Genomic DNA, 288182 nt, shown 5'->3' with positions numbered 1-288182 from the left:
GGATAACTCTACCCTTTGCGGGAACCGATAAATTATCTGCAAGTTAATCAGTCGGTATCCTTACCTAAGGGAAGAGTTGGCTCGGATAGCTAGGTTCCGGGGAATTCCGGGACATAGTTATCCAAAGGGTTGGATTTAAGACTATTTCTAAATTTAGGTATGTTTATTGTTGATAACGCCCCTCAGCTGAAAACCAATGGTCAAAGTTACACCCTGTACTATCCTTGGCCTTTTGCGGTAAAGCCCTTTGTACAGCCTAAGGCGACACAATACATTTGTCAAACAAACTAAGTCGTTTTCCTCGAGCTATCTGTCCCCCATCCCCGCATAATCAAGAAGCCAGAAAGGCCTACTAGCCTTTTAATCAACGCAGCTGCACAGGAACTACTTTATTTCAGAGGAGTTGGGGATCATTTTCTCCCTCTCGCGCCATTTTAGACTGATATTCAGCACTTCTCATTTTTTACTTTTAACAGGATCGTCAGATCATCTGCGTAAGCTTGGACTTCGACCTCCCACAGTCGAATTATGGCCAACAAGTCATAAACGAGTAGCGACCACAAGAGAGGAGATAACACACGTTTACACACATAAAAGTACACACGTTTGCCCTGTAAGGTGGGCGTTATTCTTCTGTCATTTAGCAGCTTTGATTCAGTGTTAGATAAGAGCAGCAAAAAGTCTTGCTGCTGTCGAGTCATACAGTGAGCGGGACAGTGCATTGTTGAAAGCCTCTTTTGTTTCAGCGAGTTGCTGATGCTCGTTATGAGATTTTTCAGAGCTAAGTCTATTGATTTATCTGCCTGGTAGGAGTATTGGGAGATATTGAGCGGGGCGTTTCTCCAGCGCCACATCTCTGATGTGTTCGTCGATGACCTTTTCCAGGATCATGTACAGAAAGGATATCAGGCTTATTGACCCGAGCGCAAGATTTCTCGGCAATTGGTCGCCCGGCTTTCCGTATGTATCTGGTCGCTTTCCAGCACGTTGGAAGGTACCTCCATGCTAGGCTGGCTCTAGGTAGTGTTGACAGGTGGCTTAAAAGTCCAACCCAAGTTAAAGCAGTTATGAATAGATTCAGCCCCCTCCTGGTTATTTAAAGAGCTGAAATCATTTAAGAGCACATTTAGCAACACTGGGCGAGAGTATGGTTCTGATAAAAAGCAAGTTTTCTTTGGATGGTCAGCGGGGGTCGGACCCGGGAAAGTGTGTTTGTGCCAGGACCTCAAGCGTCTCTCGTCTGCTTTCTATGAAAGTGCCATCGGGGCGTTTTATTCACTCCAGCTCCTATTCATATTTCCTTAAAAACACTTTGTAGATTCTTGCACTGCGAGGCATTTCATTGACGTCCTCGCAAAACCTTCTCTTGAATTTGTCTTAGCTTTGCGTATAGTCCTATTGTAGTTTATAGAAGCCCTACGATATAGCTCCCAGTTGTCATAGTCCTTGCCTTCGGCCCTAAGCTAACTAGGCGTTTGCGTAATGCCCCGTTTAGTTTCCTTCTGAGGGTGGTCGTGGCATCATTGAGATTCTTACATTTCTCAGAGGCGTCACGCTCGCTCATACTTCTAAAGACTCCTGGACGGCTATTCTGTAAATGCGTGAAACAACATTCACACGAGAAGTGGGCGGAGCTCAGTTCTCGGGCTCACCTCAGCTCAGGCGAGAGTGAGCACTCGAAAATGATTAAAAGTTTATTCTGTAAACAGGGGAGCGCTCACATCGTGCGAAAAATGCGTGATCACACTTCTACTGCTAAATTGTGAAGGAGAAGGGTATCCTAACCTAACTTCCGAGAAAGGTGATGAAAATCCAAAAAAAAATAGCGTTGTTTTGTTTGGTTTGTTAGTTCTGATTATAAAAAAATCCCTCCGATTATTATTATTATGTATAATAATAACCATAATATGGATTTTGCTTTTATTTATGGATTTTTTGCCTTTATGTTTTTCTTTAAATCTTGCCAAGACTAAAAATTAAAGGTATATATAAAACTGTTTTTATTTACCCTAATGTTTCACCACATACTACTTCTATCTAATTTCTAATTTATTAAAGTGGTAGCACTAACACAGACAATTATTAATGTCTTTTAATCCGTTGTACAAAAAAATAAATGATAAATACCCGGCATCCGGTACGTTAAATGTCAAAATCCTTGTCAGGTCAGCGGCGCGTCGAACGTATGAACGCGCGTATTCTAATGGTCGAGAATCTGGCGACGCTGTAAGAATTACATGATCGTGATGATCGTTCACCACACGGTCACTGCTATTACAGAATACTAATTTTTATACCTAGGGAGAGGAACGTGATGTGAGATCCCGTCTCTCAGGAGGAAGTGTGACTTCCTCCAAAATTACAGAACAGCCACCCTGACGTTGTGATGACCCGGGGAACGTCCCGCCACTCTTCGCTGGTCCTTAACTTCTGGCGTCCGAGTTAAAGAGGTTTCAGCCCCCCTCTCGGCCGTTATCTCCGGGTTGCGTATTTACCAACGCTAACCCGTTACAGTGCTAACCGATTCCGACTATGGCCGACAGCGACATTTACAAACCATATCCCGATGCAGTTCTCTGGTACCTGTACGAAGTTAGGATTCGTAACACCGTGCTTTGTTTTTTATGATGATTATGACATAAAATTTTCAGTTTCATCCTACCCTAACATTTTTAAACTGTTGTTTTTTTTCGTGGCGTACTTTAAAGTATTCATAAAGTGTTGTGTTAAGTGTATTGCATAAAAAATGGAAGTTATAAAACAACTATTTTCGTTTGACGACTTATCAGATATCGATTTGAGCAAAGTCGATATACAAAATAAAAAAACGAAAACGCAAACTTGGGTTAAGTGTATCTTTAAATATATCCAATGCCAAGCCACATTAATTTTTCTACAAAATTTTGTAGTGCTAATATTTTGTCTCAAGACAATTAAGGCGATTTTGTTTAATTTAGTTTAGGTATATGTATATGTATGTACAAGGTGGCCCAAATTCGACCCTCATCATTGGGATCTTGGAAACGGTAAGACATACAGGGTCGGTTTCGGTTAAATTATGGAAAAGTTGCGTAATTTGATGTTTATTAAAATTCCAATTAAAAATTTTAAAAAATCCGGATACGTTCGGAAATATTCGGAAAAAACCGAAATTTTGAAAAAATTATTTTATTTTTTTCTAAGCTTATTTTTTATCTGATTTTAAAATAATTTGCACTTTTGATTGCATTGCTAGTTTTTCCATGCTACATGGTGGTGTTTTTAGTTTTTTAAAAAGGCGTTTCATCTTTTGCCGTCCATCATCAACTTTTGGTTTTTCTTATGGACGCCATATTAGATTCTTGCATTTTTAGAAAGTCCTTTTTAATACCTTTTCATCGATGTATCGCACGTGCATATCAGATGTGTAGTTTTTTTCCTCTCGCTCTTATGGGGTTCTTATGGGAAGTACCCAAACCGCTTTTCCGAAATGCAAGTGTAATAAATCAATAAAAAGCTACTTTTACTCTAAAACTACCTTTTAAAAATGTAAAAATCCAATATGGCGCCCATAAGAAAAAACAAAGTTAATGATGGTCGGCAAAAGATGAAACGCTTTATTGAAAACCACCATATAGCACGGAAAAAGTGGCAATGCAAAAGTGTAAATTATTTTAAACTCGGATAAAAAATAATCTTAGAAAAAAATAAAATCGAATTTTTAAAATGTCGTTTTTTTTTCTTGATATTTGCAAACGTATCAGAAATGTATTAAATTTTTAAACGGAATTTTAACCTATACAAGTGTGTAATTAAAATATAAAAAATTTGTTTCACATTTATTTTTATTACTAGATAGAGCTCGTAGACCACCGACCTAGTTTTTTAGCCTTACAAACATTTTTACACTTTACCATACTTCAAACAGATTCCGCCACCATGAAGCAAGGAAAAAGTGAAAATGCAAAAGTGTAAATTATTTTAAAATCCGATAGATAATAAGCTCAGAAAAAAGTAAAATACATTTTTAAAATTTCGATTTTTCACGATTATTTTCGGAACCAATCGGGAGTTTTTAATTTTTTCAAAGGCATATTTTTGAGCTCAGAAATGCGCAACTTTGCCCAAATTTAACCATCTTCGTATCTTCTATGGTTACCGAGAACCCATTAGTGAAGGACGAATTTAAAATTCCCTATATATTGTCTCTCAGTCAGCAGTCTATGTGATTTTGCCTTTAATTTGTTTTGTTCCTAAACGTTCTTAAATTAGTGCTGCGAAAGCGGCCATTATAATATTAGATTGGAAATTCAACGCAGTTGACTAATCTCCTGATCCTAACTCCCTGCAGTACGAGTGAACTGTGTCGGGATATGGTTTGTACATTCGTTCGGCCATAATCGGAATCGGTTAGCACCGTAGCGGGTTAGGGCACAGATGTAAATAGCTCCCCTCTCCCGTGCGGAGCTATTTACATCATATGGTTAGGGTTGGTAAATACGCCTTCGGGTTCACCTCCATTGCAGAGTTCATAACGTCCTCTGCAGGTGTACCTGTAATATGTCACCCCCGAAGGTTCCTCTAAAAGAGGATCGTGACTATTTCCCGCCACGATAGGGTCTTTAGCTTTTTTCTTATTTTTTTTTCTTCATAAGAAGTCCAACGAGAAGCAAGGGAAAGTGGGTCGATTCTGACAGTGCCCCGCATGCCACAACAAGGCCTGAATAATACGGAATTTCGCCCGATTTTCCGTAGGCATCGTTCAAGAAACCTGATTTAAGGGCTCAGGTGCTATGCAGACGATAGCTTCCACCGCTTTTTGCTCTACGTCATATAGTTTAGTGATATCTTTGCCGTAAGCCTTGTTTATGCATTTTCTATATCAAATAAATACTTACATGGATTCTAATCCCATCGTTTGGACCCATGTTTTGTTGAATCTTATTTGTGAATACAGATGGTTGGTGATTACCTTGATACATATCTATAAATAAACAAATTGTGAAATAATATATCAGTAATTACTGTTTTGCAAGAATTAAAAGGGAGAATTGTAGAAATGAAAACAGAACAAAGAAACAAATATTTTACCATTTGTGTTTTGTCTGTATTGCTTTACAAATAAAAGTGTATAGTAGTACTGGGCAATTAAATAGGATAAGATCATTTCATATGAAAATTCGAATATCCTTATATGTTCTGGGTGTTGTTCAGTTAAAACTTATTATTGAGATATTATCATAAATCAACTTATAAACCAAATATGGATTATATTATTTGTTTCTACCTTATCTACGATATTCCGGTATATAATTTGGTTTAACAATTTTTTTTATTTATTTTTAAGAAAGAGCTTTTTTGCTGTAGATCAAATTTTATATTTTAAATGCCCATAGGATATTCTCATAATATTTATATATCTCGGTTGCACTAAAAACTGAATTTGTAAATTGATAAGCCTCAACTAACTTTAAACATATTCTAAGAACATTGCTTTACACATTATTAAGTATTAAGTATGAGGAATATTCCAAGTGCAGCGTCAGCACATGAATTAGTCCATCTAGGAATTAAAAAAAAAGGCAATAAAAAAGTAAAATTTAGGCGAAAAGGAGACCTAGTGATGATTCAAGTAGGAAGAATATCACTGAAATAATATGCAAAAATTGAATATAATTTAAATATAAATAGAAATTTTCATTTAATAAAAAATGGTAAAAAAGGAAAATATAGGTAAATAATATAGAGATATATTTTTCTTTTGTTGAATAGGAATGTTGTATCTTATGAATATTCAGAAGCAGATTTAAATAAGTTTTGAAAATAAAAAGAAAGTGGCGGCGGATTATACAGGGTTGCTCCCAAAGGTCTTTACAAAGTCCTGAGATCAAAATAGGCCGATTTAAAGCAACTTATCTTAGTCCGAAATTGCTCCAGTTCCGACGATAAACACAGGAAATGAAAATCGATTCTTTTTTAATTTATGAACATTTTTTAACATACTTATTTAAAAAATAGTTTTAAGGAATTTTTTGGTATGCGAAATCCAAATATGCACACCATTTCACTGTCACCATCAGTAACTTTCTTCAGTGTGTTTTCATACTTTCTTGTTAAAAAAATAATAATTTCCTTATTAATTTTAAATAGAAAAAGGCCTTATTAATAAAAACATGTAAATTAACCGTTTTCGCGATAATTCGGTTTTTAGATGTTCCATGTCTGATATTAATCTGTTAAACAATAGAGATTCGATAACAATTTTTAAAAATGTTCCCAATGTTCACGAACACAAAGATTTACACGCCTAAGAAAATTAAAATGAACTCTCTGCATTAGCTCGAAGATTATCTGTTGCGTCTTATGCATAAAATGCGTTACCACAGTTCCTCTTCATTTTCCACCGTTGTCTTGTATACCATGGACTTGATATGTCCCCAGAAAAAAAAATCAAGGAATAAAATATGGAGAACGCGGTAACAAATCAATTTGAGGGGGCAGGATTACCTCTACCTACCAACTTATTTGAGTACCGACCATATATCTCTGTGAAGCTGAAGAGGATTTTCAGTCTCCAATGAATATGGCAAAGTGTTTTGTAGATGCTGATGATAAATCTATTCCGTTAATCTTGGAGGAATTGTAGGACCAATGCCATTGTCAATTATACCAGCCATACATTAAGGTTAAATTCGTATTGAAAATGGTGCTTTCTTACTGCATGTGGATTTTCTTTAAGTTTTTGAAGGTGGTAGACAATGGTACAGTGAAAACATCTTGTCGAACTTGCATTGTCTTATTTATTTAATTAAACATATACGTCGGGTGCGTATTAATGTAAAACTACCCGTCGTACACCATACGCGGTTCGGTTTGTATAATAAAAAGCCAAAAACTTTCACCCTGTAGATACACACGACTCAAAACTGCCTGTCCTGACACGGTCACCAAATTTCGGGTGTGTATTAATGTAAAACTACATGTCTTTAACCAATTTAAACTGCCTGATTTTTGTCTAATAATATAAATTAGTTAAAGTATTTGGTTTTTTTATTATTGAACCGAACCGCGTACCTTGTACGACGGGTAGTTTTACATTAATACGCACCCGACAATGTATGTGATTATTATGAAAATTATGAATCCCTTTTAATAAAATTATGAATTCCTCGGAATATTTTTTCTAAACTTTTTCTCCTTATACATGAATAAAATTACAAAAAATTAGGCGCATTGCAGAATATTGGAGTAAGAGATTTTGAACTGGCTTCTTTCAACAACACTGTTCTCTGATTATTGTATTAACAACATTTTTGGATACTCCCATTTTCACGTTTATTCTCTTATTCCTCAATACGTTTTAGAATTTGTTGTTCAAGTTCACAAAATGCTTCCTTCCATAATCGGCGATATTGGGAGCTAAGCGACCATTCTTGGAAAAAGTTGGATAACTTAAAACACGACCACTTAGAAGCCTATCAGAGTACACCTTACCGATTCTCGACAATTGCCTTGGTAATAACCAAACACTCGTAACATATATGTATATCGTATATTCTACATTGGTAGATTGTACCGCTGTCATGACAAATGAAGAAAGCAATAAAATAGTTATTTATGTAACAAGTGTGTAAAATGATCCTATGTTGATGAATGGGAAACTTGAAAATTCCCATGAATAAAAAAGGGATTTTACACACTTTTGTAACCTATAAAATTTTTTGTACTACCGAAGAAAACATCAAAAATATCAAATTAATTTAAGCACTTAAACGACTTTACGGTAAAAAAAAACGTCAAAACATTGGTTGATAAACTATAAATTAAATGGCAAATAAAGGTCAAATCAAACAAATTACATTTTACGCATTAGTGCCTAAAAAAAGTCTTGAAAAGTGACTAAAAAGTGAAACTTTACACACCCTTGGAAGTGTGTAAAGTGAGCACTTTACGCACGGTAGTAGAAAAAATTCATTTATGATTTATGAAGCTATAAAAAGGACTCAAAGCATATTTTCTTTTCTTATAGGTGTAAAATGCGATTACTTTAAAATTTAATAAAAAAATAGTTGTTCCATTAAAATTAGAACGTGCACAGGAAATAAATAACATAAATAAATAAAAAATAATATTCGAGCTTATGGAGAAGTTATGCAAAGAGATATTTTAATTTCCTTAGACGTGTAAATCTTTTTATTCGTGAAAATGGGGATTTTTAACAACATTTTAAAAATCCCTACCGTTTAATAAATTAATCTTGGGCTGAAATAAAACAATTAATTTATTTTATTTAAAATATTTGAAAATACTCTCTCGTATATCTAAAAACCGAATTATCGCGAAAACTGCATTGAGTATGAACCTAACAAAAATTTTGGATATTTTAAACCAACCAACCAGAAGCAAAGTGTGAAAAGCCCTCTGATCAGATGGCCACACTGAAAGTTCAAATTCAAATTCAAATTTATTAATCATTTTGGTTATATTATAACAACATTTTTTTTTACTTAATTATACTCAATAATAATAGTTAACAGTCATTGTCTTTAACATACACCTAGATGTTGTAACATCTGTTTGTGTATGCTGAGAAATCACAAAATTTTAGTAATAATATAAAATATAACTAACCATAATCTACAACTAAACAAAAATTCTCCAATAAAGTCTCCCTTCCCAAAACTATTTAAAAAAAATTAAATTTATCTATATTTGAATAAATAAATTTTCTACAGACCTTACTAAAGTTTTTAATATTATATATATTTTTTACGCTGTTTGGTAAGATGTTATAAAATTTCGGGGACAAGTATCCTAAAGATCGTTGCCCTATAGTTTTTTTTTATGTTTGGTATTTTTAGGTGTCTGTTTATATTATTTCGGGTTGTGTAAGAATGACTAACATAATTCTTAATTTTTCTGATTTATGTGTATAAATGCATGTTGACAATATGTAAATTGAGCGTATATTAAAAATTTCTTCAGAATATAATTGTTGTGTAGGAAATCTTTTTTGTTTTTTGTATATAACTTTTAAAATAAAGTTTTGTACTATATTAAGTTGTTTTAAACAATTCTTGTATAGACCTCCCCAGACAATCACCCCATACCTTAACAAGGACTCAACCAAGGATTTATAAATTAAAATTAGTAATTTTTCATTTAAAATATTTCTCAAAATATGAAATCGATAAATAAGTTTACGGATGTTTTGTGTTAATTTTAGAATGTGTTGGTCCCATTTTAAATGTTGATTCACAATGATACCCGGATATTTAGTAAATGAAACATGATTAGCAGCTGTTATAGAAAATGCAATATAGTTTGTTTTTTGACTATTGAGACTTAATTTAAAAGAATCCAGCCAGTTCTTGACTGTTGCTAGACCAAGTTCTGCAGTTTTTTTTGTGTCTCCCCAAGAAATTCCGTGAAACACCGCAACCGTGTCATCTGCATATAATATCAGTGACCCACCATGAATTTTAAGATTGGTAAGAGCGTTAATATAAGTTATAAAAAGTATAGGTCCAATAACTGTTCCTTGTGGAATTCCAATTTTTATATAAGATGGTTCACTAATCTCATTATTTATTTTTAAAGACTGTTTTCTGTCCCCCAAGTAACTTTCAAAGGCCCTTGACACTGGACCTCTAATACCATAAGATCTTAAAGTATCTAGCAAAAGCTCATGCGGTACAGTGTCAAAGGCCCTTGCTAGGTCCAGAAACACTGCCAAACACTTTCTATCACCATCAAAAGCCTGATTCACTCGCTTTGTTAATTCGCAGCAACATGTGCTGAGCCCCCCCAATGAAACCAAACTGATTTTGTGTTATTACGTTATTTTTTTGTGAATAGTCAATAAGTCTATCTTTCAAACATTTTTCGAAGAGCTTGGAAAAATTATTGATCGCACTTATAGGACGATAGTTACATATTTCACATTTATCACCTGATTTATATATTGGAGTGATTATTGATACTTTAAATTGAGTAGGTACTGTTCCTGTTTTAAATATTAGGTTGATAATGTGAACCAATGGTTCAATAAGGTAAATATTAAATTTTTTTATAAATTTTGAGCTAATAGTATCTATCCCAGGCGCGTAATTGTTTTTTAACAAAAAAATATGTTTAATTATTTCATTCCTATTAGTTGGTTTTAGAAACATTGAAGATACACTGTTATGATTAATTTTGAATTGTTTTTTTTTGGTTTTTTTATTTGATTTTGCATATTTACTCCTACGTTTATAAAATACCGATAACAAAAGTTTGCCATGTCTTTGTTATTTGAAAATTCTTTGTTATTATTTTTTATTTTTATTATGTTATTTCCTTCAGTAGTAATTTGATTTGCAACCTCATTTATAACTTTATACATTTTACTCATATTATTCTTAGATTCATCAATGTTTGTTTTGTAATAGTCATTTTTACATTTATTTATTATTTTACCCAATGAGTTTCTGTATGTTTTATATTGCTGTTCTTTTTCCAAACTATAATTTTTATTCAATTTTCTTTTCATTTTGTCCCTATTTTTTATTGAACATATAATAGCAGCAGTTATCCAAGGTTTTATTTTTTTAATTATTTTTTGTTTTAATATTTTTGTCTCTTCAGAGCTTTGTATAATATGTTTGACAACACTATAAAAAATTTTGGTTGCAATTTCGACATCATTAATATTTAAGATAGTGTTTTCCCAATTTTGTTTTATAAGTAAATCTTTTGCCTTCTCATTGTTTAAAATTTTTATAATTTTAATTTTTATATTATTGGAAACATTACCTGCCCGAACCTCGTCTCTAGCAAAATTAAGCAACACAGGATAGTGATCGGTGACGTCAGTTTACAAAATAAAAGAAAGATGTTTATTTTTGTTTTCCAAAAATTTTTTTTAAGGAAAATGTGGTCAATACAGGCCCTTGATGTTAATGTGACCCGTGTAGGACCAGTTATAAGGGAGTAGAATCCGTAAGACATCAAGAGAGCTGGGTAGTTATTTGTATCAGCTGAATTTTCAGATAGAATATTTATGTTTATATCTCCCAGAAGTATTTCTGTTTGCTGATTACATTCACGTAATAAATAATTTTCCAGGTCATCAAGAAAAGACGATACTACCGTCAAGGAAGGTCTATATATACACGTTATGCCATATTGTATGTCAGTTATAGCTAAAGTTATCCTAATCAAAGTAATTCCCGACCTAATTAGTTTTATATTTTCTACTTTGTTTATGTTTAAATTATTTTTTATATAAACAACCACCCCATCATTCTGGTTACAGTCTCCCTCATTATAATACATTTTAAAGCCCTCTATATTAAATTCATTACCAACCAATTGCCATGATTCACCCAAAACAATAATGTCGCAGGATATTACATTATATGTTTGTAGAAAAACTATCATTTGATCAAAGTTTTTTTTTAAACTTCTTATGTTAAAATGAATGATATTTAAGAGTTTGGAACCTATGTTAATTTTTTTGCTTACATAATCACAGTCCGTACTTTGTTGATCCGCATTATCTAAAACGTCCAGTTCTTGTAGCACTTCTACCTCTTGCGTATTATTCGCCATAACTTCCATCATAGTCAATTTTGTTTTTCAAAAGCGTGATTTGATGTTCAAAAGACGGACAAGTTTTGTCGTTTGCGGCATGATTTATATTGTGCTCCAAATTAAACTTTGCGTTTGCATGAATACAATTGATGTATTTTTTTTGGTTTTTTGGGCACTCCTTAACTGCGTGTTTCTCCGAACAATACTCATAAAATACCTCATTCGGACATTCCGTATTTTTGTGAAAAAATCCTTGGCATTTAAAACATCTGGGTACACTTATATCTTCAAATCCTGGGTAATGCTGCCATCCTATATATAGTTTCTTTACTGCAATTAACTTATGAAATAATTTGGCTGAACAATTTCCGTAGATACTATAAGAATCTCTTTTTTTATTGAGTTTAATGAAAGTTATGTCTAGGTGGTAGTATGTGCATATTTGGATTTGCATCCCAAAAAAACACCTTTGGATACAAATTTTTAAAGTAATACATAAAAAAAATGCATAAATTTAAAAAAAATCGATTTTTATTGTTTAAATCGGCCTATTTATCTCCCGAAAATGTGGTGAAGTTTAGTAAAGACGTTTTGGAGCCACCCTGTATATACAACTTTTAGGATATCGCTACTTTATTTTTGGATCCAACACTTTCCGTCAGTATATATTTCATTACTCAATTGTACTTGTAATTAATTGTAATATTCATTTTTCTACCACTCACCGACTATATTAGGCTTTTTTAGTTCTTATATGGGTTTTCTTTTACAGGTTATTTATTAAACCGTTTAGTCTGTATGAAGGTGCATGAATATTTTAGATATCAAATGAAATTGTGAACTTTCACGATGATTATTAAAAAAATTAACACTAGCGCACTTTTCCAAGATGGCGACGATTATTCTTTAAGATGGCCCTATTGTGGCTATTTCGAACGCGGATATGATGAACTGTCAAATTTGCGTCGAAATGTTTTTTTTTATCGGTTTCTTAAACTATAAGTACTACCTCCAAGCAGGTGAAAATATAAAGATAAATATAATTTGGTAATTTTAAGGAACGATAGATAATCCGTGCATTATGCAATGGTAACCGCGGATCAAAAGGAAAATTATTTAGTTGATTGCAAATATTAAAAAGCTTATTAATAATTATGAACACAATTAACGTTAAATTTAAAAGCAAAATAATAATTTTAATTAAGGCTTTCGACATGACTATATTTATTCTAATCTCATGATAAATTTCTTATTTAAGCAATGAAAATTTAATAAAGAAATTGTAAATAAAAATGTTTGAAAATTTGTTCTCAATATCAATGCGAATAATAAATAATATAGAATAAATAATATTTTAATTAGTCCTCTTAATTGAAACTTACTTAAACTGGTGGTTACTATGGCACAATCAAAATTATAAATGACAAAAGTTGATGCAAAACTCGACTACAAAAAAACTCTACGCATAATTCGACATCGTAGTAAGCGCGGCGGAATTCAACAAAACTTGACATTTTACGCAATGGAAGTGACTAAGGTCCCGTTCAGAGCACGCGGTGCCAAATAAATGCCCCAATTTAATTTTAAATGGATATAGACTCTATAAGCTCGTAAGAGTTTCTAACCTGCTGTTTTTTATTTTGATAGTGCTGAACTAAGAGTTAAATACGGGTTATATTCTTTTTACGTGTCCATATTTAAACAATTCCGTTAAGATCGCCAATCATTATCATATAGATTTGCCTTTGGGCAGTTGCAGCTGTCAGCTTGTGACATATGCAATGCTGCCAGATCTACCGATTTTTCGGTAGATCTACCGATATCAACACAAGTCTACCGATATACCGATTTAAAGGAGGGCGCCCACTGAATCGGATCGGCACGTTCGGTCCGTTCAGTCGGTAGCTAGCGCTCATACAAGGTTTGTTCTCACTGCAAATTTCTTACAAGTTTGAAACTGTTTCCAAACCATTCTTGATGCGCATGTGTAAAATATTACAACTTCTGATCGATTTGAAACCGTCTGTGCGAACATCAAATACGGGTTGAGTCGAGAAGAAAAATAACCTCACTTTTTTATGCCAGTGGGAAATGGGAAAATAAATAAAACATAAACAAAACAAAAATTATACTACAACCTTGAAATAGCTGTATATTATTAATAGAGTTTAAGATTGTGTGATTATTTGCTATTTCAAGACATACTCTAAAATGGTCGAGAAATTCTATTCTATTAAATTGGGACACAGTTTCATGAAAATAGTTTTGATTTTTGGGCTTTATCCGTTCTTCAATTAAATCTTCTTTAAAAGTCTGTGTCGGAATCAACATAATTCTGATCAGATTCTTTCAACGATTCAAAATCACTTGTTTCCTTAATGTTTATTTTTAGACTAATCCAACAATATAAAATACAATTTTCAAAACGAATATCAAGGACTATACAAAACGACAAAATACAAACAACAATTTAGAGGTTATGTTCATATTCCGAAGATCGGCGTTGATTGGCTACACGAATGCTCTGACACTTTGCTTGAAATAAATCCGAAAACAAGTCTGACTATCAGATGACGATCAGAAAATTGTGTAAGAACATCAAACTTTTGATTTGAAACCGATCAGAAGTTCCTGTGCGAACGCATTTTACTCTATTGCGCATGTGTATTTGTCGAAAACTTGTTTCTTACTGCTGTGAGAACAAACCTACAATCGGCAGAATGAAGACACGACGACGTCGTTTAAAAGTGGTTCGACTATTCGAGCATATAGAAGTATTAATTGTGATTAAGCTCCCGTTTAAGCGTTTTTAAAAAAAAATTAGTAGTTTCTGAGATTCTGAAGAGGATGTTATGATTGCAGTAAGCTGTGCTGAAGTAGAAGCGGTAGAAAAGCGTAGGATATTTTGGGTACATATTTTTTTAAGAGATTTCGGAGAATATCATCATCTCTTTTATGATTTGCTGGAGGACGAAGCAATATTTTTCAAATATTTTAGAATGAAAATATGTTCAGTGTGATTTGGAATAGTGTCATGCCTCCGCCTTCTTAATTTTTTGATATCCCACTATTTAGAAAATAAGTTAAGGAGGATGGTTGTATTATTACGAGAACCGGTTTTTGCGCCATCTCAAAATTATTTTAGCTGAATTGCACCTCAACGTTGGTATACTGTCAAATTTTAAAAGTTTCTGAACTCTACTTTACGAGATATAGATAGCCGGCATTCGTTGTGGGACACCCTGTATAGAGTCAAATAAAATAAATTATAACATAACATTCCAACGTGCATTTGAATGCGTGAACTATATAATAAGCTATCTTTTTTGTGTATTTTTGTAAAAACATACATTCAAAGTAAGAGTTGTACACGACTTAACACCAAAACCAGAACTTTCACACTCGCACATTTCGCCGACCAAGTTGGCATCCTCAGATAATTAAAACTGAGTTATAAAATCCTGATGATGCCAACTTAATAAACGGTAAATAACGAAAACACCGATTTAAGATATAATAAATGACACTTACCAGAACATCCAGTTAATTTGGATACCTCCTCCCAAGCGTTTTCTTTCCTTAAATTATCATGATAATATGTATCTTGTTTATCATTCAATTTCTAAAACTGCGAACAGCTTCTTGAAATTTCGTTTAACATATTTATCAAATCAACGGTTTTTAAAATTCTTTGAAACAGTTCCTCACTCTATGCAAAAAAATGCTAAAATAGTCGCAGGCTTTCGGTGCAATCGGCAAAAGTTGCCCTCCTCACAATATGAGATCGTCGCCGGAGAAAACCGAACCGACCGAACGTACCGAATCGACTCAGGGCTGGGATTCTAAAATCACGACTCGATCTCGATACGATCACGACTTCGAATTCGATCGCGACCCGGTCGTGACGACAAGGGTGATTCTAAATTTCAATCGTCGGCTAAACTCGTTTTATTCGATTTGATTTAGGTTTCTTGGGATATATTTGTTATTTTCCCTAATATTTGACAGATGGAAGCGTCAATTGTTTTTGATAAACACAAGAGTTTTCATTTATTTTGTTAATTTTTTCGCCTTCGTGTTTTTTTAATTAAATATATGCCTATATTATTTCTTTAAAATAAAAAATTGTCGTTTAAAACCATCACTATCCATTGGAAAATCATAATTGAATTCATGGAAAATCACAAAAACTTGTTGTGTTCATCCACTTTTGGTATGTTTAAACGTTTCAACATGGCAACATGTCTGCAATCAATAGGACCTAGAACACCAGGGAAATTGGATCTCTCTATAAATGTTAATTTAATAATTTCTCTAATCTCTTATATTTGAAAAATTAATGAATCGGCCAGCAAGGTGATTGTCAATAATTTCAGTAATTTTATGGATCCAATGACTTGTAGTAGTTTCGCTAATTTCAAATTTAAAATCTTGTCCAATGCTTCTTTGGTAATATATGTGGCATAAAATCTTGATATATGTGCTAAAACTGCCCATTCAATGGTAACTCTATTTCCTCTGCCTCTATTATTAACAGAAGGTTGTGGAAAATAGGGTCGAATTAAATCTATTAGTTGTTGTGTTTAAGAAAGCTTCTTGATATATTAATGAAAACCTGGTATCATAGATAATATATATAATAACTAAAAATGCCTGGTATGACTATCGGTAAACAATAAATTAAACAAATACGTTTAACAAAGGATGCTGCTACATTATGCACGTATTAAAAAAGGAAGAAGCTATATTGTCTGGTGTATACGATATATCCAAGCGTGTCGTCGACAAATCGTTAAGAACTAGGCAATCCGCAAGACACTCACGACTGAATATTTTATTTAGAATCAGTCATATCGAGTAATCGCGTCGAGTCGTGATTTTAGAATCCCAGTGCAGTGCGCGCGGCCCCATTTAAATACATGTGAAGCAAATCCAGCCGATTGTACCGACCGTGCCGATTCAGTGGGCGTCGTGCTTAAGCCTTATTTCTACCGAAAAGTCGTAGTCGTATATTTTAAAACTTCATGTGTAAAAAAACTTATATTTTAGCTAAAATTTAGAACCTTGATACTCATAAATTAAGTAAATGATTTATTAAATAAACTCACTAGATAATAACGTAGGTTAGAATTTACTAATCTACTCGATATATCATCCAACGTTGATTTTAAGTGACGTTTAGAATTTAGAGTTGATATTTTTAGGACAAATAATAAACGCTCGTTGCGGGGAAACCCAGAATAAAGATTTTTGGGATTTCCTGTAACGGGCGTTTGCTTGTAAAAACCTTTGCGCTGCGGTTCATTTATTCTCATTGTTTGATTGGTGATTCGTGTGTGTATTTTTCTCAATTTTTAATTAAACGTTAAAATGAATAGTGACGCTGGGTCAAGTGATAATAATACGGACGACGAGAGAAGAAACCCTGGTTCTTCTACAAAAGAAAGGAAAAAAACAAAATATATGCAAAATTATAAGGAAAGTTGGGAAGATTTACCCCACTTTAAGGGATGGTTGAGTAAAAGTAAAAAAGGCAGAAATTATGCATATTGCAAACCCTGTAACAAGGATATTAATATTAGTTGTGGAAAAGATTCTTTAATTAAACATAGCCAAATCAAGGGGCATGAACAAAATGCGAAAGCTATTCTAAAACAAAAAACCTTAACTTCGTTTGCATGTGCCGTTCCAGGGGAAAAAAAAGCTAAAGGAAAACATAAAAGAAGGTAAACATAGCTTCATTAAAAATTAATATAATTTGCTAAAAAAATTGATTTTAACTTTTAGGAGAAATAAGATTATGTGCGTTTATCGCTGAACATAATTTGCCGTTTGCAACAATGGACCATTTAGTGAAAATTGTGACAAAAATCTGCCCCGACTCGAAAGTGGCTCAAGGTTTGGCTTGCGGCTGGACCAAAACAACAGGTATTGTGAAAAATGTTTTGGGGCAGCATGCGTTCGAGATTCTCTGTGAGCATCTTCAAAAAAATAAATTTTCATTGATAGTCGACGAATCGACCGACCGAAGCTGCGAAAAGACTCTTTGTATGGTTGCCAGAAGTTATCGAAATAATACCATTAAGGACGATTTTCTGGGGTTGGTAAAGGTTTCTTCATCGGACTCTAGTTCACTATATAATCATATTATTGAGTTTATGCAGAGCAATAATATTAATTATAAAAAAAACATGAGATAGGGTTCGCGTCGGATGTTGCAAATGTTATGATGGGTCAACATAAATCAAGTATGGCATTGTTAAAAAAAGATGTTCCATCATTATACACTATGAGATGCATTTATCACTCATTTCATTTGTGTGCCTCTTACGCCTGCCAAAAATTACCACGATTTGTTGAAGACTTAACACGTGATATTTATAATTATTTTAACTGCAGTCCTAAAAGAGTTTCAAGAATTTTGTGTCACAAAAGATCACAAAATCTTACATCCCCCACAAACCCGCTGGCTTTCCGTGCATTCTGCGATATCCCGAATCCTTGAGCAATATAATGCCCTAAAACTTTTTTTTACAGAGGCAGTAAGTCAAAAAGATCTACTGGCTGCTGAAAATATTCTAACAAAACTCAGAGATCCTACCACTAAATTATTTTTACAATTTTTGGATTTTATATTACCTTTTTTTAATAACCTTAATAAGGAAATGTAATCTGAGTCACCAAAAGTCCATGTTATTTATACAAATATTAGTAACATTTTAAGAACTATATTTTATTGTTTTTTAAAGCGATATATTACAGATTATATAACAAATACACTTATTCAAAATATTAACTTTAAAAATCCCGAGAATTTTTTGGCGATTGAAAATATATATTTGGGAGGAAATGTTGAACAGACGATTTTAACGGAAAGTATTTTAAATGAACAATTATTATTTTTTCGCCTAAGATGTCTAGATTTTTAAATAGAAGGTTGTTCCCAAATACTCGAAAGATTTCCTTTAACAGACAATATATTAGAAAACCTTAGGGTGATAGACCCACAAGTAGTCAAATCAGGATCTGCTTCTTCGATTGTCAATATAGCTGCGGCATTTCCTAATTTAATTGATATTGGTAACTTACAAAATTTAGACAATCAGTCAGCCTTCTGCGGAATACAGCAGAAATTCAAACATTTTCAAAGGAAGTGATAATATTTTGGCGACAGGTTGAGGACATTAAAATGGGTGATGAAACCGCACCATTTAAGACATTGACTAATTTTGTTAAAAGCATTCTTTGCTTGCCTGTGTCAACAGCAAATGTTGAAAGAAAATTTTCTCAATTTAATTTGATTAAAACTTACCAAAGGACGTCTTTAAATGTGAATACTTCCGCCTCTCTTCTTTATACCAAAGAGTTTATAGAAGAAAAAAATTGTTTCGACTTTACTATAGAAAAAAAATTAATTGACAGTATGAACAGCAGCACTATATATAAAGAGTAATACCTACATAGGTATATACCTAGATTACCTAGTCGAATTTGTTATGCTGCTAGCGCTAAAGGCTACCAGAGATTTAAGTATTAAGTTCATTATTGAGTATTAATTATTAAGTATTTAATTAAATTAAAAAGTCGGCCATAATTTAATTAAAGTTTAAATTAAGTTATGGCCGATTGCAGGCTAAAGTAATACTTTAGGTACCCATGTATATTATATTATGTAACACTTTTATATATTATATAATATTTCGTATAATTTTTTTGGTAAAAATAAATTTTCTTTAAAAAATCATGTGTTGGGTCTCATTTATTGTACAAAACACAGACTATAAGTATGACTTAAAAAAAATTGTTTGCATCAAATTACGACAATATTAACATCTACCGATTTTTTTTCCAATCTACCGAAAAAAGTCGGTTACATCTACCGAAAGTTACAGCGACGATCTGGCAGCACTGGACATATGTCATAACTCATTTGTCAATGTGAAAAAACCGCCAATTTTTCCCTTCTTTAACCGTTCGTTTTCCTATTATTAATTTGCCTGCATATTCCACATTTTGCTTGTCTGCAGTTACTTTCTTCCTTATATTATTTATTTTAGGAAAGCGTAGTTTTCCATGCAAAACTACAATTTCTAAAAAATGATGAAAACTGACGTAAAAAAAGTTTTTATCCAAGTAGACACTGCTGAAACAGACCCAGTAGAGCAGGTTAGTTATTTGATATCACTTCTTTTTTTGAGTTTTTATTTTGAAATCTGAATTATATCTGTTTTGTAGGAAAATGTTAAGAACACCAGGAAAGGATTGAAGATGCTCCAGCCCAAGGCTGGAAATGAAGAGAATTTGGTTGGTAGAACCATCAAGGACATAAAAAAGATGTAAGTGTTACCTAACTATAAGACCTAAAAACATAAAAAGATAATACATAAATTCAATGTTTGTTTAATAGAGGAAATCCAGTTAAAAAAGCCAAACCTTTGCTCATGCACAAAGAAACCCAAACAGAAAAATACATCACCAGTCTCGATGACTTGACAGGAGAAGAAGCTTCTGCTGACTACTGGAAAAGGTTGGCTGAGAAAAGGCAAGAATCTCTTGATGAAAGTCTCCAAGAGATTGAAAAACTAAAATGTGATATTGAAGTTCTCCAGGAAGAAAATAAAATATGTAAAGAAATGCTTGAAGAGTCCAAAACTCTTGTTGAAGTATTACAGGTACATTTATGATTTTTCATTTGGTTAATATTTATAGTAAAAAAAACTTTGTTTGCAAAGACCCTGCAAAGCATAATTCAAAAAAAAAACTGCAAAATTTGGTATGTAACCGAAGATGTTAAATAACAAAGTTATATAACTTGTTAGAAAAATTCAAGTAAAAAAGTTATATACTAAATCAAAGAAAGTTCGGCCATTTCAAGCATGTGGACGGGACAAATCACAAAATAGGATTAAGAAAAAAAATGTTGCCAATTTGTTAGGTAATATTTCTTCACCAAAATTAGCAAATAACTTCTTTATTAATTAGACAATATTTTAAAAAATATAAATGCAAGCAACATGTTTTTATAGTAGAGATAATAGCAGTAAATGATGGTTGTGGACGGAACTGGAAAATTCTGCATCATTTATGTTACATAAAAAAACAACCAAAATTTCTGATATGGTTGTTTTAAGAAAAAAGATATAGTTTTTAATTTTCAACAAAATACTAGTAAATCACATTAAATGATTAAAAAAGAATTTTTCTTTCAGAATTCGTAACTAAAAAATGATATTTATTGGTTGTGGACGGGACAAAAAACGTTAATAACTTTAGAATATTTTTTTATAATTTATTTTAGTATAAATAACAATATACTATGTAATACAACTAAATTAAAGGGAATGATAACGACGAATTAGTTCAACAATAAATCATTAATGATTATTATGTTTTGTTACAGATATTTTTCTTGTATTGTTTTGATGGGTCTGACCAATTTCCAATATTTTTTCGGACACAGGCCTAAAAAAGTGGCATGATTGCCCTGCAATGGGCAGGACACTTTCCCATGAAGAGGTTAACATGTTTTTGTTATCCTGAATCTTTTGGCTTGAAACCTAGATAAGATTTATATTGGTTTTACCATTAAGTGCATTAAAAAAGTCTTTGGAATTATTAATAAGTAGTTTTCTACTTTTCACCATTTCCCAGGCTACTCTTTTAAGCTTCCCTCCTACTCCGTCTACAGCTCCCTTCCCGTGAGAAGTGGCAAAGAAATTCCAAAAGCCAGATATATCGAAATCTTCATGAAAATGACATAAATTCAATAGAGTAAACTTATTTTTAAACTGTGGTGCACAGCCATCAGAAAATATCGATACAGTTCTCAAAGTGCTATAGGCATTTCTTAACCAATAAACTATTTCTTTTAGAAATGCCCAGACTGCAAACTTATCATGTGATAGTGAAGCTTAATAGTGCAGCTAGTGAGAATAAGTTTGCACGCGATACACTTTATACTAGAGCTAATTTCCGCAAATTCTCCTTGCTTTGCAATATGTCAAGTTGGAATAATGTATTGACTACTGTTAACCCACTGCATAGCTTTCATCAAATAGTATTAAACAATTTTAACACTGCTTTTCCTGTTGTCAATATTAAGAAATGAAATAGAAAACCTTGGTATACTAAGGGTTTACGAGTATCTGGGAAAAATATGCGCTCTCTTTTTTACATTAGGAAATACGCTATGAACAATGCAACATTTTTAAATTATTATAACAGATACCGCAAGATTTACAGAAACTCAAGGAAAATGGCTAAGTGGACCTACTTTCAAAGGAGGATAAATAGTTCCTCCAACAGAGCAAAAGAGTCTTGGAAGATTTTAAATGAGCTAAGAGGCAAAAATAATGTCTTGGTTATTCCAAGTACCTTAGATTCCAATGACCTCAATTCCTTCTACTGTGATATTGCTAGTAACCTTGCAGCCAATCTCTCACAAAAAATAGATCCCAGGAGCTATCTCAGCAATGTGGTAGTAGCCGAATCTTTCTTTTTTGCCCCCACAAGTGTAGAAGAGCTTAAACAGTTAATGGTTAATATTAAGAATAAGAGTTCATCAGGTTGGGATGGGCTTTCTCTTAAAATATTTTCTGCTTTACCTCTTGTTGCTTTGCAAGTCTTGGCCGAGTCAATTAACTTTTCATTTATGTCTGGAGTTTTCCCAGAGTGCTTAAAAAGAGCAATGATTGTTCCTCTTTACAAGGGTGGCGATCGCGACTGTCCTTTTAACTTTAGACCTATAGCGTTATTGCCTACTTTAGCCAAGATAGTGGAACGGCTCGTTAAGGTGAGGATGGTTTCATTTTTAAATAGGTTTGGCCTATTGAGTCTTCAGCAGTTTGGCTTTCGTGAGTCTGTGAGCACAAATGATGCTATCTTTAGCTTTCTAGAGCACCTGTACAACCGACTGAATGTTGGTGAAGTTGCAGCAGCAGTATTCTGTGACTTGTCCAAGGCATTTGACTATGTGAGTCACAGAGTGCTGCTGATGAAACTGGAGCTCTATGGTTTCAGAGGAACTCCCCTTGAGTGGTTTCGTTCCTACTTATCAAATCGTGTCCAGGTTGTCAAATTTAATGGTGGTATCTCTAAGGAACTTAATATAAATGTGGGTGTTCCGCAAGGATCAGTACTGGGTCCTTTACTTTTTCTCATTTATCTGCCACAACTGCAGGTAACTGGCAAATTTACATTGTTTGCCGATGATACCACCATCCTCTGGCACGACTCTGATGTTTCTCAAATGGAGGCCAATATACGTGCAGATTTGTTAAAAATAAAAGACTGGTGTGATGCAAATTTTTTGACACTTAATGTTTCCAAAACAAATATCCTTAATTTTAAATGTAATACAAATGATATATGTTTGAATAATGAAGCCATCACCATGCCACCGTTCAGTAAGTTTTTGGGTCTTTCCATAGACAAGTTCCTTAAATTTGAAGACCATATTGTGAATGTATGTAGAAAAGTCTCATCAGGCTGCTACGCCCTAAGGGTTATTGCCACCAGTCTTAATTTCTCCATCGCCAGATCTGCATACTTCGCGATTATCGAGTCGCACCTTCAATATGGAATTTGCTTTTGGGGTTCATGTTCAAATTCACTTTTTAGTTCAGTGTTTGTACTCCAGAAAAGGGCCATTAGATATCTATGTAGGGCCAAGCCTCGTGACTCATGTCGCCCGCTTTTTGTAAGTCATAATATTTTAACCCTGTGTTGTATCTTTATTTTGGAAACAGTTTGCTTAGTTTTTAGAAAATATAAACAGGAACTCCACTTAGGAAGCCACTATAATACGCGACAAAATTATTTGTTGAGGCTACCCATTTCTCATTTTGAACTGTCTATTGGCTTTTTCTACAACTTCTATGTTTATATTGACAATAAAGCATTTTTGAGTTTGAGTTTGAGAATAACTCATGATGATAGCAAACGAATGATGGGTATTTTTAGTCCAGGCTACTGCCGTAAATATTGTGACCTGTCTGTGGCTCCAGTGCGCACTTTGTATCTCGTCCTGACTTATACATGAGTAATTTTCTGCGAAGTCTACTTGCAGGACAACTTTTTCTTCATTTATATAATTTTTTTCTTTCTCAAAATTGCGTTCTTGTGTGATTTTTACAAAGCAATGAACTTTAAATTTCTCCAGAGATTCTTGCAGTTGATCCAAAGCAGCTTTTAAAGTACCAGATACTTCTAATACTTGGGGTTTATGAAGATTGACTTGCCACCTTTTCTGATAAAGATCAACTGATAAGCTTCCTTTACAGTAACAGTCATGTGCCGCTTTTGCTTTTTTTCTTTGATTCCTGATTTATTTTTTAAAGCGATAACGTCTCTTTTCCCTGGCGCCTGTCTACTTATCATATCCCTGGTGTAAAACCGTTCAACACTTTCCTTAAGTTGGCTTTCCAATTTGTTTCAAGGTGTTACTTTTTCTGCACAGACAAAACTTGTTTCTTTTTTTGCTCAGCACACTTCGGCAATACAGACTTAATTTTCTTTACCACCTTTCCCATCGATTGTGGTGTTTTAAATGAGCTGATATTATCTGATGATTGGATTTTCTCAACTTGCAACTCTTCCCTTTTTCTCTGACGATACAACCGTTTTCTTAATGTTTCCTGTCTTTTCTTTGCATTTATCATATCTTTCCTAAAAAAAAACCTTCCTGAATCAATCTCTTCTGCTTCTTTCTGCTCTCTTTTTCTTTTGGCATCCTTCTCTTTAAAACGCATGTGCTTCTCAACATTCTCTTTGAGCTTTCTTCTAAAATCTATAGATTTTTCTTTATTTGTCTTAGGTGCCATATTTTCTGTAAAAAAATATGGACTCATAAGTTGGGATAAGATTGACCGAGAAAAATTATCTTAAAATTAAATAATAATAATAAATTTCATTTAAAAAAAATGGTTTTTTTTTGGCTTCGTGGAGTATTAGCCCTCAGCGAATCGGTTGCGATATACATATAGATCATCAAAAATTAAAAAAAACTTACTTAAAATAAGTACTTGCAGCCCGTTTTGCATTAAAAATTAAATATTTTCGATATATATATCAATAGGATCTTATTTTTATATATTTTTTAATGTATGGGTTGCGGACGGGACAATTTATTTATAAAATTTTCTTGCAAAATAGTAACATGATACAAAAAAAATCTTTTACTATAATATTGCCCTAAATGCAAGTCAAGAAAAAATAAAACTGGAAGTTCAAACATTTTATTGTTTAGTGGAATATGCCTACTTTTCTAAGAATTTGGTTGTGGACGGGACAAAAAACCCTTATTATTACATTAAATGAAAAAATATATCTACTTACTTTGATTACGAAATTAATATTCACCACAAAAAACTTGAAACCAGACAGCGTCTCATTGTATCACTTGTTTTAATCCATGGCCGACTATACAAAGTTAACTATTTTTTCCTAAAACAGCCTGCTGATACAAACCTGAAAGTAATGAGTGTCCCATTTTTTTCGGATGTTATTTTTTATATATTTTTATAAGTTTCTATGACAATTAAATGACATTCAATAAATATATGGTTTAAAAATATAATTTAATGCATTTTCGTATTTTATAAAAAAAATCCAAATCGCTTGAAATGGCTGAGTTGTAAAACTTTGTTTTATAATAAGCTATGACTTGTCCACATTTGTGTTATTGAAAAGAACAGCAGAATTTTAATTTAGTATTGCTAGGACCCTCACTTTACACACAATGATTTTCCTTACATGACTAAATAGTCAAAAGAACACAGCAACTTAGTTAATTGGGATATTTCATGAGCATCAAATACTGTGGGATCCTACCTTCATGGATTTCAAAAACAGAAATGAAACAGACAGTGAGAACATCACAGATTCTTTCAATATTTAAAATACTCTGTTTAGAAATCTTGAATAAATAGGTTAAACTTTGGTAGGAATCTTCTAATCTAACAAACTTTAAGGATAAACTGAGTTGTGGTTCTGATAATGTTCCTTCCTACTTCCTGAAAAGATGTGTTTATAGTTGGTCTAGAACTTTGTGTACGTTATTTAATTTGTCTTTAAAATTACAAACTTCCCCTGAGAAATGGCGTGACAGCTTTATAACTCCTGTATTCAAAAATGGTGACAGGGATTATATAAAAAATTACTGACCCATTGTTATGTTACCTGCTATCACTAAACTTTTTGAGCTTATCATGACTTCATTGTCAGGGCTTTCGAGAAGGGTCATCTGGTCAACTTGATCTATACTGGCTTCTTGAAGGCCTTTGCCACAGTCATCCGTTCATTGCTTACTTCTAAATTAAGATACTTCTTATTCTTGGTTTTATAACCAGAAATTTCGGAAGAAGACGTTTCAGCAGCAGTCTTCAGAGTTTTATATTTTACACTTATTCATAATGTCATGTCTTATTCTTCCATAGTCTGGTCCCCTTATTATGCTTACCATATTTATCTTGATGAGGTCCAAAACAAATTTCTCAGAACTTGTGCCTAGCAATTAAATGTATGAGATGAGTCTTTATTGGAACTTAAGTCAAGGCTAAATATGACTTCTCTTGAGGACTATCGAACTAGGTGCGATATGATATTTCTTCACAAGTTGATTAATAATGCTATAGATTGCCCTGAATTGTTATCGTGGATAAACTTTAGGTGCAATACCAGAGTCCTTAGAGAGATTTTCCTTTTTCTGGTTGAATGTCACCACTCCACATGTTGGGAAATAGATTTAATCAGGTTTTTGACTTAGTGGATTTTAAATCTTCAAAACTTAAAAGGTGCCTGAGTGAGTTTACTCGTTGAGTACTATGTGTTAAGTATCAAATAAATTTAATTACTTTTACTTTTCTTATTTTGATTATTTTTCTTAAGGGTATATTTTTAGTTGTTTTATTTTTTTTTACTCAATTGGGGAAAACTATATACAGGGTGTCTCACGACGAATAGACGCGATCGATATCTCAGAAACTAATTTTTCAAAAATTTCGAAAATTTGGCAACATGGTGCAACTGTCAAAATATTTTAGTTGTGTGGCCCCCACACAACTAAAATATTTTGACAGTTGTGACGTTTCCGGTTATACCGGAAGTAGGTGTCAACTTCGTTATTTTTAATGGAACACCCTGTATATTTTTACATTTTTGGCTTCCACATGATATTCTAGGTATATTTTGTGTATAATGTCCTATACCTAAGTGTAACCGTTTTTGAGATATTTTTAATTTCATGTGAAAAACTATGTTTATAAGCCCTAACATAATTACCGATTACTGCCTTTTAGTAGCCTTTATTTCTTGGTTAGTTTTGGTTTTATTTGAGAGGAAAATTTTCTGAAAGTTTAATCTTAATTGTATATCTTGGACTGATACATATTAATATACATTTAGATAGGTGTATTGTTGATGTATAGACAATTTGGATATTTAATACTGAGATTAAGTTCATTATATATCTTATTAATATCTTTGTTGATGGCAGAATAATTGAATCGTGAATTTCGAAAAGGGCTTATCTCACAAAAACGTAATTTTCCAGAAACAGCTAAAAATTCCTTCTGACAGATTTGAACTATGAAAATATGAATTTTCTTTATATTCACAATCTTTGTTTGACATCTTAACCTTGCCAAATTTTTTTCTTTTCAAATAAGTTTATATGGAGAAAATGGACTTTAGAATTTTCGGAGATGAGCCGTTTTCGAAATTTAAGCACCACTTGAGAGGTTATATAATCACAAGAACATTAATAAAGAAACTTCAACTTTATTTTTTAAAGAAAGATAGAAAAAACTAAAAAAAATCCTAAAAGATCAAATTTTTTTTTGTTAATTTTTTGGAAAATAATAACAAATAAAAAGTAACTCTGCTAAAAGTCTTGTTCGATGTCAGCTCCTGCTTCTCTGTCAGTAGTCGGCCAGCTCAAAATACTATCGTAAAAGTCTTTATATTCTGCAGGTATATATTGCCTCAACTTTTTGAAGTCAGTCATTTTTAAGTTATTTATTGGCAGTTTTGAGGAGTAGCATGGAAAGTCTTCAACAGTAAGAAAGAAAGAAAGAAAATGTGCCATATTACGCAAGACAACAAAATCTTGTGTACAAGCATCCTAAAAACTAAAAAATTCCAAATTCACTTTAAATTTCAAATTTCAAACAAACATAACATAAACACTTTACCATAAAATTTACAAACATTACCAAAATTAATCATAACAAAATAGATTAAGAAAAAAAATCATCTTTATGATAAATTTGATTAAAAAATAAGTAAAGCTGTCAATAAAACAGAATTTAGAAGAAGTAAATTAATTATTTAATAGAAAACAAAACTAAAACACTAAAATAATGTCAGAGCACAGGTTAAAAGGTATCATTAAAAAAATCGTCAAGGCTATAATATGCCCTGGATAATAAAAGTGATTTTAATTCCTTTTTGAATTTCTTAACTTCTAAAATTTGTCTGATACATAGAGGAACATGGTTGTACATTCTTTTGCTAAGGTATATAAGTGCGTTCTTGGTGAGGATGTAGGGATCGGTAAGGGAAAATCGTTAACCTGGCGAGTCATATGACCAGTGATAGAGGGAGGTTTAGGACATTTATGAAGTAAGAGTAGCTGTTTCTAAGATAAAAAAGAAAAAAGAGTTAGGATTTTTTGAGATATAAAGAGAGGTTTACAAGAATCTCTTAACCCAGCGGAACATAGGTATCTAACTGCCTTTTTTTTGAGTCACAAAAATTATATTTAATAATCCCTTGTTGCTTAAACTCCAAAAAGGCAAGCCATAACGAAGATGGGACTCAATAAGAGAAAAGTACACTGAACGTGCAACTACCCCTCCCAGTTCATGCCCCGCCATTCTTACTGTAAAGCATCCAGAGGATAATTTTGATGCAAGATTTAGGATATGATCTTCGAAGCGAAGGCGACCATCAATGGTAATACCAAGGAACTTACAGCTTTCTTTGTTTTGCAAGGGGGAGTTTTCACTAAACATAAGGCCCTGAACGTCACACTTAAATCCCATAATAAAGGTTTTGCCCACATTAAATACAAGCCTGTTTGCAGCACACCACTCTGATAAAATCTTAAGATCCTTAAAAACCTGGGCTCTAACATCATAATCTCTATGATTCCATAAAATGGTGGTATTATCAGCAAACTGAACCACTTTGCCCTGCAGTTTTAATGAACCCAAATCATTTACATAGAGCAAAAATAATAGTGGTCCTAACACTGAACCCTGAGGTACTCCAGTTTTAAGGGATCTGGAATAGGATAAACATCCAGATACTGTAACTCTTTGGGTACGATTAGACAGATAGGATTCAAGCCATTGCAATGCCACACCTCTAAAGCCATAATTATTGAGCTTAGACAGCAGTATTCCGTGATCTATACAATCAAATGCCTTGGTTAAAACGCAAAACACTGCCGCCGCGGACTCTCCAGAATTTAAGGACACATAGACACTCTCCAAAAAGCCAAAAACAGCGTCATGAATTCCTTTTCCCGTTTGATATCCAAATTGATTTGTAGATAAAATACAATTGTGTTGCAAAAAAGACAAAATTCTGATTTTTGCAAGTTTTTCAACTATCTTGGAGAGGGTAGATAATATAAAAATTGGACGGAAATTACAAGGCTCACTCAAATCTCCACCCGTATAAAGAGGGATAACCACTGCCTCCTTCAGTTAGTCGGCTTTGTGTTACACATCGTATATCATTGAAAAGAGTATTAACTGGAGATGTTTTTAAAACTACTTGAACATCTTGATAGATTTTAGGTTTTTTTGCGTCAAGTTAAAGTTACCTTTCATAACTTTTTTTGCTACTTGTATTAACTTTTTGAGCTCAAAACGAATTATTTCGGTATTATTTGTACTTGATATTGATTTTTTTAGATTCAGGATGCATTACAGACTAAATACAAATGTAAAAAAAACGTGAAAAATATGCTGAAAAAATTTGAAGATGTCAAAAGGCATAATTTTTTGAAAATCCTGAAAATAACACAAAATCAATGATATAAAAAAACCCGAGACTTTTAAAACACAATTTTATTAAGAAAATATCTTCTATCTGAGCCTATCTATATGCCCACCAAGTTTGGCTAACCCTCCGCCAAACACCCTGTATTATAGGGTAAATCTTTATGTAGATTAAAATTCTGATCATAGAATAGCTACAATTATGTAATTATAATTATTAGGCACACACAGGTTCTTCACCTTCACCATGTCTTTGTTTATGGATTGTAGAATAAAAAAAAATTAAAAATATATCTGCAGTTGTAGTTTTTAGTAATTTAGTTAGTAATTTGTGACTGTGTTAAATGATTTACTTTGCTTACTGTGATTTTGTTTTATATACATATAGTAGATATGTGTGATACTTTTTAGTAAATTTTGATTGATATTTTTATAACAAAAACGTACATGCATTCCGTTAATAAATAAATCAATAAGTAAATTAAGTATTGCAAACATTGCTAGACCTGTGGAGAAATGTTTCTGGAATGATCTGTTTTATCAAGGAAGTTACTATATTTAAAAGTTTTGTTAATGATAGATCGATTGCATGATAAAAAGTACCTTTTACAAAAATTAAAAGAAGCATCCAATATCCAAAAAATAAATTAACCAACCGAAATAGTGGGATTCTTAAATGAATATAATACCTATGGACTATATTTAAACATCACACAATATAATAATGGCATGGACTTCATCCAAAGCTCACTGACTACATTCTTGTAGATTTCTCTTTTATTAATCAAAAGGCCATATTAGATAAAACTTCTGCAAGAACAAAGTTTTTTTGACTATATTCTATGCACATTTAACTTGAATTGGCTAAGGTTGTGTTTCATCATTAACTATTAAATATTATTAATTTTTCTTCAGGAAATGATTAAAGAGGGCGAAGAAGATGAGAAAGAAGAAGTGGAAGAAGAACCTACTCCAAAGGCTGAACATGACTCAGATAGCTCTGTGTAACTAGTAATAGAACAAAATCTTATTCATAGATTGTTTTTGAATATTTAGGGTTAAGATAGATTTAAAATAAAGATATGAGTGCCTTAACTGTAAGTACCTTGAAAGCAAGTTATTAAGACTATTGTCATGTCAACTTTTATAATCATAAAAGTTTAATTTTAAACCATATGACTTGCTTCCTATTCATAATGTTAATGACCAAAGCATCATACTGATAGTGTTTGGCATCACATTTTATAACTTTAATGTTTTTTTTAGTAGTTTATAGATTTACCAATTAATAGTTTATTTTATTATTCTTGGCAACGTTTATTTTTGTATTGATAAGTTAAATAAAGTATCATTGATTAAGTTAACTGATGATTTCTAAATTACTCTTCCCACCTTTTTTATGATAAACAATATTTAATATGATAAAACTGCTGAACTTATTCAATCTGGTAAATGTCTTAACTGACCTGTTTCTAACTTTTTTCCTGTAAGCAGATGGGCTCTTGTAATTCTTATGGGTTCAAATGGTAAGCTTACCTAACGGCTTGCATAATTCCTCATATACAACCAACGCCTGCTTTCTGATAATTTAAGCAATTGTCTAGAAAGGACATTTTTTGATAATGCTATCACGGTTAATTCTGTTTACCATGAAGAATGCAACTACCACTTGCATAACGCTTATAATGCATTTTTCTCCTTTTGCCACTTAAGTGGGTATATTCAAATTGCATTTTTCCGCGCGGGAGTATCCATCAGTTGATAACATCTCATCTTAATAAAGAAATTGACCTTGCGGTTACTCCTATTTCCTTAACAATAAGGTATTTGATATTCTGTCGAAATCTTTTGATGCATCTTCTAGTATTTAAGGGAAAAATTATTTACGACTGTATTCAATCGATCCGTAGATGTACCGATGTGCTGAAGTGTAAATGAATGAAGTTCCGGTCACATATTAAATCATTGTGTAAGATTTTTTCCAGTGTTGGTTTAAAATTTAAGAAGATTAAAAGAAGGTAAGAATTTGCTATAGACATGTGTTTTTCGTTAGGTACTAATCAAAAATATTTTAAATTAAAATTACCAGCTTCTTATTCTTTTATATCAAATGTGCATAGTATGAAACATATATTTTTTTTTAAATATAAAGATTCATAGACATTTTCTGTACTATTGATTATTGGTAACTGTATATTAGGTATATAGGGGAGACTGGCCTAAAATGACATACCACTTTATTTTTGCTTATTAATTTTTTATTCTTTTAATGTAAACATACAAAATCATTAGTAATTTATAATACTAAAGGTTTATAATAAGAATATAACCTATTTTTTTTTTTAAATAAATGAATAATCCTGAGGAAAGAAATATGTAAATGTGTCATTTTACCCGAGCATACTTGGGTAAAATGACATAAGAAACTTATATAGGTACCTAAGGTCATTACAAGTTAAAACTAACAAAGTTCACATACATATTGTTTGCTTCTTTTAGAAATACCAGCACACTCACAATGTGCCCATTTCGAGCACGATTGACATCTAACCCATGTTTTCTTGGACTTGGACATAGAGTACAAACTGTTACAAGATAGGCAGGGTGGATCATCTTCGTCGTCTTCATCTTGAAACGGCTCTTCATTATCAGAGTTTTCGTCCATTGGGACAAAGTGTTCGGATGCTACTATGGCAGCCTTACGTGTTATGCGGTTTTTACTTTCTTTGGCAACTTCTTTGATTTGAATGGCTTCTTTTAAACTTTCAGTGCTTTCAACTAAATGAGTTAAATTTTTTTTGGTTCGTTTCGCGGCTTTGCGAAATTCAGCAGCTTGTTTTTCCGCTTCTCTAGCTTTAAGGGGTAAAAATAATTTGCTGACCAAAAATCAAAATGTGCTACCAAAGCTATTTATCATCAAAAACTATGCGAAATCGATAAATGATGTTACTATACATATAAGTGCTTGCTACCAAAAAATAATCGAAATAGCACCCCTCTAAGGGGTAGTTTGTATTTGTCAGTTTCTAATACAAAAGTGCTACCAAAGCTATTTACCGACAGAAACTGTTCAAACTTAATATCTGAAATCAGTATATGTATGACAGCCTGGTACCAAAAAATAATTGAAGTAGCACCTCTCTAAGAGGTAGTTTGTTCTTGACAATTATTACTAAAAATGTACTACTAAAGTAACCTACAGTCGGAAACTATTTAAACTTGGTATCTGTTATAATATGTATAAATGCTCTCTACCAGAATATCATAATAGGAGTTGCACGCCACCAGGGAATGGTTTATCTTTGACAATTTTCATTAGCTACCTAAACTATAAAACTTGCTTCCTATTTACCCTAAGGGACTATTTAATCATGATTTTTAATTTTTGTTGTTGTTGGGCATTAGAAAATTTGAAGAAGTAAAATAAACGCAATATAAACTTTCTGGTACGTAATTTATAATATATTAACATTTCCTGGTATAACATGCATTTTATTCGTTATGCGAGTATTAAAACTAACTAATTATATTTATGTATCCTGGCATGTTGAACAGATAAGTTGTTTGGGCTATTGTTGAAGACCTATGCAGTAAATATAGAGGAATACGCGTTTGAACCGTTTTCTCAAAACAGAAATTTTGCAGATACGGCACTCACTTTTACGACGGCAGAGTTGTGGTGGTACCAATGATAGCATTTCATACACAAGATGATCTCTTCAAAAATATTGGAACACTTAGCTACACCAATATGACAGAAACCGGCCACATCCTCATCCCAATAATTAACTGATACACACTGTAGAAATTGTAATGATGTCATCAGAGATTTTCCGCTTAGGTGAGGTAGTTGGTTGTTTTCCTTTATGATAATGTTTCCTTTAAAGCCTGCTGTACCTTTTTCTACTATATTTTTATCATAAGCAAAGGTACGGAAATTTGAAGTTGTAGTGTAAAATAAATCAGTCAATTGTTTTTTAATGTGAATTCTGTAATTGTATATTTCTCGAGATTGATGGTATGCTAAAACCTTGGAAGATCCGGTAATGATGTTACTGTCATATGAGTTATACTGAACAGGTATATCTGTTGGCCGGTAGAGATTCCAATTTTCGGATAAACTTATGTGCTTTTGTTGATGAACGAACTGTAGTACTTCCATGACGAAGAAAATTTCATTGCGATATACTAAATCACTTCTTATACTATTTAAGCATAGTATAGTATTGAACTTTTTCAGCACCACTATCAAAACAAAATGTTCATTTTTACAAACCGAAATTAATAAAATATCCTTCTCGTAAAGTACAAATTTTAGAAAATAATTTGCAGCAGTCTTGAAACTATTATTATCTGATTCTAAGAAATTAATTAAATATCCTTCCACTGGAAAGATATCAACCGATGCTTTTATCTTTTTCTCGTTTACTAGGTCTTTGAAGTTTACACCTCCTTCATCTTTCACAAGACATTCTAAATCCTTAGGATATATCTGTCTACCATAGATGATGCACTGTTTATTATTCTCAAATTTAAATGTTTTTGTAACATTCAAATCTGAAGCCATTTCCTCAAAATCTGACTCGTCACCGTCGCTGAGAAGAGATGTTTGCCTCTCCATCGATCGTTCTTCTGGGATGGGACTGATGGAAGAAGCTTCTCTAAATATATTCATTTTGTTCTCATAAAAACGTTTTACAAATTTTGAAGGAGTCGACGAGAAAGGAGCCAGAAAACGTTTTTTAGAAACACCCGTTGGTGTTACCGTTGGAATGAGGATGGTAGTTTCAAGAGTACTGTCTGAATTTGCATAGTTTATTTCAGCATCTTTAGCAGCTTCAACCACTGTCACCTTCTGAGGGGCTCTTTTTCTTCCTGACCTGGGGTCGTATTTTTGAAACCATTCGACTTTGATTCGCATACGAATTTAGAGGATTTCGCACGAAAAATCGATATTCGTATTTTTGACCGCTTCGTATGCGAACTTTTTCGCATACGGTGTGTCGAATGGGTATATACCATTCGAATTTCAAAGTTCGTGTGCGATTCTGCCACTCGTCTTGTTTTGATTTTAAACTAGCTTTGTTTTTTTTTAATTTGTGAGTTGGTTAAGTATTTTCGTAGTGTTTTTTTGTTGTTTATTGAAAAAAAAATAACAATAATCAAATGGCAAGATTAAACAATCTTGTGCAAAGAAACGTCGTCGATGCACTGGAAGAGACTAAAACTCTGGCAGATAGAAGGAATAGGATGTACTCTTCATTTCTTGACCCATTTGAAATGTATGCAGATGCTCAATTTAATAAATTATATAGATTAAGCAAGCCTCTTACGATCGAATGATTAAGCTTATTACGATGATGTGCTCTTTATGTGCTCCAGAGACTGTATAATCTGTCCGCTAGTTTTATCCACAAGGCTTGTGCAGTTTTAGCCGAAAAATGTTGGGTGAATTTGCCCGACTTTAATTCCGGGTGCTCTTCCATAAATGAAATTAGTTCTTTCTTTCGCTCGCTCGACACAAAACCGCAATATTTTTTATTTTTTTAATTCATTAAAAAAAAAGTCAATTCGCAAAAACCCAAGAAACGCCATGAAAAAACCTCAAAATTCCCTGATGTTTTTAAACTTACATTTTAGGTGAGGTTAAAAAATCTTTATCGTCTTCATCCCGGTTGACACGGCCTCCAATAGCACTCGATTTTGCTACGTTGCCACTACATTTCATGTTCGCATGCGAATGAAATTTCGAATGCTGTTCAAAAATGCACTTTTTAATTCGTGTGCGAATTTTGCCGCTCGACTTTGTTCGCATTCGAAGATTCTCGCATGGTTTCGAAAATACGGCCCCTGGAACAATAAACAAAGTTAAGTGTTAAGAGATAATTTCTTATCATAGGTACGTACTTGTGTCCTCTGTTCCTCTTGATGATTGTAGATAATTTTACATTTTCTGAGAATTAGTTATGTTACCAACAGACAGACGGGCTGCCTCAATGTGGTGGCAGTTTCTCTTTCCCTTGCAGGTACAAGTTTCTTGGGGAAACCAAGTCACCATATGTTTCTTATTGTTTATTGTGGAAATTACAAAAACTTGCTCTTCGGGTACGAGAGTTACGCTGCCTTGTAGAATTATCATTTTGGCAGCTGTATATTTAGTATTGAGAAACTCACTATCGTCTTCCAAAGATGGTTTTGGTATGAAATCTTTATTTTGAAAAATATATGGTATTTTATCTATGGTAGGTAGGTAAATGTTGCTTCGGAAAAACTATATCTTTTGGATCTCGATATAGATGATTAAAGTTTTCATTCAGGCAGTAGTTTCCTATATTTGAGTATGCTTTAATAGTTGCTATTTCAATTATTTTTTGGTAGCAAGAACTTATATATATAGTAACATCAGTTATCGATTCTGAATAGTTTTCGACGGTAAATAGCTTTGGTAGCCCGTTTTTATTAGAAATTGACAAATAGAAACTACCCCTTAGAGGGGTGCTATTTTAATTATTGGTTGGTAGCAAGCAGTTATATGTATAGTAACATCAGTTATCGATTTTGAATAGTTTTCGACGGTAAATAGTTTTGGTAGCACGTTTTTCTCAGAAATTGTCAAGAATAAACTACCCCTTAGAGGGGTGATACTTACTGATACAAGTTGTTTTTTGGTAGCAGGCTGTCATACTTATACTGCTATTAAATATTAAGTTTGAACAGTTTCTGTCTGTAAATAGCTTTGGTAGCACGTTTTTATTCTTGGTCAGCAAATTACACACCACCAGCTTTAAGTTCCTCTAATATTGGAAGCACTTTGGTTCCTTCTGCCTTCCGCTTTCTTGGGTTTGCTTGTATCCCGGATGCGTATTGGCATTCTCTACTACGATAGAACACAGGCCCTAAAAATTACAGCGTCGAAACGCAGTAGAAGATGCCAGACATAGTTGCCCGAAAAACGTTGGCCATTCTCTAATGCCATTGGACGCATATCTAAAATTTAAGCATCGAAGCACAGTAGAAGATGCCAGATATCTTAAATGACATAAAATTTTAACATTGGCTACTTTATTAGGCCGCAATGGTCTTTGCCGGCGTTTGGTGCGTTTGTTGCATTTGGCGGCAACGCTGTGATTTTATTTGCACGCTAGACAGGAATTAACGTGTTAGTATTTATTTATCGCTTATAAAGTGTAGAGTAGAGGGTATATAGTTATTTGTGAATTATGGAGGAAAGTGTTCGAAAATTGCTGTCAGTTTTGCAATAATACCAAAAGCAAATTAGTTCAATTTACTTTTATCCAAGATTTTAATTTTATTTGTGAGTTCCGTACTGCTTTTGATGAGAACGAAAAATATCCGTCAACATTTTGTGACAAGATAATAACGGAATTCGGAGACGTTACGAGATATTGATTATTTTAGAACTGACAATTTCGATACACGGAGTGAAGAGAGTATATTTGAAGTACTTTGCAAGAATAAAGCTGCACTAGAAGCTAAAGGTGCTAAAATTATTCTGAATTCTGAATTATTCATCCATTAATATTCGTAGTTTTAACTCCCATTATGAGGCGAACGCATTTTCAGAAATTTTTAAAAGAAATTGTATTTGTCGGGTCATGTGACCAAATGAATACATGCGTTACATTTATGTACACAACCACCAAAGTTGGTGCAGTTCCTTTAGCGTGCATACTTCATACATCGCAGAGCGAGAGTAATTACACCCTAGCATTTAACACTCTTAAAGAACATTTATCTACCAAAGGATTTGGTGGTTTAGGATACCCACTGGTCTTTATGACTGATGATAGTCCTAGTGAACGGAATGCTCTAAAATCAGTTTTTCCTTCTTCTCATTTGCTCCTCTGCTTATTTCATCTTACCCAAGCATTCTGGAGGTGGCTTTGGGCATCTAAAAATGGTATTTCAAAAGAATATAGAAGACCTATAATGAAAATGCTTCAAACTATAATTTATTCATCTTGCATTGAAGGAGCTTAATATGAATATAACAAAATGTTGAATGATGAGCGATGTAAAAAATATCCTTTGCTTTTAAGCCATGTCGCTTCTATTTGGGAAAGAAGAGTCGAATGGCGTTTATGTTTGAGGAAAGATTTTATTACAAGAGGTAATACAAACAATTACGTAGAGGCCTCTATAAGAATATGTAAAGATATTGTTCTTCAATGCTGTAAAGCATTCAATGGTTGTGCCCTTGTTGAGTTTATAGTTACTGTTTTTTAAAGTTATCATAAAAAACATTTACTCGAATTTGCTAATTCTAGACGAAGTCAACCAAAATTACTTTATTTAAAATTCTCCCAAAAAGCAAAGAACCTAAATGTTTATCAAATTGATGCACAAACATTTAGAGTTTGTTCGCCAAACGACAGCCTTCTATTTTATACGGTATACACAGATATAGCACTCTGTGATTGTCCCTTTGGCGTAGGAGGTCGATTTTGCAAGCATTTGTGTGCAGTCCAAGAATAGTTTTCATTAGTCATTGATACTTCGCCATTATTAAGCTATGATGATAGAGTTTTACTTGCAAAATTGGCCTTAGGAGATGACGCAAATGTAAATTTTTACAATGATATGGACATAACTACAGAATGCAATAAATCAATTTTAAGTACACAATATAATATGAGTATGATGGATTTAAACGAGAATGAGCAATCCGTGGAATTAGAGGAAATAGAAAATGATGATGCAAGTTCAAGCAATATTTTATGTATCCAAGAAACAGATGCTTTAAAACATAATATTATAAGAATCTTAGATATAGCTGTTAAAATCCCCACACCTGATGTAATTGAAGCTATGCTCAAAATTAACATTACACTAAATAAAGTACAGTGCGCGACAGAAGTGCAATCCTGCATTATTAATATAGCAGGCAAATTAAAAAAAGGTATGGTAGACAAATTGGGGTACAACCTACTTCTACGGTCAGACGTAAAAATCGAGATGGTTTGAAGGGTGGTTCTAAAAGAATTCATCAGGGAGACCCTCAAACGCCGAAAATAAACGAGTACCAAAAAAGAAAAGAAATCTTAAAAATACTCCAAACGCCAAAGGTCATTAATTTAAAGAGGTTAAGTATTTTTTTACTTGTAAAAATCTATTTTTAGCTTAAATTAGTTGTTTTCTTTATTTATTTAATAACAAGATTTCCAAAAACACTGTCCCTATTTACAAGATGAAAATCACTTTGTCAACAGGTCTTTCGCTACAGCATTCATTTTTATAAATAAATTGGAGTCTTAACTTTTTTGCATCCTATTGTAGTTAGGTATGATATAACATTACGCCGATTTTTGCATTTTCTATTGCAATTCGACGTCTCAAATTTTGAGATATGCGTCCAATCGCAGTAGAGAATGGCCAACGTTTTTCGGCGTACTATGTCTGGCATCTTCTACTGCATTTCGACGCTGTAATTTTTAGGCCTGCGTTCTATCGTAGTAGAGAATGCCAATAGGCATCCCGGATGAACTTGGAAGAGGGGAAATGTCTTGTGGGCGAATAACTGAAATATTGTTTATATTCAATGAATGGTTAGCCACTTGAGTATCACCATCTTGATATCTATCTGTGACCATTGCAGGGTTAAACAGATAATCAGAAAATCTTATATCTGGGTTTAGCGGCTAGATTCCTGTTTTCATACTTACTCATACTTACTCAGCATTTTGATTTGTAGCTGCTTTTCCATATGCTGCAGCAAATAACCCGCCAATCTGATATGAAGAAACAGTTCTGCCTGGATGACATTTTAGCCATTTTGTAACTTCTTGATCATAAAATGTTTTAATGGCCCAAAAAAGCACACATATAAAGGTTGCAGCCGGTGGGTGCAATGAGGTAGGAAACATATCATTTCTAATCCATTTTCTTTAGCAAATCTTGTAACCTGTCTCCTGAGCTATTCCCAATGTACTTAAGGGAGCCTCGTCGGTCAGTTGCTTTTTCCAGTTTTTTCTGGGAAAAATTAATAATGGAGGAATATATCCTCCTGCTGCGCTTATGCAAACCACAGCTCTAATATGCTGCCCCCTTTCAGCACTTGAAATTAAGCCAACTTGTTTTCGACCTTTGGTAGCAAGTATTCGGCTAGGTTTTTGGACAGTAGACAGGCCAGATTCGTCTACATTGATATGCTCTTTTTCAATTGTCTCTTGAAAAGTTCTTAAAAAATTAGCAATTTGCGGTTTATTAAAGGATTGTGCTTTAGCGGCTGAAGTAGCTTCAGGCTTTCTAAGAGATATATCGGGGTTTCTGGACCTAAATCCACGTAGCCAATCCCAACCAGCCATTTTAGTAGTTGAGTTGAACCTGTGTGCAATTCCATTTCTTTCTGCCAGTTGATACGCCAAGGAACGAACTTCATCGCATGATAAACCAAATAAACAAGATTCCAATAATTTGATATATTGAACTAGGTCCCTCTCCAACTCTACGGAAAACGTGGTTTCGTATCGACCTAGACCCTTATCAGTAGCTTTGACTCTTTTATTTTTGTCCGATGCTCGTCTTCTTAGCGTAGCCTGGGGTACGCCAAATGTTTTTTGAAGCTTTGAGCCAGCTCATTTCTCCATTTTGTACTGCCGCAATAGCTTTTTGCATCTGTAACATATCCCAAGACTGTATAATTTCCAACCATTCTAAAAAAAATAAGAAGAAACAATTCATTTTGAGAAACTTTAAAAAAATAAGGGCAAATGAATACTACGTCATTTTAGCCATATGGGTCCTATGTCATTTTAACCAACTTGCACCACAAACACATGTTCATTTATGAAAATGTTATTTATCAAAAAACAATGTTAAAATGTTGTTATTTTACCAATAAATAACATTTATACATACCTGTAATTAGGTTAGAGCGTAAAAAATTAAATACTTTAGTTAAATCTTCTGTTTTAAAACACAAACATTTTGTAGACTTGAAAAAATACAAAGCACGCCCTACGAACGTTAACGCCAAACTAATCTCGATATTTTTAATACGCGTAATATAAAGACATGCCGAGACACTGTTGACATAAAGTTATTCCGAAAAATACTGTTGCCAAGTTGGAAATTTTGTACCTATGTTGTTTTACCCTAGTATGTCATTTTAGGCCAGCCTCCCCTATCAGCAATTTATGGTAAATAATTTGTTTTCAGAAATAAATACATCGAAAAATGATTTCGTCAATCAGTCTAAGTATGTCCTTGATAATGTTGATAGGATTATACGGATGTGCGAATGCTGCCCCACAGTTTCCTCAAAGAGGGTTGGCAATAAGGGATGAACCTCCACAACCGGTAATAAATTTTTAATTTATTTATTCGTCTTTATATGTCTTTTCAAGATATGTATCAAATACTAATTTATGTACATTATATATGTGCAAACTTGTATTATGTGCAAAAGTAAAATTCGAACCCTACCATATCTTCCTGATAAATGATCTGAGGACCTGAGTTAAACATGAATCTTTTTTAGTCAAATTTATTTTTTATAACTTAATTCTATGATATAGAATTTCATATATATTATTATTATTATAGTATTTCTATACTCTCATTTTAAGAACATTCCTTCGTGTCACATGTAGGAGAAACATTCAGAGAAAAAACATAAATAATTATCGTTTAGTATCGTATAAGTGTTTTTATTTGTAAGGTTCTTAGTGTCTTCCACAAACGTGTGAATATTAGGTTAAAACGAGCCTCAAAGTTCATAAGGAAAACTTTAATATTTTATAGTAATTCCTTATTTCTTTTTATTTGAAGTTGCATTGAGTTCAATTTTAGTAAAATACAGTCCACTAATGAAATAAAAAGTTTATTTCAAAAACAGTATGAACAATTGTTGCTTTTCTGTCATGGCTGACGGATTACGCCTTGAATCTATTGCCGTATTAAATGGTATGTGGAATATTGAAGGGATACTTTTTTATACAGGGTCCTGCAACAGTACGTCGATCTTCCATACAGCCTAAAAAATTAAGGTTAAAAATTTCTAACCTCTTAAAAAATGTTGGGACCTGATAGTGCGTACTTCAAATGAAAATAAAATATTAGTTGCATTTTGGTCAACTTCTTATTTTATTTTGCTGTATAAATGCCTTATGGGGGTTTGTGTAAATTGAACTCTTATTTTATTTCTTATTTTATTAAATTCAGCATTATTATTCTCAATAATAAAAACGAAGGTTTATCCGATTATCTTTATTTTTTTGATTGACCTGGTTACTTAAGAGGAATCATTTGGTTCAGACACTTAATTTAGACACCCTTTATTTAATCCTTTACTTGGTTGGGGATTTTTCCAAAATCCACTTTACCTACTATGTAGGTATGTAGAAACCTGGACGTTTATTAGAATGACGTTTATTTCTACCTGGATGTTTACTATCATTTATTATTAAATGGAATATTAATTTGTTGAATCACAGTTGGCTGATCAAAACACATGTAATTAGTGGAAAACTGCAAAAAGGAAAATAATTAAAAAAAAAACACTTGATTTATATGTAGGTATATGCATATATTTCTTATTTGTTAATAATCGTAATTGCATTACAATGCACACTTACTATTCTATTACACAGTAAAAAATATTAAATTATAAACAATACATATTTATTTAGAGGAACTATGTACGAGTATAATTTTAAGTCTTATTCTAATCCAAAAAACATTTGTACAATAATTATTAATTTTGCAGTATTTTCAGCTTCGGGTTTTCCTTCTTATTTCCTGTTCTAGTTTCTTCTTTGGGTGTAAGTTTTGCATATTTATGCTCCCCAACAAATCCCAAATTGTCCTTCCATTGCTGACACCTTAAAATAATTTTAATTATATTTAAGAACTAATTTATTAAAATTATCAATGCTTTATTGTCAAAAAATTTATAAAAATTGTAGACAAAGCGCAAAACATACAAAAAAAGACAAAAAATATAATACAAAAACATACATAAAAAAACAGAAATATATACAAACATTAGAAAAAATAAATATAGGGACAAAACATACAAAAACATGAAAAATCTTAACAATTGAAAAATTGTTAGTGGTCAGGATTACATTAAAATTAAAATAAATAATATACACCCAAATGTGTATACTGTGTCCCAAATTGGTTGTAATTGCATGGTATCTCGGTTACTATTAAAGATAGAACCTTCCGGTTTTAACGAACCTGTGTCACTTTTGACATAAACATGGTGTTTTTTTAATGGAACACCCTGTATTTTTTTATCTCAATAAATTTGTCTATTTTTTCTTTTTAAAATGATATACAACAGTAGGTATTTAAAATATTAACAATAGTCAAAGATTAAGAAAAACAATATTTAAGACAAAAAATCGTGGCAGGCCATGAAAATCAAAACTTAAGTCGAAAAATTTTTGGTTCCCATACAGTTTGTCTGTGTTATTTATTAATGTTAGTTCATTTTTTATTATTATTTAAAAACTGTCGTAATTTAAAAATCATAATTTCGATTTATTACAATGAATGATACCATTAAAAATTTCAAAAAATCTGTTTGGTCCCCAGACCTTTTAATTTCAGATTTTTTAGATTTTAACTAGTTTGTAGATGTAGATTTTAAATTGCTGGAACTTTTATTAATAAAATAATCCTGTATTTATGGTCGTTTTTCATGACCTATACTATGGGTTTTTATAATAAAATATTATGTTTTTCGTTATTTTTGGCTATTATTAATATTTGAATTACATACTGTTCCATATCATTTTAAAGAGAAAAAATAAAAAAAATATTTAATGAGATAAAAAAAATACAGGGTGTTCCATTTAAAAAATACCAAAGTTTGGGTCATATCTCCGAGAAAAAAACTGAAATATTTTTTTTCACTACGCGACTGAACTCTACGTGAAAATATCTAATAATAGCAGTTTTTACTTTTTTTCTAACTTATACAGGGCCTGAGATATAATAAGGCCTCTAAAAGTGAAAATTTTCAACTTCACCCTGTATCTCCAAAAAAAAGATAGGTCATTTTTGTTTTCGAAATTATAAGTTGAACAGATTCACAAAAGTGACACAGATTCGTGAAAACCGGAAGTCTTTAATAGTAACCGAGGTACCATGCAATTACAACCAATTTGGGACACAGTGTACAATTAAAATTATTATTATAATAAAATGTATTTCTAATATTATTGCTTACCTTATGTCATCATTGGGAATACAAAAAAAAGAAACACTTGGGTCGTTTGAATGTTTTTTGCAAGATTCAACACAGCAGTATTGTCCGTGAGAAGCCATTACCAAACAACTACTATTAATATAAATTATATTAAAGTAAAAGTCCGTAAAACTAGCACTAAATGACAGAATATTAAATTCACAAAAACAAAAAATATTGGCACACTCGGTAAACGTCGAAAATAAACTGAACCGAGTCAACCCTATAACCACATTTCGTCGACGAACGGGTATAAATCCCCCTATCGATAATAATCGCCTATCGATAAATTCCGATAGGCGAGAGGGGCGGCGTCGGCGGTGCGGATGGTTAGTTGAAAAGGGTCGAGTGACTTGACTGTGTTAGACTGTGGTACTATAGCGCATATCTGGAAAATATTTTGAAGTATACAGGGTGCTTCAAAAAAGTAGGGTGATATAATCAGCTTTTTTTTTTAATGGAATGCCATTTTTTATTTTATTTTTAAGACTGCCTTAGGCTACGTAGTAAGCAGTATGCGCTAAATATGGCTGCTTTGTCATGCGCAGTTTGATTGCAAACTAAAAATCATTACATCTTTTAATTTCATCTTGATACTAGAAATGTTAATTCAATGTCAGTATTGGACTTAATTGGGATTCTAGCAGAATGGAGAATTACTTTGACTTAAATTGTTTCCTTCTGTCATATACAGGGTGTTCGTAGTTAGCAATCACATTTTACGAATTTCAAAGCTCCATTTCTCGCTTTTTTTTAATGGAACACCCTGTATATTTTTTAAAAAATCTAGTTTAACCGGCTAATGTCATTTTGTCATGGACTAATATATAAATTTAAAAAAATCAATATATTAGGTTAGGAAAGGATACATTTTCATTGTATTGGTTAAAAAAAAAACTATATCAAATACAGAGTATTATATAGCTTCAGTTTATATAAAATCAATTTATTTGGAAATCCCATTGATATATCTTTGCTTCTTGCACTCATGGAGTTCTTATAAGAAGTACTAGAAGGAGTAATCGGACTTCGGGATATACTGCATCTCGAAGAAAAATCAAATAATTCCCTGCAATGAGACGTCTTGGCAAAATGTACGGACCAATCAAGTTCTCCCCTACAATGCCTGCCCAAACATTCACAGAGAATTTTTGTTGGTAGCCACGGATAAATTTAGCATGAGGGTTTTCATCAGCCCAGACATGATTGTTTCTTGGGTTGAAATGTCCCTCTCGGCAAAACGTTGGTTCGTCACTAAACAAAATAGCTTGGCAAATGTCTGGGTGTTCAGCCCCTTGTTGAAGATACCAAGTGGCAAACACGAACCTATTAGCATAGTCTTGGGGCAACAGATGCTGAACCTTTTATTTTTTAAATGGATAAAGGTGGTTATCATGCAAAACTTTCCAAACCAACGTTTGACTTATCCTCAGGTGATCAGCAATTTTTCGGGTTCTTGTATTTGGATCCTCTTCAATATTGTGCAGTATTTCCTCCTTAACATTATCACGAATAGGTCTTGCACGAACTCTTATGCCTGGGTTCACCTAAAACAAAAAGTACATGTTAATTTTTTGTTTTTATTTTTTTTAAGTAGGTACTTACTTGTAATTGTCCTCTCTCACGTAGACTCCTGTCCACCTTAAAAAAAAAAATTTCTCTCTGGGACCATTCGATTGGGAAAACGTTCAGCATAAATCGCGCGAGCCAATATAGCATTTCCTCTGGATTCACCAAGGGTTAAATGCATATCTTTTTTTTTTATGGTAAACACAAGCACAAGAGGAAAGTCCTATGTCACTCTTCGAGTGGTGCTTGCGCGAAGATATTTGTGGGCATTTATCTTAAATCGCTGCAGGTTGTATGCGTCGGGAAATATGTGAGGTGGAAGCCCGCTCCACAAAGAAGATGTTCTCCAGATGAATGAGTCCCGATACAGCGACGTCCTTGGGGTAGGCAGGTGGACTAGATGTTGATGTGCCGCAACTGCTAGACGCGTCCTTCTTGCCGGAACAGCCCTGGGTGGAATCAGGCCTGCCAGCTCAGAGGAGCACTTACCGTGATAATAACGGTAGAATAAACAGAGATCAGCCACCTTTCTCCTGTGCTCCAGACTATCCAGACTCTTTGTCAGTTCTGATTTGTCGATAAGACGAATAGCTCTCTTCTGTATAGAATCTAGCAGCTTTAAACTATGCTTGGGTGCAGAGCTCCAGACATGCGAGCAATACTCGAGGGAAGGGCGTATTTGAGCCATATAAAGAGTCAGCAGCTGTTCTGGTGTATAGTGTGTAGGTTCAGTTATTAAATGTTCTTGAAGTTGAAGATACTTAAAACATTTCTAACGTTTCTTGTATTTGCATTTTCATTTAGTAAATTAATGTTTATATCACGAAGTAACAAAGCGTCATTGTTTGCCCCAGTACATTTTCTAACGTATCAAAAAAGTGACGATACTTCCAAAAGCGGGTCTATATGCAGAAAGTGCCAAACTTTGTTTACCGTTCACTTCAAACCTAATACTCATATGTTCAAACTCTGGAGAATTGACATTGTCGAATATTATTCGAAAAAACTGTAAAAATTTTTTTATATTAAATTCTCCTTGGCGTTGGAGAATTTAATATTATCCTCTATATTATCCTCTCTTACCAAATTATAGCCCGGTATATTTAAAAAAATTACTATTACAATTTGAAGACAAGTGTGTTTAAGGACCTTACGTTCAAATGACAGCAATAAATTTTTTTATCCCTATAAAATTATTATCAACCAGGATGCTACGGATGTCATCAGCTCTCAAACATTCACGTTTATCCACCCAGATCGCCATAAGCATCATCCTGCCTCCCTTGCACTGCATCAGACACCCGTAAATAATAACCACAGCGACTTATTCATCAAAAATATTATATTATATATAAAAATAATAATAATGAATTCTAAAAACTAAATCTATCACAAGTAATTAAATATGTGTAACTAATGGAGAACGGAATATGCCGTAGCCGATCGATAGTTCTATCGATCTAGAACTATCGATCGGCTACGAATATGCTCGTCATACTGCATCTCATTGAGGATTTACCGAGTGCTTCAATTATATAAAAATAACTATATATAATAAGTAAATTATAATAAGTTCTGTACCAAGGAAAAGTAAGCTATTTTGTTGCTTTTTCTAGGGATAAGCCCATTTATTTTAATAATGAAAAATAAATCTTAGACTTTTCAGCAGTTCAATGTACTTATTGTCCATTACATTTGAAAATAAACCGATTTCTTCTAAAAAAACCATTTTAATATAACTTTGTGAAACTATGATGGAAAAAGCATATGAAAATTGATTGTTCTATTTTTCATTCCATTACATGATAAATAAAATCAACACAAAAATTGAATCTTCGGGCGACCATTTTTTTGAGATCGGTCTATTTTCAACAAGCGGGCTATCCTGCTCATAATGCGATTGTGATAAAAGAGTTTTTATCAAATACTTTTCCGAACTGTCTTATTCGTAGAACTGGTGGTAATAAATGGCCTCCTAAATCTCCGGATTTGTCTACAAATGACTTATTTTTGTAACAATTTATTTTGAAATAACCAGTTTAGAGGGGTTACGAGAGAAAATTGTTGACACTGTCAATTTATTTTACCAGAAACAGTTTTGGAAGTATGAAATGTTTTTTTTTTGGTAGGTTAACTTATTGTTTAGCCAAAGTCTGCCTTTTATTTAAAAATAATTTTTAGTTAAACTCTCTATTATTTTATATTTATCAGCATAATAAACAATTTGAGACTACGATTCTATGTGGGTTGTACACTAATGTATTTAAAGCCTGCATTATAAAAATATGTAAAAAATGATCGAACTTTTGCGTAATGTTTTGCGAAATTTTATTGCTACTAATACAATTACTCCCGTCAAAGTCAGATGCTCACTAACGCGCAGGAAATAGGCTTTGTGATTTTTCGCTTTTAAACACCTCTATGCGTAATTGATTCCCCAATCTGTATATATTTCTTCACGTAATTATTAATAATCGGCACCTTACCCAATAACTATAATAATATCTTATAAAATTTCAGTATGATTTCCAATATAAAGTAGACAATCCACCATCACGGACGGTTTTTGGTCAATCAGAATCCGGGGATGCACAAGGAAGGGTAGTCGGTAGTTATTATGTACTTCTGCCAGATGGAAGACTAATGAACGTCGAATACAGTGTCGATGGTGAATCTGGATTCGTCCCCAGGATCACTTTCACCCCACAAGGAAACCCTGGAACACCTGCGTCTACTAGACTAGGATAAAATGTATATTTTGTAGCCTGTGACCGAACTTCTAATATTCTTAAAATTTCTTTAAAAAAATGTTTAAAGCCATATATACGAGTAAATGTAAATACTTATTTTGTATTATATAGTAGTCAAATAAAGTGTATATTATTTCCCTAAAAATTGTTTAAAATAAATTGATTTCGTACTTTATTAAGCTTTAAACAATACAGTAGTAAATGCAAATACTTCTATATACTACAAAGCTGTTTAAGCGTTTTATGTAAAAAATAATCAGTAATGGTAATTAAGGTGCTTCAATTCGTTAAAATATTAGTAATGTTTTTTCAAATTTTATCACGTATAGTGATAAGATTTTACATAATTTACTTATATTTAAAGTACTATTTTATAATAAAGTAACTTTTTCTTAAAAATTATCTAAAAATTAAAAGGTACCCCAGTAAAAAATTTTACATTCATATCACATATTATACACACGCCCTGTTAGATAAACTAGTTTATGCTTTTGGTGACGTCAATTCTTAGGTAGTACTATAATTATTAATATAGGGGAGAGTTCCCTTGAACTGGACATTTTTATTGGAATGGCTCTAGCGGCGAAACGATTAATTTAGGAATTGAAATATTTATATCAGCGCTTGTCAGAAAATCAGGCTTTATATTTCTACACTTAAAAGTTATAAAACGATAAGTCAAGATGTTTAAATTTTATTTTTCTTATTGTTTACCAGGTGTCCGATTCATGCACAGGTTTCTATGAAACGGACGGTTGTTCCCATGAAATGGACACTAGACGATTTTTATACGGTTTTTATAATTAACTGATTACAATACAGTATAAAAATTTTAAATATTTAACTTTCCCAGAACTTCACAAGAATTGTGAGCCCATTTCGTGCAAAGTTTGCACTGGAGCCATTCTTCTTTGCTGTTTTGATATTCACCTTGACAGATTGGACAAACCGAATTTTCCTTTTCTTCTTCTCGATCACATGAATCATCTGTATTCTTTTCCACCATTTCTTCACACAATTCTTCTAGGTTAGCAGGTATCGGAGACTCATCGTGTAGTGATATTTCCGAGGATATATCAGTATCAGAATCGTAATCATTTTTAGCAACTTTTGGTAACTTTATATTCATTTTAGTTTTCTTTGCTGATACTTTTTGAGAGCCTATATTTGTTTTTCGTTTCTTCGCCTTTTCCTCAAATGCTCTCATAAGTTCATCTTTTTTGGGAGTGTCAATTATAACAGCACTTTTTCCTTTTTTTCTTTTACTTCGGACTGATTTCCGTGGCATTGCTTTTCGATAGGGTCTAAGAACTTCAGGTGAAATTAGATTTAGTTCAGCTCGACCTTGTAATGTAATTGATCGATTTAAGTTCTCCACACTTTTAGAACAGCAAGGTTTAGAATGGTCAGAGCTAGTTGAGGGGATAAATTCCAAACAGGTGCGGTTAAACTTGGCGGTCTGCCCACAGGAATTTGAAGTGTTCAAGTTAGAAGTTGACTGAGAAACTATGTTCAATCCTCCAACTTCAGATAAATCATTGGACTTCTTGTCTTGTTCTTGGATTTCTTTGTTGCAAGGATTTTGCCTGTCGGTTACAGATGATGCCAGAAAGTCGTCTTCAGTAAATATTGATTAATTAAATGGATATATTGATGAAAAAGATTCACTATATGCAACATTAACAAATCCTGTAACTTCGTATAGACCAACGGTTTTGCCAGGATTTGAGACAAGCCAATTATTTAATGCCACTTTGTACCTTGCCTTAAAAGGGCCGTAAACTATCACATCAAGTGGTTGCATACCGTGACTGCAGTGGGGAGGGAGTGTTAAAATGATTATATTATTTTCCCTTGCAAAATCAATTACTTGTATATTCACATGAGTAATGTGGTTATCCATAATAATCAAAGCTTTATCTTCACTCGTGGGTTTAAAATGGTTAACAAAATGCTTTAGAGACTCTACAAATATTTCTTCTGTAATTCACCCAGATGGATTTGCAAACCCTTTAGACTTGATAATGTCCTTAAAATAAACCTGAGGAAACACGAATACAGGTGGCAGTGATCTGCCGGCAGCATTTATAAAAAAAAGTGTGGTGATAAGCGTTCCTCTTTCGGCAGATGCAATTTGACCAACCTGTTTGAAACCCCTTACTGCTATAACTTTTGGTGATTTTGTAACTGTCATACAACCGGTTTCATCCAGGTTCCAAATCATGTTGGCTGAAAACCCATATTTCTTGTACAACCTTTCTACTTCGGAAAAAAAGGTGCCTACGTTTGATTTATTAAAACTAGATGCTCTGCTTAAAGACGTATTTTCTGGCTGACGGAGCGACAAATCCTTATTGCGTTTCATAAACCCATGAAGCCAGTAAATTCCAGCTTTAGAATTTTTTTTTTCCATTGTGGTGGAATAGATATGTTGTTCGCCAATGCAAACTGGTATGCAAGCTCTTTTGTTTGCGTGGTGGTTAAGCCATGACACATTTTCGATGTTGTTTTAAGGTAAGAAACTAATAATTGTTCCTGTTCTGCCGAAAAAGTTTTTCTGTTTCCAATATTGCGGTTGTAAACAAATTCATTGCCAGGCGCACTTTTCGCTTTTTTTACAAGTACAGCTAATAAAGACTTTGAAATGCCGAAGTTTTTAGCTGCACTCCGAATCGACAAATCTTGGTTTACAACTGCATCTACAGCTTCACGAATTTCTTCGTTAGTCTTTCTTATTTTACCCAGAACTTTATTCCTTGTTTCCTTGAATCGGACACTCCGGTTCCCATGAATCGGACGTCCGATTCATGGATATCGTTGGAGAACCAACACAAAAATCTTTCGGATATCTTCAAAAATAGCCAGTATAAATAAATTCTTAAAACAAGTAAATATTTACTTTGCTTGCCACAAATATTTCACTGAGTGTACTAATACCAAACGATAACGCCGGCGCACCGATACTAACACCACCACGTGTTATACGGTCAACTAGTATACAGTAAGGCCCTTCGCACATTAGGCAACTAAAAAGAAACTAATTGCAAATTTAAATCGTCAATCAGTTGCTTATTAGTTGCGGCCCGTGTATTTCTATGAGCACTCGCACACAGCGCAACTAGTTGGTGACCAGTTTGAAACGCGTCGGTGATCTGTCAGCAGCAACCGGACATGCGAGTCGCTCGCGATTAGTTTCTAATGTGTTTTATGAGAAAGCATTCAAAATGTCGAAAATGGCAGAACAATCATTGAATATTAGATTAGTTCAAGAAGTGGAAAAATACCCCTATCTATATGACTATACATTAAATGAATACTCGCGCAAAGACATAACCGAAAAGTCTTGGAATGCTATTGGAAAGGAACTAAATTTATCAGGTATGTATTAATTTATACAAATTTATTTAAATTATTACAAAATAAGCTAGACAGTGTAATTCCATTGCCATGGAAGAGCAGCTGCTGGAGTTATGAAATAGTTAGATAAATAATTCCTTAAGTTGTATGAGGAAGATTGAGCACTTATTTGAAGATTTTGGGGTTCTATATCGGGATTTATGACCGGGCTATTATTTTCTTCAAATTGCTGTGGGTGGATTATATGGCATGCCTTCCCGATTTCGTACATAATTGTGTAGAACACACACAGATGTCTTCCCCGACTTAATCGATAATTAAAATTGCTTTTTACATTATCCAATGTACGTTGTGGATACGGTCTCATTAAGTAGCGTAGTAAGGGAAATGCTTCGTCGCCAGCAAAGTAGTGAGGGAATTGATTATTGCTCGCGTCACTGGACAATTTTGAAGATAGTGGAAAATTTAGGACTTCATTTTCAATCCAATAGCTGAAGCACGGAAAATTCCGCCATCGCTATTTCTGCCTGCATAACCCGTTTCAATTAATGTAAATAGACCATCAGCGTCACAACATGCCATCAGTACGATAGAATGGTACGATTTATAATTAAAATTAGTCGATGCGGAATTTGGAAGTTTTTCAATACGAATATGTTTTCCGTCAATAGCGCCTAGGCAGTTAGGTAAATTCCACAATAAACCGAAGCGTTCTGCAATTTTTTTCCATTGTTCCATATCTGGAATGGGCAGATATCCTTCCTTTAATACATCCCATATAATAGCCGTGGTTTCGGTCACAATTTGTGAAACAGTATTGTCCCCTCTAGCAAAATATGAAGCCAGACTGACGAATGTTTCTCCAGTCGCAAGATATCTGAAACAAAAATGTATTTAAAATAACACTATACATATTTTGTTTTTATTTTGAATTTTTTTACACACTCTACTACCCTATACTTTTCTGCGGAAATCTGCCTTGGACTAATAGTATTTATTTAAATAAACGATAGGCAAAAAACAAATCAGAAACATCATCTCTAAATATATTTGTTATTTCAGGGACCGAATGCAAGGAGAAGTGGAAAAACTTGAGAACAGTATTTGTGAGACTTATGAAACCAGCTCCAAGTGGCTCTTCAGCTAAATTAAAAAAGGCTTATTATCTCTACAGCTGCGATGCAGTTTGCTTTACCATATATAAAAGCTTTAAATTCCGCGACTTCGGGGAATTTGCCAAAACAATCGGAAGGAGAAGTTCATGAAGAAGAAGAGTCGGATGATTGCCAGACAACAGTTTCACGGACAAATTCTGTGTCCCTGCCAGCACCATCCCCACAATCAAATTCATTGCAATTACCATCTCCTCACTCGTATGCTTAGCTATTTGAGGCTCCACAATCATCAATTCATAAAAAAAAAATCATCTGAAAAGTAATGGATTTAATTGATGATATAGTGCATAGTATGCTAAAGATTTCGAGCCCAAATTCAAATATATCGACAGGGTCTGAAGTCGGCAGAGTTGCAACCTACAACCTCAATATTGCAACACATAATCCACAGAGAGCCTCGTCTTATTATGAATTTGGGGGAAATATGTTCAATACTAATGATGTTTAATTTAGTTATTAACATTTATTTATAATTCTTCAGTTTTCATATTAAAGAAAATAAATTTGTTTTTCTTACCTGAGGGTTATTAAAATTCTTTCGTCTGCTCCAACACATTCTCGCATTGGAGTATTTTTCTTATGGATAGCAGGGACAAGCAATTGCACTAAATGTACATATGATCCCTTTGACATTCTATAAAAGGCCAGAAATGGGGCGTCAGTTTCTTGTAGTTCTTTTGCAGAAACAAAAGCTCTGCATTTTATATTTTTCTCAATGTAAGGGTGAATCCAATATCTCCTTTTCTTTTGTCGGTTTCTCCTTTTTCTATAATAGTAATAAAGGATAATATCCTCATCACTCGAATCACTAGATATTTTTTTAACGCGCACTGTACTAAAATAATAGTTTAAGCACAAAATTCCCCCGATAATTCAGAAGCGAAGTGATTTTATCAGTTGCATCGTGTGCGATTCTTAGTTGGTAACTAGTTTGTGATTTAAATTTCCAATTAGTTGAGTTTCTTTTTAGTTTCTTAATGTGCGGAGGGCCTAAGCATTAGAAATAGGTAGGTATGCAACCAAATATGCATAAACCGATGTGTCCGTTTCATGGGTTGTCCACTTCAAGGGAACTCTCCCCTATGGTTAGGTTCTACATAATATTTTTAAAGATATGCATAGAACGTTCTACCATCGATTATATTAATTAATCGATACGTACCCTTCACATGTATATTTTTACATCAGTAAAAATTTTTGGAAAAAAAAATGCATTTCTGTCAATAATAATAGTTTGATTATAATTATTTTAATGATTGATATCATATCATATAAAATAATAATACCGCAATTTTATTTTATTAAATATTACTTTTTGTAACGTTCATTTGGTTATTATTCGTGCTAGCACCCTAACAAAAATATGCAAGAACATATATACATATTCGTCGAATAATATTGCTCTCGTAAGAAGGAAAAACCTAAATAAACAAAATGTAATGGTGCAATTAAGAGGATCTTAATCATTTTAATATAACTGCCAATTAGTCGTAAAGAAAGTTATAACTTCAATAAATAGTATAATTATTATAAATGTAGTTAAAGTAGCTGAAGTCATAACTTAAATAAAATTCGGTTCTATTCCTTACAAACGGATTTTTTAATTTTATAAATATTTCTGAAATTTTTAATTAAATGGCGAATAAAGATGTCTATAGATAGAAATATAACGTCCTTAAGACGCGTATGGGCCTCGAAAATGACGATTGCTAATGCGACAATGTTGTCCTCATTCTAAGATCACAATATTTTTTCAGTAAAACCGTTCCTTGAGAATATATTATTCAATCAACGGTAAAACCATTTTTTAAATACCTTGTGCTGCTATTAGAGCTGATATATATTCATAAGGATGATTTAATATAAACAAATTAATTATTATATAACCAGTATAAATAACAATATTAAACTCACAAGATATAAAACCACATATTTTATACAATCTAATCTATCCTCTTAAAACTAAACAAAATTGATATCTTAATAAAACCAAAGAGTTTATAACGAACAATACAAAAATCTGCATCAACATGTGATTTTTATTAAAACCACAAGAACTACTTGGGTTTATCCAAGACAAATTTAGAAAAATGCTTTTATTTTGAATTCTACTGCTTGACTAGGGGAGATTCAAGCAATTGCAATTACAATTCTTAATCTTGTTTGTTCCTTTATGTTTTCAATATAATATAACATTTAACAATGGATGATTATTTCATTTATTGAACTATAATTGTTGTTTACAAATTTTCTTAATTACATATAAATTAAAAATAACCGCTCTTTTGTACGTATTTTAAACAGCATTCTCCTACTTGAGGGTTATATATAAGTCATCGAAACTAAATTATTTCAACAGAGGTTTGTTACCTTCCATTTGCGCGTATTTGTTGTCTCCGATCGATGATTATAACACAATCAATAACAATTGGATAAAGTGACATTTATTGAATAATAACTTGGTATTTTTTTTTTGAAGGTAGGTAGAATTTTACATTATTAATATTATTTAAAGCCAAACTTGAAACATTATTTAGACGGCAAATATATCAAAAAGTTCATACACATTATAAAGATAAAAAATTGAATTTTATATTGAAATTTAATTTTATATTGCATTAAACTTTCCCAGGTAAGTTAAATTATTTTTTTATCCCAATAATTTCTTATAAAAAAGGGTTTGTTGATACGTTGTTCAATTAATATAATGTTAGTACTTTTTACTCGTATTTTTCTAATATGTTATGGGTATTGTATGTTTTAATTTATTGATTTTTGAGATTGTTTATTATATTTTATGTTATTCGTTTTAAATGTTAAAATGAACACAAATTGTTGCGAAATAATTAGAACGTTAAAAGGATTTTTGAACAAAGAAAAAACTGATGCATTTTTTATCTATCAACTCTATTGTTCTCTAAATTTGAAGTTTGGAAAATCATACTACAATAATAGCATTTTTCTTCAAAAAAATAAATTTCTTCGAAAATATTTTCTTACGTTTAATTTCAATTTAATTTTGTTTAATTTCAATTGGGTTTTAAGGAAAAATGTTACTTTAAATGAGCTCAAATTTTCACGAAATTACTAGAATATTCTTAAAAGAGTTTAATTCAGCAAACAGTTTTCAAAAGCATACAATAAGGATTTTTCTGCTGCTATTAAATTTTTGAGAATAAGGTTAAAATATTTTCATATTTCTTCAACTAGATATTTCCTGAGCATGGATTTGCGGATAAAAACCTGATTCTTTGTGAAGAATTTCAGTGTACAAGGTAGGGTTTTTTTGCCACATGATTCAAAACAATACTTCAACTTAAATATACATAAAATATTCTCTCGACAAAGAAATACAGTAAAAATTGATTTTACCAAAGATAGATTAGTTAGTATAGCTATCTAATAATTACATATATAATACTGAATTTATAATGTATAGGTATGTCACACAGAACTAAGTTAAACTAAGTTAATAATATATAATGCATATATCGTCGGGTTACAAGTAAAATACATTAAGTCAAAAAATGTACTTTCGAGTAATTTCGTTGCAAAGTTTTCAGTTTTACATTTTTTTAAATATTTACATGTCTTAAATAAAATTTGTTTTTTTAAAAATTTTAATTCTTTTTTGCATGTATATGGAGTAATTAGACTTAATAAACAGATTAATTAAACTTTTTAAAATACATTTATTTGAGGTTATTAATAAACAATACATTGACTTAGTGTATTTTGCATGTAAGGGTTGACTTAGTGTATTTTATTTGTTTTTTTTTTAATAATAGACCTATTGTACTTTAACTTTTATTTTAGCAAAATGAATACCTAAAATTAACACTTTACATGGGAAGATAACCACTAGTGTTAGTATGGTATTAAAAACAAACTTTAAGTCAAAAACTCTAAGACTATTTTATACATTAAACTATCTAATCTATGTTTTGGTCTTCTTGGTCAGTATCATTTTCAGCTGGTTCGGCTGTTACATCTAAAACCGAAGATGAACAAGGCGGAAGTCGGCGGAATAATGTTTCTGTCGCAAAGCTTTAGAAGATCTTTTTCTTTAGACAACCACCGATATCGGTAGTTGTCTTTGATATAACGGTGGAATTATATCTTTAAAGCTTCTCTCGTTAGTCATTCGATTCGAAGCTCGTCTGGTCAATCCAATATTAATTTGTTCACACTCATCGACTAAATCATACTTATAATACTGAACTATATTTGGGAACTGCTTATCATATTTAAAACATTTGACTTTTAACCAGTTAACAATAGTTCCCTTTTGGTCTTTATTTTTGTTATTTATAGTAAGTTGAACCAATTTTTTCAAATCCAAAAATTCGTTGAATTGCAATTCTCGTGTTTTATAAGGCGATGTATCACGCTTCCTTCCAGCTCGTGCCATTTTAAATACATTTTCATTTTCATGGGCACTGTAAATATCAATATAACGTTTAGCTGACTCAATGGAGCTGTGCATCGAGTCCACCTCCATATAAGAATATCCGCTTTCCATAAACTTTTGTTCGATAATACAAATTGTTGGGTAAACTCTCACAATATGTAAAAGGAGAGCTGTGACCTGTACATTTTTATTTTGACCTCCACATGTGTCGGAAAAAAAATAGTTAAATATTTCACCTCGGGAGATAATGAATTTATGTATAAGGGTAAACAGGTACCAATTTCACAGTTTTCACGCTCTCCATTTATTTCGGTCCAAAAGTAGCAAAAGGCTTCGTTTGGTGGAGCAGATTCACAAATTGTAAAATTATTTAAGTTAAGTTTGCGAAGATAATACAGTAAACTGACTTGTGATGTTGGGATTTCGAGCACGCTTTGCATATCACATGTTATAGATTTACAACTTTTATCAACAGTTGCTATTTTTTTATCTTTATCCTTTTCTTTCATAGACTCTTCTTTTCATCTTAAATGTTCCTGATACTTTAACTCTAACTTTTCTTTATCTATAGCTATCGCCTGTTGGTATTCGTTGCAAGTGGGACATTGGTCTTTTTTTGGTTTAAAGAATGATAGATTGTATTGGGTGCAAAATATTCTTCTATATGTAATAAGACTTACTCCCGGCGATTGAATTTTTTTACATTCTTCCATAAATAAATAAATAAATAAATTTTCTTAATATTTAGATTAGGATCTAAATAAAGCCGTTTAGTGGATTTTCTTGTGTAATGGCTCTCGACAACAGGAAAACTTTCAATGTGTTCTTTCACTCTTATTATTACGTCTTCTGGAGTCTTGATGCCTAACTTCCTTTTTAGAAAAAAAGTCTTTCCTGTTACACTTTTATACGGTTGACCTTGGCTTCTTTTCTTCTTTTCTATATTTCTCTTCCAGTTTGAAGACCTTGCAGTGCTCCATCTAGTTTTTTTTAAGCTAGTTTCATTTATAACTTGAGTTCTAAACTCTTCACCATCTTTGCCTTCTTCACTAGTTGCTGAACTATCATCGTTTTTTTCTGGTACATAGTCCTTATCTTTTAAAGAATCGTCCGAGTCCTCTATATCCGAGCTATATTTCGTTACTTGGTAATTACACAGATTTACAGAATACAGATGCGAAACTGATCGAAAATACGCGTGCGAGCGCTAGACTTCAGACACGCCTCCTGGGTGATGGATTTCCATCACCCGCCTAGTACGGTGGCAAAGGGTTTAATTAGATGCAAGCCTCCGCGCCGCGTGCTTCCAATTTTCTTTGCGTAGTACGCGTGTTTATGATTAATAATTAAATTGAAATAATATATTTGTATTTTTTTTAAATATTTTTTTAGTATTATTTTTGTTGAAATGGGGGGGTATAAGTGTGTATATCTTTGTTCCAGCCACAGTGGTGGAGGAACGACGTTATTTAGATTTCCAAAAGATGAGTTAATAAGTTAATATTTTGAGATAATAAAAAGCATTAATTTTAGTCACCCATGTGATAACTTTCCTTTCCGGTATTTAATAAAATTATTTATACGACTTAAAATATTTTATACTTTAAAATTCGCCAACAGAGATTTATCATCTGCCAAAAAATCAGATAAAACTAAAAGAAAATTAAAAATTTTGTTTCATCTTTAATGTTTTATTAAATAAGATCCTTAAATCTGTTAAATGAAATAAAAAATTTACTCAAGAACCCTTACATTCTGTTTTATTTAAGCCTATTTCTATTTTGACATTATAAATGCATTATAATATCCCAACAAAATTATAGTGCAGAACATCTATCCCTACAAAAAAAAAACTTAAAAAGCATTGGTGCGGCCAGTCCAAGCCATCCTTTTCAAGGGCATCGAATATCGGGAGCTTATCTTGGGAGCTCCGCGATCTTTCGCATCTGGTATTCCTTAAATCTGTGGTAATTACTAGGTCCAGGTACATCCGGATTTAGCACAGAGGGAAAGTTGCTTTGATTCGGAAGACACTGAGTATTAAAGCCGTCCACATCTAAGCCAAGTTCACAGATGCGATATTGCTTGGTTCAGAAATTTTACCTCTTATTTGTCGGTCTGAAGACACGCTATTTTGTGACGCTGGCTTAAATGATATGTCACAGTCTTATGTCACAGTCAGTATGCTCAGTTCTTGAATTTAAAGAAATGCTTTGCGATGACTGTCCTGAACTCAGTTGATCTAAAATAGTCCAAAAATATATTACGAAATTACAAGTTTTTTAATTTGTTCTCTTAATTTCATTTTTGAACTCTATACCAATTAAAAATATTTAACATAATTTTTTTAAAAATTAGGTAGGTATCTACTTTAAAATGTTTTTAAAAGTTATCTTAATTTAGGCAATTTTAACTTTAGAGCACATTAATTAGGTACGAGAAATATTAAATAAACCAAGTGGAAATGTACTAATTACTTTAATGCTATATTATAATAATTGTTCATTTCTTACCCGAGAAAGAGTTATCTGCCTTCACAGGAGATAATGTGGTATAAGTTCGGTTTCTCGAGTCTGTACAATTTATTTGCGGAGTGGAGTCTGCAAAAGAAATATTCAAAATTAAAAAAATGCGATTATTTATCAATAACTCAAACAACTGAAAGCACTGTAGATATTTAAATTATATCGAAAAAGTTTATGTAACGCCGTGGTTAGATTATACCAAAGGCCAAAAAAACTTAAACAATGTATTTGAAACAGTAGTATAAATAACAAACTACTTATCCCTGACACTCTGCTGAGCCCTTAATTGTTGAAATATTTTGTCCACACGCTTCATTATGCACATCACTCAAACTTTACACAAGATAAACTAAACTGTTTTGTAGCAAATTCGATCTAAATCAACGATATTTTGCAGGTCCATACGAGTCATATGTCCGTTATTATGCGGTAAAATACAGATAAAATCAGAATTTTTCGCGATGTCCGTACAAAACGCTTACGTCAAGTCGTTACGCTAAGTCAGTTAGTGTACTTTGCCAGAACGAAATACGTTATTACTGACTTAGTGAATCTATGATTTCTGCAGAATAGTGTAATAAGAAATTCTCAATCGACTTAATGGATTTTACCATTAACAAATTTTATGAAATGTAACCAGGGCCCTATAACACAAACACTACAATTGTTACAAGTTTACAAGTTACAATTAATTTACCGTACCTACAAGTCGTGATGAATTCAGTAACACATCAGAAACAACTGCAATTGTAATGTTTTTACAATTGTAGGACTACGCGTACATATGTATAACAGACTTGTTAAAACGAGTTTAAGCTGTATAGGATTAAAAGTTATGGGTTGTTAGTTTGTTCGTTTGTATAAGCGATATGGTGAGAAGGCTGATTTCGGTTAGTAAAAATGTCGTCTAAACAAATTATTTTCGAAAGAAAAATGCAGTTTTTAACAAAAATTTAGGAAAACAAGGAAATCCTATTTGGTGCTTTCTCAGATAGACTTAAAAAACAAGACAAAGTCGAGAAATGAAAGGAAATAGCCCAAGTAGCCCAAAGTATATGCTTAGTTTCAGTAGAGAAGGATTGGACCTACGTAAGATATACTGTCTGGCAGAATTTGAAGAAATCTGCAATGGTAAGTCTTTCGTTATTGAGCAATCAATATAATTTATTTACAAGTAATTTTGACATTAGGTACTAAACCCATTATAGATAAAATATACACAATGACATAATATACTATTTCGCATTTTAGCTTAAAATAGACAACGCGAAAAAAACAGGGACTGGTGGGAAAGGCATGTTAACGGAAATAGATAAGATGATTTTGTATATTGTTGGAAAGGAATCTCCAATTATTTGTGGACTTGGAGTCTCTGAGTCGTTCGAGGTAGCCCAGACTCAGTCAACAGAAACGCGTGTACCAAATGAGACTGTCCACCCAAGCGGACATGAATGTGGACCATCTACTTCAAGGAAAGCCAGTAAGGCATTTGTTATTATCAACTCCTATAGATTAGTATATGGGTTTTATGTGTCTTTTGAAATAAAAAGTACAGCAAAATGCAAAATTTTATAACAAATCCATTTCCAATCCATTCATCTATCCATTTCTAATTTCCACTTTTCAATTTTAGGAAAGAGAAAAGTTGTCGAAAGCACGGGTGAAAGTGACGATAAAAATGAAAAGCTGAAACTACAAATTGAACATATAAAATTACAAAACTATAAAACCAAGCTGGAAATATTAAAATTAGAAAAGGACCTCGGCTTCTGAATTTACCTCGCAGTTCCAAAATAACTTCCAATCAGAAAACGGCAAGACCTATTTATCTTTATAATAATTTATCTAGTACCTATAGTTTAGATATAGTTTAAGTCCTTCGTTAATAAAAGTTGTTAATAAATGAAATAAATATTTTCGTCTTTATTTTGTAGATATGTATATTTTTGAACTTTAGTATAGAGTCTGTTGTTTCTGTTAAAATAATTAATCAGTTCGCCTAATCTATCTTGCGCTCCAACAGGGGGATTGTCATCGAGATGTTCATAATTTTCTTCATTGTCTGATAACTCACCATCGTCTACCATGAAATCATCCGCGTCCCCTTCACCTTTTGAAATGTTGCATAAAGTAGCACAGCATTTGAAAACATTTGCAGCAAAAACAGGGCTAACGCGTAGGTAGTTCAAACAAGGAAATTTTTCTTTTAAAATCCCAAACGCATTTTCTATTACTCTTCTTGTTCGTTTGTGAGCTCTGTTGAAATCCTGTTGGGCTTGATTTAGTGGATTTTCATATGTTGGTGGAATCAACCATTGTTTTAGCGGATAAGCTGAGTCTCTCAGAATCACCGAATTAGGATGGGGTCTCCAACCATTTTCCATTCTTCGAAATAAATTACTGTTACGAAGTACTCTTGCGTCATGAACGCTACCGGGCCAGTTAGCACTAACATAATAAAATTTTAGGTCAGAACCACAAACAGCAATGCAATTAATTGAATGTTTACCATGGCGATCTACAAAGGCTGGCTCGTCTATAGTCGCGGCATCTATATTTATCAGTGTTCCATCGTTTACCGAATTTACCCATTGATATAAATGGGTAGAACATTATTTACAATTGTGGGAAATACTTTAACACAAATATACAAGTGCTGAAGTTGTGTTACAGAATACGTCTACATATGTAAAAAATCTTCCGTAATTACTAGAGCCGCACAGGTAATTACAAGATTGTTCTGTTACGGAAAAATTACAAGTGTAGGAAATATTTTTACAATTTTATAACTTGTAGTGGTTGTGAAACAGGGCCCAGGTGGTGTAAATAACTTAAAACTGAAAAAAATTGACTTAGCGTGTTTTGCTTGTAACCAGACGATATAATGAGCTCTAGAGATTGGCCCTTGATCACATTTTAGATAATATTCATTATATGTAGATCATTATATCTATTCTACAAAAACCAAGAAATTAACTGGAAAAAATTGATATTAAATAAAGCTGATTGGTAATTGTTTAGAATGATGTTTGTGTATATGGGAACAACATGTGGCAAAAAAATTGTCTTAATATCACTTATATCACCTTCATACAATTCATTAGTTGAAAACAATCTGGGTTTTTTAAACATTATTTTTATGATTGAATTCTGTACAATTTTAAGTGCACCAATACTGTTTTCGTAAGCTGCGCCCCAGAGCAATATTCCATATCTTCGTAATGGTTCAATAAAAGCCTTATATATCAAAATCAGTATTTTTCTTGAAAGAATTTCTCTAAGAATATAAAGATTATGGATTAGTGCTCCATTTTTTTTTAAATATATTACATGATGATCCCATTTAAGTTTTTATCTATGTATACACCTAAGTATTTAATTAAATCAACCTGTTCAATAGAATTTTCTATATTGTTGACTTTAATATTTTGGAAATCTGGTCTACCGGTGTCCTTTATAGAAAATGTAATGAACTTTGATTTTTTGCTATTTAGTTTAAAGGTGTCTAAAAATTTTTTAATTAAGGCCAGACCATGTTGATATTTTGATTTAACATCTTCCCATGTGTCCCCATAGAAAACCACAGAAGTATCATCTGCGTAGGAATCTTCCCACGTAAATCTATCTCATTTATACCATTCATGTAGATATTAAATAGTATGGGTCCCAGCACAGTGCCCTGTAGAACCCCAGTCCTTCTCACAATCTTTGGCTCGCTAATAGTATCCTGAATGTTGGTGTATTGTACCCTATTTGATAGGTAGTTCTTTAACAGTAACAAAAGGTTTCCTCGTATACCATATTTTTCCAAAACTTCCAATAAGATTGAATGGCAGACTGTATCAAATGCCTTTGATAAGTCCAGGAATGCAGGTCCAGGTTTACTGTAATGCTAGAAATCTTGAAAATATCATCATGAATTAAAATGATGTTGACTAAAGAAAGAGTATTTTTTACTGAATATTTATAAGAACAGTTCTTGTACCTCAGAAACTTTCTGTTGTATTTTGACGACATAGCTTGGGATCCCTGCAATTGAATAGCTTAGGAACCGCTTGACAAAATTTGTTTTTATTTTGCACTAAAATAGCTGCATTCTTGAAGATATATTTGAGGTAGAAACGTTGTAGTGTAATAAGGATTTATATTACTTAGGGCAGTATAAAATGCCCCAATTTTTACATGCATAGTGAACGTCAATTTGTTAACCTTATTTTAATTTTTTTTAGCATGCTTATTCAGCCTATATTAACGTTTCTAGCAGCAATAGGGTTAGCCTTAGCCTACCAACATTTACCCCCGGACTTTAAAACTACCCAAAATCCAATAGTCATCACCCCCTTAGGATCAATACAGGGTTCAACGTTAAGAACCCGATTAGGAAAAACTATCTATGCCTTCCGAGGCATTCGATATGCACAACCTCCCGTAGGAGAATTAAGGTTTCAGGTAAGAAGAGTCGTTCGCAAATATAAATGTTTCTTCACGAACTTCTGCCCGTTTGGACGATACGAGGTCTGGCCCGTCTGGCTATTAAATAACGAGACTGCGTGCCTAGAGGGCGCCCTAGACGGGTGGGGAAAAAACGAGTAGTGCGTTGGGTATCTAGATATCTTGTCTATGCACATACCAAAACACGTTTTCATCACTATTATAGTATTCGTGCAGTAGCGGTTTGAAACGGACGTGTTTTTTTCTCGTGCCGAAAACCATGTGTGACGAAAAACAAGAGCAACGCATCAATCTTTCAACAAATTTCTCGTTAAATTGAAAAAAACGCCGACTGAGTGCTATAAATTGTTGCAAGAGGCCTATGGGGAAAATTCTCTCTATCGTGCGCGTCTTTTTGAGTGGTGTAAGCGCTTTAGTGAGGGCCGAGAGAGCACTGAAGATGACCAGTGCTCAGGTCGCCCTGTCACTGTTTCGACTCCGGACACAGTGACCAAAATCAACTAAATTGTGCGTGCAGATCGTCGAATGAGCACCCGGATGATTGCCGAGGCTGTAAACGCCGATAAAGAAACGGTTAGAAAAATTTTACACGGGGAATTATACATGACAAAAGTCTGTGCGAAGTTGGTGCCAAAAAACCTGACTCCTGACCAAAAGCTCTTGCGTCAACAGGTCTGCTCAGATTTCCTTGAAAGGTTAGAAAAAGATCCCGGACTGATGAAAAACATTATTACTTGCGACGAAACGTAGATTTTTCAATACGATGTTGAAACCAAGCGGCAATCGATGCATTGGAAGACGCCTGAATCGCCCAGAATAAAAAAGCAAGGATGTCCAAATCAAAATTCAAGGCAATGTGATCGTGATGACTGAATGGGTTCCAGAGGGTCAGACTGTCAACCAGACTTACTATTTGTCAGTTTTGGCAACACTGCGAGAACGAGTTCGTAAGAAACGGCCCGCGTTGTGGAAAAATGATTCGTGGATTTTGCACCAGGACAACGCATCTGCCCATAACGCGCTATCTGTGAAGCAGTATTTGGCCGGTAAGCGCACTCCAGTGCTCGAACACGCGCCGTATTCGCCAGATTTGGCCCCGTGCGACTATTTTTTGTTTCCGAAGATAAAATCTGCTTTGAAAGGGACCCGATTTAAGTCGATCGAAGCGGTAAAGCAAAAAACGGCAGAGCTCCTAAAGGCCCTCATCAAAGAAGACTTCCAGCACTGCTTTGATCAATGGAAAAAACGTATGGAAAGATGTGTGGCGAGGGGAGGGGAGTATATTGAAGGGGAGCATTCGAATGTATAATAATTTTTATAATAAAACCCTTTTTCGTAACCAGTCTCGTTATTTAATAGCCAGACCTCGTACTGTTACTGCCCAAGCTTGTGAATCCACAACAAAATAAGCAAATATTTTACTTTTTAGCCCCCAGTTCCTATAGAAAAGCATGAAGGAGTCTACAATGCAACAGATGATAAACCAATGTGTCCTCAACCGACAACGGATCCCACATCAGAAGACTGCTTATATCTTAACGTTTATACTACAAAAGTAAGTAGTATCTGTGCTACACTTGGCGTTACCAATTTAATTTAAAAAATAACGCTTATAGCTACCAAGTGGCAACATAAACAACGTAAAGAGACCCCTTATTGTCCACATTCACCCCGGAGGGTTCTACAGTGCAGGGTCTGCAAGCTATTGGGGAGGACCCCAATATTTCATGGATCAAGATATTATTTTGGTAACGTTCAATTACCGATTGGGAACTCTAGGTAAAAATCATTCTTTATAAGTGCAAACATTTGCAAATATGCTCAATTTCAGGATTTCTTTCAACTGGAGAAAAAGAAGCACCAGGAAATAATGGTCTTAAAGACCAAGTGCAGGTCTTACGATGGATTAAACAGAATATAGAAGCATTTGGTGGAGACTCCGGTTCTGTGACCATACAAGGTTACAGTGCTGGCTCAATAAGTGTTACTTGCCATATGGTTTCTCCTATGTCCAGAGGTACAGTCATTTATTTTAAAATACTCAACAATTCTAATTTTTTTATGCAATTATTTAGGGCTTTTTCATAAAGCAATTGCCATGAGTGCCTCTGGCACTTCTCAGTCGCCCATAGGGCATAATCTTTTGGATTTCGCGAGACGTCAAGCTAAATTTGTGGGATGTCCTGAGGGCAATGCCAAGGAAATCTATAATTGTTTAAAAACTATACCTGCTGCAGATTTGGCTAATTCTTTACCTAAATTTGCGGTAAGTACGCGTTTGGAATACAGGGTAGTCCGGTTCAAACGTCATTAATTTTAATAATACGTGATTGAAACGAGAATTGAAAAAAAAACTTTCACTATAAAGTTTTTCTCAGAAATGTTTAATAACAAAGATATAGGGTGTTAAAGTTAAGAATACCTCGCAGATTTGAGACAAATGTTACGCAATTTTTTTAAAATTGATTTGATCAGTAATTGACAATTCACTACAATAATCCGCATGCGAAATTTAATTAAAATTGAGCTGGTAGTTTAAAAGTTATGAAAAATAAACAATTAATTATTCTTAACTTTATCACCCTGTATCCTTGTTATTAAACATTTCTGAGAAAAAATGATTAAAATTAATGACGTTTAAACTGGACCACTCTGTATATTTTTATAATATAGTTGACATACATGCCGGAAAAATTTCTTCCTTGGCTGCGATATTATCTTTGCATTAATATGCAATAGAAATTCATAGATACGGCGTTAAGTTAAAGATAGAATGCCTTACCGATTTCCCACTTGCACTTACTGTTTTAGTAGAGGTGTGGTAGGAAATACGCCATCGTTATCTTTTTAACTTATAAATTTCGCATCCAAGGCCTTCATTGGCCAGGTGTGTATAATTAGTAATTTAGGAATGGGGTACTGATCCTATTCTACTTTGGACTCCTGTCATCGAAAACGACTTTGGGCAAGAACGCTTTCTAACTGCTCACCCTATAACCCTTTTTATGAAGGGCGAGTTTACAAAGATCCCTTTCATGACTGGAGTAACTACTGATGAATTTGCTTTTAGATCTTTATGTAAGCATTTATATTTTATTATTTTTTTTTTAACATTTTAATATTTTATATGTTTTTAGATGTAATTGAAAACAGTACCCTGCTAAAAGATATTAACGAGAACTGGGAGAAGGTGGCTCCTATACCTTTCCAATACGAAAGGAACACAGAAAAATCGAAAAATATAAGCAGAGCTTTGAGAAAGTTTTATTTTAATGACAAACCTATTGACCAATCAAATTTGAATAAGCTTGGGGAAGTGTGTGATTTTTCTTAAGAAATTAATAGAAACTTATTTAAACTTATTTGTTTTAAGCTTTACGCCGACTCAATGATAGGATTTGGCAACAATAGGGCAGTCAAGCTTGTTAGTGCTAAAAATACTGCTCCAACGTATTACTACAAATTTAGTTATCAGGGAGATTATAGCCATAACTACCTTCCTGGGACCAATAATACTAAACCATATGGTAAGGAAAATCAGAGCTGTTTTTTTTAAACCGACGTATTTTTATATTCATAGAGAGCCTATTTTAATGGGCCTATATCTTGTATATACAGTACCGGGCAAAAGTGGAGAAAAATCTTATTTATTAAATAAAAACCAGAGCGGTTGTCTATAGCTTCTAAAAATAAATGCTTATATTCTTTATTTAGGTTAACAGAAATGCAAAATTCTTGCCACAAAAAAGTATATGCTTACCTATATTTTATAAAGAATAAAAGTAAAGCCGGATTCTCACGAGTGGTGTATTTGACAAGTACACCAATACTGGTGTACTTGGCAAGTCGACCAATATATTTTGTCCTTTACATGTAAAAGCGTTAACGCGACGTGTACGATTAATAATTGTACCAACAAACAAATACGCCAGCACACTGGTTTATTGAACGTTCCAGTGTAACCACGATGGGTAGTAGCTTCTGCAGCTTTTGTTGTAACAAGTGCCTGTTATTTAAAATTAAGGAGGAAAAAATATATAAGAAAGGAAGATGGTGAGTGGTTTCTTTAAATAGAAATCGACAGAGGTTAGGGCTGCCATTCCTCCCGATTTAGGCGGGAGTCTCCCGATTTCTTGTCAACCCTCCCGCCTTTTATTTTAAATTATAAATCTCCGGCAACCTCCCGCTTTCATAAAATTTTACGCCATTTAAATCGATACGTTAAATATATCGATACGTCTCTCACATTCCTCCATTTCTAAAAGATCGCCCCCTTGCGTAGACAGTTGAAAATACTTATGACATTGATATTGACATTATAAAAACCGGTGATTCCCATAGATGATCGTAGCAGCAGCGAGCTCGGTATTAGTTCTCATTAGTTTTTCGTTCGCCAGAAGTGAGAAAGTTAAGTGAGTTTTTTGAATTTCTTTACGAGATAGACAATCCAACAAAAACAAACACATCGCAACAAATACGGAAGCATAAGCATACGATCGAGAAAAGCAAAAACACACATCAAGGAGTGAAAAAGAAAATGTGAGATGTCACAAAGTTTGGAAAGAAAAATATGATTGGATTTTTGAAGGTAATTTAAATACTGAGGCACAATGTCGAGCGTGTCGTTGTCAATTTTCCATTAAACACGGCGGGGAAAACGACATTGTTAAACACTTGAGGACAGAAAAACACACTCAAAATGTTAATGCAACATCAAAAACTAAATCAGAAAATCGGTATTTTTCATCTATGGCTGACAAGGATTCTATAGCATTGGCTGAATGTGCTTTTGTTTTTCATGCGATAAAACATGCTCAAAGCTACGCCTCGGCAGATTGTGCTGGAAAACTATTTCCCCTGATATTCAAGGATTCCAAAACAGCTGAGAAATATTCATGCGGAAGAACAAAGGCGACTAAAATAGTCACCAAAATTTTAGGTCCGGAAAGTAAAAATATTATTAAGAAGGATTTAGCGAATGACAATCCTTTTTCCCTTGCAACAGATGCCTCAAATAAGGGAAATATCAAGACATTCCCATTGATTGTTAGATATTTCCAAACCGAAAAAGGCGTTAGCACAAAGCTTTTAAAATTTTATTCAAATTCATCAGAAAAGTCAGTGGATATTGCTAAATGCCTAATTGATGGTCTTGATGAGGCAGGATTATCAATTAAAAATGTCACTGCTTACTGCGCTGATAATGCGTCGGTTAATTTTGGAAAAAAACAGAGTGTTATGACAGAGCTACACAAACATAATAAAAATATTTTACCCTTTGGCTGTGTATGCCATATTATTCACAATGCTGGCAAGTATGGACAAAATGTTATAAGGTACGATATTGAAACTATTGTAATCAAATGTTACAATGAATTTAGCAGCAGCTCAAAAAAAATTACAGAGCTTAAAGATTTGTATGTCTTTTGTGAACAAGAATGGTCAGAGCTATTACGTTCTGTTCCTACACGTTGGCTCTCATTAATTCCGGCAGTCGAACGTTTACTAAAACATTTTGTTCCCATCAAATCATATTTTTTATCTCGAGAATCGTCACCTTTAATTCTAAGAATGTTTTTTGAAAACGAACTCGCTGAGGCTTATTTAGGTATGTAGATGTTTTCGTTATCCTTTAATTATTTTACTTCAAACAAAAAACATTTTAGGGCTTATTTTAAACATAGGAACTGCCATGAATGCGGCAATTTCTAAATTGGAATCCGAAAGTGCCTTAGCAGTAGAATTGTTTGGAATCATGGATACTGTAAGACGATCCTTGGTGATGAAAAGGGAACAGAAGTTTTATGGCTAAATAGCCCTTTCTCTAGTACGAAAATGTGATAATTTATATATTGTAAATATTTTTAAGAAAGAAGCTGATTCGTTTATTGGGAGAATCGTAGAATATTTAGAAAAATGGTAGGTATATTATATGATCTCAGAAACAAGTTTCTTTTAAGTTATTTGATAATTTTAGGTATGACTTTACTGACAACAACAAATGTAAATACTTGAAAGCAATGGATTTGAGGACTAATCCAAGATTGGAGGATTTTATGAAAATTTCAGAAGAATTTAGTATTGACATAGATGTTGATTTATTGTTTGAAGAATTTGTGAACCTTTCATCTTTTTTAGAAAATCTCCCCGAAAAATTTTCAGATTTTAAAATTGACCAACAATGGGTTATTTTTTTATTATTATTTTAAAACAAATAAGTCTCCGAATTATTCTAAAATATGTTCTTGTGTTTTTTCTCTTCCCCACTCTAATGCCATGTGTGAAAGAATTTTTAGTTTAATGTTTATAGCGTGGAGAAAAGAAAGAAATTCTCTTTCTATAGAAACCTTAGAGTCAGAATTAATGATTAAGCATAACTTTACCGAAACTTGCCAAGAATTTGTAAAATTTTTAAAAAAAGATGGGAAAAACATTCTTGGTAAAGTAGGGACCAGCTTAAAATATTTTTAATTTAAGGATTTATTCGAGTTATTTTAAGGCGTAACTCTTTTGGCATAATAATTGCCAAAAACGAGGCAAAATAATATATGTTTTTTTTTGTGTTAGGTATGTTTAATTTTTTTTTGTGTTAATATATGTATCTTAATTATGTAATTAATAAGCTAAAGAATATATTTCTTAATGTTATGTTTAGTTTTTTTGTAGCGTTAAAATAAAATACATGTTGTTTTTGTTAACGAGGTCAAAGAATATATTTTTATTTTTTCTTTATGTTTAAAATTTTTAAAGTACACACATATGCTTATAATACCAGCTCTAAAACTAATTCATGGCTCCGAAAAAAAAATTTCCTGCGGCATGACTCGAAACTCGAACATGCCATGCTCCCGATTTCTACTTTTAAAAATATGGCAGCCCTAACAGAGGTACATATGTGTTCCTATATATTTATCTAGATAATTCCCTATATTAATTTTATTTTCGCTTGACCACTCCATCATGAAAAGATTAAATAAAAAATATTGTTATTCCAACAGGTACCTATTCTACCGGCTTCTAAATGCGGAATAAATAGTGGTAGCGAACTAAACGAACAATGTTTAAACGTATCGTGTGAATGCGCCAGAAATATAGACCAGTACAGACTTGTCAATTGTACGGCGCACTGGCGATTCCTTTGACTTGCCGCGACTACCGACAGACGACAAGAAAACGGCCAGTAATAAATAGTTGCAAAAGCAGGGTCTTTTTTCCCGCTAGGCCCATTAGGCCTAGGCCTAGGGCTCATAATTTGGAAGGGCCCGAAAATCGCTGTGATAATAAGGAAATTTGCATTATTTTATTTCCTACCTGTACCCTGTACTATAAAATAATATTTTAATTAAAAAAATTAAATTTGATAAAAAAATTATATTTTATCGGCATTGAATAGAATAAAGACTTTTTCTTCGTAATCTAAACATAAACAAATGCCGCAAATGTGCCCAGACCAAACAAGGATTTTTTTGCATGTTAGGCGACTTTCACTAAAGTTCGGCGTTAAGCGGCGGTGCCCTTTTAATTTTATATTTATGACCCAAAGTGCGTTGCGGTAGTTTTTCTTATTCAAACTGGAGTAAATAATTTGTAGTGATTTTAGTTATAACTTATTTCAAGACAGTAATACTGGAAACAGTTCCTCCAGTCTATTTAGTGGTACTTTGATGTGTATTTTAAATATAATATTCTGCTAAGGGAACCAGCATTTGTCAGAACGTAAGTTGTTTTTTTATATTGCTAATTTAAGTTGTTCCTTTTTTTTAACCAGACTAAGTCTCGATTCCACCAACCTCATATTAAGTCAGTAGCGGCTCGTGGTCTATGATAAAGAGGGTACAAATTAGTGTAAATTTAATCCATTTTTAATTATTTTTCTTGTGCAACTACCATACCTACCATACATGTTTTTTTGGTTACGTAGCTGTTTTAAACGTAGAAGAAAAAAATATGAGAAGGCATCAAGTAAAAATAGTTTAATTTTTTTTAGACAGAAAATAAATTTATGAATAATAGTAATAGTATTTTTTAATTCTTGCAGTTTTAAGACGTCAATTGTCCTGTTTTTATTTGAAGAAAATTGATAAATATCAGCCTTATTAAAGTTTGGAATATCCTGTATAAACTTATTTTGAATAGATATAACATTGCTAGGCTAGGGCTGTCAGTCTTTTGTTTGATTTGGTTTGACGTTATACGATCAAATATTATACGATTAAATATGAGGCTTAGATTTTATTTGATCAATAATATTAAATGGTTATTTTAATATTTTTTTCATTTATTTTAGGGGTGCACGTGCTCATGTGCTCCTATGGTACAACCACCACTGTATTAAGTAAACTTAAGTGTCATTTAAAATGTTGACTTGCCCATTTTAAATCGAGTAATATTAAACCAGTATACTTAACATTAGGTCGGTGAAAAGGGCCATTAATGAGATCGATACTAAATAAATAATTATTTTAGAAAAGACCCTTTGCCCTAATCATGAGCTACAAACATTTAGGTGGTAGTGAAAAACGAAAACAACGCAAAGTAAGAGAAATTAAACAAGAAAAACAGCAGGGTGCAATTTTACCGTTTCTGCGACCCTCTACATCATGTAATATAGAAGAAACTCCTTCAACCAGCACCGCCAGCAAAATAGAGTTATCATCAGCTGATGCAGATATTAGTTTCACACCATTTCCAGAAAATGAAGAGCAAACTACTCTAAATATATCCGAAACTGTTCATGAATTATCGCAAAAAACGGTAGCTTGTTGTCATGATGTTAAATCATCTACAAATCAAGATGACTTCTTTTCTACTGTTCCTGCCGATATTGCAGATTGGCCAAAACAATTGAGTTTAATTTTAAAAAAAATATTTTGTAAATAATCCACCTGTACAAAACATGGATAAAATAGGAGGATGTGTTAAGCAAGTGGAAACAAACAAAACTAGAAAATTAAAATATTCAGCTTTTTATAAAGTGAAAGTAAACGGGGAAAAAGGACTTCGTGAATGGTTAGTTTATAGTCCAAAATCTGGCTTGGTTTATTGTTACGTTTGCAAATTGTTTGCTAACAAAACTGTTAGTCTTAGTGATGGCGGTTATAAAGACTGGAAAAATATTAGTGAAAGCTTGAAAAGTCATGAATCTTCACGCGAACACATTACTTCTATTGGAACATTGGTAAGCAGACGTCGATTGGAGGGACGTATTGATACAGAAATGGAAAAATGGTATCATAAAGAAAAGAAATATTGGAGAAGCCCTTTGCAGAGAGTAGTGGCAACTACTACATTTCTTGCAAAAAACGGATTAGCATTTTACGGCTCTACAAACCAAATATTTGCCAAGGGCAATGGGAATTTTCTAAGTGTTTTAGAATTTCTTAGTAAATTTGATCCGTTTTGAGCCGATCATTTAAAAAAATATGGGAACCCTGGTAGTGGTCAGATGAGCTATATTTCTCCGACAATTTGCAACGGGTTTATAACATTCCTTGCAAATGAAGTAAAAAATTTAATTGTGTCAGAATTGCAGTCATCAAAATATTTTTCAATTATAGTTGACTCTACACCAGAAATTTCCCATATCGATCAATTAACTTTAATTGTAAGGTATGTTCTGCCAGATGCAAAACCGGTCGAAAGGTTTTTGGGGTTTGTGCAAATTTTTTCACATACTGCAGAAAATTTGGCAAATGTTATAAAAGAACTCAAAAATCTCAATATTAATATAAATTATTGCAGAGGACAAAGCTATGATAATGCTACGAATATGTCTGGAGGATATAACGGAGTCCAGGCGAAAATAAAAAATATTTCAAATAGTGCTCTCTGTTCAAGTCATTCGTTAAATTTGGTAGGCAATAGTGCAGCTGAATGTTGTTTGGAAGGGGCCACCTACTTTGATAATATACAATGTTTATACAATTTTCTATCCGCATCCACTCATAGATGGAATTTACTTAAAAAAAATGTAACAATGTCCAACGCCAAGCCGCCAACCGTGAGAAGAATTTGCGATACTAGATGGTCTGCAAGAGCGGATGCTGTGAAGTCCATAGCATTTGGTTTTAATTATAAAAATTTGACTTCTAGAAGTCGGAAACGAAAAAAATTTGCCAATGAGGGTTCTGCAGAAGATGTTTCATTTATTAAAAAAGGTAGTGAAGACTTCAGAATCAATACTTTTATTCCAATATGTGATAAGCTAATTACAGAATTAACAAAAAGAAGAGACTCCTACTGTGTGAGTGATATTTTTAATATACTTTTCATAGATTTTCCGTGTTCAGATCAAATAGTCCAAAACGATTTGAAGAATATTGAGGAGCTTTATGCAAAAAATATTGTTGTGAATGAATTGCCTGACGAACTTGCACAATTAAAACAACTGTGCAATCTAACAATGTACCAAGAAATCCAAAAAATATCTTGCAGTTTATTATAAACTCAAATATATTATCAACATTTTGCAATATCGAGATTCTCCTTCGAATATATCTTTCAATCCCAATAAGCAACGCATCAGGTGAAAGATCATTTTCAACTCTAAAAAGACTAAAATCATACTTAAGGAACTCTCTAAATCAAGAAAATTTGTCATCATTGGCTATTCTGACTGTAGAAAGCGACATATTTAGTACTGTAGATGTAGATTAGGTTATAGACGATTTTGCCCAACTAAAAATACGAAAACTTAAAATGTAGATATTTTAATATATTTATGGTTTTTTAATATATTTTTAGTGTAATATTTTTAAGTTTATTTTTTTGTTGTGGTTGTTTGTTTGATGTACTTACGAGTATAGGTATATTAAGAATATTTGATGGTTTTTAACAGACAACGTTTTCATGGAATGCTCTTTTTCCTTAAGCTTTTTATAGAAATTTGTTAAAATAAAACTTCTTTTTTTAAATATGAAAATTATTGTTTAATTAGTCACTTTATATAAAAAAATTCAGTCCCTTTGCTGTATATTTTTAAAGTGAAAAAATTTTGAATTATTTACTAATTAAGTAATTATAACGTACATATTATATGCAACACATACTACATAGCTCAGTAATTTAATAAATTTGCACAGACCAAAGATTGGTCTGTGCAAATAAACGGTATAGTTATAAACTGTATAGTTTTTTTAAATTAATTTATTAAAAATTAAAAATAATATGACTATTGCTAATATCATGTTATCTAAAAAATTATGGTTATAATGTGTTTAAAAAGGTTGGAGGAACGGGGGGCCCGATATGTTTTATGGCCTAGGGCCCACCTGTCTCAAAAATAGGCACTGTGCATAAGTAAAGCATTCAGACGATATGACAAGTGTACGCGATTGACAAATATTGGCCAAATACACCACCCGTGAGAATCCGGCCTAATGAAACATTTATAAAGCTCGTAGTATACACTGTGAGTCTGTAACTTGGATTAAATTTAGTAGTAGAAATACTTTTTTTAATCAAAAAAAATCTCCGATCCGTCGATTAGTATTATTAGTATTTTTAGTTTTTTTTTTTGTTGAAAACAAAAGTTTTTTTGAAGAGCGTATCAAATTATACATAGCTCACAATTTCAAGTTTATGTGATTAACCATTTCTAAGATAATTGAAATTAAGATTGAAATAATTTTTTTTATTTAATATAAATTATAAAATCTATTTTACGTTTTCTAGCAAATGCTTACTATTTAATATTATCCTAAACGTACTTGAAAAATAAATATATGTATACATAATACATATTTATTATTATAAGTTTCGTATAACACACCTTATCTCAAAACTCAACTGTTTCAGAAATATTTACATTTAACCAACAAGAAAGCAAGTAAGTACGTCTATTTGCAAATTAAGTTAAAATGGAGGATAAAAAGTTATAAACTGTGAAAACTCTTATTAATGTATCAAATGTTCAAACTGATCCCCATTTACTTCTTTGCAGAAAGCAAGACGGTTTACAAACTCATGTAAAACACTATCAGTTATTTCGGGTGATATACGCCTAATTTCATATCTAATTCTATTTTTTAAATCTTCTACGTTGTTTGGCTTCTCAATATAAACTTTACTTTTCAGGTACCCCCGTAGAAAATAGTCGCAGGGATTTAGGTCTGGTGACCTGGCCGGCCACTCTATTGGCCCTCTTCGCCCTATTTATCTTTCTGAGAATACTGTATCCAAATAATTACGGACATCTCAAAAGAAATGTGGCAGTGCGCCGTCTTGCTGAAACCACAAATTACCTGTCGGGACAGCAGGGTCTTGTTCGTCTGGGTATAGGGAAGCCAAAGCAGGGATAAGATCTTCTTGAAGAAAATTCAAATAGCGTTGTCCTGATAAGTTTTTCTTCGAAAAAGTATGGGCCTATTACTTAATTTTCCACGATACTAGCCCAAACATTAATAGATTTACGGTAGTGTGTATGAGCCTCAGTTGCCCAGTGTGGATTTGACACTGACCAGTACCGACAATTTTGCCGATTTACGATACCGTTTAAATAAAAAGTTGCGTCATCCGAAAACAAAACTCGTAACACAAACTGAAGGTTATTATTGCAAATGTTCATCACTTGCTCGCAAAATTGGTTTCTTCGATCAGGATCGTCCTCATTTAATTCGTATATTAGTCTAATTTTATAAGGGTGGTATTTATTTGCTTTTAAGGTGCGTCTTACTGACGTTCCGGCTATATTATTATCAACTGAAATTTGTGAACTTGCATTGTTTGGATTTTCTTCGACGGAGAGCAGAACGTTTAATTTTGTTTCTTCAAAAATTTTTGAGACGACCTCATCCTGGCAAATCCCTAACATGACCTGAAGTTATGAATTTGTGCTCTATTCTACTAACTGTAGACTGAGAAATAGGATGGTTTGGGTATTTGGCATTAAACAGTTCACTTGCTCCTTTTTGTGTGCGCACTCGATCCCCGTACCCTAGCATCATCAAAATTTCAATTCGTTGGGTTTCCGTTAAATTAGCCATAATTTATTCTGATAAAAACTAATAATTTTCGAACTGACGGTGACATTCGAAAATGAAGATTCTTTACAAGTGCAACCATGGAAATAGAAACAATTGGCAGTGTTTATAACATTATTTTTATCCTCGATTTTACCTTAATTTGTAAATAGACGTATAATAATACGTAAAATAACGTAAACGTAAAATATTTCGGAAACAGTTGAGTTTTGAGATAAGGTGTGTTATACGAAACTTGCTTGGAATTTCGCCTATATTTAAAGTGCAATAAAAAATATAGCATTCCCTTTAAAAAAATGACCGATGACGTCATATCTTTTTTTTTGTTCCACACTGTATACAAAAATTTTTGTGAAATAATGCGCAACTTAAAATAAAAATCGAAGGGTCCCAGCGTTTTCTCAAAAAATCAATAATCTCTAATTTTTATCGAATTTATGCGGAACTTTAGGCGGTCACTGTATATAATTCTTCCAAAAACTTTGACTGTTTGTATACTAATTTATATGATGATTCTAGGTGTGGTTCATCATGATGACCTTATCTACCTATTCTATATCTCGAAACTGTTTCCACTATTCGGAGTAGATTCTCCAAAAGAAGTTGGAATGGTTGAAATACTCACTACCCTCCATGCTAATTTTGCGAAATACGGGTAATATTTTGAAGTGTTCTCAAATATTCTTTAAATGTTTTGTAATTTATTTTTAGAAATCCAACTCCAGGGCATTCAAAAGTATTGAGAAACGTTTCATGGGAACAATTTAATAATAGAACAGAGAAGTATTTGGATATTGGGACAAAGCTTGTAATGCGAGAAAAACTTTTCGATGACAGGTATTCGGAATGGGAACGTCTTTTTCCATTAGAGCAATATGCTTAAGGAATTTGTCTTTTGATTATTTGGGAGATATAAATTAGAAATTGTGCAACCATAGTAAATAAACTGATTAACGAAAATATGTGTTTTTGTAATTAATCAATTCTTTCAAACTACAGAGGGTTTGGTAGTTTTCGAAGAACTCCATAGTGCAATGTTAGCAACTGTAACTAATTTTAACAGCTTTATTGCGCTGTATTTTGTAAATACATTAGAAGATAGAGGACATAGAGATTTTTGAAATATAAATATTCAATTTAACTATTTAGATATCTAACATAAACTCATGCTCTAACTGTTAAAAAATTGGAAAAAATCTAAAGCAGAATTGCATAAAATTTAAAAAATAAAAATGAAATCCATTACGCTTTCTAAAGTAAAAACATATCCCAACTGCGTGGAAATTAATAAACATACAAAGTGTCAATTTAAAAACTTTCAATTCAAACATCCCTAAAATTAAAAAGTAGAGGAAACTACAACCAGCATATTTTGGTTTTACGGTGAGTCACCCCTTGGGCTTGATGTACAAAATTTTAAATGGCACCACCTTTTTTGTGATAACTTAAATTAAGGTCTTTTGGAGTAGTATTCCCTGCACAAGAATTTTGCCTAAATTTTATACAGGGTCAAGGAAAAATACAAGTTAAATAAAATAAACTCCGCTTTTATGAAGTCTTATTTGATTAAATTAGATACACATAATGCATTCTATTTCGAGCCAAACAAGAGTATAATATATTTTCAAACTCATTTCTCATATTTTGAAACACTTCTCTTTCAATAGATGCACATTCTGTAATAATTCGATGCCACAGATCATCGAGTGAAACTGGTTGCGTTTTAAACACAACAGTTCCTAAGCGACCCCAGAGAAAAAGTCGAGGAGTGTTAGATCTGGTAATCTCGCCGGCCATTCCGTTGGACCTCTCCTCCCGATCCATTGATTTTTAAATGAATCATGTAAAAATTGCCGCACAAGAAGAACATAGTAAGCTAGCACTCCCTCTGGTTGAATATACAACTAATTTTCTATTTCTTTAAAAAAATTAGGTTGAATCGTGATTTTGACCAACATTTTCAAGTTTCGGCATTAAGGTTACCATTAATAGAGATAAATAGAAGCCCGACAATAGTATCACGTGTGTGTCCCATGAAAACGTGCTGATTTTCATCACTCCAGTATCTACAGTTGTATTTATTTACAAAACCATTTCGAATTTCTTTACGAAATTCCTGATGTTTATGCACTTTGTATGTATAGAGAATGACTTAATTTATGTACAGCTTCATGACAAATTCCTGTTTTTTGTTTGCCACCGATACTATTTTTTCAAATTTAAGAATTAGTTTCCTCACGTAAGTATGGCCGAAATTTTTTCCAGGATTTCTATCGTTACATCATGCAGTAGTCCTTAAAGCATAACGATTTTAAGAACCTTAAATATAAATTATTTCCTTCAGCCATACTGTAAACCATTATGTGAAGTATTTGGGTGAATTGGTGAAAAGTCACAGGGTGATATACAATGTAAAATATTTTTTAAGACTAGGTCCAAACATCTACTTCCTGATACGACTTTAAACCTGCATTACAATTTACTAAATAAACTTATCTATCGGATCATAAAAATTATTGCTACTACTAAGTTCGTTCGCGCGAGAAATCCTGAACTATAAGGTAGGTTGATTAGATTATTAAATAGACAAAAGTTGATTTTTTTTCCACGAATTTCGCTTTATTTGATACAGTGTTTCTTCTTATTAACTATGGAAAATGATTTCATTCAAATGTTGGCCACGGCTGGCTCGGCAGTAGGTTATATCTGGAACACCAATTTTCAAGCACTTTGTCCACTATTTCCTGATCAATTTGGGCAATTGCAGCACGAATATTCTGTTTCAGGTGATCAATTGTCTGTGGATTGTTGGCATAGACTGCACTCTTCAATACACCCCACAGAAAAAAGTCTAGCGGCGTCAAATCGCAGCTGCGAGCAGGCCAATGGACATCGCCGAAACGGCTAATCACATGGTTCTTGAATCTTGTGCGCAGAAGGTTGATGCTACGCCCGGCGGTATGATAAGTTGCGCCATCTTGTTGAAACTATAATTCGTCGAGATCGATATATTCCAATTCTCGCCACAAGAAGTCAGTTATCATGTTGCGATACCGTTCACCATCGACTGTCACTGCGTGACCTTCCGCATCAATCACGCCACCACTCCAAAATCCACACCACACAGTGACTCGGGCTGGATGCATTGGCTTCTGTACGACAACATGTGGATTGTCCGTTCCCCAAATTCTGCAATTTTGTTTGTTAACGTAGCCTTGGAGGTGAAAATGCGCTTCTTCAGAATGATGCTTCTTTCAGGAAAGATGATTTTTTGTGCGAAATTTGGCCCATTGCTCAACTCATTTAAAGCCCACTCTGCCAAGCGTAAACGTTGTGGAAGGTCATTTGATTTCAATTTCTGAATGCGTTGGATTTTGTAGGCAAACATACTGAGGTCTTAATGCAAAATCTTCCTCAGAGTGGTTCGTGAAATGGCCACTTGTTGAGTTCTGCGCCGGATCGATGTTCTGGGGTTTTGACGAACACTTTCGGTCACTGCAGCGATTGCTTCAGCTGTACGCACCAGGCGTGTATGCGGCACACATCTGGCATCGACCAGCATCCCAGTTTCACGAACTTTACGCACCAATTTTCCAATAGCACGCGCGGTGGGCGCTTCATTTCTTCCAAATTTTGTACCCAATTTTCGCACTGTTTCACTCATCACACTTTCATTCAAAGCGTTGTTCTAAAGAAAACCGATTCATATTTGTTCAGCGGAAGGTTAGAACTAAACTATAATCAACAACATATGGTGCTAAAGTTGACAGCGCCACTATCGACAGGCTGTCAAAATCGGACCAAGAGATGGCCCATCCTTTACTTCGGGATTAAAGTGCATGCGCTCTTAAGTTTTGTCGTTCGCGGAACACAAAAAAAACCTCATTCGGAGGTAAAAATTAGACGTTCGCGGAACAAGGATATTGTCCTCAGAATTAATTCCGAACACGTTCAATGGATCCCAGAGTCAAAGCAAGAGGGTATAATCCTACAAACGGACTTAATTTTTTTTAATAGTGATTAACGATTTTCAAAATACCGAAACTATTGTTCATACACTAAAGATATATTTGATAAGAGTAATTCGTATATTTTAAGTGAACTTTTTAGTTATTTTAATATACGGGGTGGTGCGTCGCCGAGCGGCACATAGGAAATCCTATGTAAATTTTAAGGGGGTCATTTATTGGCTTCCCTGTACATTTTATAGAAAAAATGTAAGATAACTTTTTGAAGAGACCAATCTGGGAAACCCTTATGCAAAGCTTCAAAAAATTTTAATAAGCGAATCTTAAATTATTACCTATTATATTATCAATTACATGTAATTGCAAAATTACCAAATTTTCGGTTCAGGTAAAACCAGACACCAGCCACCAGCAAACAATTTGTTATAAGGCTTTGTCAAATCTGACGTACAGCCGAATACAAGAAATGTTTTTTTTTTCGTTTTATCAATCTCACAACCATACATTCAAAGTAAGACAAGTTAACATTACTTTTTTATTTAATATAACGATGAAGTTAAACCAATAACAATTATTATTTTATTACATTCTAACAAAATAGCGTTTTGTAACTGGTTTAGATTCTCAAATTTGACACTTTTTAAATGACCCCACAAAAAGAAGTCATTCGGTGAAAGATCAGGTGACCTGGCTGGCCAAAGTATCCGGTAGCGTGGACCAATAATATTGCCGTTAAAAGCATTTTCCAAGCACTCTCTAACCATACGGGTATTATGGGCCGGGCAATTATCCATTTGGTACCAGATCATTTGATCTTCCTGAACAACTTCTTCCAAGGCGGGTACAATTTGATTTTAAAATAAGTCCAAATAGGTTTTAGCTGTTAGGTTATAGTCCATAAAAAAGGGTCCAATAATATGGTGTCCGATAATTCCCACGAATACATTTGTTTTTTGGGATATTGTGTCCGAGTATGAACAAAGCGATGTTCATTTTCTTGGCTCCAATACCGGCAATTCTGATTTGGTTCATTGTTGAGGGTAAATGTACATTCATCGGTAAAACAAATATTTCTATTTGTTCTTTCCATCATTTCAAAACAAAATTCCCATTCTTTGCTCTTCATCTCCTTCCTACAGCTCTTGATGTTTTTCGAATTTATACGAAAAATATTTGTGTTTTTTTAAAGTGCGCAATACCGTTGTATGATGTTTATTTACCTCTTGCCTAAGAACCCTCGTACTAACCATCTTGTTTTCCTCCACACTCAGTAGAATATTAACCCCTTAACGCCTGGTTAATTTTTTTTTGGCAGAGAAATATCAAATGAATATTTTTTAGGTTTTTAGGATACTATACAAGGATTGACAGCAATTTTTTAGTTTTATTGGTAATACTGTAGCCGAAATTAAATGTGACCATATGGTAACACTAGGCGTTTTAACTACCTAGTTATAATAATTTGTGAAAAAATACAAAGAATTGTTCAGTGTCATTTATTTTAAAGTAAAAAACAAAAAATGTTATTTTAGACTAAAATCTACTTTCATTGAAAAGCTACTTTGTATGAAATAAAGAAAAACAGTCAATACAAACACCCACGTCGCATTTTTTACACATTGTTCTTCCCACTGCGGAACAGCCCTCTCCAGCACAACGTTGCCGTTTGTTTTGGGGAACTCGAATAACCAAATGATCCCTTTTATCATACCGAATATCATCCGATACCCTGTTCAAGGAAACTGAGCTTGAAGATGTCGAAACTTTACCAGGATCTTTTGGTGGAACTCCAAAAGAGTTCAAATAAAATTTCGCTATTTCCCTTTTAAACTCTAATTGCGGAAGAGTTCCTCCAGATTTCTTGTAGAGTTGCCAAGCATTCTGCACACACGCATCCATTAGCCACGTAAATATACTCCACCACCACTTTTTACCCCTTATACCAATGCGGTATCCCGATATATTCTCGTCCATAAGGTCAACGCCACCCATATAAGAATTGTAAGTTCCAATCACAAACGGCCGAGGCACTTGAACTACTTTTTTTTCGGCACTTGAATATCGGCGCACAGATCCAATTGGTTGTACTCCAAAACATGCCAGAGTGACAACTCCATTATCAGCCCAGCGAACATATGAAATCCCATTTCCCTTATCAAGGATAGATTCGGTAGTACCTCTCGGTTTTTTTTCAAAGGTCTTTTTTTCTGTAAGATAGCATCCCTTAGGTAATCTATTTTCACGCACAGTTCCAGTACCTTGTTACCCTTTATCTCGTAAATATTTAAGGAGCTTTACGCCTGTAAATAAATTATCAAAATAGAGTTTATATGGTTTGAAACCTTTTACTCTTTCTACTTCTTTTAGCATTTGCACCATGGGCGGTGATACTTTACCGAATACTCATTCATACTCAGGGGAGCGGCGGGGGTTATTTCCCTGATACATTTCAAAGTTGATGAGGTAACCGGAAGCCGTATTCATATACCACATTTTATAGCCGAAACGAACTGGCTTACCTCGAATAAACTGCTTGCAGCTGCGTTTTCCGAAGTATCGAATCATAGATTCGTCGTAACATAGATGCTCTTCAGGCTCAAAATAAGCTAAAAAGTTTTCCTTGATCTTGTCCATTAGTAGACGCATTTTCCACACTTTATCAGACAGCTCTGGTTTACAATTATCAGCGAAGTGAATAAAACGCGAAATTTGCAAAAACCGGTCTCTGCACATAGACATGTTAACCAGTTCATTTCTCATGTCATTATTTGAGTCCCAGTAAAACCTTTTTCCTGGTAAATCAATATACCCACTAATAATAAGAATGCCAATGTAGCATTTCATTTCTCCTACAGATACTTTAGGCTCCGGACAGTTTTTGAATAAGGCATACCTGGACGTTTCCTCGATCATCATATGTATGATGTCATCATTGATAAACAATTCTAATAATTCCACGGGACTTAAATGTTGATACGGCTTGAAGTCACATGTTAGAAAAATTTGGTAATTTGGTTGCAAATCTCCTTGGACCAGTCCTCTACATCAACAGTAATTTGTGTTATCGAAGTTGCTTTGTTTTGTGATGGCGAAGGAGACCTATGTTTTGGTGAAGCACGAAGTGATCCAAGACTTCGCGACAAATCATCAGAACTGCACCCACCAACTCTGGTGTTGTCCAGGAGTTTTACTTCGGCTTGACCTCTAAGTTGTCTGCCAAATAAATTGTCAATAAATCCACTACCATCTTCATCCCCGGAGTCTACGTCTGTCAGAACGTCCAGATCGGGTGGTTCAATAAATATTTCGTCTATATTATCACTATAGGCAATCTCTAGGGCATCTTGAAGTGAGAAACCCCTCCTATAACAAAAAAAAAACAATTTACAAAAAATTCGGTAGTGTAACCGCCTAGCGTTACCATACGGTAACAGGCTGATATATGCATCTGTAGCTAATATGGCATAACTCAGATTTCGACAAAAAAATAACTAGTACAATATTTGATATGTCTTCTCACTGGCTAACAAAGTTAGAAACGGTTTCATAAAAAAACTCGAACAATATACTTACACAAAGTTTGGCTCCATAGCACTTTTACGCAATAGCAAAAACACCTAAATAAATTACACGCACACGTGTCTGGTACGAACGTCGTCTAGACCTGTTATGAACTAATCAACACGTTGAACTATTTTTAAGAGACTGTCAGCGCCATCTCTCCAACCGGCCTAAAAATAGAGCCGCAGCATCCTTTACAGAAAGCGTAAATAGTAGCGTAGTAGTAAGCGTAGTAGTAAGCGTAGTAGTAAGCGTAGTAGCGTGACCATACGGTAACGCTAGGCGTTAATGGGTTAAGATCTCTGTTCTCTCTTTCTTCGGCTCTATTTTCGATATCCTGAGTTGAACATTTACAATTATTTATTATGGTACCTTTGGACTCGAACTTATCGACAATACGTTTAATAGTTGAAATGGACGGAATGGGCTTGGTGGGGAAATAAACTGAAAACATGTCAGATACTGCTCTGTTTCCCGCATAATGCCACTTAATTACGGCTATTTTTTCGTCGATTGAATAATTCATACTTGTTTTCAATTATCGACTGTCACTGATTTATTGACACTTTTCCTGACGTCAGTGACAATATTCATTTTACTGGTGCCCGTTTGGTTTTACCTGAACCGAAAATTTGCTAATTTTGCAATTACATTTAATTGAATAATTCAAGATTCGCTTATTAAAATTTTTTGAAACTTTGCACAAGGGTTTGCCAGATTGGTCTATTTAAAAAGTTATTTTACATTTTTTCTATAAAATGTACAGGGAAGCCAATAATTGACCCCCTTCAGGGTATTGAAAATAAAAATTGTGATATAAATAAAGTTGTTTTACTAATACATAAAAAGTAAGCAGACTTATTTTTAAAAAGGAGATAAAAACTAGATTTTTTTTTAAAGTTGCTCTATATATGAGCGATAGTGAAGGTGTTTAAATTTAATTGAAAAGAATTATAAACTTTAAAAGCATTAGGTAAATTACTCTTATTAAATATATAATATATTGTTGACAAAACAACGAACAAAGAAAAAACCATCAGACGTTGGCTACAAATCGGGATGTCTCTATAATAATAGAAGAAACCCTCATTCGTCACAATAGAAAAATTATAAAGAAGAGGGGTAGAAAGTCACCATAACCCATAGCTCGACCGACCGACCGTTCGACCCGGCCTCAGGCTAAAAATCTGTGTCCTACTAACTCATGTCAGAAACAAACCAATATCGTCACTATGACGACCGTGATAACGCGCTAGTAGTACCACCGACTCGGCCCGATAATGTAGTACTTTCATTAGTCTGGTTTCATTCATATATCTTACGATCGCGATATTATTAATATACGACTGTTCTAAAAATTGAAATATAATTTAGCAACGTGTGTTGTGCATCGTATATATGCAGACTATACTCGTATTAAAATAGAATAAATAAGTGAAAGTTGCAAGTGTTTTCTAAAAAAAAACCCGCCGATTAATGGTGAAGTCTCCTTTTTTGGCAAAAAAGTGAAATAGATTAGTGCAAGTTAAGTGCTCGTTTTAACGGAATGTTTTATCAGTTTCCATCATGTTGATTGCGACTCCTTATAGAGATTTTGAAGTGAGAGATAAACATCCCCCGAAAATCATTTCGGAAGTTCGAAAAACTTACTTGAATTCCCCGGGTACCGGTTTACGACTCACTTTATCAGGTAAGAATAGAGATAATTAGCCCTTAATTGAAGGCAAGTTTTGGTTCTCGGTAAACAGGAAATTGGGGTTAATGATGATAAGAAACCGAAGGTCGTTTAAAGTAAATTGACTAGAATGAATGGAATTACTTGGGTAAATGTTAAGGGAGGAAATATCTACTGATATTTCTATTGTTATTTATTTTAATAAATCAATTGTAGTATTACTTTTCATTTTATCTGAAAGATTTTACAAGTTTTAAGATTTTACTTTTTTATATTTTAAGAATCTTAAGAATTAAGGGTTTTAGATAGTTTAGGGTTAAAAAGCATTTAAAGTATCTAGTTACCTCTCTACTCTACCCTCATTATAATTTATTCTTGGCCTTTTGGCTTCCCATACAATAATTATTTAGTTTCTAGTTAATTTATGTTTAATGGGTTTATATAGTTGCTATTGATGAAAATCTCCGTCTTCTTATTATATGCTTTTATTTTCTTTTTAATTATAATAGTTCGATAAAGATCATCAAAAAAATTTTCGATATGCGTCGATAACACCAATTTTAATTTTTAAAAAATTAATGTTTGGATCTTAGCAAGATTTTTCATATATATAGATAATATAATAGACCCCCTGGTACCCTTGCCTATTCTAAAGCCTAATGCCTTGGAATAAAAAATTAAAGATAATTCTCAGGAAACCCTTAAGAATGTGGCTGAGAAGCAATTGTTCGAGTTTCAGGATATTCCTTTGCGTTTGGTGTTTGAGCAGGGTACCGAATGTATTGATTCGACTACTGACTCATTTGCTCCTTTACAAAGAAAAATATTAATACTATAAGGTATTTGTAATAATAATAGTTACAGAGACGTACCTCCAAGTACCAGAGATCATCAAAAGATATTCTAAAAACTTACTACATATCTACTAAAAATAATATAAATATTATACATACCTAAACTAGCGGGTTAAGTTCTAAAATAATGAGATATTATTTAATGCTATAAAGTTGCTAATAAAACAATTGCTAAAATTAGAACTTTAATATTCGTTTTTTTTTCATTTAAAACACTTAAATTTTCTATTATTTTTTGAAACTTTTCTTTGTTTCAAGCAAATTATTATTTATTCTCCCCCATTTCTTCAGATCTTAATAAACTTCTTAAATTAATCTTATTGTATATTAAATGGAATTTTTTTTTAGTGATAATGATCTACTGTCTTATTAATTAACAAAACAAGATGAATTAAAAATTATATTTTAAACTTTTTTTTTCTTATTTTATAGCAATAATTTGTCCATGAAAACCTGTGATTTAATTATCACACTTTAGATTTAAAATAAAGAACTTATGACCATAGAACTATAATTTATAATTAAAAGTCCTTTTTCATTAACGCTACCCATACCACCCCCACCCACCCCACACAACTTACCTGTAAGAAATTATTTTCAAAAATCATTGTGGTCCATAATAATACGTATGCGTAACAGCTGGTTTCGTCGTTAATATCTAATTTAATAACACGGTTTGTTTATTTAAAAATGATATAATTATAAATGTATATTAATAAATATTTAATACAAAAACAGTGCTATTAGATTGGATGTTATGGACGAAAAATGGTGATTTCTCAAAAGAATTTCTTACTGAGCAAGTGTGTGGGGTGGGTGGGGGGGTAAGGGTTCTGTTATTGAAAAACAATGTTTTTGCAGAAAATATATTTGCAATATATAATTAAATTATGCTATTCTTTTTAAATTTAATATATAAATATTTAGTATAAAAACAGCATTATTAGGTCGGATAACATCGACGAAAAACAGTGATTTTTCAGAAGAATTTCATCAAATATTTGAGGAGAAAGTCGCTCAATGGTCAATCGAGAATAAAATATACTTTAAAGTACGTACAGTAATGGCCAAAAGTAGATAGACAAATTTAAAAAATAACCAATACTCTTTTTTTTTAAGTATTTTTTTTTAATTACATCTACAATATTAATATTTTGTAAAATACCCATTATTGTCTATTACAGCCTAACGTCTATGTGGCATTGATTCAATAAGATTGTCTATGAGTTTAAAACCAATATTTTTCCATTTCTGTTGCAACCGTTCAAATAATTCACCTTCATTTGAATAGTTTGTATCCCTAATATCACGATCTAAAATTTCCCATAAATTTTCTATAGGATTAAAATCGGACTGGGATGGCCATTTTAAAACTGGTATTTTTTCTTCGCAAATTCCAATCGGGCTAAGCCATTCTTTTAGTTTTTTGCTGGCCTACATGCAAATAGATTCTCTTCTACCAACCTTTGTCTTACAGTCCTTGAGGACACATTACAAATCCCTAGAGCCTGTAATTCTATCTGAATTTGACGAGAAGTTACGAAAGGGTTATTCTGGCTAATTTGTTTTAATTTGCGTACAGCTCTAATGTCCATTTTTTTTTGGTCGACCAGATTTATTTTTTGGCTCTAATGATCCTGTCCTTTCATATCTTTTGATAATTGCCCAAACAGCTTTTCTTTTAACATCAAATCTACAAGCAATATCAATTCGACGATCACCCGCGCGATATGCTTTAATAATGCGTTGTCTTAAATCAAGAGAGAATCTAATTCCGCGTGGCATGTTGCACCTTGAGTTGAAGAGTAGCAATACTATACTAATTTCATTTTATAAATATCTAGACAAAAAAATAATTCCAAAATTGTTTTTGTCTATCTACTTTTGGTCACTACTGTAAATGTATGGTCCTGTCATATCATAGGAAACAATAACAGTATCATGTACCTGCAAATTAAATAATGTGTTGCTTAAACACGTCAATGAAATTAATGATTTTTTTTTCTTTATTAACTCACAAACAAGGAGTACCTAATAATTCACAGTAGTACGTAATGTAATAAGTACACTGGATGTTTAAAAGTCCTTGATCCTGGAAGTAATGAGAAACGTGTTCCAAGATAACCAACTTTTGAGGTTTTTGAGGGTTTAAAATTTTAATGAAATAAAAATATACCTATCTAAAATCAATAAAACGGTTCTTAAATCATAACCTTAAAACAATTTTTATTTTCTTTTTAGAGTAACAATAATTTTATATTATGAAAAAATAAAGTGTTTCAATAATATTACGAAGAAAAAATCTGGACGGATTTCATTACTTAAAAATATGTTAAAGAATCTTATAAACCTTATAATAGTTTTTACGAGTAGAATTATTATTTATTAGTAGAAATACTTAGTTTCGCAGATACAGGGTCTTAATTTTTTTTTTGTTTTTTGTAAATATTTATTAAAATTATGCCAATTTAAATCCAGGTTGTTGGATGTTTTTTTCAGTAGGGTTTTCACTTGTACATGGTTTTTTAAACTTTTGATGCGCCATAAAATATTTATGCTAGCTAGAATTACATCTTTAAGCAAAAATAAAAACTTCTCTAACTGCAATGCAGGCCTGTATCTTATAATAAATCGATTGCCGAACTCGTTCAAATATTCGGGGTATTAGCCTAATTGTTCTTTATTGAAAATCCGTAATTCTTTCGCAGTTTCTACTGAAGTCAAAGAAAATGTTTGAGGTAACCCCAAAGGAAAAATTTAAGGAATTCAAGTCTGGAGACCTCGGGAACCAATATTTTGTTTCACCTCCACCTAACTGTATCCAATGATACACTTTCTTCAAATATTCACGTGCAACTAAACTGAATATTTAAGTTTCTGATTATTGTTAATCATGTTAGGCATTTATTTTATGGAGAAAAGGCTTCTTTTCAAGAAAACATCTTTATTAAACTGAAATGAGGTAAAGCGCTAAGTACATCTGTACGTGCATGAAGTAGATTTGCAATCTCAACCGGTATGGAATATCATCCAAAAATATCGAATATTTATAAGAAAAACGATGATGAAAAAATTTCGTTGTCAATATTTATCTTAAAACCTGACGATTTTCGCCAATTTTTGTCGCATCTGAAACATACATTTACTCCTAATGGAAAACGCCACGATATAAAGGGTGGAAGAGATTACATTTAAATTTAAAGCAACTTTTATTATTGTAGTTTCTTTCTCAATTTAAATAAATAAATAATGACGTGTATTAAAACAAAAATCTACATAATGAATAAATGCTCATACAATACCTCATTTCTGTTTTAATGCAGTTTAAGTCTGGCGCAAGTCTAGCTTAAAGCTACTCTGAACAAGACATAAACACTATAATATTATTTTAGATATTATTAGCTAAGCTAAAATAAGATATATAAAAATTTTACGTAAATTACTATACTATTAGTTCATTGATTCTTTTATTAGTCAGAAAATATATTAAAACATTAATTATTAGATTAAAAAAAAATATATATATATGCAAATATTCCAATAATTTTAATATTAAAGAAATCTTAATATTATTAGCGGCATAGTTAACTTTAAAATGCTCTTTTATTGAATTGGAAGAAGACAGATTATTTAGCATCTTTAATAAGAAACAAGAAAAGTGCAAAATATTACGATCATTCATCTTTTATCACCCAAGGTCCTTATATAAGTGTGAAATATGATCAAATTTGCCACAGATAAACCCTAAGCAAGCATTCTGCACCTTCTGTATGCGATTGTTGCTCTCCAAATGTTAAAAACCATAAACATAATCGCAGTATGTAAAATTAGATAGCACAAGAGTTTCACATAAGCTTTTTTTAGGGATTTACTTAATATGTGCCTATTAGTGTATAAAATTTTCAAAGAAAAAAATGATTTTTGTATAAGTTTTCTTAAATGTTCTTGATCCTCCAAGTTTTTAGTACTATCGATAAATGTTAATTTCGAATTATTTATAATTATATTTAAATTATTCTTTAAAAACCATAACATTAAATTTTTTCGGATTAAGCTTTAAATTGTGATCCTCAGAAAATTGACATAAAACTTTAAGATCTTCATTAATGCATAATTCCATTTCTTTAAAATCTTTCGTATCAAAGCATATGTAGATCTGCGTGTCATCAGCAAAAGCCTGAATCTTACAAAAGTTCAATGATTTTAATAAATCTGAAGTATAAATAAGGAACATTAAGAGGCCCAAAATTGACCCCTGGGTAACGCCAGATATAGCTGCTCTATCAGAAAAAATATTATTACAGTACAGCGAATAAACCAATAAATTGAAAATTTTCAGTTAATATTTTCTTCTACTTGTGAAGTTGCTACTGTGTCTTCCGTTATCAGAATTTCATTTTTTAAAACTTCAATTTTCACAAAGGCGTTAATAAAGATCTTACGTTTTGGCATAACGCGACTATAATTGACCTTGGCCAGGCCTTAAGCAATATGCATATCGCACATCTCAGTATTTCATTGCAACAAAATTGACAACTTCGTTGTCGTGGGCCTTCAACAATTGACACCGACAATACTTTTATATAATTTATAATATGTGTACCATTTCCTTTATACGTTCATTATTTAACTCTTAAAAAAATTGGGTTACATTATAAAAAATTAAAAACTTAAATGTTATTTTGCATGTTAGAAACCCTGCAATGCTAAAAGATGCAAAGTTAGGTTGAAATAGCTTAATAATCTCAAATATTATTTAGAAAAAACAAAAATGGACATTGATGAAACACCCCATATATGTAACGTAATTTATATACTCAGAAAATCTCAATAGGCAATTTTACTAATTGCAAATTATATTTCCTTCTTTATGAAATAAATATATTTTAAGAAACGTTGCATATATTATTACCTGGAATTCATCTGTATCTGTTTATTGCTATTTTGTTAGTATATACAGCACGTACTATACACGGTATATTCTATGAGACTAGAATAGAAATTAATGCAGGACATTAAATTCCTTTAAGAATATTAATTTTAACAAAAATTGATATTACTGGGATTTTAATTAAAACGTCTAAGGTTAGATTAGAATTAGAATTATTATTGGCATCTTAATAAATATATAGGGTCGAACATCGAAAAAAGTCTAGCTAGGTTTATTGAAACACTCCAGGCAGCTTAGAATATGAACATTTAAAAAAACCCTCAGACTCGCTATTTATTTTTTTTTTTTGGGGACATAATTACACATAAGCTCTCTTACTTAAATCCCTCAAGGCGACACTTACTTTTTGCATTATTTTTTCAAGTGACATTAAATTTTTTTTAAATGTCTCCTCATTCGCTGGACCTCCCATTTTAAATCCGTTAGCTGAAAATTAGCACAATATCTATTTTTTTCCGTTTTTGTTCAGTAAAGTAGTTTTGTAGATGGTTCGCTATTTAACTATGAGTAAAATTAGTTGAACGAGAGGTATGCTCACAGATAATGTACGCATCTATGGATGTATTGAGGAATAACTATTAAAATTCCGGTTTAGTGAAAAAAAAATTGTAAATCTGATGAGAAATGAGGCAAACGTCGTTGTTCTGGATCAAGCTGCTATGAATCCTTCATTAAATACCAGAAAACTTCCTGATGTAACGGGATTTCGCGGATCACTGCACGAAAACACTGTACTTTTTAAGTCAGGCGATAAACAAAACATAAATAACTACCGGCCCATTTTGGTAGTGAACGTATTCTCCAAAATAGTGGAAAAAATATTTAAAAAAAGAATGCTAATATTTATTAATACTCAACTGATTGATGACATTCAACACGGTTTCGTAAAAAATAGTAGCACCCTTGGTGCCGCTGTGGATTTCATCCATTATGTCTCACGAGCTTTGGATGAAAAACAAGTGGTTGTGGTAGTGTCCATTGATATGAGAAAGGCTTTTGATGTGGTTAGCATTGATAGTTTGTTGGAAAAGTTGCTTAACATGGGATTTGGGGATGTGGTGCATAATTTAATAAAAACATATTTGCAGGATAGAAAACAAAATATGTAAAAGTTAAAGACAAATATAGCGAATCGCCTTTCCATACATATTGCAGATATGAGCAATTCGATTGAAAACTCGAAAATTCAACAATATGCTGATGATTCTCAAATATACACTTAATTTTCTCTAGATTATGTAAACGAAAATATTGACAAATTTAACACGGACTTGAATAATTTAAAAAAATTCTCCGATGATCATAATTTAAAACTAAACTCTTCTTAATCCTGTACGCTATTTTTTAATGCTAAATATTAGATTGAAAGAATTAGGCAATTATTTATTCCACAAATAGATAATATGCCTTTGACCTATACTTTTTGATGATTCGCTAACATTTGAAGCACATATTCATAATAAATAAAAAATTGCTTATACAGGGTGTTTCCTTACTACGGTACGAAACTATACAGGGTGAATTGTTAGGTCGTTTTATGAAAAAAAGTTCCTATGAACGTATGTCGGGAGTTGCTTTGTTTCTAAGATACAGGGCGATGAAGGTTCAAAAAAATAACGGTATTTTAAAAATACTATAACTATCCTTAAACCGATTTGGTTGAAATTTGGTGCAGTCACTTGAAGTTATAAGACGCTTATTTAGTTGTAACAAGATTGAAATTATTAGGTCCAGTGGCGTGTCAGTGGGCACCACATTCTTATTGTTGAGAAAAAAACAAGGCCAAAAATTGTTTTGCAGCTTTTTATTTATTTTTGTATTTAAGCAACTAAAAATACAACTTTTTCGTATCTTATATTATCTTCATATCTGAACTTGTTTTCGAAAAAAAAAATTAAGTATCTTTAACTCATTCTAAAAATTATCCATGGACGACAACATGAAATAAAAACCAATTAATTCGATAAACAATTTCGACCTTAAAGTAAATGAGCAAAATGCCCACCTTCTGATAAAATACACGACTGCAAACGATTTGTCATTAAGTGTCTGACACGCTCAAAAATACCTGGAGTATCCCTTATGATAATGCAATTGACAATTATCCGATTCCTCAAGTCATTCACATCTAGAACAGGAGTTTTATAAACAAGATCCTTCAGATGGCCCCATAAATAGTAATCCAGGGGATTCATATCAGGACTGCGAGCCGGCCAATTTTGAGGTCCTGCACGTCCAATCCAGCAATTAGGGTAGATGACGTCGAGATGCTGACGAGCAAGAACACTGAAATGAGCTGGAGCCCCGTCGTGCATAAACCACATGTTGACTCTTACTTGTAGGGGTACTTCTTCTAATAAAGTGGATAAATGGTGTTGCAAGAAATCCGTGTAGGATTCACCTGTTAATCTTGCCGGTAAAAAAAATGGGCCAATTAGGTAGTCACCAATAATTCCTATCCAAACGTTCAGCGAAAATTGTTGCTGAAAATGAGTTTCTCTAATAACGTGGGGATTTTCGTCGGCCCAAAAATGTTCATTGTGAAAGTTCATAATAGCATCTCTTGAAAAATTTGCCTCGTCCGTAAATAAAATATTTGGTAGGAAATTATTATTGTGTGCCATCGTATGAATCAACCACCTGCAAAACATTAATCTTGGATGAAAATCCTGAGGCAGTAGAGCTTGTACACACTGTATGTGATATGGATGCAGGAGGTTTCTTTTTAGAACTTTCCAGACGGTTTTTGAACTGATTTCAAGCTGCAGTGCAATCTTCTTGATACTATTGGAAGGATCTTCTTCTATCGCATAGTTTCTGGTCTTCCACCACTCATATTTTTATTAAAACTCCCAGTTTCACATAATCTTGCATGTAGTTTTCTAAATTTTTTTGCACATGGAATTACTCTGTCAGGATATCTGTCCTGGTAAATTCTTCGTGCTTCTTCCGCATTTCCATTTGCTAATCCATAAATAAAGTGCATGTCGGTCATTTCATGGTTAGTAAAATTATTCATGATGAACTAATGAATCACTGCTAATTGACAGCTGAATTTTACTTATAGCAATTCTATCACTGTCAGTTGGTCTCCAAAGCAGATAGGTACAAAGGAGGTACTTGAATGGACTTGCCAATTATTTGTCATAAGAAGCAATGTATTTGTTATTTTGTTGTATTTCAAAAATCTGATAATAAAAATCATAGAAGTTGAATGTTTATTATCATAGTAAACAAGACACAAGAGACCAAAAAGTCGTGCATTGGAGGGTGGACATTTTGCTTATGTACTTTAAGGTCGAAATTGTTTATCGAATTAATTGGTTTTTATTGCATGTTGTCATCCATGGATAATTTTTAGAATGAGTTAAAGATACTTTAAAAAATTTTTTTCTCGAAAACAAAGCCAGATATGAAGATAATAAGATAAGATACGAAAAAGTTGTATTTTTAGTTGCTTAAATACAAAAATAAATAAAAAGTTGCAAAACAATTAATTATTGGCCTTGTGTTTTTCTCAACAATAAGCATGTGGTGTCCACTGACATGCCACTGGACCTAATAATTTCAATCTAGTTACAGCTAAATAAGCGTCTTATAACTTCAAATAACTGCGCCAAATTTCAACCAAATCGGTTTAAGGATAGCTATAGTATTTTTAAAATACCGTTATTTTTTTGAACCTTCATCGCCCTGTATCTCAGAAACAAAGCAACTCCCGACATACGTTCATAGGAACTTTTTTTCATAAAACGACCTAACGATTCACCCTGTATAGTTTCGTACCGTAGTTAAAAAACACCCTGTATATAAGGAAAAAAACTAGACTGAATTTTAGACATTTCACAACAACAATAATTTGGCTTTCTTAAAAGTAGGTACCATTGAAATGTCTAATTAACTATTTGATTTTTAAAACTTTGAATTATTTTTGATGGCCGTCATGAACTATACTTGCCAAATATAGTTAGGTTTTATTTTATGCTCTATTTATTTTGTACTCGATAAAAATCTCTTTTATGAGTATGTTATGAAATAATCTGCTTTACGAATCATTATATTAATATAGTGTATTCAAACCAATTAATTATGATTTTTTCTTTGTATTCTACATAAGTTAAATACATAATATAAAGCAATAAAATTTCATTGTAGTTTATGACAAATGGTCGTATCTTATGTAAGCATATAAGGAAAATATGGAAATTATAGACCAATGCTTTTCTTTAGCGATTAGTAGATTTTGCATTTGTGTAACAAATTACATTTATTCATTAAAGTGTAATTTTCCTAATACACTTTATGGCGATACGGCGCCTACGTATAAAACATATCAGAAACTTCTATTATTTAAGATATTCCTATATAATCTATATTCGCTTTGGTTTAAATTTCACATCCGTTCGCAAATATTGATTAATAAATATTTTGCAACGGATATTCTACAAAAATTTATCAACATACTGAATTATTATGATTATTTATGTAACACATCTTGCATATACGATAAACCAATAAATTTTTAACCGATAATAACGGTAATAATATGCTTTCTATCTACGGCATTTAATTTTATGAGGTTATTACTAAAACAGATTAATATGGTATATAGGATGTAAGTGGTTGAATATTTAACTCTGATTAATATTAATGGCCCTCGGAGTCAATAAATGTGCCACGACTGAACCACATTCCCACTTACAGTGATGGCATTTGCTTGCTTTAAATAACTATAAAGTGACTTATTTTTAAATGAGTTTTAACCGAATTTTAATGACTCAAAGTGGATTTCTTTTCATATAAAATAAGTTTTATGAAATAGTATTGAAATGGTTAGGTTACTTAAAGAGGAAAAAGTGAAAAAAATTTCAGAAAGTCCAAGAGGAGCTAAGAGAACAACTACACTGAATAGAGGTCAACTCAAAGATAAGAACATGATAAGCATTACATGCATTTTAGAAGAAATAATGAAATCTATGGGAGTCATGTAGAAGAAATGTAGCACAGAGCAAGAGACCTATGGAAAGAAGTACAGGAGAATAAACTAAGAGAGAGGAGAACAAAGCCGGATGACATTCTATAGCTTATGGATTAAAAATAAAAGTGTCAGAATAAAGACGAGAAGTAATACAAGAGAAGATACTGTGAAATAAAACGTTAAGTAAAACTAGCATAAGCGGAGTGGTATATTAAAGAATATAAAAAAGTTGAAAACACCGAGGTAAATCACAACTTATTTAATTTACATAAAGAACTTTACTGCCTTTAATCACACAAATCAGACCGAGAGAGAAATAAAATATCTCTGATGAATGATCAGATATGATTAAGACAACATTAGGACTTCTAACTACTAGAAATGAAATAGAATGAGCATTAAAACTCGCGAAAAATAGGAAACCAACCTTGATCGATTTGAATGATTGATTGTGGTGAAAGAACAATAGCCCTTGCAAACATTTTAAGTCCATCTACGAGTCCGTAATAATACAGAATATGTCGAGATGTTAACCATGGTATGTTGCTTTATTCAATCGACTTCGAAGAGGCTTTTGATGATATGCTACACCATGACAATATTACTACATGCTACTTTTTTTTAAAAACAATAACGATCGATGAAAAAGTTAATCATGTAATTGCGAATTCGTAATGGTACCAGACAGCTGCAGTGCGGGTGAAATCCAACTATCAGAAAATGTGCATCAAGCGAGGATTGCGACAGGGATGCATTCTGTCTCTATTCAGATGAAATATTCAATGTTGCTCTTACTGATGCCACTTAGGGAGTTAAGAGGTATATTGTCACTGATGATGAAGAACATCTACAAAACCTAATGAAGAAGATAACTTGTACGCAGTTTGGCTCAAGACTCAATACCAGCCCAAATATTTGATTATTAGCAAAGAGCCCAATATTGGAGACAATGGTATTGAACGAAGCTGGTAAGTCGAGTAAGTATATCTCGGTAGAAACATCAACGATCAGTGGGACTCAACTGTGGAGATCAAAACAAGAATAGAGAAAGCTCAAGGCTGTTTTGTGAACATAATGTTAGAATCAGCAGGATTCAGAATGCAATGACAAGACAAAAAATAGTTTAATAAAGTTATTTATTCAAGAAAATATTAAATTAGAAAATATATTGATGATTATACAATGAGCTCCGCGAGACTACTACTTAAACAAAATATACTTTTTAAAGGCGACACATATTTGCTTAATAAACACTATTGGTAGAAGGCCACTAAAAATATAGAATCCTAAACTCCGCAAAAAATATTACAGTAACGAAATGAAAACACGTTGAGTCCGATAAATGATATTTTTATTATTTTCACCTTACACATTGAAATAACAACATCCTCTTTCAATATAAAAGGTCTTATAAACATAAACAAAGACTCTTAAACTTAACTTCATTAAAAAAATATTAAGTAACATGGTTGCAAAAAAAAATTTCTTTTAACTTAAATTTAGTTTATTATAAATAAACATTTCTTGCTACCTAAGGATTTAGTCAACATATCGGCAACCATTTCTGAAGTAGGCATATAAAGAAGCTCAATATCATTTGTTTGTATTTTTTCACGAATGAAATGATATTTGATATGTTTAGTGCGTTTATGATTTTCTGATAATTTTATCGGACTTTGATTGTCGTTATAGATAACAATAGGCATATTTGTCTTCAGAAATTTACATGAATTATTCGCAAAATTCATTCATTACAATGAATTATTCGCAAGAGACATTAATCGCAAAATTTTCAAAGCATAATGACTTGATATACAATGATTCTTCAGATGCCTCACATATACCAATATATTCAGCTTCTGTCGAACTTAATGCAACTGTTTTTTGTTTCTGACATTCCCAAGATACAGGCCCCCCCAGCTAATGTAAAAATATAACCATAAAAAGATTTCCTATCAATATTATTTGCCTTATAGTCGGAATCTACAAAACCAGTTAAAGAATTATTTGTTTTTTTATAAACAATTCCCAGAGTTTTAGTCCCCTTTAAATATTTAAGAACCCCCTTAGCATTCAACCAATGTTCTCTTGAATGATTATTGTTAAACTGGCTAAGAAAAGAGACCGAAAAAGCAATATTTGGTCTTGTACATACGGCAAGATACATTATTGATTCTGATATGGAGCATCATAAAATACTGCGTCTCTAAGAACATTTTTACCTAACTCTAATGGAGTAGTAACAGTATTGCAGTTCGTCATTTCAAACTTATCTAATATTTTTTGTATATAGTTTTCTTGACTAATTTTTAATTCATTTTTGGAACGCTTTCTCTCTATTTTCATACCTAACATATAAGAAATCAGTCCTAAGTCTTTGATGTGAAAATTTTTATTTAATTCGTGTTTTAGAAGTTTAGCCTTTTCATGGTTATTATAGAAAAGAAAAAAATCATCAACGTAAAGTGCTACAACAACTAGAGAACTCTGCGTAAGTTTGAAGAACAAGGCTCAATATTTGATTGTTCATATTTTAAATTACAAAGTACTTTATGAGCTTTTTCATACCAAAGTCTAGATGATTGCTTAAGGCCATAAATTCAGAGACATAAAAATTTCCTCATCAATTTCACCGTTTAATTTGCCATTTTGCCACTTCTTGTCTTGAAGTAATTTGGTCTTGACAAAGTCCGACGTTATATCAACACCCGAATTTTCAAGGGCCATAACCATCGGCTCATATTCTTCAGTGAGTCCCTGCAACATTATAACTCCTAGAAATTCATCATCTAGAGGTTTACCAATGGATATAAGTTGCTGAGAAAGGGCCATAACTTAGTTTCCAATTTTATTGAGCACAAACTTCTTAGTAGTCTTAATATTCTATGCAAGCCTTTATCTTCAAACGCTTTTTTAAGTGCACTCGATGCATCTTTGGCATTTTCAGCTTGCATTACATGCGGAAACGTTGAATTGTCAAGGGAAATAATTATTTTGGATAAAGCTTCTCACGTCGAATTTTTGTCGCACTAAATGCACAAAACGCAATTTTAAAGTCCGTCTCACTTTAATAACGCACTCATTTGAAACTTCCATACCGAATAATTTTCACGTCTTTTAAGTTTATCAATCGACGAACCGATTATCGTGCAGTAATCGAGCGAGTGTAAGAAAATATATAATGGCGAGTAACAAAATCGTCATTATATATGTTCTTAGGACGACGACACGACTAAACAAACTCAAAACGTAAAATAACTTTAAAAAAATTAAGTGTCTTGCGCTTCTGGGCCCATAACCTGTTAGAATCAGCAGGATTCAGAATGCAATGACAAGACAAAAAATAGTTTAATAAAGAAAATATTATATTAGAAAATATAATGATGATTATAATACAATGAGCTCCGCGGGACTACTACTTAAACAAAATATATTTTTTAAAGGCGACACATATTTGCTTAATAAACACTATTGGTAGAGGGCCACTAAAAATACAGAATCCTAAACTCATCAAAAAATATTACAGTAATGAAATGAAAACACGTTGAGCCCGATAAATACTATTTATATTATTTTGACATTACATATTGAAATAACAATACATAAAAAGGATGTTAATTAGTCACGACTTGACGCTGACGAAGTTACGAATGAGGGTGGTACGCCGCTACATCTTTCCAGTCTTCTTTTAAAGCATGGACACATGGACGTGATAATGCTTAAGTATCTAGATTCATTCGAGTTGTGAGTGTGCCGCGATTGTAAAAATTTCCTGGACAAACAGAATTGGTAACAACATAGTTATTAATCGTATGACCAAAGACTTAGAGGTAGTTAAAACTATCAATCAATTAAAATATTGTGTGTTAAGACACCTAAAACATATGAGATCTTGCATCTTAATATAGAGGGAAAAAATCAAAAGCAAGGGCACTTCAGAAACAAAGAGAACATCGTGGTTAAAAAATTACCGTTCAACTTTTCCAAAAAGGTGTCAATAAAATAATAGTTGTGACATGATACAACATGAGTTCTGGGAGAACCAACTTCTATAATAATTTCTGTTTTGTAATAGAATATTGGTAATTATCATACGTTTCATTTATTAAATACACATATTCAAATTTATTAATATATTCATTTGGGCGACTATCAACACTTAAGTTCTTATTAATGATAATTAACTAGGCAAACCATATTTGAATTTTTTATTTGGGACAAGTAGCTGTTTTTTTTTTGAATAATTAAGTTGCCCTAATAAATATATATTTTAAGAATTATTTAATTAGTATAATATGTGTTTAGTAAATATTATATAATATTATGTTATATATATTATAATCATCGTAGCCCAAAACGAATTTTAATAAGCCGAGAACCGTAGTGGGTGGAATATTAATAATAAAATGTCTTTTAATCGAGATTGATGATTGTAAAGTTCGTAGGCGATTGAACCTAAATAATTTAATATGTGGGTTATTTAAATTTAATGCGAGAAGAGTAGGTACTTAAATGCTTAATTTATTAAAAACTTCTAAGAAGTTGGTAAAATATAAAACATAGAAAATTGTGTAGTTTTTATAAGTTGGATTATAGGAGGTCAAAGAGTTTAAGTTTCACGTCCCAGCTGTTCAGAATTTCTTAATTTACAGTTTTCCTCTAATCCAGTATGCACTTCTTAAAAGAATAAATATCATTCTTTTTTTTATCCCAGGAAATTGAAATTATTATTTTTTTACAAAGAAAATTACTTACTATTTTAATATAATATAAACATTACCATTATTTACACCCTTAGGCACTTTTTTTTCAATTACTTTTTTTATATGTATATTAATGGTAACCCCCGCATTTAAGACACCTCGTACATAAACATTATATTTTGCCAATTTTTAGAATATGTCAAATTACTGCTTGACTTTCTTTTGTTTTTTTTTTTTAATTAAATTATATTAAATTAATAAACTTAAGCCGTATTTGTGACTTATTTTGTTAATAAAGAGAAAAATATTGGAAAAAATTATGCTAGAAACAACAACAAAGTTAATGATTTAATGCTATTTACATCACATAATGCGAGCAATTTTCAAAATAAATGCAAGGAACACCACGATTTATACGATCGCAAAAAACAGAGGAAGAGCTGTTTATTTTGCTATTATTATATTCTTTTTTAATAAACAAATACCCTTGAAATTTGAAATTATTATTATGATTGTTCTTTTATACTTATTTACGGCATGACAATGCGCGAAAGCTCTAAAAGGTTTCCTGTACATTGTTTAAGTTTAAAAATATGTTGGGCAACCAATTTATGTTTTTTTTTTAATACGCTTTCAAGGTTATATCTTCTTGAGATTGTAGTTTAAAATACAAAACAATTGTTTAGTATTGACGCGACTATGGTATTAAATAGTATATGTTCAGAAAATATTAAACTGTTAAGGTTTTTTTTTCTTAACTGAATTAATAATTTCGTTAGGCTATTTAAGGGCTAAACATTAATAAATAATAGCATTAGTCGTAAGATTTTACTAGGAAATTCTTGAAATTAATTTCCATTTCATATCCTTGGGTGTTAATTTGGATTATGAAGAGTTCAAATTAGAGTTTCGATTATCATTATAAAATTACTATTAGTTTATGATATATAAAAAAAATATTTAAAAAAGACGTCAAAAATAATGAAAAAATTCTTTTTCTTTTTATTTTAAGTTATTATTTAATGATCTTATTAAAATAGATTTGTTGTTGGGTAACTGGTATTAAAATTTTTTGTTAAAATAATCAAACGTTTTATAAACAAAATGTTGGCCTTTTATTCTTTAACATACATCCTAAGGTAATTTATACTAATTATTATATTTTTTGCACCGTAAGCAATATACAAAACATTGATCTTATATTTAAACAAATGCTTTGAATTTTAATAATTTTCCTAATTTTCATTTTGAAAAAATCAATCATTACTTAAAATAATGTACTTTATATTAATTCGCTTATTTCTAATTTTCATTTTTTTTTAAATTTTCAGTTATTTCAGTAAAAAATGTCAACTACTATGACTATCTATAAAAAGCACCAGAAAGAAATATATTTTACATTTACAATCTAATTCAAAAAGAGTAATCTATATTTTAATTTAAATTAACCCATTTATGGCCAGTGATGCGTATACGCAACACTGCACTAATGATTTATTTAGAAAAAAATAGTGTTTTTTTCGCCTGAAATATGGGCTGATACCATTGACACAAGGTTAAACAAAAGTGACAGAATTAAATTTGAACCATTTTTTTCATTTGCTTTCTTGTACGAATTTTTTAAAAAGCCGGATTTTTTTCTTATATATGGCCGCACATTCTTAAAATTCATATACTATTTAATGTTTTTATGTTCAAAGTTTTGTATTTTTTTAACACTAATTACATTCCAAACTACACCATAAAATTGAAAACCGGGGCCTAGTTGAACCAGGGTTTTCCTAATTAGGTCATAAATTATGCTGTTGCGTTCTCGCATCACCGGCCGAATCACTGAAATTGCCTGTCACAAGTGTGTCTATAATTATAGACAAGTTTTTTAGGGCAGTCGACTACTATGTTTTATTTATACAATATTTAGTGTGAGTCTGCATCTAATCGAGTGCGTGTTATTTGTAATAAGAGTTGTTGAAAAAAATGAGAAAATTTCTTACGCAAAAGGAGTTAGAGTTGGCCTTGGAGGAGGTTGTAAATGAGCTTGAAAATGAAGTTGGTAAGTATTTCTTGTACCTTTTTTTCGCTTTTTTTTAATTATATATACAATATTATACACACAACAATAATTTGTGATTTTTAGAACAAGTCGACGCTGTCTACATTCCACCCGAGGTAGATCAACTCACAGACGAGGAAGAATTTTCAGAGGACCCGGAAAATATCGAAAATGGCCAGAATGGAGATATAGCGGAAACTTTCGAGATCCACACCGTTCGAGACGAGATTTACGATGAATCTGACGAAGAAGATTTGGCAACAAAACGCCGAAAAATCCTAGAAAAAAAAGCGGTAAATTACAACCCGACTTAGAGATCTGGATCATTCATACACAAGAATTTACCTTTATCCAAAGAAGAGGAACACATTCAAGAACTTAGGGGCGAATTGGAGGGCTTGTCACCGTAAGACATTTTTTTAAAATTTGTCGATGAGAATCTTATGGATTTGATTATCCAGTTTTCAGAAAAATACGCACAGGACAATAACAGACACGAGTTTCATCTATCACGAGAAGAACTGCTGAATTTTCTTGGGATCCTTATTTTATCTGGATATCACAGCTTACCCCAGACATATATGTATTGGTCTTTAGATAAGGGGAAAACTGTGCATATTGTCAGAGACTGCATGAATAGGAATAAGTTCAGAACGATAAAGCGAAATCTACACTTGAGTGATAATAATAATCTAGATAAAGGAGACAAGTACACAAAACTCCGCCCTTTTTTTGATACAATGAATAAAAATTCTTACAGTTTGGCATTTTGTCATTCAACTTATCTATTGATGAGCAAATGATTCCTTATTTTGGACGCCATTCTTGTAAGATGTTTTTAAAAGGCAAGCCTATGCGTTTTGCTTTGGTGCATTTGTTCTTCGAGTGGATACCTCTACAAGTGCATTCTTTATGCGGGAGCAGCAGAGAAGAACAGTGATATTGGACTTGGTGCGACTGTAGTTGTTAAACTTTTGTCATTTGTGAAAAATCCGCAAAATCATAACGTCTTTTTTAATAACCTTTTCTTATCCTACAAGCTCTTTCTCAATCTCTTTTGAAAACCAAAGGCTATTTTGCCACAGGAACGATTCGCGAAAACAGAACCAGTCATTGTCCTTTGGTTGATAATAAAGTCATTTAAAAAAAGAAAGAGTCACCTATGATTCCCAATTTGATGAATCCACACAAATTTCATTGGTAAAATGGAACGATAATTCTATTGTCACGGCAATTAGTACCCATTATCATGTAGAACCTCTTACTTCTGCTAAAAGATATAATAGAAAATCGAAAAAAGAAGTGTCAATCCCACAATCAGCTGTAATTTCAAGATATAATAAATCCATGGGAGGAGTAGATTTGCATAATAATGGCGTGGCAAATTATAGAATCGGTGTGATGGTTAAGAAATGGTGGTGGCTACTATTTAAAAATACAATATACAGTACTCTTGTCAATTCCTGGAAACTCTACAACACTGTGAATCACAATAAAATGTCACTGAATTTTGAATCATTCATCGCCGTACGTTTATTAAAAACAAATAACTTTGTCGCTAGACCACTTTTATTAGAACTACCCAGTGAAGTAAGGGTTGATCACTCTGGACATGACTGTAATCAGTAGGACTGACTCGCGAAGAAGATGTCGTGTATGTAGAAGTCAAACAATTTATATTTGCGAGTGTTGCACTATTTATTTACACGCTGACTGTTTTCGGCAATATCACTTAATACTATAGGCCGTTGATGCGTTTACGCAACAGCACTTATTTCGGAAAGTAGCAGATTTATTCCTTTTTTGATTTCACATATGTGTTTCTGTAATGTGTTTTCATAATTAAAATATATAATTTAAAAATTTTAAGTTGCCGTATCCTTGGCCGTAAATCGGTTAAAAAGTGACAACGAAAAATTTAATTAATATTAAATTAAAAAAGTCAATTTTTCTCAAAGAGACCTCTTAATAATAAAAATTCAGAGATTGGAGGGACACAAAGTCAGTTATAATCTGAGACCATTGACTTTGTGTTCCTTCTAAATACTTAAATACGTTTTTTTTTGTTTTTGTTTTTAATTTCTGTGTGAAAATTAATAATTTAAAATAAGAAAACTGGAACGAAATGACCTAAAAACCAACAATGACTAAAAAAATACAATATTTATACACATACAAAAATGTATACAATGTCATCTTACGAGTTATATTTGTTAAATTTGTTGAACTTAAACTAGTAAATATGACAAAGCAATTTAAATATATTCAAACTTTTCAAAAATCTAATCTAAGTCATTCAAATTAAAAAATATAGATATATTTTTTATTTTTATCAATATTTTTCTTCAGACTTATCTCAATATAGTCACGTATAAGAACATATATCTGCTAAATAAATTATTTTTAGTTATTTTTAGAAAATATTAATGGAATAACAACATAATTCTTAAAGAATTTATTTTTCACTATTTTAAACTGAATTTTTCCGTGTGAAAATGAATAATTTAAAATAAGAAAACTTGGCCGGAACGTCCTAAAAACCAACTAAAAAAAAAACATTACCCAAGCCATTTCCGAAGCGAATTTCCTAATCTAGGTTAATTATAGGTTCTATAATAATGTGTGTGAACCAGCAAGAAGCATATAATGCAGTTTGCATAAAACGTCAATGGATTAAGGCATTTCTTTTGTTTTCTTGCGTATGTATATTAACCTTAAGGAAAGTGAAAATAATTACTTATTAATCCGATTATCGTGCTCTAGAAATCTAAATATATATTTATGAAGCTTATAAACAGTTATCTTGAGTCAAATTTATATTAGCGCCTAGATTTGTAGACATTTATACAATAAATTATTGTTAAGTATTCAAGCTAATTGATATGGATTTATTGACTTATTCTATATTCTTATATTTGCATAAAACTATTTTATATATTTATCATGGATTTATTCAATAGAAAAGAAATTATTAAATGACTAAAAAGGTTATAGGAAAGCATTTTTTCTGTGATTAACATTAATCACTTCCCGATTAATTAAAGACATATAATTAATGTTAATTTGATGATATGTTTATATAAAAGATATTTGTTTATGTTTAAAAGCGTGGTTTAAGTTTTTGATTGTTTTTAGATAAATTATTTTTTATACTTTCATTTCAAATATTATAAACTTAAAATGAAGATTATTGAGACTATATTTTTTATCTTAATATTAAAAAAAAACAAACATTTCGATCAAAATCAAAGTATTTAAAAATACATTTGTATAAAAGGATCTTGTTACTACAATTTAAAAATAAGAGAAAAGTTGAAGAGAATAAAATCATGTGACTTAAGAAAATTATAATATTAATTTTGAATATTTTTTAATTGTTTTTATTATTTAGAAAATATTTTCTAAATGCTTGAAAACTAATAAGATTAAACTTAAAAAATGATATTTAAAGAATATACTAATATGGATTAATTAAAATTTTTTGTTTTAAAGTGACAATTAAATATAAGAAGAAATTATAAATAATAAAAAGTTTGAGTCTTCTAAGTGAAAAAAAATAAATGTTTTATATTATTATTATTACTTTATACAGGGTGGTCCAGTTCAAACGTCATTAATTTTAATATGTGATAGATAGTTAAAAAAGAAATAGACTTTTATTATAAAATTTTTCTCAGAAATGTTTAATAAAAAAGATACGGGGTGTTAAAGTTGAGAATAATTATTTGTTTATTTATCATACTTTTTAAACTACCAGCTCAATTTTCAAAAAATTAAAAAAAAATTAACAGTGGCGTAACATACGGAGGGACTTGGTCCTTTTTTGTCTCAAATCTGCGAGGTGATAAAATATTTTTTTATAAGAAGTTAACTGTTGGATTCTCCATTTAATTTGAAAAAAAAGTTACTCTAGCAAAATTACGATTTAACGCACTGTTTTTAAAATATCTTACTTTCATTCTTCAGAAATACCTGCTAAAATGTTGCAAACATTTTTAAAAAAACGAAAACGGGCTTGAATTGTTTTATTTATTTACACCACATACACCGATTACAAAATCCAATTATTTAGTAGGAAAAATATCACAATTACAACTTAAAATTAACTAGCCAAATACAAAACTAACGTACAATGAATAAAGATAACGATTTAATGAACTTAAACTACAAAGTTTACATTTTTAATATTTCTAATGCTGCAGCTTAATATGTCACACTGGCTCTGCATAGCATTATATATATCCCCAACTCTGCGCAAGGGAGAACATTTAGAAATTTAGAAATATTAGTTCTGGCTCTGGTTGAGTAAAAGGAAGGAGGATTTCTTGTTAAGACCAATGGAAGGTGAAAGTTTAACATTCCCAACAAGTCTGGTGAGTCGATCAAGTGGTTTACCAATTTATATAAAAACTGCAGATCAGCTGATTTACGTCGAACATTAAGCGGTCGTATGGAAAATCTGTCAAGTAAAGTTTGATGTGGAAAACCGATCTCCGGATACACTTTGTCACATTTAAACCAGAGACATTTCAAAAATTTTTGTTGGACATTTTCGATATCTTGAATATGACATTGATAAAAAGGAGACCAAACTTGCGAAGCATGTTCAAGAATGGTTCTAACGAGCGAAAAATAGAATGATTTGAACGTAAATAATATATTGTTAAAATGCTGTGTATTTCGAGTAATAAATCCCAAGATTTTATAGCTTCGGCTCACTATATCTGCAATATGTGGAACAAAAGATAGACTGGTATCGAATGCAATCCCCAAGTCCCTAAACACCTCTGATCTAGGAACAGGTACATTGTCTATAGAGTATTCGTAGTGTATGGGATTTTTCTTCAAAGTATATGAGATCACAGTGTACTTGGCAACATTAAGAGGAAGATTGTTGTTTTTACACCAGGTGTTTATGAGGCTAAATCATTTTGAAGTACAAGGCAATCAGATATATTGTTGATTTTAAAATATATTTTATTATCATCAGCAAGCAATAGACTTTCCACTTTAAGATGCTTGGACATATTATTAATAAATGAATAAAAAAATAGTGGCCCCAAAATTGAGCCCTGAGGTACACCAGATGTGGGAATTATTTTAACCGAGGTATGACCATAGCACTCAACATGCTGTATGCGTTTTGTTAAATAGGAAATAAAAAAATTATTTAACCGTGTGGAAAAGCCATAATATTGATCAAAATTATTTATGAGAATGCTATGGTCAAGTCGGTCAAAAGCCTTAGAAAAATCGGTGTATATCACGTCTATTTGAGAATTTGAGTTAATTGAGTCGGCAATAAATTCGGTTATAGTAACTAAATTCGTGGTAGTTGATCTACCCTTCATGAATTTATGTTGGCGAATATTAATTATATTTTTCATGCGTGGATAAACTATAGAATGCAGAGTTCGTTTAAAACACTTCAAAATTATTGATAATAGTTATAGGCCGATAGTTTTCACTTTTATTTTTATCATTCTTTTTATGTACAGGAATAATTTTTGAAGCTCCATAAATCTGGAAATGTGTTATTATAAAATTATGGAATTATGAAAGTTTATTTTTTTTACTGTATATTTTTTGCTGTTTTTTAACATTGCTTTTAATTTTTTTTTTAATATTTAAATTCTAAGTTGACGTGTAGAAATTTTTTCCAAATTCTTATGATGAATACACAAAATTGGCTTAAGATTTTTTATTCAAATTTTCTTTAAATATAGACCCATTCGTTCTCTAAAAACAATTTTTCATTTTATTAAAACATTCCAAATTATAAAATGACTTACAGCGCCTATTAAAATCACTCACTTCACAGAGTTACAGCGTCACACGTGCCCATTACTTCTAAAAACTAATCATGAATTTAATAGTATATATTATAGTCTTTATCATTTTAAGTGAACTAATTATTTTAAGCGAGCTAACGTGAATGATTTTCCCAATTTTAAAACAATGCCCCCATTTTTTCTAAACTTTTATCCTGGATACCGTGATTACTGTTACCGTGATTATAGTCTCATTCGTTCAGTTAGAAAATGACTTCCATGTGCTCCTAAATATCACTCCTAAAAATTAATTACGAAATACTCTTAGATCTCAGTAGATCTTGAAATAAAATTTCATGGGATTACCTATACAGTTGCTACTTTTATTAACTTTATATCCTATATTTCTTTTCTTTACGTTTTAGTTTAGGTATTTTGTTCTTCATGTATGACTGCAAGTTTTTTTTAAATATTTTTTTTGTATAATATTTATTGACTATTTTAGCACCATTATTTGTAAGTTGTGTTACGTTTACTAGGACAGGACAGATTTATTTTTTACATATCTCTTTAGCATTATTTAAAAGAATTTTGTTACAAATAATATAGCATTTTTTAGTTTGATTTGATTTGAATTAAAATATTTCAACCAGAAATTAATTTATGACAATATTCTTAATTTTAAAATATTGCGCTCATTTTATGCATCTAATTAATTACTCGCGACTGGCTTTAGTTTTTGTATTGAAACTTTCTGTAGTTATAGTCTCATTCAATCTCTAAAAACTATTTTTTCTACTACTACTATGATTTATGGCGCCCATTATTTATAAAAATTATTAGTGAATTACTTGAAATTGTACCTGACCTTCATAACATATACACTTATAGTAACATTTTGTATATTTTAAGATTTAATTCGAGAGTTGTTTGTATTGGTGTGTGTATTTGTGAGGGTATTTGTTAAGTGTTGTTATTACATGGGGCAAGTGAGAGGATTGTTTATTATATTTTGATGCCTTACTGAAGAAAATTTGACCAACGTATATGAGGATTGTAATGTGTTCTGTAGACATGAAAAATGTGGACAATCATACTAAGAGCCCTTAAAACGACAATTACCGAGCATCCTTATGTGGGAAATTGCAATTTGCTATTATGTCCAAAAGTAATCCGTATTATACCAATTCTCGAATATAAGTTCTATAGACAAACCATTAATTCTACAGAGATTAATTTTTTTAATGCCTAAATATTTTCTTTTTACATTTTTTAATGCAGAGCTGGCACTTATATAAAAAGTGTTATACAAGGGAAAAATTGAACGTTTTTAATGGCATCAAAAAATAATTTATAACCCTGTATATAGATTCTGGGGAAAATATGTCAAAATTCTAGGTTTTTGTCAAAATATTATAGAGTGCAAAATTGCAGATTCGTTAACATTCTTCTAGTAAATTTGAAAAATAACAGGACAAACTTAATTTTATAAATTTTTAAATTCCTCGTGTATTTTTTAAAAAAAGATAAATACGTGTAAAGCTCTAGTAGATCTTACTTTACAAGATGGGTTATAACAATTTTTCTCAAAAAAATCAATTGTTTTTTCTCCATTTTGTTCCTGTGAAGTTATATCGTTTTTTTTCCAGGATTCTACTTTTTCCAGGTACAATTTTTTATATATTGCCTTGACTAGTCAAGACCGATTTCCTTGCACACTTTCTCTTGATTAAATGGCGCATATGTCCCAATAATAAAATTCTCAATTACAGGCATATATGTTTATAAAATAAATAAATTTAATAATTTTTTTCACTAATCAATTGACCATACATAAAAATGTTTTGACGAAATAAGTGAAAAAATCAAATTTGCCCATGAAATGAGTGGGGGCTATAAAGATTTTACGGAATAGTTTTTATTTTACGGAAAAGCAGTGGCGTACATAATATTTTTCAAAAATATCAAGTCAACGTTCCCGTACGGACCCCACTGGCTAAAGTTTAAAAAATCTAGCAAAATATTTTTAATTAAAATTTCACAATTTTGTAGTCTTGTTTTTTAACATTACTTCTTAGTTCTTTAAAACATGTCCACTACAAGTTGATTTATAAACGATTTCTCTAATTTTAACCATATGCCTATTTTTTGCACATTCATTGCTGGAATTACTCAGGATTGGCTTAAAATTGTGTAATCAGATTTCATAGCATAATAGCTTAATTCATTCTTTAAACATTGATAGTTATTTTATTAAAAAATTCGCTGGTTGGCCCATTATTTCTATAAATCAATCGTAAATTACTTATAATTGCATTTAGATTATTATTGCTTAACACGTTAACCCCTATATGTATCAAAAGTAATACGCAAAAAGTTTTGTAAATTAGCCTGTGTGTACACGGATATTTGGCGTATTCAACGTGCTATGTATTTCATCCGAACACAGTCACCACGTATTTGTATGGGCTTTTTAATACCTTTAGGTTCTGGTAACTAGTTTTTTTTCCTAGATTGATAAAAATTGTTATGTAAGTCCGGCAACATGGCAAAAATCTCGTTTAACCTAAATACCGGCAAATATTATTTTTAGGATCAGTGTTTGTTTACAGTTAGGTGATTGAGTGTTTGTACGTCTTGCTAGTGACGATTTTCGCGCGCAAATATGCCGGGTAGAAAAAAACGTGCTCGTTCGGAGTTAGAACTTGCCAATTTAGCTGAAAGCTTAAGCGATGTTAGCGATATTGACGAGCCATTTAATGATTCAGATGCAGATCCATGGTACGCTGAGAGTTTGGAATATGATAGCGAGGAATCTGCTGAAAATAATAATCAAAAATATAAAAAAATTTAAATATCAACAGCAACCTCAAGTACCGAAAAACCAAGACCAGCCACAACAGGTAATATTTGTATTTTTATATTATACACTCAATAATAAAAATTATGTCTATTTTTAGGGTACCAGTAGTGATGACGAAGATCAAGATATAAATTTAGTTGGTCCCCAAGTTCAAGCGGCAAGAGTACAACCAAACGTAATTTGGAATGATGTTGATGAAGAGAATCTAAATAAATTTCCAAATCCACAAGAGGATAGTACATTAGGTCCGATTGTCGAAACGCGTCATGACGACTGCCCGCTTTCTTTTTATAGGCTATTAGTTTCTGATGAATTGCTTGACCTTCTCGTAACCGAAACAAATCGTTACGCCCATCAAAAGATTATTGCTGGTATTGTCAATGAGTCTATCTCAAAAAACTCAATTCTCGCCAACTGGAGTGACACAAATCACAAAGAAATGTTAAAATTTATTGGAATCCTTATATGGATGGGAATTATCCCAAAACCTGCAAGATTTTTGGAGCACTCGTTTTATTTATAAAACTGATATATATAAAGTTACACAGATATCACGATGTCGATTTGAAGCTTTGCTGTCTTGTTTACATTTTTCGGATAATAAGTGTTAATGTCCAGAGGAAAACAGATTATTCAAACTGGAAACACAAACACTTTTAGGAATATCCATCAAAAATTTCCAGGCAGCTTTGGTGCCAGGAAACTCCATTTGTATAGATGAATCCATGGTTCCTTTTCGAGGAAGGCTATCATTTTTGCAATATATACCTGGAAAAAGCCATAAGTATGGCATAAAAAATTTTAAGCTGTGTGCTCAAGGTGGTTACACGTACAACTTAAAAGTTTATGCTGGCAAGGAAGTCCGACCCACGGATCAACCAGTAGCAACTCAAGTAGTAATGGAGTTAATGCAACCTATTTTGAACAGCGGTAGGACCTTAGTCACCGACAACTATTACACCAGTGTTAGTTTAGCTCACCTAAGGAACGACAATGAGACTCATTTAATTGAAACACTGCGAAAAAATAGAAAATACAACCCTAAACGTGTCTTTGAGCAAAAATTAAATCGCGGAGAAATGGTGTGTCAAGCGAGCAACACGAAAGTTGTTGTTGGCAAATGGGTAAACAAACGAGATGTTGCTTTTTTGATAACTAAATCGCCTCCAGTAATGACTGAAATCCAGACAAGAACTGGTATAAAAAATAAGCCATCTACCATAATCGAATATAACGCTGTTAAGTCCTACATTGATGTCTCGGATCAAATATCTTCCTATAATAATCCCGTGAGGCGTTCTTTGAAATGGTATCGGAAAGTGGGGATAGAAGTCATAGCAAGTACTAGTATTGTCAATGCACTTAAACTGTGTAATAAAGCTTTAGACAAAAAAATGGATATTACGACTTTTAGGGAGAGCCTTGTTGAGAGTTTGTGCAAGGACAATGAAGATGTTCCTCTCCTGCCAGCATTAACTCATCGATTGGAAGAACAAGCAAAGAGAGGAAGATGCGTGGTTTGTTATAACTATTACTCAGAAAGATACGGAAGAGCGCGTGCTTCCAAAAATTTGAAACAATGTAACACTAGATGTTCAGGATGTACAGAAAAATTTTATATTTAAATTGCTTTTTCAAAACACATAATGTATCCAAAAAAATGTAAATTTAAGTCCAATGTAAGTTTTTCTACTTTTTGAATAAACTTATTATAAAAAAATTGTGTATTGGTTTTCATACATGCAGGTTAATATAACCGTAATGAGTAAATGTCAGCTTCTGTGAACTGCGTGTATCAAAAATATACACGCATTCTAAAATCACTACTTTAAAAAAAATACTGTTATTGTATCCTTATTGTCTTGACAAGTAATTTTCAAAACAAATTTATGAAAAAAAATTTTTAGTTCGGGTATATAATTTTTGGGTGCAGGGGTCAAAGTGTTAAACTACAAGCTGATTTATCAACAGTTTTTTCAATTTAGAACTGCTTCAACTTGTTGTATGCTTCCACTCAGTTTTGGCTTAAGATTTTTGATTCAAACTTCGCAAAGTTATTATCTCATTCGTATTACTGTTTAAACATTACTTCATTTAAATACTCCAAGAAAAAAATTATTTATGAGCGTCTATTATTCTTAAATATAAATCTTGGATTCCAATAAATTCTGAAATCAAATTTTAAGGTATTATAGCTTTGGTGTTTTTGTTACTGCATTTTTGTTGTTTCATCGAAATATTTCAGCGGGAAATTTCTGGTTGAAATATTAATAAGAAAGGATTGGATAAGATTAATGGATTGAAATTATGTATTACAGCATTATTTGTTCTTTAGACATTATCAAGTTTAAAATTATTTTATTATTGAATTACTCGAGAGTGTTATATTTGTTAAACATATTTCATATATTTTTAAAAATAAAAAAATATGAGAGGCATTTTTCATAATTGTAATATTGGAATACTAAATATTTGTATAGGTCTAACCTTAGGATGAATTAATAGAATTTTAGAACATTTTAGAAATTTGAGAGGTTTTTTGGGATTCTGTGATCCATAGTCACCCTGGTCCTTTAAATAATAATAAATTTAAAACAAATACAAAAAATTAATTTATTAAAACATGTTTGCAACGAATGTTTCTTAAAACTACTTTTTTTTTAAATAACTAAATGTTAAAGCTTATTCTGTTTCAAGAAATTTTGAAAAATTGCTTAAATATTAAAGAAACCTTTCAAGATTTTCTAAATAATGTGAGATTTTTAGGGCTCAGTATTTTACTACATATAATAGAACTTTATAATTTCTTAAATTTTATATGCCATATAAACACTAAGTATGCCTCGGTATTGGATCTATCTCTCCCTATTAAGCCGTTTAAAAAACGTGAGATTTCTTCACCCGTATGGGGTCCTTCGGTTCCCATTCCTTAATTGCCTAACCGTCTGTAAAAGTACAAAACACCCCATGTAGCCTATCCACTTCTATACCTAATAATATGCAGCTTCACAATACATTTCTTCCCTATAATAACTTTTAATTCTTCAAGTTTTTCTACTTTGCACCCCTATTTGTAAAAGGTCATTGCATTTTCATTTTATTGATTTTAAGTTGCTAGTGGGTTCTTTTCTAAGCATGTTTAAATTAAAAAATATATACATATATAATATAATTAATTAACAATTATTTATAGATCTACTCAAAGCGTGTAATTTTATAGCGATTAATTTTCATGGTTTACCAATTTTGACTTTGCTCAGATATTAATTGCCAAGGCCCCGTTCTACTATTAAAAATAACGACTGAAAAGAATGTTGACCGCTTTATTGTCAATTAAATAGAGGCTACAATTACTTAAAATAGCTCGGTAATAGTTTAAATGGGTCGATTTTCACTTTAAGTTCGAATTATACTTACTAAAAATCAATATTATTAAAACGCGGTTTTAAAAAATAAATAACACTTTGTCCCTACTTAATTGCCACTGACTAAGCTAAATTTCTAGATAATAAAATTACGAGTATATATCATTAGCGATAATGTTAACTAGCTAAAAATAAACGCAAGGAGTGTCTCATTTTTATCCAAAAATGTTACTTTATCTTAAGCTAATATGAGTTTAGAAATACCTGTTAATGATATCATAATTTATATAGATTTTTTTTTAAATATTGTTTATTTATGACTTCAAACAAATAAAAAAGTGATAATCAGTTAATAACTTGAATGAACAATAAAGGCTCATAAAATAATCCAGTTGGTGTTTAAACGGGAAATAATTACATTGTTCCCATAGTTTTTCCCCTTATTACATCACTTAAAGTCGGCCTTTCACTTGGATACTTACAATCTTGGAAGTTTATAGAACGATAAATGGTTCAAAAAACATTAATTTTTGACTATATGTATTCAAGATTTTTCAAGAGACTTCAAAGTAAATGTAAGATTGTATGAAATGTATGTAAATGTGTGAATTTTATCTGCCTGGAAAAATACAAAATGGGGACTGAAGCTTCACAAATGTTTAAAATTGCATTTAAGAAATTAGAAATTACTTAATGTGCCAGGAAGAAATTACTTCAACTACCTGGAAGAAATCAGAAACTTCGTTATATACCTGGAATAAAATGAAAATGACTTTAGCAGGCTTAACTAAAGCAAAATTTTAATTGCCTGGAAAAAAAATAGGAATTAGTGGAGTTTGCTAAAAGACTTATATAATCGAATTATAAAGTTGAAAAATGGCTTTAACTGGCTTTGGAAAAAAAATGACTTTTTTTATTAAAAGGCTGAACATAAACAAATTTTAGTTAGTGTCTAAATATTAAAAAAAAAACTAAAATTTATTATATATGCGTGAGAAAAAATTATTAATATTTATTTATTTATTTATTATTACAGCATCAACAGCCAAATAGCCAATTACAGATACCGAAATTACCCATAACTAATAAACTCAGAATAATCAGAAGCACTAAGCAAACAATACAAAATCCTGCATAGTTCTTAGAAAATTATCTAAATACCTACTAACACAAGAACTAACGTTATAAACTATTTAAATCCTGCATCTGAGAAGCATATAACCTATCATTTATAATTCTAGTAAAACTTTCTAAGCTTATCAAATCTATGTCCAAGTCACTAGCATTAATATTAAAAGAATTGCACATTTTATACAGGGTGTCCGGAAAAAGGAGGACTTTCTTTATAGCATTTTTTAATTGGGCGCTCGATATTCAATATACAGGGCGTCAAAATGATAAATATAAAATCGTTTTTTGAAGTAAGTCGAGTGTTTAATAAAATATTAAATTAAAATTTGGTGTGAGGATGTTTTTTGGAACGAGAAATTGGAATTCGTTCACGGATTATACCTATACCACGCTATACCTTGCATAGGTCACCTGCGGTATATTGCATGTGTTAAAAATATCAAAACTTTTTTATACCCCTGTGTAATGAAGTTCTAGTAAAAAATTCTAATTATCCAATCTTTTCTTGTAAAAAAAGTATTCTTAGTAAATGTCGGTCTGAGAATCCGTTTATTAGATATCTTAATTTTAAAATCTAGATACATTTTAATAAGTTAACAAAATAAATGTTAATTATTTCTTCTAAATTAATGCTAAATTACTTATTATAATAAAAATCATAGAATAATGACCCTAAATTATTTGTTCTACGTGACCTCCATTCATTTGTGTATACATACGATTGCCCTCTTTATTAAAGAAAATCGAAGGCTTTGAGAAATATTTGGTTTCAACCTGAAATGCTCTCCAGCTGCAATGATTCTTTCCCTTAAATGATCATCGTTTAAAATCGGAACCATATACAAAGAGTCTTTCATACATCCCCAGACTGAAAAATCCAAAGGTGTAAGGTCGGGCGAACAGGGTGGCCACGAAACAGGAGCATCTCGACCCCGACCAATCCAGCGATTAGGAAATACTTGATGTAAATAGTTAACTTACATTTATAGTTCCTAACATATAACATAAATATAACATATAACATAATATATATAACATATTTGTTCCTAACATTTATAGCAAAATGAGCTGGAGCACCGTCGAGTTGAAACCAAGATTTTAACTTCATTTTAGAGGCAAATCGGGCAGTATTTCTTGTAGAAACAACAGAAATTAATCACCATCAAATTACCTGGTAAAATGACACGTCTCAAAAGAAAGTTATCCACAATACCTGCCTACACATTCACTTTAAAATTTACTTGATGATGTGTCCAACTATGGCCCTAGGATTCTCTCCAGCCCATATGTGTGCGTTATGGATATTTATCATGCTGTTTCTCGTGAACGTGGCTTCGTCAGTAAACAGAATCGCCCTTATAAAATCCACATTTCTGTTATTCATTTCACATAACCATCTACAAAAAGTGAGTCTTGCCTCGGGATCGTTGGGTAAAAGACCCTGTACTTTTTGAAGATGAAATGGGTAAAGTTGTTGACTCCGTAAAATATTATGTGTCTCGATTTTCCCAATATTTCTCACCCGTTCAGCCAAAACCATAGTACTAATGTTTGGTGATTCTTCGACAATTCTTAAAATTTCTTCCTCTTACCCTGGTTAAACCGTCTTTCGCTGAAACTTCCAGTCTCCCTTAGGCCGTTAATCAAATTCCAAAAAATGTTTTCTTTTAGGATTAAATCGGTTTGGGAATGTCTGGGCATAGCGCCTAGTGGCTAAACTAGCATTGGAGTTACATTTTTCTAGTTGAGAATTGACATGTATTTACTGTTTACAATAATATTTAAAACTTATCAAACATCAAAACCATATCTGCCATTTCGGAAAAGAGTACATTTCTTGGCCCATAGACCACATTATGGTTTAATATGTTGTAAGAAAACACACCAAATACAAATATGTAATTAAAAAATGTAGATTTATTTTAGGAGTAATTGAGAAGCTTATAAAGAGCGCAGAAGCGTTTAAATTTGTCACTTTGACATTGCGTAAACTTTTGAAATTACTGGTGCTCGAGTTCAGTTAATTTATTTAAAAAGAAGTATTTAGAATTTAAAATTAAGATATCTAATAAACGGATTCTTAGGCCGAAATTTACTAAGAATACTTTTTTTACAAGTAAAAGATTAAATAATTAGAATTTTTTACTAGAACTTTAATATACAGGGGTACAAAAAAGTTTTGGTATTTTTAACACATGCAATATACCGCAGGTGGCGCCCTCTGCAAAGTATAGCGAATTCGTGAACGGATTTCAATTTCTCGTTCCAAAAAAACCCCTCGCACCAAATTTTAATTTATTATCTTATGAAACACTTGATTTACTTCAAAAAAAGGATTTTATATTTCTTATTTTGACGCTCTGTATATTGAATACCGAACGTCCAATTAAAAAGTGGCATAACGAAAGTCGCATTATTTTGGTCCAGCCTTGTGGCCGGCGGATTGGCCTCCTTTTTCCAGACACCCTGTATATTGGTGAGCTTTTAAAAATATTTGTCCTTGGAAAATCTAAATTCAAAGTCTTTCTTTGTTCAATGTTCCCAGCATTGACAAAAAATGGAAGCATTAAAAGTATTTCTGGAGAGTTCATTTTATTTGTTAAGATTTTATACATATACACAAGGCACATTTTTTAATGCTTATTTTCCAGGGAGAGCCTATTAAATTCCTGCAATAACAATAAATGGTTACAGCCCTGACTTGGATAAGATCCATACTTTTTGAAAAACATGTATTTCAGAAATTTACGTTGTACACGTTCTGTAGTTTTAGTCCACACCTCATATTGGGGTGACCATATAATGCCACTATACTCCAGTACTGGCAACACCAGACTGTCAAACAATTTTAGACAACACTCAACACTAAAACCCTTGGTAGACCTGACAATAAATCCCATTGTTCTATGTGCTTTATTTACAAACTTAACAAAGCTGTCTGTAAAAGTCAAATTACAGTCCACAATAATATCCAAGTCTTTCTCATGCTTACGGTCTTGTACTGGTGTACCATTCATGCTTTACTCATATTTAAACATATTTTTATTAAAAGTTAGATAGAGACATATAACACTTTTTTTCATTAAAATTAAAATCATTGAAGTTACACCAGTCTACAACACTTTGTAAATTTCTTTGCAAAACATGACAATCCTCTAGTGTACTAATTTCCCTATACATTTTAAAGTCATCAGCAAAACATAAGGCCCTTAAATTACCTATAGCATTTAATATGGCATTTATAGCAATTAAAAACAAAAGGAGTCCCAAATTGGATCCTTGAGGAACCCCAGAGGTACTAGTATAAATATTAGACGTTACACCCCTGACTTAAACATATTGCTGCCTATCGGTTAAATAAGAAATTATTAATTTTATTAAAATATTTGAAACATTTCTTTTATAGAGAGATTTTACTATGTGACGATGTTTCACTCTGTCAAAAGCCTTCTCCATATCAGTTTAAATTACATCAACTTGCTTTTTCTTATTAAAGGCATTATGTCCATACACATGTTATAAGGTTAGTCAATGTTGACTTTTTTGGTAAAAAACCATCTTGATTTTCCGATATACTATATTTTACTTCATCATATAGTCTATCGAACAATACAATTTCACACACTTTAGATACAGAGTTTAGTATAGTAACTGATCGATAATTTATTACTTCATTCCTGGCACCTTTTTTTTAATACTGTAATTACTTTACTTATACCCCAGGCTTTAGGATAGGTTGAAGTTTGTAAACAGAGGTTAAAATTATGCAAAAAAGGCTTTACTAAAAAATCAACACAACCCTTAATAATATATCCAGGAACACCATCAGGTCCAACAGATCTGTTTCCTTTCAATTTCTTAATGGCATTCCTAATCTCTGTTTCTGTGAAAGCTCTATAACAAAAAAAGTCTTTGGAGCGTACCTCATCCTGGCAGAGAGGTATGTCAGTTGAAAAAACAGAACAATACTGGGCGAACAAGTTTGCAATGTTTTTAGCACCATTTACAGAGAGGTTGGTATAAGTCATTTGGGCAGGTATATCGGCATCATTTTTTCATCAAAGTACGAATAAAAGACCAGAAAAATTTGGAATCTGTATACATACATGCTTCTTTCAGCGTTAGTTTTATATTCTGCATATGCTTTTTTTCTATTTAATTTAATTGTTTGTCCAATCTTTTTATATATTTATTTCACCAATGTCCAACTTTAGTTTTTTTAAACTTCCTTAAATAACATTCCTTATCTTTAATCATTTTAATTTTTTCATCATTATACCACACGTGAAATACTTTTCCAACTTGTGTTGACATGGGTACACATTCTGAAAAGATGTTATTGAGAATTTTATAGAAATTGTTTACAGAATCATCAATATTTGGACAATTACAAATGCTATTCCATTTGTATTGTATTTTGGAATAGCAAAATGAGAAATCCAAATCATTAAAAATTAGATATTACTTCATGTAGTAATAGCACATTACCAGAAGAAAGTCTTCTGAAATTAATCCAAATTACTAAAAAATATTATTCTCTCATATAACACAGAAATATTAATTTAGATTTCTTCATCTAGTTTTTGGAATAATTAGTAATTTACTTCATCTACTTAAAAGAAATGAGAACATTTTCTATTTACTCGAAATAAGTTAAAAATCACTTAGACTAAAAAGACAGAAATAACTTCAACTACCTGTAAAAAAACAAAAATTTCTTGAGATTCCTGGCAAAGTTCACAAATGCCCGACTTTAACTGGCTGAAATCAAAAACCACTAGCAACTGATACCACTGCATAAAAAAATTAAGTTATTTTTTAGTTTACATTTCTGATAGCACCCACAAATATAAAAAAAAAAATTTAATTGCATCCGATTCCTGATAAAACTGCATAAAAGAATTAAGAATATAAAAAATTAAATCAATTTTTTCTATTTCGTCTAATAACTAATGACTTTAACAACAGTGAAAGAATCAAAAACGACTTTAACGGAATGAGGAAAAAAATTACCTTAGATTCCCTATAGCAGTCACAAAGAGGCAAAGAGTTAAAAATTGCATGAGATTCCTGATAAAACTGCATTAAAGAATTAAGAATTTACGAAGTGACTTCAACTGTATAGAAAAAATGCAATTTTTTTTAAATACAACTTATGAATGAGAAGAAAAAGATAGGAATGAAAAGTCAAAAAAGGTTGAAGCAAAGGAAAAATGTGACACCATGAGCAAAATTAAAAATTTAAGTTAGTAGAATAAACTTAAGTAAATAGAGAGACAATTTCCATTTATATGTAAAATTACATCAATTTAAAATATCATTCTCTTGAATTCGCCTCGGGATTATTATGTACTTTCTTCTAACTTTAACATCTGTCGTAATTAAATTTTTTTTATTATACAAAAATGGATACTTTTATTAGAATTAGATCTTGCTGCATGTAGTTTTCTTCTATTTACCATAGTCAGCCCATTAATTTCCTTATAAGATAATACCTTATTCTATTTTTTCTTGGACCTAGGAACACTATAAATTGCACGTACGCATTTATTTTGTATTAATTTTTATATTTGACTATGACTATATTTTGAAATATGACCCATACATATTATCGCAGTAATTAGAATGAGATAACACAGCGCCTTTCACAGTCACCTTTTAAGAAGAAAATAGATATTTTCTCTAAGCCGAAGTTGATAATTCCAAATGAGAACAAAAATTTTAAATACATTTATGGTTTTTACTGCTAAACGATTAGAATTAAAATATTAGATATTTTCAGGAAGAAAAAGAGACATCTATTTGAGCACCCTGTGCCTAAAGATCGCAAGTACCTTAATGTTCCTCAGTTATTACCACTGGTGTAAATATCGTAACCATTGTAAATGTATTTTTGAGAATATTTGTTTCACGTATTTTTGATATTTTGTTCGGCTTATAGGAATTGAGAAGTGCGAGTTAATAATAATTCAAATAGATTTTCCGTAGCTTATGACCTTTTATAATTACTTAGTCGCAACTGCTATTGCAGACAAATAAAAAGTTGACAATCATTTAATAACTTAAATATCATTAGTAGATCTTGATAAATGAACAATAGATATTAATAGTTATTTAATATTTTCCATTATTACGTCAATTAAGGTCAGTTTTGTAACATGTACCATCTCAAAAACGTTGTTCATCTAATGATAGAAGTAAAAAAAAGGTCTATAATTTTAATGACATATATGAATTTGCCTCAATTTGTATTAACAATATTTTGTATTGATTTAAATAATTTTTTTAAAATTTTAAAAAGGTTTTGTTTTTCATACAATGCTAGGAGTGACAAGAAAAAACAACAAATAGTTTTAAATTTCCCAGGTTTTTGACCACCACTGGTATATCTTTTTTAAGTAGAAAGAAATGCTTTTTCTAAAAATGTAATATTAAGTTCCAAGATAATCAAAAAAATATATAACTTTGGGTCACTGAATAATTTAAAGTAATTTAATTTTATTTTCTTTGCCAATTAAACTAGCAAGACAAAGTTGTTTGCAATAAGTGGAGTCATTGCTTTTTTAATAAACTTATAATTTGTCTACTGCCAAACGATTAGAATTGAAATATTAAATATTTTTACAGGAAGAAAAGGAGACATCTATTTGAGTACCATGTGCCTAAAGATCGTAACTACAGCTACCTTAAACTTCCTCAGTTATTACAGCTGGTGTAAATACCGTAACCATTGGAAATGTATTTTTGACTATATTTATGACATTTTGTTCGGTTTATAGGATTTGAGAAGTGCGAGTTAATAATAATTCAAGTAGATTTTTCGCAGTTTATGACCTTTTATCACGTTCACTGTCACCACGGTCTATAAGACCGAGAAAAAAGTGTTCCAATTTAAAGTATTCCAGAAATTCGAAAGCGTTAAAGAAAAATTGTACAACAGATTTAAGACTGACTAAATCCTGTGAACTACGTTAAGGCATTCTAAACAACACATCTCGTGAGAGTGGACAAGATTAGCAATAGGTTCTCACTTTTTTTTCGGTTTCTTGCGAGCTTCCATCCACTTTCTGACTTAACCTTTCGTAACATTTGGTACATGGTCGCCTCTTGTTGTACTAAAGAGTTCCAATTTCATGTCGTTTTCGGATTCTTTGTGTGTCAGGTTCAACATTATTATCAGGAAAGAATTCACATAACTTGTAGGTTATCCGTTTGCGAAAGTCAACAATTGGCATATTTCTTTCGTCACCTGTTTGCATATTATCCAAGCGTTTACTAAAGCAGTATTCAAAATTATTTCAAACGCTAATTTGTGGTACCACTTCAACGATTTCCTTAGTAGTGATTGATATGCTGTCATTTGATCAGACAAGTCAACGGCAGATTTTCCAGCGTTGTATTCTACAACCATTTGTGGCTTATGTTTGAAATTGCCCATGCGATTTTGCGTGAGTACCATGGAGTCTGAATGTTTTGTGGACAATAAAAGGACATCGCGCTTGTCACGCCATTTTAGAACAGATATGCCTTGTGCATTTTCTCTAATGACGTGTTCACCAATCTTCAGTTTTTTGTCAACGACTTCCTTAGGTAAACCCTTACGGTTTTTTCTGAGTGTACCTAGAAGGTGTGTTTGCTCCTCTAATAGTTTAGAAGCCAGCTCCACATTAGTGTACCAGTTGTCGGTGACAACAGTTCGGCCGCAGTTTAAAATTGGCTGACATAGGTTCATTACCACATTTGTAGGTGTAGTTTTGGTTAGTTCCAAATTTTTCCCTGCATATATTTGCATGCTGTATGTGAAATCGCCATTGCTACATAACTTTAACAACTTGATTCCGTATCGGTGGCGCTTGTTTTTTATATAATGCTTCATTACAAGTCTTCCTCTAAATGGAATTAAAGATTCATCTATACAAACAGTTTCTGAAGGGTTGTATAAACTCTGAATATTTTTTGTACCTTGTTCAATACTGGTTGTACTTTATGTAACCGATTGTTATTACTGTTATCTTCATTGTTTGAAAAATTAACCATACGGAGAAGAAGTTCAAAACGATTACGGCTCATACATTCTGTGGGCATTGCAATTTTGAACAATTTTTCTTTGCTCCAGTAACATGAAATACTTGGCATTTTTCACAATACCCATGTAGGCAAACAAGACCAAAGAATCGTTTTATTTCAAACTTATCTGTTGGCGTCCAGTCATGTAATCGTGATTGCCTGGACGTATCATTTCTTATACATATTGTTTGGGTCGCATACAAATTTGTTTCATCCGCCACATATGTGAAAGAATCATCATCGATCAGTGAGAAATAAAAGTCTTCTGGATTTGATTGATGCATCAAGGCAGCAAATTCAGGAATTACACCTTCATTCTTAGCAAACCGGATAAGATTGGGCTGGTTCCCCATTGGCAATGTCCATATATCATCACCAATCTTATCTGGCATGGATACGTCGTGTTGTGTTAGGGATTCGGCATCTGGGAAGATGTTGATTGTAATGCTCCAGTCGTGTGTGTCGTGGGTTGAAAACTTGATGCCTGAGCCCCCAGTCTCTAGTTCAGCGTGGATGGATGACGGCAAACTTCCAATTGGACGCAGGTTTGCTTTCGAAGAATCGACGTAAATTTCTTCTTCAGATTCAGAATCGGAAGTACAAGCATTACTGTCAAAATCAGGATCATTTATCGAATCATCTGTAAGAAAAAGCTATTCTAGTAACTCTAAAATATGAAAAAAAATAATTTTACCTGAATCAAAATCCGATTCTTCAGCAGACAAGTCAATATTTGTAGCTATAGCCTCTAACTCAGCATTAGTTAGTGATTTCCTTTTTTTATAAGATATTTATGCTTCCGAATAAAACAAAACACAATATAAACTCGTAAATATTACAAGTTTTAAAATTACAGGGTTTGTAAATATTACAAACAAACTAATCCACGAACAATAAAAAATACAAACAAGTCAGCGCAAGTCAAGACGGATCGCGGTATCGGATCGAGCGTCCCAAATCGAAGTCGAGATTCGTTTGCGCCGACTCGGTCTATAGGACCGTGAAGGAAAACAACTTTTGAAGGCTCTATATGGGATATTTTTCAACATTTTCGCTAGAGTTTTTTAGTTATGCAGTACTACATTTAATGGAAACATTGGCCTGTAGGACAAAATTTCAAAAAATCCATATGGCCTGCTGGGCAAAACAAGCACATATAGCTCCGGTAGTAAACGTGTTAAAATTACTACACATCTCGTGAGAGTGCAGACAAATAAAAAGTTAACAATCATTTAATAACTTAAATATCATTAGTAGATCTTGATAAATGAACAATACATATTAATAGTTATTTAATATTTTCCATTATTACGTCAATTAAGGTCAGTTTTGTGCCATGTACCATCTTGAAAACGTTGTTCATCTAATGATACAAGTAAAAAAAAAGTCTGCTATAATTTTAATGACATATATGAATTTGCCTCAATTTGTATTAGCAATATTTCGTATTGATTTAAATAAATTTTTTTATAAAATCTATTAAGGTTTTGATTTTCATTTTCTAGGAGTGACAAGGAAACACAACAAATAGTTTTAAATTTCCAAGGTTTTTGACCACCACTGGTATATCCTTTTTCAGTATAAAGAAATGCTTTTCTTAAAATGTAATATTAAGTTCCAAAATAATCAAAAAAAAATATAACTAATATATATCTTTGGGTCACTGAATAAAAAAAGTGTGTAGACTGTTTAAAAAAAGTGTAAAAATAGTTTGTGTTCTCATCTTACATTTAGTACAAAATAAAAGTTAATTAAATTTCTTTTTTTATCACTTTTTTTCTTAATAATCTAGATTATTCATAAATTTATTAATATCTTCCTAATTATCTAACACGGTTTCCCTGATTAGTTCCACATAATTCACCAAAATTCACCAATAGTGGAAACCTTCCTGAAATGTTTATTTTAACTTCAGGATTTCAATTAATGATAGAACGGTATTTTCTTAATTAAAAGTAAAAAAATAATTCACCCTGAATAGTTTTTGTTAATTAATTTTTAAAATAACTACATAAGGAAAAGTGCAATTTATACATTATTTTCAACATATCCTCTCATTAAAAATTTCTTTTATTTTGTATTTCACCGACAATAATAGACATTCTTTTACCGCTATGGTAAATAATTATTGTGGGTTATGGTTAGACATTACACATAACTGCATTTTGTAAGGCATACGGGCTTAATAACACATATTTAATTTATGCATATTGTCTTATATATATAATGAGTTTTCTTAATCATATATCAAAATCAAATAAATACAACTTAATATAAAAATAGTAAGAACTAAAATAAGAATATTTAAAAAAAATCTTAAATTATCTTAAAGAGGTTTCAGCTTTTGTCCTCAGAATTCTACAATATAATTTCAGATATTAATTTATACTTACATTACTAGGCAAAAACGTCGTTTTATTTTTAGACGAAAGAAATTGTTTCCAATATAAATAATGTTGGAGGTACCTTATCACTCGTATTAAGTTATTCTTGTTGATATTAAATAAATATTTTAGATTCTTCAAAAATGTGTTCAGTGACATTTTGATGCTAGTGTAGTGAAAATTGGTTTTAATTCAGCGTGCTTCAATAGGCAAAGGCAACATCCTAATCGTGAAACACAGTTCGGAACTGTTGGTACCATACATAGAAGTATAATACATACAAGTGGTATAAACATCGCAGAAGGTGTAAATTCTAACAAGAGCACTTTAAGAAGGTTGTCGCAAAGACTTAAAGAGATTGGTGATATTTACAGAAGGACAAGTTCAACAAGAGTAACAGAACCTATACATGATTCGCCTTCTTTCGCCTTATTTAAATATTAAAATATTTAAATAATCTAAAGCGTCACTTACCGAGTGAAACCAAGTATTTTTTGTGCAACTCTTTAATATTATCATTGTTTGATTATGGTGATGTAATCTACAATAATGCAGTTACTTCGGCAGTTTCATCTTCTATTGAAAAAGTGCAAAATTCCTATATGCGTTTTTCCTTTAATATTTGCTACAGAAGTCATATTACCCCATAGCTTAATAATCATTTTATTCTTTCAATGTGCAATAGACGCAAATATCACAGGTACTCTTTCATATACAAAATTTTAAATTCGGGAAACCCACCATATCTAAGAAAACTTTTCAATGTGCATGAACACAACCATAATAACGAACGGTTTAATATTTTTAAGGTTCCTCAGCATACAACAGCAGCTTTTCAAAAATCATTTAGTTACGTTGCAGTTCATTTGTGGAACAATTTGCCTCATTGTGTTAAAGATTATTCTTTTTATAAGTATAAGAAATACATAAGAAATATGCTTATGCAGTCATAGTATCATGCCTATTAAATATGTATTGAGCTGAATGTTAATTGGAGTGTTTCCCAGTTTCTTTTAATTCAGGTGTGTCAAGTAGACGCTTCGCGTCCGTGGGGACCAGTAGAAATTTTTAAAATTTTTGTTAGTATTACAAAAAAAAAATCTCCACAAAAAAGAGGTGCCCTAAACACGCAGTGGGGAAGAGACCTGCCGTATCCTCATAAGGCTCTGAAATCAAACCTTAACCTCGGCATAGTGCTCTACCCAACTTTTTCTTTTTTTAGTACTTCGAAAAAATTAACATCTGTAGTAAATACAGAGAGAAAAGGGAAGGTCTTATTACATATAATAATCAGAAATAAATTTTAGTGAAATATTACTTCCTTATTTCTGGGTATCATGCTTCAGAGAACCATGATGTGTTACGCTAATACGCTCCGCTCTCAAGTAACCCTATATAAATTTAATATAACCAATATTCAATACCTTCTTATTTTATTATAATGCGCTAGTGGCATCTAGGGTAAATACGCTGAAATAGACTCCTCAATTAATACACTTTTGTACTGGTGAATGTTAAGGCGTATTCGCCATAGTATGCAGATAATCGCTGTTTTCAAAGTAATTTCATTAACGTTTTTAAATTATGTTCCAAATTCAAAATTTATTTTTTTACCTTAAAGGCTATTCAAAACTTAGTAGAAAAGTTTAATAAGTAAATTTTTCACGATTTATACGTGCCAACAAAAAACAAAAGAAAACTGGTTTTTTCCCACCGCACCATTTTTTTTTCTAAAATGATTATTGGCTAATTTTAATGTAAGCCCTAAACTGAGAATTTCTAGTAAAAAAACCCAATAAAAAAAATTTTTTTTTTTGGTTGAAAATCGAAAGGTGTATTATTAACCACGAAAAATTTCAAAAAAATGTTTCAATTCAATTTACTCTTTTTATTTTTTCCTGAATTAACTCTAAGTCTGACAACTTTTTGTTTCAAACAAAAGTTCTCAGGAATATTCCGAGGTATCTGTATGTCAAAACGAATCGGTTCTAGCTATCATACAATCGAAAAAACTATAAAACATAAATATCGAATTATCATGAAAAATTTTAATTTGTTATTTTTCTATCCTGTACTATTTTAGAGTACCTTTAAAAAAGATTATTACCGATTTGACTCTAAAACGAACGGAAAACCTATTTCTTTGCATTTTTCGATTTTCGAACAAAATCCGGGTCAAAACGAGCATTTTTTCAAAATATGCTCCGAATTCAAAAAAAATTTTTCTGCTTAAAGACGACTTAAAAAGTAGTAAAAAAGCTTTATGACAAATTTTTCCACGATTCATACGAGTGCCACAATCTAAAGAGAAAGATCAGGTTCCATAAGAAACAATGTATTAGGATAGGAAAAAGGGGTTTGTTTCTTGTTGAAGAAAAACGGTTTTTAGTGGATTATAGCCAGATAGTGTCCGGTGATTTCAGAAAAAAAATGGTTTTCGCAGGTGTCATAGGTATGCCAGTATTAAGCGTCAAAGTTAAAAAAAGGTGTAGAGCAAAAAGTGCTCTACGTAGGAGACTGTAGACTATGTCGAAAAATAGCTTTAAAGAAGTTCTTAAAACGCTGAAAGCTTAAAATGTCTAGGTGCCGCTATTAAAGAGTTATTAAGAAAAATAGAAAAAATCCGTCAAAAAAGGCTCCAAAAGGGGTTCATATTTGTTAACACAGCTCACCCTGTATAATACCTAGCGACATGTAGTAAAACCTCTATTTAATTCTTAAGGATTAGGCTTTCAAACAGTGTAAACAAAAAGAATTAAAAAGAAATTTTTGAGCAGAAAAAAAATAATTTCTCTAAAAATTCACTTTTATTTTTTTCGAAAAAAAAATTTACGTTTAAACTCGTTTATCTCAAAAGCAGTTTGTTTTTGAAAAAAATAGTTTTAACAAAAAAGAAAGCTACATTTACGTAAAAAGGGCTGTTTTTTCCGCATTATCGGGAACGTTACCGTTTAGGTCTCACAACCGTTTAAATCCGCGAGGTCCGCGCAAAAAGTTCAAAATTCATTTACAGAAAAATCCGACTTTCAACGGGTTTATCTTAAAAAGCGCCCTTGGGAATTGCTTTGCATTAAGGCCTTTGACGTCAATGAGTTTCAGAAAATTCGGCTCAGTCAGTTTTACACAACGACTTAAACAAAATTTTTTCGTCAAAAAACCGTTTTTGCCACGTCCAAAAAATTTTGGTTATGTCAAAAAATTTTTTTACCATTATATACGCTCATTCTTCGTGCATAAAATGATAAAAACCCAAAAAGAAAATTCGTCATAGAACCGTCATAGAAGTTATTAGCGTTTATGTGTCGAAAGTCGAAACCTCCACCATTTTTGTCGGTGCGTATCATATTATTTATATTCATATACATTGGATGTGTTTCCTCTCCTGCGCTTCCCTGATTCAGTCGCTGCCTACCCCTGCCCTGTGTATATGAATTAAAATAAATTGTATTTTTTTTTAAATTTTTTCAAGCTCTCACTATCAAAATGTATCGAAAAGATATTCTTACGTAAGATTTTTTTCTTTTTTTGTTTCCCTTTTTCTTGAGGATGTATCACTTAAAAGTGCTTCTTGCAGAGGTACTTTTTAGAAACGGTTTTTATAATCGAAATGCATTCCTATTTTGTATTTTTTTTTTTGTAAAAAGTACAACTATTTTGTAATTTTTGATATTGGCAAATAAACGTTTTAAATTTGAATTTGAATTAAAATATTGTTTGATAATTTGGAGAATAAACTCACACAATAAAATTTGAGTAATCTCTCACAAACTAGGAATTTCCAAGTATCTAAATGAGATTATTTTAGTTCTGGGTCACGTTTTGAAATATCCATATGATATTTAGGAACACCCTATATATATAAAAGTTTCGGCCAGACAATTTAAACAAAACAAACCTTCCAGGTTTTAATCTTTATTAAGTAATTTAATATCCTCAAAACTGCTGCACTTTGATGAATTAGTCGGCTCGGCAATTATTAAACATATAATAAACAACAAGATCAGTAAATTAGCTTTATCTTAACAAAACAGGAGATTAAATTATGGGCCTGGCAATGGAATAAACGACTCTTTGTCTGCGAATGCTTAAACAGGGGCACATTATAATATTATAAATGGCTTCTATCAGCGTCTGTTGGCATAATATGAGTCAATCATTTTCGTCTTTAGCAAAAGGCTTATGAGGCTGATAAACGGTTTTATTTTTAGCGTAAATAAATCACTTTTGGGAATTATTAGTGCTTAGAGGTATTATGCATATTTATATGACGTAAATCCAGGTTTAATCTCGTTTCTAAATTTTATTCCGGTTACCTTAGCGGAGCAAACAAAACGATTTGTTATTCTGGCAAGGAAATATTTCACAGCGAAAACTTCGATTTTATTGCAGTTTTCGTTATTTATTATTATAATATATTATATTTCGTTATTTATTATTCGTTTGTGAGTAAAAATGGCTTCGGAAAATCCAGCTTTTGTTCTTTGCATTGGCGTTTTAGTCTGGAAAACTTCAAATAAAGTCTACTCATTTAATTACTAGCAGTGGAACTATAAAAACATAGCATACGTTAAAATACAAATATGCCTAGCCAATGAGAGCGCTTCGGCATCCGCGAGGGCGTGGTATGCGAACCGCCAAATTCAAAATAGGAAATTTTCAATGTATCTAGAGTTTTTCTATTCATATTTATATTTAATTAAATTTTTATGATGCGTATATATTTTAGATGAAGAAAAGTGCAATATGCATTAAAAACATTTAATAAGAAGATATTTTAGCTATTATTAGTAAATGGATTATTGATTTTTTTTAATATTTACAGCGTGTGATCAATTATTATTTTAAAAATATTTTATAAATACTTGCCAAATTTGGTTTTTATAGCAAATTATCTCTTTTAATAATGAAATTTGTTAATCATTTGGTATAGCGGTACGTGTAAGCGCAATGTATGAATTATTTAAATATTATTGTTAGTTAAATATTAAAAATGGGGTGATACGAAATTGAATTGGTGTGTAGAGCTGATAAATTAATTAGTTAATAGGTGGATGAGTGGATAAATAAAAAAGTTAGAAAATAAAAATATATGGCAATTAAATTTTTTAACAATATATGGTGAACATTTTAAAGTTCGCATTTTTACATACCTCTGTGTCATAATTCTAATATGCACCTTAGTAATATAATTGTCAATAGTTATTTGAAAGTATAATATTATTTTAAATTGTCCACTACCACTATACATATGCCATACATTATACTTTAGTGGTTGACATAAAGTATATATATGGTTGGAAAAGCTGTATAAAGGGTAAATATGACTAAAAAGTCAAAGTATAAGAACAGAAAACAAAAAAAAAACGTAGAAATTATATTTTAACTTTGTTTATTTCAAATAATAAAAAATCTATAAATTTATTTGTTATTTAAATATAATAATTTATGGTATTTTTAATATCAACAACCTCAAAATTAAATGCAAAGAGGCTAAATGTATTAATCTGGTATATAGTATGTAGACACACACTTCTTTAGCTTATTTGTCATCTCTGCTGGTCATGTATATACAGCCCAAACCATTCAAACTTCCATACAATAGTAACATGGAAAAAAATTACTGCTCTGTATACATTTTAATTAATAAATATATACTCACAAAGGATCTTTCCCCTCATTCCATGTCAATTTCAAGTTAATCCAATTAGCTTTTCTGCACCCTAAAAAATATTAAAAACATAGCAAACAAAATGTAATAGAAAATGATTAGTTGAATATTAACATACAAAATAAGCTAACATTTTAGTCTTAAAATAAAAGATATAAAAATAGTTATACAGAAACCAACACCTATGACGTCTTAAAATTTGTTTTTACAATTTGAAACCTACACTAAATTAAGCCTTACAAAAACTATACCTAGTTATGTATATGACCTCTTACATAAAATTTGTATTTACAATTTAAAACCTGTACCAAAACTTTATTATAACAAAAAATATACTTAGTTATATTATACTGATTATAACACAAAATACCATATAAAATACCACATCCTATTTTTGTTAACTTCACAGCTATAATACAAACATATTTGGATAGTACATTTGTTTTTCAATTTTTCTTTTCTTTTCAATGCCCTGAGAATTTTCTTCCTCCACTTCTTTATTTTTAAATTTGTTGATTACAGCCATAAATCTGGCAAATGCATTTTTATCTAAACTTCTACCATAGCTACAAATTTCTTGAAATGCAATATTAAAATAAGTATAAACAATGTAATAAAAATGTAACTTATATTTTACTCAAACTACTTCTCGATTTCCTTCAAAGTCCATTGCAGAACTATTGACTTTCATTTTTGAACTCTCCTGAATAAAATGGTTTACATCCTCCTGATAATTGATTTGGCTAGTTGTGGGTTGATCAACAAACAGAACATTATCCTCTTCCTCTTCACTCACAGTTGGGGAACCTACAACAAACTCGCTCCCCTGCTCAAAAATGGCTACAGCATGTATATGTTTACAAATTACTGTTTAGACAGAATTTTCTGGACACTCACATCTGTATTTATGAAAACATATTTTACAGATGTTACAGTATCCAGTGCGACATTGCTCATCACATAGTTCATGACAAGACACAACATAGAACTTACCACTTACCGAAACACTTTGTACTTTAAATTTTCCAAATTCTAAAAATTCTACCTTACCATTCATTTTTTCGGCTTTGTTATGGGCTTCTATTACAATTTTATGCTGATAGCTATTTGAGTTTGGTCTTGTTGACATGTTCCTTGAATGCGAATGCCTCCCCCAGACTTCTCACTTTGCACGCGCTATTAAATCCTAAAAGTAAACACAACAAAACATACTAACTGTATGTTTGATAATGATAACTAAGACTTTGTACAACCTCTGTTGCAATTGGAAAATATGTGTTCTTCCCCATTCTTAAACTTGTTTCGGGTCTGACAAGCATAATCTACTTCTCTATTATCTTGTGCCCTCCAAGATGTGAATTCTTCAAAATTCCTAAAATTTAAAATTGATTCTTTGACATATGGTGAATATCAAGCAAATGTTTGTTTAAACAGTTAAAATATGAAAATGTCTGGATATCATTAGTACACATTGGACATATAATGTGTTTTATTTGTTCCTTCCCAACAAATTCAGGGTGAAACTTTTTCCAATGCCTGTTTCTGGTAGATCTGCTTGAAAATTCCTTATCACAAACTTCACAGATTGCATTTTGTTGACTGCAAAATAAATAATTATTCAAATTAGAACTAAAAAAATTATATGTATCTTACCTTAGTAATGCCATAATTGTCTAACAGACAGCAACAGATAAGTGCAAATATTGGTTTAAGTGGAAGGAAATTATGCACTAAGAAACCCTGGCAAGTTTATTGAAAGGTAATGAAACTCAAACACTAAATTGTTTGTTTTTGAGCCCAAAACCAGCACAGATATGGATTGTATAGATAATGGAGTAAACACTCAACACTATACACTATGAATTTTCACTCAAATAGTCGCAAAGTTGATATAATTGTTCATAATTAAATCAATTATTAGGAAGCAAGCAAAGCAAATAAAATCTGCAATATAGGTTAAGTTAAACAAAACCAATGCCTTGATTTTCAATTTCCGTAGCTAATCGGCAACGAAATTTGACGTACGAACTTTCACGAAAGGATCAGCAGTGCTGGTCCACTCTCAATTTCCCTGATTGGCCGGGCCTATTTGTATTTTAACGTATGCTTAAAAACATATAGAGGGCCCTAGAACGAATGGAAAGTGGACAAACTTAGATCAGAATTGCTATTAATTTCTCTTTGACAATATATGGATATCATTATTCAAACATAGATATTATAGACAAATTACTACTTTTTTTAGGAAGTTAAGTGTAATTGATTATCGTCTCGTACAGTTAAATATTTGGGCATAGTTTTACTAAATTATTGGCAAGATCCATGAAAATCAATTTGCTTGGAGGAACCTAATATATTCTGCGAAAAGTTGGCTAATTTAAATAGATCTCGATTTAATGACCCCTAAAACCCGACAAAAGAAGTACCTGGACGGACTATAAGGTTAAAGTCACAAATTAGACTTTTGCTTTAACTGCGTTAGCATCTTCAAAAGAATATTAAAAACTTCGTTTAAAATTTTTCCTGAAGTTGTTAACATGAACAACAAAACACGTATAATGATCTAAATTAACTATTTTGGTAAAGTATTGAAACGTATTTTTTTTGTAACGAATTCATGTGTACCGATATTTTTAATTTGAAGAAAAATTATTGGATAAGGCAAAAGTCTCTTTATTTAGGTGTCAACGTTTCAAGATCAACTTCAGGACAATTAGATGTTGATAAGGTATAATTTAAATTCTTTAGAATAATAATTAATGAATAGATATTTAAAAAAAAAAATATTTTATTTAAGGATAGGATCTATCGATAAATATACTGGTATAAAAGAATATTTTTCAATGTGTAAATCGTCTTTATTTTATTTCAATATTATCCATAGATATACATACTTAAATTTTATTGTTTACTATTGAAGGACACTCGATTTATTTATTTATGTATTTACATAGAAGAAAACACCATGATTCATTTAATTAGACTGCAAAATGTGAGGAAGTACTAATGGAAATTTGCATGCAAAAGTGCATTTATAAAGAACTAATTAAACTTGATTAGTCGTAGTTAAATTTAATTTTAATTCCAATATTAATTAAAGTTTTCGATTCCATTATTTTAAGAAACTACTGAAATGAAATATGTAATAATTAATACTACGAATGATTAATACTACGATTTCTATTAAAAATCGTTAATAGTTATTCTTTTATGATGTTTTTTTTAAAAGGATAAAGTCTAATATTTACACAAATTACATATTTTTTATCGATTAAAATTGACATTGATAATTTATTATTCAAAATTTTAAAAACCAATAGTGATAAAATAATGATTAATATTTCTATTAATAAATTGTCTTTAAGTTAAATCTATATTATTGTTACGAATTCATAATTAATAAAAGTCACTAAATAGGTCACTAAAAGGATACAAACAGGTAAACCTACAACAGTATCCACATCAAAATGTATACTAAGTTAACTAAAAACTAAAAAACCAAAAAAATTAATCAAGAAAATTTTACCTACTTTGGAACTTATATAAACATATAAAAAAGAAATGTTTTCTTAAATTTAAATATCTAAATCTCTGACAGAAGGGCGCTTTTAATTATTTGCTTCAGTTTTATTTCAGACAGGTTGAAAAAATCAGATCTAAATCTAAATCAGAATATAAAACATTGGCCTCACGCATCATCTTTATTATAGGAGAATTTTGAGCATGCAAAGTGTGTCTAAATGGTGCCTTGCACAAATGGTTTACCCTAAATGCTCTTGGCGCTATATTAAATGAGATTTTGCTTAACAAATGAGGAGACTCTTTACCTGTTAATATTTTATAAAGAAACATAATATCAGATAAAATCCTTTGATCCTGGAGAGTCAAAATATTATAATGATTTTTCACAGATGCTATACTAGTAAGCTGAAGCTGGTTACCATATTTGAATAAAAATGACTTCAAAAACCTTTTTTGTACCCTTTCGATTGCGTCTTTATAAATTTGATAATAAGGACTCCAGATTATTGAAGCAAAATTAAGCTTGCTGTGTACATAAGCATAATAGAGTGTTAAGTATGTATTTGGATTTGAAAATAAGTTAGATTTTCTATTTATGAAGCCCAACATTTGAAAACTCTTTGAAATTGTTAAATCTATATGTTTTCAAATGTAAGTTTATTGCCAAGTGTCAAACTCAGATCTCTAACCTTGTTTTCTCTATTTAAGACACTGTTACCAATTCTGTAATTGTATTGAATTGTATTTTTATTTCTAGCGAAACTGATAACATTACATTTATTTGAATTTATAAACAAGTTATTTTTAAGACAGTATTTATGAAATTGATCTAAGTCCTTTTGCAGCAATTCACAATCGTGCGGATTTTTAATTTGTTTGTAAATTTTTAAGTCATCGGCGAATCCAAGAACCATAGAGTTTGAAAAACAAAGTTTTACATTATCAAGATAAATAAGAAAGAGCAGAGGTCCTAGATGGGATCCTTGCGGTACCCCAGAGGTAACTTTTATATTCATAGATTCAACCTAATTTACCAATACAGAAAAAGTACGACCTCTTAAATAGGATCCGCACCAGTCCAAAAATTATTAGAAGAATAATTCGTCCAGGAATATTGGCTATCCGATTAACAGCAAATATAATTGCAGGACATTTATTAATTACATTAATAAGAAACTCACACACTTCTCTTACAACTACTTTATCTATTATTTTAATTTGAACACAAATCCTTCTTTAATTTTAGAATCAGCTGTATCAATTATTGGTCCATTTCATATTCTTTCGACAAAATGTGGCGCTTTCCTTAGACGAAAGTAAGCAAAACACTGCCAATAAACTTAGATCCTAACCATGTTAGATTTTAAGCTACAGGGTGGTAAAGTTTTAACAAAAAAAAACATTTTCTTTTAAATAACTTTCATACTCTTGTAGAGGGAATCTTTTTAGGGAATCTGTTTTATTATGATTATATATGACTCTTAAATTGTAAATCTCGAACTAAAAATGCAATAAAATCAATAATTATTAGTATAAAGAAAGTAATATTTGATTAATCTACTCAGATATAATCGATATGTTCATGGCTTATATTTTCTTAAGTAAAATAGCTAGAATCTTGCTAAATAGTCAAAAAATCAAATTTATTACATAAAATAAAAAATGTAAAAATATTTTTTATACAAAAGAAAAAAACAGTGGCGTGGGTTCAAATGGCAGTAGATATATAGAAAGTGCCTACCAATTTTAAGAAAAATATCTACAAGGGAATAAAAGTAAAAAAAAATCACCATGTAGCTTAAAATTTATTATGTTTTTTTGATTAATTTTATATAAAAAACACGTTAGTGAATTTTGTCACAATATCAAAAAAATACCCTGTATATATGGTATAATTGTCATATCATAATTTTTGCTTTGCTCAAATATTAAAATGTATAATATATCTTTCTAAAAATATACCATTAAATTTACAACTTACTAAAAGTCATAATTTGCAGGTGAAGTGCTCGTAAAAACCGCTACAGACAACACATGGTATCCACGGAGAGTTCAAGTAAAAAACGGGCAGTTGAATGTATTTTCTTTACCTGGTGCTTCTGGACCTTCATCGATAAGACTCCCTTTAAGACACCTAAGTCTCCAAGTAGGACCACTACCTCACAGTATTGCCATTTGTAAGGGTTCAAACACTGTCTTGATGCTTCAGGTAAGGATAAGATTCAAATAACATATTTAACTCATTTCAAACCTTTGAAAATTTTCAAACTAATTTACTTGATTATTTTATATTCGTACGATTATATTGTCATTAATTTCACTAATTAAGTTTATAATACACATCAAACGTTACTAAAATATTCACGAGCAAGAGTTTTGAGCCAAATCATGCCATTTTCAAGAGCCACTTAAGCCAAATTAAATGTGACCAATATTTTTGTACATATAGAATATTTTGCAGTTGAGTTTTTTGACCATTCTCTTCTACCAATAAGCAAATATTATGCGCACTAATCAGGTGCTTTGACTCTATAAAAATAAAACAAATTTTAACCATGACCATATATGTATTTATATATAAATAACAGATAATTAATATGTAAAATGTATTGTAGGTATTCTTAAATATGAATAATTAATTTTTACATATTATTTACTGAAATAACGCATATATTACTAATCCTTTTTCCTTTGTTACCATGAAATTAATATATTCTTGCGACTGCAATAAATGTCGTGGGTTGGTATTCTATAATTTGCGTAATAGTAACAACCTTGTACAAATCCTACAAGAATCACAACTATTGTCCCATTCGTGAAACAAATTTATCAAATAGTTCCATTGTTAGTACGGGTTATCGAAAAGAAGCATTTTGATCTATCGGTTAAATGGTATATTATAACAATTAGCACATATGAAAAATATATAATGTTTGTTTTTTTTTTTCTTTTTAGACCCCCAACGAGAAAGCTTTTGGAAAGTGGGTGAAAACTTTAGCCATAGAGTTGATCCGTCAAACGCCACTCGACGCTATAAAATACCTAGACATCCTTACCCTTGCAGAGTATTGGAAAAGGAGAGATATAAACAAAGAAGACTGGACTGTTAATAAGGAGAAAGAGGACCAAATATCAAACAAAAACTTTAACATACAATTGCCAAGGGTTCCGGATTGGAATAATCAAGAACTCGACCAGAACCAGCAATACGAAAAAGATATAAATAGGAATTTTGTAGAAACGAAAAATAAAAATGTCGTAATTGTCGATAAAGAAACGACAAATCCAAATGCAGAAAAGGTGATAGAGAGCCTTTTGAAAAAATGCCAAAATGTCGAAGTGTATGTGCCAGTAAAAGAAAAACTTTTTTTATTTGAGTCCTTATGCAAAATGGGGAGGAAAGTGAAAAGCTCGGAGGATGTTTCCACAAAACCTCAAATGCCGATATCAAAAAGGACTAAATCTTGCCACGATTTAAGTGATAGGCCAGTAGCTGTTAGGGATATTTGTAAATATTTTGAGGAAAGGCTGCAATGTGATGAAGAACATACTCTGGAGCATAAGGTTCCTTACAGTAATAATTTAAAAGTTAGTTGGACAATTAATGATAAATCCCAAAAACTGTCATAATTTTCTTCATTATTTCTTACATAATTTTTTTAAACTATAAAACAGTGTATACATTTATATTTCATTACTGTATGTCAGCTAGACCTGTTTTTGTTTTATGGTCAATAAAATATTAATGTTTTAATATTTTTTTTACACAAAATGTAAATACTTTTAATAAAATTCTTTAGATTTTTAGGCAAAAATATTTAAATCCACACTATGTGTAACTAAATAATTTTCAAATTTGTTAACTATTTATAATAAATAATTTTAAATCTTTATTATTACCGAAAAATAATTTAACGTATTTTAATTATATTAATAAAATTAAAAATTTGTGATATTTTTTATTTTTGGGGAGTTTTTGTTTTTGAAACCAAAAGAAATAAAAAAATTTTAAGTGCTGGTGTTTTAGCTAACAATATAGATAAAAGATAATTTCAACTTTATGATTTAACACTTTAACTGCCCTGTGTATCCATAGTATACACAATAGATTGTCCCATATGGCCACGTGTATATTCTGGTATACACATACATTCAACAAATTTTTGCCGCGTGTATCCTCGAGTAGCACGCTTTACGTGCATTTCTTATGGGATATCGTTTAACGTGGCGTGGGGCAATGACAAAATGATCTTCGCTTCGAGTTTTGATTTTTTTTTTGATTATTGTATTTAATTTTTCTTATTGCTTTGAAATAAAAAAGAGTTTTTAGTTTTAAAAGCGGAACTTTATTTGAAACATTACATAAAAAAACAAGAAAAAAAAACACAGAAAAACGTAAGTACACTACTTTGAGCCTAATTATTTATTTTAGACAAGACTTTGTGGCTGTTGAAAAATCATTCTAAACACAGAAACTTTTCAATGCATGACTCACATTTAGTTGTAGCTTGCTTGGTTTTAGTTATAGCATATTTTCTGTCATGATTATTTTTATTTTTTTGATAGCATATAACACAACGGTTTTTTTTTTCTACCTGAATTAGTTTGTGTACTGGTGCAGATGGCTGATTAGGTGGAGCAATAGCTTTTCCCATGGATAATATCTTTAGGCACAATTTCTCCTTGAAATCGATAATACCTCCTTTTTTTGAGGATTGTTTTTTTTGAATAAATAATGCGCGTTTACCACACTAGCTCCAGTAAATAATTCAAAAGCTACCTTTTTATACCACTTGATGCTACGCCGAACCGAGGTTGAATATGATGATAACTGGTCTGAGACATATATAAAACTTTTTGCATTATTATAGTCAACTACGGCTTCTGGTTTTGTTTTACCTTTGACTCTTCCAGAAATCTCTACCAGATTTGCTTGATGCTTGGTAGTAAGCATAAGCACTTCGCGTTTATCCATCCATTTAAAAATAACTATGCCATCCTTCTCCTTACCTATGATTTCCACCCTTTTTATTTTAGTAGTCAATAGTTCTTTGGGAATACCTCTTCGATTTTTACGAAGCGTTCCTACAAGATGTGTGTTTCTATCCAAAAGCTTTTCTACTAACTCTATGCTTGTGTACCAATTGTCAGTATATAAAGTCGCCCCTTTATCCAGACAATCCCTCAACAATTCAAAAACAACTTTTGTTGCCACTGCAATCTCTTTAGTTTTATCTTCACCACAATAAATTTTGCAGTGATAGGTATATCCTCCAGACAGACAGAGCTTGAAAAGTTTTATCGCAAATTTATGCCGTTTCCCTTTTACATATTGGCGAAATTTGAGACATCCACGAAAAGGCACCATTGTCTCATCAATACACAAATTTTCGACTGATAGCACCAACCTCTTGAATTTCTCGTTTAGCAAGTTTACTATAGGTTTAATTTTGTGCAGTCGATCATCAGGTTGGCATGAATCATTGTCAGCGAAATGCCACATTCGTAGTAAAATTTCAAACCTATTTCTAGACATATATCCAGATGCTTTTGACCAATATAAATCGCTGTTTCTCCAATAATCAGCCAGTTTAGGTTTTTTGTCCAAACCCATCTATATCAAAATTCCCAAAAAACAGTACATTTCTCCAAAGTCAGTCTCCTTTATTTATTTATTTAGGCGTTATATGGCGGATGTCCGATGGACATCCAAAATTGCTTCAATTATTATCCAGTTTGTCCAAGTAGAAAAAATTGATATCCATAGATCTATTTTAAATAATTTTTTCAAAGGAGTATATTTTCTATTTAATAAAATTCTTAGTGTTCAAAATTAGTCTGAATATATACAATATTGGACAAATAAGAGATTTCAAATTGACCTACAAGTGGCATTTGGCTGTCGATTGGCTACCGTTTGAACAATTTTTGGATGTTCATAGGATATACAGTATGTCTAAAATGAGGCATCCATTAGGTATCCAGTAGCTTAAATGGTGCTTTTTGAAGTGCAACTAAATAATTTTTAAAAAGCATAATATATAAAAAGGAAGAAAAACTGCATGATGGCCTCCTTCTAGATCAAAATATTCCGGAGATAAAATAGCCTCCCATTCGGATGTCGGGATGAAGAGCAATCTGGATGATCCGGATTGGGGGATTTCAGGAGTGGAGAGTGAATCTATGAACTATAAGAAGTCTGAACATAAACATAAACGCCGTGCACCAACATTTTCATACAAACAGACCTCACATTTTAGCTCTGACGGAGACGAAAATGAACAGCCTTAGATAGCCAAACACTGAATTTGCCTTCTTACCTCTCTAATAATAAATCAAATATAAGAGTTGCATCAAGAAAACGTATATTAATTTTCAGTGACGAGCGTGCAAAATATCTACGCGACAAGTTAGTCAGAAATCATCATCTTGAGAATTATCATGTGGAGACTATGATCAGATCCGGTGCATCTCTTCAAGCAGTAATGGAGGATATGGAAAAGCAGCTGAAAAATTTTACTACTTAAGATTATTTATTTGTATTGGCTGAAAAAAATGACCTGGACTTAAACCGAAAACCATCTTTCAAATTTATTGCTAGTAAAATTAAAAATTGTTTTTATGACTATACCAATATTTTGTACTAAAAAATATGTACTGCTTACAAAAAGATTTAATTACTATTTAGGTAAAGTTATAAAAAGGGCAAACTTATACTAATAGTTATAATGTATATTTTTTAGAAATTAATAATTTTAGAGGTCTAAAGCTTTTCAACCTAAAAGTATCTCGGCGAATGTCAACGATTTTCCGAAAGCAGAATACAGGTTGAGGTGGAAGATCTCAATAAAATTATAGTGATTTACTTAATTTTATTCAGATCTTCAGGTTAACTTTGAGGCTTTGCCTATATTCTCCCTCTTTTGCCTGGGTATTCCAGCAACCAAGAAAAAAATTGACCAGTGGTGTATAGAAGCCATAAATCATAATTTGTTTTTTCTATTTAAGATAAGTTTCCAGACATATTATCCAGGTAGTATTAGCTAATTGTCGTTTCCTTTTGATAGTTAAAGTCATATTCCTATATTTTCCAGATAGCTTTAGTGGTCACTGTAGAAGTTATTTGCTACTATGGCTTTTAGTCCGCTGAAGTTATACTTATATACTCCGAACTTTAGAGAGAATAGTAATAATTTGATTACAGGCATTTTAGGATTTCCAGATATTTTAAGTCGTTCTGACGTTTCTAGAGATTCCAAGATATACTACCCTTTAAATTGCCTTTTCGTCATTTTTATGGTCTTATGAGTCAAGAAATAAAACAGAGGATACTAATCCATTAGAATCTCCATGTTTTGTAGTCTTTTAGTATTAAAAATTTCAAAATCTACTCTATATTACTACCGATTTCACAGCTTCAATACTGCATCCTCAGGCAATGATAAAATATTACGCTAATAAGTTTTTTCTTTGGTTTATCGTTGTTTGAGATGCATCTTCGAATACCAGTTGAATTTTCTTGATGTTTTGTAAATGTCTATTACTAATGATTACTTTATTGTAGGGACATCATTTGCTTGCCACATACAGATGTCAAGTGGATGCGAATCGTATTGAATTGAAAATCCAGACGACGGAGGGTAGCTATGGAACCTTGTTGTTGAACCTTGTTGGGGTTACCCATAGAGGGTATAAACATTAACTGTTAAAACTAACTGGCTGACTTATTAGTACCTGTTGTACGGCACTAAGTAACACCTTAAGTAAGGCACTACCTCCGCGCTATAACTGCTCTTTTGACAGCGATAGCGTGCCAAGACCTACATTACATTGGCGCAAAACTAAAAAAATTGTTAAATTTCTATAATTTCTTAAAAAGCACATATTTTCGTTTTGTAATTGCATTTTTAAATATATTTACTTATTATAAAATCAGAATATATTATGTAAACCCCATGCGTAAAAAAATTGTTGATCTGTCTTATACTTAATTATTAAATCCGTTAAAAAAATAAATCACATATTTTCTCAACACAGCAGGTAAACCTGGCAGTAGTCCCAAATTCAAGACTTATAAAATGTCAAAGAAGCCTTTTATGTACAGTGCCAAAGATTTTTAATATACTACCAAATGAACTAAAAATTGCTTCTTATAAAAAAATAAATTAAATAATTGGTTGATCGTTAATAATAAGATATTGCAAATCCATTTAGAATTTTTAGATCTTTTAGTGAACTAATATATAAGATGAAGAGCAATGGACCCAATCTCCACTTTTAAATGTTTTTATGATGCAGATCTAGCGATTTAGGCAGTTAAGTATTATAACTTTTTCAACGATGTAATGTCACTTTACTTTTGACTATTATAACTTTTTAAAATTGTTATCTAATTGTTGTTTCTCAATAAATTTAACATGATCCTATATTATAATTTTGTTTTTGATACAAAAAAACTTTTTGTTATAAGAATAACCCCCTTGAATGACTTCTTATGGCGCAAAACTAAAAAATGGTTAAATTTCTTAAAAAGCACATATTTTCGTTTTGTAATTGCATTTTTATATATATTTACTTATTATAAAATCAGAATATATTATGTAAACCCCATGCGTAAAAAAATTGTTGATCTGTCTTATACTTAATTATTAAATCCTTAAAAAAAAATAAATCACATATTAAATCTTTCTCAATCTAATAATCCTTCTAAGCTTTGGCAAACCCTACAAGACGTAAATATTACTTCAAAAAATAAAAGTGCTCTTTCCCCAAGTCTATCAAACGCCAAAAATATAAATAAATACTTCACCTTTGTTTTACAAACAGTAACTGAATAAACTAAGGATAAGATAGAATAATATAACGATAATGTTTATAATTTTAAATCAAGACTTAACTACTAACAACTTTTAAAGGAAATACATTCAGAAAAAATGCAATTGGCATTCCTTTACCTAAGATTAATGATCCTCAAAACTTCTCCGATTTAAGAATAATAAGGTAGGTATTACACACATTGTCTAAAGTTTAAAAAAATGTTTTATATAAACTTATTTTTGTTCATTTAACCAATTATAAAATTATGCCCGATTTTCAGTGCGGATTTAGAACTACCCAGATCGACTCTTCTTTCAATCCTCAAGATACTGGAGAAGCTACTGGAAAACTAAACTCAGATCTTAATTTACATAGTTATTTAACTAGCCTACAACATATTCTTAACATAAATTAATTAAAATAAAAGACAAAATTATTACGTTTTGGCAGTCAAACCAAAAATACATAGTAAATAAGTTTATCCTTTTATATTGTGCAAAAAAACTTAAGCTTAATAGTGGATCTAAGATTTGATGAACACGTACATGTGTTTTGTGCTCTTAAATTAATTTATAATAACCGACAATTGTTAAACTTTCTACTAAAACAGATGTCGTCTATTTTAACACTTAAATATGAATTTTAAAAAGTACACAATGCATATTGTAGTGTTTTATATGGAATACGTAAATGTGACCATTTCTCTCATTTGATCTTTGAATGCATCTGGCTAAATTTGCATGAAAACCGAAGAAAATGACATCATTTAAACTTCGTTAATAAATTGAATGAAACAAGAACTGAACCAGAAGCATCTCAACTTCAACTTGCACAGTAATTCACAAGGTTACCGTTAGATCACTTCATGCTCTTACTGTATTACAATATAAAACAGCCATGTTTCGGAAATTTTTTATTTTATCAGTATAATATACACTCTCATAATCGACAATTTTTAAATGTTTAATATAAATGTTAGCTTTAGTAGAAGGGTTCCCGCTCTCGATGATGATGTCATCCATAAACCGCTGTCTCGGAAATTCATCGAAGCCAAGATTATATTTAGGTTATTAAATTAAATGCAAATTTTTGATTTGGTTAGATTTGGCGAAGTCAGTAGTCGTCGCGCTCTTGACTTGATGAATTCGGGTAATAAAAGCAATTTGAGGCAATTTGTTGTGTTTTATTTAAAATAGAAGAATTCATTATTTTAAAATCTAACATCAGAAGTGGGATACTCTCCATAACCTCGACGTGTTTGGAGAAGGACCTACCCAAATCTGCGATTTTTGTGATAGTTTTGTGAGTACTGTGAGTTTTAAAAAAATGGCTTATGAAAGTTCTCGTGATTCGGTAAATGTTAATGGCGGACAAGATATGAATCATAGTTTTGTGTTACCAGGTGAATTGCCAACTAACCAAGAAAGTTCAATTAATGAGAAAATGATGCAAATTTTGTCAACCATGGCCAACGCCCAATCAACACAAGCATCGCAGGCGCAGATCGGAGTAGCGCCATCTGCGTCGTCGGTCGTGGCAAGTTCTGGTTCTGATGTACTAAATGCTGCGTCAGCCCATATTCGGTTGAGCACAGTTGATCTCGATGACACACCATTTACAATGACAGAATGCATGAATGACGTCACAAGAATTCAACAAGAAGTTGAACTATCAGATACCGTAGTTGTTGTAAAAGCAGCAGATGCTTTGCGTGGACGAGCTGCGCGACTTTATAAACATTGGAAACCTATTCTCCGTGATTGTGCATCAATTCGGCGCGATTTTGACATTACTTTTCCGGAACAGAGAACACCTGCTACGCGAGTGCGTGCATGCCTATCAATAGTCAGCTCAAGCTTTGATTCTTTGGTTGAATATGGAAATGCCAAACTAGTATCTATTAGACGATTCTATCCTGATTTTCTCTGGAATGTAATTTTTAGTATCATCGAATACGACATACAAGACAATGATGTAAAAAACCGCATCAGTTTGCGGTCTCCCACATGTGAAGCAGACTTACTAAAATTGTTCGCTGTTTGTGGTGCTCGTCGTAATAATGAAGTATACTCGCGAGAATTAACACGTAAGCGAAGTTATAATTCTCGTGATGATCATCACACAACTTTTAAAGGAAAGTGTCGAAAATGTCATCGTTATGGTCACAAGCAAATAGACTGTAAAGATATGATTAAAAAAACCCAGTTACACCCAATTAGAAAACTTTTACCTTAATAAAAAAATGTACACACTGTCAGAAACTGCGACATACTGAAGATGTCTGCTACAGTGAACATGGAATGCCTAAAGAAATTATGCTAACTCAAGTGACCCGTTTTACCCGATCATTTCCCCCAGTAACATTAACATACAAAGAAAGGACATCTGAAATATCATATGTAAAACATATTTGATTTTTATCATTTTTTTATATTATATATTTTTTACTTTATATTTTAATATATGTATTCTCATTTAAAACAAAACTCTTTTAATGATCTATAATAATTCTATCTCAATTTAATTAATTCCATAATCAATTAATAACTTGATATATTTAAAATAACGTATATTGCTAAAGATCTCTAATATTCATTGAGTTAAGGGGACACCCAAAAATATTAATTGGGAGGCAGTCAGAAAACAACGTTTGAGAGAAATGTGTGTAAGGTGGTGTGTTGGAAAAAGAGTTGTGTTTACTGGTTAAACCAGGCTGCTAAATTTAATAGCGGTGAATATGTGAGAAATAGTTGATCTTGAGTAAATATGTGGCCATTATGAGAAGTTTGTACAGATCTGTTTGCGCATCTTGAAGATGCCCGCACAAGTAGGTGTGAAAGCCTCTGTTCAATTAGGAACGAATGCGCAATTCCTCGAGTGCTGTCTGGTAAGACTGGGGGCCTTATCTGGGGCTCGATTGACACGAATAAACAGAAGGATATAGTAGAAATATATCCTTTGTCTAATTCGTTGAGATGCTTACTGTTTAGCAGCAGTGGAGCGTCTGGGGAAGCCCTTACTATTTTAGGTGACACTAGCTAGTCGTCAAATAAAGGAAGATAATATGTTTGAAATATGTATATATTGAAATGTGACATTGTGTAAATTGATGTTGACTGAGATGATGCAAGGGAACGGAAGTTCCCCGGTGAGTATATTTTATTATTGCCAAAAGTTGACAGAACAGTAAATATTGTTTTTTTATTATTTTTATGTGATGTTCGAGTTTATGTCTAACTATATGAGAATGATGACTGTTGAGTGAATTTGCATTGTAGAGACCCATTGGCTAAGAACAACTCCGACAGGTAATAAACCACATATTAAAGCGTATTTTACACATATTTATTGGATACAGGTGCTGATGTGTCTCTATTACATGCAAGTGTTGCTAAAAACTTAAATTTAAAGATTCAAGCGGATTTTAAATGTTTGACAGGAATAGGAAGCAGTGTTACAAAACCTATCGGTAGCTGTAGTGCCTTAATGTTCACACCAACTATGACTCTAGAAGTAGACTTTTTGGTGGTTCCAGATGGATCCATTCCGGGTGGCGACATTGATGTACTTATAGGTCTGGATGTGCAGAAACGACCAGGTATCAACATAGAAATAATATCAGATCAATGACATCACACGTGTGTTTACCTTATTTGTTTACAGTGAACAAGATTTAGATCTGTCAGGACTGGACGAGCGGGTAAGTGCTACCATAAAATTAATTTTTAAAAGTGCTCCAGAACAAACACCGCCTACAGTAACAACAACAAAATTAAAAATAACGTTACGTGATCCTCAACCTGTTACTAGAAAACCGCGGCACTTATCATACGGTGAAAGAATTCTAGTTAAACAAATTATAAACACACAATTACAAGACGGAATCATTCGACCAAGTGAATCTGCTTACGCTAGCCCAATTATTGTGCTTGTCAAGAAAAGCAGCGGAGACACTAGGCTGTGTGTCGGTTTTTGAGGCTGTAAACAAATTGGTATTACGTAATAATTATCCTATTCCCCGTATTCAAGATCAGATTGACGCTGTTTATTTTTGTACACTTGATAAAGTCGGGTAATAAATGCAATTTGAAGCAATTTGTTGTGTTTTATTTAAAATAGAAAAATTAATTAACTTAAAATCTAACATAAATATATTTTAATCTCGAAAATTTCTAACAGACAGACAAGAAAATTTTGGGTGATGACCTGCGGTGGGCGCGGGGTGCTCTGATGCCTTTGCTGCAACCGAGATGGGTCAATTGTTTTTTGGTATAAACATCGGTCATTAACAGATAAGGAAGATAAGACTTTTTTATTTTCTTAACTTAAAAAAATAGTTTTACAATAAATGTCAAAACCCCTTTAAATTTACACACATTTTTCTTGATTTCCATTGTATGTACTTAGTATATTTATTTTTTTTGTAGCTTGAAAAATAGTTTCTTTTTAATAATTTATTCATTTATTTTCCAGTTCTTATTTATATTCCTAGCATTTCTCTGTATATAATAATTATCATTACCCCAGCACATTCTGAACATCTTTTAAAAATATTTAAATGTACATTTAAATGTATTGGAGGGGTCTGTATCAAAACTCTTTAAATTCCTTAAACGTAGTGCAGAACTATATTTTAAAAGTTGTGTTTGACAATCTGTTTATACTCCAGCGATATTTTTGACGTTCGATTAATCTATGTATTAGAGGTATGCTGCTTTATTAAAAAAATAACGAAAAAAACAACTATATAATGCATTCTTATAATACCAGAAATTGCGTAAACAAACACTTAGTTACTCAAAAAACTAACACAAATTTGAACAAAAGATCTTTAAACTATCTTGCACCAACATTTTTTAATTTAATTCCAAACAACGTCAAGAGTGTTAATAGGTTCAAAACATTTAAAAACTTTATTTTCGAAAATAGAACAAAACTTAAAAAACTCTTCATCTAGGTTAGATTTTTGTGAAAGTGAATTAGGGTTGGGGTAGGATGATGTGTATTCATTTGTATGTTTTGTTATTGTGGCTCTTTATTATTGTAGTGGTTAGGACATTCTTTATTAATTTTTTTTTCTCGTAAAAATAGTTAAGAGCACATGCAGATATTCAGTTATCTAGGTGCATAACTCATAATTTTGTATGTCTATGTTATGCATTATATTTATGTGTATATGAAGTAAATAAATAAAATAAAAATATAACTCTTATTAATTTATTTTAAATAATACTAAAAATAATACAATTTATCAAAAAAGACAATCTCCTAATGTATTCAAATAACTCTTTAACCTACTGCGAACCATCATTAACGAAAATATTGTGCCTTCATTTACTCGGGAAACAACGCTTTCTTATTATATGCTACCTAGTAATTTTCTTTTTTTATCCGACGTCAAATTAGGGTTTGTGTACATTTTTATTTGACTTCAAAATCCATTCAGCCCTTAACAAAATAACACCGAAAAATTTGGCAAAGGTTGCCACTAATTTGGAAGGGTAGCGCGCGCAGCTCTTTTATGTCGATCGAAAGAGATACGTTCCTAGATTACTATGTTGGGATTTCTAGGATGGATTATACATCTCTTTGAATAATAAGTTAAATGGCAATTGTTTTTGAATCTCTACTAGGTTTATTTTTTTAATTAGTGTTAAAACATGGCGGTTCTTACATAATGAGGCTAGGACTGATTCATTCAACGTCCAAAAAATACAGTGTGTCCCAGGATGACCGAATTTATACGTAAGAATTACAAAAAATTTTGGGATTAAAATTTGACCGTTTGGCATCAAGCCCTGCTTGATTTAAAATTTAGTATATTTTTATTTTTTTTAAATCAAGCATGCCTTGATACGAGCATTTTTTAAATATTATGAGTAGGTAAAGACATAAAAAATGTTTATAAGAAAAAGTGGTTTAGAATACAAAATTATGCCCGAATACCGAATTTCATAACCAAAGGCTTACTTACTGATTTTTACGTTTAAATTATTTATTCTCACTTTTTTAAAAGTTCAAACAAAAATCAAATAAATATTAATAATTAAAATAGTGAAAATTATTGTCCTTGGACTAATTCTTTTTATGATCGGTAGGAGTTTTTTGCTATTGGAATGCATGCCGCTTATTATATTGACTTTTATTTTGCTGCATTTAAGAGTTTTTGTCGAACTTTTTAAAATGTAAACATTCTCAATTAAATGTGGCAGCTACTATAAAACATTGTCGCTGTCAAAGTTATGTACAACAAACGTACTTAAAGCTATTAATAATATTATCAGAATTTACAGAAGAACGTTAAATTTCGAACAGAAAATTTTTATTGAGCAATCATAGGGGAGACCGGGGACAATTAAAACAGGGGACGGTTGAAACAGTTGCCATTTTTTTTAGACGCGAAGGTAAAAACTCGTTTACGCAGCCTCACAACATTTGACTAATTCCACATGTGAAACTAGCAGTTGAGCATAGTGGGTGTGCTTGCGCTCGGCTCTCTTATTTTATGTCAACAAAGTAATTTTTACGTTTAATCTAAAAAGTGTGGAAACAAGAAATTTAAGTGTAAATACACCACTTTTTTGTTTTTAATCAATTTATTTTATGTTTTTGCTTAGGTTAGCAGCCTAAACTTGTTAGTTTTAATTAAAGAGTTTAAAGAAAAATAATATTTTGCCAAAAAAAAACCTGAAGGGCACAATTGAAACAAGATGTAAATAATTTTACGGGGACGGTTGAAACATAATTTATAGAAGGCTTTGGGTATTATTTTTGCGTAAACTGATTAACTGATTGTAACAAACTCTCTGAGGGCTATTATTTTGTTATAGAATACCACGTGAAAGGGTCAGGAAAACAACTAGAGGTACCAAATCCAACTCGGCTTACGAAAATGCATATAGGGAGGTTATTGAAAATGGAGAATCCGTAATGTCTGCGGCAGATTTGATGAACTCAATCATGTTACATTACGATTTATTAAGAAAAAGAAAGAATCTATTGAACAAGGGTCCACTGAAACTATAACAATGGGATATAGGTGCATATACGACGAGTATTTAACGTTGAGCAGGAAAGATCCATTATTAAATACATAATAAGGGCATCTCAAATATTTTACGGTCTGTCGCCAAAAGAAATATGTAAACTGGCCTACCAAATAGACGTAAAATATTCATTGAATATGCCGAATACATGGACTAAAAACTCGTTGGCAGGAGAAGATTGGTTTTCCGGGTTTATGAAACGTAATCCTGAACTATAAATCCGTTATCCCCAGGCTACAAGCCTTTCAAGAGCGACCAGTTTTAACCCAACAAATGTACAACTTTTCTTTGACAATCTTGCCACGGTAATAGACAGATATAAATTCCAAGCGAAGGACATTTATAATATAGACGAAACCGGTGTTACGACAGTACAAAAACCTGCTAAAATCGTAGCAGAAAAGGGACGCAAACAGGTAGGGGCACTTACACAGGAGAACGTGGCACTTTGGTTACAGCAATAGCGGTAAATGCAATTGAAAATAGCATCCCACCAATCTTTATCTTTCCAAGATTAAGATATCAGGATCATTTCGTTCGTGACGGTCCACCTGGGTGCACTGGAGCAGGAAATGCTAGTGGATGGATGCAAGAAGATGAATTCTTGCTATACTTAAGACACTTGCAAAAACATACCAACAGTTAAATAAAGTTTTGCTTTTAATAGATAACCATCAATCTCATGTAAGCGTACCATGCTTGGACTTTTGCAAAGAAAATGGCATTGTTGTCCTCTCATTTCCCCCACACTGTTCACATAAACTACAACTTTTGGATCGATCGATTTATGGTCCATTTAAAAAAGCTGTAAATTCAACTTGCGATTCTTGGATGAGAAACAACCCAACATCAAAACGATGACAATTTATGACATCCCCAGCATCGTTAAACAGTCTCTCTATGGTTTTAACATAATCTAATATTGTTGCTGGATTCCAGTGCACTGGTATATGGCCGTTTAATCGAGATATTTTTACGGCTTTAGATTTTGCTCCATCATATGTAACTGACAGACCTGCTCCCGAAAATTGGCAGTTAAAAGTTAATTCGCAGGGGGATATCAAGAAGTCCAGGTTGTAGGTAAAATTAGTAAATTCTAACTCTCCAATAGCGTCAACGAGCGGAACTGTTTTGTTAGAGCCACTAATCACCCCGCCTCCAGTTGCATCTACAAATGTCCAGTCGGCCTTTAACCTCTCTTTGGATGTGTTCTCACCTGAGCTAATCAGACCGTTACCAAAAGCTCTTCCTCGGAAAACTACAGGGAAACGCAAAAGTAGAAAACCCACCATTTATACGGACACACCAGAAAAAGATGCTATTCAACAAGAGTATGAAGCAAAAAAAAGAAAGAAAGAAAGAAAGAAAGAAAATGTGCTATATTACGTAAGAATAATCTTGTGTACAAGCATCCTACAAGCTAAAAAAACAAAACACAAATACAATTTCAAAAATTGACAAAACAATGAACAAAATTAAACACAAGAAGACAAAACTTTTTGAACATACTTAAATTAAAGATAACTAAATAAAACAATCAATTACTAAATAAAGGTAAACTTGTTGACAAAACTAGAGAAGAAAAAAGGAAAAAAAGAAAACTTTCCAACATGTCCAAGGTTAAAACCTATCATTAAAAAAGTCATCCAGGTTATAATATGCCTTAGCCAATAAAAGCGACTTTAATTCTCTTTTAAATTTCTTAACATCCGATATATGTCTAACACACAGAGGAACATGATTGTAAATTTTTTTACTTATGTAAATTAATGAGTTTTTGGTAAGAAGAAAGTGAAAAAAAAATTGGTGATTAAAAACACCAGTGTCCAAAAAAACTCGTCAACAGAATAGTCAGGACGATAGCAGCAGTAACAATGAAGACTGTTTTTGTCTAGTATATTTGGAATCGTATAGAAATAGCCGTTCAGGGGAAAAATGGGTGCAATGCATTGATTGCCACCAATGGTCACATGTAGAATGCACTCGTCAAGAAGATTTGTATATCTGTCATAACTGCATGTCAGAATAAATATTCTACTTTTGCTAATTTATAAGATAAATTATTATGTTGTTTAAAACTTTTGAATAAAAAATTTGGTTTTATTTAAGTGTAAAAATTATATGTATCAATGTTTTTTTCTTCGTATTTCTAAATTGAATGTTATTTCAGAATTAAAATAAATATTTTGTTTATTATTAATGGTGTTTCAACTGTCCCTGGTATGTGTTTAAACTGTCCCCGTCTCCGGGACAATTGAAACAATATACAAGGCTTTATGTTTTCTTTAATATCTTACAGGCATTATATAATAAGTAAAATAACCTGATTTAAAATATACAAGGAATTAATAAATGTTCTTGTAAAAAATTTTTTAGCTGTAAATATGATTTTCTCTAAGAGAAAAAAAATTAATATTTGGAAATTGTTTCAATTGTCCCTGGTCTCCCCTATAGTAGTGAAAATAGTATGTCGTTAAAGTACGTTTTTGAAGGATCTCTTAATGAAGAAACGTATCTTCAAATTTTGGAAAGATTATTCTTCAAAAAATTACTAATTACTTACTACCTTTACCAGTACCAGTATTACCTTTACTAGAACCTTTGCCAGTTGATTTGATCAAAAAAATAAATCTTTATTGTCAACACGACGGCTGCCCAGCGCACTCCACTATTTGAGTAGCAGAATTGTTGAATAGAACTTTTCCGAATCAATGGATTGGAAGACGCGGCCTAATTAAGTGGCCGCCAAGTTCACCTGATTTAACCATTTCTGATTCCTATTTACGGGGCCGGCTCAAGCAAATTGTTTATTCCGAGCCATTAAAAAATGACAGGGAATTACTAAAACAAAGAAATAGAGATGCTTGTAATTTAATTTCCATTGAAGAAATTAGAAATTCTTTTAAAATGTTTAGGAAGGATATTAAAAAATGTTTCGATAATGGAGGTAGCTACATTGAATAAATTTAAAATAAGTAAATAAGATAAATTTACTTGTTAAATTAGACGTACTATATACATTTTATTACAAAAATATTTTTGAGGATGGTTTGTAACTCTTAGATCAGTGATTTAACCATTAGATAAATAAATTTGTTAGCTTTTCTCTAATAATTAAATATGAATAAAAAAATTAATTGGTACACGAAACGTAAAAATCAAAGTAGGCCTATGATTATGAAACTCGATATTCGGGCATAATTTTGCATTCTTAACAACTTTTTCTTATAAACTTTTTTTAAATCTTGCTTAGAAATACTACTTTACCTACTCATAAAATTTAAAAAATGCTCCCATCAACGCATGCTTAATTTAAAAATATGCAAAATTTTATTTTTTGATCAAGCAGGGCTGGATGCTTAACAGTCAAATTTCAACTACAATATTTTTTATCATTTTTATGTATAAAGTCGCTCATCCTGGGACACACTGTATAAAAAAAACATTGATTTGTTGTATTTTCTTGAGCTTTTGTTTTTCAATCATTTATGATCTCAATCTCCTTATTATGATTTTCATTGAATATTACTTATCTTAAAATGTAATTTATCATACATAATTATTATATTTTTATATTTTCACTATGCAGGGTGTCCGGAAAAAGGAGGCCAATCCGCCGACCACATATAGGGTGGAACAAAATAATGCGACTTTCGTTATGCCATTTTTTTAATTGGGCGCTCGGTATTCAATATACAGGGCGTCAAAATGAGAAATAGGAGATCGTTTTTTTAAAGTAAGTCGAGTGTTTTATAAGATATTAAATTAAAATTTGGTGTGAGGGTTTTTTTTTTGGAACGAGAAATTGAAATCCGTTTACGAATTCGCTATACCTTGCAGAGGGCGCCAACTGCGGTATAATGCATGTGATAAAAATACTAAAACTTTTTTGTACCCCTGTATAATAAAGTTCTAGTAAAAAATTTTGGAATGAAGAAGAAAGAAAGAAAATGTGCTATATTACGTTAGAATAATCTTGTGTACAAGCATCCTACAAGCTAAAAAAACAAAACAAAAATACAATTTCAAAAATTGACAAAACAATGAACAAAATTAAACACAAGAAGACAAAACTTTTTGAACATACTTGAATTAAAGATAACTAAATAAAACAATTAGTTACCAAATAAAGGTAAACTTGTTGACAAAACTAGAGAAAAAAAAACTTTCCAACATGTTCAAGGTTAAAACCTATCATTAAAAAAGTCGTCCAGGTTATAATATGTCTTAGCCAATAAAAGCGCCTTTAATTCTCTTTTAAATTTCTTAACATCCGATATATGTCTAACACATAGAGGAACATGATTGTAAATTTTTTTACTTATGTAAATTAATGAGTTTTTGATAAGGGAAGACGTAGGAACCGGTATTTACACGACGAGTCAAATGGCCAGTGTCAGAGGATAGTTTGGGATTTTTGTGAATAAGAGCAGCTGTTTCTAAGATAAAAAGTGAAAAAAGAGTTTTTTTCAGAAATGAAGAGGGGTTTGCAAGAATCTCTTAACTTAACAGAACACAGGTATCTAACTGCTTTTTTTTGAATAACAAAGACAATGTTAAGTAGCCCCTTATTGGTTAAACCCCAAAAAGGCAAGCCATACCGAATATGAGATTCAATAAGTGAAAAGTACACTGAACGTGCAACCACCCCTCCCAGCTCTTGTTTTGCCATTCTTACTGCAAAACATCCAGAAAATAATTTCCCAGCTAAATGTAAAATATGATCTTCAAACCGAAGGCGACCATCAATGGTAATTCCTAGGAACTTGCAGCACTCTTTATTCTGCAAGAGACCTTGAACCAGACCCTGAACATCGCACTTAAACCCCATAATAGACGTCATAATAGACATTAAACACGAGCCTGTTGGAAGCACACCATCCTAATAAAATCTGAAAGTCTTCAAGGATACAAGTCTTAATATAATCATAATTTTTATCAGGCTCCATAGTATGGTGGTATCATCAGCAAACTGAACCACCTTGCCCTGCAATTTCAATGAACTCAAGTCATCCACATACGGTAAAAATAACAGTGGTCCCAACACTGAACCCTCGGGAACGCCGCATTTTAGAGATCTAGAAGCAGACAAACGCCCAGACACTGTAACCTTCTGAGTACGATTTGATAGATAGGACTCAAGCCATCGCAACGCTACCCCCTAAAACCATATTTATCGAGCTTAGATAACAGTATTTCATGATCCACACAGTCATTTGACTGCTTTGTACAGATCACAAAACACTGCCGCCGATGACTCTTCAGAATTCAAGGACACATAGACGCTCTCCAAAAAGCTAAAAACAGCATCATGAGTCTCTTTACCGGCTTGAAATCCAAACTGATTTGCAGACAAAATGCCATTATGATGTAAAAAGGACAAAATTCTGCTTTTTGCAAGTTTTTCAATTATCTTAGAGAGGGTAGACAAAATAGAAATGGGACGGAAATTACAAGGCTGATCCAAATCTCCACACTTATGAAGAGGGATAACCACTGCCTCTTTTAAACATGAAGGAAAAATGCCAATATGTAAAGAATTGTTTATGGCAGAAACTAAAGCATTTAAGGCTGAATTAGGCAAAAAGAGTAACAACCTCAAAGATATCCCATCAGCTCCAGATGATTTATGGTTTTTTAGGCGTTTGATTTCATTTTTTACTTCGGTAAGATCGACAGGATGAAAGAAAAATGAATGCTCAACCACTTGTTGAAGATAGTGTAGGGGATCAATGTTACTACGAATGCCCTTGAGCAAGATATTAGGTATATCACAATAATAGTCGTTTAAAATGTCAGGTCTCAACTCCGGTTCAGATACTTTTCTATGGCAATGTCTAAAATCATTAATAATCGACCAATACTCTCTTTGCCTATTTGATGACATATTTAAGCGATCCCTATAATAATTAGATTTTGCTGCTTTAATTGTCTTTCTGTACAGACTACGGTATTTCTGATCATATACAAGGATATTTTCATTTGTGGTATATTTGCACAATTTAGTCAAAAAACGGAGGTTTTTAGTTGAAATTCTAAGTCCTCTTGTAACCCATGGTTTTCGTTTCTTAGTTTTAAGCCGCATTTTAGGAAAGCACTGATTGATCTTATCACACAGAACAAAAAATAAAGTAAGTGGGTCAGAAGCCGTTTCAAGTGCATTCCAATTTACCAAATCTGTAGCAGCAGAAAAAGCATTGAAATTTCTCCTGCTGAAAATTTTTTCCATATAATGAGATGAAGATAATACAGTATTATATGGCATTTTAGCATGAATAGCTTCATGGTCGGAAACACCAGATGGGAGTACTGTGCATAAAACGTCATCAAAATTTGTACAGAAATAGTCAATTGTAGTTGCAGATGAAGAAGTTATTCGTCTGGGAGAAAGAACGTGCATTTTCAAGTCTTAAGAATTTGAAATACTTAAAAGAGAAGTACGTGGCAAGGTTTCATCAGTGTAGTTGATATTAAAGTCACCAGCCAATATAACCTTAGAGTGTAGGGACAACTGGGATAAAAGAGAATCAAGTTTGTCCAGAAACATAGCAATATCTCCTGTAGGTGGCCTATAAATACAAATATATAAATTAGAACGCTTACAAAAAGAAAGAGAGAATTCAAAAACATTCTCTAACAGAAGATTATCATACTTATCAATATTACAAAAAATCGTTTCAATTGTTTGCCTAGCCAAGATCATGGTTCCTCCATGTATAGATTCTTGATGACAAAAATCTGATATAGGAACATAATCAGATATTAAAAAACATTCACAAGGCCTCAACCAGTGCTCAGTCAGAAGTACAATATCAGGAAAACTACATGTGTCCAACAAAAGATAAAGCTTATTTATCTTGTTTCTTAGGGATTGTATATTAAGAATAAGGATACTTAAGCTTTTCGAAGAGCTAATTTCAATCTTACTAGTAGAATATAAACATAAATGAGATTCAACCTTCGTAGACATGTCTATAAAAAAGAAGAATTCAATTCACAATCAGTAATCAGTTCAGACTCATTAATTTATTGATTCAAAGACAGTTTATTCGATGAAATATTAATTTTAAAATATTTGAAAATATGTGCATGTAATAATGAGGCCAAGTCTGAACCAGAGTTACTGGCGTGATTAGACTCTAAAATCCCATACAGATTAATATTATTTGCATGAAAAGTACGATAAAGGGCCTTATTACTATTATATAATAGTAATAAGGATAACATTATGGTTTAAATAAGTATAAGGGCTTGTCATCACTAAAGTGTTTGTATCAACATGATTTTGAATTAAATTTTTTAAAACATCAGATGAAGAACATATTCCATTTAACATTACTATTAAAAAATCTTCTTTCGTAAAGTCCTTAACTAAATTTGATGCTGTCCTAATCACTTCACTACTTGAACTGCCCGGCTTTAGGAAACACTGGACCTTGTAGTAAGCTTCAAACTTTAAACGTAAATGTTTTAGGAACACTCTGCTACAATTTCCACCAACAAAGAGAAGCCGAGGTCGACTATCGTCAGGTGTATTTGGCCTAGTTGGTAGCTGTGTTGGAGAATTAATAACAACAGATTTAGATATCTGTAACTGTTCCTTCAATGCACAAATGTCGGAATAACAGGTATCTTTTTCAACTTCCAACACGGAGTCTAACTTCTTCTTATTTAAATTAATTAAGTCGTTTACGTCTTTTTGTAGCAAGTGTATTTCTGTCTTATAGATTGAAGACTCATTTTCTAATGTTTTTTATTTTATGACTGTCGTATAATAAAAGATAAGTACAATCTTGGCTATTAATAAACCCAAAAAGTTTTTAATTTAAAAAAAAAATAAAAAACTTAAAAATTTTTTTTGAGAACATGCCCCTAGTTTGATAATGACTCATTACAGTTAAATGACATATCAAATAACATAGTGATCTAAGATTCAAAATTATATTTTCCAAATTTTTTCTATCTGGCTCTTTTGGAACTTTTTCTGTCATATTTTACCAAATTATTGAGAAAAAAACACAAACAATTTTATTAATATTCTTGACTTTATTTCCAAAATAATTTGGAATTTTCAGAAAAACCACTCTTATACAAATATTATTGAAATTCTGGAACGTAGCCTTGGAAATGACTGTAGGCAGTAAGGCTCTCAGATCGCGCTAAAACAGCCCGCAGTACGTTGCTGGCCGCGTCGCGACGTCGATTTGTGGCGTCGCGTCGATTCATATTTTTTTGGTGGGCGTAAGCATGGTCCCGCTATTATTTGCGCTCTCGCTCTCTCTCCCACTCGCTTATTACCTATAACTCCTTGTTTTTTTCTCTATATTTTCTCTTAAGTGAGTGCCAAAATACGTCGTTTTAAAAGTCTCTTTGTGGTTTTTTTTGTGCACCAATGTCGTCCTAGCAATATTTCAGGATATCTTTAATTAATCAGCAAGTAAGTGTTACATCTTTTATTTCAGTTTTCTTTTCATTAGTTGATGTAATCTTTTGGCCTGGAGTGTGAGTCATGCATATTGAGTATATACAATTACTATTATAAAAACTTTAAAATTACATTCGAATTAATATTAGTCTAGAGAACAATAGAAGAATAACATGAATAATAACAGATGTTTCCTATCACGTTAATACGTTTTAAAAAACTTTTATTTTGACAAGCCGCGATACAGTGTCCTCTAAGCAAGAATGACGATTACCTTAACTTAATATAAAAAGTGATTATATAGACTAAATAATGCAAATGAAGCATGAAATACAATGTAACTGAGTAAGCAGATACATAAGCAAAATATTATATATAGTGTGGCATAATTGTGTACATAACTCCTCCCGCCTAAGTCGAAAACAACAGGGATGGTGTGTTGTTTTTCGAGGTACCAGGGGTAGCATCTTTTTCTTTAGCTTCTTCTTTGTCTTGAAGTTCTAGTTTCTCTTCAGTAGACCTTTTCCTTTTGATAAGTTTGTAGGTAGCGAAGAATATACAGCATATCGTCGTCGTAAAGTCAAAACCTCGTATCTCAAAAATTATAGTTAAAAATCATCTTAAAATTTTACCTAATTTTGAAATGGGACAATACTTTGCGAGAAGTCTAAAAAAGAGTAGAAAAACTAGTTAGTGACATAATAGATACTAGAATTGTGACCGAAGTTGTAAAAAAAAAATGTTACAAGTTACAAGGTTTTTTTATTTATTATTATTATTTTTAATGAGATACAAGATTTTAAATCTTTTCTTTGTAATATTTTTATTCAAATACAAAACCTACCCTCTAGTTTTACATAAATATGACCAAAAAATATTGATATTTATAACTTTCTTAGCGAATCATAAAATGCATGGTAATCCTTGTGGATAACGGGTTTAAGAGATTGTAATTGATCATACTTATCACCCTTTATTGCAAGAGGTGCATCGTACAACTTCTTAATAGCTGCTGATCCACCTTTCCAGTTTATTCTTTTTGGCAAAGGCGCCCATTCCTGATCAAAGTTTAGTTTGTATTCGATTCCGTATGAAGAATACCTAAGGCCTCTTAAATCTGTTACACAAGGATCACCTTTCTTGAGCCCAGGTCTTATTGTAGAAATATATTTAATGTCGTCAAAGGACATAAAAAAATTATAATCTACGTATTTGACTTTGTAAGGTTCACTTTTCCTTGCCTGTTGAATGATCTGTACATAATTTAAAGGCGCCTGGATTTCCTTTTTCTTCTTTGCACTCTCTATTGTGGAATGGACGCTGTCACATTCCATTTACTAAATAATTTTGAATTATTGTGACATTATTTTTCATTGAATATTGAACTAAAGCATTTGACAACAAATTGTTTCGGTTTTGAGCACAACATCCATCACTATAAAATATTTGCTTTTTTTGCTTATCTTCCTCTTTAATTTCTGTGTCTAGAAAGTCCGTGAGACAAGATGCGAAGCAATTTGCATCTAAGCCGCCTTCACTTTAATGCCATACATAGCAAATGACCCTGTTATCCTTTAAACTATAAACAGTTAAATTGTGACATGCCAGTTTTTGTTTAAAGTAAAGCATTCCAGCGGGTAAAAAAGGAACTAGCTGAACCGCTTGGACATCCATTGTGTATGCGCATACTTCACCAGCCAATGCTTTTTCTTTGTCCAAGGACTTTTCTTGTCTTGCCCTGTTTTTGCTAATTAAGTGTTGCTGATGGATATCATCCGACACGTTTCCCTGTTTGTAACCAAAACACAAGTCACATTGGTCTTTGCGTGGTTGGAAGATATCTACGTTTAGAGATCTCATTTCTTGCTGCAAATTAGCTCCTTGTCCACTTCCTTTTGATACACCTCATAAACTTCACTGTAAGAGTTGAATACATTTTCCAAATACATTTTACTTGTGGAAGCCCGGGAGTAGTAGCTAACATCAACTTGTAACAACAAGTTACCTTGTACTTAGGTAGTACAAGGTAACTTGGGTAACTTCTCAAGAAATTCTTTAATTGCAGTTCTCTTTCTCACATTAATTTCTTTTTTTTTTGTTGGGGAATGAAGGAGTTTGTGGAACAATGCCCGAGCTGTGACTGTTTTTCACCCAAATTTGTACTGACCATTCCGCCAAAGACAATGTTGACAGGAACATTTTTTTGCAAACAGGTAGTACAACATTATTTACCTTCAGGTGGTAAGATAAAGAACACTGTCGACGGGATTTCTTCTTGGTTGTTTTTTGAGTTGTTGCAGCTTTATTTACTAGAGTGGCAACAAAGGTTTTTCTTTGGTTCCAATCCATCTCAGACCAAAATTTATTAAACAAATCGTGTCTCTGAGCATCAGTTATCAGCCTACATTGTCTTTTATTCTTAGAGATCAAACATTTCTTCGATTCACACCGATCTCCCTGTTCTGTTTCTTGATTGAGGAGGATGATATTATCTGGCCTGCCGTCTTCTTCTCTGGTTCGTTTCTTCTCATTATCTCGTGTCTCTCTTATTGTTTCTTCCAAAATTTATGTTTCTTGGATGAAGCTCAATGAATTGCTTGGTTTCTTCATTTTTTTTAACAGTGCGGTCAACAGCGTTGATGAGTTCTGTCATCCTCTGAATCACTGGGATGGTAACTTGATCCCGAGTCTTTGTAGTGATCATCTTCCAAATCAGAACTACTATCTTCATATATTAAATAAGGGGTTTTCCTATTTTTTGTTACCTCTAAGCCGACACTCTCTGTACTAGCAGATGGAACACAGGTATTTAAATCGATTTTTTGGTTGGTCTCTATTATAGTTTTTTCGCTTGAATCTGAAGGTAATATTATTTCTTCTTCAATAGTAAAAACAGGTTCTTCTGGAAGAGTAAACAAAGATTCTTCTCCTAAAATTACCAGTTGATCATTACAGGGATTATTGTCCTCTGAATTTGCGTCATTACTAAGTAGTGCACCATTTATGGGAATAAGGACATTACATTGTTCTTCTGGCTCTTGATGGTCAGATTCGAGTTGTCCATCGTTCGGAATTGTCTTTAAAGCCCTCTCTAATATAAGGACATTTCGAGATTTCTGAAAAGAAAATAAAATGTATTTTTGTAAAAAATATTTGCTAATATCATACCTCGTATTTAAAATTAAACAAAAACTGTAATAGTTATTTACCTAACCAGTACGGAAAGTGACACTTCACCACACACGATGGCAGTTTAACTCCGCTTCGCATCGTTCGATCAAGAGAAAAAAGCAAGTTTTAAGCGCTATTGGAAAAAATTCAATACTTACCATGATTCTATAAAACACTTCTTGTTGTATTTAAGGTCACTTTTCACATAAATATTTCTTAAAACACTGTCGTTGTGCACCTTGCAACGTTTAAACGGGAATATGCGATTATGCGAGATACAAGGTTTTTACATTTCACGATAAGCATATTTGTGGGGTATAAACGCAAAACGCGACATGTCCATTTTTCAACGAAAATGACTTTCATGTGCACCCAGAAAGTGTATAAATTTCTCTATCTGCCACTAATATATTTGCCTGCAAACCACGACATTTACGCTTATAAACGCTCGTTAAAAATTTCGGTTAAACGCAAAATGCGACATCGCAACCTGCATTTGAAATTCAAAATGCGACGTTGTCCACACGACCAATCAGCGAGCAGCTTACTAACACCTGATAAATCGTATGTTTTGGTATAAACGTATTATTATTTTTTTCTTTACAAGCATGCAAGCACGAGGGTGAAATTTGTTGATATTCTGTGCGTGTGTGTTTTCATAATTATTTTAAATATAATGGCCGATAACAACAAGAAACTCTTGCCGGATACCCAAAATCGAGCTCGAAAAAGATCTTTTCAACCACAAGAATGGAAAAGGGAAAAAGCTAAAGTAGCAAGGTAAGTTAAGACCAAGTATAAAAATAAATAAATAGTTAACTAAGAAACGTAATAAATGTTTACAATACGTTAAATGACTGTGATATTAATATTTTTCTCATAAATATTTGCCCTTTTAATAATATTTAAAAATGTTGCTGAAGTTTTTGTTTAATTCTTTGCCGAGTTTTTATTGTTTGAGAAATAATTAAAATTGCTTAAATTATTAATAATGTAATGCATATTTTCTACGACTATTCCAACCTATAGAAACAAATTCATAAAAAAAATCGAGCAATCGGCAAAGCTATTTCAAGCTAGGCCTATTTTTTTTTTGTTTCAGATATTCACCTAAATCTTTACCAGAATTTCCCAAATGTGGACATAGGGAAAGTAATGGACCATTTCTATGCTGGCATCTTACCATGAACGATATGAAGGAGTTTCATAGAAGTTTTTATTCAAGCAAGAAGAAAGCTGACCAAGATGCATTTCTTTTAAGTTATTGCTCAGGATCCACGCCTGCAAGAAAAAGAAGTAGAGGGCGTGCTGCTAGTAAGCCAAAAGCAGTGTCTTTAACCTATAAGGTACGACAGCAAGACGGTAAAGCAGTTCAAGTATGTAGGGAGGCATTTTTGGGTATCTTAGGAGTGAAAAAGGACAGAATATTGCGCCTGGTGAAAAAGTTTATAAACACAGGAACAGCGCCAAAGGAGAATCGTGGCGGTGATCGTGTTATGGGGAAAAACGATGACAAAAAGGTTTGCATGAAGACATTCATTGAATCATTAAGGTGCACCGAAAGTCACTATTGCCGCTCTGATAGTCCACATCGTGTTTATTTGCCTTGTGACTTAAACATAAAAAAACTATGGAATGTCTACAACGAACAAGCTAAGCCTGATCAAAAAGTGAAGCAGTGCTACTTTCGAAAATATTTTAATAGGAAATACAACGTTGGATTCGGAACACCTCAAACAGATCTTTGTTCAACCTGTCTTCAATATAAAGAAAAAATTAGGAGATGCACGGATCCTAAGGAAAAGCGGTCATTTATTACAAATCACAGAGTCCATACTCTTGAAGCCAAAAGCTTCTTTGCTTTTCTCAAACAAAACTCCGATGAAGTAGTAAATATTTCTTTTGACTGTCAAAAAAATTTACCCCTACCAAAATTACCCGATTAGCAGGCCTATTTTTTAATGCAACTTAACTTTTTAAATTTTGGAGTTGTCATAGGAAGCTCAAAATCACCATTAACAAAAGAAAACGTAAGGTGTTATACATGGACAGAAGTCGAAAGACCCAAGAGCTCCAATGAGATTGCATCTGCTATTCATCATACTCTAAGTACGTATGAGTTTAAAGCTACTAACAAAATCATTCGACTTTTCTGCGATGGTTGTGGAGGGCAGAATAAGAATTCGATTCTTATCGGAATGCTTTGCAACTGGTTTAATTCCAATGCGCTTCCGAACATTGAAGAGATACAAGTATTTTTCCCTGTAGTAGGTCATTCTTTTATGCCACCTGACAGAGTTTTCGGCAATATCGAAAAAGTAGTCCGAAGAACTGCGGAGATCCTAGAACCTTCTCATTACGTGAACATGATAAAAGATCGGGCAACAGTTTTTAAAATGGGTGTAGATTTTCAGGTTTTCGACTGGAAAACTGAAATAAAAAAACTTTAAAACCTACTACACAATGGCACTTCAAATTTAAACCAGCAAAAAGATTCGTTCTAACCAAAAATAAATTAGGCACGGTTTTAGTCAGAGGCGAAGCATTATACAGGAGTGATTTAGGACAAGCAAAAGGTATTTGTAGAAAAGGGAAGCGAATTGAAGCAGTAAGGCCTAAAACACTCCAAGTTGGACTGAGAATAAAAGAAGATAAAATTAAAAGCATTTCAAACTTATTAAAGACTCACTACGGGGATGAATGGAAATCAAACGAAGCATTAGGTTATTTCAAAAATATTTTCGACAGCAATGTAGAAAATAATTTTGAAAGGCAGGTTGATGCCGATGAAAATAAAATAATAAGTGACGAAGAAATTAATATCTAAAAATAAGTTTTTGTAAAAGTTTTTTTTTATTTTAATAAAGTTTTTCTAACTGACTTGGTTTTTTTTCCTAATAAAAAACCGGAGCTAATAATTTTAATAAGTTGGGTTTATCATTGCTCTGCTCGATTGTTGTGTGCAAAATAAGACATGTCCAAGCCTTAGTTTCAGAATGCGACATGTCCAAAATATAGCTCTAAATTAAAAGAAGCCTAATGATTATGCATTCATCAAAATGGTAGGGTAGATATATTTAACAATTCAGTTTTAAACAATAATTAAAACTTATTTCAATAAAGCAATGAAAACCTCGAAAAAGGTTTTTTTTAGTTTTCTCAAATTGTAATCTAATGGACATGTCGCGTTTTGCATTTATACCCCACATTTCAGATACGAGTATTTATTACTTATTTACTGCGCCGTCGCATAACGTCTAATTTTGATAAGAGGTTTTGCATTTAACGCTAAAGGATTTATTGACATGTACTATGCTCGTAACTCAAAAACGCAAAAAATTGAGATACGAGGTTTTGACTTTACGACGACGATATGGCAAGTATGGTTCCAAGAGTAATACTAAAGCTCCAGGCTGCAGGGTGAATTCTTTCTTCTTCCTCTGGAAGGGTTTTCAAGATATTGGAATGTTCTGCTAACGATCTGATATGGTTGAAGTCGATTGAATCTAGTTGGATTGTTTCCTCTGGCAGCTGCATTTCCAAGTCATTGAATGTTACATCCGGTAGATAAAAAGAGTTGATTCTCAGGATATCCTCTTGATTCCATAATTGTGGTTCTTACCGCATTTATATGGTATTTCTATTAAACTAGGTGTATCAATAAAGAATATTTGCTTGTTTGTTGTGCTTTTATTTTGGTGCTAGCAGGAATAGCTAGAACGTATTGCTGATTTATGGGATGGATAATAGGGGTAGTTACGTTTACTTTAAGCAGCTAGCAGTTTAGATTTTCTGCTTTTCTTATGAGGGACGTAGTGCAGTCATCCACTTGGAGTCCTAAGGCATTTTGACAGACGTACAAGTCTTCAATCAATGGGCAGGTCTCTTCTTGATATTGGTGTAAATCAGTGCCAATTATAGGGTAAGAAAGTTTGGGAATTATAATGGTTTGGTTTGTTGGAATAGCAAACAAGTGGAAAAGTTCGAAAGTTTCTTTTATAAATATAGGGAAATGAATAGCAAAAATTATTTTATCATTTTAAAAGTTAAGGCTCGCGATATCTGAATGGCAAGGGTGTAGTACCGTCTGACTTTATCAGCCTTTTATGATATAGGTCAATGTTAAACATAAATTTAGTTAATTCTCGAAGGCCTAAAATACCATCATAATAGTTATGAAAATCAGAGAGTATGAAATCGATTGAATCGTTTGTTTGCAATTCGGTAAAAGCTGGAATATTGGCTTTGTAGAGAACTTTTTCTCCAATTCCGGTATTTAATATCGATAAATATTGATAGATTTTATCACGAAAATATTTTTCAGCAATGGAGGGTCGTAATATTGATGGATAACAACCAGTATCTATTAATAGTTTGATTGGTAGGTTTTGAATTTCGATGTAAGGGAGGCTATTAGTGACTTGCGTATTTATTTTATATGTTATGTTAGGGTGTTCGACGGGTTGGTAATAGGAAAATTTTCATTTTCTACTTGTTGGTCTGGATTAGGGAATGTATTCACATCATAAGAATATTCTGGTTCATATTCCAAATCGTTGTAATCAGTTGATGTACAGGGGTTATTTCTATTTATTTGGCAAGAATTTATCTCATGAGGATTTTCAGTATTATTTCCATAATAATCATAGGGGCAGATGGCTTAAAATGATTATTGGGGCGAATGTTAGAATTTGTTGGCATTGTATAAGATGTTCCGGTTGACATTGGCTCAGGTTTATCAAGGGGTGTTCGACCTGTGGGTTTGAAGACGTTCTGGACGAACTGGACCTCGTGGGAAATTTGGATTTTGATTGAAATTTTGATAACTAGGTGGAATAAAATTCTGTCTATAGTTATGTTATTGGAAAATTATTATTTGGGGTTCTAAAATTATTTTGATTTGGATATTTTATATTATTGTTATAATTTTTGTGTTGCGAATTATTCTGTGAATATGCTGGTGGTTTGTGCATTAATGTAGGTTGTTTGTTATGGTTTGTATACATTTTGTGTATAATGGAAGTTTTATTCCTCTGATATCATTGTCATTGCGGTTTCTATGCAATCTGGGCTTTTTAGTTGGATAATAATTTGTAAGGGGTTGTTTAATCCTCTTATAAATGTTCTTAAGCATATAGTATCGTGTTGTCTAAGATGAATAAGTTTTGTTACAGCTGTCATAAGATTATCATCAAAACTATTAATTTTTGAGCTAAAGCACTACGCAATACCGGTAGTCTTTTTGCAAAATCTAATGGTTGTTCATTCTTATTTGGGATAGTTACAAACAAATCTTGTTCAAGGTATTCTATACTACGTTTATCGCCAAAGCAATCTAATAAAGCATTTCTAATATCTGCCCAGGATAATAATTCCATACTCTAAAATCTGTTAATAGGCCTTAGGTATTCTTCATAAAAATATGATTAAGTAGGTTATGTTGAATTGAATATTTTTTATTCCTCTTATTCTCTCTACCTCAATTTTCATCTTCTTCCTAAAACTCTTAACATGTCAAAAAGCTGCCTCTACAGCGAAAAATGCTTAACATAGACGTTCAGGCAATGTAATACCCATTCGTTAACGATGAGGTAACGTTGTTCTTACTGGATTTTTGATTCGAAAACTTGTACACATCTGCACGTCGTTATTTTAAGTGTAAATTACTACTGCTACCATCTATAGTAAAAAAATACGTTGTAAAAACAGTAGAGTTTTACAACAAGTGGGATACAGGTGCAATACGTCGAAGTTTGGTCGAAAATAAACGTCTTTGCGAAACCAACTAAATTTGGCACTGAAAACAACGTTGCAACTAGTGAAAATAAGAGTAATCTTAACTTAGGTGACTACAAATTGTTACTTGGGGTCTGAATTGAGTTTGCTAAAAATCACTGCCGTGATAAATATTATATTTAAGTCGAAATATAGAATTAAAAATTTTTTTTTCAGAAATCAAAATGCCGGAACAAGAGGCAGACCCAGAACCAAGACATAGAGGATTGCCCCGTCATCACAACCCTTTAATCAAACCTTTTGTCGTGCTGGCCCTACCAGGGATGTACTTGTTCTACAAGTACAACCAGTACAAGCGAAAAAGAAAAGAAAATGCCACAAGAAGGCTAGCAGAGAGAGAACTCCAACATTTAAACTACAAAATCGTAAGTAAAAATACTACTTAGGAGGTATCTAATAGGACAAAATAAAAGCATATAAATAAATAAAAAGTGTTACGTGTTTATTTTACAAATTTATTAAAATATTATCGAATTACTTTCTGTTTTAACAAGTCTTTATCCTGTTTTTCTTTGATACTAAACGGTGGTGGTTCACAATTTTTGCCGTGGTTTTCAAGATATTCCTGATAGTCCAGAGCCATTTGCTCCCTCTGAGCTAATTCCAAAGCTGCTTTTTCGAGTAGTTCTAGTTCGAATCTGGAAAGATGTGGGATCCCGAAGTTGTGTACAGCTCCACCTCTAGAAAAACGGACGGTACTAACCATATACCTATAATAATTTGTGTTTCGAAATATATCCATAATTTTAATAAATTACATAAGACTAGGTATACTTACTTGCACGTTGGAAGTATATTACTTCTAATAAATACGTTAGCCGCAGATAACTGATCTCCACATAACCCCAAAGCAATTGCAGATATTAACTGATTAAGAGCGTAACTCTCAGCTAATTCACAGTGGATATTTTGATTGGGTACTCCAAAGCTTTTGGGAAGATCATCCTTTTTCACTCCTCTGAACTGAGCAGTAAGAGTTCGTGGTCCATCTTTTCCTGAAAACATAAAATTCCAGAATAATCATCTTTTTAAGTAGTGAAACATACCAAAAACTTCTACGGGCTTTGCCATACTATACAGAGGAACAGCCAATTCAATGTCGGGTCCTCCGACGATAGGAGCATAGCAGTTTTGAGGGTCTAAGTCTTGGAATCTTCCAAGGAGCGTATTAGATTTCATCTAGAAAAATCAAAAATTATTAGGAGTAATAAAATTATTTTTAATCTGCTGTTTACTTTACCTGTGCAAAAGCTGCAGAACCAATAATCCTTCCAGGATGGTAAAAGTTAGTTTTTTTGAATACTTCAGATACAAGGGGCATGGTTACTGATACAGGAGGTACGGCCACAACTAAAATGGCCCTAGGTGCGAAAACTGTACATTGTGCTGCAATGTTGTATACGCGCCTTCCTTCGGCCATTATTTGTTCTCCGATGGTAACATTTGATTTCGTTTCTTCACATGGAAGAATTAAGACAATGTCAGCACTCTAAAAGGAAACGTTTTGAAAATATGTAAAACTGTAGTAGGGGAACATGGGCAAAGACGGGGACTCTAAGCATTTATATCAATAAAAATGTAACATTACAATAAAAAAATAACTTATCTTACACCAAAAAAAACATAATTTTCTTTACAAAGGAAAAATCCCATCTTACCACGGGCACGGGGCAAGATGGGACAGCCCTCGGGGTAGGATGGGGGTAACAAGTTTATTTACAAACATCACATATATGGCAGATATCTAAACAATCATCTTCTTCTACTCCGGCGCAAAAATTGTGGGACCACTTTTGACATATTTCACAAGCTATCCATCCTTCAGTTGACCCCACATACCTATCACCACAGTATAAACATTCGGTGTCATCTTCGGCTTTATTCTCTGAAGCACCATTTGTTCCTTTAATTTTAGTTTTGACCTGTGTTTTCTTTTTTAACCACTTTTTGCTTTTTTTTCCTTCGGAACTAGAAGTTTTTGGATCTTCAAATTCTCTTTTATACGGCGTTGACGTAAGGATGGCCGTCTTGCCTCGACGACAATTATTTTTTCTGGCTTTTATTTCTACACTAGGAACAGGCATTATCTGAGCTGGAGTATAGTTTTCAAAGCTGGTACTTAAGTCACGGCAAACATTTTCTGTAAAATTCGAACAAACTCTTTTAGGTGGCGACACACTTGCCTCTGGGATTTTATGTAATAAACTATGAGATAATGTGGCAAGCTTACTCAAAGGGCAATTATCTTCATCATCTGAGCTTTGGTAGCCGGGAGATGTGAGATGATGATCTGTATGGGCCTGATAGCTGGTAGATGGCTGAACATCATCACTAGAACCTATGGTTGAGTGATTACTAGGAATAGCAATCGGAATTACATTCTTAGTTAAGTTTGGCTGATTTTTTTCATGGATGATAGAGGGAAGACCATCTTTATTTGCATTTGCTTATGATTGAGGAACTTGCTCATCCTCCGTTAGGCTTATGTTTGTTGTTTCTGCAGCAAGAAAATCGGCATCTGTAAAGTTCTCAGAGTTGAATGGCCATATGCCGCATTTCCGAAATCCGTTAATCGCTGTAGACATAGTGGCAGCTTGTATGAAAGCTTTACCAAACATTTCGCTAATTTGGAACATGCTAATAACTCTACCTGGATTAGATCTAAGCCATGCTATTGCAGCTTAGTCATAATATACACTCAAAGGCATCATAAAAGAACGGCTGAAGCCGATGAGTGCAGTGAGGTGGGAAGCAGATTATAATCACACCATTTTCTCTAGCAACGTCTATAAGTTCGATGTTCTTTGTGTGCGTAGAGTGGCCGTCGAGTAAAAGTAGCACCGGGTTGTCTTTAGTTGCTCCACTGAATTGGACGAAAGCTTTGAACCATGAGACAAATATGTCTGTTGTCATCCATCCACTGGCATTGCAATGAAAAGTTGTTCCTGGTGCCGAGTTATTCATTAATTCGGCTTTAATCCGTTTCCGAGGAAAGATTAGCATCGGGGGCATATAATTCCTTGCTGCGCTAACACAAATCTCGACCGTAACTGTTTGTCCTCGTTCAGCTGAGGATAGCAACCCAAGTTGCTTCCCTTGCGTAAAATTATCTTTGACTTTGTTTTTGAAACCGAAGAGACTCCCGTTTCATCACAGTTATAAATCCTATCTGGTCCTAGTTTATAGTTATCTAAAACATCACCCAAAAGCTTATAAAATTTTGGGACGGAAATTTTATTAAAGCCCATAGCCCTAGCAGCTGAGGTTGCCTCAGGCTTTCTTATAAATAAATCACTGTGACGTTTTAAAAATCCTTGAACCCAGTTAACACCGGCGAGTTTGGCTGTTTCATTAAATCTTTGTTCCTTGCCATTTTTGACATGTCTGTCCAACTTTGTTTGTGGCACAGAGCATTGCGACGCAGCTTTACGATAACCCATTTCTTCGGTCAAAACTTTTTCAATCGCTTGTTTCATGCTTTCCTTGGACCACTCTTCTCTCGTTGTTTTCTTTTTATAATTGCGAACCATTCTGCTGCAAATAAAATAATATTTTAATTCACCAATATTTAACTAATCAATTTTTCCGTTGAATTTTTCATGAAAAAATATATTGGGACAAGATGGGGTACTTGGATATCCCGTCTTGCCTCAAATAGGGTATCCCATCTTACCCCAAAGCACGTGTTTTTTAAAAGGTATTTTCTTACCTTTTATAGACGAATATAACCAACAAATTTTTTTGTGAAAAGATGCTTCTATACAGGTAAGAATAAGTTTCACTTTAACTTCCTGCACACTTTATGGCAAGCGATATAATATGCCATAATATAAGATCAACGAAGGTCAAATTGGTAAATTGGCTGTAACTCGAGCAGACGCGCACCGAACGAATGTCTCGGATGCACTGAGCGTGGGTATTGTCCGGACATGTGACTCTAGGCAATAAAGGTGGTCACACACTTTTAGGCTTTGATGTAATCGGGGTACACCATCTTACCACATGATCCCGCCTTGGCCCTAGTTCTTGTGCTCTTCTTTTTAAAGGGAAATCTTCGATACCATAAATTGCTTAAATTACTATTAACTATTAAGACTCTCTCTTAAACCTTAAGAAATTGATATCTGAGAGTAGTCATAGACTAAATAATTATATTCTTATTGCAATTATATTCTTTCTGCAATTATTAGGTAATCAAAGTTTAATGAAAGTACAAAAAATTAATGGTGGCTAAAAATGTCCGAGATATTGTGCCATAAATTGAATCTTAAAGAGACATAATAAGTATAAGAATAATATGTAGAGTCATACATCACGCAAAATCAAGGAATCTAATTCTTAAATGTATAATTTTTCAAATGTTAATCTTAATTTTTTTACTTCTTACACATTACTCATATATGTATTGCCATTTAATACTAACAACAGGTAAATAACTAACTTGTATGTTCTATAACCATAGAATACAACATATAATGAATGGAATAAATACCGTAAGAAATAAGTAGGAACACTTTCGAAAAAATACTTAAGACACGTCGATTGGTATTTTATATTTTATAGGCAAATACTATTTATTTCAACAATAAAAATTATACAGGGTGTGTCATATAACAGTGGGCAATATTAATTTTTATTTTAAAAGCGACACTCTATGTATTACTTAATTTCAGAATTCTTCACAATATTCTAGAAATATATTATTCACAATTTAAGATATATTAAGTATTTTCCGATTTATTGCATAAATAAACAATGAAAACAAAGAAAATTATTTGGTTGAATAAATTCGTTACAATTCGGTTGCCATGAACGTTCTGGCTACATCTTAATCTTAATTAGAAATTTCTTCTTACATTACTCAATATCTCAGGCGTGACCGAACTAATAGTAAGTACAAAATACTAAAAATTGGTCTGAGATATTGTGCAATAAACTGGATCTTAAAGAGGTATAATAAGATTTAACATAATAGGCAATTAAATCCTTTAATACTTTTTCTGCGAACATTGGGAAGATGCCTCTTTCAGCGTTTAACAGAACTTCAAATCTTATGTAAGAGGTTTAAGAGTTTATACAATCAAGGAACTTTTATAACTTTAATTGCCACTAGGAATTGACAGTTTAATAGCCACACCAAAGTATACAATGATCCCTACTATAGTCGCCTTCGCTCTTATCGTGCGGGTTCAAAGGTCACCACGTAATATGAATCAAATTGAAAAATCAGGGGCTACCAAAATGTTATTTCCTTGAGAGTTTGGCAATACATTGAACGCCGTCATGTAACATAATAAAGCCGCGTATACACCTTAGATCATAATTATTAACTGACGTGATGCCTTTAACGCCGTAAAAATGTCTGCGGAATACTACGTATCCGAGATTCGACATGTAAAACATACGTTGGTTATTTCCTTTCATGACGTGAAAAAGCCCATAAGTATAAAGCCCGTTGGGTATACCTCATCGGTATATGCATAGAATCCCCGATATTCTGCTAAGTTGCCAGACATAATATTTACTTTTCTTTTTTGAAAAATTGTCCGAAATAGACGGAATTCTCAATCACAATTTGTCTGTACGCAATAATATCTAAATCTAAGCATTTTATATTTTTTTATGAGAGCAAAAATGCCTCCCTAGCGTTTCATTAAAATTGTACATATTTCATTTAAAAATGGTTGTTACCTAAATTTTTGAGAAATTAGTATACGATTTAGCATAATTTAGCATGATGTATGTGCATAAAATACTAATTTGTGGATTTCAGGGCACAGCGTCTAATTTTTAACGATTATTTGATCTTGTCTTCTTCTTTGTTTATGTGTGACTGTGTTTTTTTGTAATAATTCATATTGTCATGATAATCCATACTTTTAGACTTAGAAGAAAAAATTAAACTTGCACCTGGAACGAATCCCGTTGAAGACCCGGCATGTAAAATAATAAATCGTTTTCCCTGACCACATCCTTTTTTTCTTTTCACGCTTTTCACAGATTCATCTTGCCAAGATTTTATTCCACTCCCGTTTGAAAATATCCAAGTTTCATCTAAGAATACCACTTTCCTTAACTTTGATTTTTCATTTTGTGTATATTGTCTTAAAAATCCTATTCGTTGGCTCACAATATTTGGTAGTTCACACAAATATCTTCTATTGCAGTCTTTTTTATAGCGAAAACCTATGCTTTTAATTAATTTTGATAAAGCAGAAAGTCCAATTTCCAAAGTGCCGCGTTGCTTTAAAACATCCCTCAGAAATGGCAGAGTTATATTTGTTTTTAGCCTATATAGTTCATAAATCCTATCCCTTACTTCCATTTTTACACATTCACTTAAATCTTCAGTCTTCGGCTTCTTCCTTTTACACTTTTTATCCTTCTTGGGAATAAGATTGTTCTTGTTTTCATATACAACCTTTTGCACCATTCTTAAACTAATTCCAAGCATTTTAGCTACTTCTTCTTGTACATTCTTAGGCAACCCTTTATTTTCTTTTTCGTTCTCGAAGTAATTAATAAGATTAAGTACCATTTTTTTGTCTTGAGGATTTAGAAATCTACAAAAAGGCTTTTTCTTTTCCATAATTTAAAATTTAAATTATCTTGTGACAAATAATGTCATCCGTCAATCGAAACGAGACAGGCATGTTTGTTATGAAAGTAATTGTTTTAGAACCACTGACATTTATCATTTTATCTTCTTTTGATACATTAACGCTGCATATATCTGTTTCGTTTATCTCACGCGTTGTAGTTAAAAAACGTTGTTGCGCAAATTGAAATGAAACGTAACTACAAAAGTTTGTCGTTGATAATCCGATACACCCGCACGATAAGAGCGATTTTGACTATAGTACAATTTTTACAAGTTTATTTACAGGAGAAATAACTTAATAGTCTGATTGAGATTTCCTTAACTATCCAACAAATGACTATAGAAGAATGTATAATATATGGTCAGGATAGTCTAAAAGAAACTCCTATTTTTTTAGAAGAAAGACTGAATTTTAAAGTATTGTTTTAAACTGATCCTAGTTCCACATAAACCCACTTCTTCTTACCAATTACTTATTTTGATTTCATACTTTTTAACCAATTTTCAAATGAGCTCAAACAACTAAAGAATAATGAAAAGAAATTTAAAAAGTCAACTGTTTTTCGCTTAAAAATCCTACTTTCACTTTACATATCATTACCTGATACTACTAACTTTTATATATATCTTTTATTTAAGGGAGAAATTGTAACAAGATTTATTCTACAGACTTATATACTAGAGGTGTGTCTAGCGGCGTATGACGTGTGGTTATGCATTAAGCCAATTAGATCATGCAGTATCCTTATAGTAGAAGTCTCCAGAAGATAAAAAATTCCACACTGGCCTGGTTAAACATTCCTTGGTTTTAGGTGTAGTAAATAATTGTTTCCAGGAGATTTATTTTCTCCTAATGTTGCTCCTTGCAAAAAATCTTTACTTCTGTCCAATGTATGTTGGTCATTAATCATGGGACCAAGCATCTTCCACTATTCCTGATCTGAAAACCTCTCCTGTTCGGGTCCACTTTTGATGTTCTTTTACCCTGACTTCCAGTGGTTGCTTTGTCTCGCTTATGTATGACTCTCTACATTTACATGTGATATGGTATATGCAGTTCTTGGAGTTGTAGTCATTCCGGCCGGCTTGATCTTCAATATTAAATTACAAATGGTTGAATTTGTTGGATGTTGAAGTTTTGGGAGATCTCCTGACTTTCTCTTTGAAGTTTTTTTGATAATTCTCCAGTTCTTGTAGCTCTTTCCTATATAGTTCCTTTACCGCTTTGGTAATATTTTCTTTTTCCATGCTGAGGTCAACATTGTTGATGCATAATTGCGACTGCTCTTCTATATAGGGTTTTAATGATTGCCACTATTGATTTATTGAACTAGGATGATTGAAGTTCTCCATCTCTCCAGTGATAAGTAAGTATTGCATATGACATCTTAAATATGACTCTTAAACTACTTCGGATTTGAAGAAGTAGTCCATTCTTGCAGTGGAGTTAATAGGGTAATATAGTTTAATTAATAACCCATTTACCCCGGATTGTTAAATAAAAAAAACACGCCTTGACTCTTTGTCAATTAACTAGAAGGAGAAGATTTTAGAAGACTATTCCAACTGTTTCATATACCTTAAAAATTCTACTAGGAATGTGTATCGAAATCATACAATAAAATAAACCAGAGGCATTTAAAGAAAATTCTATTAGTTAAATTATTAAAGAATTATAATTATTATTTATTATTCAAAATCCTTTCAGCCGATTTAAATTAAATTTGGTAGGCTCATTTGTCGTCATAAAGGCCCACCTTTGGTGGGAATAAAATTAATTTATTAATTCCAGTGGCGTTTCAAGGGGCTACCTACTCGATATTTTTAGGTAAAATTATGGTACGCCACCGCTTTTTTGACAATTTAATTTTTTTTTAGAATAAGCGGTCAATAGTGTAACTTTCTTGCCTCTTGAGCCTTACTCGTATCTAGCTTTGTTTCCAGGAAAAAAATCACAATCAGTGCCTAGCCCTATTAAAACAAATAATAAATTCACATCTATTATTGAGATTCATTTCAAAACATTTTTTTTATTAAAAAACTTTTACACTTTGTATCTAGAAAACGAAACAAGTTAGGACATACCTTTTTATGAAAAAAACTTTTTATATTGGGCTGGTAAATACTCCCTTGAAATCAATCGCTCTTTGCACTCAATTTTGAATTACCCTGTATAACTTTTAACTATAAAAAAATTTGTATATATTTTTATAAAATAATTTACCTTAATTGCTTTCGATACGCCTTTTTCCAAGCCAGCATAAGTATTAACATGACATCTTGTATCGAAATAATTCAAATCTTTCCCGATTTTTTCAATCGGAAAGCACCCTTGCAAGTGTAAGCTGGATACCAGTGGATTTTGCTTCATTAAAAAACTTGTGTAAGTTCCCAAACGGGTACTGGCCCCCAAAATGCATACTTGGACTGATTTTTGGAATTTGCTCGTGCTTGAATTGTATCTTAGTTCGTAAGGTTTCAGTACTAAAATTATGTTATTAAGTCAAATAATATTTGTTTATACAATTTTATTGGACACTTACTTGGTTTTAACTTTAAAATGCTTTGAATGTTCATAATTTACATACAATTTTTACGAGTTTTGAAATGCTGACAAGATGACAAAAGTTGTCAAACTTGTCAACGTTTACACTGGGTTTCAATAAGTTCCCAGATCTGTTTCAGTTTAATACATTCGTAAAATAGCCAAACAAATATGTTTTAATATTTTCATTTATGAGCCCGAAAAACTCATTTCTGCCCGCATCCCCTAAAGTAGATAAAACATCCCCAAGTGCCTTTCTAAAAAATTAACCGTATAGCTCTATGCGGCACGTTTAAAACCGAAAATGCAAAAATATATGTCATAATAAATTACGAGAGCGGGCTTTTAAATTCTCCAGCGCTTATTAGTGTAGTTATGCCTGGGGAGCAAAAGTTATTTACGGTATATTCCGGAGTATTCATCCCGAAGGAACGTTTCGCCTAAATACGTGAGAAATTGCTATTTCCAGGACAAATTATTAGAGGGTTTTAACACAAAGAGAGAAACTTATGTTGGCTAACAACTTGACATTAAGGTTTTCTTCTGACAGCTACTGCCGTCCTAGTCAATTAGAATGTACTAAATCAATAAATGTTTGTAACCATAATAAGAAATTCAAACATAATAGTATAATGAAATTTGTAATTATTCCCAAATTATGCTTAAATTGAATGAATCCGTCATATTTTCGTGAAAGTACCACGAGTATATCTTTTTTGAGTTAATTACATTTGGATAGTAATATTCTGGGTATTTTAATGCCTATACACTCATCGTATTGGAGTGCAATAAATTTAATATATTTATCTTATTTTTGTTTCAGGATATAAAATACCCAAAATTTTACGGTTTTTTGCCATTTTAAAACGGTAGCGAAAATTACCTTAAATTAATTATATCTCACCAAATTTCTAAAATATTTTTAAATTAAATAAAATATTTATATTAATTAACAATAGTGTCTAATTAATTATGCAAATAATTACGAAATAAATTGATTTTATTGTTATTTAATGTAAACATAGCTAATATTGATTAGATAGACTAGGTTGAGGTAGGGGGAGTATGGCAAATATCGACCACCTAAGAAAAAATAATTTCTATTAATAATATATTAGGTATTGAGTCCTAATTTTTTCAAAAAAATATTGGCTTTGGGAATAGGAAAATAATGCATAAGTAGCAAAACATGTTTAAGTTTAAGTTTTATTGAAAAAAATAGTGTTACCATATCTGGTCGATATTAACCATATGCGTTGGGTAATATCGACCACCTGGTCGGGTAATATCGACCATGCAATATAAAACGAGAAAAACAGTATAAACGCCTTTGTTTACTTATAACGTTTAATAGGTATAAAATAAACATAATTCTGGAAAACAAATTACTTTATAAACTAAATAAACTTAAATATAATATACTCAAATAAACACTGAAAATTTACCACTTTAGGGTTGGCAAAAATGACATATATACACCTGTGTGATTTCCACCCCGGCACATTCAGCGTGCGAAGATTTTCCACAAGGACAGGTCACCCACCATTCCTTATCTTTTCCAAATTCCGTACATATGATGCATGGTTCAGTCGCTTCTTCCAGTTTTTGTACTTTCTTTGTATTCTTTTTTTTTCCGTTCTGATTACCACTGCTTATTATTTTTCTTTTTGTTCCTTTAGCTTCTACTTCTTTCTTTCTGGCTTTCATTTTATCCTTAACTTCCAATTCTTCTTTGTTGGGAGTTGAAGTAAAGAATTGAGAGTGCGCTTTCTTTCGGTTATTTTCTACCGATCTTAAAAAGCGTGGCATTGGTTGAATATCTTCAAATAAGATCTTTTATTTTGCTGTGGCTTCTTGAACTGACACAATCTAGATGGCCCTGGTTGAGGTTCGTTCATATCAGTAGTTGAAGGGCATATGTTTTTTTTGTCGATATTGTTATGTTTCTTGCCTAATGTTTTGTTTTTTACTTTTTCTTGTGTTTCGTTTCCTTCCTCTTCTTCAATGACAACAAATTCTTCTTCATTTATTACCCCTCGATTCAATGGGAATATTCCTGTGGTCTCAAATCTGTTACACCTTTTTCCATTGTAGCTGTTTTATTGTATGCTTTTTTAAATAATTCAGCAATATCTGTCTGATTAATTTTTTGATAATTTCGAGCCTTTAAAAAATAATCACACTCACGATTATTCGCGGTTTTTAAGGGCCCAACAAAGCAAACATCTAATGGCTGCAACCTGTGTGATGTGTGAGGAGGTAGGGTTACTATGTCTATTCCATTTTCTCTACAAAAGTTGTAGACATTTAATGTGCAATGGCTGCAATGGTTGTCGATAATAAGTAACACCCTATCATTAATTGAGCACTTAGTGTGTGTATTTAAGATGCTTGCATCTAATAAATATGAATCTATTGGCCAATACCATTTTCGCTGTCGCATTCTTGTGCTATACAAAACAATCAGCCCATCCATTTTATCAACTCCTCCCATGTTCCCATGTGTTTATTGTATCCAGCTATAATTTTTGGTTGTGGAATTTGTTTTTTAGTTTTAGTTTCCTTACACCATCTAGATGTGGTAACAATGTCATTACTTTCGAAGTTGGTACCCAATGTCACAACTTTGTTGTCCTTCCATTGTACCAAAGGAACATTATCACAAGAAACAAAACTGTTGCTTCCCCTTGTTTTTGATGTCCATGAAGTACTTTCTGGAAATGAACACTTTTCCGTTCGAATCTCTCTTACTTGTGCCGTTGCACAAATTTTATTTTCAGTAATGGTGGTTCAGTAAACTCAGGCTTGTAAAATAATTATCAAAAAATTTGTATATCCCTGGTTAGAAGGCACTTCCGATTTATATAGTAAGGACATAACCACGTCTCCACCAAGACCAAAAACTTTTTCTGCATCTGATTTGCCAGTGTAAATCTCAAAAGAAATCATGTACCCATTACTACTGCATAGAGCCCAGTTTTTGAAGCCGAATCTTATCGGCTTGCCCTTGATGTACTGTTTGGCATAGTGTTTGCCATAGTAGGGTATCATGCTTTCATCAATTGAAAGATGTTCATCCAAACCTTCGTGTTTTTGAAATTCTCATTCAGTGAGTTTAGTAGAGGGCGAATTTTGTAAAGCCGGTCACTGCGATCAATATTAGCATTATCGTTGAGATGGATGTGGCGAAGTAACACTTCAAATCTATTTAGTCGCATGCTATTTTTTAAAATGTTTGGTATATCTTCTGTTAGATTCCAAAAGATCCTCTTGTTCGGATATTTTGCATAACCTGAAAGAAGCATTCCTCCAAGTAGTACATATCTTGGAAACAGTGGCGAAGCGTACGAGTAGACAAGGTAGACACTGTCTACCCAAAATTATCCAGTTATTTGTCATTAATTTATTACGTAATTATTTCATTTAATTGTTGAATTACAAAATTAATTAAAAAAAAAATTAACACAGAATGTAGTCGCTCCTTACTGTTATTTTATAGTATCTAAACGGCTATAATATCTATCTATCTATAATATCTATAAGGCGCGCCCCGCCTGACGCACCAATTAAAATAAAAATGCAGGGCTGACACACAATTATTGTATGCGAGCCCCAGAAAGACACATTGATATTTGTCTTCCGAAATTTAGAGCAATTAATCGAACCATATACGCATCAAGCAGGTGGCAGAGGTCCGGCCGCATCAGCATTCTGCCTATTACGTATGCAAAATTTACTCGCGGGAAAGACATTCGAGCTTTTGTCTATCGAAGTCGACCAGCTATTTTATTATGCTGTTGAGGGTTATTGTTTATGGACACGCTTGATCTGGTTGGCCGCAATACATCTTACAGGTTTTTTTAGTGGTTATTTATAAACGACTGTTCGATATTGCAAGCAATTGTATTTTGGTTGTGTTTTTATTTGTCTTTAATTCATTTTAAAATAATGGATATTATGGATTTATAAGTTATAGTTATACCTATGTTGTGTTTTTTGTAAGCAGTATTTATTTTTATTTATCTATCTTTTTATGCTAGTAGTAATTATTTTTTTCTTTTTTATATCACTACATATTTTTTCTCTTTGAGTTAATATTTAATGCGCTTTTATTCTCTATTTCATTAAAATGAATAATATTGAATACACATTTTTTTCTAATTAATGATTTTTATTGTTTGTCTACCCGAAAAAAAAGTTCACGCTTCGCCACTGCTTGGAAATATATGTTTAGTTTAGCTCCTTATTTTTTTGTTGGTCGTATTTATTGGTTTTCTCAAAAATTTTCGATGTGAGATCTTCATCGAAAAACAGTTTTAAAAAATCTAACAGATTTTGGGCTTCTTTTGTTTCTTGAGATGGCTCTCGTGGCACACAGTTTGTATTCATAGAAAAAAATGGGGGGCATCTGCATTCCATTCGTATAGCTTTCTACGTTTAGGGGTTGAAAAATTGCCTTGAGTTATACTTGACACAGGTTTGACCAGGTTTAGAAAGCAGACGTGCTAAAGGTATTAGATCTTTTTCATCAAAATCATCTTGTTCATTAGGTGGGGCTTCATAGGTTTGAGGAGATAAACCCTTAGACTTTGGAAATAGTTGGGCTAGAGGAACTAGATCTTCTTCGTCAAAATCATTTTATTTTCTGGCTCTTACTTCACAATTCTGCTGAAGTATTCCACGGCATAAGCGATTTACATCTCCGATATGCTCATCATCAGAGCTGTCGCTGTCTTCTTCTGTGTCTCTGCCTAGGTCAACAGGAATTCCAATGTAAACATCAAGATTTTGTTGAACTTCACCGTCATTTTCTTCAAATAATGTCTGCAATTCATGCAGAGATAATCTGCAAAATACGAATTATACTGAGGATTGTCTATTTTGCATAGAGTCCCTTATAAGGGACAAAACAAATATTTATGTCTAAGAAAACAATAACACATTTTTGTTTTGCAGACAAAATTGTATGATAATTCTAGCCTCAAACACAACATATTTACTGAATTTCTTTACCCTGGTTTCAAAACCTATTGACATAAAAAATTAAAACTTACCCTCCATTTCGAGTAGAGTAAAGTTCCGTCACATAAATCCATGGTCACATAAAAATACAAAATCAAAACGCTATCTCCGATTTCTGCACATGAACTGATTTTACAACAAATAGCGAACGTCTAGACAAATGCACGAGGTTATGAAAACATTAGATGTGCTTGAAACTAGTGGCGTCTCTTTTAAGGGACTCTACGCACTAATGGGTTAATGCATAATTGATTTTTTTGCCAATGTGTCCCTGCGGTCTAGGACCTAGTAAACTCTTTAAAACCAAAAGGGTACGCCACTGTTTTTTTCTTCAAATAAAGAAAATGTTCAAATCCTCATTTAATTTAGAGTAAATTTTGTCTTCTGGCTTGTTTTTCTCCGACGTATCGTTTTCACATAAAAAATTAAAATCCATTGTTCGAAATTTATTTCTCGCTATAATTTAAATTTTTAGTCCAATCCATTTGATATTAATTATTACGGTATTCATTATAAGGTAAAAAAACTACTTGCTTTTAATGTGAAATTCGGTACCAGAAAGTTAATTTTTGCCATGGTTAATGTTAAAAATAAATTTTTTTTTCTTAAAATTTCATCATCCTGTATCTCAAAATCTAATCATTTTCTGCAAGCGGTTTATGGCGCAAACCTGCTTATTTTTAGGCTAGCCATAACTCCTCTAAGTTTGTCCCATTAAATATGAAACAACCTATATACTAATAGCTAAATAATATAATTTTTTAAGAAAATCAAAAAATGACGATGAGAAAAAAATAAGCATATACAAACTACACAAAAAGAGCGACAAAACAAATCCTTTCTCTCGACTTATGAAAGATTTCGTAAGTATTTAAAATATCAAATTGCACCTGATTATTGGGTGTTATACTTTATATAAAAGTATTAGTATAAAGTACAGATTAGAAATGTGATTGTTTTATATTTGGTTTAATAAAAAAATTCTTAAATATTATTAATTAAATGAAAATGTAAGATGAAAATGTAAACTTGTTATTTCCATAATGTAGTAGTAGTAAGGGTGGAGGAGCTAGAGCTCGGCAACTAGGCCAGAGCAGTCCCTTTTTGCCAACCCCAGAATCACCCACCCCTACGCCTCCACTCCCAATGCGCGGTCTTTACTGAGTCGGCCCGTCCTTTTAATGAAGGTTTGCACATTGTCCCAGTCCAGATCTTTAAGATCTTCCCGCTGGAGTGTCGTTGCTCCAAAACTTTTCCTTTTTAGGCGACTCCACCTATCATAGATAGTATGTGGTATGAAGTTTCCTCCCCTGTACCGCAATTCGGACAGAGTGGGCTTTCTCTTATACCAAGAAGGTGTAGATGCCTGTTTAGACTGTTGTGCCCGGTCCGGATTCCCACCAAGTCTTTGATACTTTGTCGGATCTTTGTTAGCAGTCGCCTTGCTTTAGAGCCGTCATAGTCTGGTATCATTTCCTTGGCCTGTCTACAACCTTCTGTCCTTCTCCAATTCTTCCTTGTTTTTTCCCAGGCCCAATTATTAAGTGCCTGGGAGATTTGTTTTTTGCTAAGACCGAGACAAGGTTCGGGGCCTACGAAGAGGTTAACGAAACCTTGTCAGCACATTCCCCTCAACACCTTGGTGTCCTGGGACCCACCTCAGTCTTACTTCCTTGTGTGCTGCAAGCCTTTCCAATGCGTCTCTGCTTTCCTGGACTAGCGCTGAGCTGGCTCTGGGTTTCTGAATCGCCTTGAGAGCAGCTTGACTATCGGAGTAGATGCAAATCCCCCCGTCACCTTCCAATGCCTTTCGTTTGCTCGCTACTTCGAGTATAGCAAACACCTCCGCTTGGAAAACTGTGATGTGTTTCCCTAGCGAGAAGGATTCCCCTCTGTTCGTTTCCATCCATCATCCATTCGTGTACCAGGCCTGGAAACCACTTAGCTCTTTAATTTGGTTTGGGATTTCGACTTGAAACCCCTTATTTAACCTTAGTTTGCCACTTTCTGTAGTGCATCTGAATGTCAGAATTGGTATGTTCTTACACATCCTGAGAACAATCGTCATATGGCCTTGTCCTAAGTGAACATTGCGCCACCCTCCGCTATCTCTCATCCTCCGGTAGCCCAAGAAGAATATTTAGTAGTGCCGCAAATTTTGTTCTCATAGCTCCAGTAATAGTCCCAAGCAGACCAGTCTTTGCAGTCTGGTCAGCTTTTGGGCGTTGGTGACCTTTAATACGGCTGGCCACCATACCATGGATCCGTACGAGATCCTCAGTCGTATGAGTGCGGTATAAAGCCACTGGAGAACATGGGGTTTAAGACCCCATCTTGTACCTATTGTTCGCCATAATTGCCATATTAGGACCGTTGCCTTATTTGCTGCCTGCTCTACGTGAGTTTTAAACGTGCGCTTGCTGTCTAAAATGACACCCAACTGCCTCAAAGTTAGGCGAGTCTGATACATAATGGGAGGTTTAAAGCCTGTCAAATTCCACCTCTTAGTAAAGAGAATGAGCTCGGTCTTTTCGGGGTTGACCGGCAGCCCTGTTTCCCGACACCACTGTTCCACTATCCTGCACGCGACTTGCATTCGCTCACAGACTGTGTTCAAAAATTTACCCGTGACCATCGTCCGCGTATGCCTGTGCATAGAATCCTTCAAGTTCTAGCTTCCTGAGGAGACTGTCCATCACCAGGCACCAAAGGTGTGGCAAAAGGCAATTGTCTTGCGGGCAGCCGCCTTTCACCCCTGCCTCGACACGACAGTCTTCCAGTGTAGCACTGATCTTCCGGCCTTCCAGCGCTGTTTTGACCTACCTGACAAGATGTGCCCCTGGTCAGAAGGACTTGGCAGATAGTGTCTGTTTTTGCCTTATCAAATGCTCCTTCCACGGCAAACCAAAGAGCAAGTGCTATTTCCTTGTTCTCTATTGCTTTTTCAGCTGGGCTCACTACAGAGTGAAGTGTTGTTTCCGTTGACTTCCCTTTCATGTAGGCATGCTGATTCCTATGTAGTGGCGATTCTATTAGAATCTCCTCTGTTATATACCTGTCTATAAGCCTTTCTAAAGTCTTTAGTAGAAATGAAGTCAGGCTTATTGCCCTAAAGGACTTTGATTGACGGTAGTCTTTCTTGCCCGGTTTTGGGATAAAGACCACATTTGCCGCCCTCCATATTAGTGGAACATACCCCATTGCACTGCTGGCCTCAAAAACTCTCTTTAAGTAAGGCAGTGTGGTTTCGAGGCCTACTTGCAACATAATGGGTATGAGTCCGTCAGGTCCTGCAGCCATATATGGACTAAACTCACCATCACTGCCCATCATTTCCATAATTCTTTAATATGAATGTCGGTAAATTTTATTAGATGAATTGAAATTAAAATGTTTTAGTTTCAATTTAAGCATTTTTGAATTTATTCAGTCAAATAATAATAGTGCGTTTGATGACCAATATTTTAATCAGAAAAATTAAATATAGGAATTAAATTTTTCAGTAACTATTTGTGAAAATTATTGGTCGTCTCCAATTAAATTATGCATATATATTCAGATAAGTAAACATTCAATTTTTCTATTGAGCGAAATTTGCCCTAAATTATTCGCTAATACTAATAAACTCCTTTCTTTTCTTGCCGCTCTAAACCGAACAATCTTAGTTTTTCAAGTTAAGCTAAATAACTACGAAATCTTCGTGTTTCCTATACTAATAAACCGTATTGATTACCTTTCAAAGCATGCAGTAAATTAATTATTCAAACGCCCTGCAAAAGCAAAATAAATTAAATCTTGGCCCTTGTGAGGTGTATGCGAACTTACTCACCTGGCGCCGATATAATGCTTTCGTATAACTTGGGGGGGAAGTAATTAAACTTAAACATGCTCGGCTGCCTTATTGAACAGCATTTAAACAGCGCTTTTCGTGATAGGTAAGTCTAATGAGTTGCACATTTTGAGTTTTTTTTCTAAGGAACATTACTTCCGTTAAAAGTAAGCGAAAAAGCTTTAAAAGTTTATAAGGTCAAGAAGATATGAGTAGAAAATGGCAAATTTGAAACAATATAGAAACTTGGAAATTTACTTTGAGTTATCACATATATTGTAATTTTTTTGTTCTTTTTACTAAAATTCAGATTTTAATCATTTGCAAACTTTCATAATTTAATTCCTTAATAGTATAATAATTTCAAAACTTTTGATCAATACCGAGGCGCGTTAAATACCACACCTTCAACTTGAATTTATTTGCATGCTTTACTTATTTAAAGAGGATACGGTAATTTACATAAACACGCGAAATATGGGAAAACTGACAAAAAAGTTTCACTTGCAGGGACAGCGGAAAAATTAATTTTGATAATTGAAGTACGAGCATGATTATAATACATTTAAAGAGGCGGAATTCTTTGAAAATATATTTCCATAGTTATTATTAGTCGTGTTCCGTTAGAAACTATAATAATAAATATTTTTATATTACTGGCAAAAAATTATTCAGCTAAATTGTTTTTTATTGACATCATAATAGTTACTTAAAACTAACAAATCACAGAAAAAATCTATCTCTATTTGGGCACTTATTTAATTAATTATTCCTATATAAATAGCGAAAACACAATAACTGACGGAGATAAATAGCGAACCATTAGTCATGTAACCGGATAAGAATTACTTGATTGATCACTTGCTTCCACGTTGAGAAGTTAAACCATATGGCGGCTTAAACCCCGTTCTAAGATAAAATTGGCCAAATGAATTGCTAAAAACAAAAATTAAAGTTTCAATTTAGTAATAATAAGAAAATTGAACAATCTTACTTATTTTTAAATCCCATATAGGCGTCGAGTGTAAAGTTACAACCGTTCGCAGCCCCTTTCCAATTTCCGCAGCGAGTTGCTGGAAAAGCATCTGGATTTCTGACTGATTCAGCATATAATTTCCATGCTCTTGTATGACTGCACGCCACTAGAATAATTTAATTTTGAGTTTGAGCCTACCGAAACTTTGCATAAATTGTTAATTTGCATAAATAATGTTGTAACACAAACTTACACACTTGATAGACAATTCTTTGTTCTGCCAAATAGCCGGGTTGGCAACCAGGTTGTAAAGCTCTTCCTCCATTGGGATAAAAATCGGCATTTCCACTGGGTTCGGGAAATCCAAAAATGCCAGCATCAGTATGTATCACGTCAACATAATTAGCGTCAGACTCTACTAGTCGTCTCGAACGGTCTGAGGAATAAAAAATGCAAAAATGGTTTAATTAACTTGATTGGGAATTCCCCTTTTTAGTCTGTTTGTAAAAGGCAGATTCACTTAATAGACACATGATCAAAATAGTATAGGAGGATTCCCATTACTTAATAATTTAATTTATACTTTAAATTAAGTTGAGCAGTGCAGTACCATATTTAAAATATTTGGTTGCATGATGATGCTTCTTCACATTTAGTAAGAGTAACAAGCAATTTTCTGGAAAATAAAAATATTCGTGCCGGCTTAAAGTGCTCAAATATAAACTGTATGAAGAATAATTTGGGTTTGCTCCGATGAAGAGTTTTAAGGAGGACGCCCGCTGAATCGGATCGGCACCGTCGGTTCGGCACGTTCCGTTCGTTCAATCGGTAACTAGCGCTCATACAATCGGCAGAACGAAGACACGACGACGTTTAAAAGTGGTTCGACTATTCGAGCATGTAGAAGTTTTGTGATTAAGCTCCCGTTTAAGCGTTTAAAAAAAAATTAGCAGTTCCTCAGATTCTGAAGTGGATGTTATGATTGCTGTAGCCTGTGCTGAAGTAGAAGCGGTAGAAAAGCGAAATAGATAGCCGGTATTCGTTGTGGGACACCCTGTATAGAGTCAAATAAAATAAATTATAACATAACATTCCAACGTGCATTTGAAACTATATGTGTATTTTTGTAAAAACATAAATTATATTCAAAGCAAGAGTTGTACACCACTTAACACCAAAACGAGCACTGTCACACTCGCACAATTTACCGACGAAGTTGCATTCTCGGATAATTAAAACTGAGTTTTAAAATCTCCTGATGATGCCAACTTAATAAACAGTAAATAACGAAAACACCGATTTAAGATATAATAAACGACACTTAGCAGAACATCCAGTTAATTTGGAGACCTCCTCCCAAGCGTTTTCTTTCCTTAAATTATCATGATAATATGTTTTGTTTATCATACAATATTCTAAACTGTGAACAGCTTCGATTAAAATTTCGTTTGACATATTTATCAAATCAACGGTTTTTAAAATTCTTTGAAACAGTTCCTCACTCTATGCGAAAAAATGCTGAAATAGTCGCAGGCTTTCGGTGCAATCGGCAAAAGTTGCCCTCCCCACAATATGAGATCGTCGCCGGAGAAAACCGAACCGACCGAACGTACCGAACCGATTCAGTGCGCGCGGCCCCATTTAAATACATGTGAAGCAAATCCGGCCGATTGTACCGACCGTGCCAAGACGGTCGATGCCGATTCAGTGGGCGCCGTGCTTTATCGGGACCGCGATATATGGGACTTGTACCGGGGTGGTGCGTCGGCGAGCGGAACATAGGAAAACCATGTAAATTTTAAGGGGGTCGATTATTGGCTTCCCTGTACATTTTACAGAAAAAATGTAAGATAACTTTTTGAACAGACCAATCTGGCAAACCCTCGTGCAAGGTTTCAAAAAATTTAAATAAGCGAATCTTGAATTATTCAATTAAATGTAATTGCAAAATTACCAAATTTTCGGTTCAGGTAAAACCAGGAACCAGCCACCAGCAAATAATTTGTTATAAAGCTTTGTCAAATCTGACTTCAAAAAAAATCATATAATATATAATGATATTGAATACATATATAAAAGTAGAAGATATTTTAAAATATAATAAATAGTATACACGTTTGGCGAGTTGAATCTTACGGATTGAGTTTTAATGTATTAGACCTAATAGATAGAGAGTAGACAGAGAACGACTGCATCGGTAACCTCCCACCGATAGCGACGCCGATTCTCCGTCGTACCGCTCGCAATGAGAATTTATTTTCGGCTTGCTCGCAGTGATCAGAGACAACCAAAGAGACGCGCAACCGTGCGCTAATAAAATATCCGATTATTTTCCATCTTTCTCTCTCTTCGTGAAAGGTGAACGTAGATGGCGTAGATAGCGTTTGCCGCCATAATTCAAACCTCGGCTATTAAGCATTTAATGATTTATTTTAATTAAAATCAGCCGTTATGTCTCAGAAGTCAGAACATCATAATTAGGTTCTGAGACAGAACGGCTGATTTTAATTAAAACAAATAAAAAGTTATTGATATGTTTTTAATTGCTCAGAACGATGGCAGACTTTAGTTAAAACAATGCAATTTAATAACATTTAAATTGGGGAACTAAATAAACTAAATATAATTCTGAAACGTTTTGTATTGGATTTTCAGTATATGGTATAAATATAATATGTACATATTGTATATATGTATATATGTATTTTCTTCATTATTTTCATAATTTATAAATGCAATTAAAACTCAGGAAGATTTTAAATATCACGGTCCTATAATATCTTAAAAAATATATTCTTTAGTGTAACACTTAAAATAAAAAAAGTTTAATCTTTTGCTGAAGATGCTAATAATGTTAGCGAAACAGGTATCCAAAATAAATGAAATTGATTTGGTGAACAGGAAAACTGTTTTACTACTAATTGGTAAAGAATACATAGGTGTATTTTATTCTATAATAATGAATGTACTGTTAAATTTGTATGTGTATGAAATACATATACACGTTTCATTATTTATGATGCAGTATTTTTTTAATCAATAAAAATTAATAGAAGAATAAAACAGAAAGATTACAGCTAAATTAAAAATAGCAGCAAATAGTCGCCCGAACAAATGTTATTCTTGTAATTATATTAAGTTATATTATTAAATTTAAACTCATTTGACTATTTATGTTAGTTTTTTAAATGTTTTTTTTGGCAAAGCTCTTAATTTTTTCTTTTGAGCCTCCATGGAATACCTATTTTAACTACAGCCTTAACAATTACCTTAATGAACATTATCTTTGTTCCTAACACAAGTCAAAATACTAAAATCTGTATCCTACAAAAAACTACAACTACTAACTACTGTAACCAAGTTCACCTAAGTCCGGTAGGTAATAAAATACGTAAAATTTAAGCACTCGTCCAAAATCTCAACTAATGATGTAAAACAAAACAAAATTAACCAGCAACAACAACTATTCAGCCATATTGAAATACACGTGTTCATGTTGAGCAAGGATTGCACTGTTGCCGTACTTAATTATAATTTTGGAAATACTAGAGAATTGGACACAAGCTATCCCGTATTTTTGCATTCATTTAGACGAAGATGGAAGAATGTTTTGTTTTGACTGCTCTGATAATTAAATACATTTAGCATTGCGAAAGATTAGTATTGTGGCGCCACCTTAGCTCACCTTTTATAAGGGAAGACAGAGACAACGAAATACAATATATACTGATTAAAAAGCAACAACAATAGGATAAAAGTTTCTATCTAGTTGCACGTCTCTTTGGTTGTCTCTACAGTGATGTTTAGCAAGCGCTTGGAGATCTTAACGTGATTTTTAACGTGCTCATAATCGCAAGTCAAAAAAACAACTTTAATATGCTCAAATCTTAAAAACCTTTGGTGAAAACTAAATACAATATTCTAAAATAAAATGAAAAATTTATTCTTTAAGTACATTGGCTAACATTTCAGGTGTAATGGACCTAGAAATATTAATAATTCTAAGTCGCAATTCGTCCAAATTAACGGATCTTTCATGTCGGTGTTGGTAAAGTATTTCCATCAAATAGCCCCATAAGAAGTAGTCGCAATGCGTCAGATCTGGAGATCGCAGAGGCCATGGATGGTACCTCTTGTGGAAATAAGCCGGTCAGGAAAAGTGTTTGTTATATTCCTACACTTGTCTAGCGTTGTGAGCGGGACATCCGTCTTGTTGAAATCAAATTTCCTCAGAATTAACATCCAAGTTTCATACAGCGGGTATAATATTTTGTTGCAATAAAAGCAAATATCTCTCTGAGTTTAAGATACCATCAATAAAAAAAGGCCCTACAATGTAATTGGCTAAAATACCAGCCAAAACATTTTCCTTTTGCTGGTATTGAGTTCGTAATGGATACTCAAATGTAGATTTTCCCGAGACCAATATCTCACGACTGAAGAATTATGTCGACCTAGAAGAGAAAAAGATGACTTGTCTGTAAATAAAATATTACTTGTGTAAAATTTTATTTACAGACCAGAGTCGTCATTTTGATCAATTTTTTCTCTTAAGGTTTCATAAAACTCCAAGCGTTTTATTTGATCTTCTGGAAAAATTTCTTGAGTGTTTTTAATTTTAAAGGCTTTGTACTTATTTCTTTTTAAAATATTGAGTACAGTACGACTTGGAATATCAAGTTCTTCAGAAATTTGGGAGCTAGAACAAGGTTCACTTACTTCCACAAAAGCACACACCTTGACCTCCTTTTCAATCCTAGCGTCAGGTATTCGACGAGGTTTCTGATCGCCACTAGAACATTTTGCATACCGATTTACACATCCCGACTGCTCAAACTTATACCAGATATTACAAATTGTTTTAGCAATAGGGACTTGCTGATCAGGATATGCAAATATAAAACGGCTAACACGTACATAGGTATGCGAGGAATTGCAACCGAACTTTAACCGGACTGATAAGCGCAACGACGACGCGATAGCCGCCCAGGGTGGAGCCAAGTTTGTTCTCGCTCTACTCCGTCTCCTTCTTACACATTACGCAAAAATCATATTCGAAATTTTTCAACCGCCGAACGTGTATAGGGCTCAGTAAAGATATTTATACCCAAAGATGCAGAGGAGCCGAACAAAAAAGCGAATAATATTTTGTTCGGTTTTTGGTTGCTGTTTTGTTTTTTAAAAATAGAATATGTCCTTAGTTAATGGGACATACAACAACCGTCACTAAAATAAAGCTGCTAAAATAATTTGAGCGTTTACAAAATAATAAAGCTCTCGTTTAACATGATATTAGTTATTTTTTTCAATATCTTTAAAACAACAAAACTTTGCAGTGAGACTTTGTATTGTTAGCGTCTGCCAAAAATTAAATTATATTATTACTTTGCCTGTTTGATATGGTCACCTACTAGTACCTAGGGCTTTATAATGCCTATTTAGATAAGTCTAAACATTTTTAAATAAGTGAAGTAATTCAGATTTGTTGATTAAGCAGAAATTTTATTAAAAAGATAGTTACATCACTCGGAAAGTAAAAACCTAAAGAATTAAGAACAGAATTAGGTAGAAGCCATGCGTATTCACTATTTCTACTAATCAAATTTTACTTAAGCATGTTTAGTTTACCCTGCAAAAACAGCCAAGCAATTATTGTTGACGATTCATAACTAACTCTAGACTTTTAACCCTGTAAAAAGTAAAATTTTTTATAAATATATTCATTGGTCAAAGATTTCAATTAATCATTGAACAGTTTACTAATATTAAGAATGCATGATCCTGCTCTGTATGTACTAAACAGTTTACTAATTTTTGCTAGATTCCAGACTTATGTCAAGATTAAAACGTGATCTGATTCAATTTACTAAGCTTATATATGCTTTTATCTATTTTTCATTTATTTATTTGCACATAAAAATAAAACACATAAAAACAGTTAATGATAAATTCAATTTAATTGTACAAAATACATAATATATTTAGAGTTTTGAAACATTTTTGATCACGTACTAATTCATAAATTCTTATTAAAAAAATCATTTAGCACGTTTTAAAATAAATTATTTAAAGTATTGATATAAAAAAACAACATTCAAAAAATAAAAATTTCAATTTTATTTTTGGATAAATGTGTGCGACAATTCCTGGAAAATTAATCCAACTAAACTTCAACATCCTGTAAAATCAACCCAGGCAATTTATTTATTTAAGTACAAGGCTCTCCTACAGATAGACTAAGCATTCCAATAACAGGAAAGCACAAAGTATCTTATGAATTTAAATACAAGTAAGCGCTTTGCCAAACATTACATTTTCACCAAACCTAACAAATATACCGAGCAATATAAACCTAACTACTTTATTTAATAGTATCTCTTATAAACAATAAAGAAGCATTTATACATATGAATAATGACAATAGGAAAAAAAGGACAATATTTATCGTTCTTTGTGAAATTAGGTATAATTTTTTAAGTATCGCTTAAACTGGAGAAAAATATATCATTATTCAAATTAGTTTCTTGAAAATCATTAAAACTACGGACGCATCTGAACAATGGAGAGTTAAACAAATAGTTTGAAGAATATCTTGAGATGCTAAAGGCCGATCTATTACGCAAAATATAAGGATTAACGTTGATATGTAAATTTTCCAGACAGAAAGGGCAGTTTAATAGACTAATATGATAAATTGTTAATAATTTTATAAATCAATATTAAATCAAAATTGTTTCTACGACTTTCTAAGGGCTTCATACCATAAAATTTTAAGTTATCATAGGAAGAAAAAAAATGTCTTTGTCTATTAAAGCGAAAATTTACTATATTAACAAACTTGCGTTGAACTATTTCAATTTGGTCAATATATTTGTGATACATCGGATTCCAAGCCACTGTCGCATATTCTATAGTAGGTTTAACGAATGCATTATATAATAATATTAATAATAATTGATTACTAAAACTCTTTGTAATTCCAGATATAAAACCTAGATTTTTTAGAGCTTTCTGAACAATGTTTTCTATATGAACGTCGAAGAGCAGTCTGGAATCCAACGTCACACCTAAATCCTTAATAAACTCCACATACTTCAAGATAGTGGCCCCGAGACAGACATCACATTTGTTTTGTGTCTGAGATGGTTTTCTGCTTAAAAGTATAGAATGACATTTTTCTCGATTAATAAATAATTTATTTAAGGTACAGTACCTTTCAAAATTTGCAAGATCAGATTACAGGGCACGAAATACTGATACCTTCTTAATTATTGTAAAGATTTTAAGGTCATCTGCATATGCAAGATATCTACAGGTAGAGAAACATTGGCCAATGTCATTTAAAAAAATTGAGAACAAAATCGGTCGCAAATGAGAACCTTGCGGTACTCCTGAAGTTACGGTTGTACAAGAAGACTTTACTCCATTTATGACAACGTACTGAGAGCGATTTGTTAGATAACTTTTAATGAGTTTGAGTAGGGCCCCGTGGACACCGAAATTCTCCAACTTCACGAAAAGTGTAGGATAATGTACCTTATCAAAAGCCTTAGAAAAGTCGGTGTACACGACACAAGTTTCTAGACCACTATCCATACTTTCGTTTATACTCTGAATAAATGCTATTAAATTGGTTATTACCGATCTTTTTTGAAAAAGCCATGTTGGTTTACATCAATAGCTTCTTTGACCTTAAAGAATAATTGTCTAAACAACAAAGATTTAAAAAGTTTACCAAAGTGACTAAGTAGGGAAATAGGCCTGTAATTCCGTACATAAGTTTTTTCTCCAGTTTTAAATACTGGCACAATTTGAGCTGTTTTCCAAATATTAGGAAAAATGCCGCTGGATAAACATTGATTATACGAAATATGCAAAGGCTTGCACAAGCTAGGCCAATACTTCGAAAAAAATGAAGGAAAACCGTCTGGGCCAGGTCCCTTTTTAGGATTCACAGATATAAGTGCGGATTTAATGTCATTTATATCATTATTGTTAACTACAAAACATTCTTGACATTGACTAGGCTCAATTAAAGTTGGTGTATCAGAAGGTTCAAATACTCCACTTAAATATTTAGAAAAGAGTTCGCTAATGTCAACACAATTCGAAGCTTCCTGATCATTAAATTTCATTTTTATTGGTAATTTTATTTGTTGTGAAATGGCCCGAAATATTTAACGTCTTTGACAATGTTTATTTTTGTTTTATAAATATAATCTTTGTAATCATTGCGTATATTAATCTTTACTGTTTTGCGTAAATTTGAAAAGTTGTCGTAATCAGATGTCTTCGGTACAGTTTCCACATTTTATGTGCCTTTAATTTATTTTTAATTAGATTGATTGTGTGTTTAGAAAACCATAGAGGGTATTGTCCCTTATTGATCTTAATTCTAGGGATGTGGTTAACAACAATGTTATCTAAAACTGTATCAAAAATATATACAATTATTTTAATAATAGCCTTGACCCACTTATTTTAAACGTATGATTTTTTCGTAATTATTCTTACAAAAATTACTTCAGACTGGTCACGTTTAAAAAATCAATGAACAATTTAATGGTATTAAAATTTCATGTCCTCGATCGGCTTGTATAATAAAGTTTAATTAGTTTTGGCAGATTCCATGATTTTGGAATGATTAAAATCAGTACTTCTATTGGTAACGGGATCTGACTCGATGTACTAAACTTTTATTTAATTGATAAATTTAATTTATTTGTCCAAAAAAGGTCAATTTTGATGAAAACCTATAAAACTTGATTATTTATTGGAACATTTTGATCACGTACTGATAACAAACTCACTGTGTCGCATATGACGTAGCTGGCGACAACAAATTATAACTGGATCTATTTATTAATTTATCAAATTTATTAATTAATTTTTTTTTATTCCAATTTAATATTCGTATAAGCAATGTCATATAAATTTAAATTAAATTATGTAACATGTCAATTAATTAAAAAAAAAATATTTTTAACCCATTTAACTCATATTGATAATTATTTAAGAACAAATAAAGATAAGAATAAAATAGGCATTTGTATCCCCAACTGATAATTTCATTTTATCATTCTTTCATCCAAATTTTTTAAAAAATGGGAAAAATAAACACTTAATCGGAATCAATGGTATCTTTACTCTTCCAAACACAAGAAATAGCATCTCGTGTAGCATAATGATAGTCAATATCAATAACCAACATAAGCTAAAGAATCAGGAAAACATCAAAAGTTTTAGCCTTATAAACCACCAGAATTAACAACTTCCAATGGGAAAATAAATGGGCTCGCTGTTACCTCCAATAGTGGATCTCCAAATCTCAGGTCATATATCAATGACGCATTTATTATTTGGGATAAAAGCGATACAGAGCTAGCAAACTTTCTGGAGCACATCAGGTCAAATTTTTAGTCATAATTAGAATTTCTAGATCAACCAGCCAATATTACAGTATAAACTCTCAAACTTGAAACTCTTAAAAAAAAACAATACAGATATTCTGAATCTTAAATTAAAAGAAAAAAAAGGCATACATATCCACCAAAATAGAGCTAAAAATAGATTTATAATTGGAGATATATAAAATAAATACAAATTAGCTAAAGAAGGAAATATTTGTTCCTTAGAAAATAATTTAATTGCATCTCTAAAAGGCTGTAATACCCCGCCGAAACTAATTTTATTAGGCCCTTTTCGGATATGAATATACCCTAAAACTTTTCGTTCTATTAACGTAAAAAAAGCTGCACTATTTAAGACACAAATAACTAAAATTAGACTCGAAATTATTATTTATATAAAATCCTTTACTACCAAGTATTATTTGTAAATCACATTTACTTATAAAGATTCTAAATCGATTGCACTAATATGCCAAAATAATATATTTTAATATAATTCAGAAACAAAAACTATAAGCTAAATATTCGATCCTTTCGTACTAAAATATTTTCAATTTATAGAGATAGAAACAAACCTGGCTCATACCGGTTTAAACTCAGATCATGTAAAATTTTAAAGGTCGAACAGACCCAAATTTTTAACTGCTACACCAAAATTTAATTTTAATCCAACATCGAGGTTGCAATCTTTTTTTTCGATTTGAACTCTAAAAAGAAAATTACGCTGTTATCCCTAAGGTAATTTTATCTTATAATCTTAAATAAAGGACCAATCATATTTATACATTTATAATTTTATTAAGAAAAAGTTCATTTATTTTTTTAATCACCCCAATTAAATATTAAATACATTAAAAACCTTAAATCCCAAAAGATTAAAACAATTTTATTATAAAACTCTATAGGGTCTTCTCGTCTTCAATAAAAATTTAAGCTTATTAACTTAAAAATAAAATTCTAATTAAATTAATTAGAGACAGCTATTTTCTCATTTAACCCTTCATACAAGTTTCTAATTGAGAAACTAATGATTATGCTACCTTTGCACGGTTAAGCTACCGCGGCCATTGAAATTACTTATTGGACAGGTTAGACTTTAAATTATCCCCAGAAAGACATGTTTTTAATAAACAGGTGGAAATTTTTTTGCCGAATTCCTTTATTTAACCTAAAAAAAAATTAAATACTAAATATAAAAATAAATTATTATACTATTTTTATCATTATTACTAAATTTTAATAATTTAAATTTATATATACATACAACTCTGATCATTCTGATTCAGTAAGGGTAGGAATCATTTAAATCCTGTATAGGAGGGCAGTCACAAACAATGTAGACCTCAACAAGGAAATAAATAGCAAATATCACCAAAAGCTTACAGCGAATCGGTATCTAAGCAAACACTATTAGGAAAACAGCAGAACTAACAAGCAAAGAGCTGCAGCAATTAAAGGATCCTACATAACGTTTAACGAATTTAAATTTATATATACATACAACTCCGATCATTCTGATTTAGTAAGGGTAGGAATCATTAAAATCCTGTATAGGAGGGCAGGCACAAATAATGTAGACCTCAACAAGGAATTAAATAGCAAATATCACCAAAAGCTTACAGCAATATTGGTATCTAAGCAAACACTATTAGGAAAGCAGCAGAACTAACAAGCAAAGAGCTGCAGCAATTAAAGGATCCTACATAACGTTTAACGAAGTCAAAGAAACTTCGAAGAAAATCATAAAAATTGGCAGATAATTCAACATCAATTTTGCTTTTGAAAACAACTTTTTAAAATTTACTATCGAAGATCAAACAAGAATGTCTGGTCACCAAGAACTATATATACCAAATCTCCTGTGAATGTGGACCGACCACTGGAATCCAGGAAAAAAGAACATCGAAAGTGGACCCAAACGGAAAAGGTTTCCATATTAGGAATAGCAGAGCAGGCTTGGTCCAAGGGCGGTAACATACATTGGACAGAAGCAAAGAATCTGCAAAGGGCAACATTAAAAGAAACAAACATTTCTGGAAGCAACCTAATATATCCCTAAAGACCAAGAAAACTTTAGCCAGCCAGTGTTAATATTTCCAATATCTAGAGACTTCTACTGTTGGGACACATGACCAGACATTACACACTTCTAGCTCTAGTATATGAACCTGTGAAAGAGTTGGTATTAGTTTACACTTGATAATGGTTGGTGATTCTTCCTAAGTGAAATGCCGTGCTAAATTTAATATAAAGGAAATTTAGCTTCTACGACTTTTAAAAATAGTTAATTTTGTTATTTATTAAACTGATCTACTTCAGGCGTTAGACGGGAAACCAGATCGATTCCAGCTATTCTGACTTTTCCAATGCCTTTGATAGAATTAACCCATAAAGGGTAAAATGTTTCTTTATTTCGATTTATCTTCCTTTCACACAAAAATTGTTAAGCTCTTTGATGCTTCCTTCCCAATGATTAAAATCAAACCGAAATCCAAACCTATAAAATCTTGGTTCACGAAGGGTTTGAAAGTATCTTCAAGAAATCTGGGATCTCTTCACACAATAAGAAAGTTCACTGACTTTCCAGTTTTTCATAGCTATTTCAATTCTTACCGAGCCTTGTATCGTCGTCTGAGAAGAACCTCTAAGCAAACTTACTACTCCAACCGTTTAAGCGGTTCATCTAACAAATATAAGGAGAGTTGGAAAATTATTAATGATATTTGTCACAATTGTGGTAAGCAGTCAAGACAATGCCCTGAAGTCTCTCCCAATGATTTTAACATTTTTTTTTCTAATATTGCTCTACAACTTCAGCAAAATTTGAACCCTTCAGTGGATCCTCTTTCCTTTATGCCAGCCATTCATGTTCCAAATTCCTTCTTCTTTATACCTACAAACCTAAACGAATTCAAAGATATTCTGTATATTGAAAAAAAAAAATTCAACTGGAGAAGACAACCTTTCAGCTAAAATTTTTCTCAACCTTCCAGAAACGGCGCTAAAGGCGCTAGTTGACGCAATTAACCTTTCCTGGAGCAAGGAGATATTTCCATCTTGCCTTAAATCAGCTAAAGTTATCCCAATTCACAAGGGTGGAGCTCTTGATAATCCTTCTAACTTTCGTCCCATCTTTCTCTTGTCTACGCTATCAGAGGTAATCGAAAAACTGGTTAAAAATCGAATAATGTCCCTCTTAAAGTCCAAAAACATCCTCACCAGACTTTAATTTGGCTTCCGTGAAAATACCAGTACCAATGATGCCATGTTTAATTTTTTTCATGAGCTTTACTCCCAGATAAATGATGGTGGAGTTTCGGCGGCAGCTTTTTGTGATTTGTCGAAGGCTTTCGATTGTGTCTGCCATAGGATTCTGCTGAGGAAGCTTCATCATTATGGATTTCGGGGAGTTTCATCTTCTTGGTCTATCTGCAAGATCGGCAACAACGAGTGCTTGTAGGATCTAAGTATTCTGATTACCATCCTATCGCCTTGGGAGTTTTTTTCAGGGTTCAGTTTTGGGGCCTATCCTTTTTTCCTATACATAAATGATCTTACCAATCTTAATGTACAGGGGAAATTTACTCTATTTGCCGATGATACCACACTTCTTTGGTACAGCCCAGACACAGATACTCTGCGAACTACATTAGCAACTGATCTTCAGGCAGTAAATCTCTGGTTTGAATCAAACTTGCTGTCACTAAATCCTCAAAAAACCAAATTATTGTGTTTTAAGTGTGCTCTAGACCACGTGCCTTTTTCTAATTCAGTAGTTCAGCAGTTTGATAATACAAAATTTTTGGGTATATTCATTGACAGAGAACTCAGATTTGAAGAGCATATCCTCGGTACTTGCAAAAAGGTGTCTGCAGGTTGTTTTGTAGAGTGGCTACCCTGGAGCTTGGCATGGAGTTTGGAAGATCTGTATATTTTTCATTAATTGAATCCCAGCTTAGGTATGCATTGCAAGCGTGCTGTACGTTACATCTGTGGGGCAGAATCCTGTCGCCCATTATTTGTTAGGCTGGGCATACACACTGTCTTCTCCCTCTACATTAAGGAAGTGGCCTGCTTACTTTTTGCAAATCGCTTTAAATTCATAACCCCAAATCCAAGATACTTAACGCGTCAAGTGAACGATCTAAATCTTCCCTAAGTGTAAGTTTACAGTATTTGATTTGTTTGTATGGTTAGAATTCTTTGCTGTCTTATACTTGAGGGGATAATTGTGGAATTTAATTTACTTTTTATGTATTTTTTTCTGCTGTTCTTATGTATTGTTTTCTGATGTTTGTTTTAGAACTCAAGGGGTGTACTATGGGGTGTAGTGGTTAAGTTTAGTGGTAGTAATTTAAGTGCATTAAAATTGCATATACTAATGAACAAATATCACGGACAATTTTTATTTCTTTATTCAAAATTCGTAATGGCAAAATGTCTAAAACTCTTGAAAAATTAAAAAAACTCTTTACAATTTTAAAAAGTCAAAATGCAGGCCATTATTTTACTGAAAAAATAACATTTAATAGCATCACTTACATACAAATAGTTAGAAAAAACATACATTTATATGATATGATTGTTCCTTTCATCTGTAAAGACGTAATTCCAGCTTTATTGGTCCGAAGTAGCAAAACATCCAATCGAATACATCTGATATTCCAAATATATTTTACATTTAAGCTGAAGCGTAACATTTTAGCCGCAAAATGTAAATTCGGAATGCCAAATATAAATTCAGACCGAAATTTCCAGCATAGCCGGCCAACAACGTCAGCGTCCCGCTAATTTTAGCCAAAGGCTCGTATGGGCCGAACGGCCCTGAATCGATTTTGATTTATTCAGCCATGATAGATGGAAGGTCCCTTCGGGTTAATGGACTATTCTAATTTTTGCGAAGTTAAATCACGTTCGAAACAGGGTTTACGATTTACAGAATATGATTTAAGTTAATCGGATTTATTATCAAAATCTTTTGATTTTTAATTTTGGGATAAAGTTTTGGTGTTTAGATCTCAACGCTTCTACAATTTATATGGTAATTCTCGAACTTTATATGGTAAAATTTGGTTTGTTAATATTTTCATACCGATTTATAGTAATGCAGTCTACAATGTTAAATTGTACGTCTATTATTTCTACTTAGAAATAATTATTGATGAAATCTGAGAATAGTTAGATCATCTGCCAAAATAATAAAATCAACGCTAGGGTCAGTACACTCACTCAGTACATTTTTAAGATACATCATATTGCTACGGTTACTTTTTCACATGGATCATCATTTATTTACTGGTCAATATTAGAATGCATTTAATTAGTCAAAATTTATAATATTATTATTATATCCAATAAAAGTACAAATAGAAAACCTTCTATCCAATTGAACCATTTATTCTGCATAAATAAAGTATAAAGTGAAGGCACTGTATAATACATAAGAGTGATAGCATGAAATATAATGAATGCTTTCTATGAATATTGAATTAATTCTTAATTTGGTACCATTTCATGTCTTTATTGTTGATGTTGTTGTATGTCTTCATTGTTGAATTTCTACAATTGTTCAATTCTATCAGTATAGTCTTGCAGGCAGCAGTCAGGGAATATTTTGTGTGATGGAAAATATTATAGCTATTTGTCCTTATCCATTCTGTGAATAATTTAGGGAATCAACTGCTGAATCCTTTTGTTTGTCATATCCTTTTATTTTCATGCCTTATTCCTTATTAGGGGAAAAGACCTTTGGTACTTACTTTAGGATTGAAAGTGTTTTAGGAAATATAGGAACTAATTATGTTAATTTGTTTCTTATATTTTATTAAGAGAAAACAAACACAATAGACATTATAGATTTTTCAAAAGTAAACATGTCACTGTCACTTTCTTACAGGGCTGGGATTTTTAAAATCATGACTCGATCTCGATAGGACCATGACTCCGAATTCGATTCAAACAACTAATAGATTTAATTCGACCCTATTTTCCACAACCTTCTGTTAATAATAGAGGCAGAGGAAATAGAGTTACCATTGAATGGGCAGTTTTAGTACATATATCAAGATTTTATGCCACATATTGTTACTAAAGAAGCATTGGACAAGATTAACATTAAGAAATTAACATTTATAGAGAAATCCAATTTCCCTCGTGTTCTAGGTCCTATTGATTGCACACATGTTGCCATATTAAAACCAAAAGTGGAGGAACACTTTTTAATGAACACAAGTTTTTGTGATATTTCATGAAGTGGTGGTTTTAATCGACATTTTTTATTTTAAAGAAATAATATAAGTATATATTTAAATAAAAAAACTCGGAGGCGAAAAAAAAATAAAATAAATAAAAAAATTCTTAGTGTTTATGAATAGAAAAGACAACTGACGTTTCAATACCATCTGTCAAATATTAGAGAAAATAACAAATATATACCAAGAAACCTAAATCAAATCGAATAAAACTAGTTTAGCCGACGACTGAAATTTAGAATCACCCTTCTCGTCACGACTGAATCACGATCGAATTCGAAGTCGTGGTCGTATCGAGATCGAGTCGTGATTTTAAAATCCAAGCCCAGGTTATGTTTGACATTCAATTTTGGAAATTGACGTTTCAGTCAGAACACGGCAACCCAGGGTAGCTGCATGTATTACAACAAATTTAAAATTTGATTTCACTAATGATGTCTCACCGATAAAACTTTCCTAATAATTAAGTGATGTGTATGGTGAATCATTGATTTTTCGATATTTACTGAGTTTGATTATGATAGCGATGGTATGCAAGGTTGCGCTAGCTTCAGTATGAGCGAAGGCTAATGTAAGTATTTTGATGGGTCGGATCTTCTGTCTATTAATGAGTATTGAAGCGGGATTCCTGGTCTTTCTTTTCTGGTGCGAAAAAGCGAAGTGCGAACATTTAGCAATGTCGGATTGAAGTTATCGGGTAAAATTTAGGATTAAATTTTACCATCCGCTAATGTAGTGGGATTTATTTGATCAACACTGTTTCGAGGTATTATCCGAGCATAATATTTTTCGAAAATTCTCTTTGGGAGATTTAATTTTCGTAAATCGAAATTTGATGTTCGACTTTATGTCGTTTCAATCCTCTTCACCTGCGTCACCTAATTGAAAATCCTGCTAATTCAGGCTTTTTTTTATTTGTACTAAATTGCGACCAACCGTTTTCCTCGCATCGTATTTTCCTTTGCAAATTCTTCGTGGGAATTGTAACACTCAGAAAGTAAGTAAGCATGAGGCAGCCCACCCACTAAAGACCCTGAAAGATGGCGATTTTAGCAAAGTATGTAAATATTGTTTACTTATTAATTAATAATTCTTTTCTGTCAATTAATCATTGAATAGTTAAATTGGTTACATAAAGTTTCATAAGATTTTAATTATCTTTGTGCAGTGTAAAATTCTTGTAGTTTAAATTTAAATAAAATATTATATTCATTTCTCTGCAAAGTAAATGTATTAAGTAATTTGTAAGCTTCCCATAATTGCGTTAAGTAATTGAAACTTCTAAACATAATTTCAATCAATATTAGAATGATATAAGAATTACATTTCAATCATTTCCAAGTCCAAGTCAAGTCCTTTTAAAAAAGAAATCTCTCGCACTTCTAAATCACAAGCTAAGAACGCTTGTAGTTTGTTAATTAGGTAAATTATAAAAAGTAATTAGAGTAACCGATCCTGACATAGCTTGGTTGTTTCATTCTTTACCTATTTAGCTGAAGATAACTGCTTAAGAGACTTAAGGGTAAGCACCCTCCTCCTGATTGTAAAAAAAATAACTAAAATCATTATTTTGAAATGTATAGTAACAAGTTGGATTGTCGGACATACCTCATGAACCTGGAGTTTGGTGGAGTGTCTCATGCGCGGGTGAGTTATGAGTTTATGGCACGGTCGAGTTTTTTATGTTGCATCTCGACAATTTTCTGCATCAGTTTAGCTTTATTTGGATTTAAGGAGCTTAGTTCTAAATGGTTGAAATGGATGGGTAAGGCTTCACTGGTAGACGGCGATAACTTCAATTGCGGCAGTTCTATGTTTTTGTAGAGGGCTTCAGAATCCCTGTGATTTTTCACACTCAGGGTTCACAATCAGGGCCAATTTCCAGAATGTAGGTGCGATTCAAGGGAATATTATCTTTGTTGGTGCCACAAATTTGGGTAGCTGCAATTGGTTGTGGTATAACTAACATCCATTTTTCTTTTGTCTAGTTTTTCAGCTTTGTTGTAATTAATTTCGATATGGGTTTGGTGGCATTATGATGTGATTGCGCTAAATTTCAACATCTGTACTTCGCCGGGTGAGTCTTTGTCTATTGGCAAAGGGCTGAGATTTTGGCAAATATATTCATTAGCAGTAATCTGCTGACATGGTTTTTTGGATTTTGCATACTTCAGCTCATTGAGGATTAGGAATTTGGATTGAGGAAATATTATCTTGTGAAAAGTTTGTGCTGGGGTAGGTAAGGGGTACAGATGGTAAAGTAAGTAACTATCTTTCTTTACCATAGGCACTTCAATTATAAAAATAACCTTGTTTCCTTTTGCGTAACTTTTAATACTTAAAACCCTTTCGAAAAAAGTTTTCTAGGTTTGAATCAAACGGGAGTCTGCCGGAGAATCGAAGTATGAAAGGTATTTAATTTTGAAAAGAGTATTTAATTTTAAACGTCATATATTTCTTGAAAAAATGTGGTTACATGAGCTAGCATTGCTTGTAGAAGAAAGAAGTGTTTATCTTCAGAATTCATTTGATCAAGTCTTTTGACTTCTTTTTGAATTTGAATAATTTGTCATTCTACAATATTTTGATTACTAGATATATTTTTTAAAAGTTTTTAAAATAAACTATTAGAGCTTATATTATAGTCATTATAGTCCTCAATTATAGTCATTTGTTTATGCATTAATGATTTTAAATTATTTTCGTTTTGTAGTATAGAAGTAATGGCCGTGTCATACCGTTAAGCATCTTCTATGTCTAAGTTACCGGTTATACTTTTTACTATGTTGCCTAAACCGTTTATTAGTTCCCTTTTTTCGTGTATTTTAAAATTAAGAGGATTTATCTGAAGTAATTGATTTCTTATTTTCTTTTCTAGAGTTGTGGCCAAATTGTAAGAATTAAAGTATTCCTTTTTATATAGAGAGCAGTTTTCTATATTTTTTCCTAGGTTAGGTATAGTTTCTTGTAAAATAAGGGATTGGTTTACTATGGGATTTATATCGTAAATTTGTATAAAGGTCCAATAATCGATAATATTTTGTGAGTTTCCTAATTTAAGATTCTTTCTCACGTCATGGAGGGTTACATCGGCTCTTGCGATGAGGAGCTCCACACTCTTAGTCTAACGTATTCTATATTGCCTATATATATAGAAGCCGATGTGTGTGGTTCCAAGCCCTTTAGTCTATGGTGGTCAAGGTTGGACCCTTGCTAAACGTTCGATTCCCAATAGATTAGGTCGAAGTGTGACTGCCTCCTGGGGTGCCTTTCGTAGATAAGGTTCGATGCCGATAAAGTTATGATAGCGAACCACGAAACGGGCTTTTTAAAAAGTTTTATTTCGAACGTTACAGCGTGTCTTATGACTAACTTATTTAATGTCTAAAATCTAACTGGTTATATTTTTTGTAACTGCTCCTATAAGTAAACTAATATTATTTGTGAAATAAGCAGATAATCATATTATGCAGAATAAAGGAATATATACATTAGTAAGGGGTTCTATGGTCCATAACTTACGAGTCACCTTATCTCTGAGAATTTTTATACAGAGCAAAATTCCATTCATTCGTGTTTTTTATTGTTGTTTGGTGAACGTGTATTTTCATAGAAACTGTATGACAGTTGTACGCCAAACAGATATTGTCAAGTGTGAAGTGTACGAGCAAAGTTGCGGTTTTCACAATGGTAAAATTAACGGAACGAGAAAAAATAGAAATTCTGTGCATGGTTGGGTTTGGTGGTAGAACACGTACTTAAATAGAAACTGCTCAATTATTCAATGAAATCCATCCTTATCGTCCTCCGATATGACAAAAGGTGGTGAGTAGAATAGAGGCTAAATTTAGAGAATTCGGTCATGTTAGAGATCTGCCGAAATCTGGTGGTCCTGTTCGAGATGAAAATGAACAACTTGACGTTTTGCTTTCTTTGGAAGAAAATCCATGCAATCCTCTGTCGCAGATTGGGGCAAATTTACACATGGTGAAATCTATAGTTCACCGAATGGTTAAAAAGCACAAATATCACCCCTACAAAGTTATTCCTGTGCAAAAGTTATTTGATGATGATTTCGATAGGCGAAATAAGTTTTTTGAACGCTTACAAAACATGTGCAATCTAAATAATAATTTAGTAACAAATATAATTTTTTCCGATGAAGCCACATTCTGTTTGAATGGTAGTGTGAACAGACAAAATTGTCGATATTGGGCAACAGAAAATCCGCATTGGATGATGGAGGTAAACACCCAGTACCCTCAAAAACTAAATGTGTGGTGTGGAATAGTGCGCGGAAGAGTAATGGGTCCCTTTTTCTTTGAACAGACTTTAACGGGACAAGTGTATCTTGGTTTTTGTCCAATTTGAATTAGTTCCAGCATTACTAGCTTTATTTCCAAATCCATTGAACCCAGACTATCCTGACGAAGAACTAATTTTCCAGCAAGATGGCGCTCCTCCGTACTGTGCTGCCTCTGTGCGTACATTTTTAGATGAAACCTTTCCCAATCGGTGGATAGGAAGGAGAGGACCCATCGAATGGCCTGCTAGGTCGCCTGACCTAACACCAATGGACTTTTTTTTTGTGGGGATACCTCAAGTCGAAGGTATTGGTTAATAGGCTAAATAATCTAGACGACTTGAAAGAGAGAATTCGCAGAGAAGTGCGCGCCATAACTCCGGAAATGATTGAAAATGTGCAACGAGACTTTATTGATCGCCTTGGATATTGTCAAGCCGTGAATGGCAACCAATTTGAACATTTAACTCAATTTTTGTTCTTTTTTTGATTGTTACATGAATCGTCTTTTTTTCGATAACTGTTAACTTTTGGTATATTTCATGATGCATAAAACATACGTAGAATTCCACGCGAATTTCAAAGATGAAATAAAAAAAGGTGCTTTCATTTGAAAAAATGAAGTTGATGGTCGTAATTTATTTTTGAGCAACCCTGTATATACAAACTTCACGTACAAAAATGCGCAACTTGAAATAAAAACAGACTCCTGAATTTGAAATTAATTTAGACATAACTTTTGGGATGCACTGTATATTTTCGTTTTAATATTACAATTCATATAATTCAGACTGTAAGTCATTAATATCAATTAGTTGAATTCTGATATAACATCGGAAAAAAATATTTTTATTTTTTTATTCAAACAAAAAATATTCGATTAAGATCTGTTAATCTGATCTGAGTGTTGTTGATTTTCTATTAACTAAATTCAAACTTTTTGGCGACAAACAATTTAACTAAATGTACATTATTTTAGAAAAACCATATGTTTTAGTATCATTAATTTATTGTTTAGCCCTTTTAACACTTGGAAAATGAAAATTTTGAAAAGTGAGATGGACTATTGAGTAGTGAAACGCAATTATCAATAAATAAATTAATTAATTAAACAGCGTCAGACGTTGGTGTAAATAATGTAATAACAATTTATTGAGATTATATATAGTTATAATCCGCCTATTAAAAATCAATTTGCAAAATGAAAAGAAAAAACTGGACTTTAGTCAATAAAATTAAAATCCGATTCAGCTTAAATCGAATCACAAATCCTGCCAATTTCAGAGACATGAACGGAAATTAAACGATAAAACTGGACCGATCAAATTATTACTTTCAGGAGTGTAAAGTTAAAAGGTTAAAAATGCAATTTACAGCCTTTTAACATAAAATAGAAGTCATTTCCTACCTTCTAACGAAAATTCAGGGAAAGCGGGATCCAGGGCGGTTATCCTAGGAATCTTGAATCGCTTCAGCTCCTTGCCAGCAACTGAAGCCACATGGCATCCCAAACTAAATCCTATAACGTGCAACTTTTCCAAAGGAATTTCTCCACTTTGACTGTATAATTTTATAAAGTTTTTCAGAATTTTTCCGACTAGTTTGACATTTTGTACTGCGACACGGTACCAAGGGAATGACGCCAATTCAGCCCAGTCCAGGAGAATAATGTTGTAGTTTTCAGGTCTGGATAAATAGGCTGAAAAAATAAATTAGGAATTATTAGTTTATTCGTTTTATAGATTATTTATCTAGTTAAATGATTCACTTAAAAATTCATTTTTAAGTCAAATTTATCGTTGTTTACTCTAAAAAAGTACGTTAAAGGGTTCATAAACGGTAATATTTTTCAAATTTAAAGCATGTACAGGGTGTTCCTTAAAGACGTGTTAATATTTAAGGGGATGATTCTCAGACCAATTTTAAGAAAAAAAGTTCCTATGAACACATGTCCTAAACGTCTTAGCTTTTGAGATACAGGGTGTTAAAGTTTAAAAAAAATAAGTTTTTTTATAATAACTTAAACAATATTGTAGACATTTTTATGAAATTTGGTACATGTATTCTATGCATCAAGACGCATTTGTTGATGTGCAAAAAAAATGTTTTCTCTGCCAGAGGCATTTCTACAGGTCTTCTATTAAATATTTTTAGTGAAAAAAAATACTATGACACTGTTTTTTCTTAAAATAAAAATTATTTTTAAAATCCTTAATCACTTTTTAGTAAATTTGATCTCTCTTTTTTTTTTCGTCTGACGCATGGTTTAAAAAACTGATTTTTTTTTGAAAACTTTAACACTCTGTATCTCAACGTTTAGGACATATGTTCATAGGAACTTTTTTTGTTAAAATGGGTTCGGGATTCACCCCCATAAATATTAGCACGTCTTTAAGGAACTCCTTGTATATGTTAATATTATAGCTATTATTAATAATTATTTTTCATGTAAATATTTTTTGACGAGGTCACTAAAAAGATTCCTTATGTCGGTAGAACCAACAAAGCGATCAAGCGGCGTTGCACTTTTCGCCAATATACGTTCTTTACATCCATTTACGCTTAAATATTGATTTCTTTATAGAGTGTTTTAATTATATTTTGATGTGTGACATATTTTTATGATATTATAAAATGTTTTTTTGCCATTTCTACATCAGCCTTTGGCATCATTGCATCAGAGATGTCGCACGGCAATACTAATTCTAGCTTGTCAATGTTCTAAGGAGAATACCCTGTATATATACAGTGACATGGAACAAATTTCTTTAGCACTTAGCCAATTTGCCCAAAAAATGCTAAATCTGATTTAACTAAAATAATTTTACACCCACTTTACAAAAAGATTTAAAAAAATAATGTCTTACAACAATTTTCTTCGATCTTGGCAGTTTCTTATTTTTTATCCCTGTTCTAAGTTTTTATTAATGTAAAATAGGCTTTTTAAAAACTCAAAATATTTGAAAAACGCATACTAACATTTTTCGATATTTTTTTTAAAATTGCCTAGAAAAAATCCTAGTTTATAGCTTACAACTAACTCTTTAAACAAAAATTTAAATCAAATTAAAACAAAAATTAAAATTAACAATTTTCTGAATTTTTATTTAATATTTTTTTAAACTTAGACCGTTTCTTAGTTTTTTCTCTTCTCTTTTTTTCCAAAATGTTGATAGGGCTAGTTAGGCCTTGGGCAGACTATTTTCTTCTTTTTGGATTCTTTGAAGCTACGATCTTGGGAACAGGAGAAAGATCTTCTAAAATCTTTGAAGGCGTCTGATGTACAAGCGATAGGCACTGCAGAATGATTATCCAATGTCTTAAGAGGGGAAGAGTTTGAACTTGTCAATGCTACATTGGGTGTTAATGTGGATTGAGGAGGACCAGGTTCTGAGCATTCACTTGGTAAATGTTGAGAAGGTAGTTCATTTTCCTCGACAGAAAGAAAAGCATGATCTGGGATAGCAGATGGTATCAAGGGGTAAATTCTAGTAGCATGAAATCCTGATATTCCAATCTCAGTTGTTGCTTCACGTGTCCAAGAATCAGCAAGAAGTTTTCCAAGATGTCTGTGTTCAATACGTTTGTATCTGTCCCGGCGCGTCATCTCTCCCGACTTTACCCAATCAAGTTTTAGTTCGTTAAATAGAGCATAAAAAGTTTAGGAACTGTAATAAATTTTATTTAAGAATCTCTACGAGCCTCGAAAATATTTAAAAAAAGACTCAAAAAAAATCACCTTTTCATCTTATCCTGTATCTTAAAAACTAAGATGTCTTGAACTCTATATGAAAGTTTAACGTTATTTTGGGTCATAGAAGACATGGTTAATATATTGAAGTGTAATTGCGGAACACTTTATATAAAAGTTGTATATTAAAAGATACAATAAAACATTAAAAATGTTAATAAACCAATTTTAGTATAAATTTTACCGTTTTTTGCTTGCTGCTCTTATGGATTTTTAAAATTTATTTTATTGAATGGTTTTAAATACGAATCTTGGATTCTATCAGTTGGATCTCTCTTTTATCGCATCTATTTAATTTGTCTGAATATGTTGTGTAAAAAAATTACCCATGTTTACGCACCACACACTTAGTTTTTGAGGGTACCGGGTGTTTACCTCCATCATCCAATGCGGATTTTCTGTTGCCCAATATCGACAATTTTGTCTGTTCACATAACCATTCAAACAGAACTTGGCTTCATCGGAAAAAATAATATTTGTTAGTAAATTATTATTTAGATTGTACGTGTTTTGTAAGCGTTTACAAAACTCATTTCGCCTATCGAAATCGTCATTAAATAACTCTTGCACAGGAATAACTTTGTAGTGGTGATATTTTTACTTTTTAACTATTCGGTGAACTAAAGATTTCGCCATGTGTAAATTTGCTCCAATCTGCGACAGAGGAGTGCATGGATTTTCTTCCAAAGAAAGCAAAACGTCAAGTTGTTCGTTTTCATCTCGAGCAGGACGACCAGATTTCGGCAGATCTCTAACATGACCGAATTCTCTAAATTTAGCCTCTATTCTACTCACCACCTTTTGACATATCGGAGGACAATCAGGATGGATTTCATTGAATAATTGAGCAACTTCTCTTTGAGTACGTGTTCTATCACCAAACCTAACCATGCACCGAATTTCTATTTTTTCTCATTCTGTTAACTTTACCATTGTGAAAACCGCAACTTTGCTCGTACGCTTTACACTTGACAATATCTGTTTGGCGTACAACTGTCATACAGTTTCTATGAAAATACACAATCAACAGCCAACAATAAAAAAACACGAATAAATGGAATTTTGCTCTGTATAAAAATTCTCAGAGATAAGGTGACTCATAAGGTGAACTTCAATAATAAAGTTTGGTCGAATGCATGAAACACACGTAGAATTCCACGCGAAATTTAAAAATTAAATAAAAAAAGGTGCTTTCATTTGAAAAAATTAAGTTGATGGTCGTAATTTATTTTTGAGCAACCCTGTATATACAAACTTCACGTACAAAAATGCGCAACTTGAAATAAAAATCGACGGGTTCGAGCGTTTTTTTTTCAAACACACCCCTGCATTTTAAATGAATTTAGGCATCACTTTTGGGATGCACTGTATACGTGATTTTTTATATAATATTTTTTTATACGAGTTTTACAAGGTGTTAAAATAAACGACTCAATTTTGAAAATACAACACCCTACAAATAACCATTAATTAGACATTTATACCGGATGGTTTTTTTGTATGTTAAGAATGAAAAGTCAAAACAAAATAAAACACGATTGAGCGTGAGAAATCTATAACTCTTTTATTTATCAAATAATAGTAATAAATTCTATCAATTTTATTTCTTTTAGCGTCAATTAACCCAATTCTGGTTACTCAATTAGATAAGTTGCATGATATAAACTCGTGGAAGTCTACTGTATGACGACTATATGAGTTATTTTATGTGGGGAAAACCCATGCATCGATATACGACACGAAAAAGTGATATCCAAAGTTAAAAGCTGGAACGAAAATATCAATATGAAATATTGTAATGTCTCAATGACAGCGAGCATCAATAATGTCACGCGATATATACAACTCGAGGTATATTACTGCAATAGGCGGTTAGTCTCGTATTCTCTTTCGTACAAAATAATACTTATAAATCGATAATTTATGAAATATATATTTTATGAGTTTTCTTATTTAAAAAAATACCTTTTAAATCATGAATTTTTTTCTGCAATTTTTTTTTGGTAAAAATGCTTTTGTTTTACTTTTCTTTTACTATTCCATATATTTTTCTTATAAATTATTAGTTTCAGAATTTCATACATTTTCTAAAAAAAAAATGAAATCAGATTTTCAAACAGAAAAATTAAAAAGTTTTTGTTGGTTAATGCGAATGAATAGTTTAGTGTATTTAAGTGAACAATACAGCACCAGAATGAAACTTTTCAAATCGAAAAAATAAAAAAGACCAAAAGTTGTTCTAAATTCGCGTTTTAGGGAAAAAAATTAAAATTAATTGACCTGGAGAAGTTTCTTATTGCCTAAAAACTAATTTTCCACCTATTGTGCTGTCATGTTATATTTAACAATAACATCGATTAGAAAATTCAATTTATAAATTCAATTTTTAATAAAATTTAAATTAAAAGTCTGGTATTTTTTATTTTTAATTTTCTACAATTTATTTAAATGCTTTGAAAAAATGTTAAAAAAGTCGAAATTAATAAATTAATTTTTTTTTTTTGACTTTCCTATTATAATTTTTTTTTTAAATTAGAAATACCAAAGTTAAAAATAGAAAAAAGCAAAATTTTCTTTTTCATTCTTATAGAAAAAAAAAGTTAAATTATCTTATTTTTGATAATTTTCCATATATTTTGAGAAAATTACTTTAAAAGACAATAAATTTAAAATCAACCAAAAATTACAAAAGCCTTTATTTTTATTAAAAATAAGAATATTTGAGAACAAAAATATACAATTTATTTTTTTGTTTCTGAAAATGAAATGAGTCAGTTGGGGCAAGAGCGATTAAGGGGCAAGAGCGATCACCCACCCTAAAAATCAAACCATGTGCAATAGTAAAATTGGATATAAATTAACGATATCCTACAACGTGTGGCAACGACGCATACTAGTACCCGCCACGAACCCGGCCGAATTTTTACGTCAGTCGATTCTTGTCTACGGTGGCGTCCGTTATACTAATGAAACAAGTACATGCGTTTTTTTTAAAACAATTTTCGTGCCAATATTTTTTGTGACTATTTGTGCTTGATATAGTTAAGGTAAATCTTTTGGTGCATATATTGTCATTTGATATTGCTTTTTGTGTTTTCTTATCCAGTTCGCAGAATATAAGTAAGGTCGCACTTGCCCCTGCCAAATCGCACTAAGGGGCAAGTGCGTTTTTGGCTATTGAAGCAAGTGCGTTTAGTAGGCGCACTTGCCCCCTATTTTTTTTTAAAACAAAATTAACATTAACTTAAGTATTGTTCTTCTTTTCAGATAATTAAAAATGGTACGGAATTACAAGAGGAAAAGCACACGGGGTAGTACTTATATTAAAGAGGACCTGCAGCGGGCAGTGAATGAAATAAAGGCATCTGTTTTAACATATCGCATGGCCAGTAAGGCTTACCAGATACCTGAAACAACATTAAAAGATCATGTTAAAGGGAAAAGAGGCACAAAAAGTTTAAGTTACGGTCGACACACTGATTTAACCCAAGAGGTGGAGAGAAGATTAGCGACAAGTCTTGCTACCATTGAAAAATGGGGGTTTGGACTATCCAGAACCGAGGTATTGAATCTTGTACAGCAGTATGTTAAGGCAAATCATTTAAAAACGCAATTTAAAAATGATAGGCCAGGTTCCGACTGGTTTATTAATTTTCGAAAAAGAAATTGACTTTCCATTAAAAAACCTCAAAGCGTAGAAATCGCAAGAAAAAACTGCGTCGACCCGTTTATTATACACCATTATTTTGATCTTCTAGAATTTACATTAGATGAGTTTCAATTAGATACTAAACCACACCAAATATGGAATCTGGACGAGTAGAGTTTTACAACCGATCCCTCTAAAACAAAAGTTGTTGGAAAAATTGGTGTTCCGCCTACAAGAACAACTAGTGGACCAGGTCGCACAAATACTACCGTTCTTATAGCCTGTAGTGCTTCTGGAGCGAAAGAACCTCCACTGATAATTTTTAAAGGGAAAAGCATTTGGAGTGAGTGGGTGGGATCTAGGAACCTTGTACGCTTCCACACAAAAAGGCTGGATGGAGACAGATGTTTTTGAAAATCACTTAGAAAAGACGCTTTTTAATGCTTTAGGACCAGACCGACCAGCACTTTTGATTTATGATGGCCACTCTACTCACATAACTATTAACATAATCGAAAAGGCAATGCAGCAAATATAATAATTCTTAAGCTACCTCCACATTCTTCACATTTGCTTCAACCGCTTGATCTATCAGTATTTGGATCCCTTAAAATCACTTGGGATGCTAAGCTAGCAGACTGGCAAAGAAAAAACCCTGGTATATAGATTCCAAAAAAGGAGTTTTGTCATCTAATAGGGAAAATGTGGGCCGAAGCCAGTGCAGAAATAATAAAAAATGGGTTTAAAAAAGCCGGAATTTCTTCATTTAATAGGGATAATATAGCCGACGAAATTTACGATCCTGCAGCTCTTAAAAAGTGGAAGGCTTTAAGGATTCAGCCACAAACTTGCAAAATACTTCAAACCCCTTCTGCATCTACTTCCAACCATGAGTCTTTACCTATTATAACGGTACCAGAAGAAATTGAAGAACTGCAAAATGAGAAGTCCGATATAAATACTAATGTTTCCGCAATTTCTTTTGAGACTTTATTGCTCGACAATATGAAAAGACCGGTTCAATCATCAGGTGAAAAAAAGAGAAAAAAAAAAGTTTGTCATGGTGCAGAAGTTATAACAAGTGAGCAGGTGTTGGAACGTCTAAAAGACAAAGCAAAAACAAAGACGAGCAGATCAGAACCACCTCAGAAATTGTTCGACGCTGAAGACGAATTTCCACTCTCCAAGTTTATAGGAGTACCTGCAAACAAAAACAAAAAAAATAATAAAAGGGTAACTAAAATAGTTTCGGTCATCCTCCACTAAATTTGTTAGAAAAACCATCTATCCTACATGTTTCGGACATATAAGATGTCCATCATCAGGGATATACAATGAGGGTTTTCATCACAACACATAAAAAGCCACAGTCCTTCTGGCAAGTTCAAAGGTTAAAATTACTAACAATAAACAAAAAGGGCATATTAAGATGCATGAGAAAGTGATTAAACAGGGTCTACACAAACATTAAAATCACATAATTACCACACTAGGATAATTGTTATGTCAACGACATAACATAATACATTGATGAGACCGTGACTTTGTTGTGTTTTTACCTTTGTTTTGCTAGTGCATACTTTTAATTACTCTATGGTATGTGTTTACAATTGTCTGTAAGCGGACGTGCGATTCCAAAATATTAGCGAATTTTTACGACTGGGCTACAGTGGTAGCCCGTGCGCCTAACCCCGTAAGTATTTTTTATGTCATGACGATTAATAATACTATATAAAAAATGTTTTTTTTATTAATAGAAAATTAAGATTTTTGTTATTTGTTCTTTATTAAGATTTATTATTTTTTTAATTTTAAAATTTTGTAATCTTGATTTGAAATTTGAATTTAATTTTTTCTAGAGAAATAAAATAGCAAGATGTCCCAAGAAAAGAGGAGGCGTATTGAAACATCCAAAGATCCAGCTGTTTGGTCACAATGGTTTGACGAAATGTCAAGTGATCAAAGCGAGGTGATGACTGAGAGTGAAGATGAAGTTGATAATCCTGAAGAAGATACAGTAAACGAAAGTGAGCATGATTCTTTATCGGATCAAGAGGCTAGTGAGAATAGTTCCGGAAATGAATCTGACGATGACGGTGAGTCTGAACGACCAAATAATTATTTTACGGGGAAGGACAAAAAAAACAAAATGGAGAAAAGAAACTCCTAATGTTCATATAAGAACCAGAGCTCATAACATCATTACACATTTGCCTGGTTTAAATCTTTTACTAGATGAGTCTATCATACGAACCATTACTACCTGTACCAATATTTATATTGAAAGTATAAAAGAACGATTTGAACGAGAACGGGATGCAAGAAATACAGATGAAAGAGAGATAAGGGCATTTATAGGGATTCTTTATTTAATCGGTGTATTAAGATCATCTCGAAAAAATTTACATAAAATTTGGGACAACTCAAAAGGAAGTGGCGTAGAAGTATGTTACTTGGCAATGAGTGAGAAACGTTTTAGGTTTCTTTTGCGATGCATGCGTTTTGATGACGTTAGAGACAGAAATCTAAGAAGAGAAATTGATAAAATGGCTCCTATTAGGGAGATTTTTGAACAATTTCTGGCCAATTTTCAAAGATATTTTATTGCAAGTGAATATTTGACTGTCGATGAGCAACTTCTGGCATTTCGTGGACGTTTCTCATTCAAGCAATATATACCAAGTAAACCGGCTCGATATGGCATGAAAGTGTTTGCTTTGGTGGACGTCAAATCTGGTTATACATTCAACCTTGAGACGTATGTAGGGACCCAACCTGAAGGACCATATAAATTTAAAAATTCCGGAGAAGAAATTGTCCTTAGATTAGTAGAACCAGTGGCAAACACTAACCGCAACATAACTGGCGATAACTGGTTTACTAGTGTGCCATTGGTTAAAAAATTACTTATTGAAAAAAAGCTAACTTATATTGGCACAATGCGAAAAAATAAAGTAGAATTACCAAAAGAATTTTTGCCAAATAAAAGTAAAGAAGTGGGAACTTCTATTTTTGGATTCCAGAAAGACTGCACAATTCTGTCGTATTGTCCAAAGAAAAGTAAATCTGTAATGTTGATTTCAAGTATGCACCATGATAATGCAATTGATGCTGAAACTGGAGACGCTAGAAAACCTGAAATAATCACAATGTATAACCAAACGAAGTTTGCCGTGGATCGACTAGACCAATTGTGTGCAAAATATGATGTATCAAGAAATACTCGCCGATATCTGATGGTAATCTTTTATGACCTGCTAAATATTTCAGCAATAAATGCTTTATGCATTTATAAGTGTAATAATTGGAACAGAAAGATAGCACGGTCAGATTTCATAGAAGAACTTGCATGGGAATTGATTAGGCCTCAAATTGAATTTAGAGCTACACTTATCCAAGTCTCTCCGGAATTTCGACGGGGCGCCCGTGTTTTATTGGGAATTTCAGAAGTGGTAACACCTCTCCCACCTGTAAATAGAAATACTGTCAGACGTTGTTCATTTTGTGCAAGGAATCGCGATAAGTCTACCCGAAAATATTGTAAAAAATGCCAAAGATACGCCTGTAAAGAACACTTGAATGAGATCTGTGTAGAGTGCATGCAGTAAATTTAGACCAGTTTTGTCTTTGTTATGTAACGTAGAATAAATGTTTAATTTTTTGTTTCGCCTCAGGATAAGTTTTGTTATTCCACCTTTTTGTATGATGTTTATGTTTTTTTTTCTGCCAAAATTAGTAGAATTTTTTTAAAACTTATTTTTGTATTTAAGTGCAAGATTAACTTTATAAATAAAATAAAATAAGTTAACCTAAAATTAAAAGCATTTTTTGTTTTCTTTTACAATATTTACATGTTACTATCTTACTAACATTTAAAAGAACTAATTTTTCAACTTTTTTCTGAAGTTTGGATAAATCGATCCATTAAAATAAATAAATAAATTGGGTTGCTACCACTGTAGCCCACGCGCCTAACCGTGTCAGTAATATCCACGCGCCTAACGTAGGGTTAAAAAAAATATTGGTTCTTTAAGTGTTACTAATACAAAAAGTGGCCGCACTTGCCCCAACTCATCTGTGTATTTTTTTTGTATCGAGAATACACTTTTTTATAATAAATTTATACGGCATCCTGTATATTTTATTCAATATAGCGAAAGATTTCCCTAACTGATTTTTTATGTCAAGCAGGAAATAACGGAGCTATGAAAATTTTTTACTTTTAATATATTCTCTTCTATTTTTCTCGAAGCCGTCGACTATGATAATTATATTTCAGCGGTTTTTTAAAGATTTCAGGAGAACTCTTGAAACAGTGGATTGGGATATTTTGTTAAAGAAATTAGAGTAATTAGGAATTAGCCATAATGTCTTGAACCGATTTAAATGATATTTGGGTAAAAGAGTTCATTGTCTTTCTTATAGAAATTGATTCTTCGACTCTATGAGCGCAAAATACGGCTTACCATATTTATATACAACATACCCGTTGGTGTTTCTCATCTATGGTAAAAGTGACACAAAAATTATAAAATTATCTTGTTCGGTAACGATACGCTGCTCTTTATCATGGGCATGGACTTACAACGATTGCTAAAGAAATTTAAAAGAAGATTTAAATAATCTATTTAAATAATTGCGTGTTAACAAATAATATGTTCGAATTCAAATAACTCCAAATTTATGTATATTTCTAAAAGATAAAAAAGTTGTCAAGCAGAAACCCAAGGAATGCACATTATTGTAAATAGGAAAAATATTGTTTATATTAGGAAAATTAAGTACTTGGGCATAATATTGGAATGTAATTGAAATTCTCAAGATCAAGATCTTGAATTGCAAAATTTGACTTGATTAATCTGGTGAAATGGAATATCGATTCTCGTTCACTACAAAATCTATCTTAAAGAGTCTTTTCACCTTTATATACAAATTCCAGGCGTTTTAAGAGTTTCCCCGAAGTGTTTGGTGGTGAGCCTTCCTAGAAACTCTTTTGAGTTTATCAAGGACCTGTATAGGTTTTTTTTATTATTTTCTTTTTTACTTAATAAAAGCTTTAACATACATATATTATCTACTAATTATGCAATTCTTCCCACTGCTTTATAATTAAATAGACACAACATAATAAATAGATACATAAAGTCGTTTTTAGATATGAAAGGCAGTTAAGTATTAAAAATTATTACAATGCCTAATTTTCATAATAAACAAGACATAATATTATATAGTACTTCTTCCTAGCGTATAAAAAATTACTTATCATAGATAAATCATTAAAAGGATGTCCTTAAAACCATATCTATACTTAAGTGATAAACTCATCCATCATATTCTTCCATAATTACAAAAAAACAAGCTGCATAATTAATTATATGTAATCATTTTCATCAGAAGGTAATTAGCAGATAGAACCAGCTAATGAAGGAGTATGCCTATTATTATTTAATTATTTCTTGTGTTGACAGGTAACAATAATTTATTGGATACATTGATCAAAACTATAGTATGCATAGCATGGTCACAGCATAAAGAAACTTTTCTTTAAAGAAACGTTTCTTTATGCTGTGGCATGGTATTTTATCGGAATATGAAAAAAATGCTCACGTCTTAAAAGAGTTCTAATGGATTTATTTGATTCAGTATTTAAAGGTTTTCTTCTTTAAAATACTTAATTTGTATAATCTTTATAATAAGAAACTTTAATATAAGTATAATAATTATTATGATTACAGTAAAGCTGACTATTGTTTGTAATAATTTAATTATTAAGAAATATAAAATCGGTTCTTATTATCAATAATTTTTAAAATAAACTACATTTACTTTTTTTTATTTATATTTAAAACGATTAAGATAATAATTTGATAATACATGATAAAGGCCGTTTCGGTTTAGAAGTAATATTACTTTTTTGTAATAAAAATACTTTTTGAATTTATTAAAGCTGCTTCGTAAATTTTTATTTTTTAATATTCAATGAAATTTTCATACGAAATACTTTAGGATTTTAAAAATTAAAAAAAAAAAATCAAAAACTCACAATCGCGATAAAATATTTGAATTTCATTGTTCAATCGCTTATTTTAAGTTTTCATATATATTTTTTAACTTTCCTTTTAAATAAGTATTTTTATTCTAATAAACATTGATAGGCAAAATAATATATAAATTGAAAGTCCTTCTTAAAATTTATTAAATCTTTTATTTGAAAAAAAAAATAAACAAAAAAAACTCTCTTGATTACTCTTTAATTATTGCAAAAATAATAAAACTGTGACTCCTTCAATTAGAGACCCATAAATCCATTTCTATATATTAACCCAGCTATTCGTAAGTTACTAGAAAAAATACTACAGTTACAAATTACACCATATCTAAAAACAATTTATTTAATAAAATCCAGTTTGGTTTTTGGTCTCCTAGAAATACGTTAGACGCGATAAATAACCTTGTAAAAATAATAAATCAAAGCTTTGTAAAAAAAAACAGAACACACAGTTCTTCTATTTTTCAATTTAACAAAAGCGTTTGACTGGAACTCACTCAGGTTACTTATACAGTGCATCCCAATAGTTATGTCTAAATTCATTTAAAATTCAGAGGTGTGTTCGAAAAAAAAAACGCTCGGACCCATCGATTTTTATTTCAAGTTGCGCATTTTTGTACGTGAAGTTTGTCTATCACTAAACCTAACCATGCACAGAATTTCTAATTTTTCTCGTTCCGCTAACTTTACCATCGTGAAAACCGCAACTTTGCTCGTACACTTCACACTTGATAATATCTGTTTAGCGTACAACTGTCATACAGTTTCTATGAAAATAGACGGTCACCAGCCAACAATAAAAAAACACGAATGAATGGAATTTTGCTCTGTATAACAATTCTCAGAGATAAGGTGTTCATGTAGGCAACTAAAGTCGAAATTATACCCATTTGTAGTTACGTCATCCAGGTGAGAAAAAACGTATGGCGTAGATATTTTTGCGAATCAATATTAGGTTAGAAACTTTACCATCGCCTTCAGAAATTAATAGTCTGCTATGTATTTTTATATGTTCAGAAATGAACAAATGATTTATTTTAGCAGCATATTATTATATTTTTATATTCGTGTATATACTTTCATTCCCAAAAAAAATAAAAAAAACTTGTAGTATTTATTGTATTATTAACAAACTTAACAATTAACAAAAATTATTATAATTAGTCATAAATAATGGGACATAAACAACAAGTCCGAAACAGAATTGCACTTTAAATTGAGAACGTGATAGAGCCAGCCGCAGATGCAACAAAATTTAGCACAACAACGATCGCAAATATAAAGAAGAATGGGATAAAATCAGATCAGGATTACGCTGCTCATATATTTTCCAAGCAAAAGACCACAAAAACCAAATCTACAACATATTTGAAAAGTAGAATTCGGCACGAGCAGTAGACGTAACAAAACCGAGCTTACAAAAATTGTGAATAATGGTATAAAATTATTTTAACTCACTGGGAAAAATTGAAATACTGACAATTGAATTTACTTGTTCATGAAAAAAAATGCTGCTTGAAGAAATATGTTAACACATTAAAATGAAAATACCATTCTAAAAAATAAAACATACAAACTCAAAAAAAACACGCCATATTGCATTACCAAGTTAATGAAATTGCAACGATATTATTGAATACTTAAACGACGATCATAAAATAAAATTTGCTAGAACAGAAAAAGCTTAATCAATCTGGTCAGTATTGTCAGAGTCAGAACTGAAATCAGAGATATTGTCTTCGTCATCGTCGTCTTCGTGAGTCGTAATCACAAGTGGCAGAATGTCATAGGCATCACACACTTGTATTGCCTCCCAAGCCTTTTCAATTACCTTTTCTGTATGAAAAACATATTTTTGCCAATGATCTATAGAAATTTCGTTTATTACCGTATTATTCCCATGTAGTCATTTCATATATTTCCCATGTAGTCAGAACTTCTGAAGGTGACCCCTTAAAATTGGAAATATATTGATCATATTTTCGTTTACATTCCGACCATACCATTTCAATTGCATTAAACTGGCAATGATATGGTGGCAGTCGCAAAATTTTGTGTCCTAAAGGTTTAACATATTCATCAAAGAAGTACTTTTTTTCACTAGGGCAGTTTCTGCGTGCAATACTCCATATTTTATCTTTCATGGCTTTTTCTGGAAAGCCAATATTCTTTTTCTTCAACCATTCGGTCAGTCTCTGCTTTGTCCAAGATTTTCTCGGGATTTCTTCTAATAAACCAGAATGGTAACTTGCATTGTCCATGATTATAAATGACTTTGGGAGAAGATTTGGAACCAGCTAAGTTTTAAACCAGTTTTCGAAGTTTTTCCTGTTCATATTGTCATGATAATCTCCCGTCTTTAATCCACTCTTGAATATTAAATTTGCACCCTTGATGAAGCCATCTTTGATTCCGGCGTGGACCACGATATAACTATGACCTTTAAAATAAAAGATAATTCAATTCTCTTCTTTTAGAAATCATTCTTCCAGAACATTAATTTAACATAATTAATAAGTAATGTTCCATGCACATACGAGTAGTGTATGGAGTTAAATTCCCTCATATTGTCTTAGAGAGAAATTATATGAAACTATGAAACAGATGAAATTATGAAGTTAGAGGGCCCTTACAAGGGCAATAGTTTTTATTAAAAAAAAATATAAAAAGATAACCAGATAATTTTTACCTTCACTGTTTTTCCTTGAATCCGTGTGCTTGGTGTCATCTTGCCAGCTACTACGAAATGATCCCTTACTAAAAATCCACGTCTCGTCAATGAAAACTGGAGTAAAACCTTCCGGACCTACATTTCTATTTTTGATATACTCCATTAAAAAATTAATTCTTTTATGAACAATATTTGGCAAGTCCATCAAATATTTTCTGTTATTTGATTTTTTCCACTATACAAGCCTATACAACTCAAATATTCAATTTCTTCCCTGAACTTTTCTCTTATTGTTGCCAATATTACATATTCTTTTCTGGCGTACGTAGAATAAATTGTGTCCCGAATTCTATGTTTCAAATATGTTGTAATTTTGGTTTTTTCTGTCTTTTGCTTGGAAGATATATGGGCTGCGTAATCCTGATCTGATTTTATCCTATTCTTCTTTATATTTGCGATCGTTCTTGTGTTCAATTTTGTTGCATCTGCGGCTCGCTGTATCACATTCTCAATTTGAAGTGCAATTCCGTTTCGGACTTGTTCCTTTTCCAGTTGAAAAAAAGCCAATATATTTAAAATCATTAGCTGCGATTGTTCATTATACCTATTATATCTTTTTTTAGGCATTATCTAACACTTTTCGAAATAACTTTTAAGAACAAGTTGACAAACCAATATTTTTGATTGACAGTGACGGATATTTCACATAACCTAATATATAAAAGATGAATAATCATCAGACACCAATTTTTTTCAAAAGTTTGTTGTCTCCGCTGTTTGGAATATGCTAAACAAAGATAAACAAAAATGACGTCATTACAAATGGGTATAATTTCGACTTTACAGGACGAACAGGGTAGTTAGCTTTATGTATTTTCGGTAGGCAGTAAAGGAGAGGAGTGGAGGGATTCATGGGAATGAGTTTTCTTTCGGAGATGGAAAAATAATCAAGAGTCAACTGGCTTTGTTTAAGAGTAAACTTTAATAGGGCTATAAACTTATTCATGGGGTTGTTAGTTAGGTTGCAAAAATTATTGGAATTTAGGAATTGAGTAATTTTAGATAAATAATCTGGTTTGTTCATTATAACAATACAGTTTCCCTTATCGGCTTTTGTTAAAACTAAACTATCTTTGGCCATCTTATTTTTTAATTGTTTTAAAACTATGTTATTTTTCTTATTATAAAGACGATCAATGTTGTTATGTTTCAAATATTTGTTGATTTTAAAGGATATTTGCCCTCTTACACACTCTGGTTTGTAAAGTTCATTGATTTTTAGAATTATTTCAGCTTCAATTATAAGTTGTTCGGAAACATAATTTGAATCAAAATGTGGTAAGTTGAACTTTAGGCCCATATTTAAAAGATGTATTTCCTGGTTAGAAAGAGCACTATTGGACAAGTTAAGAATACGAGGATGAAATTTATGGGGTTCGGTACTGTTCTTATAGGAATTCGAAAAGTTGTTATTTTTTAAACTATGCAGTTTTTTGTTCAAAATTATAAAATTTCCCTTACCCTTACTCCTGCGAAGAAATTCGCAACCATTACTCTAATTTAAACTCCATAGACCAGAAACCTAAGTTTTTATATTCCCTAATTTCTAAGCAGCTACACAACATTGAGTTTGATATTTTGTTGGTTTATACAGTGAGAGCCAAAAGTCCGGAATAAATTCATTTAAAATTCAGGGGTATGTTCAAAAAAAAAACGCTCGGACACGTCGATTTTTATTTTTAACTGCGGGTTTTCTTACTATAATTTTATGTATACAGGGTGATCCAAAAATAAGTTACGACCATCAACTTCAATTTTTGAAATGGAAATACCTATTTTTTATTCTGTATTCTTAAAGAACAGAAAATTCTAGACATATTTCACGTACAATATTTTATACCTATCTTCATTTGTTTTTGAGTTATTGACAGTTGAAGATCGGCATATTTGCACTTTTGACATGTTATAAAATCCAAACGGTTAAACATAGACAAATGCGGTTTGCACTTTTTATCGAAACTTTTTTAAAACCATCTGTTGACACTAGCTAGTTAGTGTCAACAGGTAGAGAGAACTGAGAAATTTACGGTTGAATTTCTGAACATACAATAATTCATGCAACTATGTAACACCCTTACTAAGGTAACCTTATTTTTTGTGTTTTTTCATCCATTGTTGCAATGATGTTGTCATCATTTTTTGAAGTGACCGGTATCAAGCAGTCTTATCCTTGTTTATTGTAAAATTTAATATTGCCTAAAAAGATGAACAAGTTAAGTGAAACTGAGAGAATAGAAATACTAATTATGATAGGATGTGGTGATCGCATTAGGACCCAACACCAGGTTTGTGAAATGTTTAATACCAAGTATCCTGATAAGACAATATCTCAGTCTACCGTTAGCAAACTAGTAAGAAAATTTAGGGAATTAGGTCACGTCAGAGATCGACCCAGATCGGGTCGTCCCTCAATTTCCGAGGAAAAGAAGTTAAGTGTTGTTTCGTCCATTGAAGAAAATCCTCATACACCGACTAGACAGGCAGCACTAGATAACGATGTTGGAAAAACATCTTTAAGAAGGATTTTGAAAAAGGCAAAATATCATCCCTATAAATTAAAATTAATCCACGAACTTAACGAAGATGATACAGATCCTCGATTAGAGTTTTGCAAAACTATAATGAATGTCTGCCATAACGACCGTCTTTTTACTCGTAGAATAATTTTTTCTGAGAAGTCGACCTTCTGCCTTAATGGTACAGTGAACAAACAGAACTGCCGTTACTGGTCTTCCTCCAATCCAAATTAGGTGATTGAAGCTCATACCCAATATCCTTAATCTGTGAATGTTTGGGCCGGCATTATCAATGACAGAGTCATAGGTCCATTTTTCTTCGAAGGTACCTTAACAGGTCAACGTTATTTGGAATTCAAAAGGAACGAACTGATTCCCGCTTTATGTTTGATGTTTCCAAATGCAAATAATCCCAATATTCCAGAAGCTTCAATTTGGTTTCAGCAAGATGGCGCGCCGTCACACTTCAGCAGAGCCGTGCGCCAATATTTAAGTGAGGTATTTCCGGGTCGATGGATTGGGCGAAGGGGTCAATTGGAGTGGCCTGCTAGGTCCCCCGACTTGACTCCTTTGGACTTCTTTTTGTGGGGTTATTTAAAGCATAGAGTGTATGTAAATAAACCCAACAATTTAGAAGAATTGAGAAATAATATAAGAAATGAGATTCAACGAATACCTCAAGAAATGATACGCAACGTTCTGAGAAAATTCGAATCAAGACTCGCTTACTGTCAAGAAGTTAATGAGGCTTAATTTGAATATTTAATTCGGTCTAGATTAGAATAGTTTCTTTTTGTTCAACGTTTATACAATACTTTTGATTAAATACATTAATATTTTGCAAGTTTTTTTTAGAAATTCAACCGTAAATTTCTCAGTACCTGTTGACACTTACTAGCTAGTGTCAACAGATGGTTTTAAAAAAGCTTCGATAAAAAGTGCAAACTGCATTTGTCTATGTCTAACCGTTTGGATTTTATAACATGTCAAAAGTGCAAATATGCTGATCTTTAACTGTCAATAACTCAAAAACAAATGAAGATAGGTATAGGACATTGTACATAAAATATGTCTAGAATTTTCTGTTCTTTGAGAATACAGAATAAAAAATAGGTATTTCCATTACAAAAATTGGTCGTAACTTATTTTTGAACCACCCTGTATACATGAAATTATAGTAAGAAAACCCGCAGTTAAAAATAAAAATCGATGTGTCCGAGCGTTTTGTTTTTGAACATACCCCTGAATTTTAAATGAATTTATTCCGGACTTTTGGCTCTCACTGTATAATAAAACATGTACGTAGAAAGGGTAAGTTCATAAGGCTGGAAAGTCAAATATCGATGGACTTGGGAATTCCAAGGCGGACTGTCGATTATAATGTTAGGAAATTCACCAGAGAAGGGACTATTGAAAACATCTTGTCGAACTTGCATTGTCTTATTTATTTAATGTAACACGACGTTTCTGTACCATTGTCTACCACCTTCAAAAACAGAAGGGACTATTAGCAACAAACCTCGATCGGGAAGGCCAAAGGCAACAAGTTCAAAGGAAGATTTAAATATTATAATTACAAGCAAACGCAATAGACGCCTTACCGCCCCCTGAAATCACAGCAAAAATCAACAAGGAGCGTAAAAAAGCGGTCAGTGTTTCGACAGTAAAACGGCGACTTTATAATGTTGGTCTTAAAGGACGTTTAGCTGCATCAAAACCGCTTCTAAAGGATGTTAATAAGAAGAAAACACTTGAGTGGGCCCAACCACACAAAGAAAGGACCATTGATGACTGGAAGAAAGTTCTCTGGAGAAATTCGACGTTTTTGGAACGAAGAGGCGACTTTTTGTTCGCCGTTATGCCAATGAAAGGGTCGCGGAGAACTGTACGGTGGCCTCAGTTAAACACGGTGGTGGTTCGGTGATGGTGTGGGGTTGTTTCGGAGGATCTTCAGTGGGCGATCTAATTAGAATAGAGGGAATTCTTCGAAAAGAGGAGTACAAAATAATTTTAAGTGACAATGTACTTCCTTCTGGTACTCGAATAATTGGGGAAAACTTTATCTTTCAACATGACAATGACCCCAAGCACACGTCGAAATTGTGCAAGTAATATTTAGGTCAATTACAAAGGCAACATCTTTTGAAAGTTATGGTATGCCCCACAATCACCGGACCTCAATCCTATCGAATTACTGTGGGATGAACTGGATAGAGAAGTGCGAAAATCATGCCCCACATCAAAAGAAGACTTGTGGAGGATCATCCAAGAAGAGTGGCACAAGATACCTCAGAAAATGTTGGACAAATTAATTAGAAGACTACCGAAACTCTGTGAAGCTGTTATTAAAAATCGAGGCGAACATGTAGATGAATCCAAAATTTGATTTTCTTAAATTTAATTAATTGAAAAATGTATTGTTTATATTCATTTTGTTATAAATAAACCGGTTCATAAGAAGAACTGATAGGTTTATTATTTTTAGTTATAACTTTAAAACAGTCATATGTGGGCAAATACTTTTGAGCGGTAGTTTATAAAAGCCATTAAATACATAATTTTATTTAGTATATTTTTTGTTAAACGTTTATATTAAATAATAAAAAAATTTACTTACCATCTACAATAGCCTTTCCGCTTTCTCCGGGACTAATTTCTGAAAAGCCATGAATAAAAATCACAGTGTTCCATTCGGGTCTTACCCCAGCACTTTTAGCCGCCCCTTTCTGATTTAAAGGTGAAATGGGAATGCCGCTTTGTTCTTCTTTGTTATACAGTCTAAACTGTACATCTCTTGAGATTTTTACCGGACAACAGTTGGTGCAAAAGCCTCGAGGCAGAGTCGAGAATTTTAAGTTGTTTTCTCCTTCAAAAAAAAATAGTTTTTAAGGGTGAAAAAATACCAAAGTTTTTGTAGCGTAATTCAGAACTTTATCATAAAACTATTATATATTTGTATATATGAAATTCATAGGTGAGCATGCGATAGCTATATAAAAATGAAAATTGTCATCATGTTTTAATTTTTATATGGCTATTCTAGTCAGGCGTATCGTAAAGAATTGTAAGAAAAATTATGGTAAAAAATTAATTTTCAGAAGATGCAGACAGTAAGTTATTGAAAGTATTGCCCCACTTTTTTTACAAGTGTTGTAACAAAAAGAAGTCGCCTGAAATGTAAATAGTAAATTTAACATGCTTATGTAATTTTTCATAATTTTACTCAGTTTAAAACACATATTAACCAATATGAAGTTAATTGGTTATTAATTGCTAGTATAAGCAGTATTTAGATTTTTCAGGTAAAGTGTCATTATTTTTATAAAAATATTTTATTTTTTAACTATTAGTTAATTTGAAACATAATATTTGATAATAAAATTTTACAGGATGCATCAAAAAATCATATATTTTCTGATTTTAATTCTATTTTACTACCTTATCCATTTATTTCTTAAACAAATTAAAAAGAAAAGAAAAATGACTAATACTAAGAAACAAGCTCAGTATCTTCAGTAGTTTCCTTTGAACCACCTTTTAGAAATTCACGAGTTTATATACTTACTGATCCAATTATATCAGTATGTTTAATTATTTCGATAACGGTTCATAAGCTTTCGATTATCGTGTTAAGAGTCGAATAAATTAAAGTTGAATTTTCTTGAGTCACGCAAACTAGATATTACTTTTCTCAAAGTACCTGTAATAATTCTTAATATCGTACTGGGCTAAAGTGGCAATAAAAGGGTAAATTAACTAAGTTCATTATTTTTTTGCATTTGACGCTAGAGAGTGGTATACCAATTCGAGTTAGATATTTTATTTCGTCGAGTAGATACAAGACCCAACACAGTACTAGTGATGTACCAAAAAGTACATTTTTTTTAACAATATATCGAAAATTATTATAAAAAATAGTTAAAACAATATAGACAACTTTCAGTAAAAAGAATCCGTAATACGTGTACAAAAACTTTATAAAACATACTGAGGTCACAACTATTTGATATCTACGTCGAATCCATATTATAAATCGATGATAAAAATATCAAGTTGATATTTATAGCATGTAAGTAAAAACCATATCACAGTGACAGCAACGCTGGCCAATTTTTTGATATTCCCAATTGCTATTTACCCCCACGAAACATAAACACTAAAGAAAAAAAAGATCCAGAAAAAATTGAAGCCTTTGAATTATAGGTGTACAGACGACTCCTAAGAGTGTTATGATAAACCCACTCCTCTGTTCTACAAAACCAAATCAATAGATCATATCTCAGTAACTTTGGTCACATAACTAAAAGAACACGTGAAATGGAAAAAAGTTCTACAGGATGGTATCCTATAAAGTGAACCAATAGAAACCACTACATCTTGCTTCGATCTAATAATATTAATAATAGTAATAATACTAACAAAAAATAACTCCTAGCCAAACAGAATCTAGTCAATTATAAGTTACTAATCATGCATCTAGTCAAGAACCTGAAAATAATACAATGCAATGATTGTAGACATGTTAAACGCTAAAATATTACCAGCTAAACTAGATGTTAGGAACTTCATAGAGCTCCATGCTCTTATTTATTGCGCAGCCTTTAGAGTAGTAGTTGCTAACAGAGCAAAGATCGATTAAGAAAGACTCAAAAGAAAAACCAAACGGATTACAGACCACATTGGAATAAAAGACTAATATAGAAAATAGGGAAATATTGAATTCACACCAGAGATCGACCTATTAACGTGTCTCAGAACATTCTATATACTCAGCAATAGTAGCATTTGTTACGAGGCTTAAAAACATCAAAACCAAAGAGAACAGATTCTACAGCACTCTGAAATCCAACGGCAGTGGTAGTTTCATATAGAAACTCCAATCAGAAAACATACCTAATCAAAAACAAATCAACACCTACCGGTCATCAAAATAAATCATATCATCTTGAAACCAACTGGAAGAACAGGAGGAAAACGCAGAAGTAATACCTATGGAAGAACCAAATGTCATTGAAGTCATACTAAAAGAAGTCATCAAAGCACCCATAGTTGTCCAGGTCCAAAAGAGATAAAATACATTATTTTTTTTACAAAAAGCTAACCAACCACTCAAACAAAACACACAGAGTAAATAAATGACTTTATTAAACACCCAGAGAAGAAACCAATATTATTAACTAACAGGAAAAACCTACTTATGACCCAAGGGCAAACCAAGTAAAGAACCATCCAATTAACGACTGAATATATAATAATAATAATAATAATAATAATAATAATAATAATAATACTTCTTTATTTGCTCATATACATCCAACAGCTTAGCATCGTCAAAAAGTATAGACTGTCAAACGCCAATAATACAGTACATAAAGGGAGACATTAATCTATCAGAGTTTTACCTACATAACATAGCAAAAAATAATAAAAAATTTGTTCACAATATAAAACAAAATACAATTTTGGTTCGCATCAGAAATGCTCACTAAGTATGTATGAAACATTTGTTATACAGGTATGAAAGTATAATATTCGATAAATTTTGATAGACTAGGTTAAAGACTATTGTAGAATTCGTCCAATGAATATGGACAGATCTCCAAAATTAGGTTTTTCGTTACTTGCTTAAATCTACTTAAATGTAGTTGTTTTGTGGCTCGGAAATGGTGTACAAAATCATACCTTCCTGTATCACAAGACTCCTCAATGCGTATGTATAAGAACAAAAGACTGTAGAGCAAAAAGGGTATCGAAAGGGAACCAAGGGATCCCTTGCAGCTCTTCATAGACACAATTATTTTGAGTAAGGTGAAGAGGAAAACCAGGAAATTATCATGCTTCTATGTCGATTACCAAAAAGCCTACGATTTTGTCCCTCATCCCTGGTTAATCAAGGTAGTCAAGATATATAAAGTCTACTCATATAAATTATCTACGTCACCTGATGTTGACCTGGAGAAATGTCATCCAACTTAACATGAAACCAGTCTCTGTAGTCATACCCGAAATTAAAATCAGCTACGGCATATTTCAAGGAGATTTACTAGAGGAATAGGATACATGCTAAAAGAAGGCCAAATTGTATAGTCTTAAGAATAATCATGTTAGTAGCACAATTTTTCTAAAGGTATTAGTATGAAATTCGGCCTGAACAAATGTAAATATAGAGAAAAGCAAACGCAAAACGGGAGAAGTGGAACTGACGGACGCCGGATTCCTACAGTCCCTGCTGGAAGAAAATGATTTCTCTAGAATCACCAGAATCTGCAAGACTGAATTCAAAAGTAAACATCTTTTCAAAGCAATAAATACTTTGGAGAAATAAATATTTAGAAAATACCGATATTGACATAGTCATTCGGAGTAATCGCATGCACAGAAACGAATCTGGAAAGTTTCATGAGGAAATTAAGAACAACTCTAGCATAGAAGGCACCACCCCAAGGCAGTACGTTAAGGATCACAATACCAAGAAAGTCAGGAAAAAGAGGCCTTACTGACATCAAAAACCTACACAACGGGCAAGTTAAACTGTAATTCTTAATGAAGCTACAAAAGACAACAGAAGCATTTGACTCCAAACCACACAGTGGGCTTTGTAGCATCATGACTCTCCCCAAAGTAAATACATTTACTCACAAATACATTTTCTTCTCCGCAGTATGTCTACAGGGCATACCAACTTTGTATTATGAAACAATGACCAAACCGTTACGATTTCTTCAATAAAAATTAATAATGGAATATTTTAGGGAGATAGCCTCAGTGCTCTTGAGTTTGTTATGGACATCAACCGATTAAGCGTATTACTAAAGAAAGCAAATACGGTTTTAACATCAAAATAGGTAAAAATCAGTTTAAAATAAGCCACCTTCTAGATATGTATGACCTGAAAAAATATGCTTCTTCCAAAGATCAGCTCAACAAAATGTTGAACTTGGTAAATTTGCTAAGCAACGTCATAAAAATGCAGTTTAACTTAAGAAATGCAGAACTATCTACATAAACCGACGAAAAGTAACTACCCCTTGCTATACGAAATAGAAATAATATGGAGCCAACCCAACAGTACAAATACCTGGCGATCAAACAACCAAAAAAAAATGTACCATCCAAGAAGTAAAATGAAGCTTAAAGAAGAAACATATAGACGAATTAAAACAACGTTGAGGAGTCTAATTGCACACTATCACTTGGACACTTGAAAACCTTAATACTACCTCTAACATTCTGCAAATTATCCCGCAGTCTAAATTATCGAGTTCGCAATTCGATTTAGATAAGCATTCAAAAGCGTCCAAAGCATTCTAAAGGTATGCATTCTATGAGTTGGCTTTTGATTTGACGCCTCTTCGGTAATGAGGAATAAAGTCTACGGATGTATCAGTTATCTTAATTGATCGAGGTTAGTGTGATGCAGCTCTTGAATTTTGCCAAATTTTCTGCAATAAACCTCAGCTGTTCCTTTAGAAATTTATAAGTTCTTAGCCCCACCAATCTTGCTGCACAGGTCACGCCATACCGACTTTTCGCCCATTAAAATGATGAGCCATGAATGTTAATTTTGATTCTGATTGGATTTGCCGCGAGTCTTCCTAGTTTTCATAATAAGGAACCAATTAAGTTAACCAAGGTTAAATTAAATTAGTCCAGCTGTACTCCTTGGCGGCTTTAGTATTATGTAAATAAAATCGATTATGGCATCCACAAGTTTGTATGGCCTATCCCAGGATATTTGAAGTTTCGGCGACAAATCCTTTCGTGTCTTAGGGTTATAAAACTAAACCAAATTAGCGTTGTTGCACCTTTGGTGTTTAAAATTTACATCATATGCGACCTTTAATCGATCGCTGGAATATTGAATAAATCCAAGCATCTTACAAATATTCTGGAGCAAGCTAGGTTTAAAATTTAGTCCTTTGTCTGAATTTAGCTTCAAAGCTTCACTGAATCGGAACATCCAATCTTTTATTAAGGCATAGGCATTCCTGGTTTGATAGAGAGGAGGCCTAAGAAACTTTGCTGAAGTAGTCCATCACGACTACGATGTACTTATTTACTGATTCTAAATCAAGAAACGGATCAGCAACGTTAATAGCAATTCTTTCGAATCGACTTCCCATATTTTACTGAATTGTACTGTACATTTAAGGTTTCTGCTTTCTCTGCTTTCTCTATTACTCGCCTTACATACAACGCATTTCCTGCGCCAGTCCCTTACATCTGGTCTACCTTTCTATTGACCCAGTAACATCTTTCCCTCACCTTTCTAGAATAACTTGCTGAAGTCTGATTCAGAGCATTAATCGTCTTCCTGGTAGGTTCGAATTCAAGGGCGCGTTAGTGTATCTACTAGTTTAGGTGGGTGCAACTACCTCATTTTACCATCGTGGCGTCCATCCAGGTATGCTTGAACTGCCAAACGTTACATGATTCTTTCCGGGAAATCCTGATATGCTAGTCGAATCAAACGTGCAATATAAGTTTGAGATTTTTCGAAGGACTTCCCTGACTTCTGGCACCGATTTTTCAATTGCGTGTTAAAGACATATACTAGATGTGACTGGCCATAACGTATCTCCAAATGCCCCACGAGGTCTTAGATTTTTTTCTCTTATGGAGACATTCTTTCCAGGGTAGCAGCGGCATCTCCCTCCTCTCAGGGCCAATGTAAGGATCTCTTTTGTATTCTTAAGAATAATCGTAAAGTCAGTAAAGTCTGCTGGGAGGATCTCAGGAACCTCGCCGAAGCGCAAAATAGGCCAGAGATAATCCTAGCAGAGAATATGGGCAACAATAAGGCTGCAAGAAGGGCTATCCAACTTGCAACCCAGGGAGCCAGCAACAGCCTGGTAGGCCCTGAACCAACATGTTATGTCAGCGATAAGACCTGGAAGAGGGAAATCGGCAACTGGCTAACAAACCAGAACAAATTCTACTGGAAGCAGCTGCCAAAGATGGAACAATCCAAACAACTTATAGGCAGCCCACCCTTCAAGAAGGGTGAGAACATACTGGGCCACTCCAGACAACAACTGCGAAGGGTCGCAGGGCTACTTACAGGCCATGCACCCAGCAGGAAACACCTGCATACGCTAGGGAAATCAGTTACCTCGCTATGTAGGGGATGCAATGAGGAGGACGAAACAACTCTTCACATACTGTACTTCTGTGAAGCATTTAATCAAACCAGGGCAACATTCCTGGGGGAAGAGAAACCCGCACCAGAGGGTATAAGAAATCTACCACTGGGCACAATCCTGGACTTCCTTGAAGCTACAGAATTGAACCTGTGGGACTAAACATATGGGACACAATAGGACTGCTTCTTAGCAGACCGCAGTGTAGGGAGCCACAAGGCACCACCCAGCGGTGGAGTTTTAGTGGGTATAGGACGAAACAGACTCGACACTGAGTCCCACACTACTGGGGGCGGCGCCGCGTAACCAGTGTTCATAAAAAATTTCTCCACCGACTTAATGGGTATTTCTTGAAAGCATTTTTTGCCGTATTTCAGCAAAAGCCAGTAATTCGAGTTAATACGTTTTAAAAAATTAATGTATTTTTGTAACCAGCGTGTAAGCTTATACCTACTAAAATAATTTTTTATCTTACTCTATTTTATAGTGGCTGGATAAGCCTATCTCTCTTTTTAGTAACTGGTAAAAAATTCAAGGTAACCTCAAGTAAAATATAGCAAATAGAGTTACTAATGACAATATTTTATTTCAGAACACAAGGAACCCTATTAAAACCAAAAAAAAAGTCAGTAAAACACTGATCTAAATCCATGCCTGAGATCCAATCTGCACTAGTAGTAGCCAAGTCTATATAGTGTGTCCCAAATTGGGTGTACATGTATGGGTATCTTGGAAACTATAAGAGATAGAAGATTGGTTAAATGGGGAAAGTTGTAGGGCATTTAGTTAACAATTAAGTGCCGCTTTCAGAACGATTTTATCTTTTTCCTATTTTGAAATATATGGAAAAAATCAAAAAGTTGCATTTTTGAAAAGGGCCTGTATTTTTTTATTTCAACGTATTTTTAAAATCTGTAAAAACATTATTACAACACTTTTTTAGGACAACGCATATCTGAATTCAGTTTTTGTTTTCGACGTTTCGGTTCTCAGATTCCATCCTCAACTTCTTCTTTTCTGATGGCGGCCTGATATTCTCTGGATATCTTAACACATTAAAAACCAAGCAGAAACTTAACAGGATTTCTTTGCTTATTGATTATTTTTTGTAGATTTTTTTAAATTACTATTGCAATTGGTTTTTTCCTGTAAATCCCCACTCTCTGTAATAACCCAAATATCTATTTATGCAACTAAACACAAAAATGTTTATGGCTCTTATGAAATATTTAAAAAATTCTTTAAATTTTAGGACGTAAATCGATTTATTTCCTGGATAATCCGATTTTGCTTGTACCACATCGTTGGACGCGGAGTCGAACTCTCCCCGGGGATTCTCGTTTAGTTTCAACGCTTGTCGGGGCCAACGAGATTGTCGATTCGACATAGCCGCACTTCGGGAAATATTGCCCGTTATATCAGATTTTACACGAACGGATTGCCTTAGTTCCACTTTTGATTGACTTTTTTATTTCAACATGTTAGGGTTGGTCTATTGAGGGTTAATAACCCCTTTTCACAAGAATTAATAATTGTTAAATCGGTTGTCATATCGGAAAATAGAAATAATGTTAAGTTTTTTAAATTTTTTTTCATTCTACTGCAGACTATTTCTTTATTAATGTCTAAATCGTTTTTTTTTTCATTTAATTTTTCTTACGATTACCTATAATCAATTGAGTTTTGTACGTTCATTATAGTCTCCTTAAAATTCTATTTGACATAATTCCCTTGAATATGCTGTAATACTTTGAAAATAGAGAAAAATAGTAAGATAAGAAAAATAGAAAGTATTCTTCATCTGAAATAAAATATTTTTCATGAATCTTGGATCATAGGTGAATTATCATATTTATCAAGTAAAACGGTTTTCTTAGTTTTTTTTGTTTCTTTTGCATTTCATTTCTCAATATAGGTTTTCCAAATTTTCCTCATTTGTTGAATGATTAAAAAGTATAATTTAAATTTTAAATTATGCTTGGCCTCCATTATTCCTTTGACAAATCAAAATTGTCTGTATTCTAAAAAGGTAAAAAAAACTCATTTACAAAGCTACAAAATAAATAATATAAATCGCACAAAATCAAAAGTTTCCAATTCGCATGCCTGAAATGGTAATTACAATTAAAAAAACAAATCGAAAAGACAAATCTGCAATATTCATTAACGCCTCAGAGAGCATCATTAACGAATTCCGCATTATAAGGTTTCTCTCAAAGTATTCAAATTCAAATCTTTATTATCCAAAATTGACACAATACAGTGTATGGAATTCGTCCATGCTCAAAGAAGCTAAAATTTCAAACATTATATACTTGAATCTACACTAAACCTAGATTACATAATCAAAGAAATTATTAAGCATATAGAACAGTAACAGAAATAAATATATACGTTACAGTTAGTTATTACTCCGAAAGGTTTTTTTTAAATGTTGACAAACTATTGTAATTTTTTATGTGATTTGCCAATTTATTAAATACTTTTGGACATATTTTCAGGATAAAATTTTTCGAAAGAGTTAATCTAGTACGCAACAAAGATAAATCATTTCTTAGTCTAGTTGGATAGTTGAAAAAAACCATTGGCACAAATAAATTAAGATTCTTAATAACAAATTAACACACTTGAAATATATACATACACGAACCAGTTAAAATCTCAAAGTGCATAAAAAGCGATCTAATAGTACAGGAAGTTTAAGGGGATACTCCCGCCATACATCTAATAACTTATTTTTGACCAATAAATACAGGACTTATACGCTGAAAAACCCCAGAATTGGATCCCATACAATAGAATCCTAGAGTGGATTATGCCATAGTATACACAAACTAACTGGTTTTTATCCATTAAGGACCTAATATTTCTTATGGCATAACAAAGGCTACCAAATTTTGATGCCAAATCATTGCAATATGCCTACCATGAAAGAGTGCCATCTAGTATCAAGCCAAGAAACTTTTATTGTTTGTTGATGTTTATTGAAATTTATTGTTTGTTGATGTTGCAAGAAACTACAATTATTGCTCAAATGCATGTCAAGATCAAGATCTAATTAACCCCGATAAGTGCAAAGAACCATATAATTTGTTTTCTTGGTATTAAGAAAACAGTTATTTAGCTCGTGCAATACTTTTCCCATAGTAATGTGCATATTTTCTGTACTTTGTTGCCGAACAAGGGCTGATGTATCGTCCCCGTACATAGTAACGTGATACAGTAAATCTATAGGCAATGTATTTACAAATATAAGAAACAACACAGACCCGAGCACCGAACCTTCAGGTACTCCCAAATCAGTGTGAAGATTGTTTGAACAATATGAACCTAATTTATAGTAGTTCTAATCCCCGGTGGTACATATTCGAAGACCTAATGCCTAAGGGAAGATGATTAAAGGCGTTTTTAGCAAAGTAAAAAAAGGCTTTTTTACCAAAGTGCTCCTATTGTAACATATGGTCGAGTAGGAATGAGTGCACACATAGGCAAACACTTTCGAGCAAATACAAGCATGGTAGAGCTATGATATTTTGTAAGGTAAAAAAGTTTGTTTAAAAGACTAACTAAAAGACATTTTAAACATGAACCTAAAAACCCATTTCTGTAAGATAAATATTGAAGAAAAACTGGCCGTACTATAACAATACTAGAATGCTATTCCATAAGCAATGTGAGATTTAATTAAGGACAAGTAAAGTCAGTACAAGTGGTTCTGATTGATCGTAAAGTAACTCTCAAGGCATAACAGCTAGAAGATAGCTTTACTGAAAGAGTCCTCAAATTTTAAATTGTCATCAGTTATGAGACTCAGGAATTTAGCACTTAGAGCGGAAAGAAAACATTTTCAGTTTAACATATTAGTTTTTGGTATGTTAAAGAATAGGGTACAATTATTACACCAAGTTCTTATCGAAAGTGAGCAGTATTAATCATTTGTTCTAGTACTTCAATACTACCTCCATGCTAAAGGATCAAAGAATCATCAGCAAAAAGCCTAATACGTCCTCTGATCTTTAACGTCGATGAGGCCAGATCGTTTAATCGGGTCTAGGAAAGCCCTGAGGCACATTACAAATGTTCTGCATTGACATGGAGATTTTTCCTCCGTAGGTTACTGATTGCTTTTCATCACATTAATCGACTTAAACCAATTCAAAGTTACACCTCTAAACACAGAGATGATCCACACAGTCGAATGCTTTCGATAACTCAGAGAAAATTCCTGCTGAAAGAAGGTTTTCATTAGTACTTAATAAATATTTTCTGGAAGAGAGAAAATGGCATTAGATGTTGCTTTTCCACTTTCAAAACCAAATTGTGAAATGGAAAAGATGTTATTTGCAGTGATGAATAGAAGAACTCTCTTGACAAGCTCAAAAATAAACTCAAAATTAAAATATTTAGTTACAAAAAAATAATACATTGAATTTCTTTTTGTATTTTATTTATTATTTCTTTTACAGGCATTAGTGGTGCAATTTTTATAATTTGATGCTATTTTTGGTTACTTTGACGTAATTTCTCAATTTTTGTAATTTTGCAAGATAATTTTTGGTTACTTTTCAGGAATTTTCAAAAAAAAATAATTTCAGGTATTTCTTTTATAGGAAAATAATCAAAAATTACACCAGTAATGGTATAAATAACCGTGCTTAATTTGTTCTACGTAGATTAGAACCTTAAAGTAATTCAATGCTATTTTTGGTTACTTTTGATTGCATTTAACTTTTATTAGTTAAATGCGATTTATCGATTTTGTAGACAATTCTTGGTTCATTTCTGTAAAAAAACCTGGAGTAATTTTATATTGCCTTCAGTCAAACTAAGAGTTTCTAGTTTCAGGCAGCCAGACTAATTTCTCGAATCTTTTAGATTTTGTTTGTTTATTTTATTTCGTTTCATTTATTCAATAAAATCGAATATGAAAACTTAAAATAATGAAGAAATTATTCGACAAATCAAACATTAGATATAAAGTAATTTCCAAAAATTCACAAAATGAAAAGCAGAAACAATGAAATAAAAAAATGTCATAAAATACGACAAAACACATTGAAATATAATAAAACTAATCTACGCTTAAAGTAGAAAAAAAAAGAATTGCAAAACTGACGGTAACAAAGCAAAATAATAGACGAAGGGTCCTGTTTACTTAACAATCTTTATTTCAAGAATCCCGACGCGTTTCGGTTGTTAAACCATTGTCAAGGGAAAACTATGTAAAAGTAAAATATAAAAGGGTGTTATTAAACTAATAAATTAATTAAAAACAGAATAAAACTTACATGATATTACAAAATGTCCATAAAAAGATTTTTTTAACCTTTTAAGGACACACACATTACATTACAATATATTAATCTAAAAACATCTTATCACATCGTTTTTACAAACAATAACAGATTTTGGTTTTTAAAAAAATTCTATATGGGTACTACATTGTACACTATTATGAAAAGAGACATCTAGGATTAAACGCGGTTAATAGAACATTTTAAAAAACAGTAAATTCACAGAAATCTGGTGAGCTACTTAAATAAATTTACAATCTTGGCCGCTTCTCAATAGTGGGCAGTAATAGGTTCGTTCTGACTATTAACTACTAATTAACTTCTGTATTTATTTCCAGTTTTGGTATTTCTAGATTTTCTAATATATTTAATTTTTTGCTTTTATTTAGATTATGCAAAACTTTTAAATTGTCGTCTGTATTAAATGAATAACCTGTTTCTCTTTGGTGTAATCCAAAGGCGGATCTTTTGTCATTAGGCGACTTCAGACTTCAGAGAATTTATATGTTCTTTAATTCTTAACTTGAAATTTCTGCCGGTTTGACCAGCATATTTGGCTGGATAAGAGTCGCAAGATAAAAGATAAACGCCACTGCCTTCTAATGGGCTTACAAAGTCTTTTAATCTTGAACAAAGACTTCTCATATTTTGAAAGGACTTATACACAATTTTTATATTGTTGTCTATGGACTTAATTAAGCAAATTACCTATTCTTAAAGAAATCGTACCAATAAAGGAAATTTTTACATATTTCGGAGGTTGGTAAGGATGGATGGTCTGATCAAGGGGCTCACTGGAGAGGGACTGAAATAATATTTTATTGAACTTTTTTCTAATCAAATTATCTATTAAAGACTTTTTTTATCCATTGTTAATTGCAATCTGATAGATAGTGTTCTGTTCTTGTAAGAATTCCAAAGGTGAAAGAGGGATCGTAAAGAGTCTATGAATTAATGCGTGAAAAGCTGCCAGTTTGTCCAAAGAAATGTCCAAAGAAATGGTTTGATTTTGCAGTAATGATATTATCGGTTTGTGTTGGTTTTCTATATTATATAGAAAATTATTAACCGCGTTTAATCCTAGATATCTCTATTCGTAATAGTATTAAATATCTGTGTATAATGTAGTACCCATATGGAATTTTTTTAAAAACCAAAAGTTGTCAGGAAATAGTCCTTATGTTTTCAGTCAGTTAGTTCTCTTATATAAATTCAAATTCTGTGTGTTTTTAATGTTGGAGCGAAATGCTTTGTATATATGTTTGAATTGCCCGAAATGAATGTGATGGAACGCTGAGGTCCGATTTAGAACGAGTCTACATTCGTTTATTGAAATAAGCATTATTCTTAAAATAGTTTCATGTTTTCTAATGATTATCAGTAAATTATAGAAAAATAACGAAAATAACATGCTACTGAACTTAACAAATAAGGAAGCATCATGAGTTATTTCAACTCAGCACCATGTAATATATTGAAAGAAGTCTTCCGTATTCTCAAAGAGACCCTGATATAAATAAATCAAAGGAGAACACCACAAAGTCTCGGTCTTAAAAAAATTCTTTTATTGTTAGAGTGGTGATACGTATTTCACTCCTAAGAGCATCATCAGACCTAAAAATAATGTAAGCAAAACCAAATAAAATTACAAAAAACCTTAAAGTAAAACGAAAAAGTATACCTCAAGAAGGTTAAAAAAACACGCCCGACTGGGTCAAATATACACACACACTGAACGGTAAAATATAAGTTTAAAAAACTGATGTCACAAATATATCAAAAACAATAACATAGAACTTGAATAAAAGAAAATAATAAAAAAGTAAAAAGGAACTATCGAGATTTGAACCTACAACCTTACAGCAAGACTGTTACCGTTTGCTGCGGTGACCGTTAGGCCACACCGTTCATGCGATAGCTTGAAAAGGTTGGTTCCTACAATGATGCCTTTCTCAGAAACTAACTCCTAAATTCATTAGATCAAGTGCACCACACAAACAACAGCATCCGAAAAAGCTCTAAAGTTAGCAAAAACGACGTGGATCAAGGAAAAGATTAAACAACATTATAGGTCACTTAATGTAGTTAACTCTAGACTGAAATACCTATATTTTACTTTAAGTCTCAGGTTATCCTTTATAGAGTTTTCTTCTTTTGATTACAAGTGTAGAGATGACGTAGAAATATTTGGTAGAAATACTGATAATAGACTAAGTAGGAAACTGAAAATGTTGGTGATGGTAAACTTGGAAGAACAGGAGGGGTCGGGTAAGAACTGTTTTTCTTTTCATAAACGCTTTCTTAACCTCACTAATGTATCTTTCAGCAAAGAAGAAGAAAATATCTTTAACCTTAACTTAAAATTTAATTTTACCCAAAATATAAATAAAAATGTTAAAGAAATCCTAGCAGTGGAGGCTGTGAATATAATTCATTCTAACAATATACCTAATAAAAATATAGTTAGAGCTAGAATTATAAATTTTCTTAATAATTCAGAAGGAATAAATAGAACACCCCCTAACTTTAACAAAAGACATTTAAATTCCCTTAAAAATAAAATTCAAACACACAATCTCTTAATAACTAAGGCAGACAAAGACGCTTGTCTGGTAGTCATAAATAACGCTGATTATGTGGATAAAGTTTCGGAATTTCTATCTGGCGATGATTTTGCTTCGATAAATAAAGATCCCACTCCTAGCTTTTTTAACCAAGTTAAGAGCTGTCTAGACCGTTGCCTCATAACTTTAGAGTATTTCGAGTCCAATAAAGCCAACCTATACCCTATGAACCCTAGAACTCCCTCACTGTACGGCTTACCAAAAATACATAAGGAAGGTATTCCTATGAAGCCAGTGGTTTCTTTCGTCAGTTCGCCCTGCTATAGATGGTCCTCTTGGCTTAACACTACTCTCAGGATAATAAGAGGATTTCAAAATGAATTTTCGATCAAAAATTCAATAGAATTTGCAAATTTTGTAAAAAATATTAATATACCCGATAAAGCTATTTTGATTTCCCTGGACGTAAAAAATCTCTTTCCCAGCATACCCGCCTCAAAATGTAAAACGTTAGTTGAAAACTTGCTTAACTCCACCAACCTCCCTAAGTTAGTTATAGACAACCTCGTATGTCTCTTATCCCTGGTTTTGGAACAAAACTTTTTAAAATTTAATGGAAAGTTTTTTAAGCAATAAGCAGGACTCGCTATGGTCTCATGCCTTTCACCTTTCTTAAGCGAAGTATTTATGAGCCATTTAGAAAATCAAATTATGGTTAGTAAGTTTTTTAAATTTATAATTACATACAAAAGAAATGCCGATGACATTTTTCTAGTCTGGAGAGGAAACGACGATGATTTGACGGGATTTTTGAATTTCGTAAATTCTCTTCACAGTAACATAATTTTTACTTTGGAAAAAGAAGTTAATAAGACTTTACCATTTTTGGATTTACTTCTGACTAGGTACAACAATAGAATAACTTTTGAAGTGTACAGAAAACCATCCGCTATGGATAATATTATCTAATTTAATTCCCTTTCTCCTGGCCAACACAAGTTTGCTGCTTTGATCTCTTCTATATATTATTTAATTTACCTCTCTCCAATGTAGCCTTTAAAAAAGTTTACGATATATTACAATCCATTGCAATTAATAATAACTTCCGTCTATCAAGTTTCAAAAAACAATATTTTAAGTTCACAAACTTTCGTACCACATTGTGCATCAGGAGGAAAGAGAACGTAATAATAAAAATTTTAGATGTTTAATTTACTTTGGAGGTATTTCCCAGGGGGTGGCGAAATTCTTTAAACCTTTTAACATCTCAATCGCTTTTAAAACTTCTAATTCCGTAGTTTGCATTGTGCCGATTGCCCTGCGATTTATGTGGGACAGTCCGGGAGGAAAATTTCAACAAGAGTACAAGAATATCTAGGTCTGGTGAGCAAGTTTAAAGCCACCGACACTGTCGAGACCAAGTTAGCATTTGCCAATCATTTATTGTCAACAGGTCATAATTTTTTCTACCCCAATAATATGGCAGTGGTTCATGACTGCCAGAAGGGCAAAAAGCTGGATCTTCTAGAGAAGCTAGAGATTAGAGCAAAGAAGAGTCCAGTTTTGACTTGCGTTAACGACGTGTTCAATTTTGAGCCGGAACTCATTTTTAATAACATCTTGTAGTCCCCTCCTTTCTTTTCAAGCTATCGCATGAACCGTGTGGCCAATGCAGCAAATGGTAAGTCTTGCTGTAAGGTTGTAAGTTCAAATCTCGATAGTATTCTATAACTCTCGATATAATTCCTTTTTACTTTTTTATTATTTTCTTGTATTCAAGTTCTATGTTATTGTTTTTTATATATTTGTGACGTCAGTTTTTTAAACTTATATTTTACCGTTCAGTGTGTGTGTATATTTGACCCAGTCGGGCGTGTTTTTTTAACCTTCTTGAGGTGTACTTTTTCGTTTTACTTTAAGGTCTTTTTGTAATTTTATTTGGTTTTGTTTACATTATTTTTAGGTCTGATAATGCTCTTAGGAGCGAAACACGTGTCACCACTCTAACAATAAAAGGATTTTTTGAGACCGAGAGTTTGTGTTGTTCTCCTTTGAATAAAATTATGTAATATATGATTTTGCAATAGGAATAGTCTATTCATTTTCGAGGATGATCTCCACACGATTATACTGTAACAGAGTTGAATTAAAGATTACAAATAGGGGAAGTCTTTATCTCCAAGAAAAATGCATGTAGGTCACTTAGTTAAATGTATTAAGCATTTCGGCTGTGTAAACAGCCATCATCAGATACAGAACATTACAAAAAACATATACGTTCACCAAATAAAACAAAAATTACCCGTTATCGGGAAAAAACAACAATAAATAAAAGAAACAATAGAGTTGAATTATAATATATACATGCACATAAAGAGGAATCACGTTTAAATTTACCTCTTTTTTAATTTAGATACCGCAAAACACAAGGAGGCTGATTTATTGGTCAAATAACTGATATGGCTGAACCAGCTCAAAAGTACCTTTCTCCACAAAACATATTTCAATTTTTGAGAAGGTTTTTAATATATTTTTTACTTCTCGGCAAATCAAGTCTTCTTGAATTTATATTATTCTAAGTTCTTTAATTAATCGTTAATAATATATAAGAACCTTTTATTAATCTGAAAAGGTGTCCATTGTGCTGCAATAATTTTCGAGTTTACCCACGTCAAATATTTCATTAAACACATCGAGCGTACTCCGGGCAACCCTCGTAAGACGTGAGATCCCTAAAGACGACGGGTGAATACGATGGGTGTTCATATATTTTTTAAAAGAAATACTTTTATCCGACCGGCAACACGGCTTTGATGGATTTATTTTTTGCCTAGGCTGAGATTTTTAAGGCTGAAGCAGCTTTGGGAGATTTTTTTTTAAAGTAGTTTATTTAGATTATTTGTTTCTTTCTTTTAACAGACAGGAACGGCCTTTTGAGTACTGCAATATTTTTTTGCATTCATGCTATTGAACCTAATTTAAATTTGCCTAATGTAGTAGTTTGCCTAAATGACAATTTAGAAAATCACTGGATGTTCAAATCAATCAATTTTACTTAAAAAAGGTATGTGTGCTGTATTGTTAAAAAATAATTATATGGCATGTAAAAAAACCAAACTTAAAATATAGGGTCCATCGTTCGCTACCCCCAGTGCCTAAAATATTTACTAAAAATTAACCAATTAACCAATTAATTAATTTATTTAATCCATTAACCAATTAATTTAATATATTTATATTTTTCAAAAAAATTCATGTATTAAAACGAGATATTATCTAGAGAATAAAAATTAAACGCCATGTGCCATGCTAAAAACCATGCTCTAATTCTTTAAAATAATTAAACCATCATCTATCTCACAATTTCGCAATTCCACGAGCTATACTTAAAATCGCATCTATTTGTTGCTTATTTCATACATTATTTTATTACAAATTCTAAGTTTATGACATATTAATTAAATTTTTATATACCGTAGATGTGGAGGAAAGAAGAGTACTAATTTTAAATTCATTAACCTTCTTTATGCTTACAAATTTTAAATTATAACTCATTTTTATTTATGGGATAGGCATAACGTGTTATCTAGCAAGTATGTGCAATTTTGGCTTTATATATTATTATAGCTGTACTTATATGTTGTAAAATATGGCATATAAATTTTTTTTTACTTTGTAGTAGACTACGCATTTAGTTTATTTATTGCTGAATGTTAAGCATAATTTTTTTTTATTTAGAACTACTAAATTAATTACAAAAAAATAAAAAATTTGAAAAATGCATAAGAGTATAAGAGACAAAAAGATATAAGAGTTCATATTTTTTTAAAACGAAGAAATATATCGAACAAAGACAGATAAATATGAATATATTACTGACATAATTTACAATATATTACATAGGTAATTATAGAATTAATTACATTTGTCTTAATATCTACACTACACCTAGATATAAATATCTGTATGTGCAGTTATAATCACTATATAGATTTAAACATTCTAAAATTAGTAGCTAATTTAATTAAGTAAATGTTTAAATGAGAAGAAAAAACTAGTTTAAATATATTTAGTATAAAAATACAACTACAGTAGGACCAGAAACAAATTTAAATTTTCAACTATAAAATGTAAACATTGTTGCTTAAAAATATTTTTTCTATGTATGTTCCTAATATTAACAGGCAGCAAGTTGTAGAACTTAGGGGCTAGGTGATAAAAGAATCTTAAATTAATATTAGAATTACTGCTTGGTATAACAAGATGTTTATTGACGTTGTTGCAGCAGAGGATGGCTTGGCATAAATAAGTAGGCACACAGAATAAATATACACAGTTCTAATATTTGGAACATCTTTAGAATACAAGAGAGATGTTGAGTACCTTTTGTTCTTCTTTAACCTTCCGGTACTAACGAGGACTTATGTGACATAAATACTAACGTTGGACTCACACTCCGCATATCTTTTTTTCAGTGAAAAATTATCAAAAATCGTGTATAACTATATTAGTGTTGGTGGAAATATATAAACACATCAAATATAAATATATTTACACATTTTGAAGGTAAATTATTGAAATCCAAAAGCCTAGAAAATCTTTAATAAAAAATAACAATTTTTAAATTGTAAGAATCACCGAATCGAAACATATCATTATCAAAAACAAAAACAGAACTTCTAACAAACTTTCAACATAAACAAAAGATGATTACATTTCAAAAAACAAGAATAAAACTTTTAACCTAAACTCCGACTAAAATAATATCGTCAATCTTCTTCACTTTCACCAGCCACATATGTAGTTGGCATGTTCCAAACAAATAAGTTTGTTACAGTATGCACAGCTAAATCTCGTTGGTCTATTTTTCTTTTTATCACAATAAAAGCAGCGTCATTTTATGTTTGCGGTTTCTGGTTTGGGGAACTCTTCCTGCAGTGGTAAATGGAAAAGTTCTCTAAGGCGAAGTCTAATGGTACGTGGTATCCGATTATTAGTAGCTCTTCGTCGTATGTGTCCGTCTAGTAACTGCATACCAAGATTCTCCAGAAATATGCTTCGAGGTGTATCATCCACATATTTTGAATTGCTCTTGAAAATAACGAAGAAGTTTATTCCAGCTATATTAAGTTGCATAAAAAATATAACCATTGGCCAGCGACGAGTAGCTCTTGCACAATCATAGGCCGCACACATCTTGTCCACTGTATCAACCCCACCTTTAGTTTGATTGTAATCAACTATTATTTGCGGTTTTCCAGTTTCTTGGTCTATTTTGTCTTCATTATGGTGCATAGTTGGCAACATAAGCACATTTTTATTTTTATTGGGAATATACGATACTATGGTTGCTTTGTCTTGAAATGCAAACATGCTTGTCTGGTTGGGTCGTTTACTAGGTTGGACAAATTCAAGTGGAAGTTCTCTTTTATTCTGTCTAATAGTATCAAGAATCGAGTTTATGATTTGTTGAAAGGGCGTTAGCAACAGCCATGCTGGTAAAGAAATTGTCCATAATAATGTTTCTGCTGCTTCCTGAGATGGGGTGACAGACAAAGACAGGAAAGGAGGGAAACATTATCAGTTTGCACTTTATAAGGTCCAATCGGTTGTTGCCCAATATAAATTTCCATGTTCGCAATGTAAAACAATTTTGCGTCCACTAAAGAATATATTTTGATACCATATCGGTTAGGTTTATTGGGCATATATACTCGAAACCTGCATCTCCCTCGGAATGCTACCAACATTCATTTCATCCAGTGTTGTGAGCTCGGAAACACAAAAATATTTAGACAAATTAGAATTGACTGAATCAAAGATCTCCCGGATCGGTGCTAATTTGTCATATTTTTGTCTCTCTATTCTAGTATTTTTATTATGAAAACGAATATACTGCAACAAAAATCTGAATCTTTTCCAAGACATTGTCAAATGAACAGAAATATTTCCATGGATGTTCCATTTGTTCTAAATAAGTCGGAGGCATTTACCCGACTATTTTTTGACATCGAACATATATAAAGCAATCCTATAAGCGATTTCAACTCAATAATGTCTGTGGACCTTGCTGATCGGTTGTTTGGATTTAAATTGCACATTCCAATGTAGATATTTGTATTATCAACAATGACTTGCACCATTTCATTTGTGAAAAATAGACTCCAGATCTCTGCGGCAAATTTGAACCCTTTTGCATTTCCCTTTATCCCAGGGAGAAACTTGATAATATTTAGGGCGCTTGTCCGTACCTGAGAATTTCCTGGATGCTTTCTTCACTTGGTTTGGCCATCTTTTCCAATGTAATATACAGCTTTTTCGTGCGCCACTTCTTCCATTATTTCATCTGGAAGATCCAAGATGTTGTTTGGGTAATATCTTGCTCATCATCCGTGTTATGATCTTGAGTCTCTTCATCATCATCCTGCAAACTCGAGTCGTCATCAAATGGCTCCTTATCAGTCGCAACCTCATTGAAGAGTTGGCCAAGATATTGTTGTTCCCTTTCGTAATTCATATTAACCACTGCAATCGAATATTTAGGTTTATTAATTTGCAAAAAGTAGAAATTAATTAAAAATTGTTACCTTAAACAATTAGCATAAACACTAACGTGCGGAGTGAGAGTCCGCATAAGAGCCTAACTCCAACACGAAGCACCCTAATCTGTTTACCACTTAACACTAAATTGGAGCCCCCAATCGTAACAGGTACTGAGCGGTACAGCCGCCTACTCGGAATTCTTCGGAAAATACCGGCCAATTTTTGGCCATGCGGACTCGCAGTCCGCACGTTAGTACCGGAAGGTTAAGATAACTTCAATAATATAGTTCTGAACTACGTTTAGTTGTTTAAGGGAATTGTCGTACAGACCACCCCAGATAGGAATTCCATACCTTATTCTAAATTTCCCGCCACACGCCACCCAAGATGATCGCCTCCGTCCTTGTCAATAACATTAATAGAGCTGTCCACAGAATTTCTGTCTGTTCATTAGGCATAACACGCTTTTCTTTACATTTTTGTTTTGTGGTATGACCTCCAATGCGGGAGTGGACAACAATACGAAAGACGGAAGAGATTAGGATGTCCAACGGCAGATGATGCAGAAGATACATGAAAATGGATGAAATCCTCCCTAAAGGCTTGGCACAGACGACAATCATACAAGTTTTATTTCGGCGCACTTCGGTGTGAAAACCAAGAAGAAACTATTACACTATAAATTGTCAAGAACATCCACAATGATTAGTAGGGAAGGACTCTGCATCTCCGTCATCTGTTTAATAGAATAGGTATGTGAACAATCCCCGGGTGGAACAAGAATAGGAATAGAAATGAAAATACTACTTTGAACCGGATAGAAATATGAAATATCAGAACTCTATATAAGGCTAGAAACATAAGAAACGTTTCACTGGCGTTACGCAGAATTCACATAGAGATGTGGGCATTATGATCAAGAAAGAGGTTCAACAGCACGTTACCAACTTCATACTTCTCAATGAGACAATAATTATGATTCAAAGATGCATGAGCCTAATAAATACAAATTTTATACAAATATATGCGCCGACAGCGATGAACAAGTTATTCTTAAGATTTGATTGAATTAACCAAAAACCTAAAGAAACATGGGCTCAATATAATCATGGGGAATTTTAACACGTTGGTAAAAGCAAGATTGGCAATGTTAAGGAGGAATTTGGTTTAGAAATAAAAAAAGAGTTTAATTTACTACCTTTAAAAAAAAAAGTGTGCCAGACCTAAGAGAACCGAAATAGCCATTAAAATTATGCTTTAGTATTCCACCAGCGCCTTGTAAACCATTAGTAAGATTTTTTTACTTAAAATATGCCTTAGAGTGTAGTAAATCTCGGAATAAGTCTCCGAATATTGTTAGCAAGTCGTGTTATACGTGCGTCCCATTTCAGATGTCTATCAATTGTTATACCTAGTTATTTGGTAGCCTCCCCGATATACCCTCCTCCCAGCTTTACGGGTATAAAATGTGGTCGATTTATAGACGTGAGTGAGAAAGGGATAAAGTTTTTTTTAGTTATATTTAAAGTTAGTTTGAATGTTTGTAACCAACATAAAATCTTTGTGAGTCCTTCCTCGGCCAAAGCTTTAACATCATACCACGAAGATCCCCTGAATAGGATAACGGTGTCATCAGCGTACGATATAATACTGGCGTTTTTTATTTTTAGTTCAGTTAAAGAGTTTATGTAGGCTATGAAGAGCAAAGGGCCGAGTACAGTACCTTGAGGAACATCAATCTGAACTTTAACAGGATCACTTTGAGTTTTATCAATTTTGACCATCTGTATCCTATCACTCAAGTAACTAGAAAACACTTTCAAGGCGATCCCACGTACCCCATAGGAATTTAGAACATTCAAAAGTGTTGTGTAAACAGTTGGTTCCAGTATCCAGACAATTTGTTACTTTTTTTGCAAATTCTAGAATTGCATCGGTTGATGAACCCCCCCCCCCTCCGAAAACCAAATTGGTTATCTGATAGAATGTTATTTACATTAAAAAAATTTTGAAGTCTGATTTTTAAGCATTTTTCGAAGATTTTTGAGAAATTATTGATAACGCTTATGAGGCGGTAATTATTCACAAGGTGTATATCACCAGATTTAAAAATTGGGGTGACTATAGCTGTTTTAAAATAAGATGGTACATGGCCAGCTTCAAAGGACAAATTTATTATATGTCTTAAAGGCTCAGTAAAATATAAATGAAATTTCTTTATTATTACAGAACTAATTTTATCAGGACCTGCTGCACAATTGTTCTTAAGAGAGCTGATGAGTTCCTTATCATTAACCGGTGCCAAAAACATAGATGACAAAGCACTATACTGGAGCTTAAATTTATCTGTTGGAGTTTCAATTTTACTAAGCATTTTGATACCTACATTACTAAAATATTCATTACACTAATTAGCCATATCTTTTTTATTTGAAAATGGCTCATGCCTGTCATTTTGAATCTGAATGTCATCATTTGTTTTTGGTTTATTTTGAACGGTAGCTTCCGCAATTATTTTATAATTTGTTTTAAAGTTTATATTAAAATTGTAATCAACCTATTCAGAATATTTCTATAATTTTTATATAAAGTTTCATAGTTTGGATCATATCAAAAGTCCTTTCTTTTTCATTGAGTCCCTTGTTTTTATCGAGTTTATTATGCCATTCGTTATCCATAGTTTTAGTTTTTTATTTTCTTTAAAAGTAATTACTTTCTGTTCGGTAGAATTTTTTATAATATTTGATACAATCTCAGAAAACTTACGTGCCGCCATCTCTACGTCCGCGATATCGGATATACTTCGCCAATCTACTCGCTTAACTAAATTTTCAAAAATATGTAAATTAATGTTTTCAATAGTTCTTGTGACAGTTTTAGGGTTAAAGTTATTTATATTATATTTCTTCTTTATATTAAGAACTATGGGATAGTGGTCTGTTATATCAGCTTCCATAATATACGAATCAATATGGTATCTATTCTTTATGTTGTTTTTAATGAACATGTGATCTATGCATGATTCTGAATTCCGGCCCACACGAGTAAAACCATTTACCGTGGATTCAAAACCATAAGAATTTAAAAGTGACATGCTTATTAACATTTATGTCATTTTTCTTTAGAATATCAATGTTAATGTTGCCCAAAAATATGTCTATGTCATTTATAGGAATATTCTGTAAGTAGTCCTCAAAATCATTTAGAAAGTGTTGAATGGATGAAGACGGTGGTCTGTACGTGCAAGTTATGTCATAACTAACATTATTAATAGTAAAAGACAGTTTACTGAGAAAAATTCCCGATGTTTGCAATCTTAAATCATTTATTTTAAATTTATCAGAAATTCTAGTGAAAATTACAAGGCCATCATTTTGATTAAAATTTCCATGGGTATAATGAACGTTCTAGCCAGGGATAGAAAACATGCGAACATCAGAAACTTTCCAACACTCGCTCAATACAATAATGTTACAAGAGAGATCATAGGCCTAAAGAAAAGTAATAAGACTGTCAAAGTTTTTTTGTATACGGCGAATATTTAAATGTAAAATATTTAACAATTTTGAAGCAATATTAACAAGGCTGCATTACAGTCTTTACTAGTCTGAATTGATTTTTCATATTGGTCAAGTTCATTCAAGATGGCAATTTCATTTTGAATGTTAGCTATTAAAACCAGAATAGTCAATTTTACTTTTCAGTGTATTAAGGTGAAATTTGTAGATTGGACAGTTTGAATCATTCGCTTCGTGTTTGGAATCATATTGATACCCATATTTTGTATTGGCCTTCTCACAATTTATACAGCGTTTTTCCCATCTAGTGCAATTGCGGTATTCATGCTTACCACCACAGTATCCACAGCATGGTTCATAGGTACACCTTTGGCTGTTGTGAAAGAAATCTTGACACCTGAAACAGCGCTGAACACCTACATCTTCATAGATAGGATAGCTCTGCTATTGTAATTAGATCCTTTTATTCGTAAGTAGACGGTGAAATAGAGCAGCATTACAATTTCCATAAATGGTGCGGGTTCCATACTTTCTATTTGTGTGCATATATGTTATGTTAATATCATCAGTGTCCCTTACGGAGTCATTCTGGTAACGCAGACATTTTTCAATTTTTTCCAAATTTAAATCTTTATTAAAACCAACAATTTTGAATTGAGGTCTTCTCATTTTTGTTAGTTGGACTTTGTAACCAATGTAATGTAACTCAACTTGTTGTCGGCATCCTTCTTCAGTCTCTTAATGTCCTGTTTTGAGTGGCATTTTATAACTACACCTCCGTTTGATATGTCACGAGTATTTTTTATTCTAACTTTAATATCTGCAGGCTTATTGGCTTCTTTGGTGGTTTTCGTACTTTGGATTTTATTACGTATGATCAGCAAGCTTGGTATGTTGTTTGGATTCAAGTTTGATGATTGGCTTATATTTAAATTTTGCTGGACCGCAGAACTGTATGATATCTTTTGAGAATCCCTGGCTTCTATATCATTTATTTGCTTCCTAAGCAAAGCAATAATTTCATCCTTGCTTGATATTATATTATTTTTATCTTCAATAGTTCTTTGCAGTAGTGTATTTGTTTCAAATTGTGTGCATCTGGTACAGTAAAATTTCATGACTCGGCTGCCTTTTAATTCCAAGACTTTTACTTCGGATGAAGTCAATTTTGCACATTTTATGCATACTTTTGATAAGCATCCGTCACATTCAAAAATTCTTTCCTTCTTTCCTTCGTTTTACATATGTCACACTCCATTTTCAAAATTATTTCAAAAATTTGTTAGTTCGAGCATCTAAGAATAAAGGCGTCGAACATGCGACAACGTCGCACTACCGCGATGCAGATAGCAGGTAAACAGTACCATAAAACCCTAACACTTTATCGATCAATTTAACACTTGCCTTTATGTTCGGGTGTAGTACTGTCCTTAATTGGGAATGCTAAGACATTTTTATTAATTATTTTGCACAACTTAACCGAAATTTTACTGGCTTTAGAAAAAAGTCAAATGCACAGAAAATTTATTGAAAAGAGAAAAGAAATAGGTTAACAAAATTTTGCTATAAAATTAAATTTTCCTATACATCATTATTAAAGGCATTTAAAATCAAAGCTATAAAACCTAAATTTATTTATAGAAAGATCAAAACAATTAGCAGATATTTAAAACAAATTATAAGGAAGAAAAAAAAGACGTAAAATGAATGTGTTTTTTGCATATAACTAAATGGACAATTTCATATTTTGTATAGTTAACGCCAAAAGAACAATTATACATTTGTAAAAATTTACCTATTTTTCTAAAATATTATTATTTATATATTTTTTTTTTATAATATTTATTTATTTCTCGACTTTGGGTATGTTGCTTTATTATATATTTCTTTTTAAAATATATCCTATTAAAAATACATAATTTAACCACTTTAATTAATAGCCATGCGAAGGTCAATATATTTAGAGGTCCTATATCAAATCTTATTAAGTAAAAAAATTACGATTTTTCTTTGACAAAGGGTATCTATTTAATATTAGGTAATCAAAGTAAGAATGAATTACTCTGTTGTTTTGTCAAAAATTCTTCGTTCAGACTTATCCCCTTTCTGAATCACCCTGTATGTTTTAGGATAAAGTTATGAATTACAAAGCAGTTTATTATTCTTAAAAAAAAGTCTTAAATACTCACCTAATGGTATATTAACTGTAGAGCATGCCGGCGTATGCCTAATCAGCGAAAATGGAAAAAACGATAAACTGGAAATTTCATCACTATCACTAACACCGCTCCTTTCATCCCTGATATTCTCGGCAAACGGTACATGCAATAAGTTTAGTCCGGTACTTAACAAAAAAGTGACAATGTTCATTGTGTAACGTTTTGTCGGTTAACTTTTTTGGGTTAAATTGTCCATTAAATAATTAATGTCTTATAAATGAATAGTCCACATATACATATTACGTTTATGTTTTACAATGACCAACTTTTATAAAATTCATTGTATGCAGATATTTTTATAGCCAACCAATTGTCTCTTTATTGCTTTATTCTCTCGCTTTTATTTTTTAAACAATAAAAGGGCTGTAATATAAATGTAAATTTTGTATGACCATATTTTGCTCTATAGGTGAAAATATAAAGCAAAAAATAATTTATTATAAATGAAGGTAAGAGGTAGAGAAACTTTTTGAAGGTTCACTACTTTTCGTTATATATGGCAACAATGCCTATACGATTAGTAACGCGAGTTACGGGTACCAACCGGCCACCTTATGCCGACCCTGCATACTATATTTAGAAATAGCTTAGTTTGTATTGTCATCATTTTTAGAACCTATAAATATAATGTAATAGACAAGAGCAATAATAATTATCATAGCAATCAATGTAGTCATTATCTATCAATCAAGTTAGTTTTAAGTTAGTTAGTCCCTGTTCTCAATAAATTTGTTTTTTAAAAAAGCAATGCTGGTTGTTGTCCTATAACTGGTGCAGTCCATAGTTCGGTCTTTCCAATATTGGACAAAAATCGCCATATTTGGGTCCGTTTCTACGGTTTGAAGACCGCTACAATCCCTGGAAGCTGAAAGAAGACCTGCAGACACCTTCAAAGAACAAGAACCACCCGCTCAGCACCGGATTGAGAACAGCTATAGATTAGGTCCTGGGAATACAAAAATCGATTCCTTTAGGAAATTAGGCTTAACCTTTAGGAAAGAGACAAATGGAAATTTTGGCAAGAACCTTACTGTAAGCGAACATTTTTCCTTACCATTATTTTTAAATCCTTTTGGTGATATATTTTTGCATTTATTTTCGAGTATTTTGGTATATTTTAATATTTACCAAGGTGTATTTTATTTTATTTGAGTGCAATTTTAATTGAAGTTTTTACCATTTATTTTTATTTCTTTATAAAAAGACGCTTTCCCTTTTTATAACCTTTATTTTTACAGTTAATAATTGTAAATTTTCCTAGGTTTTTAAATTTCTTTAATGTCTGAGCATGAGATAAGAGAACTCAACAAGTTTATAAATTTTTTGCAAACCGTTTCTCACGAAGAACTAAGATCTTTACCTTCAATTACTATCGAAAAAAAGAAAATGAGTCAAATAGATATTGGTATGTTAAGATATCAAGCTGACAATATCCCTACTTTAGATGGCAATCCAACTCAATAGATTTATCACTGCTTGTGAGCATGTACTTCAAAACTTTCAAGATGCCACTAATGTAAATAATCCGATAAATTTAGCTTTTATTGATACAATTTTAATGAAACTGTGAGGTCGTGCAGCCGATCTCATATGCTCTAAATGCCATTCAAACCGAGGTCAAGTCTTTGAAAATCCAGAAGCTAGAACAAGAAAAATGGATAATTGTTTCACTCCAAAAAACCGTAGCTGTCCAACAATGTGGCCATAATAAAGAAAATATCCGAATCCAAGGCACTCTTGTCCTTGAGTTAAGCCCTAGCTGCACCATACAAATTTAGGACTTCCAGATTAGAAGTTTCCACGATACAAACACCCATTTTCACAACATTGAATTACCCAAGCTGACCTTAGACTTAAAAGTTCGCCCTAATGCTATTGATTTACAGCCCTTTGAACTCAATAGCTTAAACTTCGATAAACTTAAGAACATTCAAACCATTATGGACATCCAAGCCAAGAAAATGGAAGAAACCAGCCAAGGACCTGTCCATATAACAAATGTTAGCGTATGGACCATCATCCTCTATATCCTGATGACTACGGTAGCCGCCTTCCTGTTGCTAAGAAAGACAAGAAAATTAATCCAGACCAAAAGAAAACATCCTAACCAAACCACCACCACGACTAGTGACGATGAAGAAACCCTATAGAATCCGAGCCATATTGTCATATAATTCACCCCTGGGCTCATTTCTTAGGAGGGAGGAGTTACGGGTACCAACCCGCCACCTTATGCCGACCCTGCATACTTTATTTAGAAATAGCTTAGTTTGTATTGTCATCATTTTTAGAACCCATAAATATAATGTAATAGACAAGAGCAACAATAATTATTATAGTAATCGATGTAGTCATTATCTATCAATCAAGTTAGTTGTAAGTTAGTTAGTCCCTGTTCTCAATAAATTTGTTTTTTTTAAAAAGCAAATGCTGGTTGTTGTCCTATAACTTAATTCTGCCTATTTTAATATAATAGATCAACTATAACAACAACTATCTACTAATAAGATGTGTATTGGTATATTATGCACTGTTTACACATGAAAGAACTGATTTTTTTTTGCTGTGATAAATTATATTTTAAGAGTATTGTATATATCCTTGTATTGTCTAATGTCACGTAGCTAAAATAAGCTTTCTGTATAAATATTCATTTTAAATATTTTTTTTTGATTTCCAAGTCCAACATATTAAATTGTAAGTATTTTTTTTTTCTCATTGTTGTAGAAATCTAATATCCGCACCTTTTTTTTCTTTTGTTTGTATAATAAGTGTATGTCTAACGTTGATTGCATTAAAATTAGAAAAATCAGTTTTATTTATTTGAATTTCAATTATAATTAAGTTTTAACTGTACAAACAATTTTTTTCCTGTTATCTTAATTATTATTGTATTTTAGCGCCCTGCAGATGCAAATATAGACTAACCCAAGAATATTACAACAGATATAATCTTATTTGGATCACTAAATTAAAAAAAAATACAGCTATGACTCTTATGTAATATTTATCTGCTTGTTATTTTTACGTTACTTTCATGCCTTATTTTTAAGGCAAAGGACAAAAGCATCTATCAGCTAGGTAGTATAGAATAAAGTTCATGATTCATTGCTGAGATGATAAATGAACCTCAACATGTATTTCCCTGACATTGCGTCTCGCTTTAAGAAAGAAAGAAAGAAAGAAAGAAAGAAAGAAAGAAAGAAAGAAAAAAGAAAATGTGCTATATTACGTAAGACAACAAAATCTTGTGTACAAGCATTCTAAAAACTAAAAAATTCCAAATTCACTTTAAATTTCAAATTTCAAACAAATATAACATCTAAAACACTTTACCATAAAATTTACACACATTACCAAAATTAATTATAACAAAACAGATTGAAAAAAAGCATATTTTTGATAAATTTGATTAAAAAATTAGTAAAGCTGTCAATAAAACAGAATTTAGAGGAAGTAAATTAAATTATTTAATAGGAAACAAAACTAAAACACTAAAATGATGTCAGAGCACAGGTCAAAAGGTATCATTAAAAAAATCATCAAGGCTGTAATATGCCCGGGATAATAAAAGTGATTTTAATTTCTTTTTGAATTTCTTAACTTCTAAAATTTCTCTGATATATAGAGGAACATGGTTGTAAATTTTTTTGCTAAGGTATATAAGTGAGTTCTTGGTGAGGGAGGATGTAGGGATGGGTAAGGGAAAATCGTTAACCTGGCGAGTCATATGACCAGTGTTAGAGGGAGGTTTAGAACATTTATGAATAAGAGTAGCTGTTTCTAAGATAAAAAGAGGAAAAAGAGTTAGGATTTTTTGAGATATAAAGAGAGGTTTACAAAAATCTCTTAACCCAGCGGAACATAGGTATCTAACTGCCTTTTTTTGAATCACAAAAATTATGTTTAATAATCCCTTGTTGCTTAAACCCCAAAAAGGCAAGCCATAACGAAGATGGGACTCAATAAGAGAAAAGTACACTGAACGTGCAACTACCCCTCCCAGCTCATGCCCCGCCATTCTTACTGCAAAGCATCCAGAAGATGATTTTGATGCAAGATTTAGGATATGATCTTCGAAGCGAAGGCGACCATCAATGGTAATACCAAGGAACTTACAGCCTTCTTTGTTTTGCAAGGGGGAGTTTTCACTAAACATAAGGCCCTAAACGTCACACTTAAATCCTATAATAAAAGTTTTGCCCACATTAAATACAAGCTAGTTTGCAGCATACCAATCCGATAAAATCTTAAGATCCTTAAAAACCTGGGCTCTAACACTATCAGAATCTCTATGATTCCATAAAATGGTGGTATCATCAGCAAACTGAACCACTTTGCCCTGTAGTTTTAATGAACCCAAATCATTTACATAGAGCAAAAATAATAGTGGTCCTAACACTGAACCCTGAGTACTCCTCTTTGGGTACGATTAGACAGATAGGATTCCAGCCATTGCAATGCCACACCTCTAAAGCCATAATTATTGAGCTTAGACAGCAGTAGTCCATGATCTACACAATCAAATGCCTTGGATAAATCGCAAAACACTGCCGCCGCGGACTCTCCAGAATTTAAGGACACATAAACACTCTCCAAAAAGCCGAAAACAGCGTCATGAGTCCCTTTTCCCCTTTGAAATCCAAACTGATTTGCAGATAAAATGCAATTATGTTGCAAAAAAGACAAAATTCAGATTTTTGCAAGTTTTTCAACTATCTTGGAGAAGGTAGATAATATAGAAATTGGACGGAAATTAGAAGGCTCACTCAAATCTCCACCCTTATAAAGAGGGATAACCACTGCCTCCTTCAAACATGCTGGAAAGATGCCATTATGAAAGAAATTGTTTATGGCAGAAGCTAGGGCTTTCAATGCTGAGTCAGGCAAAAGGAGTAGTAATTTTGATGATATCCCATCAGCTCCAGCTGATTTATGTTTTTTTAAGCTTTTAATTGCATCTCTAACGTCAGTAAGGCTAACAGGATAAAAGAAAAAAGAATTTTGAACTGACACTTGTTGAATATAATGCAAAGGATCAATATTAGTATTCACATCCTTGAGTAATAAATGAGAATTACAGTAATAATCATTTAAACTATTTGGTCTTACTTCTGGTTCTGAAACTTTCTTGTGAGAATGCCTGAAGTCATTTATAATTGACCAACATTCTCTCTGCCTATTTGAGGACACATTTAAGCGGTCACTATAATATTTAACCTTTGCTGCTTTTATCGTCTTTCTGTATAGACTACGATATTTCTGATGATAAAGAATAATGTTTGCATTAGTTGTATACTTGCACAACATAGCCAAAAAACGGAGGTTTTTAGCTGAAGTTCTGAGGCCTGCTGTGACCCATGGTTTTCTATTTTTCATCTTAAGCCTCTTTTTAGGAAAACACTGATTGATCTTGTCACATAGCACATGAAATAACAAAGTAAACGGGTTAGGAGCTATTTCAACTGCATTCCAATTAACCAAAGCTGTAGTAGAAGAAAAAACATTGAAATTTGCTCTGCTGAAAATTCTTCCTATATAATGAGATGAAGGAAATACAGTGTTGCATGGAATCCTAGCGAGAATGGCTTCATGGTCAGAAATACTAGATAAGAGTACTCTACATGACACATCATTTAAATTTGTACACAAATAATCAATAGTAGTTGCAGATGAGGATGTTATACGTGTGGGTGAAAGAACATAAATTGCAGAAGGTATCCATGGTATCTGGATACTTCTGTAGATCCTACTTTTTTTAATCTACTTTTTGTAAGGTTAGTTGGTAAGTTTGCTTTTCGCAACCAAATTTGGAAAAAGATAAGGAATTGGAGATAGAGTAGAAGGGAAGGTTGTGTATTTTGTAAGATGGTATTTTAAGAATATTCTATAGGATTTATTAAAAGTAGTACTTGATTAGCAAATGGAAATTAATAAATAAGAAAAGTAGTAATAAATATTTAGCTTTTAAAAATGCCTTGAATAAACATTTAATTATTATAATATTAAAATTTTAAAAATTATATTGATTTTTAGGAATATTTTTAATATTATTAGTAAAGCTTAACCAAAAAAACTGAGTTAATAAACAAATAAATTAATAAACATATAGTTTATGCGATGGTTCGAACAAATATTTTATTGATAGAATAATATAATCTAAAATCATCAGTTCTATGAATATTTTTGTCAAAAGCAATGAAATAATTGATTTTTAAGGCAAAATATATTTGCCTTAGAATAGAAGAGCTTGACTAAAACATTTAATTAATAAATTAGACAAAATAAAAATTATTAATGCTTTTGTGTTTAAAGATACAGTATTTAAAGAGTAAAAAGTTGTTAAAAATATATAAAAAAAATGTTTTTCTGAAAGATTGAAATAAATATTAAATTATTAATAACTAAAAAATGACAATGATTTTAATATTTATTCTTAATAAAATTCATTTATGAAGCTAAAATGAATCATATTATATTCGATTCATATAACGTATATAACGCTAATTTTATTAATTAATTTTTTAAATTTTTTTGACAAGACTCTCCTATTTTTACATATAATTTAAAAAATATGTAATTAATTTAAACAAAAATATTTAAAGAACTTATTATAACTGTTTTATTCAAAGCAGTCACATAAACTAATCATTTATTCAACTTATTACGAAAAATAAAATTTCTTACAAATATTCACATAAATAGTTTTCTTACAAATATTTTTAACAAAATTTAAGAAAAATTTATATTGATTTAAATACGAAAAATTGTAAGAATTTTTTTTTTCGTAAGAGCTTGTCTAAGTGATTAGTTTATGTAAATGATTTGAATAAATATTTTATTAATAAAATAATTAAATCCTAACAGTTCCCTCAATATTTTTGTTAAAACTAGTCCTATGTTTTTTTAACGTATGTACCTAAGAATAGTAGTAAAGTAAAAAATATTTTTTTTTATCTTAATAGCGTAAATTTTATGTAAATGCTGGATATTTTTGGAAAAAATCGAGTTAAAATTAATCAAATATTTAAATTTAAAAACATTTTATGGTTAGTAGAGATGTAATACTAAATAAGAAAAGTAAGACATGCATCAATATTTAAAGAAACGATAAATAGAGAGCAAAAACTGTAAAAAAATATTTAAAAAGTTCTTAATGGCTTGAATTAATAATTTGTCTTTATAAACGTTTTAAATATAATTTTTAAATTAATAGAATCTTAAAGATGAATATTATTATTACAAGGTTAATATCAATATTATATAAATTAATGAATATTTTTGATTTATAAGTTATGTAAACTTTATTTATAGGTTTAAAATTAACCAAATAATTTAATTAAAAATAGATGTTTGCCTCATAATAGTAGAGCTTGACCAAAGGATGCAATTAATAAATAAAAAAAAGTAAAAAATATTTACTGTATCAATATTTGTAAAAAAAAAATAATATTTTTTTCTTAATAGCTTAAATAAACAATAATATTTAATATTTTAAATAAATATGTTGTTAATAAAATAATAAAATTTAAAAACCAATAATGAGTTTTAAGAATATTTCTGATAAATTCAAGTTAAAATTGCAGATAAACTAACAAAATAAAAAGTTAATTATAGTTATTTAAATGAAAAAGAGTTAACTAATTAAATAAAGAGTTAAATAAGAGTAATTGCGGTCAAGTTTCACTAAATACCAATCCAACAATAATAACCTTTACTTACTAAAGCTCAACTTAAAAATTAAAAGATTCTTTTTTTAGGCAAAAAAAAATTATATCTACGTAATTCACCATGACGCTTCTTAAACAACAGTCCTTTATATTTTCAAAAAAATAAAACCGGGAGCCCTTTTCACATCGAGAAACGTCACTATTCACTCGGCACGAAATATCACAACCGTTCGCGCATTGTTTCAAGCGGCATCAGTTTTATTCACGAAACCGGAGAGAAAAACATAATAAAATCACTTCCGCAACATTATATTCTTTTATAATGGAAGAGTGGTACATGCACGCGAGGACGACTTTTTTTAAAGGCCACCGTCCAAAATGCGAGTATTAAGAGAAACGATTCGTTTTTTTAGATTTTAGGTTTAGTATACTCGAGCTGCAGGGCCCCCGAAAATTTTTTGGCGTGCCCCCCTCCCCCTTTTTTACACTTATTTTGATATTTTGCCTTTATAAATTTTACATCTATTTTCCAGTTATAAAAAAATATATATATTTTTTATTTTATAATAAAACAATAGACATTTTTTAAATTTTGTTTTTATTGGAAATAATAACTAATAAATCATTAATTAATAACAAAAAAAAACATCTGTAATCCGTCATTTAAAACTAGAACTTTTATTAGGTTAAATGTTAAATATAGGTGTTTTTTATGATTTAACGACAGTAAATTCTTTTATAACTTCATCAGAGATTTTGTCAACCATCTCCTGCTCTATAGCTAATATTACTAGCCCAGATAGTCCCTCGTGATGAATTTTTTATTATTTTTAATTTTGAAAATGACCACTCCCCAGAAGCCGCAGATACTGGTAAAGTTAAGAATATTCTTAAGAAAAGTGTAACATTTGGCAGAGATGAGCTTAAACTGTATTCAAATATATTATTTTACAATATATCCAGAGGATTTGAAGAAGATCGTTTACAGTAATAGATAATTTTAACATTTTTTTCAAACTCATCCATGTATTCATATGAACATTATGTACAATTGATGTTTCATGTCTTTTTATAGCCAGCGATAAGTGTTGCCAATCAGAAAAAGTATTGATAGGTTTACCGAAAACAAAAGCAAATTATAGAGTTTTTTGAAATTCAATAAATAAGCCACATTCTCTCTGTTGTTTCACCATTCACCAGTGTTCTGACAAAGTATATACTTGAAAACTTCCTTTTGTCTTGATTTGTAGGAAATTGATAATTGCGTCATCAAAGGAGGTCCTCGCTCAACTAACCTTCTGTCTTCCTCGTTGTTAATGGTTCTAGGCCACATATCAGGATCCTCTGATAGAAGAATGGTACTTGTCATCTCAGGGCCCATTTCAGTCAAGGCTTCGGTTTCATCTTCACTTTATGTAGCGTCTATTGTTAAGTCGGTGTGTTCGACCGATTCTACGTTTTCACTGAAAGTTGTTGTACTCATAGTAATTGCAGGAACAGGTGAAGCAGCGACCGCTTCAGAACATTGAGTGGTATGAATAAACATTAAGTAAATGCTACAATTTTAAGCATCTACTTCGAAGTATATACTACGATATGAAGGATCTAATTACTTCCGGTAGTATTTGCTTTACGTCGAAGTATCTACTACTGTTCTTGTAGTATCTACTTTTATTTCGAAGTAAATGCTTTCAATTGATTAGCATCACCTCATTTCGATAACTCGGCAAACTTGCAAGTTTTGACAAGTTATATTGTACGGTATAATACGCATATAAAATGTCTTCCGACGAAGAAATGCCTGATCAAGAGGAGTCGCAAAATAAAGATTTGCAATTAGCCTTTGTTATAAGAAGATCTACAGTGTTGGCAGTGTTGATCTTCAATAAGTCAACAGTGCCGTAGCTCAAGAAAAAGCTGCTATAGCTGTAGAAAAGGCAGCAGGAGTTGTAGAGCAATTTGTAGAGGATTACTTCGCGCGACATCAGGAGAGTTTTTAATTCTTTTGTCTTTCTATTTCTCCCTGAAAATTTCAGGAAGGATTAAAAGAATGACTCCTTCGACTGCCTGGAGTAAAATATTTCGATCCTTTCAAGGCAATAAAAGCAGAAAAAGAGGGGGTTAATTAACTGCCTGGCTTTATTTATTAATACAGGTTGCCGGGAAGTTGAAAGAGAGAGAGAGAGAGAGACCAAACCTAGGAAAATAAAAAAGAAGAGAGAAAAAAAACAAACCGCTACTTGAATGAGCCAATTAAGTTTCTCTTTAATTCTAGGCTATTGAGCCATACATTCAGAATTAATTTGTTATTTAAGACAATAAATAGATAAATTTATTATAATAATTACAAAAAAGTTAGTCTCAACTGTCTGGAGTGACAAAATATTTACTTTTAACACCAATTCGACAAAAATTCTAATATATTATCATAGAATAGCCACCAATAATAAAAATTGATATTCGGTCAATGTGATCTAATATCCAACATTCTCGTAATTTATCCTGCCCAATTCCCAATTTAGGAATGCTGTTCTTTCTACTGCGTCAATTACTCCGGTTCTTTTACGTAGCTCAACGATTGTAATGTGATCTGTGAGGGTCAGTTCCAACATTGTCCTCTCCATTGCATGCTATGCTAACACTTTATTTTTCTGTATAGCTTTTTTTTTGTTAATCTCAAGGTCTTAGCACCGTAAAATAGGATAGGCAGAAGACACTTATTGAAAACTTTGCTCTTCAAACAAATTGATAAATGTGACTTTAATTGTGCCTTAAATTCCCAAAATGCACCTCAACCTGATCCTAATGGGATAAGCAATTTGCAAGTGTGTCTTATGGAAAACAGAGTTTTTTTTTGTCTATAGTGTCTCTGACAAACTTTTCTATTTATTTTGAATTTATTTGTTGTCTCTTTCTTAGAGTTGTCCGCTATCTGTAGCATTTTCATATATAGACTCTATTACTAAGATCAATTCTACAGTCGAAGAGTGATTTTATTGAACGTTGGTTTATAGTATCAAAGGATTTTTCGTAGTCAGTTAAGTGGCCTATAGTATTCAATTGACCTTTCTGAAAGATTCTTTCGGACTATAATTTGTAGCTGATTATATAATGGTTTATGTATCACATTTTAATGACACTTAATAAATAGAACTTTGAAACTCTGCAATAGCTTTTTGCTACCCAGTTTAAGAACCACAAACCTTCAAAAACCACTTCATTTTGTCTAGGGAATTTGTTGCTTTTCATTTTAAAAACCGCGTTTTGCATCTCGTAAATTGTGATTTCTGAGAATCGCTGAATTAGAATCATGGAAATCGGATCATGTATAACATGGTTCTTGGAACATTTGGTTCTGATATCAACTCTAACTTCCTTGTTTCTGATATCATGGTACAATCTAACTTTCTGATATCATTACGCATGGCTTTAGTTCCTTGTTAAGTTGCTTCAGTTTTAGAAAGTTTGAAAGAATTTAAATTATAACTATCTAATTATATTTTCAGAACTAATTTTCAATAACTTAGCAACTTTTTCCTAACGCACTTTTTAATTAGAAAGCTCTTTTAAATTATCATAAATCAGCATATACATAAAAAATATTTAAAAAGAATATAAAAACCCAAAAGCGACTTTATTGCATAAAACAATGGTCACCGAAAGACCACTAAAATGCAGTGTTTCTCTTAATTTAAAGGTAAGCATATATTTAATCGACAAAAAAATTAAGCGTTAATAAACCGAATGCGTTAATGTGAGATATTATGATTGATAAGTTTGTTTACAAGCGCAATAATAATTATTTTTAGTTATAAAAATGTTAAAGGTCTGACACTTTTGATGTGTTAAAAAATTCGAGGTTTTCAAATAAGTAAATAAATAATTTAAATTTAATAGGATACGTCTTACCCTACAGGTCCATATGGCCACTACTTTTTCGGAAAATAAAAATATTTTTTTTAACTCCCGATCTATATTTGGACAAATATGGTTTAATATCTTGTTTTTTGCCTGAAATGTGAATTTAGTATTTGTGTTGGCTATTGAAAGTTATGATCCTAAAAAAAAGAGACAAAAATTGCTAAAAATTGAACATATAATCATTTCTTTTATACTTCACAGATTGGTTTTTTAACTATTAAACAAAAAGACATTTTTGCAATCAATAAGGTCACTTTCTTTCCTGGAGGTTTCCTACAAAATATGTCAAAACTTTAATTAGACGACCTTTAGATTGAAATCACATGCAATTAACCTCAAGGTGCATTTCTCTCACTGCAACAATTTTTTTTACAAAGATACTTTTGTAAGTGATTAATGATGTTAGGACTACGTCCGGGTCTTGCAAGGTGATCCGTAGGAGTCATTAAGTGTGAAGTTCTCCCAAATGAAACTAAAAATAGCCGTGACTTGCATAATCTGTTAAGTTAAAATGAATATTAAAATTAAAACGCATATAGGTGCTAGATTTTTATGATTGACACCAAAATAACAAGGTTTAAGGTTAAACATGGTACATACATTAAGTTTTGTAATAATTATTTAATAGAAGTTTTCTTTTATTTTAGGAAGGTCAATGTCAGGTAGGTTTAATAGCCCAAAGCATATGACCTTATCTCTTGGTTAAGAGCTTTTTTTGTTGTTGTTAAAAGTCAAGATTTGAGGAAATCACCATAAATTATTCAGGCATCCTAGGTCGGAAATAATTGTATGATGATTATAGCTATTAATTTTTAATAGTAGGCGTCTAATAATTCTTGACATATTTTGGAAAATGTGATTTAAATATTAATAAAATAAAATGAGTATTTTGACACATTTGTATCAAAAATCTTTTTTTTTCAGGAAAAACTTCTTTCCAAACTTGAAGAAAGCGAACCAGAACTTGCAACATGTCAGGAAGAAGAGGTAAATAATATTATTAATATAATACAAATCTTTCGGACTATTTTTAGGGAATTTTTTTTTAAAGAGTTTCGAACTCGAAGTAAGAGCGTTTTTTGTCAATAGGTTCATATAAAAACACTTCTTGTACATTAAAAATTTTTTGAGTTTTTTTACAGAATTTTGTTAAGCAAAGATCAAAGCCCACAAGATGTTAGTCCCTGATGATGATAGCTAGAGATAAGAAATTTTTAATATTTTTGACAATATTTTCAGAAAATAGAAAGTTATATTATTAAAAAAATTAAAAGACTAATATATTTGGGTAAATAAACTGAATATTGGTATGGTAATAAATGTAAAATATTTTTTTGGAATTACCAGTAAAAAATTCAGTGGAAAACCAAGAATAGAGATCAGGAATTAAATTGGCTTTCAAAGATAAAAGAAAGAATACTTTAGAAGTAAAGAAGTGAAAATTATTGAACAGATTGAATTTCGTTCGAGAAAAAAACTAAAGAGGCTTGAAAAGGAATAAGAACAAGTGCGTTAGAGTTTTTCAACGACAAACAAAGAAAGAGTTTCCAACTTAAGAGGCAGATTCAAAAAATTAAGAAGAATAAAGGACATTAGTAATAAAATGTAAATATTTCAAGAGTACCAGTGGAGACACTGGAAAAAACCAAGATATCCATATAAGATATTAAACTGTTTTTAAAAATTAAAATTAAATACATTCCAGAACTTGAAAAAAGATGTACTAGTTTCAGAACTTGAAAAAAGATGTACTAGGTCTGAAATGTTTGCATTATTAAGGATATATTAAAGACTGGTCGAGTCTCTAAATATTGTTTCTAAAATTATGTTTAATGTACATCATGATTGAAAGAACTCGTCCATTATCTCAAAGAGACCTACGTCACATAACATAGCACAAAAATTTAACAAGAAAATATAAAAAGGAAAAACGTGACTAGTGGTAGTAGTGTAGTCTAGTAAAGAGTGGGTTTAAATATTTTTTAAACCCACATTTTTTTCTCTAATGTACCGGGTGTCCAAATAAGAAAGGACGCCGGCTGTATCTCGGAAACTATTTATTGCACAGCGCTGAAAAATTTTTTTTTTAGAAAAGTGGCCAAAAAAAATTGCTGGAAAATATTTACAAGTTCTTCAGACTACCACAAGAGGACGTAACTGCACAGTAATTTAAAAAAATTCTAATTTCGTCTAAAATAGCCAGTAATAGGTACCATTTTGAAAACATCAGAATAATCTTTAATAATTTTGCCTTAATTTGGCTAAAGAATTTTCTTCATATCTCCAATGAGAAGGGTGGGGGAAGATCATAAATAATGCAACTTTTTAATCGCCCTGTAGTCAGATTTTTTATTTAAAGTAATTCAAGTGAGTACTCGTTTAAAAGGGAATTCAAAGGGCTTTCAAAATATGCACCTGTCATTGTCACTTTGTTTTCAGTGAAGTCGTCAGAGGGCGTTGTTTAACAGAGACTGGGTTTTTAGAGATTTTCTCTAAAAAGTTAAATGCAATGATATGATTTTTTCACTGCGGTTCCGAAGACTGAAAACATACTAACAAACCAGTGAAAACCGCGTTTCGATATCTCCATTTGTTTTCGAGTAATTTTAAAATAACCTATTTTTTAAATTTTAAATATAAGTACCAATAATTAATTTAACAAATGATTCAGAATTAGCAGGAATTGACATATTAGATAAGTCGGAATAAGTGTTGTCTCAGCGTTTTTTACATATATTAAGTCGCATTAATATACAGGGTGATTCACGGTAGATGGCCTATTAGACGTTTTAGGCGAATGGCAATGCCGATCAATCTGAAAAAAAACGTTACAAAAATTAGACTCCCCCGAATTGATAACAGTTTATTTCAAATGCAATCAGAACTCAATGGATGCCTCTATTTACGACATTATACGAAAAGGACATTTGCAAGATTAGCTACTCGGCTAGCACAAAATGGCAGTATCCGTTTACCTCTTATTCAATCTTCAAAATCCTTCTGACTAAACAATTATAACAAATAGCGCAAATTAATACTAAATATAAAATAAATAAAAATAAAACATATAACTAAATCAATTTCTTTCAAGATGTTCGAAGTGTCCACCATCGTTACTAATACAGTCGCGTACTTTTCAATAAGTAACGTGAACTGCAGCCTCCACTTCGGCAACTGATATGCTTGTTACCGCAATTTCTGATCCTGGCTATCATATCATCTCGTGTTGTAGGTCTGGTTTGGTAAACGATATCCTTTAGTCTGCCCCACAAATAAAAATCTAGGCAAGTCAGATCAGGAGATCGCGGAGGCTAAGGATATATACTTCCTCGACCAATCCACCTATGAGGAAACCTTAAATTTAAAAAATTTCTCACATTTATCGCAAAATGCGCGGGACATCCATCGTGTTGTAAAAACATCCTTGCACGGGTTTAAATTGGGATGTCTTCAAGCAGTACAGGCAATTGATCTTATAAAAAATCTAAATAGGTGTGTCCATTGAGGACCTCTTCAAAAATGTATGGACCAATAATTCTTCCCCCTATTATCCCACACCAGACATTAACAGACCACCGACCCTGATACTGCACTTCTCTCATCCAGTGGGGATTTGTGGGAGCCCAATAGTGCATATTGTGTAAATTTACACTATCAACACTGGTGAAAGTTGCCTCGTCTGTCCATAGAATGTTTGAGACAAACTGGGGTTCTTCTTCCATCATATTGCTAAACCAGTTACAATAATCAAGCCGTCTATCAAAATCGGTTCCTGTTAATTCCTGATGCAGCACCATATGATATAGATGCAACCTAAAATAATGTTCAAATTAGGTAAAAAATAAAAATAATATATATTTTTTAATATTCGATTCTAGTAATGGTCAAATTTAATTCAACTTTTCAACAAACCCATGGTCTCTTAAAATGTTATGCACAGTTGATTTCGTAATGCCCAAATCCAATGAAATTTGCCTTATTCCTATGTGAGGGTATAATTCAATATAAGCAAGCACATTAACAATATTTTCTTCAGATCGTCCAGAGCGACGTCTTCTGTTGAGGGGTAAATGGATACTGCCATTTTCTCGCAACCGAGTAGCTAATCTTGCAAATGTCCTTTTCGTATAATGTCTATGTTCTGGATACCGCATAGCATATATTCGAGAGGCAACCGTTGAGTTATGATTGCATTCGAAATAAATTGCTAGCATATTATAGGCTACTTCATTTGGAATTTTCATTTTTAAACTTATTCATTTGTAGTAAAAAAACGCTTACACATAAGAAATAACTTAAAACTGACAACTGTCAATTTAAGTAACTTTAAATGACATTTTCCAATCCTTTGTTTCTGTTTATATTTCCAAAGGGCCTCTTGATATAATAGTAATATTCAAATAGAATTAATAAATAATGCTCTAATAAATCATATTCGGAGATTCTCGATTGCCAATTATATTTTCAAGTGGAAATATGATTATGAGCTTTCAAATAATTTTCAGTAATTTTTAATAATATTTTGTGACAAAGACCGCCCTAATGTTGCTAATAATATTTAAAATTTGAAAAATAGGTTATTTTAAAATTACTCGAAAACAAATGGAGATATCGAAACGCGGTTTTCACTGGTTTGTTAGTATGTTTTAAGTCTTCGAAACCGCAGTGAAAAAATTATATCATTGCGTTTAACTTTTTAGAGAAAATCTCTAAAAACCCAGTCTCTGTTAAACAACGCCCTCACTAAATGACTTCACTGAAAACAAAGTGACATTGACAGGTGCATATTTTGAAAGCCCTTTGAATTTCCTTTTAAACGAGTACCCACTTGAATTACTTTTAATAAAGAATCTGAGTACAGGGCGATTAAAAAGTTGCATTATTTATGATCTTCCCCCACCCTTCTCATTGGAGATATGAAGAAAATTCTTTAGCCAAATTAAGGCAAAATTAATGAAGATTATTCTGATGTTTTCAAAATGGTACCTAATACTGCCTATTTTAGACGAAATTTGAATTTTTTGAAATTACTGTGCAGTTACGCCCTTTGGTAGTCTTAGGAACTTGTAAATATTTTCCAGTTATTTTTTTTGGCCACTTTTTTTAAGAAATTTTTTTCTCAGCGCTGTGCGATAAATAGTTTCTGAGATACAGCCGGCGTCCTTTCTTATTTGGACACCCGGTACATCATGATCTTTTTTGTATTCCATATTGTAGAACTAATTAATACCAGAACTTCCCATTGGTAAGAATGGTAAATGCTGTTAATTTGCATTGTAATAATTTTAGTCTAGATCTCTTTGCAACGTTTTTTTTACAATTTAAGTGAAACTTAACTTCCTAGAACTAGATAAGTGATGGGTACCTAATTGTTTTGTAATACTGTAGCCCAATGCCGTGTAAAATTAAATTTGATTATGTATTTAGTTAGATATTACTTATAGGTTGTTGTATTATTGCAATATCAGGATACTATTTTTGGATTTTATCTGTTTGTATCCTAAAAATTAAAATAAATAAAATATTGAATAATCTACTTAAGGCATTTTTTACAAAGTGTTTTGCCAAAAAAATATTTTTTTTATTAATGGCTAAATTAGAGACGAAAAAGTCAGTTCTCGAGACCTTTCATTTTTGAGTGTTAAAGATCCTTCAAAAGCTGGATATATAGAATTCGATGATTGTTCGAAACTTGCAAATGATTAAAATAAGTTTAAGAATATTTTTATCTGAATAAATGAACTTAACGTTATCATTTGGTCACTGGGAGTTACATAAAAAACTTGATTTTGATTATATATACCGGAATTAGTCAAAGGTCTTTCCTAATCAAAAAACGGCCTTTTATAAGAATCTAAATGCTTTTAAGAGCAAAATGAATACTTAATACATCTGAAATATAGGTACGTTTATAATAGAGATCACTTGGTTACTGGACCAAGAATCTTCTTTACATAAAATACCATAGGTGTAGAAGCTTTTACTAAAATTGCAACACATTTAAAAAGATGACTCCTAGAAAACCTGAGATTGGTGTTGGTCAGTCCAACCGAGAAGGCAATTAAACCAGACCAACCTAAAGACCTGATGATTTTTACCATAGAGTTAATTGTAGAACGCCGTAGAATGCTGGATGGAAACAAACACAGTGAAATTCCAAGCGGAGATGTTTGCTATACCTGAAGTAGCAAACAAATATAGCATTGGAAGGTAACGAGAAGATTTGTATCTATTCTGTTAGTCCAGCCGCCCTCAAGACGATCCAAAAATCCAGGATCAGATTAGCGCTACTCCAGGAGTGCATTGGAGAGACTGGCAGCACATAAGGCGAAGTAAGACTAAGGTGGATCTCAGGACCCCAGGGTGTCAAGGGCAATGGACAAGCTAACGAACTAGCAAGACAAGGTTCAATTCATCCCTTCGTAAGGGCCTAGCCAACCTCAGAAAAAACAATTTTTCCAGACCTGGGCAAAAACAAGGAAGAACGGGAGAAGAACAGAAGGATGTACACAAGCCAAGGAGATGATCGAAGATCAGGACAGCACTAAAGTAAGGCGACTTAAAAAGGGCTGACAGGCGATTCGTGGGAATCCAAACTGAGTGTATCGCCTGAGAAGGAAAATTTTTGGAACAATCTGGACTGGGACAACATGCAAGCCCTTATTAATAAATGACGGGTCGACTCGAAAGAAGACATTTAGGCCTACTTGCCGAGCCCTAGCTCCCCCACCCTTACTACTTCTATTAGTACTAATCGTAGCCCAATAAAGTAAGACTAAGACATCATATAAGGAAATAATAATAATAATAATAATAATAAACAAAATTTATTATTTTTCATGGCAGACAATAATATATACGGAAAATAGTAATAGAACATGAAAAATAAAATGCCATGTCAATGCACCCTTAGGCCAAAAACTGTTTAGGCCCAAGTAAATACCTATATATATATTATATTATATAGCGAATCTAATATATATATTATATACAGTGTTAAAAAAAAACGCCGAAATACGACAAAAGGTTTGTCAAGGGGGACAACTTTCTAACATAAAATTACTTCACCCCCTTTCACCCTCTGCCCCTCAGGGTCATCCCCTTAAACATTTTAAATGGCAAGGGGTATCGAGTAATAGCTTGTTTAAAAGGTCTTTCGAAGTCTTCTATTTTGACGTTTGATTTTTTTAAATAGGTCGATTCGTTTTCGAGAAAATTAGAAAAATCTTTGTTTATCTTAATTTGTTCAGATAGAAAACAAAAACATGAAAATATCAGTTTTTATTTCAATAAGTGTTCAAAATGTTGCTCTTTTTTGGCCAAACAATGATGGCGATATTCAAATTCCTGACGGACATTTTCAAAAACATGTTGTGGGATATCATGGCAGCTGTCGATGATGCGTTGACGAAGTTCAACCAAACTTTCAGGTTGGGGAGTAAACACAATAGATTTCAAATGACCTATAGGCCCCCTTCGCCCTATCCATTTATCTAGAAACTCGTCGTCTAGCCATTGCCGAACGGGAAGAACATAGTGAGGAGGAGCGCCGTCTTGCTGGAAATATATTTCAGCCTCATTAAGTATAGGGTTTCCATCATCATCGATTTGGTTTTCAATGGATTCAGTAATAAGCGGGTTGATGGTATTTTCCATCAGTTATATGCTCATAAATTCGAAGATCAGAATCAATAATAAGACCTAAGGATTTCGAAGTATTAGTTATTATAATAGGGGTGTCATTTATTTTTATTTTGAGTTCCTCGCTTATTCTAGATCTGTGGCTTTTATGTCCTCCAAATAAGGTAACTGACGATTTTGTAGGGTTTATTTTTAAATGATGTTGTTTGTTTGGAAACTGTAGTTACATGTTGGAGATCGGTATTAATATTTTGATTTGCAGATGTTATGATATTATTATGCCTTTGTAAAGTCTAGCAAAATAAGAGCACTAAATTTATACTCATTCCGTGCTTGAAAGATATCATCAGTTATGTCAGCCATAGCTGTAGCACAGCTATATCCTCTTCGAAAGCCTGATTGTTTTAATGGCAAAATCTTATTTTCATTAAAAAAAACACGAACCTGTATATATACAATTTTTTCAAATACTTTAGAAAGTGTTGGAAGAATTGAGCGCCGATCTTTCAATTCCTTAGATTACGATATTTTAGGCAAAGGTGTGACGTAAGCATGCTATCTGACAAACATTTTAGTTCCCAGATTGTTGTTGCTCAGCAGAAACATTATTTTTATATAGTTTGTTTTTTTTTCATTAGCTGATTAATAATGCTAAATTTTTTATAGTGTGTTATTTGTATCCATGCCAAAGCAACAATGCAAACTTCGCCTTGCGGGCACCAGGTGGTCTGCAGGAAATGCTTCGTGAAGACCATCCAAATTGCTGTTTCGCAAAAACTTCTTCCGCTGCGATGTGTCATATGCAGGGCGAAAATATTGAGGCTAAAGGTAAGAGAGATACTCACTCAGTACCTTGAATTATTTAAGAATTGGATTTTTTCTGTTTTATTTATTTGAGGCCTGATGATGCTTCTTTAGAGGCGAAAAATGTATGGCTGTATTTATTTCATATAATTGAGGCTATGAGTGCAAAAACGGACTAACCCCAATATTATTAAGTGCGAAAAAATTGGCTTAAAAAAAAATACGAAAATGTAAGTGCGCAAAACTCTTTTAAAAGGACACTTTTGTAGTTCAAATTAATTGAATGTTCTTGAGTGTTACTTAAATTTGTGGAATTTGTTTGCTTGGAAATTTTTGGATATGGCTTATATTTGATTTTTCTATGTGGGTTAGTACACTCTGCATTTAAAATAGATTGGGTTTTTTAATGGGTTACTATAACTTATCTAACGTATTACTCGTATTGTCACGGGAATACATTTAAAAAAATAGAAACTTTTATTTTTTTTATTAAGTAGGTAGTTATTAAATAGGTAAAGTTTCTTCTTCCTCAATTGGGGCAATTACTTCACCTTCAGTTGCTTGAGCGGATGACCTCAGATTATTATAAAAATCTTGGTATATAGGAGGGATGAATTTCATTAACTTAAGGAGATCTTTCTTTTTAGCTTTATTAATGGCATTACTATTTGGGTAAAAAAGGGGCAGATCCTTAATTTCCTTGGAAACACATTTCCTTTTATTAAGATCTACTGTGTTAAAATAAACCTCTTCATTATTCAAGTACTTATACTGAATAGTATTGGGAAAATCTATTCAAAACCATAACCATTGGATTTTAAGCCACTCCACCTTTGTTTTTGTTTCAGATACTTTTCTGTTTATTAAAGTAACAACTTTCAAGTTCCTTAGTAGAAAAAAATCTTGACTTATCTATTTCTATTATAGTAAAGGGTTTTTTTCTAGCATATCTTATGACTGTATGCCAGTCTTGAAGTATAAAGATATGTGGATGGAATTTCTTTTTTTTTCTATGATTCCGAAATCTTGGTTGCATGGTAAATAGGAATGACATAAATAATGGAGATGCAGTAATATAGTTACATATCAATGACATTTTTATATTACGATTCTGACCACCACACTGGTCAGAATACATAATACGTCTCTTCGATGTAACAAAGTTTTTTATGTAATATAAAATACAAGATCCCACCTCTTGCGGCCTTCTGGAAGCAATACTTTCATCCCATACAAACATGAACGAATTATTGGTTCCCATTTCATGTATATTAAAGCAGTAAGTCCATAACTGCCTTTTATAGTAACAAATGCCTGTGGTAAGTACAGGTGTAGGAAGAGTCTTCCTTAAATCAAAACATATGACTGCTGCGTTTCCACTTTTTGCTAGTTCAGTGTCTTTTCTGAGGGTGTCTCTAGCACATTGAGCCTTCCTTTGGCGAAGTTCCTTTTCAACTTCTTAGTGCTGCCTCTATCTCGTAACGAAAAGGAATAGGTCGTTTGGTCCACTGTGCACTAAATAGATTTTAACTTGACGGATAATATTCTACAATAAAGCCGATTTTGAATTTTTGTGGGTTAGTCCGATATTGCGCTCATATTTTGTTTGGTCTTTTGATATAAATCAAAGAAAATTTAAAAGAAAAAAAATGCTGTTTTTAGACTGGTCCCACTTTCCCTTCCTCCGTCTCTGGATACTCGATGACGTCACGGGGTTCATCAGTGCCTACGTCAGACAGCTTGTACAGCGTCAGCAGCGGCGGGTCTTCCATATCCTGTAGTTCGAGTTCTTCCGAGGGACCGTCGCACAATAAAGAGCACGTGGAGGGGGGAAAGTGCTGTGGGGGTCACTGCGTCGGTGGAGCTTACCCCAGACAACCCAGTACCGGTGCCATTAGGAGGTAAGAAACATTTAGACCGGAGTAATGTTAGCAACGGCGGTTGGTTAACACATGCAAAAGTTTAACTGCATTATAACTTCCATTAGATGCATTTTCTCAACGCAAGAAATTCCTTTTTACTGATTTTGTTATGTCGGCACAATTAAAAAAATTATGTAAAATTTATTCGGAAAAAAAATTATTTTAAAATCGATATAAGACGTTTAATATTTAAAAAGCAAAAAAAAAAACGCCGATTTTATAGTCGAAATTTGAAGATCTTTTTTAGGGATGAATATGTATTCTGACTTTCTATTTTGACGTGCGTTTTTGCAAACTTACATAAATAAAAACGGAAATCTCATTTTCGTCGCAAGTGAAGGTTTCAAAAAAATTGTAATTATTGTTTTGTCTTCAGATCTCAAAAACAAGAAATGAAAATTACTCTAAAGGACTACTGCAGAGTTGAAAGAAACCATATCAATCGCTTGCCACCAATAAGGGAGAGTAGTCCTTTACACAGTGTACCACCTGCCTCCACAAGAATCCGGTAAGCAATTTGGGTAAACCGTTCAACAATCATTAATTCAATTTCGACTTAACTGAGCCCACCCAATTCAACTCTCTTTCCTTTTTAGATGCGCACAAAAAATCGTTACGCAACTTGAAATGCCTCTAATAGGTAAAGCTCGCAAATATAAATACGAAAAGCTGCCTCAAGATGACGATGACGTCTTCGAAGTCAATTCAATGGCGAAAAGTACAAAAACCGAGAATCAAAAATTACCGGAAAAACACAAAAAGTGGTGGAGCGACCGAACCAAGTCGGAAGAGAAGATCGATAATAAGAAAAATGAAATTATGGAAAAGAATATGGAAATGCAGGAGAAGATTAATGCTAAGTTAGAGAAGAAAACGGGATATAAGCAGAAAGAAATACAGTTTAAAGACGAAAAAGTTTAATTTTTCATGCTAATTTTCTTTATTTATATTTAATTAGTTTTAATACAGAGGTAACGAAGACTTTAGAACAACAAGAAGGAACTGATATAAGAAAATCGCATTTATAAGGGCATACTAGAATGATTTCTGAAGTATTTTATTTTTTAAGGTTTATCAAGTCAAGATGATCAAGTCAGGAAAATTGCTAACCAACTTTATAATTGTAATAGTAAGAAAGTGAACAATAGTGCAAGAAGCCACTGGTAATAAACTCTTCTGGTAAACAATTTTTAAACTAATATATTTACAAGTTAAAGTAACTTACAGTGTTAGTTCTTTCATGAAGAAGAATTAGAAAAGTATATTTTTTGCTATAAATAATCAAAAATCATAATACGCATTTTATATAGACAAAAAAGAAGCAGAGTTTAGATAAATTAGAAAATAGTGCCTTTTATCCAAAATTATTATTTAGTAGTAAGACAAACTGTTCATCTAGTTACATATACAATTACTTATGTATTAAAAAGTTTGTGCGTTGTTGTTATTAACGTAGATAGCATTAGGGAAGTTTCAATTATTAATATAGAATAAGGAAATTCGAAAGTATCCCCGTTTAAATTGATACTTTACATATCGTTCGGTAATAATGTTTTTAAGCCCCTATTACAGTCTTTTTAAAGGTCAGGAGTCAATACATTATAAAATGTAATAAATGTTTTCTTAATAAATTAAACCCAAGAAATTACTTTATATATAATTTTTTTTGGACCATAATGGAAATATTTTAATATTGTCATTTAGGCACTAATTCTCTTCTATTAATTTTTCTATAGTATGGTTATTTAGTAACTTTTTTATTGTAAATTTTATCAGTATAGACCAGAAACCGAGTTATAAATACCTTTGTAGTTTAATTATTTTCTAAGCGATATTTCAGAATGGAATTCGTAATTTAAATATACAGTGTGTTTGCAAAAATTGAGTAATTTATTTTAAAATTTGTAGTAATAAGATGTGTAAAATTTATATAAGAGCAGACCTATAGAAACATTATTAGAATTTCACCGGTGGATCTTTTTTATGTTATTATTTTATTACTTCAGATAGATAAAGGCAAGCTCAGTATTTTAAAAAATATACAGGGTGTCCGAAAAAAGGAGGCCAATCCGCCATATAGGTTGGACCAAAATAATGCGACTTTCGTTATGTCATTTTTTAAATCGGCGCTCGGTATTTAATATACAGGGCGTCAAAATAAGAAATATAGAATCGTTTTTTTTTTAAATAAGTCGAGTGATTCATAAGATATTAAATTAATATATTAAGTTAGTTTGGGATTTTTCGGATTTTGGATATTAGTTAGTAGTGTGTTGGATTTTAACATTTCCTTCGGACGCTTTTCAAAATTTGCTGGAATTTTATGGCACAAAGTTCACAAAACAATAAAGACAAAAAAATTAACTTTGCCTTCTGTATGCCGATGAAAATTATAAGAATGTGAATTTGCAAGAACTAATAATAAAATTAAAACCAAATAAAGACATTCCATCATCTCACCATTCCATCGACAAGCGTGTCCGTAGAAAGGAGTTTTTCATGTTTAAAAAGGCTAAAAACATTTACTAAGAAATACTATTTCATAAGAAAGACTTTCCAGTTTGGCTATTATTTCACTACATAAAGAACTATTAAAAGAACTTATGCAAATGCAACATCCGTTTTACGAGGATATTATTAACCGATTCGCTTCCCTAAAGGACCGAAGGATCGACTTGATTTATAAAAACTAGGTAACTCAGCTCTAATTATAATACTGTTTTCTGGGCCATGCAGATCTTCACCTACTTTTTTTCCCACGAGCCGCCACTACCTTTTCCAAAATGGCGAATATGTTTTTGATGTTTGGCAAGTTTTAAATATTATTGTAAACGGTAAATATTTGTTAATTCTTAGTTAAGAATATGATTTTTTGATGCTAGTTTAGCCGCTAGACGCTATACCCAGACATTCCCAAACCGATTTCATCCCAAAAGAAAATATTTTTTAAATTTGATTAACTGCCTAAGGGACACTGGAAGTTTTATTGCAAGACAGAAGGGTAATTGCGGCGGACCTCGTGCGGTGCAATCAGGGCAAGAGGAAGAAATTCTAAGAATTGTCGAAGAATCCCCAAACATTAGTACTAGGGCTTTGGCTGAATGGGTGAGAATTGAGAAAACCAAGACACATCATATTTTACGGAGTTCAACAACTTTACCCATTTCATCTTCACCCGAATACCCGACGATCCCGAGGCAAGACTTGCTTTTTGTAAATGGTTATGTGAAATGAATAATAGAAATGTGCATTTTATAAGGGCGATTCTGTTTACTGACGAGGCCACGTTCACGAGAAACGGCATGGCAGATATTCATAACGCACACAAATTGGCTGAAGAGAATCCTAGGGCCTGTATAACGTTCTTTTAGGACCTGTCATTTTACCAGGTAATTTGACTGGTGATTAATTTCTGTTGTTTCTACAAGAAATACTGCCCGATTTGCTTGATGATTTGCCTCTAAATTTAAGACAAAATCTTTGGTTTCAACTCGATGGAGCTCCGGCTCATTTTGTTAGGAACTATTTACATCAAGTATTTTCTAATCGCTGGATTGGTAGGGGTCGAGATGCTCCTGTTCTGTGGCCACCCCGTTCGCCCGACCTTACACCTTTAAATTTCTTAGTCTGGGGATGTATGAAAGACTTTATGTATATAGTTCCGATTTTAAACGAGGATCATTTAAGGGAAAGAATCATTGCAACTGGAGAGTATTTCAGGTTGAAACCAAATATTTTTCAAAGCCTTAGTTTTTTATTAATAAAGAGGGCTCGTATGTGTATACAAACAAATGGAGGTCACGTAGAACAAATAATTTAGGGTGATTATTCTATGATTTTTATTATAATAAGTAATTAAGCATTAATTTAGAAAAAATAATTTACGTTTATTTTGTTAACTTGTTTAAATGTATCTAGATTTTTAAATTAAGATATCTAATAAACGGATTCTCAGGCCGACATTTACTAAGAATACTTTTTTTACAAGAAAAGATTGGAAAATTTTTTACTAGAACTTTATTATACAGGGGTAAAAAAAAGTTTTGGCATTTTTAACACATGCAATATACCGCAGGTGGCGCCCTCTGCGAGGTATAGCAAATCCGTGAACGGATTTCAATTTTTCGCTTTAAAAAAATCCCTTACACCAAATTTTAATTTAATATCTTATAAAACACTCGACTTATTAAAAAAATACGATTTTATATTTCTCATTTTGATGCCATGTATATTGAATACCGAGCGCCCAGTTAAAAAATTGCATAACTAAAGTCGCATTATTTTGGTCTACCCTATATGTGGCCGGCGACTTGGCCTCCTTTTTCCGGACACCCTGTATAATAGATATTTAAATGAAAACTAACCTAGAGTAACCATATTTTAATAATGTGACCTCTGATGTGGCAGAGTTGATGTATGGAGCTCCTAGAAAATAATGATGAAATGAAATATGAGTCCTTCGACACTTGTAAGTAATATGTAAAGACCACAGCCTTCACCTGGCTCAATCACTAACGGAATAGAGGCCAACACAAAATCATACAAACAATTTATTTTGCTGATACCACCACAATATATTACAGTTTCAAAATTCACCATCCTGTAACTTCTTCTGAGTCCATACTTAACTCTAAGAACTCTAGAACCTTCATCAGGTCAACATTCAAAGATCATGGGACTGGCCATGGTCGCAGCTGTTTCTTGGCTACCTTAGTGATAAGGTTAGTGCCAACTTTTTTGATGTCGTAGCGTCCCTTTTCCAGACATCTAACTATCTCGTAGGGTCCAACGAACTCACAATCACTTTTACTTATATGGATTTGAGAGTAACGATGCATCAGTACAAAATCACCAATAGAGTACTGCAAATTATCCCGCCTTTTCCCGTTTACATCATCAAAGTCACGTAGGGCAGAAAGCTTCTCAGCTACTCTTTCCCTGTCTAAATTCCTATTGCGTATTGGAGTTAAATCTTTAGACACACTTTTGAGTAATGCTTGGATAAGTGGAGTAGAACTCTGAATTCCCAACAGTAGTTGCAATGGAGTCGCACCAGTTGACTTTGGAATAGTCGAATTTAAAACAAGCTAGATTTTCCATAACCCACTCGGCCATTTTGATTTAATTTAGATCTCAATTCTCAAAAGATTTCTTATGGTACGCATATAGCGTTCTACTTGACCATTTCCCCGGTGTACGTCAAGTGTCACAAATGCCGTATCCAGATGCATATCCGTAATGCATATCCAGAGATGTGAAATAACATCCTTTTCCAATTCCAAGTCTATCCAATTGATCCTCTACCGGTCCTTAATGGTGATACAATTAAACTCGCGATAATCCACGCACGTCCTATATACCCCATTTTTCTTTTTGACTAGCAATACTGGACTCGCAAATGGTGATTGACTAGGTCGTATGATTTTGTTGGTCAGTAGATCTTCAATAATTTCACAAATTGTCTGCCTCCCAATAGGCGCCAACCTGTAAGATGAACGATGAACAACAGCATCCTTTGTCAGGTGTATCTAGAGGCTCGCATTGTTAACTGTACCTACTTTATTGTCAGATGTAATTATGCCACTAAAATCCTGAAGGATTGTTTTAAGATCATTTCGATGCTCAACGGGTGCAATGATCTCAGCCATATTAGTTATTACTATTACAATCCTCCGAAATTCGATGGATACCAGGCAGCTCACGACGTACAATACGTGATCCTTGATGGCCTGTGATGGTAGCAAGACTTTGTCTGATATTGGAGATAAGTCCGCTTCTGTATCAACTAAGGCCCGAAACGTAAGACCATCAATGACGACTTCCGTTTTTTTTTTCCGACTTGGTAGTATTATGATCTTTTTTGGCGCAAAAACTGCAAGTCTCAGTGTTTTGCTGAGATGTACTAAGCATATTATCTTGTCGGTTGGCAGACATCCGGCTTCTATTTTCTAAAGAAAATTTAGCTTTTTTCACACGACAATTAGCGTTGATATGCCCAAGTTTTCCACACGAGAAACACTTTTTTCAAGGTTTTTTTTACTTATATTTATGACCTCTACCACTACATCTCAATTCAAACTTATCATATTTGATGACGAGCTTTAGCTTCGAAAATTATTTCCAAGAGAATCTTAATAGTCAAGCTAGTTAAAAAAGAAATTCACACTAAATAAATCAAAGACTAATGAACGACCTTTGGGTTAAGAGATACAGCTCTGTGAAATATCTCCTCCATACCGCACGGTCTATACCGCGCTTCGTTTCATTTGTTTACGTCTAGCAAAACTTTCCGTTCTTGCCGGTAAATAAACTCGTTAAATTTGATAATTTTTGTAATATAAATTGATTTCTTTTGTGTTAGTTGTAATTTTAAAGGGTAAGTGTTAATTTATATGTTATCCTATAAGAAATATGCTACTCTTTAATATACTGTAATCATAATATCGACTTTAAAATATCATTTGCTCCTGTTACGGCTTAAGTAAGTTAGCCATTTTCTTAGACATTTTGCATGCAAAACTGTGAGGTTGCAATAGAGACGTTTAAATAAAATTGTTATTCGACTTCTTAGCGGAAGTTAAAGGATTTTGGGGTTTTATACGTTAGTAAATTTAGTGCATTTTTGCGAAATGTAATTAGTTGTTTGTTTCAGGGTGTCACCAACATACATTATAACATATATTGAAATTACCTACCATAAGATGGCAGATAAAATGCCCAAAGGAAAGTACAGAAATTATGAGAAGCAAGATATGGTTCGAGCAGCACAAATGGTCCGTGAAGAAGGTGTGTCCAAATACAAAGCATCGAAAGACATGAAGATTGCCTGGACATCTTTAAAGAGATATTTAACGAAAATGCAGAAGGTCATCCGGTTATCCACGACTTATCAAAGTTGGGAAGGCCCTTTGCTCTACCGGCAGACTTGGAAGTCCGAATATTTAATTATATTATCGCCATGCAAGAGTTAGGATTTGGTCTTACTGTCCACAATATTAGAAAACTAGCGTTTTCGGTTGCAACATCGGTTGGTCGTGAATTTTTTTTAAATGCGGATAATGAATTAGCTAGCAAGTGGTGGTGGACAAACTTTAAAAAAAGATATGGGCTAACATTACGTGTGCTAGAAAACTTGGCTGCATATCGAGCTTCCATGGCAAATCCCACTATGCTTGCTGATTTCTATACAAAATTAGAAACTCTTATTACAAAATTGGACATTAAAAATACGCCAGGAAGAATTCGGAATTGTGACGAAACGGGGTTGTCGTTTGTAGTAAAATCCAACAAAGTTGTGACGGCTCTAGGCAAGCGTTTTATTTAATAAAAGGAGTTACTCAGACAGGGGAGAAACAACTACAATTCTCAGCTGCATTTGTGACAATGGCACCTTTATACCACCCCTAGTAATTTTCAAAGGTGTGCGTTGGAACCCTGTTTTAGCCCGTGGAGCCATACCTAACTCGTTAGTAAAACTGTCACCGAAAGGCTAGATAAACTCTGATATTTTTTTGGAATGGTTCCAGTTTTTTATTTATTCCATACCAAAAGAAAGACCCGTAATTCTCTTGATGGACTCTCATGCTTCACATTTGTCATTGGCTGTTTTAGAATTAGCAAAGCAAAATAATATTCATCTCTTCACCTTTCCAGCACACACAAGCCATCTGCTCCAGCCACTTGATGTGGGCGTTTATCGTCCCTTAAAATCCGCTTGTACTATAACTGCTTAAACGATTATATGAAAAAAGAAAACGGTGAAAAACCTAGCCATCATAACTTCAACGAAATACTTTCTGTAGCAAGGATTAAAAGTTTTACCCCAACTAATATTGAACACGCCTTTCGAAAAAGTGGGATCTGTCCTCTGAATAAAGATGCTATCTCACCCGAAGCTATAGCCCCATCAAAACTAACTGAGACTCTTCGAGAAAATCAATCAGTCGCTAGACTTGATGATATACTTCCTTCTGATCCTCCTTTGGAAAAATCCAGCACTGACAATTTATTTTTACTACCTTCTGCAAGTGCATCGATCAAAGTAAAACCGCGGCTTAAAACCAGAGACTTCAGTGCAAAATGGTTAACTGATCCTCACATACCAACACAGCCACAACCAGGACCTTCAGGAGTACTAAGCTCCAGAGGTTCTAACACGAAAAAGCGTGCATCGAAAGAAGACTCCAAACCAAAAAGCAAGAAAAAAGACGACGATGATGAGTGGTATTGTGGTGTCTGTGGAATTAGCTACCGAGAGGATGAGAAAGCCAAAAATGGTGCGTTGTGGGTACAGTGTTCTTTTTGCTGCGTTCCATATCATACAAACTGTCAATCGAGATCTGACGATGAAGACATCTTTATGTGCGACGGTTGTGATGAGCATCGTTCAACTGATTCAGAATAATGTTTGTTATATATACTAATAAATTCTATTAGCTTTCTTAAATAAGTAATGAATATCAATTTCATTATCTTCTTTCTAAAGACTCAGTGTCGGTTCTAATAATCGATTATATAGATCATGCTGGGATTTATCAAATTAGTTAGTTTTAAATATTTTTTCAAATTTTTCAACTGCCTCTAATTGTAGAAGCTTTCCCCATAGAGAAGAGAAAAATGTTTCGACTTTATATGAAGTATTCAAAATAAGCACCAGGATATCGGAATAGACTTGTTATAGTCTTTCAGTAGGGTAAACTGCAGTGGCGGATTTGCCGGTGAGGCAAGGGAGGCGACGCCTCACCTTGCCTATAGAAAAAAATACGGTAATAAATTTTGTAGCATTTGTTAAAAAAATAAAAATCAATCATAATATAAAATCTTTTAAAATTTAATTTCGATAAGATAGTAAGTAGTATATTAATCCGGTTGAAGCAACAACGGATAGATTTCTATTTATGTGGACACCTCAAAAGTCTGGTTTATGCTAGTCCCATATAAATAATAGAATAGTTAAGAAATAAAATTGTAAATGCTTGCGAAGAAGTGAGAAAAAGGCCCCGAATTTTAGCTCGAGTGCGTCGTTCAATGATTCGTCGAGTGAGAAAGTGTACAGAAATGTTTTCCGAGGGAACCGGTGATTTTTTTACCAAAAAATAATAAACCAATATTGTTCAGTGGCATGCAATAAAATGGTATTTATTTTTTTTGTCGAAAACGAAGTGAGATACGAAAAAAATACAAGAGGAGAAAAAGTTGTATTTTTAAATGCTTAATCAAACAATATTAAAGTTGAAAAAAGGCAGTGGCGTACATTTTTTTGCCAATAATATTTGATAAGATGTCCCCCGGGACGCCACTGGACCTTAATTGCAATTTTAATCTAATTAGGGCTAAATTAGCCTCTTAATAAAGTAAATATTTTTTTTAATATTAATAAAAAAAATAATATTAAAAAAATAAAATTATCACCTTGTATCTTGAAAACTGTGCATTTCAGGACCCATGTTTAGAGAAACTTTTTCTCATGTTTTTTTACAAGGAATGACCTATTTAAAAATCTCCATCTATTTTTCGAACACCCTGTATAGGTCTGGTATAGAGGTT

At 32.3% G+C, this 288182-nt stretch overlaps 9 protein-coding genes, 1 long non-coding RNA gene and 1 pseudogene across 17 annotated transcripts in view; 7 read left to right on the top strand and 4 right to left on the bottom strand.

The window, feature by feature from the left end:
- LOC126735762 (hybrid signal transduction histidine kinase D-like) overlaps positions 1-13081 on the bottom strand; it is a 40177-nt gene extending 27096 nt beyond the window's left edge. For 2 of the 3 annotated variants that reach the window (XM_050439862.1, XM_050439877.1), the window contains exon 1: positions 12936-13081. Coding sequence is in view for 1 of the 3 variants with exons in the window: in XM_050439867.1 (XP_050295824.1) it covers positions 4878-4961 (84 nt within the window). In the remaining 2 variants the exon portion in view is untranslated. Of the gene's footprint in view, positions 1-4877; positions 4964-12935 lie in introns of all 3 variants that reach the window. The other variant, XM_050439867.1, reaches the window with a different exon arrangement.
- Positions 13082-17779: 4698 nt separating this feature from the next.
- LOC126741937 (uncharacterized) lies at positions 17780-19190 on the top strand (annotated as a pseudogene).
- A 292-nt stretch (positions 19191-19482) lies between these two features.
- LOC126735885 (serrate RNA effector molecule homolog) lies at positions 19483-30925 on the top strand. Its single transcript, XM_050439986.1, has 4 exons — positions 19483-19719; positions 19789-19889; positions 19961-20225; positions 30477-30925. The coding sequence occupies exons 1-4, from the start codon at positions 19651-19653 to the stop codon at positions 30567-30569; spliced, it is 528 nt and encodes a 175-aa protein (XP_050295943.1). The 5' UTR covers positions 19483-19650; the 3' UTR covers positions 30570-30925.
- A 490-nt stretch (positions 30926-31415) lies between these two features.
- On the top strand, positions 31416-48017 carry LOC126735928 (uncharacterized). Its single transcript, XR_007660551.1, has 3 exons — positions 31416-31579; positions 40740-40880; positions 47869-48017. It is a non-coding gene; the product is annotated as an uncharacterized LOC126735928 (long non-coding RNA).
- Positions 48018-54951: 6934 nt separating this feature from the next.
- LOC126735630 (esterase E4-like) lies at positions 54952-77958 on the top strand. 2 transcript variants are annotated; one of them, XM_050439694.1, is made up of 11 exons: positions 54952-55109; positions 63796-64015; positions 65448-65573; positions 65635-65797; positions 65850-66035; positions 66094-66284; positions 66928-67096; positions 67156-67334; positions 67392-67545; positions 77518-77653; positions 77710-77958. In XM_050439694.1, exons 2-11 carry the CDS (start codon positions 63797-63799, stop codon positions 77879-77881), a joined length of 1695 nt encoding a protein of 564 aa, XP_050295651.1. In that variant the 5' UTR covers positions 54952-55109; position 63796; the 3' UTR covers positions 77882-77958. The 2 variants fall into 2 exon arrangements, with proteins under 2 accessions (XP_050295651.1, XP_050295659.1); XM_050439702.1 differs by lacking the exon at positions 54952-55109 and adding an exon at positions 55169-55262.
- Positions 77959-83710: 5752 nt separating this feature from the next.
- On the bottom strand, positions 83711-85071 carry LOC126735904 (uncharacterized). Its single transcript, XM_050440022.1, has 2 exons — positions 84540-85071; positions 83711-84329 (listed from the first exon to the last, which is right to left on the bottom strand). Exons 1-2 carry the CDS (start codon positions 84554-84556, stop codon positions 83960-83962), a joined length of 387 nt encoding a protein of 128 aa, XP_050295979.1. The 5' UTR covers positions 84557-85071; the 3' UTR covers positions 83711-83959.
- Positions 85072-85743: 672 nt separating this feature from the next.
- Positions 85744-140471, top strand: LOC126735777 (uncharacterized). Its single transcript, XM_050439886.1, has 3 exons — positions 85744-86217; positions 138513-138721; positions 139468-140471. The coding sequence occupies exons 1-3, from the start codon at positions 86094-86096 to the stop codon at positions 140140-140142; spliced, it is 1008 nt and encodes a 335-aa protein (XP_050295843.1). The 5' UTR covers positions 85744-86093; the 3' UTR covers positions 140143-140471.
- Positions 140472-160559: 20088 nt separating this feature from the next.
- On the top strand, positions 160560-280452 carry LOC126735754 (uncharacterized). The gene is made up of 7 exons (XM_050439849.1): positions 160560-160812; positions 169924-170132; positions 269194-269256; positions 276577-276738; positions 278377-278615; positions 279013-279144; positions 279233-280452. Exons 2-7 carry the CDS (start codon positions 169932-169934, stop codon positions 279555-279557), a joined length of 1122 nt encoding a protein of 373 aa, XP_050295806.1. The 5' UTR covers positions 160560-160812; positions 169924-169931; the 3' UTR covers positions 279558-280452.
- On the top strand, positions 164577-165917 carry LOC126741919 (uncharacterized). Its single transcript, XM_050448398.1, has 2 exons — positions 164577-164751; positions 165074-165917. The coding sequence occupies exons 1-2, from the start codon at positions 164648-164650 to the stop codon at positions 165915-165917; spliced, it is 948 nt and encodes a 315-aa protein (XP_050304355.1). The 5' UTR covers positions 164577-164647.
- LOC126735714 (malate dehydrogenase, mitochondrial-like) lies at positions 170189-179077 on the bottom strand. Of its 2 annotated transcripts, none has more exons than XM_050439796.1 (6): positions 178912-179077; positions 178593-178852; positions 171008-171256; positions 170814-170946; positions 170546-170762; positions 170189-170477 (listed from the first exon to the last, which is right to left on the bottom strand). In XM_050439796.1, the coding sequence occupies exons 1-6, from the start codon at positions 178943-178945 to the stop codon at positions 170234-170236; spliced, it is 1137 nt and encodes a 378-aa protein (XP_050295753.1). In that variant the 5' UTR covers positions 178946-179077; the 3' UTR covers positions 170189-170233. The 2 variants fall into 2 exon arrangements, with proteins under 2 accessions (XP_050295753.1, XP_050295762.1); XM_050439805.1 differs by having other exon boundaries at positions 170189-170447.
- Positions 188432-264616, bottom strand: LOC126735727 (phospholipase A1 VesT1.02-like). 4 transcript variants are annotated; one of them, XM_050439823.1, is made up of 7 exons: positions 264401-264616; positions 256649-257041; positions 230018-230266; positions 210113-210403; positions 188994-189176; positions 188759-188906; positions 188432-188700 (listed from the first exon to the last, which is right to left on the bottom strand). In XM_050439823.1, the coding sequence occupies exons 2-7, from the start codon at positions 256827-256829 to the stop codon at positions 188622-188624; spliced, it is 1131 nt and encodes a 376-aa protein (XP_050295780.1). In that variant the 5' UTR covers positions 256830-257041; positions 264401-264616; the 3' UTR covers positions 188432-188621. The 4 variants fall into 4 exon arrangements, with proteins under 4 accessions (XP_050295780.1, XP_050295787.1, XP_050295774.1 ...); XM_050439830.1 differs by having other exon boundaries at positions 264460-264616; XM_050439817.1 differs by having other exon boundaries at positions 264469-264616.
- Positions 280453-288182: the final 7730 nt, after the last annotated feature.

The sequence above is a fragment of the Anthonomus grandis genome, chromosome 1 (genome assembly GCF_022605725.1).
Source record: "Anthonomus grandis grandis chromosome 1, icAntGran1.3, whole genome shotgun sequence".
Classification (NCBI taxonomy): Eukaryota; Metazoa; Arthropoda; class Insecta; order Coleoptera; family Curculionidae; genus Anthonomus; species Anthonomus grandis.
This window is presented reverse-complemented; position numbering and strand designations above follow the sequence as displayed.

What these genes read in the sequence shown, in the direction of transcription:
- LOC126735885 (XM_050439986.1), top strand. Translation starts at nt 19,651, where the DNA reads ATGATGAAAACTGACGTAAAAAAAGTTTTTATCCAAGTAGACACTGCT. An exon ending in AAACAGACCCAGTAGAGCAG is followed by an intron (nt 19,720 to 19,788) that starts GTTAGTTATTTG and finishes TCTGTTTTGTAG; the next exon opens with GAAAATGTTAAGAACACCAG. An exon ending in CTCTTGTTGAAGTATTACAG is followed by an intron (nt 20,226 to 30,476) that starts GTACATTTATGA and finishes ATTTTTCTTCAG; the next exon opens with GAAATGATTAAAGAGGGCGA.
- LOC126735630 (XM_050439694.1), top strand. Translation starts at nt 63,797, where the DNA reads ATGCTTATTCAGCCTATATTAACGTTTCTAGCAGCAATAGGGTTAGCC. An exon ending in ATTCTTTACCTAAATTTGCG is followed by an intron (nt 66,285 to 66,927) that starts GTAAGTACGCGT and finishes TTAGTAATTTAG; the next exon opens with GAATGGGGTACTGATCCTAT. An exon ending in ATTTGCTTTTAGATCTTTAT is followed by an intron (nt 67,097 to 67,155) that starts GTAAGCATTTAT and finishes ATATGTTTTTAG; the next exon opens with ATGTAATTGAAAACAGTACC.
- LOC126735777 (XM_050439886.1), top strand. Translation starts at nt 86,094, where the DNA reads ATGTTGATTGCGACTCCTTATAGAGATTTTGAAGTGAGAGATAAACAT. An exon ending in TTTACGACTCACTTTATCAG is followed by an intron (nt 86,218 to 138,512) that starts GTAAGAATAGAG and finishes CATAATTTGCAG; the next exon opens with GTGAAGTGCTCGTAAAAACC. An exon ending in ACACTGTCTTGATGCTTCAG is followed by an intron (nt 138,722 to 139,467) that starts GTAAGGATAAGA and finishes TTTTCTTTTTAG; the next exon opens with ACCCCCAACGAGAAAGCTTT.
- LOC126741919 (XM_050448398.1), top strand. Translation starts at nt 164,648, where the DNA reads ATGGCCGATAACAACAAGAAACTCTTGCCGGATACCCAAAATCGAGCT. An exon ending in GAAAAAGCTAAAGTAGCAAG is followed by an intron (nt 164,752 to 165,073) that starts GTAAGTTAAGAC and finishes TTTTTGTTTCAG; the next exon opens with ATATTCACCTAAATCTTTAC.
- LOC126735754 (XM_050439849.1), top strand. Translation starts at nt 169,932, where the DNA reads ATGCCGGAACAAGAGGCAGACCCAGAACCAAGACATAGAGGATTGCCC. An exon ending in CAACATGTCAGGAAGAAGAG is followed by an intron (nt 269,257 to 276,576) that starts GTAAATAATATT and finishes AATTTTTTATAG; the next exon opens with TGTGTTATTTGTATCCATGC. An exon ending in AGTACCGGTGCCATTAGGAG is followed by an intron (nt 278,616 to 279,012) that starts GTAAGAAACATT and finishes TTTTGTCTTCAG; the next exon opens with ATCTCAAAAACAAGAAATGA.
- LOC126735714 (XM_050439796.1), bottom strand. Translation starts at nt 178,945, where the DNA reads ATGAACATTCAAAGCATTTTAAAGTTAAAACCAA. An exon ending in GCGTATCGAAAGCAATTAAG is followed by an intron (nt 171,257 to 178,592) that starts GTAAATTATTTT and finishes GTTTCCTTTTAG; the next exon opens with AGTGCTGACATTGTCTTAAT. An exon ending in GTTCTGCAGCTTTTGCACAG is followed by an intron (nt 170,947 to 171,007) that starts GTAAAGTAAACA and finishes TGATTTTTCTAG; the next exon opens with ATGAAATCTAATACGCTCCT.
- LOC126735727 (XM_050439823.1), bottom strand. Translation starts at nt 256,829, where the DNA reads ATGAACATTGTCACTTTTTTGTTAAGTACCGGACTAAACTTATTGCAT. An exon ending in CGGAAAGGCTATTGTAGATG is followed by an intron (nt 210,404 to 230,017) that starts GTAAGTAAATTT and finishes TTATTTTTTCAG; the next exon opens with CCTATTTATCCAGACCTGAA. An exon ending in CCCTGAATTTTCGTTAGAAG is followed by an intron (nt 189,177 to 210,112) that starts GTAGGAAATGAC and finishes TTTATTCCTCAG; the next exon opens with ACCGTTCGAGACGACTAGTA.